The sequence below is a fragment of the Pseudorca crassidens genome, chromosome 1 (assembly GCF_039906515.1).
Source record: "Pseudorca crassidens isolate mPseCra1 chromosome 1, mPseCra1.hap1, whole genome shotgun sequence".
NCBI classification, from domain to species: domain Eukaryota; kingdom Metazoa; phylum Chordata; class Mammalia; order Artiodactyla; family Delphinidae; genus Pseudorca; species Pseudorca crassidens.
The window spans coordinates 41,437,257-41,725,614 of NC_090296.1; the positions used below are offsets into that span (position 1 = coordinate 41,437,257).

General features: G+C 38.0%; 2 protein-coding genes and 1 long non-coding RNA gene across 6 annotated transcripts; 2 read left to right on the forward strand and 1 right to left on the reverse strand.

Annotated features, from left to right (window-relative positions):
• The first annotated feature begins 542 nt into the window (after positions 1 to 542).
• C1H14orf39 (chromosome 1 C14orf39 homolog) lies at positions 543 to 54,078 on the forward strand. Its single transcript, XM_067740596.1, has 16 exons — positions 543 to 597; positions 1,596 to 1,722; positions 5,449 to 5,538; positions 23,723 to 23,910; positions 24,003 to 24,045; positions 25,736 to 25,856; positions 26,799 to 26,890; positions 28,337 to 28,470; positions 29,744 to 29,820; positions 34,312 to 34,397; positions 34,487 to 34,542; positions 37,590 to 37,651; positions 38,710 to 38,882; positions 40,576 to 40,714; positions 44,602 to 44,659; positions 53,320 to 54,078. The coding sequence occupies exons 1-16, from the start codon at positions 579 to 581 to the stop codon at positions 53,517 to 53,519; spliced, it is 1,665 nt and encodes a 554-aa protein (XP_067596697.1). The 5' UTR covers positions 543 to 578; the 3' UTR covers positions 53,520 to 54,078.
• A 46,732-nt stretch (positions 54,079 to 100,810) lies between these two features.
• On the forward strand, positions 100,811 to 223,507 carry LOC137226248 (uncharacterized). Its single transcript, XR_010944272.1, has 4 exons — positions 100,811 to 101,154; positions 102,309 to 102,357; positions 114,938 to 115,015; positions 223,204 to 223,507. It is a non-coding gene; the product is annotated as an uncharacterized lncRNA (long non-coding RNA).
• PPM1A (protein phosphatase, Mg2+/Mn2+ dependent 1A) lies at positions 173,477 to 216,614 on the reverse strand. Of its 4 annotated transcripts, none has more exons than XM_067734347.1 (7): positions 216,466 to 216,547; positions 187,140 to 187,191; positions 183,557 to 184,410; positions 181,092 to 181,209; positions 176,808 to 176,916; positions 175,327 to 175,384; positions 173,477 to 174,370 (listed from the first exon to the last, which is right to left on the reverse strand). In XM_067734347.1, exons 3-7 carry the CDS (start codon positions 184,388 to 184,390, stop codon positions 174,341 to 174,343), a joined length of 1,149 nt encoding a protein of 382 aa, XP_067590448.1. In that variant the 5' UTR covers positions 184,391 to 184,410; positions 187,140 to 187,191; positions 216,466 to 216,547; the 3' UTR covers positions 173,477 to 174,340. The 4 variants fall into 4 exon arrangements, with proteins under 4 accessions (XP_067590448.1, XP_067590437.1, XP_067590428.1 ...); XM_067734336.1 differs by lacking the exon at positions 216,466 to 216,547 and adding an exon at positions 213,622 to 213,705; XM_067734327.1 differs by lacking the exon at positions 187,140 to 187,191 and having other exon boundaries at positions 216,466 to 216,614.
• Positions 223,508 to 288,358: the final 64,851 nt, after the last annotated feature.

A 288,358-nucleotide genomic window follows, 5' to 3' on the forward strand; every position in this document is an offset into this window, starting at 1 on the left:
AGTTTTTCAGCGTGTAGTAGTACGCACGCCGAGAAAGGACATATTCAGAGATATTTATTTTAAAGGCATATCCTTTTAAGAAATCTGGATGTCCGTGGACTCCAGAATATCCAATAACTTATGGCACGACCATGTATAAACAATTATGAAGTTTCAGTCATGCAACGACATTCAATTTATTTTATTATAGATAACTGTATACATTTATTTTAATATATATAACGACACTCATTTATTAAATACCTGCTAGAGCTCTGCCCAGTACCGGGATGAAGGTGTCTCTTCCCTCCCCACTTCGTGCCCCACCCACATTTTTATGTAATAATGCTATGTCAAAAGGTTGTTTTTAGAAAACCCTTCCTTATTATTATTTTTTTTTAGCAAAGTATCCAAGATGAATGACAGCCTATTTGTCAGTTTGGACAGACTTTTGCTAGAATTTGGTAGGTATAAAATGGAAATAAAAAGTAGATAACTATTTGTATTATCATTGGACATTTTAACAATAAAATGAAGTCACAAAGGAGTAATTTATTTTAGTTTTCCAGTATGAACAAGATATAAGTACTAAAGAAGATATGATTCAACGAATTAATAGTAAGTAGTTTTGCATGACAAAGATTTTTTTTTTTTATGGAATGTAAGGTATTATGCTGTTGCCTTGTTTAGGGTAATTTATAGTTGGCATTAGAACTTTTCCCCTGGTTCTATCTAGTGACTAATAATGAGCTATTTACCCTATTTTTTCAATAATTTTCTGTATTCAGTGTTTAATTATTTTGTGTTTAAGAATTTTGTTTTAAGTAGATATCACCCTTAATGAAATACAATTGAAAATGTTATTTTTCTCAAGTAACACAGGTTATTTTAAACATTTGAGTGAAAATTTTAAAATATTTTTAGAAATCATCAAAAGTCAGTGGCCAGGATTAATGGAAGCCACATTTTCAGGAATGCTAATTATGAAAATTAATATTATGAGTGGAATGACAAAGCAGATTACATAAATATAGTATTTTAAGATCCTACATAAAAACTATCAAAAGAAACTACACTCAATAATTTCTTAATAGTTCTGAAAGGTATAGAATTTGGTTATCTTTTCTGCAGCAAAAAAGGATATTGGATATTAAGAATTTATTTTAATCTTTTTAAGAAATTACATTTTATTTTTAGCTTGTGTTTACTCACTATAACAAAGAAATAAGTGAGTTGAAGGTGCATTAAATAATGACATGGAACTGATGAATAGAAATTACACATTTGTCAAAAACAAAACTCTTATGTTAGTATCATATGAGTAAATGTTTACATGAACTCATAGCATCATAAGATGCCATTGATCTTAGATATTACTTAATCCAGCCCTCTTACATTAAAGATGTGGGACAGGGGACGTTTATTTCTCTTCAATCTAAAACACAAATTCTTAGCTTCTGGGTCTAGGAGCAAGCCTGACTCTGGTCCTGTGCTTTTTAGTATAGGGCCCTTCCCATCTCAAGCTTCACTTCCTCTCCATTCTCTGGTTCTCCTTTTCTAGGTCAGTTGCCATACCTTTTTTTCTACTGTATTTATTTTGAATTTATGATTTCCAGAATGCTTTGAAGATATTAAAGAAAACAAAGCGACCATTTGTAAGATACATGAAACTATAAATACAACAGATGAGGAAATCAGTCATTACTGTAAACATAGTAAGGAGATCGAAGACAACTGTAGTAAGTGAGTATTTTAAAGAAATTTTCAATAGTTGTCATTAGATTCTCTTATTCGAGGTTTTTGAGTTTATAGTTGAAGACACTGTTGCTTTAAAGTAGTATTTTATATTAGGAAAATGATGAAGCAAGTCTTAAATTTCCTTGTTACATGCCACTGTAAAAGGGATCACAGAAGTTTCAAAAGAAAAATAGAAGAGCTGTAAGATCTAATTCAGATCCAGTTAGTCTAAATACAGTATGTTGAATAATCTAGGCTCAGTATAGAAAATTCCGATTAGATAAATAAATTTGAAATAATTTCCATCTTCGAATTTTCAAGATGTTATTTTTGTCTAAGGGAACCTAGCCTAAAATTAGTAGCTTTTCAAAATAAAACTATTTAGTAAGTTAAGAATTCTTTCAATATAGCTTCAGGTTCTGGATTCTAGTAGTTACATCTATTATAAGACAAACATTTTGAAACAAAGACTTGTTAATGGAACTTAATTGTATGGACAGGTACTTACAGAAATAAAATGTTTAGTTTTCTGTATTTAATTTTATGTTGATCACTGTCTTTGTAATAAGTACTATATTAAGAATCATATTTGTTTTAAAATATTTTGTTATTTAAAACTTTCATAAACTTTTTGGTTTTCCCTCATTACTTTTTTTATATTGATTTTAAAATTTTATAAAAGTAACACATGCCTAGTATAAAAATTCAAAGACTATACAAATGTATGGAGTAAAAAGGTTTTCCCTGCCTGTAGTCCCCATCCCCACCCTGTCCTCTTCCTTACAGGTGATCACTCTTAACAGTGAGTACCCTTCCAGACCTTTTAAAATATATATTCAACATCACTATTACATATGCTTATATATACATCTACCTGTATATCTGCCTTTCCTTTTTTAAAAAATGTGATCATACCATACTTATTTTTCAACTTGTTTTTTAAATTTAACAATATGTAATGTAAATGGTACTATACATGTAATGATTATGTATGGATTTCATTCTTTTTTTTTTAACAGCTCCATAGTATTTTATAGTATTGATGTATCCTAAGTTATTTAACCATTCTCCTATTAATAACATTTAGGTTATTTCCAGTTATTTCCTATTATAAACAACATGTACAGGTATCCTTCCATATTTCTAGACCAGTTGCTATAGAATGACCTCCTGGAAGTGAAATTGCCAGGTTGAAGAGTATGCATGTTTAAATATTTGATAAGTAATGCCAAACTGCTCTCCCAAAATAATTATACTAATTTATACTTTCACCAACAATATATGAGAGTTTCTATTCCTCACACCCTTGCTAACACTGAAATTATCAATGTTTAAATGTTTTGGCAATCTGATCAACGAAAAAACTACATATTGTTGAACTTTTTCTTTTAGTTTGATTTAGGTTTATGGTAGTTAAGTTTTACCAGTGGTTTCCCTCAAGTAGCTGCAAAGGGTGCTGGAAAAGTACTGGTAGTTTCCCCGCAGAACCTACTGTGTCCAAGATGTACTTTACTTTAAACAAGATTATTCTCTGCTGGGTTCTGAGGGCAGTTAGTAGGATCTGTTGATTTTAGGATCTGTTGATTTTAATGCATGAATACCTCTAGTTCATGATTTCAGCATGCTGGTTAAGAGGTTTAAATGTGAAATATGAATTCATGAAAGTATTAGAAGAAAATATAGGTGACTATAATCTTTGAGAGAGGAAGACCTTCCTAAGTATGTCATCAAAGGTAGAAACCACATAGGAAACAATGGATAAATATGACACATGCAAATTAAAAAGAAAAACACCTCAAAATGATACAAAAAGCAAAAGGATAAGGTAGGAAAATGTTAAAGAAGGGTTAATTTTTAAAATATAAAGTGCTTGTAGAAATTAATAAGAAAGAGCCAAAGTCCCATTAGAAAAATAAGCAAAGAAGGTAAACAGGTAAATACCAAAATGAAGAAATGTATGTCTAATAAATGTGAACAAATGCTCAATCTTACTAATAATCAAAGACATCCAAATTAAAGCAGTAATAAAATACTATATATTCTTTTGCCTTTAAGTTTTGCAGAAATTTAAAGAAGGATAATACCCAATGTTGGCCAGGAAATAAGAAAATCACCCCTCTCATACACTGTAGGAATGTACACTGGTATATACCTTTTGGATGACATATAAGTATACTTCAAAGGCTTTAAAAATAAGCATGACTTTTGATTAAACAGTTCCATTTCTGATAATTTTTCATAAGGAAATAATTAGGCATTTTCTCAAAGATGTACAACAAGGTATTTATTTCAACTTTTTTACAATAGGAAAACATTGCAAGCAACTCAAATGTTCAACATTAGGTGATTGTTTAGATGAATTTTGGTATATCCATATGAATGAACAGTAGGCAGCCCATTAGTTTATGATATAAGTGAATATTGACATGGAAAGGTGTTAACAGTATATTACAAATTGAACAAAACATTAAAACAACATTCATAGAATAAACTCAATTTAGTAATTGTGTATTTATGTGTAATTTAAAAAGTCTAGAAATATGTACATCAAAATGGTTACAATGAATATCTTTTTAGTGAACATGTATTTCTTATGGAATTTAAAAAATATTCAGAATGTGTGTATATATAACCTTTGACCTTATAATTCTATTTTGGGGAATATTGCCTAAGGAAATGGTTGCAAACTCAGACAAGTGTTTAAGTACAAGTTTTTAAGAGAAACTTAGACTAACCAAAATGGCCAACAATATTGGAATGGTTAGATAAATTGTGTAATATGTTGTATTTATTAAAACTTTTACAATGAATTCTTAGTGACAAAGAAAATGTATATATTGATAGTTTAAAAGTAAGTGATAAAAGATGATATGTTGTATATGTGAATATGATCTCAAAGATGTTAAACTATATACTTATGGTAAAATCTGGAAATAATTTATTAAAATAATATCAATATTAGTAGTTATTATTCAGTGTTGAGAATATAGATGATAATTATTTTCTTATGTATACTTTTCTGTTCTTCCAAAATGGGTATGCATACTTCTTGAATCTGAAAAAATAAAAAAGATTAGAAAAAAGAGCTAGAGGAAATATTTGAACAATACTTAGAATGTAAGCTGCCGTGGTGTATACTTAATTTTAGATTTTTCACACTGGCAACATTTTTTGAGTCATGTAATAAAACAAATGTATAAGTTGAATATTCATTTTATTCTTACTATCTGATTTTATAATTCATTATGGTCTAGTTTCTTTCTTTCAAGTTCAGGAGGGTATAAAACCTGACTTTCTAAATTTCAAAGGAGAAAAAAGCCTCTCTTTATCCCTTATCCTAGCTCTTTAAATGTTTACTCCAAAAGAATTTCTTAGCTAAGATCTTAGAAGTATGATGAGGAACAAAGCCTGATGTTGGAGCGTTGCAGAGTATATTCCAGAAATGCCATAGTAATACACAGTCCATCCATGTCACATTTGTTCCTTCCCTAGTCATGGTTCCAAAACAAGCTTTATGTAAAAATTAATCGATATTGATATTTGAGCATATGTATGATTGCATGAATGGTCATAGTGGTGGTGATTGGAGATGGGAATGTTTTTCTTGATGTAAGCTTGTTTTTTCCAGGAAAGGAAAGATTTGTTTATCTTTAAATGGTTACATTCATTTTTATTATTTCTTAAATTAGTTTATCATTCTGAGATGCTAATTACAGTATTTTTTTCCCATAGCTGGAGGCCAACATGTGATATATTTCATAAACATGAAGACTATATGAAGGACCAGTTTACTGTTTATCAAGAAACTGTTGAAAAAGACAGGTACAGATATTAATTTAAGCTTATCAATTCTATAACTTAGTATTAATAAAATATTCTTTGCAAAAATATTAATTGAAAAATTTTTTTAGTTTATTTATTTTTAAAGCAAATTCAGTGTTTTGGACTCTGGTTGTCACTGTTGGCCTACCTATTTGTTGTAAAGCTCTATCCAACCTTTGATATATTTAAATATATCCTTAGAAACTATTTATCAGTAGCAGTTATAAGGCAGAGTGCTTCAATTAATATTTTTTATGACTGAATTGCTATAGTCAAACATCTGGGGGAGTAGTTAGCTGTATAATTAGCTTATGAAAAATTTGGAGTGTTGACTTTTGAAGGGTATATTTATATTGAACTTGTTTTTCGGAGTGCTGATTTAGTGGGGTGTTATATTCTGACAGAGAAATACTATTGGGTTGGCCAAAAATTAAGATGTTACGGCGAAATCCGAATGAACTTTTTGGCCAACCCAATAATATTTGTGTGGGCTTATTTTATTATGTGTTAAATCACCTGGTTTGGGGGAGTAAATGTAATTAATGAATATAATGAAACAAGGTGAGGAACTTTGAACACGTTATATAGCATTATAATTTCACTTAATTTAAAAAATTGAAATGTTTTTATTTTTAACATAATTGGACAAGAGCAGTGTTGATTTAATTTTTATTTATTTATCTTACTACTTTCCCCCTAGCTTTATTGAGGTATAATTGACACATAGCAGTAAGTCTGAGGTGTAAAACATGATTTAATACATGTGTGTATTGTGAAATGATTACCACAATAAGGTTAGGTAACACATCTATCACTCTATTATATTTTTTGTAGTGAGAATATTTAAGATTTACTCTTTTAACAACTTTCAAGTATATAATACAGTATTATTATATTCACCATGCGTTATATTAGATCCCCAGAACTTATTCAGCTTTTAACTGGAAGCTTGTACTCTCTGACCAACATCTTTTCATTTCCTCTACCCGTCAGCCCCTGGAAACCACCATTATACTCTCTGCTTCTATGAATTCAGCTTTTTTAAAAGATTTTACATATAAGTGAGATCATAACAGTATTTGTCTTTGTCTGACTTATTCAGTTAGCATAACACTCTCAAGGTCCATCTGTGTTGTCACAAATGGCAGGATTTCCTTCTTTTTTAGTGGCTAAATAACATTCCATTTTTATATATATCACATTCAAAAAATCTATTCATCTGTCAGTGGACACTTAGGTTGTTTCCATGTCTTGGCCATTGTGAATAATGCTTCAATGAACATGGTGCAGATATCTCTTTGGGATAGTGATTTTATTTCCTTTGAATATGTAACTAGAAGTGGGATTACTGGATCATATGGCTTTTCTATTTTTAATTTTTTGAGGTGCCTCCATACTGTTTTCCATGGTGGCTGTATCAATTTACATTCCCACCACCGGTATACAAGGGTTCCCTTTTCTCTACATCCTTGCCAACACCTATCTTTTGTCTTTCGGTAATAGCCATTCTACACATATGAGGTACTATCTCATTGTGGTTTTGATTTGCATTTCTCTGATAATTGGTGGTATTGAGCATCTTTTCATGTACCTATTGACTATTTGTCTTCTTTGGAAAAATGTCTCTCAGCCCTTTGCCCATTTTTAACTTGGATTATTAGTCTTTTTGCTATTCAGTTGTGTGAGTTCCTTATGTATTTTGGATATTAACCCCTTATTGGATATATGGTTTGCAAACATTTTCTCCCATTCTATAGTCTGCCTCTTCATTTTGTTGATTGATTCTTTTGCTGTGCAGAAGCTTTTATAGTTTGATGTAGTCCCACTTGTTTATTTTTGCTTTTGTTGCTTGTGCTTTTGGTATCATATCCCCAAAAATCATTGCCAAAACCAACATCAAGGAGATTTTTTCCCTAGGAGTTTTATGATTTCAGGTCTTACATTTAATTTAAGTCTTTAATCCATTTTGAGTTCATCTTTATGAGTGGTATAAGATAGGGGTCCAGTTCCATTCTTTTGCATGTGGCTATCCAGTTTTCCCAGCATTGTTTATTGCAGACTATCCTTTCCCCATTGAGTATTTTTGGCTTCCTTTCCAAATATTGATTGACTGTATATGCATGGATTTATTTCTGGACTCTTGATTCTGTTCCATTGGTTTACCTGTCTGTTTTTATGCCAATACTATGCTTTTTTTGTTTGTTTGTTTGTTTGTTTTGGCGGTACGCCGGCCTCTCACTGTTGTGGCCTCTCCCGCTGCGGAGCACAGGCTCCGGATGCGCAGGCTCAGCGGCCATGGCTCACGGGCCCAGCCGCTCCGCGGCATGTGTGATCTTCCCAGACCGGGGCACGAACCCATGTCCCCTGCATCGGCAGGCGGACTCTCAACCACTGAGCCACCAGGGAAGCCCGATGCTATTTTGATTACTATATCTTTGTAGCATAGTTTGAAATGAGGAAGTGTGATGCTTCCACCTTTGTTTTTTTTTGAGATTTCCAGAAATTGACTATTTGGGGCCTTTTGTGGTTCCATACAAATTTTAGGATTTTTTTTCTATTTCTGTGAAAAATGCCATTGTAATTTTGATTAGATTGCATTGAATTTTTAGATAGCTTTGGGTAGTATGGATATTATAACAGTATTAATTCTTATGATCTGTGAGCACAGAATATCTTTCCATATTTATGTCTTCTTCAGTTTCTTTCATAGTGTCTTATAGTTCTCAGTGTACAAATCTTTCACCTTCTTGGTTAAATTTATTCCTAAGTTTTTAAATGTGTTTGATGCTACTGTAAATGGGATTGTTTTCTTTATTTTTTTTTCAGGTAGTTCGTTGTTTGTGTATAGAAGTGCAACTGATTTTTGTATGTTGATTTTGTATCCTGAAACTTTATTGAATTTGTTGATTAGTTCTAATAGGTTTTTGGTGGAGTCTTAGAATTTTCTATATATTGATATAAGGATATACTATTTACAAACAGACCATTTCACTTTTTCCTTTCCTATTTGGATGCCTTTTATTTCTTTTTCTTGCCTAATTGCTTTAGCTAGCTCTTCCAGTATTATATTGAATAAGAGTGGTGAGAATGGCACCTTTGTCTTGTTTCTGATTTTGGAGGAAAAGCTTTTAGCTATTTACCATTGAGTATGATATTAGTTATGGACTTGTCATATATAGCCTTTATTATGTTGAGGTATACCCAATTTATTGAAAGTTTTTATCATGAAAGGGTGTCAGATTTTGCCAAATACTTTTTCTGCATCTACTGAGATCATATAATTTTTATCCTTCACTCTATTAATGTGGTATTTCATGTTTAATTATTTGTGTATATTGAACCATCCTTGCATCCAAGGATAAATCCCATTTCGTATTCGTGTATGATTCTTTTAGAGTGCTGTTGAATTTGTTTGCTAGTATTTTTTTTTGAGAATTTTTTCATCCATATTCATCAGGAATATTGGCTTCTAGTTTTCTTTTCTTGTAGTGTCCTTATTTGGCTTTTTTTTTTTTTTTGCGGTACGCGGGCCTCTCACTGCTGTGGCCTCTCCCGTTGTGGAGCACAGGCTCCGGACGTGCAGGCCCAGCGGCCATGGCTCACGGGCCCAGCCTCTCCGCGGCATGTGGGATCCTCCCAGACCGGGGCACGAACCCGCGTCCCCTGCATCGGCAGGCGGACTCTCAACCACTGCGCCACCAGGGAAGCCCCTTATTTGGCTTTTTATCAGGGTAATGCTGGCCTCATAAAATGAATTGGAGAGTGTTTTCTCCTCTTCCATTTTTTGGGAAGAGTTTGAGAAGGATTGATGTTAATTCTTCTTTAAATGTTTGGTACAGTTTACCAGTGAAACCATCTGGTCCTGGGCTTTTCTCTGTTGGGAGGGTTTTGATTACTGCTTCTATCTCCTTACTAGGAATTGACCTGTTCAGATTTTTAAATTTTTTTCATAATTCAATCTTGGTAGGTTGTATGTTTCTAGAAATTTATCCATTTCTTTTAGGTTATCTAATTTGTTGTCCTATAATTGTTAATAGTAGCCTCTTAAGAGCTTTTGTATTTCTTTGGTGTCAGGTATATTATCTCCTCTTTCATTTATAACTTTGAGTCCTCTCTCTTTCCCTTGGCTAGTCTAGCAAAAGGTTTGTAAATTTTGTTTATCTTTTCAAAAAAGCATCTTTTTTCTTTTTAAAAAAAGCAACTTTTTGTTTCATTGATGTTTTCCTGTTGTCTTTCATGTCTCTAGTCCATTTATTTCTGCTCTAACCTTTGTTATTTCCTTCTTTCTGCTATCTTTATGGTTAGATTGTTCTTCTTTTTCTAATTCCTTGGGAAGTGACCTTCTTTGTCTCTTGTGACTGATTTTGACTGAAAGTCTATCTTATCTGATATAAGTATAAGCACTTCTGATTTCCTTTGGTTACATTTGTATGGAATATCTTTTTCTATCCCTTCACTTTCAGCTCATGTGTTTCATTAAAGCTAAAGTAAGTTTCTTGCAGGCAGCATATTGTTGGGTCTTGTTTTTTTTAATCCACTCAGCCACTCTTTGTCTTTTGAATTTAGTCTATTTACATTTAAAGTAATTATTGATAGGTATGGACTTACTATTGCCATTTAATTAATTGTTTTCTGAGTGTATTTTTAGTCCCTTTGTTCCTTTCTTCCTCTCTTGCTGTCTTCCTTTGCGATTTTTTTTTTTGTAGTGGTATGCTTTAATTCCTTTCTCTTTCTTTTTTGTGTATCTACTATAAATTTTTTCTCTGTGGTTACCGTGACGCTTACATAAAACATCTTATAGATATAACAGACTTATTGATAACAAGTAACCTTCAATTGCATACAAAGACTGCACTTTTACTTCTCCTCCCCCACATTTAATGCTATTGATGTCATACTTTATATTGTGCATCCATTAACAAATTATTGTAGCTATAATTTTAATAATATTTTAAACTTTCATACTAGAGATTAAAGTGATTTGCATACTATCATCACAGTATTATGGTATTCTGAATTTGAGTATATATTCACCTTTACCATTAAGTTTTATTCTTTTATATGTTTTCATGTTGTTACTTAGCATCCTTTTATTTCAGCTTGAAAAACTCCCCTTAATATTTTCTAAAAGGTAGTAGTAATGAACTCCTTTAGTGGTAATGAACTCCCTTAGCTTTTGTCTGTCTGGGAATGTCCTTATTTTTCCTTCATTTCTAAAGGAGAGTTTTTCTGGGTGTTGGCAGTTTTTTCTTTCAGTACTTTGAATATGTGATCCCATTCTCTTCTGGCCTGGAAGGTTTGTGCAGAGAAATCTCCTGATGACATTACAGGGGTTCCCTAGTGATGAGTTATTTTTCTCTTGATGCTTTCAAAATTCTTTTTGTCTTTGCATTTTAACATTTTGATTATAATGTGTCTTGGAGTAATCTTCTTTGGGTTGATCTTGCTTGGGGTCTTTTGGGCTTCCTGTACCCAGATGTCTATCTCTTTCCTAATATTTGGGAAGTTTTCAGCTATTATTTCTTTTCTTTTTAAAAAATTTTTGTTGGAGTATAATCAATTTACAATGTTGTGTTAGTTTCAGGTACACAGCAAAGTGAATCTGTTATACAAATACAGATATCCACTCTTTTTTAGATTCTTTTCCCATATAGGCCATTACAGAGTATTGAGTAGAGTTCCTTGTGCTATACAGTAGGTCCTTATTAGTTATCTGTTTTTTTAAAAATAAATTTATTTATTTATATGTTTATCTTTGGCTGCATTGGGTCTGCGTTGCTGCGCACAGGCTTTCTCTAGTTGCAGCGAGCAGGGGCTACTCTTCGTTGTGGTGTGCGGGCTTCTTATTGTGGTGGCTTCTCTTGTTGTGGAGCATAAACTCTAGGCGTGTGGGCTTCAGTAATTGTGGCACATGGGCTCAGCAGTTGTGGCTTGCGTGCTCTAGAGTGCGCTCTCAGTAGTTGTGGTGCATGGGCTTAGTTGCTCTGTGGCATGTGAGATCTTCCCGGACCAGGGCTCGAACCCATGTCCCCATGCAGGTGGATTCTTAACCACCGTGCCCCCAGGGAAGCCCTAGTTATCTGTTTTATATATAGTAGTGTGTATGTGTCAATTCCAATCTTCCACTTTATCTCTCCTCCCCCAACCTCTGGTAACATAAGTTTATTTTCTACATCGGTAACTCTATTTCTGTTTTGTAGATAAGTTCATTTGTAGCCTTTTTTAAGATTCCACATATAAGTGATATCATATGATATTTGTCTTTCTCTGTATGACTTACTTGACTCAGTATGAGAATCTCTAGGTCCATCCATGTTGCTGCAAATGGCATTATTTTGTTCTTTTTTATAGCTGAGTAATCAGCTATTATTTCTTTAAATAAGCTTTCTGCCTCTTTCTGTCTCTCTTTTCTCCTTCTGGGACTTCCGTGATGCAAATATTTGTTTGCTTTGCAGTGTTCCATAATTTATGTAGATTTTCTTCACTGTTTTTCATTCTTTTTCTTTTTGTTCCTCTAAGTAGCTAATTTCAAATGAATAGCCTTTGAGTTTGCCGATTCTTTCTTTTATATGATCAAGTCTATTATTGATGCTCTCTATTGAATATTTCAGTCCTGCTATTGTGTTCTTTAGCTCCACAGTTTCTGTTTGGTTCTATTTTATGGTTTCTATTTCTTTATTAAACTTCTCATTTTGTACATGCATTGTTTTCCTGATTTCATTTAGTTGTCTGTGTTCTCTTGTATTTTATTGAGTTTCTTTAAGATGATTACTTTGAATTCTTTTCAAGGCAAACTGTAGATCTCCATTTCTTTGGGGTCAGTTACTGAAGATTTATTACTTTTCTTTTGATGGTGTCATGTTTGCCTAATTCTTTGTGATATGCTTAGCCTTGCATTGGTGTCTGTGCACTTGAACAAACAAACACTTCTTCCAGTCTTTACAGTCTGGTTTTGGGAGGTAAAGACCTTCTCCTGTTGGTTTCCTGGGCTGATGGGGTTACCTATAGAACTGCAGTTGTGCTGGGTTGGAGCTGATTTTGAAGCTGTCATTGAGTTTGTAGTGGGATCCATGGTTGGTGTGCTTGTTACCAGGGGCTCAGGCAGGTATGGATCCTGTCTGGTCCCTGGGTGGGTGAGACTTCCTCCAGTACTTTGTTCAGTAGAATAGTACTGGGACAAAGGTCTGATTCAGGTTCCACAGTTGGGTCCTTAGTCAGCAGGCATATTACCAAGTGTGTAGACAAGTTTGTCTCCCAGCAAGTCCCTGGGAGAGTTCATGCCTAGTCACTGAATGGATTCATGGGTGGTCAGGACTGGCCCTGGACTGTGGCTGAGAGGGGCTAGAACTGAGTCTCAGGGCTGTTTCAGATTCTGCAAACAAAACTGAGGTCTACAGTCCTGGTTTCTCAAGGCACAGATAGGCATGTCTCCAACCAGCTCTCTCCGTGGGCTGGACTGCTCCCTGATTGTGGCTAGAGGGGCTGGAGCCAAGTATAGGGCCCTTTCAAGATCTCCAGTGGAGCATATAGCAGTATCTCTTTGGGTCCCTGGGCCAGAAGTTCTGTTAGTGCTAGACTGCTTGAGATCTAGAATCAAGTATGAGTCCTTTCATGATCTATGGGGTGCAGACAGGAGTGTCTCTTGCTTGAACCCTGGACCCGCAGTACTGTGGAAAAACTGTGCTGTGAGAGGGCTGGAACCAACTATAGGGTGCTTTAGGATCTTTAGGGGCATAGACAGGAGTGTCTCCTGCTGGGTCTGTGTGCCAGCAGGATTCTTCAGTGACTGTGGCTGGGACAGGTTAGAATCTAGTTACAGGGCCCTTTCAGAATCTACAGTCTCACTGAGCTTGGCAGGTTTATCTCCTGGTATTCCCAGACTGTGGCCATGAAGGGCTGGAACTGGTTCACCTGCTACTTCTGAGACCACAGCCAGGACCAGGGTCTGTATGCCTATTGCCTGACACACAGGTAGGTGTGACTTCTCCCAGGTCCCTTGGTTTATGGGGCTGGTTACAGACCCAATGCTAGATAGGCCTGTAGCTGAGTTCTCAGGGGTACAGAGATGTTTTCTGGGTCTGTAGCCAGGACCACAGTCAGCAAGTTAAACCACCAAGATGTGAGTCCGTTTTATCAAAATGGCTTTCCTCAGTCTTGGACTGCACCAGGATTTCACAGTCTCCTACCTGGATTCCAAAGCTTCCACAAAGGCACTTTTGTCCGTGGTTTGATGGCAAACTTTTATTGCTGAGGGGGGTGATATGCGCAAGGGGCATTTTATTTTGCCATCTTGCCGATGTCACTCCTATTCTAATATTCTAATTAAAAACACCCACACAAAATCTAGAATGCAGTACATTTCATATTAAAAACTGGGTCTTAAGGTAGGGACTGAGGTATAGATTTGGACTTCATTGGCATTTGAAATCATGAAAATAGATGAGATTGCCCAGGGAAAGTATAAAGCAAAAAGAAGAGAAAGCTGGAGTACATGATCATCCAAGAAATAGGCAGAGGGTAGAATTAACAAAGGAGACTTACTTTGTTATTTATAGGCCCCACTTCAATTCAAAAAGAATTTGAAATGATTTATATAAATAATACCATAGTGTTAAAATAAAGTTAGACATACAAATTGAGGCTATAGGGAAGTTAGGGTAATATAGGAAGATGAAGCCTTTGATCTGGATAGAAATTCATACGATATGGTCTTACACATTTGTTAGATATAGGCAAAATTAGGCTTTGAAATTCCTAATAGTAGTCAAAGCATTGTGGAAGTGTGATCAATTTGGAATTCAGAATATTCGTTTAAAAAACAGTTCAGGGCTTCCCTGGTGGCGCAGTGGTTGAGAGTCCGCCTGCTGATGCAGGGGACACGGGTTCGTGCCCCGGTCCGGGAAGATCCCACATGCCACGGAGCGGCTGGGCCTGTGAGCCATGGCCGCTGAGCCTGCGCATCTGGAGCCTGTGCTCCGCAGCGGGAGAGGCCACAACAGTGAGAGGCCTGCGTACCGCAAAAACAAACAAACAAACAAACAAAAAAACAGTTCAGTTGCTTAGGATAAGCAGAGGTTTTTTCCCTAGTACTCAGACTTGAGAGAAATTTGTTCCCTGGATTCTCATAAAGGGGAAATTGTGCGATATGGTAGTCAGTATCTTCAGTGGCCTCCCTCAAATAAACACAATATGTATTACTGCTTTTTATAACATCTCTCAGTGCAAGCTATAGCTATAAAATATTATTTAAAATGATTCTATGAGGGGCTAAAGCAAACCAGTCCAATAAGTACCTCTCTGATAGTGTTTGTTGTGATGACTTCTCTTAGCTAGCCAGAGGTATGGAAGTGAAAACAGCTATCTCTTTCTTTCTTAAACCAGCCACATAGGTTGATTGACTTGATGACTCAATACTATTATTTATAAGAGGAAAAGAGTCCATTTGTTGGTATCATGGGTAATGAAGGAAGTAGAGGCACCAGCTACTTATTTCTCCTAATCTCCCATCCCTGTCCCAGGCATTCACGAAGACTAGCATTGCTGAGATGAGATAGTAATGGCTCTTCTTGAATCATGGCTTGGGGTGGCAAGGTTCTTGTATGGAGTATATTAGAAGAATTGCCGTGAATATGCAGTCTGAACAGGGTAGATGGGGTGTGCTAATCTCATCTGAAACTGGTGTCCCAGACTCAGTTTTCTTATAGGTATTTCCCTCCTTTTGGACTATTTTCCCAAAAAGTGAAGGCTTAATTAGCAAATACGCATTTAGAAGAATAGGAAGAAACTTGTTTTAGGCTAAACTACTTTATTTTGCATAAGGGGACAGAGTTTAGTAATATTAAGAAATTAAAACATTCTTAAGATTCAGACCTGCTGACCAGTAGAAGGCTGTTATCCTTTTCTTCTTACTATACAAGCAGTTTATGAATACTTCTTTTCTCATCTGCTAAGGCAAGATAATCATTGAAGTATCTTTTAAGAAATTCCCCCATATAGTATGGCTTGATTTAGAAAATTTATAAACTTTTGAGGAATATAAGGACTATATATTTTTAGAAAATTTTCTATGAATGTTATTTTTTGAAAGTATGTATTTGTTAATAACTGGGTAAAAAAAGGATCCAAGAATATATTTTCTTTTTTTAAATTGAAGTATGGTTGATTTACAATATTTACAATATTGTGTTAGTTTCAGTGTACAGCAAAGTGATCAGTTTTATATATATAAATACATATATTTATATATACATATACACATTTTCCGATTGTTTTCCATTATAGGTTATTATAAGATATTGAATACAGTTCTCTGTGCTATACAGTAAAGCCTTGTTGTTTATCTGTTTTATATATGGTAGTGCATATCTGTTAATCCCATACTTCTTATTTATTCCTCCCCCTCTTTGGTAACCATAAGTTTGCTTTCTATGTCTATGAGTCTGTTTCTGTTTTGTAAATAAATTCATTTGTACTATTTTTTTTTTTAGATTCCACATATACGTGATATCATATGGTATTTGTCTTTCTCTGTCTGACTTACTTCACTTAGCATGATAATCTCTAGGTCCATCCCTATTGCCGCAAAAGGCATTATTTCATTGTTTTTTATGTCGGAGTAATATTCTATTATATATATATGCCACGTCTTCTTTATCCATTCATCTGTTGATGGACACTTAGATTGCTTCTATATCTTGCCTATTGTAAACAGTGCTGCTATGATCATTGGAGTGCATGTATCTTTTCAAATTAGAGTTTTCATCTTTTACAGATATACGCCCAGTAGTGGTAACTCCATTTTTAGTTTTTTAAGGAACCTCCATATTGTTTTCCATAGTGGCTGCACTAATTTACATTCCCACCAACAGTGTAGGAGGGTACCCTTTTCTCCATACCCTATCCAGCATTTATTATTTGTAGACTGTGAGGTGATACCTCCTTGTAGTTTTGCTTTGCATTTCTCTAATAATTAGCAGTGTTGAGCATCTTTTCATGTGTCTGTTGGCCATCTGTATGTCTTCTTTCGAGAAATGTCTATTTAGTCTTCTGCCCGTTTTTTGATTGGGTTGTTTGTTTCTCTGATATTGAGTTGTATGAGCTCTTTGTATGTTTTGGAAATTAAGCCCCTGTCAGCTGCATTCTTTGCAAATATCTTCTCCCAGTCCGTGGGTTGTCTTTTTGTTTTGTTTATGGTTTCCTTTACTGTGTGAAAGCTGTTAAGTTTGATTAGGTCCCATTTGTTTATTTTTGCTTTTATTTTGCCTTGAGAGACTGACCCAAGGAAACATTGGTACGATTTATGTCAGAGAATGTTTTACCTATGTTCTCTTCTAGGAGTTTTATGGTGTCATGTTTTATATTTAAGTCTTTAAGCCATTTTGAATTTATTTTTGTGTGTGGTATGAGGGAGTGTTCTGACTTCATTGATTTACATGAGTCTGTCCAGCTTTCCCAACACCACTTGCTGAAGAGACTGTCTTTTCTCTATTGTATATTCTTGCCTCCTTGGTCGAAGATTAATTGGCCATAGGTGTGGGGGTTTATTTCTGGGTCCTCTATTCTGTTCCATCTCTATATGTCTGTTTTTGTGCCAGTACCACCCTGTTTTGATTACTGTAGCTTTGTAATATTGCCTGAAGTCTAGAAGGGTTATGCCCCCAGCTTTGTTCTTTTCCCTCAGGATTGCTTTGGCAATTCTGGGTCTTTTGTGGTTCCATATAAATTTTAGAATTATTTGTTCTAGTTCTGTGAAAAATGTCATGGGTAATTTGATAGGGATTGCATTAAATCTGTAGATTTGTTTGGGTAGTATGGCAATTTTCACTATATTAATTCTTCCAACCCAAGACCATGGGATATCTTTTCATTTCTTTGAATCATCTTCAGTTTCCTTCATCAGTGTTTTATAGTTCTCAGCATATAAATCTTTCACTTCCTTGGTTAGGTTTATTCCTAGTTTTTTTTTTTTTTTGATGCAATGTGATTTTAAACAAGATTGCTTTTTTACTTTCTCTTTCTGATACTTCATTGTTAGTGTAAAGAAGTGCAACAGATTTCTGTATATTAATCTTGTATCCTGATACCTTGCTGAATTCGTTTATCAGTTCTGGTAGTTTCTGTTTGGAGTCTTAAGGGTTTTCTGTAGAGTATCATGTTATCTGCATATAATGACAATTTTACCTCTTCCCTTCTAATCTGGATGCCTTTCATTTCTTTTTCTTGCCTGATTGCTGTGCCTAGGACTTCCAATAGTATGTTGAATTAAAGTGATGAGAGTGGGCATCCTTGTCTTATTCCAGCACTTAGCAGGAAGACTTTCAGCTTTCCACCATTTAGTATCATGTAAGGTGTGGATTTGTCATAGATGGCTTTTATTATGTTATGTTCCCTTTATACCCACTTTGGTGAGAGTTTTTATCATGAATAAATGTTGAATTTTATCAAATGCTTTTTCTGCCTCTGTTGAGATGATCATGTGGTTTTTGTATTTTCTTTTGTTGTTGTGGTGTATCACATTGATTGATTTGTGTTTGTTGAACCATCCTTGTGACTCTGGGATGAATCCAATTTGATTATGGTGTATGGCCCTTTTTATGTGTTGTTGGACTTGGTTTGCTAATATTTTGTTGAGGATTTTTGCGTCTACATTCATCAAAGATATTGGCCTGTAATTTTCTTTTTTGGTAGTGTCTTTTTCTGGTTTTGGTATCAGGGTGATGGTGACTTCATAGAATGACTTTGGGAGTGTTCTCTCCTCTTCAGTCTTTTGGAAGAGTTTGAGAAGGATAGATATAAGTTCTTTGTATGTTTGGTAGAATAACCCAGTGAAGCCATCCAGTCCTGGACTTTTGTTTGCAGGGAGCCTTTTTTATTACAGATTCTATTTCACTTCTAGTGATCAGTCTGTTCAACTTATCTGTTTCTTCTTGATTCAGTTTTGGCAGGCTGTATGTTTCTAGCAACTTGTCCATTTCTTCTAGGTTGTCAAATTTGTTGGCATATAACTGTTCACAATATTTTCTTAGTAATTTTTTGTATTTCTATGGTGTTGTTACTGAGTCCAAGCTCACTCTGCTTGCCACATGGCAGGCCAGTAAATCGGGAGAAGAGGTGTTGAGGCAAGGAATAGTGACTTTATTCGGAAAGCCAGCAGACCAAGAAGATGGCAGACTAGTGTCTTAGAAGAACCATCTTATTGGGGTCTGGATGCCAGTTTCTTCTATAGAACAGAGAGGGGACAGAGGTGAGGAAGTAAAGTAAAAAGGCCATAAGTCTTGCAGATATCTCCTGGAATAGCCAGCCTTGGGAAGGGGATGTATTAATTTCTTCTTTCTTGCAGCCATTCATAGGTGGACAGGGTCAGGATGTTTCCCTGAACAAAGGCACTTTGGTTTAACATTCAGGCAGAGGGGCAGGTTCCCTGAAGCAGACCATTATGTATAGACAGTAACCTTTTAGTGAACAAAAGCAGCAGGAAGCAAAGGTTAAAGTAAGAGAAACAGATCCAACATGTAGTCAGATTTGTTCATCCCCGTAACAATATTGGTTATTTCTCCTCTTCCATTTCTTATTTATTTGTATCCTGTCTCTTTTCTTCTTGGTGAGCTTGGCTAGAGGCTTGTCAATTTCATTTATCCTTTCAACTATCTCTTGGTTTTATTGATTTTTTTCTTTTTTAAATCTCCATTTATTTATTTCCTCTCTGGTCTTTATTATTTCCTTCCTTCTGCTGAATTTAGGTTTTATTTGTTGTTTTTTTTTTCTAATTCTTTTAGGTGGTAGGTTAGGTTGTTTATTTAAGATTTTTCTTGGGGCTTCCCTGGTGGCGCAGTGGTTGAGGGTCTGCCTGCCGATGCAGAGGACACGGGTTTGTGACCCGGTCCAGGGGGATCCCACATGCCGCGGAGCGGCTGGGCCCGTGAGCCATGGCCGCTGAGCCTGCGCGTCCAGAGCCTGTGCTCCGCAACGGGAGAGGCCGCAGCAGTGAGAGGCCCGTGTACCGCAAAAAAAAAAAAAAAAAAAAAGATTTTTCTTGTTTTTGGAAGAAGGCCTGTATTACTATGAACTTCTCTCTTAGAACTGCTTTTTCTGCATCCCATAGATGTTGTATGGTTGTGTTTTCATTGTCGTTTGTTTCGAGGTATTTTTAAATTTCCTCTTTGATTTCATCACTGACCCTTGGTTTTTTAGTGGCATGTTGTTTAGTCTCCATGTAATCATTTTTTTCTCATTTCTCTTTCTGTGGTTGATATCTAGTTTCATACCGTTGCACTCAGAAAAGTTGCTTGAAATAATTTCTGTCCACTTAAATTTGTTGAGGCTTGTTTTGTGTCCTGGTATGTGGTCTATCCTAGGGAATGTTCCATGTGCTCTTGAAAAGAATGTGTATTTTGTTTTTTTTTTGGATGTAATGTCCTGTAGATATCAATTAAGTCTGTTCTATTGTGTCATTTAGGACCTCTGTTGCCTTATTGATTTTCTGTCTGGAAGATCTGTCAATTGATGTCAGTAGGGTGTTAAACTCTCCTACTATTGTTGTATTCCCATCAATTTCTCCCTTTTTGTCTCTTGATATTTGTTTTATGTATTTTGGTCCTCCTGTATTGGGTGCATATGTGTTAATGAGTCTGATATCCTCTTCTTGTATTGATCATCTTATTATATGTTGACCTTCATTGTCTTTCTTTGTGGCCTTCGTTTTAAAGTCTATTTTGTCTGATGTGAGTATTGCTACCCCCACTTTCTTGTCATTTCCTTTTGCATGAAATATCTTTTTCCATCCCCTCACTTTCAATCTATATGTGTCTTTCACCCAGAAGTGGGTCTCTTGTAGGCAGCATATTGTAGATTCTTGTTTTATTATCTAACCTGCCACTCTGTGTATTTGATTGGTGCATTTAGTCCATTTATATATAAAGTAATTACTGATAGTATGTATTTATTGCCATTTTAAACCTTGTTTTCTGGTTCATTTTGCACATCTTTGTTCCTTTCTCCCCTTTCTGTTTTTCCGTTTGTGGTTTGTATTATGCTTGAGTTCCTTTATTTTTGTTTTTTGTGAATCTATTTTATGTTTTTGATTTGTGATTATCCTGGTTTTCAAGTATGTTATCTCATAACTGTATCTACTTCCTTTAGAATCATAGTCATATAAGCTCAAACACATTCTAAAAGATTTGCATTTTCTTACTCCCCTCCCCCATATTTTGTGATTTTAATGTCCTGTTTTACATCTTCATGTTTATCTTTTTGCTCTTCATTGTATTTATAATTGCTTTCACAGAATTTTTTTGATTGTTTTTTAATCCATGTACTGGCTTATTTAAGTGATATTCAATCCTTTTATATATTTGCCTTTCCTATCGTGAGTTTACCTTTTTTATTGATTCCTGCTTCTTTTCTATTTAGAGAAGATCTCTCAATATTTCTTTTAGGATAGATTTAGTATTGCTGTCTTCTTTTAGTTTTTGCTTGTCTGAGAAATTGTTTATCTCGCCTTCTATTCTAAATGACAGTCTGGCCGGGTAGAGTATCCTAGGTTGCAGGTTGTTGTTCTTCAGGACTTTGGATATATCTTGCCCCTCCTTTATGGCCTGCAAAGTTTCTTTAGAGAAATTAGCTGGTAGCCTTATGGGGGTTCCCTTGTAACTGACTCTTTGTTTTTTCTTTTGCTGCCTTTAGAATCCTCTCTTTATCTTTCACTTTTGCCATTTTAATTATGATATGTCTTGGATTTGGACTGTTTGGGTTCATCTTGTTTGGCAACCTCTGTGCTTCCTGTACCTGTATTGCTGTTTCCTTCTTTAGGTTTGGGAAGTTTTCAGCCATAATTTCTTTGAAAACATTTTTGATCCCCCTTTCTCTTCTTTTTTTCCTTGGATTCCTATTATGTGTAGATTGGCTTGCTCTTATTATTCCATAGATCTCGTATGTTGCTTTGTTTCATTTTTTCATTTGTCTTTCTGTCTGCTGTTTTGCTTGGGTGATTTCAGTTATTCTGTCTTCCAGATCACTTCTTATTCTGCATTATTTAGTTTACTATTTATGCCTTTTGCTCAGTTTTCATTTTGGAAATTGAGTTGTCTAATTTCGATTGGCTTCTTTTTATAGTTTCTAATTCCTTGTTACAGTGATCTGCATTTCTATTGATAGTCTTTCGTAGTTCCTTCAACATTTTTATTACCTCCGTTTTGAACTCAGCGTCTGGTAGATTGGAGAGGTCTGTTTCATTGTTCTTTCAGGGAATTTCTCTGGTTCTTTTAATTCAGAGTAGTTCCTCTGCTTTTTTCATTTTACTTATATTTCTCCAACTCTATGAATTTTGGAGAAACAGTTATTTACTGTGGTCTTGAAGGTCTGTTTTTATGTGGGAGTGACCCTTGTGTAGACTGTGTGAGTGCAGTATTTTCGGTGCGAGGGCTGTTTGTGGTATGGATGCTTGCCAAGACTTTCCTCAGGTTGTGCTGGCCCTTGTCCCCTTGATAGGGGATGTGTTTGGTGTTGTGGTGACCAGAGCCTGCACTGGATGTTCGGTGGGGCCTCCTCTTTGCTCTGGTGGTTGTCACAGCCCTGTCAGGGTCAGGGTCTGCTCCCCAGTTGTTGGAATAGAAGCCCCCAGATCCGATTCTAAGCTGTGATGTGAGGTAGGTGGGACTGGGAGCTCTCCCTCTGAGAAAGGAGGCACTGCGTGTTCTTCCGTAGGAGCTGTCCACTGGGACATGCAACTCTGTGATGCCACCTGCTACTTGGTGTGCACGCCCACAAAGAAATCTGTTGTTAGCGCTGCCCTCGAGGGGCCACATCCACTGCTGAAGTGCTCATAATGAGCTCAGAGGTCCTTTAGGCATGCACGTGTGCTCGCAAATCTGCCTGCACAAGAACCTGCCCGAGCCTCACCCCCATGCCAAAGCGGAAGTGCAGGTAATTGGCTCAGATTTCAGCCCTTCTGCAGGAGCAGTGGTTACATGGGAATTTTTCTTGTAGCTTTGGTTGTGTGAGATCTTCTGCAAGTTTTCAGTAGGTATTCTGTGAGAATTGTTCCACTTGTAGATGTAGTTTTGATGTGTTTGTGGAGGAAGTAAGCTCCACGTCCCTCTACTCTGCCATCTTTTTCTCCTCCCAAGAATATGTTTTTTGCAATGAACCTGGATTGAACATGTTCAGTGTTGTAGATGAGGACTGACAAACTTTTTTTTGTAAAGGGCCATATAGTAAACGTTCCAGGCTTTGTGGGAATATACAGTCTTTGTCACAGCTACTCAAGTCTGATACTGTGGTACAAGAGCAACTTTAGGCAGTACATAAGTGATTGACTGTGTTCTAATAAAACTTTATTTATGGACATTACAGTTTGATTTTCATATAATTTTAATATGCCATGAAACATTATTATTCTTTTGTTTTTTTAATCATTTAAAAATGTAAAAATTGTTCTTAGCTCATAGGCTGTACAAAAACAGGTGGCAGATTAGATGTGGCCCATTGATCATAGTAACTGACCCCTATTGTAGATCAAGCAAAATTCAAATGAGAAGGAAGAGTTAATATCCTTTTGCAAGAATTGACCATCTCATTCAAGACTGGTTCCAAAATAGATGACCAGGCACCTCTACCTTAGTTGTACTTGAAGGAGTTCCTCCAAACAGTGCTGAAATTTTCTTATAAAATAGTTCTGGAGTATACAAGAATGTTTGTGACCCCAGAGTTCTATCACCTAGAACATGATAACTTTAGCTTAGAAAACTGAAGAGATTTAATAGCATAGTTATAGAGGTAGCTGAACTGGGAAGAATAGAGATTCAGAACTCAGGGAGGATAGAGATTCAAGAAGTCATCAAAAGAACCAGGTTCTGCAGTGTCATTTAGGATGAAAAGTGAAAAGAGATCACTAAGGTGGACAAATTAGATCATTGATAACCTTGGGAAGGGTAGTTTCATTAAACTGGTGGAAGTGGAAGTTTAATTGAAAATGATTAAGGAGTGAGTAACTCAGGTAGTGGAGAAAAAGAGTAGAGAATTGAAAAGTGTAATAGAGTTAAGAAAAAAGTTTGAAGGACAGACAGTATTGAGGGAAGCAGAATAAGTAGATTTTTAACTTGTCTGTTATGCTTAATTTAGTAGACTTTAACAAGTGATTTTAGATATACTTTTGTTATATTGACATCATTTCTTTTAATTTTAACAGAAAAATGTACCACAGTTATATATGTCAGTATAAAGATGTTTTAAAGCAATACCAACAAAAATACTCAGAAACACCTCTTTCACATGAATATTATGAGAAGAAAAGAGAACATGAAGAAATTCAAAACAGAGTGTTGGCATGTACTGAACAACTAAAAATGAATGAAACTATTTTTATGGAATTTTTAGGTATTAATGGTTTTGTTACATACTGTTTTAATAACATTACTTTTGTAATAAAAATATAATAAATTAGTCTAAAATATGACTTTGTTTTTCAGTGCCTGCTCCCTTTCCATCACTTACCAGTTGGACATTACATATGTATCCACAGTAGTATTTCTACTTAGAATTTTTATTGGATAAGTATTATTTCTGTATTTTAATTGTTATTGCATTTCCTTGTGAGAATCACATTGATTTGGTATTTTGTTTAATTAAAAAATTTAGAGATTACTTTAAAGATCATTTGGGATTAGTTTTCATACATGTGCATGTCATCAGAAGCAAGAAATTTTAATGCCAATAAGTGGTATATGTATCTGTCTTTAAGTGGCATATCTTATCACCCAAACCAATGAAAAAGTCATCTTGCTCTGTCTTACCAAAGAGTTCCAATTAAATCAATTGATTATTACTTGTTAAGATGGAAGATGGTAAGGAGGTGAGTCACAATTCATTGGGTACCTACTTTGTGACAGGCAATACTCAAGAAGATACAGAACTTTCTTATAAGGAGCTCACAGTTTAGTAGAGGAAACAGACATGTAAACAAGTAATACAGTGACATTGTATTAGATGCTTAAGTAATTCTTAATTGGTCTAAGTCTCATCTGTTTGTCAAGGAGACCTTCCCTGATGATGAACTTGGAACTTTAATCCTCTTCCAACCTCCACAATCCTTCATATGCTTTCCTATCAGATTATAACTCCACTGTTTGTACTAAGTCTTCTTTATCCCTGCATTCTACCTTGCTTCATTCTACTTCATCCCAAATCATCCTTTTAACTCCTTTGCTGCTTGCTCTCTCCATGTTTGGGTTTTAGCTTATTCTGTACTTAGTTGTTCATTTGCTGCCCTTCTGTGTTTAGGAAGAGGCAGAGGTTGGTAGATGCATAAGGCACAGCAGGGGTTTAGGGAGTTGGATGTAGAAACGGATGAGACATAAGATTACATGACATGAAGAGGTGATGGAGGTAGGGAGAATTGAAGATTAGGATTTAAATGTCTATATCTGAAATTTTAAATTGATACTTTTGATAACAGCATAGCATTATAAATAATGTTCATCTGAAATTCCATGTGCTAGCATATAAATCATAAGTTTTAGCGAAATAGGAAAGGTCTGATAAAGATTTTCTCTGGAATTCTTGTTCATTGACACTGTTTTATTCATTTTTAAATTCTCCTAAATGGATTGTAGAGTAACTTAGGAAATGGTAGTAGCTAATAACCATGCAGGGTGTCTATTAACAGCTGAGAAATTCTCTACTTGAAATTGGGTATAAATCCAGTTCAAGCAGAAAGTTCAGATAGAAGATGCAGCTCTCTTTTGAGTTCTGCAGGGTGCACTGATGGACCTTAAACAGCAAGAAAAGGAAAATTGAGTGGATTTTTAATGTTAACTTTGGAACAAATAAATTATAGAAACACAAGATGTTAAGTTTGGACCTGAATTGATTATGTTCATCATGCCAAATGACATGATAAAGTTGGGTAAAAACCAAAAGTAAAAAAACCACCCTGTGGAAATATTTAACTGAAAGAAAAAATCCTGACACATATTTTTGAAGAAATGTTATTTTTAAGCTAAATATATAACATAGATGAACAATAAATTGTCTTTGTCAGTTTGCCAAATGTTTGTACTAGTCTTACAGCTATTTTCAGATATTGTTATTAATATTGCTTATATGGTACATATACAAATAATGTTACATAATACTAATTATTTTTATATAGTGTATGTAAGTGTGAGAGTTACTTGTATAACATAGTTCCTTAACATAAAAGGGTTAATTTGAGATGTAAGACACAAGATACTCTTAAACATGCCAACAAATTTTCCAAAAGATCATATGAATTGAAGAAAGAAGTAAATGATGTGGAAATAGAAATTAATTATTTAAACCAGGTATTAATTTTATTATATGTTTCTAATATATGTGTTAATGTATAAGTGTAATGGTGTGTTAGATGAATGTCTAAGAAGAACTGTTTCTAAAGAGCCTCGATATGGAGAAAAGCTTATAATAATTTATTTGCCTCAGATTACCATTGAAGCCAAAATGTGTTTTAGGTATTGAGTGTATTCAGCTCTGAGTTTTGGGAAATAGTTTAACTTTCTTTGGGTGCTAAGGAAAGAAGATAGGAAGGAACAAGATGGAGCTTAATAATAGGTATTTAAAGGCATTAGCAGAGCTTACAACAGTGTTGTCAAAAAAGAGAACAAGGCAGTAAATAATTTAAAAGACTTAATCTAGAAAATTTATGACTATAATCTTTATAAAGCTAGTTTAGCCTTTAAGATTGATGGTGCATGATATCTTCATGAATACATTTTTAGTATTGTATTGAAATGTGGCTTTCATTGGTGGATATGAGAACCCATCAAAGTCACTTCCAAATCTTGAAAAAAAGTTGAATAGCTGATTTTCTAAATTTTCTGAAAACTGTGTAAAGATGGTATATTTATCATTCATAGGCATGAGGTTCCAAGTAGTATTAATATCATTTTAGTAATGAGAAGAAAGTGGATGCTACTTTATTTAAAATATATGGTAACTACATCTCTATGTAGGTAATCAATGTCTACTTTGCTTCTGACTGTCCTTTTTAAAAAAGAAGATGAAAGTTCATTGAAATCTAATAGGTTTGCTAATGGAGTTGTAAGAAAAAAGGAGTATGATTTATTGTTAATTTTGACTCTTTTCACTAAAAGATTGCTAATACTACCAAAAATATGTCTTGTGATTATGTAGAAAAAATCATATTCATTAGTTAGGATAAACCATATGTTTATCCTTAATGCTTTGCAGGTAATTATTTTGTTTTGCTTTATCATTTTTCCTTTTAGCAGATTACAAGACTTTATGAAATGAAGAATCTTTCAGAAACTCGGGAAGAAAAAAATAAAAATATAGAAAAGAGAAAGGAATCGAAAGAAAGGTATAAGTAAACTTTAAAATGGGATTTTATATGAACAGTTATTCTGCATTTAAAATTTGATTACATATTCTAGCCCAAGCCACTAATATTTACATAGTATCTATAAACATTTATTGTGCAGGCTGTTTTCTATTCATTTCTTACAAAAATATTAATTTATACCTTTAAATATTATGGACTAATATTCAAAATTGCTTATTATTTAGTAAGGTAAAGGATAATGTGTAGAGGGAAATAGGGTAGCAGCAGCCCGTTTGCTGTTCTGTAACCTGTCAGTTGTACATTTCATCCAGTTTTCCATTATGGGTCACCAAAAGGAGTAAAACAAGAGGAAAAATGATGGGAACAGCAATGTATTTGCCTTTTTATCATCCTGTCACCAGCTTGACCAGTTCTCCTTTGCCACAGAGAGTGAAGATGAATCAAAATGTTACTGAATCTGTGGCATCATATGTTTCCTTGTCTTTCATCCTAATGGTGATAAAATAGACATCAGTGGTGGAGGCACTTAAAAAGAAAAGATTGATTTTGTCTGTTATTGTGTGACAGAAAAATAGATGTATTACTGTTGCTGTTTTTGATAAACTTTCTACTTTTTCTCTTTCTGCCTATACCCTTTTAAAATCTTAAATTCCTCTTCTCAGGCTATATTGCTCTTAATCTGATTTTTCAACACACTCTTCTCCCAAGTTAATTTCCCTTATCTTATTTCCTTGGATCTGTTATTTTTATTGATTTTCCCACTCCCACGTCTCACATCCATGGTAATGTGTCTTTAATTTTATAATGAAATTGATTAGAAAAATACAGAAATGTACAGAATTTCACTTTATTGATAACTTTTTAATATAAAAATTCTCTGTTGAGAGAAACTTATATAACTTTAGTTATTTTTACTTATATTTTCATAGTTATTATCAAATAATACCAGTATTTACATTATTATTTAACTATCAATAATATAAATTATTTCTCTAATTTAGGAAAAATTCAATGGAATTATTCTTCCAGTAAAATATTTAAGAGATCCATTTATGATTGTAATATTGCTTTAATGATGTCTGTGTTCATGCTAGTTGATTTTTTTCTGAATAAATCTTTTTAAAGTTTGAAGTAGTACTTCAAAATCTAAAGCATGCTATTTGCAAATACAGTTTTGGTTTAAAATGTTTTTCACAGGTTTAGAAAGTCTTTTAAAATGATTATGTTTTAAAAATGAGGGTGTCGTACATTGAGAAGAGCACTGGACTTAATCAGGAAATGTGTATTTTAGTTGTGACACTAGTAAGTAATTTAATAATATTGGGCAGGTTTGTTAAATTCTCTGGAACTTCTTTTCATTATCTGCAAATTGAGGAGTTTTAACTATATAATATCTAAGTATCTCTTCTAGCTTTAAAATATGTTAATTTTTTACTTAGCTAATATTTATAATTCACTCTTTAGAATTTTTGAAAAAGATGAACAGCATGTACTTGTGTTGAATAAAACCCCTCAAAGCAGTCAATTATTTCTTCCATATGAATCTCAGAAATTAGTCAAACCAATAAAGATGCATCCTTCAGAACCAAGAGTTAAAGGTACAGTATCTGTTTATTATTCAAAAACTTAGTTTTCTTTGAAAACACTTAAAAGAAGAAATAGAAAGGAGCAACTTTAGTTATCATTTGGTGTAAGCAAGAGCAAACAATACTGGAGACCTATAGACTCAGTAAAGTGCCACTTTGATTTTTTCTGAGAGCAAACAAGATGTGCCTTCTATACATAACATTTTTCTCTTTGAGAAAGAAATCACTCATACGATATTTTTTTTTTCTTTTTTTTTTTTGATATTTTTTAAAAAAGTGTTTCAGCCTGGTTTCCAGCTGTCAGGGGAGGATGAATAATTATATATTTTTCATTTGAGAGGTTGTATTATCAGTATGTATGATTAAAGTGAGTGACAGACTTGTGATAATGATATTTATGACTTAGTCACTGAGATATTTGAATGTTTCATTCAATGGATAGATTAACTACATTGTGTTAGGTTAACTGTATTGGCTGTTTTAGTCCCCCAGTCATTAATATCACCACTCTTTGTTCTTTGGTTCCCCATTATAAAGATGTAGTCCCATTATAAAGATGTAGTTTTGTCAGCTGTTTTTTTATTTTATTTTTTTTCCCTTTTTTTTTTTTTTTTTTTTTTTTTGCGGTACGCGGGCCTCTCACTGTTGTGGCCTCTCCCGTTGAGGAGCACAGGCTCCGGACGTGCAGTCTCAGCGGCCATGGCTCACGGGCCCAGCTGCTCCGCGGCATTTGGGATCCTCCCGGACCAGGGCACGAACCCGTGTCCCCTGCATCGGCAGGCGGACTGTCAACCACTGCACCACCAGGGAAGCCCTGTCAGCTGTTTTTTTTTTTTTGCGGTACGTGGGGCCTCTCACTGTTGTGGCCTCTCCCGTTGTGGAGCACAGGCTCCAGATGCGCAGGCTCAGCGGCCATGGGTCACAGGCCTAGCCGCTCCGCGGCATGTGGGATCTTCCCGGCCCGGGGCACGAACCCGCGTCCCCGGCATCGGCAGGCGGACTCTCAACCACTGCGCCACCAGGGAAGCCCTGTCAGCTGTTTTTTTAAATTTAATTTATTTATTTTTGTCAGCTGTTTTTCATTTTACGTTCATGGTTATTGTAATAGCTATTATATATATTGAGGAATTAAGAATATGTAGTGATTCATAATTCTTTATTTTAATTTAAATTAAATATTAATGTAACTTGATTTTTTAAAATTACAAGATTAGGTTAAACATTGGGCATGCTATTTGATTCTATTTCTGGAATTGATTTGAAGTAGTACCATTTAATAACCTAGATAAAAAAGAAGAAAGTTCTGTGAAGCAGTCAAAACTTGCCAGTATTGACTTCAGACAAAAAGAAAGTGATACTCAGGTAGGTATTTCTTTTTTAATAGTACAAATTAAGTGCTTGCATTAAATGAGATAGTGAATGTATTGCATTTAGGACGTGTGTGTGTGTGTGTGTTATAAATATATTAAAGTAGCCATTAGTTCAATCTCAGGATCTAAAAGACTTAAAAGAGTTTCAATATGGCAGCCTGAGCACATACTGTAGCCTTCTCCCTTACTTCTAAAAATAAAAGATACTTGAAAATACCAATCTCTGTACCCAGTAGACCAAAAACGGTAAGACATTTCTAAAGGAATTATATTGAAGAGGGAAATTGTGGCACCATCTCCACAATGTCATCATTTCTCAAGCTCCATTGGTGTTTTCTTTCCCTGCTATCCTTAATGCTAAGCTTTCACCTCAAGGTTATTTCATGGTCAGAAGCTAACCATTACAACTTGTCATCATATCTTCCTTCTAGGCAGGAAAGAAGAAGGGGAGAAAGGCTAGTTGAGTCAGCCTCATTTTAGGGATCTTTTATGGAAGCTTCTTAAACAATTTATGTTAATGTTTCATTGGCCAGAACTTTGTAACATGGCTACCTCTATCTGCAGAAAGGTTGAGAAATATGATGGGTTTTTTGTTTGTTTGCTTTTAAAATCACAACACAAAGGAAATGTAGATATTGGATAGGATAGAAAACTGGCAGTTTCTGTCATAAGAACAAATCAAATAGATGAAAAATAAGTAAGGATGTAGAGGATCTGAGTAGCACAATTAGCAAACTTTTTACCCAACATACACAAAATTCAGTTAAATTTTGTTTGCAGTATTCACCAAAATTGACTATTTACTAGAACAAAAAGGATATCTCAACCAATTCTAAAAAGCTGCTCTCTTCACTAACCACAGCATAAAAAAATACAAGTTAAACGAAAACATAGCCCTCTCCTCAAAAAACTATCTGGCTGAGAAAAAAGAAATTCACATACTTTGAAATTACTTTTGGGTTATAGAAGAAATCAAAATAGAATTTAAAAACTACTTAAAAGAATACTATAAACCCAAACCTGTGAAAAGTAGCCAAATTGGTCCTCAGAGAGACATTTATATTTGAAAACAAATATACTAGAAAATAAGAAAGATTAAAATTAGCTGAACTTTAAGTATGAAAAGTTGCACTCAAAGTATGAAAAGCTTAACTCAAAATACAGAAATAAAATAATAAATGCAAAGAAAGTAGAAATTAATGAAATTTGAAAGTTGGGTTAATTAATATAGCCAAAAGCTAATAAGTTTCAGCAAGTGTAGAGAAAAAAGAGAATACCCCCCCAACAAAAGAAAATAATAAAAAGGGGGAAAGGTGCATATCTCTACACTTATGTAAGACATCTTTTCTAAGTCCTAAAAGGATACTATAAAACCAAATACCCATAAATTTGAAAATTTAGGTAAGATGGACAGGTTTTTAGCACAATATAAATTGCTAAATAGACTGAAAAAGAAAAACATGAATAGATCAATAACTTAGAAGAAACTGATGTAAGTGAAATGGAAGTGTATATAAATACCAATTTCCCTCTTTTCTCCCTTATTTCCCTCCCTTTTCCCTCCACCACACATGCCCTTCAGAACACGCCAGACTCAATTTTTCAGCTGAATTCTACCAAACTGTTAAGGATTAGATCAGAGTTTCTCAATAGTGGCACTGTTGACATTTTGGGTCAGATAATTCTTTGTTGTGGGGTCGTCTTGTGACCCACTAGAGTCCAGTAGCACCTCATCCCCAAATTATGACAATCAAAAATATCTCCAGACATTGTCAAATGTCTCCTAAGAGGCAAAATTGCCCCCAGTTGAGAACCATTGGATTAAATAATCTTTTTATACAAACAATTCCAGAGTATAAAAAGAGTCGGAAACTATCCAACAAATTATAAATGAATAATCCATTAGATAGCAAGGACAAGGATAGTGAAAGAAAAGAAAAATTATGGTATGTAAGTCTCAAGAATGAACATAGATGTAAAAATCCTAAATAAGTTACTAGCAAACCAAATTTTGCAATGTAACATTGAAAGAGTAATATATTGTGACTAACCTTGGTTTTCCCAAAGAATACAATGATTGTTTAGCATTAAGAAAAATCTAACAATATGATTTCCTATATTAATAGTTTAATAAATGATTTTAAATAAAGATTTTTAAAAGAATGTTAGGGAGACTCTTACTACCAGATATTAAAATGTTTTTTTTTATTTTTTAATTAATTAATTTTTAAATAACTTATTTATTTTTGGCTGCATTGGGTCTTCGTTGCTGCGCGAGGGCTTTCTCTAGTTGGGGCGAGCGGGGGCTACTCTTCGTTGCGGTGCGCAGGCTTCTCGTTGCAGTGGCTTCTCTTGTTGTGGAGCACGGGCTCTAGGCGCGCAGGCTTCAGTAGTTGTGGCACGTGGGCTCAGTAGTTGTGGCTCGCGGGCTCTAGAGCACAAGCTCAGTAGTTGTGGCACACGGGCTTAGTTGCTCCGTGGCATGTGGGATCTTCCCGGACCAGGGCTTGAACCAGTGTCCCCTGCATTGGCAGGCAGATTCTTAACCACTGCGCCACCAGGGAAGTCCTAAAATGTTTATTTTTAAACTTTCATTACTGAGATATAATTCACATATAAAATTGATTGTTTTAAAGTGTACGATTCAGTGGTTTTTAGTATATTCACAAGATAGTGTAACCATCATCACTGTAATTTCAGAACATTTTCATCATTCCCAAACATTTTTAAACATTATCAAAATGCAGTTATTATAACAGTGTGGTACAATAAAAGACAAATTGATCAATGGAGTATATCAAAATAAAAAAGCTTTTGTATGGTGAAAGACACTAACAGAGTTAAAAGAGCGACAGAATTGTCACTTAGGGGATTGGTATCTGTAATGTATAATATACAAAGAAATACATAATAATTCTTAAAAATTAATTTAAAAAACTATAAAAATGGTCAGAGGATAAGTCAGCTTACATAAAAGGAAAGACTAAGGGTCACTCAACATAACAAGATGCCTGACCTCAGGAGAACAGGGAAATGCAAATTAAACCAATGAGATACCTGGTTTCACCTGTCAGATTTGCACACATTAAAACATTTGATAATGTCTAGTGAAGTCAACACCAGTGGGAGTATAATTTGGGACAACTGCTTTAGAGGACTGGTTCACAGTACTCATTAAAAATAAAAATGCACATACTCAGCAATTTCACTTCTTGGCACCTACTCTAAACAATTACTTGAAATACTTGTACAAATACTTGTACCAGGAGGAATATACAAACATGTATATTGTTTAAAACATACATCAAGGGCTTCCCTGGTGACGCAGTGGTTGAGAGTTCGCCTGCCGATGCAGGGGACATGGGTTTGTGCCCCGGTCCGGGAAGATCCCACATGTCGTGGAGCGGCTGGACCCGAGAGCCACGGCCGCTGAGCCTGCGTGTCCGGAGCCTGCGCTCCACAACGGAAGAGGCCACAAGAGGCCCGCGTACAGCAAAAAAAAAAAAACCAAACAAAAAAACATACATCAAAACTGTAACAACACTTGTTCTTTAAGGGCCAAGTGTTCTTTGAGGGACAAGGTCTTTTTCTTATGATCTAAAGGCACATAAGATGACAGAATTAAGACCAGTGGCTGTTATAACAAATATAAATGGATAAACTTTCCTATTAAAGGTATTTTAATTTCAGGTCAAATAAGAAAAATCAGTGACTCTTCAAAATGAGTGACTCAGGGAGAATGAAAGACTTGAAACAGACAATACAAACATTAGTAAAGTAGCGATTTAAATATTAGTATTAGTGCTTTGTGACTACCTAGAGGGGTGGGATAGGGAGGGTGGGAGGGAGGGAGACGCAAGAGGGAAGAGATATGGGAACATATGTATATGTATAACTGATTCACTTTGTTATAAAGCAGAAACTAACACACCATTGTAAAGCAATTATACTGCAATAAAGATGTTAAAATAAATAAATAATGTTAGTATTAAATAAAGTTAAAAATGAAATATTAGCTTTGTCATACATATTTTAAAAAGAAAGTTTCAGGCTTTAATCTTTTAACCTACTGCTTTCCTTTCCTATAGTCAATTTGTGAGATTATAGGGGATGGAGAGACACAGACATCAGGTTATTAGTTGAGAAAATGGTAAGATTCACTTGATTAATCATGAATAAGGAAGAAAAATTTTAAAGTTTACCTTAAATGAAGAAATACTATCAGGCATAGTTATTATACTTGTCAAAAACATCAAATTCCTTGAGAGTTAAACCTTTTTTGTTTCCCAGTGTTTGACTTAATGTTTTGTATGTAGTTGTTTCATTTAATTTAATGTTTTGTTTGTAGTTGTTGTTGATGTTGATAATAACAGTGAGGATGAGGAAGATGACAGTGTTCTTGGAGAGCCCTGAGTATCCATGGCAAGCAAAACATTCTGTTGTTTTGTGTAGTCAATTCTAATGCTTAATTTCTTTTGTTCAGGTATTGAATGACTCTGCTGTGAATAACCATTCAAAGTGTTCACATGTTACGGCTTCTAAAAGTTCACAAAATTTTATGCAGTTCAGGTAACCTTTAAAAATAAGAAAATGCTTTATTTTCTGAAATAATTTATCGCTCAGTAAATAATATAAAAATTTTGTTTATTGTATTTTAGATTAACTCCACCGAAACAATCAGATTGCAATCAATGGTTGGAAAAGGGAGATACAGGTATTTGCTGTTTATATTTTTCCTAAGAAATGGGAGTAGCAAGTTATATCAGGTTTTTATACTAGTCAAATAAATTATTTGTATTGGTTGCATCTCTGGTTAACTGACCATGCATGCCTGGTTTTTAAATACATTTTTCTTAAATATAAAACAAATACATTTTATTGTAGAAAATTTGGAAAATGGAGAAAAATATAAAAGAAACAAAAATATGACCACCCAGATATAACTGACACTACATAATACTGTTGTATATTCTTATATTTTTTTCTATGCATATCTGTGTTTTGTTCTTTTAGTTTATTCCTCCAAATTTGAAGCATACTATGTATATTATTGTGTATCCTTTTCTTTCCACTTGATGTACTGTTAAGGATATTTTTCCATGCCATTAAATAGATTTTATTTGTGATGACTTATAATAGGTCTTTGCATCAGTATGCTGTAATTTATTTAGCCATTCTCTCACAGTGAATATTTTGTTATTTCCAGGTTTTTTGCTGTTATAAATAATGCTACTATATTCTTTTATATAAATATTTTATTATCTTGGATTATTTTCTTTGAATAAAATCATAGAAAGGTCACAGAATATATATGTATGAGTTTTTTATCCTAGAATCAACTAGCTATTGGAACTTTGATGCACCCTTGAGAGACAAAGACTCATTCTCTGTCTCTATGTATATATGTATATGTATATGTATACATGTATGTATATGTATATATAAAATATATAATATATCATAGAGACACATAGATATGTATATATATATATTTTTTTGGTAGCCCAATAATGCATAGTAATTATTCTATTCATTAGGCATTAACAACATTGAGGTTAGTCTTTACCTCTTCTTGTCTATAGCATGTGGATTACTGACTTATTTTGAAATTTAAAAAATGGCTTATTCTGACAGTGTAGTTTTCTGCAAATATATGCACATTCAGAATGGTCATATAATATACTATGAGTCTATTCCTCTCACTCTCAATATAGGATTCAACCAAGACAATATGCTTATTTAATGCAGATGGATAGTCTTCCTGCTTTCTTCTGGAGAAAAGAATTATATCTTATCTGCCCAGGTGATATATTTCACCTGTTTATAATCCTCTATATATGCTAAGCTGACAGAGTGTTAGACAAGGGAGGAACAGATAATCTCTAGGAACAATATACCCCCTAATACAGATATATGGGGAAGTGCATGTATCTGGCATAGTCCTAGTTGCCATTGAGCATGTATGGTGAGGCTTCACACCCAAGAAGGCATATAATTATCTTCCAAGAAGAAAATACTCTTCAACAATCTCCAACCCTATCTTTTGAAGAAGTTAATATGTTGTGAAAATAGTACTGTGACTGAACTCAAGAGACAAAACTATAAAACATTCAGATGACCAAATAGGGAAACATTTATTCAAGATAGGAAAGAATTTCTTAAAAAGAATTAAAAAGCCAAATCATAAAAGAAAAATTGATAAATTTGGCTATATTAAAATTAAGAATTTCTGTTCATCAAAAGACACTATGAAAAGAATGGGAGGCAAGAGAATATATTTCCAATACATAAAACTGTCAAAGGACTAGTTTCCAAAAATGTATAAAAAACTTCTACAAACCAAGAATAAAAATATGGACAACCCAGTAAGAAATATGTGCAAAATAAATGAATAGGCACTTCAAATAGAGAAACTTTTGTGGCAGATAAACATGAAAAGATGTTCAACAAATCAGGAAACTGAAAAATAAACCCACAGTGAGATATTATACACCCATCAGATGAGCAAAATTCGGAAAGTCTGACAATAGTAGATGTTGATGAGAATGTAGGACAGTTAGAACTCTCATAACTATTGGTAGGGACTGTCATTTATAAATGAAATACATTGTCATATAACTAAATTATAATTGGAACTAGTAATTTTGTCTGGTGAAATCGAATGATTTCCTAGGATAGCTCAGGATGGCTAGCTGCCACAACAAAAATTGGTGAATAGTTTCAAAACTAAAGTTTGGAAAATAGTTTAACATCTGGTAAAATGAAAGATACACTACCCTATATTTTGTAATTCCACTCCTAGGTATATACCTAGAGAAATACAAGTACATATATACAAGTATATATATAGAAGAATGTTAACAACATTGTTTGTAATAGCCTCAAAGCAGAAACACCCCAAATGTCCATTTGCAATAGAATGGATAGATAGATATATTGTGTTTGTACAATGGAATACATCCGTAAAAGGAAGCAAACTATGTCTATATGCAACAATACATAACGAATCTCATAAGTGTATACTAAACAAAAAAGCACGACAAATGTATTATTATTTCATCATATAACATTTTAAAACAGGAAAAAAAACTATATTGCTTAGGTGATAAAACTGTATAAAGCAAATCAGAGTATTGATTATTACAGAAGTCAGGTTAGTGTTTACTGATGAGGAGGAAGATATGTGGAATATGGGGCCTTATGGAGAACTCATAATGTTCTATTTCTTTACCTAGGTGGTGGTTACATGGGGTGTTCTCTTTATAATTTCGTTCGTTAAACTGTTCATATAGGTTTTATTCTCTTTATGTATTGGGTTGAACTATCTAAAATCTCCATTTTTAAAAAAAATTTTATTTATTTATTTTATTTTTGGCTGTGTTGGGTCTTCGTTTCTGTGCGAGGGCTTTCTCTAGTTGTGGCGAGCGGGGGCCACTCTTCATCGCGGTGCACGGGCCTCTCACTGTCGCGGCCTCTCTTGTTGCGGAGCACAAGCTCCAGATGTGCAGGCTCAGTATTTGTGGCTCACGGGCCTAGTTGCTCCGCGGCATGTGGGACCTTCCCAGACCAGGGCTCGAACCCATGTCCCCTGCATTGGCAGGCAGAGTCTCAACCACTGCGCCACCAGGGAAGCCCTAAAATTTCCATTTTTATAGACCCAGAATAGTTAAATATTGGCAATTTCATATGGTTTGGCTAATATGTTTTATTTACAATTAAATTACAAACAGAAAATATATTTTGTTCTCATATAACAAACAGATGCTGAGTGTGGAGATAAAGAGACGGTAAAACAATTGAGAGAATCAAAATGTACTTCACAAGTAAGTCAAATGTTTGGTTTCTAATTTCTAAGCAAAATATTACAATTTAAAGTATTCTGTTTCCATTTTAATTTCAATTTGGTATAATGAAGATTATTTATGTGAGGTCTAGATCTTATTAGTTTGGTAATCAAGTTGCTGTGATGTTACAGATTCTATCCCTTGGAGGAGTTATAGATTTAAAAATGAAGCCACAAAAAGTTTACATGAAAATTTACACAAAAAAATTGTCATTAATAATTGACTATATATAATTGATACCACAACAACTAAATCATAACTGAAGAAAACAATTTTGTTTGGTAAGATTGAATTATTTGCCCAGGCTGCCACAAAAGTATCTTCAAAATATTTTTTAATAGTGGAAAGCTTTAGTGATGATAGGTGTAGGCAATGTACCGTAGCTACTAAGGGATAAGACAGGAGAAACAAGAGTAGTATTCTGCTGTAAAGAAATACAAGTAAAAAGCACATTTTCATTTTTTTGCTGGAGGGACCCAAACTGTTTCCGTAATGGGATTTGTTAACAAAACATTTGAGAAATCATATTCCTAAGCCTACAAAATGATATAAAGGAAAATTAGTATTCAAGTTCTCAATCTTTGCAGGGAAAGTAGTATAATGAATTTATTAGGGCAAAAAGTGCAGAGAACATAAGAAGTGAGAGCAAGATTGCTCTTTTCTTTCAAGGGGATATCGTATACAAATCTTGACCCAGAGCATGATGTGGAAATTTTAAAAGAAAAATCATTCCTAACCATTTTTCTTCATCAATCTGAGTATGTCCTGGTTATGAGTTACTTTTTCAGGTAGGGGTAGGTGAGATAGAGCTGGGAAGAAAAGAAAAATTGGAAAATCAAAAATAATTATTTTCCTGTTTTTTGAACAGATATATTTTGATATCACTTTCACCAATTATTATTATTTTACTTATTTTGTCTATGAAATGATAACATCGTATGTTAATAGGATGTTTTTAACCTCATATTTTTACATATATGAGTTTATTAATGCAATAACATTCATTTTTATAGTTTTCTGTTACTTTGAATTTGCAGGTTACATATGCCGAACATTTGGGAAAGCCAATAGAAAGTAATAGTGATGAAGTAGAAGAAAGGGCTGAGATTTTTCCACGAACTCCTGAAATTCCTTTATTTTTAAGGACTCCTGAAGCTGTAAGAACACCTGACTCTGTGGAGAAATTACCTAAAACCCCCTCATTTGAAATGTAAGATTTTAATTAGTAATTATAATGAAAGAATCTACATATTGAGTTATGTAAGTAATTGATAGGAATAGTAAAATGCCTAATACCTGTAACTTTTAAAAGTTTTTATTATGGAATATTTCAAATATACAAAGGAGAGAGAGAGAGAAAGTATAATGAACTCTCATGTACCTATCACTCTATTGGAACAGTTATAAACATTCTGCCATCTCGTTTCATAGATCCTCTTCCCCATTTTCCCTGAAACATTTAGCTGAAGGTGGACTAGATCATGAGTACTTATCAAGTTCAATAGTATAAGATTTAAGATTTTCAGAAGAATAAAAAATGTATGGAAAAATTTTAAACGTCGAGCTAAAAAGTTACTATCACATTTGGTAGGTTGTGTACATCATTGAATAATGTTCCAGCAGTCATTTTTCCTTAATGTTATAGTGTCTAAAACAAGAGTTACCATTCTTTTAAGTAACCTTAGTAGGCATAAATATCTGTAACATCATTATTTAACTTTGGAAAATATAGATTTGTAGTTTACAGCCAAGGAAATAGTGCTGCATTCAAGCTCTCTGTTTAGTTCAATCTTTTCTTAAATCTGAACCCTGAGATTCTTCTAAAATGTATGTCAAACAGATTTCACTTCATCAGGAATCTCTCACCTGTGTTCTACTCTGTCTTTTAAATTGCTACTAAGATTTTTATATATGAATGTCATGCTGTTGACTCAAACACAGCATGTTCAAAGTGGAACTCATCATCAAATCTGAGAACTGTAAAAGTATGTGGCAATTGTATACTAAAACCTCTCTTTATGGATGAGAAAACCAATCTGTAAAGTGACTCATTAATGGTCATGGAGAGAGTTATAGAAGTATCTTCAGACTTCTATTATTTAACACGCACTTAATAACACTATGTGTAAGCATTTAATAAATATTGCTCCTTTCATATTCACAACGGCTTTATGAGATGCAAGTACATTATTATCCTTATTTTATAGATGAGGAAATAGAATCACAGGTGATACAACTCATTGGTGGCAGAGTTGAGATTTAAACCCAGGCAGTTCTGCCTCCAGAATTCATGTTTTAACCACGTGTTATATACTGTCTTGTCTAATTATTTTTCCCAAATCATTTTATAACTTAACTCCCTTATGAAGCAATCTGTCATGGCTGGCTTCTCATTAAGACTAAAATTTTGTGACTGCTTTCAAGATCTTGGGGACAGTATAGCATCAGACTTAAGAGCTTAGACTTTGAATCTTTGTTGCTACATTCAAATCCCAACTCTGGCACTTACATTCTTTTGAGCAAATCATTTAATCTTCCTATGCTTCAAAATCCTCTTCTCTGAAATGGAGATGATAATAATGGTAGATATCTCATAGGGTTATTGTGAGGAATAAGTAAATTAATGATAATGAAAATACATAGAATAGAGCCTGACAGTATATTCTTAGTAGGAATTCTTTATTATCATTTCATAATTGATTATTCTACTTTAGTTAATGTTATTCTCCACCCAAAACCATAGGTTTGTTTTTTTCTCCATAGGTTTGTCACTTCAATAACTACTTCCTCCCTTTTCCTGCTATGCTAATTCTTACCTCTATGCCATTGCCTATGGTGCTTACCAGTCTGCAATATTTAATAATATGTATTTAACATTTTGATGATTTATTTCTCTGTATCAGAAATAGAAATACAGCTACTGAATGTCAAACACAAAAGGAATCCCCTGGATTTTCTTTTCTTATGAGTTATACTTCTAGATCTCCTGGATTGAATTTATTTGATTCTTCTGTATTTGATTCAGAAATCTCATCACATCAGGTAATATGAGAAGCTAAAGTTTTATTTCTAAAAAAATTGTATGCTGAAACCTCAAAAAGTTTAATTCTTTAACTAAACTTCCTTGGAGCACAGTACAAAACAGAGGCAATTTATTTTATTTAAAAAATTTTTTATTGATGTATATTTGATTCACAATGTTGTGTTCATTTCTGCTGTACAGCAAAGTGAGTCAGTTATATATATATTTTTGTATATATATATATACATATTCTTTTTCATATTCTTTTCCATTATGGTTTGCCACAGGATATTGAATATAGTTCCCTGTGCTGGACAGTCAGAACTTGTTCTTTATCCATCCTATATACAAAGTCTGCCTTTGCTAATCCTAGACTCCCAATCCTTCCCTCCCCTCCCGCCTCCTTGGCAACCACAAGTCCGTTCTCTATATCTGTGAGTCTGTTTTTGTTTTGTAGGTATGTTGACTTGTGTCATATTTTAGATTCCACATGTAAGTGATATCGTATGGTATTTGTATTTCTCTTTCTGACTTACTTCGCTTAGTATGATAATTTCTAGGTTCATCCATGTTGCTGCAACATGGCATCATTTCATTCTTTTTAATGACTGAGTAGTATTCCATTGTATATATATATATGCCGCATCTTCTTTATCCATTCATCTGTCGATAGACATTTAGGTTGTTTCCACATCTTGGCTATTATAAGTAGTGCTGCTGTGAACACAGGGGTGTATGTATTTTTTAGAATTATAATTTTGTCTGGATATATGTCCAGGACTGGGATTGCTGGATCGTATGACAACTCTATTTTTAGTTTTTTGAGGAACCTCCATACTGTTTTCCATTGTGGCTGCACCAATTTACATTCCCACCAACAGTGTAGGAGGGTTCCCTTTTCTCCACAGCCTCTCCAGCATTTGTAATTTGTCAACTTTTAAATTATGGCCACTCTGACTGGTGTGAGGTGGTATCTCATTGTACTTTTGATTTGCATTTCTCTAATGATTAGCGATATTAAGCATCTTTTCGTGTGCCTATTGGCCATCTGTATGTCTTCTTTGGAGAAATGTCTGTTTAATTCTTCTGCCCATTTTTTGATTGGCTTGTTTGTTTTGTTGTTGTTGTTGAGTTGTATGAGCTGTTTGTATGTTTTGGAAATTAAGCCCTGTTGGTCACATCATTTGCAAATATTTTCTCCCAGTCTGTAGGTTGTCTTTTCATTTTGTTTAAGGTTTCTTTTGCTGTGCAAAAGCTTGTAAGTTTGATTAGGTTCTATTTGTTTATTTTTGCTTTTATTTCTATTACATTGGGAACCTGACCTAAGAAAACATTGGTATGATTTATGTCAGAGAATGTTTTGCCTATGTTCTCTTCTAGGAGTTTTATGGTGTTTTGTTTCATATTTAAGTCTTTAAGCCATTTTGAGTTTATTTTTGTGTATGGCATGAAGGTGTGTTCTAACTTCGTTGATTTACATGTAGTTCTCCAACTTTCCCAATACCACTTGCAGAGGCAGTTTTTAAAAGATTCTGAGTATTGATAGCATAACAATGTTCCCCCATTATCTTTATGTTTTCAACCTCAGGTGGCTCAAATTGACATCAGTTCATAAAACAGAATCTCAGGATAGCAATGATTTAAATTGCAGTTAAAGGCAGTTTAAAAATTAATTTGGCTTTGTAATTCTAAACAAACTTCATATATTCTCAGTGTGAAAAAATTTTCAGGTAGGTAGTTGGTCTTTTCAACTACATGTGTATGTAGAAACAAAAATTGACAGGATTAAAGGGAGAAATAGACAAAAACACAAACTTAGTTGGAGGTTTTTAATACTCCTTTCTCAGCAATTGATAGAATTAGGCAACACAATCAAGAAAGATCTCATATAAAATCTGAACAACCCCATCGACCCCCTTGACCTAACAGACATTTATAGAATACCACATCTAACAACTGCAGCATATTTATTCTTTTCAAGCACTGATGGTACTTTCACCAAGATAGACCATATTCTGGGCCATTAAATGGTTCCTAATAAATTTAAAAGGATAGAAATTATACGGAGTATGTTATCTGATCATAATGGAATTAAATTAGAAATCAATAAGATATTAGGAAAGTCCTAAATATTTAGGCCATGGATCAAAGAAGAAATTAGAAAAGATTTTGAAATGAATGGTTATGAAAATTCAGCATATCAGAAACTGTAGGTTGCTGCCAAAACGAGAGCAAAATAACTTTAAATAATTTAATTAACCATTTAAATAATTAAATTAATAGAAAAGAAGAAAGGTCTGTAATCGGTGACCTAAAGTTCCACCTTGAAAAGCTAAAAAAAGAAGAAAGTAAACCCAAAGTAAGTAGAATGCAAAACTATGAAGAATAAGAAGTCAATGAAATAGAAAACAAACAATAGAGAAAATTAGCAAAGCCAGAGTTGGTTGGTTGAAAAAAATTGACAAAATTTATAAACTTACTAGATTGACAAATAAAAAGATAAGATTTACCTGTATTAGGAATGAAAGAGAGGATATTATTATGGCTCCTACTGATTTTAATAATAAGAGAATAGTATGAAATAGAAGACTGATAAGGGGGAACTTCACTTTTACATATTAAAATATCCTATAAGCCTAGAGCAATCAAAATAGTGTGGTAAAGGTACAAGGATTGATTGATTGATCAATGGCATGGGAAATGTCTTGAAACAAAAGAATTTAGAATGCAATATAGATAGGACCACAAATTAGTGGGGATAAATTAGGCATTTGTCTTACACTGTACACCAATAGATATTATAGATGTATTACATTTTAAAATGTTAACGATAAAATATTTCAGAAGAAATATACATGAATATTTACCAGATCTTAAGAGAAGGAAGTATTCTCTAAGCATGAAAACAGTGGAAGAAGAGCCAAAAGAAAATAAAGACGGTTTTGGTTTGGTTACATACAAAATTTTATATGTTAAAAAAATTTAAAGGCAAAATGATAATGTGTTATAAAATATTTGCAATAATATCACAAACAGTTAAGGTCTTTATTGTATAAAGAGCTTATATGTACCAGCAAGAAAATTACTACCTCAATAGAGTTATGGACAGAGTCTATTTGGTGAATAGATAATTCACCGAAAAAGAAATTCAAGTGCCTTATAAAATCTCTGGGAAAATCAGCTTTCCTTATTAATTGTCAAAGAAGTATAAATCTGTGCATAATAGTATATATTCAAGTGTGATTTATATTAGAAAAAAATAGAAACAACATAAATGTTTTAAACAAAAGCATGATTGAAACTATATTGTATGTCCATATTAGAGGAATAATAAAATGCCATAAAATAAGGTTTTGGAAGAATAGTTATGTGGAAAAATGCTCATAATGCAATGTTAAAAGGAAAAAAAAGAGGACAGAAAACTATGTTTCATGATCCCATTTTTTGAAAACCCTGTTTTACAGAGAAAATGGACTCTTTTGGCAGCAAAACTTTATTTGAACTGACATGAAGCTGTAATACTTTGTATTATTTTTATAGTCAGGAAAGCAGTAACAACAACCTGATTTGTAAAAGGCCTTCAGAATAAAACAAAGTTAATTAGAATTTTAGGTTATATTAATATTCCAAAGTGGGAAGTATCCTTGGTATAATATATATATATATAGCCTATTAATATTTTATCTATTGCCAGAGTCAAATCAATAAACCTTATTTTAATATAAGTCAATGATAGTTTTGAAGATAGATCTCTTTTTAATTACAATAATGTGCTATAAAGAATGTTGCAATTTTGTCTACTCTAATTATGCTTATTAGACAAACTAGGCTTTAGAGTCTAATATAAATGCTATACCTACTGTTCTACTGATTTCATGAGTAATATTTAATGGAAATTTTTTTTCAGTTTCATGAACATTATTCTGCAGGAAATTTAAATCTTCTCTCATCACAACAAGAAATTGGTAAGTGATTTGAAGTTTGCTATATATAAAACCATGTTAACTTTCACCATTTGTATTTAGTTTGTCTCTGATTTTCTTAGGCACTCAGTTTATTCTTTAAAAATATCCGTTACTTCTGCACCATTCACTAATTATTATTATTATTTTTTAGCAATTTAGCTTCTTCTCTCACTACTCTACCAAAACTTGCTTTTTCCAATATTACTAATGACTTACTAATTATCAAACATTATGAGTATTTTATTTTTATTATCATATTCGGTCACTTTGCAGCATTTGATATTGTTGACTATTCCCATCTCCCTTCTGGAGTTTTTGGATTTTGTCTTGTCTCGCTGGGGCTTACTTTTTATTGGACCTTCTTTCTTCATTTATCCGTTGATTAGTTCATTTATTCAACATATAAAAATAAATGTATTTATATATAGTATATTTTATATCAGGTACCACTTCTGGCTCTGGTGATAGAATAGTGGACAAGAATGCAAAATTCTCATAGGGTTTATGTTCTAGTGGGATAAACTGAAAATAGACAATGATTATATGTAAGGTAATGCACTAAAAAACAGTTGATATGGATTTGAATTGGCAGTCAGACTCACTGTCACAATTTCTAGTCTTAGATTTACTTAACTTTATAGAAAGATACAGGATAGGAGATAACAGCATGTACAGCGTCTTTATCTTATTGAGAGGCCCACCGGCAACCCAAATAATAAGCTTTCTTTTGCTACCTCGTCTACATGGGATATGTAAAGCTGCTAGGACAAAAGGCATGATGCAGGTAAATCATCTTGACACACAAAAGTTGCAGGCTTGGTTTCCCACCTGAAAGCTAGGAAGGACTATATACCAAGTCACAGGTCCTCTAATTCAGGTGTAGTCCCACCCAGTAGACTAGTCAAATACATCATTATACATTTACCTTAATTCTTATTTTCTAAGAAAACAGTGCTGTGAGGAGTCAGACTCCAAGGTCATTCTTCCAGGTGGGCCTGGATCAGCACAGGCCTGATGTTAACTCTACTCACTTGTGGGGTTAAATATTATGAAGAAAACTAAAGCAGAGTAAGGGAAATAGGGAGTATTTGGATTGGGAAGATAGTTGCTGTGTTCCAAGGGAATCAGAGAAGGCATCACTAAAAGGCAGCAATTTGAGCAGAGACCTGAAGGAGGTGCAGGTACAAGCTACTGGGATAACTGTTCTAGGCAGAGGGTTCAAAGGCCTTGAGATGGGAGTGTGCTCAGCGTGTTCATTGAACAGCAGCTTAATTGATATGATTGGAATAAAATAAGGAAGGAAAAACTGGTAAGAAATTAAATCAGAGAAGTTGGAGGGAGAGCAAACTATAGGGGACACTTAGACCATTTAAGGACTTTGGGGTGTTTTTTTCTCTGTTTGAGATGGGAAGCTATTGGAGAGTTTTCAGCAAGGACTGAAATGATCTGACAGGTTTTAAAAGAATTGTTTGGCTCCTATACGGAGAACAGACCATATGGAAACGTGGGGGAGATCAGGGAGATTGATCAGGGAGCTATTGAAATAGTACAGGTGAGAACTGATAATAGTGCGGATGATGTCAGTGGAAGTGGTGAGAAAGATCAGATTTTGGTTATTAAGTTTTCTGAAGGTAGAGTTGTAAGGATCTGCTTATGGACTGGATGTAAGGATTAAGAGAAAGAAGGATGATGCCAAGATTTTGACCTGAATAATTTTAAGAATGGAATTAACATCTGTTGAAATATAGAAGGCTGTAGAAGTTGATTTGAGATTGACAGGAGTTTAATTTTAGAAGTGTTATCACTGAAAAGCCTATATTAGATATCTGAGTGAAAGTAAGTAGGAAATTTTATATATGAACCTGGAATTCATTGGGGTGAGACATAAATTTTGGAATTGTCATAAATGGTTATTAAATGCCATAAGACCAGAATGAATCCAGCAATTGTAGACATTCTTTAAATGCGACTATCTAAAATATTAAATCTATTTACATTCTCCCCTTTGACACTCTCATTTGACACTCATTCACTTCAGCACTTTCAAATATTATAATACATATCTTCCCTCCCTGACTTCTCCTAACTCTCTTAAACTCCTGGACCTTACTTTTCTTAGGCTCCCCCCACGTTTTATTTTACTGAGGTAAAATTGTCATACACCACTGTATAAATTTAAGGTGCGTTACATAATGGTTTGAAGTACTTATATTGTGAAATGATTCCTGCAGTAAGTTTAGTTAGCATCTATCGTCAAATATAGATACAATTAAAAAATTTTTTTCTTCTTTGTTATGAGAACTTTTAGGATTTAATCCCTTAACAATTTTCATATGTATAACACAGTAATGTTAACTATGGCATCATGTTTTACATTACATCCCTAGTACTTATTTATCTTATAACTGGAAGTTTGTACCTTTTGACCACCTTCTCCCAATTTCCCCTCTCCATACCCTCACCTCTGGTAACCACAAATCTGATCTCTTTTTCTGGGAGTTTGGTTTCTTTCTTTTCTAATTTTTTAGTTTCTACTTATAAGTGAGATCATACAGGTCTGACTTATTTCACTTAGCATAATGCCCTCAAGGTCCATCCATGTGGTTGTAAATGACAGGATTTTCTCCTTTTTTATGGCTGAATAATATTTGTATATGCATGTATACATATTTAGATATCTCACAACTTCTTTATCCATTCATCCATCATTTCACACACAGGTTATTTCCATATCTTGGTTATTATAAATAATGCTGCTATGAACATAGGGGCGCAGATATATTTTCAAGTTAGTGTTTCATTTCTTTTGGATATATTCCCAGAAGTGGAATTGCTGGATCATATAGTGGTTCTATTTTTAATTTTTTGAGGAACTTCCATACTGTTTTCCATAGTGGCTTTAGCAGTCTATAATCCCACCAATAGTGCACAAGAGTTCCTTTTTCTTTTTCTTTTTTTAAATTTTATTTATTTATTTATTTATTTTTGGCTGTGTTGGGTCTTCGTTTCTGTGCGAGGGCTTTCTCTAGTTGCGGCAAGTGGGGGCCACTCTTTATCGCAGTGCGTGGGCCTCTCACTGTCGCGGCCTCTCTTGTTGCAGAGCACAAGCTCCAGACGCGCAGGCTCAGTAGTTGTGGCTCATGGGCATAGTTGCTCCGCAACATGTGGGACCTTCCCAGACCAGGGCTTGAACCCGTGTCCCCCACACCTGCAGGCAGACTCGCAACCACTGTGCCACCAGGGAAGCCCAAGAGTTCCTTTTTCTGTACATCCTCTCCAACATTTTTTATTTCTTGTCTTTTTGATGATGGTCATTCTAACAGGTATGAGAAGATATCTCATTGCGTTTCTGTTGTTGTTTTTTTCTTTTTGGCTGCACTAGGTCTTCGTTGAAGAAAGACCACAGAGAAAGCACACAGGCTTTCTCTAGTTGTGGCAAGCGAGGGCTATTTGTTGCGGTGTGCGGGCTTCTCATTGCAGTGGCTTTTCTTGTTGTGGAACGTGGGCTCTAGGTGCGCGGGCTTCAGTAGTTGTGGCCCATGGGCTCAGTAGTTGTGGTGCGCGGGCTCTAGAGTGCACGGGCTTCGGTAGTTGTGGTGAACAGGCTTAGTTGCCCCACAGCATGTGAGATCTTCCTGGACAAGGGATCGAACCCATGTCCCCTGCATTGACAGGCGGATTCTTAACCACTGGACCACCAGGGAAGTCCCTCATTGTGTTTTTAATTTGCATTTTCCTAGTGACTAGTGACATTGAGCATATTTTCATGTACCTGTTGGCCATTTGTATATCTTCTTTGGAAAAATGCCCATTCAGATTGTTTGCCCTTTTTTTTTTTTTTTTTTTTTTGCGGTACGCGAGCCTCTCACTGTTGTGGCCTCTCCCGTTGCGGAGCAACAGGCTCCAGACACGCAGCCTCAGCGGCCATGGCTCACGGGCCCAGCCGCTCCGTGGCATGTGGGATCTTCCCAGACCGGGGCATGAACCCATGTCCCCTGCATCGGCAGGCGGACTCTCAACCGCTGTGCCACCAGGGAAGCCCTGCCCATTTTTTAATTGAATTATTTGTTTGTTTGCTGTTGTGTTGTATAAGTTCTTCATATATTTTGGATGTTAACCCTTTATTGGATATATGGTTTACAAATATATTTTCCCATTTTGTAAGTTGTCTTTTCACATTGTTGAGTGTTTCTTTTGTTGTGCAGAAGCTTCTTAGTTTGATGCAATCCCATTTATTTTTCATTCTGTTGCTTGTGCTTTAGGTGTCATATCCAATATTGTTGCCAAGACTCATATCAAGGATCTTTTTTCCTATAGTTTCTTCTAGGAGTTTCATGGTGTCAGGTCTTACCTTTAAGTCTTTACTCTGTTTTGAGTTAATTTTTGTGAGTGATGTAAGGTAGTGGGTCTAGTTTCGTTCTTTTACATATGAATATCCTATTTTCCCAGCACCATTTATTGAAGAGACTGTCTTTTCTCCATTGAGTATTCTTGGCTCCCCTGTCAAATATCAGTTAATTGTGTGTGCTTGGGTTTATTTCTGGGCTCTCAGTTCTAGTCCATTGATCTATTTGTCTGTTTTTATATCAGTACCATTCTGTTTTGATTACTATAGCTTGAAATCAGGAGTGTGATGCCTCCCTCCTTGTTCTTTCTCAGGATTGCTTTGGCTTTTCTTTTGTGGTTCCATATAAATTTTTGGATTTTTTTTCTACTTCTGTAAAAAATATCATTAGAATCTTGATAGAGATCATCCTGAATCTATAGATGGCTTTTGGTAGTATTGGCATTTTAGCAATATTAATTCTTCCAATCTGTGAACATGGGATACCTTTCCATTTATTTCTGTGTTCAATTTTTTCTGTGAACATGGGATACCTTTCCATTTATTTCTGTCTTCAGTTTTTTTCACCAGTGTCTTGTAGTTTTCTGAGTAGAGGTCTTTTACCTCTCTGGTTAAGTTTATTCCTAAGTATTTAATTGTTTTGGTGTAAATGGGATCATTTCCTTTATTCCTTTTTCAGATAATTTGTTAGCGTACAGAAATGCTGCTGATTTTTGGATGTTTATTATGTATCTTGCAACTTTAGTGAATTTGTTGTTTAGATGTAACAAGTTTTTGGTGGAGTCTTTAGGATTTTCTATATATAAAATCATGCCATCTGCAAATAGAAATAATTTTACCTCATACTTTCCAATTTTGAGGCTTTTTATTTCTTTTTCTTGCCTGAATGCTCTGACATGGACTCTCAATACTATGTTGAATGGGAGTGGACACTCTTGTCTTGCTCCTGATCTTAGAGGAAAAGCTTTCAATCTTTTATTATTGTGTATCATGTTAGCTATGGGCTTATCGTATATAGCCTTTATTATGCTTATTATGTTGAGGTGAGTTTCTTCTATATGTAATTTTTTAAGAGTTTTATCATGAATGAGTTGAATTTGTCAAATGCTGTCTCTGCAACTATTGAGATGATCATATGATTTTTTCTTTCATTCTATTAATGTGATGTATCATGTTGATTGATTTGCATACATCAAACCATCCTTGCATCCCAGGTATAAATCCCACTTGAGCATGATGAATGATCCTTTTAACATGCTGCTTAATTCAGTTTGCAAGTATTTTAGTGAGAATTTTTGCATCTATATTCATCAGAGATATTGGTCTGTAGTTTTTTTTCTGGTGGTGTCCTTTTCTGGCTTTGGTACGAAGGTAATGCTGGCCTCATAAAATGAGTTTGGAAATGTTCCCTCTTTGATTTCTTTGAAGAGCTTGAGAAAGATTGACAATTAATTCTTCTTTAAATGTTTGGTAAAATTCACCAGTGAAGTCGTCTGGTAGGACCTTATTTATAATTGTATAATTGATATCTCTTTATACCTAAGGCATCTGTTGACATTAAAAACTCAGTATATCTGAAATCAAACTTGTTCTCTTTCTGATATACCTAATGGTCTCTCCATTATTCTAGTTGCCAAGACTCAGAACATCAGGGTTAATTTTAACTTCTTTCTGTGCCTGTGACTACATTCAGCTAGTCATCAAGTTTTATCAGTTCTCTCTCTGAAATATTTATTTTCTTTTCTATTTTCATTATATGGAAATCATTATATTTCAAAGTCTTATTACCATTCACCTGGGCTATTGCAGTAACATTGTGATTGGTCTTTTCATCCTTTTAGCTTACTTATAGATCATACCCCAGTTACTCTCCTTATGCATAATGTTGGCCATCTCATTGCCCTGGTTAAATAAGTACCTTTAGTGGCTCCCCTGGAGTAGCAAATTATGCTCCCAGTTTTCTAACCTAGCTCCTAAACCTTTTCTCCTATAAAAATAATCTGTGCTTTAGCCATACTGAAGAACTCACTGCATCCCAAATCTGCCCACACTTTCTTACCCACTTTTTCTTCCTGAAATCCTCAACTTCTATCACTTTCTAACCATCTTTTCAAGACCAAGTTCTCTTCCACAGAACCTTTTATTTTTCCCCTTTGACATTCCATTCCAAAAAGCTCTCTCCCTAAAAGGGCCTAGATGAAGACTATTCCCCAAGCTGTACAACTTGGGGCTCTGGTTGCCTAACAGAAAGTAAAGAGGATATTATCTGAAGACTAAGTAACTGAGTCTATGAAAACTTCCCAGATCAACAACAGACAGACAGCAATTGGAATTGACTTTCCATTAGTCATTTTTAAAACATGGTAAAAGTAAAGTAGCCATATTTAATTAGGTTATTTCTAGGTATATGACTTCTGCACATACTATCACAAATTATAAATTTTTAAGATATTTTTCTGAATTTTTAGTCATCGTTATCATAGAAATAAAATTTATTTTCTATTTTGAAAAAAAAAGCTCTTTCACTTTCCTGAATGTCTTTTTTAAAATACTTTTTTGTATCTATACCATTATTATACTGTCATTATTTATGAATATATATAAAATCTTTTCTAATCATAGGTTCTTTGAGGACAGGGACTCTTGTTTACCTTTGAATTCTCCACAGCACCTAGACTACACAGTAATCTTGTACAGTAATCTATTATTTTATTTAAGGTGATCACAGGAGTTTTATGAAGACTTCATATGAACTTCTTTTGTTCTGAAATTAAAATAATGTCAAATTCATTTTTCAAAGGGAGATTCAAGATTTTTAGTTCTTTCTGGAGCTATAGCTATGTTATAGCTGTTTTCCTTTGTTTAAGTCTTATGGATATGTACTGAAGTGAGAAAGGGAGAGAGGAAGAACCCAAGGATCAGTCCATCCTGATCTGTCCATCCCTCCAGCCATCCATCTACCCACCCTATTGCTGGTTGGCTCAGCTTTATTTAGGGTAAAATAACTGAGATATTTGAAAATATATGAAATTTCAAAGTGGCACAAAGTAAATTGTTTTGCTTAACATATTAATTGAATTGGTTCTCTGTGGAAAAAATATAGATGCTTTAAAAGACTTATTTCAAGTAAGTCTTTGGATTACCGTACATTTGAAATTGTTTAATAGTAATTAAAAATTCTAATTAAGATGTTGAAAATATATTTTTATAATTGTAGTCTTAAATAATATAATGAATGAAAAACAATATTTTTCCTTAAAGGCAATTCTGGGGATCATTAACCAAGTAATTCTTTATGTAAAGTTGATTTCAAAAATTCCTTTTAAAACTGTAAAATCCTTTTCACTGTTCTTTCAATTTCCTTGAACAATGCCATAAACAGTATGTTGTAGTTATGCAATAAGTAATAGTTGAATAAATTTGACTTATACAGTATGTCTCAAATCTAGCATTTCTTTCTCCATTCCCTTTTCTATGATTGTAGGTAATGCCAAGCTTTCATCATCTCTTTCCTGTTAGCCCCATTTCTAAACATTTTCCTGTTCCAGGCTTTCTACACATTCTCTCCTGAGTAATCCTTATAAAGCAGTTCAAATCTTGTCATATCTCTGCTTGTAAACTTTTTTTTTTTTTTTTGCGGTACGCGGGCCTTTCACTGTTGTGGCCTCTTCCGTGCGGAGCACAGGCTCCGGACGCGCAGGCTCAGCGGCCATGGCTCACGGGCCCAGCCGCTCCACGGCATGTGGGATCTTCCCGGACCAGGGCACGAACCCGTGTCCCCTGCATCGGCAGGTGGACTCTCAACCACTGCGCCGCCAGGGAAGCCCTTCTGCTTTTAAACTTTTAATGAGTTCATCTTATCTATCAAATAAAGTCCAGATCCTATAGCTGGAAGTTCAGCAGTCTTTACAAGCTCATCTTTATTAATTCCATTTTAATAACTCTTTGTTATTTCTCAATGGTTCTGATAAGCTGAATTGACTTCTGTTACCCTTATATTTCCTATGTACACCTATTTCTGTTCCTCTGTGTTATTCTCTCCTTTTGACATTTATTACTCCTCTTTCTACCTTATATACTAGTTCTTTATATACTTGAATTCAAATTACATGTAAGTGGGGTTTAAGTTTGGACCTGTTTAACCTTCCACAGTACAAAGGACAATGCTTTACACATAAGAGAAAAACAGTTAAGTATGTGATTCAATGTTACCCTATTTATTGTGTGCAGTATACTGTAATTTGGTAGATTATAACCAAATTAATCATATTATGTAACATGAATAGCATGATATTGTAATATTTATCTTCCTCAGGAAACTTATTTGGGAAACCAGAAGGAGAAGATACCTTTACTTTTTCTTTTCCATTGGACTCTTCAACTCATACATTGGGAGCTAGAAGAGATGATTTTAGTTTTGCGTTTCCATTTGAACAGGATCAAAACTCAACACCTTCTTCTGAAAAAGAGTTTTCATCCTCCTCACAAAATACCACACAATTTACTTTATTTTGAACTAGTTACTAATTTATTGAATTATTTTACTACTCTGTAATCATCTAGGGCAGAAATTTACATTATTACTTAAACTATGAAGACCACTTTCTTTTGTTGATTAAAGAAATGGTTACCATAGTAACATTATTTGATTATATTTATTTAAATATTGAAGGAAATTAAGACTGTGTCATCTACTTTTGTTTTTATTTGCAGCATTAACTATCATTATTTATTTTGGTTTTGATTTTGCAAGTTATATTCATACAGAACCTATGCTTCACTGCTGCAGTAAAAGAGTGGTACTTTAATAATGATCTCAAAGAATTTATGTTATTGATGGTGAATAAAATGTGTTATTTTCTTCTAATACAACAAAAATTAAAATATTATCATTTATTCTAATAGCTTTAGTAGAAGGAAATTAAATGTGAAAGGCTAGAGTAATTTCTGAAAATTGGTTGGTTGCATTAATTGTGATACCATTAATATTTTTGCTTAAACTTTTTTGAAGAACATTTAAAATTTTGTTTCCTGTCTTCAACAAAAAATTCACCTTTATGTTTTATATGTAGTATTTGCTTGTCAATTATATAGCTTAAATGAAGATAATTAAAATTTGATGAAATTATATAAACATAATTGCTCAATATCTTTGTATTTGTGCTTTTTAAAATTAGTTGTATTGAGTTATCAAGAAATAAAGAGTCTGATCCATATCTTGATGTGTGACTGCTGAAAGATTTTGAGCCTCACCCTGTTTTCTTCCCCTTCTGCCCCACATCTGGTCAAGCTGGTAAGAAAGCACAGGTGTTTCCTTCTTTGGCATCAGTGGGAAGTTCAAACCATGTATAGGAACTTTTGCCATGGCTCACCCCTAACCACCATAAAAACCCAAAACCAGTCTCCCTTCTCTGCTCTATCAAGCCATTTTCAGACCAGCTTGTGAGGCCTGGTCTGCTCTCCCCAGAAAATGTTATTGTATGAGTAATAACTTTTTCATACCCTATTGGAATGTGTGGTGTCATCAGTCTCAATATCCAAACCAAATTTTGGGTGAGAATCAATCTTACTTCTTCAGGGTATCCATAACATATCACAATTGTATTAAAGTAAACCTTCCCAAACTTTTTAGAAGTCAATGTAACTAATGATAGAAAGAATTTAAGGAAACTTTGGATTGTGTTTTAAAAAACCTTCAACAGCTGGTTGAAAGATGAAAATTTCAGTTAAAAACCTGGAATTTTTCTTTTTATACCAACTATTAATTTTATTGTTCCTATGGTTTAATTAATTGGTAGTTTTGATGTAATAAAGACATTTACTATATATGAGAAAGGATAAAAATGTTGTAACTGGCTTATTATTTAGTAAGAGGTTCAAAACTGGTTTTAGCCTTGGAAAACCCACTGATTCCGTGGTTTATTTTTACCTTAAATAGAGAAATGTCTAGCAAACCAGTATGGTTAGATTTATCATGTATCAATAAAAGAAGTAAAATAAAATAAGTGCTTTTAAAGTATCTATAGTGTGTGTGACATTTTGAGGGCATATAAAAGAGCCAAAAGATACAGTCTTATACCCAAGGAACTTATAATTTAGTTGAGGAGACAAAACTTAGGAAACAAAAGCACATGCGAATAAAATAGTTGATAATCAGATTCTACAGCTTATAACTTGGTTTCTGCTAGAGAAGAGATTGAGTGCTTTAAGAATTAGAAAAGAAAGTCCATCATGGACTGGAAAGCCTAGGAAGGATTCATTGAAGAGGTAGGACTTGAATTAGGACTTTAAAAGTATGTAGATGATAAAAGTCTTGAGTATAAGGTTGATGCCTTTTCTAGTTTACATTTTTTATTGCTTAACTTCACTGGCTAGTGTTTAGTAGGATTTCATTAAATGCTTGTTGAATTTATAGAGTTGAACTGAATTGGTAAAGGAGGCAGGGAGCACTTTCTACGTAACGGAGACAATATGATGAGCAGAAGAAAAATGCAATCACAAATTTAATGTATGTGGAAGAAATTCAAGAATAGGCCTAATTGGAGTGGAGAATAATACGTAGTAGGAAATTGAGTTTAATAGATATGGTACTGATTTGTAGAGGATCTTCAAGTGTTTTGACTTGATTTCTGAGGCCAATAAGGAACTTAATCTTAAATGCCAGAGGTGCAAGAAAAAAGAAATGGCTAAGAAAGATTAAACAGACAATACAGTTAGAGTTGGGAGAAATTAGAGTTAAACCAATTAGGAGGCATTATGCAGTGTTAAGTTCCAGGTGATAATAACATTGTCTTGTTGTTTGATACTCCTAACACCTAAAATTGGAAAAGTATACCTTAAGTACATTTGATTGAATACCATCTAGGTATAAGGTAAGAGGAGGAAGGAATCAGTTATTTGGTTGTGTTTGAATGTCACAGGTCCTCCAACTGGTGAAGGCAAGTGCAGTGTTTCTAATACAGATCACAAAAATAACTTTGTATGATCAAATAGCCTTCTAAAGGTAATTTTTTTTTTTTTTTTTTTGCGGTACGCGGGCCTCTCACTGTTGTGGCCTCTCCCGTTGCGGAGCACAGGCTCCAGATGCACAGGCTCAGCGGCCATGGCTCACGGGCCCAGCAGCTCCGTGGCATGTGGGATCTTCCCGGACCGGGGCACGAACCCGTGTCCCCTGCAACAGCAGGCGGACTCTCAACCACTGCGCCACCAGGGAAGCCCTAAAGGTAATTTTTTAAAGAGCGGTATTCTCCTAAAGATAGATGAAATCTGCTGTAATCTTCAGAACAGCAATTTGTCTCTACTTCTACTCAACAAGATTTCAGAAATATGAGGTCCAGTTCCAGAACCCTCTCTCATTTAGTTAACAACTAACACTGCATATCTTATCATGTTTAAGAAAAAAGCTATTTTAATATGTTTAGAATAATTTTTTCTCTACAATTATGAAAGGTATTCTCAGTAGATGAGAGGAATATTCCAAAATCAGTCAAGACTCTGATTTATTCTCAAAGGAGCACACAATAATTACTGGGGTATCACTACTCAGTGGACAAAGCCAGGATCTCTCAGTAGACAGAGCTAGGAAACAGATGAATGTTTACTAATCTATCTGTACATACATGTGTCTATCTAACTGACTAAATGCTCAGAACAAAATAAAACAAACATGAGCTTATACGGATAACTTCAGCAACATGAGGCTCATTTTAGTATTACCCTTTTGCTTATTTGTATAACTCCTTTCTCTGGCAGTGAGAAATCTGGCTTTTATTATCTACAACTTATTTATTTTCTGTTCAACCCTAGGATACATGTAGTTTCAGGATTGTGAACTCAGACCTTGTGAGAAATTTATTATAGGTCATAATAGTTTTCTATGGCTGCTGTAGCAAATTACCACAAACTTGGTGGATTTGAAACAACAGGAATTTATTCTCTTACAGTTGGAAGTCCAAAATCGGTTTTACTGGGCCACAATCGAGGCAAGACCATGCTTTCTCCTGAGGCTATGGGAGAATCCATTCCTTGCATGTTTCAGCTTCTGGTGGCTACTGATATTCCTTGGCTTGTGTCCACATCACTCCAATTTTCCAAGGTCATTATGTTAGGTTTTCAGAGAAACAGAACCAATAGCACCATCCTTTTTCCTCCCTCCCCCTCTTCCTTCCTCCCTTCCTCCCTTTTCTGTCTCTCATCTATCATCTTGATTTATTTTAAGGAACTGGTTTTCATGATTATTCAGGTTGCACTTCTGAAATCTGTAGGACAAGTTGGCAGGCTGGAAATTTAGGTAAGGGTTGATTTTGCAATTTGGGTCTGAAATCTGCAGGGAGACCTGGCTGGCTAGAAACTCAGGCAGGGTTTCGATGTTACAGTCTTGAGGCCAAAACTTCTTTGGGAAACCTGTCATTGCTCCTAAGGCCTTCAGCTGATTGGATAAAGCCATAGCCAGAGTAATCTGCTTTGCTGAAAAGTCTACTGATTTAAATGTTAATCACATTAAAAAATACCTTCACAACAATATCTAGAATGGTGTTTGACCTAACAACTGGATACTAAATCCTAGCCAAGTTGACACATGCAATTAACCATCACAGCCAGCATCTTCAAATCTCTCTGCCCTGCCTTCGCAAGGCTTTCTCTGTGTGAAATCTCCCTCTCCTTTCTTTTATAAGAACACGTCGTTGTATTAGAGTCCACCTGGATAATTCAGATAATCTTCTCATTTCAAAATCTTAATAACATCTGAAAGACCCTCCCCCTTTCTCTTGTCATATAAAGTAACATTCAGAGGTTCCAGGGGATAGGACCTGGGTATCTTTGGGGAGATATTTTCTAGCCTATTATATAGTATATAGTATTAGAGTATGCAGTCAAAACACTGTTTTCCAAAGTTACTTAGGATAGCTCCTGTCTTCCCTACCCCCTTGATTGTGATTATGTCACTCATTTATAAAGCAGTTAGATTCATTTGTGGTCATCTGCATTTCATCTTGAGTTTATCTGAATTCCTGATTGATTTTTAAGAAGTAAAACTTCTTTGTGTTGTGCAGTGATGTGCAGGTTTTAACAAATAGAGTTTCATATATCCAGCATTACAGAACCATACAGAACAGTTCCATCACCCCTAGAGTTCCCTAGTGTTGACCCTTTGTCGTCAACCCCTCTCTCTACTTCCAAAGCCTGGAAACAGTGGACCTGTTTTCTGCTTCTATAGTTTTGTCTTTTCCAAAATGTCATATAAGTGTAAATATATTCTTTGTAGCCTTTGGGGTCTGGCTTCTTTCACTTAGCAAAATGTATTTAAGTTTCATCCATGTAGTTGCATAAGTCAATAGATTGTTCCTTTTTATTGCTAAGTATTACATTGTATGGATGTAGTTACAGTTTGTTTATTCATTTACCTGTTGAGAGGCATTTTGGTACGTTTTAGTGATTATGAATAAAGCTGCTATAAACATTTATGTATGGGATTTTATGTGAATATAAATTTTATTTCACCTGAGTCAGTACCTGGGAGTGGCATTCTTGGGTTGCACAATAAGTATATGTTTAACTTTATAAGAAACTGCCAAACTTTTTCCAAAGCGACTGTACTATTTTGCATTCCCACCAGCAGTGCATGAGGGTTCCAGTTGCTTCACATTTTTTTCAGTACTTGGTATTATCAGTTTTTAAGATTTTAGCCATTCTAATAGGTATAAAGTGGTATATTGCTGTAGTTTTAATTTGTATTTCCCGAAAGTCTAATGATGTTGAACATCTTTTCATATGCTTTTTCCATCTGAAATATCATTTTCCATATTCATTTTCCATCTGAATATCTGTTTTCATTAAAAATTTGGGTTGTTTGTTTTCTTATTGTTGAATTATGCAAATTCTTTATGTATTCTGGACACAGGTCCTTTATTTGCAAATATTTTCTCCCAATCTGTGGCTTATCTTTTTATTCTCTTAAGAGTGTCTTTCACAGAATAAAAATTTTTAATTTTGATAAAGTCCAATCTATAATTGGAACATGCTTTTGGTGTCATATTTAAAAGCTCTTTGCCAAACCCAAGGTCATAAATTTTTCTCCTATGTTTTCTTTTAAAAGTTTTAGTTTTGTATTTATATTTATGTTTGTGGTACATTTTAAGTTTTTATATAAGATGTGAGGTATGTATCAAGATACATTTTTTTTTGCATCATTTGCTGAAAAGACTACCCTTTCTCCATTGAACTGCATTTGTACCTTTGGCAGTAATCAATTTTTTTTCCTTTGGCTGCGCCGTGCAGCTTACAGGGTCTCAGTTCCCCAACCAGAGATTGAACCTGGGCCATTACAGTGAAAGCCTGGAATCCTAACCACTAGGCAACCAGGGAGCTCCCTGGCAATAATCAATCGACCATGTTTGTATGGGTCTATTCCTGGACTCTCTATTCTTTTCTATTGATTTGTATGTCTGTCCTTTTACCAATACCACATTGTTTTGATTACTGTAGATTTATAATGAATCTTGAGATTGGGTGGTGCAAGTCCTCTAACCTTGTCCTTTTTACTTTTTTTTTTTTCTAAAATGCTCTTTTTCTTTTTTTTTTAAGTTGAGGTATAGTTGATTTACAATATTATATAAGTTTCAGATGTATAACATAGTGATTCACCGTTTTTAAAGATTATACTCCATTTATAGCTATTCTAAAATACTAGCTGTATTCCATATGCTATACAATATATCCTTGCAAATTATTTATTTTATATATAGTAGTTCGTTCCTCTTAACCCCCTACTCCTATCTTGTCTCTCCCCTCTTCCCTCTCCACACAGGTAACCACTACTGTTCTCTGTATCTGTGTTTGCTTCTTTTTTTTGTTATATTCACTAGTTTGTTGTATTTTTTAGATTCCACATATAAGTGATATCATACAGTATTTGTCTTTCTCTGTCTGACTTTCTTCACTAAGCATAATAACCTCCAAGTCCATCCATGTCGTTGCTATTGGCAAAAATTCATTCTTTTTTATGGCTAAGTTGTACTCCATTACATATATATATATCTCTATCTCATATTTTCTTTATCCATTCATCTGTTGATGGACCCTTAGGTTGCTTCCATATCTTGGATATTGTAAATAATGCTGCTATGGACATTGGGGTGCATATGTCTTTTCAAGTTCACGTTTTTCTTTTCATATATATACACCCAGGAGTGGAATTGCTGGGTCATATGGTAGTTCTATTTTTAGTTATTTTAGGGACCTTCATACTGTTTTCCATAGTGACTGCACCAGTTTACATTCCCACCAACAGTGTACAAGTGTTCTCTTCTCCACATCCTCGCCAACATTTGGTTTTTGTGGTTTTTTTTTTTTTTTACATCTTTATTGGAGTATAATTGCTTTACAATGGTGTGTTAGTTTCTGCTTTATAACAAAGTGAATCAGTTATACATATACATATGTTCCCATATCTCTTCCCTCCTGCGTCTCGCTCCCTCCCACCCTCCCTATTCCACCGCTCGAGGAGGTCACAAAGCACCGAGCTGATCTCCCTGTGCTATGTGGCTGCTTCCCACTAGCTATCTACCTTACGTTTGGTAGTATATAAATGTCCATGCCTCTCTCTCGCTTTGTCACAGCTTACCCTTCCCACTCCCCGTATCCTCAAGTCCATTCTCTAGTAGGTCTGTGTCTTTATTCCCGTCTTACCCCTAGGTTCTTCATGTCATTTTTTCTTCTTCAATGCCATATATATGTGTTCACATATGGTATTTGTCTTTCTCTTTCTGACTTACTCTGTATGACAGACTCTAGGTCTATCCACCTCATTACAAATAGCTCAATTTCGTTTCTTTTTATGTCTGAGTAATATTCCATTGTATATATGTGCCACATCTTCTTTATCCATTCATCCAGTGATGGGCACTTAGGTTGTTTCCATCTCCGGGCTATTGTAAATAGAGCTGCAATGAACATTTTGGTACATGACTCTTTTTGAATTTTGGTTTTCTCAGGGTGTATGCCCAGTAGTGGGATTGCTGGGTCATGTGGTAGTTCTATTTGTAGTTTTTTAAGGAACCTCCATACTGTTCTCCATAGTGGCTGTACCAATTCACATTCCCACCAGCAGTGCAAGAGTGTTCCCTTTTCTCCACACCCTTTCCAGCATTTATTGTTTCTAGATTTTTTGATGATGGCCATTCTGACTGGTGTGAGATGGTATCTCATTGTAGTATTGATTTTCATTTCTCTAATGATTAATGATGTTGACCATACTTTCATGTGTTTGTTGGCAATCTGTATATCTTCTTTAGAGAAATGTCTATTTAGGTCTTCTGCCCATTTTTGGATTGGGTTGTTTGTTTTTTTGTTATTGAGCTGCTTATAAATTTTGGAGATTAATCCTTTGTCAGTTGCTTCATTTGCAAATATTTTCTCCCATTCAGAGGGTTGTCTTTTGGTCTTGTTTATGGTTTCCTTTGCTGTGCAAAAGCTTTTAAGTTTCGTCAGGTCCCATTTGTTTATTTTTATTTCCATTTCTCTAGGAGGTGGGTCAAAAAGGATCTTGCTGTGATTTATGTCATAGAGTGTTCGGCCTATGTTTTCCTCTAAGAGTTTGATAGTTTCTGGCCTTATATTTAGGTCTTTAATCCATTTTGAGCTTATTTTTTTGTATGGTGTTAGGGAGTGATCTAATCTCATACTTTTACATGTAGCTGTCCAGTTTTCCCAGAACCACTTATTGAAGAGGCTGTCCTTTCTCCACTATATATTCCTGCCTCCTTTATCAAAGATAAGGTGACCATATGTGCGTGAGTTTATCTCTGGGCTTTCTATCCTGTTCCATTGATCTAGATTTCTGTTTTTGTGCCAGTACCATACTGTCTTGATTACTGTAGCTTTGTAGTATAGTCTGAAGCCAGGGAGCCTGCTTCCTCCAGCTCCATTTTTTGTTCTCAAGATTGCTTTGGCTATTCAGGGTCTTTTGTGTTTCCATACAAATTGTGAAATTTTTTGTTCTAGTTCTGTGAAAAATGCCAGTGGTAGTCTGATAGGGATTGCATTGAATCTGTAGTTGCTTTGGGTAGTAGGGTCATTTTCACAATGTTGATTCTTCCAAACCAAGAACATGGTATATCTCTCCATCTATTTGTATCATCTTTAATTTCTTTCATCAGTGTCTTATAATTTTCTGCACACAGGTCTTTTGTTTCCTTAGGTATGTTTATTCCTGGATATTTTATTCTTTTTGTTGCAATGGTAAATCGGAGTGTTTTCTTAATTTATCTTTCAGATTTTTCATTATTCGTGTATAGGAATGCCAGAGATTTCTGTGCATTAATTTTGTATACTGCTACTTTACCAAATTCATTGATTAGCTCTAGTAGTTTTCTGGTAGCATCTTTAGGATTCTCTATGTATAGTATCATGTCATCTGCGAACAGTGACAGCTTTACTTCTTCTTTTCCGATTTGGATTCCTTTTATTTCCTTTTCTTCTCTGATTGCTGTGGCTAAAACTTCCAAAACTATGTTGAATAAGAGTGGTGAAAGTGGGCAACCTTGTCTTGTTCCTGATCTTAGTGGAAATGCTTTCAGTTTTTCACCATTGAGGACGATGTTGGCTGTGGGCTTGTCATATATGGCTTTTATTATGTTGAGAAAAGTTCCCTCTATGCCTTCTTTCTGCAGGGTTTTTATCATAAATGGGTGTTGAATTGTGTCAAAAGCTTTCTCTGCATCTATTGACATGATCATATGGTTTTTCTCCTTCAATTTGTTAATATGGTGTATTATGTTGATTGATTTGCATATATTGAAGAATCCTTGCATTCCTGGAATAAACTCCACTTTTTCATGGTGCATGATCCTTTTAATGTGCTGTTGGATTCTGTTTCTGAGTATTTTGTTGAGGATTTTTGCATCTATGTTCATCAGTGATATTGGCCTGTAGTTTTCTTTCTTTGTGACATCCTTGTCTGGTTTTGGTATCAGGGTGATGGTGGCCTTGTAGAATGAGTTTGGAGTGTTCCTCCCTCTGCTATATTTTGGAAGAGTTTGAGAAGGATAGGTGTTAGCTCTTCTCTAAATGTTTAATAGAATTCGCCTGTGAAGCCGTCTGGTCCTGGGCTTTTGTTTGTTGGAAGATTTTTAGTCACAGTTTCAATTTCAGTGCTTTTGATTGGTCTGTTCATATTTGATGTTTCTTCCTGATTTAGTCATGGTAGGTTGTGCATTTCTAATAATTTGTCCATTTCTTCCAGGTTGTCTATTTTATTGGCATAGAGTTGCTTGTAGTAATCTCTCATGATCTTTTGTATCTGCAGTGTCACTTGTTACTTCTCCTTTTTCATTTCAAATTCTGTTGATTTGAGTCTTTTCCCTTCTTTTCTTGATGAGTCTGGCTAATGGTTTATCAATTTTTTTTATCTTCTCAAAGAACCAGCCTTTAGTTTTATTGATCTTTGCTATCATTTCCTTCATTTCTTTTTCATTTATTTCTGATCTGATTTTTATGATTTCTTTCCTTCTGCTAACTTTGTGGGTTTTTTTGTTCTTCTTTCTCTACTTGCTTTAGGTGCAAGGTTAGCTTGTTTATTTGAGATGTTTCCTGTTTTTTAAGGTAGGATTGTATTGCTATAAACTTCCCTCTTAGAACTGCTTTTGCTGCATCCCATAGATTTTGGGTCGTCGTGTCTCCATCGTCATTTGTTTCTAGGTATTTTTTAATTTCCTCTTTGATTTCTTCAGTGATCACTTAGTTATTAAGTAGTGTATTGTTTAGCCTCCATGTTTTTGTATTTTTTACAGACCTTTTCCTGTAATTGATATCTAGTCTCATAGCGTTGTGGTCGGAAAAGATACTTGAAACAATTTCAATTTTCTTAAATTTACCAAGGCTTGACTTGTGACCCAAGATATGATCTATCCTGGAGAATGTTCCGTGAGCACTTGAGAAAATTGTGTATTCTTTTGTTTTTGGATGGAATGTCCTATAAATATCAGTTAAGTCCGTCTTGTTTAATGCATCATTTAAAGCTTGTGTTTCCTTATTTATTTTCATTTTGGATGATCTGTGCATTGGTGAAAGTGGTGTGTTAAAGTCCCCTACTATGAATGTGTTACTATCGATTTCCCCTTTTATGGTTGTTAGTATTTGCCTTATGTATTGAGGTGCTCCTATGTTGGGTGCATAAATATTTACAATTGTTATATATTCTTCTTGGTTTGATCCCTTGATCATTATGTAGTGTCCTTCTTTGTCTCTTCTAATAGTCTTTATTTTAAAGTCTATTTTGTCTGATATGAGAATTGCTACTCCAGCTTTCTTTTGGTTTCCATTTGCATGGAATATCTTTTTCCATCCCCTCACTTTCAGTCTGTATGTGTCCCTAGGTCTGAAGTGGGTCACTCATAGTCAGCATATATATGGGTCTTGTTTTTGTATCTGTTCAGCCAGTCTGTGTCTTTTGGTGGGAGCATTTAATCCATTTACATTTAAGGTAATTATCGATATGTACGTTCCTATTCCCATTTTCTTAATTGTTTTGGGTTCGTTATTGTAGGCCTTTTCCTTCTGTTGTATTTCTTGCCTAGAGAAGTTCCTTTAGCCTTTGTTGTAAAGCTTGTTTGGTGGTGCTGAACTCTCTCAGCTTTTGCTTGTCTGTAAAGGTTTTAATTTCTCCATCAAATCTGAATGAGATCCTTGCTGGGTAGAGTAATCTTGGTTGTAGGTTTTTCTCCTTCATCACTTTAAATATGTCCTGCCAGTCCTTTCTGGCTTGCAGAGTTTCTGATGAAAGATCAGCTGTTAACCTTATGGGAATTCCTTTGTGTGTTATTTATTGTTTTTCCCTTGCTTCTTTTAATATGTTTTCTTAGAATTTAACTTTTGACAGTTTGATTAATTTGTGTTTTGGCATGTTTCTCCTTGGATTTATTCTGTATGGGACTCTCTTTGCTTCCTGGAGTTGATTAACTATTTCCTTTCCCATATTAAGGAATTTTTGAACTATAATCTCTTCAAATATTTTCTCAGTCCCTTTCTTTTTCTCTTCTTCTTCTGGGACCCCTCTAATTCGAATGTTGGTGTGTTTAATGTTGTCCCAGAGGTCTCTGAGACTGTCCTCAGTTCTTTTCATTCTTTTTTATTTATTCTTCTCTGCAATAGTTATTTCCACTATTTTATCTTCCAGGTCACTTATCCGTTCTTCTGCCTCAGTTATTCTGCTGTTGATCCCTTCTGGAGTATTTTTAATTTCATTTATTGTGTTGTTCTTCGTTGCTTGTTTCCTCTTTAGTTCTTCCTGGTCCTTGTTAAATGTTTCTTGCATTTTCTCTATTCTATTTCCAAGATTTTGGATCATCTTTATTATCATTATTCTGAATTCTTTTTCAGGTAGACTGCCTATTTCCTCTTCATTTGTTAGGTCTGATGGGTTTTTATCTTGCTCCTTTATCTGCTACGTGTTTTTCTGTCTTCTCATTTTGATTATCTTACTGTGTTTGGGGTCTCCTTTTTGCAGGCTGCAGGTTCGTACTTCCCCTTGTTTTTGGTGTCTGTCCCCAGTGGCTAAATTTGTTTCAGTGGGTTGTATAGGCTTCCTGTTGGAGAGGCCTACTGCCTGTGTTCTGGTGGGTGAGGCTGGATCTTGTCTTTCTGGTGGGCAGGTCCACGTCTGGTCGTGTGTTTTGGGGTGTCTGTGGCGTTATTATGATTTTAGGCAGCCTCTCTGGTAATGGGTGGGGTTGTTTTCCTGTCTTGTTAATTGTTTGGCATAGTGTGTCCAGCACTGTAGCTTGCTGGTCGTTGAGTGAAGCTGGGTGTTGGTGTTGAGATGGAGATCTCTGGGAAGTTTTCGCCGTTTGATATTACGTGGAGCTGGAGGTCTCTTGTGGACCAGTGTCCTGAAGTTGGCTCTCCCATCTCAGAGGCACAGCACTGACTCCTGGCTGTAGCACTAAGAGCCTTTCATCCACACAGCTCAGAACAAAAGGGATGAAAAGTAGAAAGAAAGAAAGAGGATAAAATAAAATAGAGTAAGATAAAATAAAATAAAGTTATTAAAATAACAAGTATTAAGAAAAAAAAATTTTTAAGTAAAAACAACAACAAAAAAAATGGACAGACAGAACCCTAGGACAAATGGTGAAAGCAAAGCTATACAGACAAAATCTCACACAGATGCATACACATACACACTCACAAAAAGAGGAAAAGGGGAAAAAATATATTTTGCTCTCAAAGTCCACCTCCTCAATTTGACATGATTCTTTGTCTATTTAGGTATTCCACAGATGCAGGGTACATGAAGTTGATTGTGGAGATTTAATCCGCCGCTCCTGAGGCTGCTGGGAGAAATTTCCCTTTGTGTTCTTTGTTAGCACAGCTCCCGGGACTCAGCTTTGGATTTGGCCCCGCCTCTGCGTGTAAGTCGCCAGAGGGCGTCTGTTCTTCGCTCAGACAGGACGGGGTTAAAGGGGCAGCTGATTCAGGGGCTCTGGCTCACTCAGGCTGGGGGGAGGGAGGGGCACGGACGTGGGGCGAACCTGTGGCGGCAGAGGCTGGCATGACGTTGCAGCAGCCTGAGGTGCACCTTGTGTTCTCCCGGGGAAGTTGTCCCTGGATCACGCGACCCTGGCAGTGTTGGGCTGCACAGGCTCCAGGGAGGGGAGGTGTGGAGAGTGACCTGTGCTCGCACACAGGCTTCTTGGTGGCAGCAGCAGCTGCCTTAGCGTCTCATGCCCGTCTCTGTGGTCCCTGCTTTTAGCCGCTGCTTGCGCCCGTCTCTGGAGCTCCTTTAAGCAGCGCTCTTAATCCCCTCTCCTCACGCACCAGGAAACAAAGAGGGAAGAAAAATTCTCTTGCTTCTTCGGCAGATCTAGACTTTTCCCCGGACTCCATCCCGGCCAGCCGTGGCGCACTAACCCCTTCAGGCTGTGTTCACTCCGCCAACCCCACTCCTCTCCCTGGGATACGACTTCCGAAGCCCGAGCCTCAGCTCCCAGCCCCCGCCTGCCCCGGCGGGTGAGCAGACAAGCCTCTCGGACTGGTGAGTGCTGGTCAGCACCTATCCTCTGTGCGGGAATCTCTCCGCTGTGCTCTCTGCACCCCTGTTGCTGCGCTCTCCTCCGTAGCTCCAAAGCTTCCCCCTTCTGCCACCTGCAGTCTCCGCCCGCAAAGGGACTTCCTAGTTTGTGGAAACCTTTCCTTCTTCACAGCTCCCTCCCACTGGTGCAGGTCCCGTCCCTATTCTTTTGTCTCTGTTTTTTCTTTTGCCCTACCCAGGTACATGGGGAGTTTCTTGCCTTTTGGGAGGTCTGAGGTCTTCTGCCAGCATTCAGTGGGTGTTCTGTAGGAGTTGTTCCACGTATAGATGTATTTCGGATGTATCTGTGGGGAGGAAGGTGATCTCCGCGTCTTACTCTTCCGCCATCTTCCCCCTCTCACCCTATTGTTTTTTAATCTCTATTTTTATTTATTTCCTCTCTGATCTTTATTATTTCCTCCCTTCTGTTGACTTTACGTTTTGTTTGTTCTTCTTTTTCTGTTTAAGTGGTAGGTCAAGTTGTTTATTTGAGATTTTTCTTGTTTTCTTGAGGAAGGGCTGTATCACTATGAACTTCCTTTAAGGATTAATTTTGCTACATCCCATAGATTTTGTATGGTTGTGTTTTCATTGTCATTTGGCTCAAGGTATTTTTTAATTTCCCATTTGATTTACTCACTGACCCACTGGTTTTTTTTAAGTAGCATGTTGTTTAGTCTTCATGTAATTGGCTTTTTGTCATTTCTTTTTCTGTGATTGATTTCTAGTTTCATGCCATTGTGATGAGAAAAGATGCTTGAAGTAATTTTTGACGTGTTTCTATGCAAAGTTCAAAGGGGTGACTGGAGATGGAAAAGAAAGGACAGGTGAAGACTATTAAATGGAAAGCCCTGAAAAAACTTCCTCACTAATTGGCTATGACAAATGAAAAAGGCCTCAATTATGATTTCTAGATTTTGAGCCAGTGTTACTGGAAAAAATTAGGGGTTAGGAGGAGGAGCTGAAGATAATAGGGAGGAGAGAAGAGAGTAAGTTTAGATTTTCATATATTAAGATTGAGATGGCAATTGATGACTCATGAGTGTAGAAGGCATTTGAAGTTATATGACTTATGTTTAGAGAAAGGGTTAGGGCTGAGAGTATTTTAAAATTTCTCACTCATTTCACAAAAGATAGATGGATAGGGATATACATAAATTTTGAAATCCTGCACTTGGAAGATGGTTGAATTTATATTTAGGTTATGAATCACTGGTTCTATAAGGCAGAAGCAGCAAGCAGAACAGAAGACAAACAGTTGAGTGCTGAGTCTTATGGAATACTCATGGTTGGGGGTAAACACGGAAAGAAGAGTCAGAATAGGTAGTATGAGAAGTTAAAGGAGAATGAAAGCCAAGTGCACAGGGAGTTTCAAAGGGGAGGTTGTAAATGGCTTTAACAGCTACAGAGAGGTAAGGAAAAATAAGGATTTAGAAATAATGAGACCACTGATGGCTATGGATATGTGTTTCAACAGAGTAATGGAGGTGGAATTATAGGATGATGGCTAGGTGCTGAGGAATGCTCAAAGGGTTTAAACCACATTTTGGTAGTAAATGAAAGAAGAGACTTTAATTCAATAACATTACTTTAGGGCTTCCCTGGTGGCGCAGTGGTTGAGAGTCCGCCTGCCGATGCAGGGGACATGGGTTCGTGCCCTGGTCCGGGAAGATACCACATGCTGCGGAGCGGCTGGGCCCGTGAGCCATGGCCGCTGAGCCTGTGCGTCCGGAACCTGTGCTCCACAACGGGAGAGGCCCACATACCGCAAAAAAAAAAAAAAATAACATTACTTTAGTACTTACTATAAGACCTTTACATTGAAAACTAAGAAATATTTCACAGGGAAATTTTAAAAGACCAAAATAAGTGGAGAGATATGTACCATGTTTATAGATTTAAAAACTCAATTCTCTCAAAGTTTATAAACATAGATTCAATTCAACCACAATCAAAATCTCAACAGGCTGTTTTTAGAAGTTGACAAGTTGATATTAAAATTTATATGGAAAAACAAAACCCAATCTTGGAAAAAAATAAAACAAAGCTGATGGACTTACACTACCTAATTTCAAAATTTTACTATAGGGACTTTCCTGGTGATGCAGTGGTTAAGAATCCGCCTGCCAATGCAGGGGACATGGGTTCAATCCCTGGTCTGGGAAGATCCCACATGCTGCAGAGCAACTAAGCCTGTGTGCCACAACTACTGAGACTGCACTCTAGAGCCCGTGAGCCACAACTACAGAGCCCACGCACCACAGCTACTGAATCCCGCACACTCTACGGCCTGCGCTCCGCAACAAGAGAAGCCACTGCAATGAGAAGCCCGTGCACTGCTAAAAAGAGTAGCCCCCACTCGCCGCAACTAGAGAAAGCCCACATGCAATCAACGAAGACCCAATGCAGCCAAAAATAAATTAACTATAAAGTTACAATAATCAAAACAATGTGGTAGTATGGTAAGAACAGACAAATAGATCAATAGACCAGAACACAAAGTCCTGAAATAGACCCTCATGTGTAAGTCACTTGATTTTTGCAAAGGCACCAAGGCTATGCAACAGGGAAAAGTTTTTTCAGCTAACGGTATTACAGCAATGGGGTAAATATATGAAAAAAATGAACCTCAATCCCCACCTCATACACTTCACATATAATTTATTCACATAAATAATTTGAGATATATCATTGACCTAAATATAAAAACTAAAGCTATAAACTTCTAGAAGAAACATATGAGGACATCGTTGAGAACTTATGATAGGCAAAGATTTATTGGATTGACAGCGCCAAATGTTGGTGAGAATGTAGAGAAACAGGAGCTCTCATACATTGCTGGTAGGAGTGCAAAATGATGAATAACTTTGGAAAACTGTTCAGCAGTTTCCCATAATGTTAATCAAGCATATATCTACCCTATGACTCAGCAATTCCACTCATAGCTATTTGTCCAAGGGAGATGAAAACATCTCCACACAAAGACTTGAGCAATAATGTTCACAGCAATTTTTTTTTTTTTTTGAGGTATGCGGGCCTCTCACTGTTGTGGCTTCTCCCGTTGCGGAGCACAGTCTCCGGACGCGCAGGCTCAGCAGCCATGGCTCACGGGCCCAGCCGCTCCGCGGCATGTGGGATCTTCCCGGACCGGTGCACGAACCCTCGTCCCCTGCATTGGCAGGCAGACTCTCAACCACTGTGCCACCAGGGAAGCCCCCCGTTCACAGCAATTTTATTCATAATAGCTGCAAACTAGAAACAACTCAAATGTGAATGGATAAACAAATTATAGTGTAGCCATATAGTGGACCACTACTCGGCAATGCAAAAGAATGAACTATGGATGTAATCAACAACATGATGAATCTTAAAAACATTATGTTGGGTGAAACAAGCCTTACACAAAAGAATACATACTGCATAGTTTGTTTATATAATGCTTAAGAACAGGCAAATTCAATCTATGGGGATAAAAGTTTAATTAGTGTTTGTCTATGGTGGGTGGGAACTGACTGGGAAAGGAGCATAATGGAACTTTGTGGAGTAATGAAATGGTCTATATCTAGATTAGGGTGGTGGTTACATGGGTGTATACATTCATTAGTTCATAAAATTAACTTTAAGATCACTGCTATTCACTGGGTATTTTAACACAGATTTTTTTTTTTAATCCACAGGGACCAACAACAGAATAGAACTGGAGAAGCAGGTGATATTTTCCAGTTTTTTTCATAATATAATTAATTGATTAATATTTGCTTTTCACTTCAGGACCAATAACCATTTAAATGTTTAAACAATGAACGATTGTTTAAAGTTCATCATCTACTTGTTAGATTCCTATTATTCTAAACAAAGAATGGCAAGCTAATCATTCTCTTCTGTCAGTCATCCTTTGTATATTCTTAAATCTCTCAGAGTAGAATTAGACCTAAAAACTAATCCAATCTAACAACAGATATCCTAAGGTTAGTCACTGTTTTTTTCCTAAGCCATAATTTTTTCTTAAGCATGATTACTAGAATAGTGACCGACTCTCAGTCGGTTTTCAATAAATATTTGTTGACTGACTTTTGAGTAGTGACAAAAATAATCACCCTCCCCAACAAAAAAACCAAGTAGATCATTGAATGTCCATTAGCATTATGAAGGATAAAGTTAAAAAGCTACAAGCTATTTATATTTCACTCATTTGGTATTAATATCAGAAAGTATCGTATTCTATTGTTTCAACAAAAATTTATTGAACATTCCCAGTTCCTGAGTCCTAGACATGGAATATTGGAGATAACAAAACAGTGTCCCTCCCCTATAGAGCTTACATTCAGTGGGTGAGAGAAAGTCGGTAAAAATAATATGTCAGGAAGTAATAAATTATATGAAGAAAACTGAGGAAGTAGGGTAAGAAGCTAGAGAGTAACAGAGGTACTATTTAGATAAGGTGACCTAGGAAGATCTTACTCTGAGGAGGTGACACTTGAGTAATAACAAAAATGAAGTGAAAGATCCAACAACATGAAGGGCATAAAAGGGAGGATGTTTACAATATGAAGGGTAATAAGAGAAAAGGCCTTCAGGTAGAAGGCAAAGTTCTAGAATCAAAAATAAGTTAGGTGGGGCTTCCCTGGTGGTGCAGTGGTTGGGAGTCCGCCTGCCGATGCAGGGGACGCGGGTTCGTGCCCCGGTCCGGGAGGATTCCGCATGCCGCGGAGTGGCTGGGCCCGTGGGCCGTGGCCGCTGAGCCTGCGCGTCCGGAGCCTGTGCTCTGCAACGGGAGAGGCCGCAGCGGTACAGAGGCCCGCGTACCGAAAAGAAAAAAAAAAAAAAGGTGTTTTCAAGGAAGGACTGAGTGAGGAAGGAGAGGTAGGCGATGAAGTCAGTAAGGTAAGCAAGGACTATATCATGTAGATCCTCAGGGGCCTAGGTAAGGAGTTTGGATTTTATTGAGAGTACAATACTATGTCATTAGAATTTTGAATTGGAGGATTGGAATGGTGAATATCAGAGTGACATGATCTGATGTACGTCTCGAAAAAGTTAGCCTGCCTGCCATTAACAAAATGACTGTAAAGATTCAGTAGTGCAGCCACAGTTTTGATGATGACCACAGGCCATTATATAATTTTCAAGTCTCACATTTGAACTAGATATGAGAATTTTGAAATTTAGAAGGCAATGTCGTAACTTCTTTGAGATACATCTAAAGAAATATTTAGGTTTCCAAATTCTGAACGATTTACTTGGTGAAATATTTGAAGGTTAAAATTTGTTTGTTACTAACTTATGTAGTTCACTCAGTTATTTAAAAATATTTACACTAACTATATGCAAGGTTAGTCCTCTGCTAAGCACTCTGAGGACATTCAATGCACAGTAAAGGACACCAGCTAGAGATTGTTCCTCTGGTATTTTTTTTAACTTGTTGTTGTTAGCAGTATTGCCTCTTATTTTCAGCACTTATTTGAAACTGTTTTAGCTCACCAGTCTAATTAAAATTTTGCTTAAACCAGTTAAATATTTTTTTATTTCTCTATATTCTATCATTGTTTCTCAAAATGTGTTTTTTATAAGATTACCCCTCAGAGATGTTCCATGAAAAAAAAAAGACTTCTGTGGTCAGATAAGCTTGGGAAACGTATATCTTTCCTCAGAGATTAAAAATGCATATTAGACTATAAAAGATTTTAAGATGTCCCAGAGTAAGGAACTTATATTTTAAAATATAAGTTTAATCTAGCACTTCTCAAACAATTTAGACTACATAATTTAGCTCATATTAACATCCCAAGGAGCTAGTGTTCTACAAAACACATTCTGGAAAATGTTATACTAAGTTGTTTAGTTAGTCGTTTCCAGACAGTTTCTCTCAATTTACATTCCTTGTGTCCTAAAGGTATTGTTTTAAAATCCAAAAGGGTTTCTTGGATTTCTGAATAATCTAACTCTACAATGGAGAAGAGTGAAATAATTCTTCAGCTTCATATTTCTTTTTTTTATTGTGATAAAAAACATATAACAAAATTTAACGTCTTAAATATTTTTAAGTGCACAGTTCAGTAGTGTCAAGTATATTCACATTTTTGTGAAACAGGTCTCCAGAACTTTCTCATCTTGCAAATATGAAACACTATACCCATTAAACAACAGCTACCCTTCCCCACCCCACCCAGCCCCTGGTAACCATAATTCTACTTTTTGTTTCTATGATTTTGACTTCTTTAGACACCATATATAAGTGGAATCATACAGTATTTCTTTTTGTGACTGGTTTATTTCGCTTAGCATGATGTCTTCAAGGTTCATGCATGTTGTAGCATATGACAGGATTTCCTTCATTTTTCAAGATGAATAATATCCCATTGTATATATGTATCACATTTTGTTTATCCACTGAGGTTGATTCCACCTCTTGGCTATTGTGAATGGTGCTATGAACATGGGTGTGCAAATATCTCTTCAAAGCCCTGCTTTCAGTTCTTTTGGATATAAACCCAGAAGTGTGCTTTTTCAATCGTAAGATAGTTCTATTCTTAATTTTTTGAAGTACTATAGTGGTTGTGCTATTCTATATTCCCACCAATAGTGCACAAGGGTTCCAATTTTTCCATATCCTCACTAACACTTGTTAATTTTCTGGGTTGTTGGTTTTGTTTTTTGGGTTTTTTTGATAGTAGCTGTCCAGCAGAGTACCATGTACTGGTTACCAATCCCAGGTGAGGACTCTAAACACTTCTCCCTATTGCATCTAGATATCAGAGACACCACAGAAAACAACACAGTAAAGAAATGGATGGAACAACACTTTACTTACATAGAGGAGAGATGGAGCAAGACCAGCTTCAGTAGTGGACATTGGTCCCCCATGGCCAGCAGGTCTTTCCTGGCAGCCCACACAAGGCAGTTTGCCTACATGGACCCCTCTCATGTTGGCAGAAAGGACCCTGACCCTTCCCATGTGAAGTCTGAAATACTATATAAAAGCTGGGGGTGAGCCTGAGGGCCTTTGACATACAATTAAGCAAAACAAAAGCATACTTGACTGAGTACGAAACACAGAAAGATATTCTCGCACAAGGTGATAAGCCCAGCACAGGCTGTGTGGGCTCTTCATCTCTTGGTTAAAAAGTGTTCGGGGTCCAGGTAATCCCCTTCAACTCTTCCACATAGTTCTAGTATTTACTTCCATATTTCTAAATAATGCTTATATTAGGCTGAATCATAAGAAATTGAGATTTTTGTAGGTGAAAAGTGGTTAACATCAACAATTTCAGATGGTTCAACTTAATACTAATATTTCTTGGGTTTACAGTTCTGAACATTTTCTACTGACTTTCCACTATGGAGAGAAAGGATTTAGATTTACTACAACACCCCCCGACACACACATGCTCACTTCTCCCCCATCCTTCCCATATAGTTATAGCACAACTGGTGATTAAGAGTTCACATTATTACCCTATGTAAATATTACTCACATTTGAGCCTTACACTGTACTGTGATTTCACTTCTTTTCTTGCTCAACTTTATTTTTCCCTGAAATTTAATTGCCTCATTTTAAACTTTGCTCAGTTTTCTATATACCTGTCATAATTTATCCACAAACTTCCTGACGTGATTCTTAAATTTTTCTCAGTAATGTAAGGTAATCTGTCAATTTTCTTTTGCTTGCATACCTGTCTAGAAACTCTCCATCTCTCTGATGTCATGAATGAATTTTTAGAAACATTTTATTCTACTCCTGGTTGCTTATCTCTATTTTTTCTGAATTTCTTTTCTGTTTGCTTTGGTCTTTGTCTTCCATGTTAGAAGTCTTCCTCAGGGACTTCCCTGGTGGTCCAGTGGTAAAGAATCCGCGTTACAATGCAAGGGATTTGGGTTCAATCCCTGGTCAGGGAACTAAGATCCCACATGCCGCAGGGCAACTAAGCCCGCGCGCCACAACTACTGAGCTCGTGCGCCTCAAGTAGAGCCTGCGTACCACAAACTACAGAGCCCACGTGCCCTGCAGCCTGTGTGCCACAACTAGAGAAGGGGAAAAAAAAACCCGCACGCCGCCACAGCTAGAGAGTAGCCTGTGCGCCACAACGGAAGATCCAGCATGTCTCAGTGAAGATCCCACGTACCTCAACTAAGCCCTGATGCAGCCAAAAATAAACAAAATAAATAAATAATAATAAGTCTTTAAAAATAAATAACAGAAAGCCCAGAAATAGATAAAAATTGATTTAAAAAAGTCTCCCTCAAATGTCTAGCAACACTTAGCTGTCTTTTCCTAGTTAATAGCGAGGTACTGAAGAGCTAATTAGAAGGTTTAAGTGTCAGCTGTTGGGCCTCCGCATAGTGTGATTGAAGGAGACTGATGGTTTCACTGGAGCACTCAAATGTCAGCATTCATGAATGTTTTGCTTGGGTCAGTCAGTTTCCGCCAAGAGGATTCCTCCAATCTCCTCCCCGGGGGTCCAATCCTGGCTGCCAGCATTTAGAAACCTTTACACAGGGAAGGAAATGGAGGAATTCCAGTGTTCAGAATAGAAATTTTCATGTAATTTATCTTTAAGGTATAGTTCTTCCCCCTGCTCTCAACCATACCTATTGTTTCTGAGCACAGGATGTCTCTGATTCAGCGTTTCTCGAGAGTAAACCTCCTGCCTTCTGCTGGGATGGGGAAAGAGTAGTAGAAAAAAATCAGCTGGATGTGCAGGGTAGGAAAGAAGATCTGGAGACTAACTGCTCCTGATACATATTTACAGTCAATCTGCTTCCAGCCACCCCCCACCCCCCGGCCATCAGAGGTACCCGGCACCTCTATGCCTTGACCTTGCCTGAGTGTTGCATTATGAATCAGCTTGCTTCATATTACATTCCCACCCCACACTGGAAATTAGGCTTCAGTCTCTCCATTCACTAAGTACGTTGCTACTCATTTATCCTCCTTTCACCTTCTAAGTTCATCAATCGGTGAATATGAATAAATATTTATGGTGATAAGAAAAAGTGTTCTGGGCCCATGGCTCATTCTTATATGGCTGAGTGGGAGTCAAAAGACTACATGCACAAGACTGTCTTTTCCAACAGTAGCCATCCTGATGGATGTGAGGTGATATCTCATTGTGGTTTTGGTTCGCATTTCTCTGATGATTTGTGATGTTGAGCATCTTTTCGTGTATTTGTTGGCCATTTGTATATCATCTTTGAAGAAATGTCTATTCAAGTCCTTTTCCCATTTTTAAATTAGTTGATTTTTGTTGTTGTTGAGTTGTAGGAATTCTTTATATTAACCATTTATCAGATACGTGATTTGAAAATATTTTCTCCCACTCCAATGTTGATTGTGTTCTTTTATATAAAAGGTATTAAGTTTGATGTACTCCCATTTGTCTAATTTTGCTTTTGTTTTCTGCTTTTGGTGTCATGTCCAAGAAATCCATTGTCATAAATGTTTTCTGCTAGGTTTTCTTCTAGGAGTTTTATAGTTTTGAGTCTTACATTTAGGTCTTTAATTTGTTTTGAGTTAATATTTGTATATGATATAAGATAAAGGTCCAGCTTTATGTTTTTCAATGAATATCCAGTTTTCCTGACACCATTTTTTGAAGAGACTGTCCTTTACTCATTGAGTAGTCTTGGCACTCTTGTCAAGGATTATTTGACCATATTCACGAGAGTTTATATTGGGGCTATTCTATTCCATAGGTCTATTTGTGTATCTTTATGTCAGTATCACACTTTTGAATACTGTAGTTTTGTAATATGTTTTGAAATCTGAAAGTGTGAGTTCTCCAATATTGTTCTTTTTCAAAATTGTTTTGGCTATTCAGGGTCCCTTGCAATTCCATATGAGTTTTAGGATGAATTTTTCTATTTCTACAACAATTAGGATTTTGATGGGGAGTGAGTTGAATCTGTAGACTGCTTTGGGTATTATGGGTATTTTAATAATATTGTCTTCCAATCCATGAACATGGGGTATCTTTCCATTTATTTATGTCTTTAATTTCTTTCATCAATAATTTGTAGTTTTCAGTATACAAGTCTTTTGACTCTTTGGTTAGGTTTATTCCTAAGTATTTTATTCATTTTGATGCTATTATAAATGGAATTATTTTTTAAATTTCCCTTTTGTATTATTCATTCTCGATTACAAAACAACTGACTTTTGCATATTTATTTTCTATCCTGCATTCCTTTATTCTAAAAGTTTCTGTGGCTTCTATAGGTTTTTCTACATGTAAATTCATGTCCTATATGAACAGAGATAATTTTGCTGCTTCCTTTCCAATTTGAATGTCTTTTACTTCTTTCTCTTGCCTAATTTCTCTGGCTGGGACTTCCAATGCTATACTGAATAAAAGTGGCAAGAGCAGTTCTCCTTATTGCTGATTTTAGAGGAAAAGATTTCAGTTTTTCACCATTGCATTTGATGTTAGTTGTGGGCTTTTCATATACAGCTTTTCTTATGTTGAAGTAATTTCCCTGTATTCCTAGTTTTGGTGAGTGTTTTTATCATAAAAGGGTGTTGAATTTTGTCAAATACTTTTTCTGCATCACTTGAAATAATCATGTGCTTTTTAGCCTTCATTCTATTCATGTGCTGTGTCACATTTATTGATTTGTGGGTGTTGAACCATCCTTGCATTTCACAAATAAATTCCACTTGGTCGTGGTATAGAATCCTTCTAATGTGCTGTTAAATTCAGATTGTTAGTATTTTATTGAGGATTTTTGCATAAATAGTCAGCAGGGAATTGGTATGTAGTTTTCTCTTCTTGAAGTGGAAAGGTACCAGGTTAATGCTGGCCTTATAAAATGAGTCTGAAAATATTTCCTCTTCTTCAATTTTTTGGAAGAGTTTCAGTATTGGTGTTAATTTTTCTTTAAATGTTTGGTAAAATTCTACAGGGAAGTCATCAGGTCCTGGAATTTTCTTTGTTGAGAGGTTTTTGACTACTGATTCAATCTCCTTACTAGTTATTAGTCTGTTCAGATTTTCTATGTCTTGGCAGAATTTTTTTCTTAATCTAACTAAGGGCTTATCAATTTTGTTTAACTTTTCAAAAAAACAATTATTAGTTTCATTGACTTTTTTCCTATTGTTTTTCTGTTCTCTGTTTCATTGCTCTCTGCTCTAATCTTTAATATTTCCTTCTTTCTGCTTGCTTGGGTTTAGTTTGTTCTTTTTCTAGTTTCTTGACTTGTAATATTGGGTTGTTCATTTGAGATCTTTCTTCTTTTTTATTATTTATTTTTTATTGAGTTATAATTAACATACAATATTATATTAGTTTGAGTTGCACAACATAGTTATTTGATATGTTTATATATTTTGAAATGATCACCACAATAAGACCAGTTACCATCTGCCACCATACAAAGTTGTTACAGTATTATTGACTATATTTCCTATGTGTACATTATATCCCTGTGACTTATTTATTTTATAGGTGGAAGTTTGTACTTCTTAATCCCCTTTGCCTATTTTGTTCATTTCCTTTACCCCCTCCCTTCTGACAACCACCAGTTTGGATCTATGAGTCTGTTTCTGGTTTGTTTTGTTTGTTTATTTTTTTTAGCTTCCACATATAAGTGAAATCATACAGTATTTTTTTTCTCTGTCTGACTTATTTCACTAAGCATAATATCCTCCAGGTTCATCCATGTTGCCACAAATGTCAAGATTCCGTTCTTTTTCATGGCTGAATAATATTCCTGTGTATGTGTGTAGCTATCTATCTATCTACCATCATCTATCTATCTATCTATACCACATCTTCATCATAGATTCATGGACACTTGGGTTGCTTCCATATCTTGGCTATTGTAAATAGTGCTACAATGAACATAGGAGTACATATATCTTTCCAAATTAGTGTTTTCATTTTCTTTGGATGAATATCCAGAGGTGGAATTGCTGGATTTTGTGGTAGTTCTATTTTTAGCTTTTTGAGGATTTTTATTCTTTTCTAAAGTAGGCATTTACAGCTATAAATTTCCATCTTAGCACTGCCTTTGCTGAATTTCATAAGTTTTGTATGTTGTGTGTTTTTGTTTTCATTTGTCTCAAGGTTTTTTCTAATTTCTCTTGTGACTTCTTTTTTGACTCATTGGTTTTTTAAGAGTATGTTGTTTAATTTCCACATATTTCTGGATTTTTCTGTTTTCCTTCTGCTATCAATTTCTGGTTTTATTCCATTGTGATCAGAAGATACTTTGTTTGATTTCAGTCTTTTTGAATTGTTAAGACATGTTTTGTGGCCTAAAATATGGTCTATGCTAGAGAATGTTCCATGTGTACTTGAGAAAAATATGTATTCTGCTATTGTTGGGCAAAGTGTTCTATATGTGTCTGTTAGGTCCAGTTGGTCTGTAGTATTGTTCAAGGCCTATATTTCTTTATTTATCTTCAATCTGGTTGTTCTATCCTTTATTGAAAATGGGGTATTGAAGTCTCCTACTGTTATTGTGTTGCTGTCTATTTCTTCTTTCAGTTTTGTCAAAGTTTGATGTTTAAACTGGCCAGTTAGGAATCATATTATTAACATAATATGAAACCATATATAATCTATTAAAGTATTAAAAAACAGAAACATCTTAGAAACATTTCCCTCCACTCTTCTGTAGCTTTTTGAAAGAGATTGCCTTGCTTAAGTTAAAGTCACAGTGATTTTTCAGGGCCTTAAATACAGCAGTGGAACCTGGTCTTAAAGATAATTTCTAAATTTTACCTCCTTTATATCATTTTTCTGGATCAACCTGGTCATTTATGATGGCTTCAGTCCAGAGGTAAATTTATGGAGAAACTACTGAAGCTTAAGCATTCTTTGACCGCTTCTGATGTGTTCACATAGTTATGCTTTTGTAAAATTTGTAAGATTGAGGCATTTTAACTGTAATCAGTTAAGGCCACTTTTGTGAGGTGGTTTGGAGTAGCCAGTGGCACTTTTAGGATCCAGATGAGGGACAAGTGAGTTGGGGGCACATTTCCTTTGAGTTTAATGGCATATATTTAGGTAGCTTGCAGTTACTTGTGTGTCTAGCTAAGGCATTGTTAGGTATCAGAATGGTGTTGGAATGGCTTTCAATATGCTCCTGTGGCCCACTGTGCCTGCTCAGCCAGCAGTGTGACAGAAAAGTGTAAGTCCAGAGTCCACAGCACCAAATGAAGGTGTCCTATGGCACTGTGACAGGTAGTTCACAAGGATGCTGCCTCCTGGTATTATTAACTGAAAGGTAAATTTTTAGCACCAAATGAAAAACAGACTCTCTATGTTTGCTGCAAAATCAAAGATAATCAGCCACCAAATATCAAAGTTTATTAATGAACTTTATTTGATGATAATTTTCTCTAATTATATAAGCATGACAAACTAATATAATAATGGCTCCCCGTACATAAATATAACTATTTGTTACATTTATTTAAAAATTCATTTAACCAAAAGGAAAAAATATACTTTTCATACTTTCAAGCTTAAATTTAAAATTTGAGCTTTTTATCCATTTTTAATTGTTACAACCACCTAAATATTAGAAAGACTAAATTTTTTTATTTTAAATATTTCAAAGTTTTAGCCACTTCTCTTGAGGAAAAGGCAATGGATAGAAAGACTCTAAAATTATTTTTGTTTTGTTCCATCTCATTATGGATATAGGGAAATTAAACCGACAGGTTATCATTGCTGGACTTACTTTACTCCATGATTATAAACCAACAACCAATCAAATCTTTAACACAGTTGGCTGAAAAGCCAAGAATTTATTAAAAGGAGAAGTACAGGAATGAAAATGAGAAAATTAAAAGTCAAGTTTAAAGTAATCGTTCAAATTCACTTTAAAGAGTTAGATTTTAATCACTTGAAGAAAACTACTAGAGAAGAAAGACTTCTAGGGAACTAATGGTAGACACCAGCTTCTCCTTTTAATTATATTAATTTATTAATTCATTTGCTCACCAACTTATTGTTCAATAAGATACAATATGAAGACCTACTATGTACTGATCACTGTGCTAAATGCTGGGAATGTAGTGGTGAACCAGAAGATATGATCCCTGCCCTCATGGAGCTTCAGCCTCCAGGGATGCTTTATCTGGCAAACTAAGAAACATGCAATGGAGCCTCACAAATTGACTGCAGTTTTAAAGAGCATTTTATTATTTGTTTTTGGAGGAAAAATCTTAGTGTCAAAATGTGAAAGAAGTTCAGTTAAGATCATCACTTTGCCTTTCTGAAAAACAAGAAGAGAAACAACTTATTGTTCTATCTACACCATACTTGAGTCAACAATAAGCAACAGAGAAGCAGCATGGAGCATGGGCTACAGGAAAATATATATGTGCTTCATTGCATTCCTGCTATTGACTCACTGAATCACCTTTGGCAGCTAAGTCGACAATCAGGCTTACATTTTCTCACTTATAAAATGGAATTATCTATGAAGACTTTTAAGATAGGTGAGATAACATAGGAATGTTCAGATGAGCCACTTACTTCACACCATTATTGTACATTAGTTTATCATTGATGGTCAATAGGAAAGATAAGGAAACAATATCCTGAAATAAAGTCAAGTTCAATGTGTTGTGTAGGTTCTGGTGTTCTTCATAAGAGACTGGGACTTTTAGCTCACTCTCAGAATATCAGAAATAAAAGTTTTCTAGCTGCCCCATTGTGTTTGGTGGTGATAGGGGGCACTGATCTGAGCCCACTTTCCCCAACAATGGAATCACATCTCCATTATCACACATGCACAGACTTTCAGGCAGCCATATTTCATAGACATGTATTAGAGAGAGCCAAAAGCAAAGAATTAACACCTGCATAAAGGATGCAAACCAGGCCATCACATTAAAGAGTATAAATTGATCAAATGAAAATGTAGTAAATGACAGCCTAATGGTCCTCATTCTGGCTTCCTAATTCTCTGTGCACTAGATGCTTTTATGCACCACTGAAGTAGAGCCATCACAACCTTCAACTAGCCCCAGTTATTCTAATTACAGCCTAATGCTCTCCAAATATGTCTGGCATAAAAGCCTGCATAACTTAACTTTCCTTAATTTTCATGGGTCAGATTGAGCACTTTTAAAAATCTGAACTATGGCGTAAGCTTATAGTACACACAAAATATACATTCTTAAGGAAAATGTGCATTTAAACTGTTTTTGGTATGGTAACCAATCTCTGTATACAGATCAGAATTTGTGAAACTAGAGGAGTTTGAAGATTAATGAGAAAATGTGATTAAACTGTATGAAAACTCTAAGTAAAAGGTATTATTAATTTCCATGTCTTAATATTTTTATTCACCATGGATGTGCAGTTTTGTCTTATTAAGACTTGGAAAAAAATGGTCAGATAGTTGTTTCAGTATATTATCAGTATAATAATAACAATAGCTAATAAGCATTAATTGCTTTACCTGAGTTAACTCATTTCATCCTGTAACAACTCTAATCAGAAGATACTATTATTATCACTATTTTAGAGATGATGAAACCAAAGCATAGAGAAGTCGAGTAAATTGTCTCAGGCCATACAACATGTAAGTGGTAGACCTGGGATTTGAACCAAGGCAGTCTGTCTTCAGGTCATATTTTTTAACTACTGTACTAACTGCCCCTATGGGGGTAGAAATGCAAGTCAAAGCCTATTGTACCAATAAGGTTCTTAGACTGTATCTTAGCTCACAGAATGTCCATGGGGGTCAGAGAGCCAGGTGCGGGGCCATCCAGTCAGGAACAGCATTGAACATCATGCCACAGACCTGGTTCTGTAAAGCCTATTTGTTCTCCCTCAGGGCAGAACATCACACTTGAACTACCAACATCAGCCAAGCTGAATGCATGCTGCTGTTTGAATCTACTATGGCATCCCCCAGACACTGGATGTAGCCACCACCTCACCAGAATTGATTCTGCCAAGTCCCTACTTTTTTGCATCCCTAGCCTGCATCCAAGTCCAGCCTTTGTGGCTGATAATGATTACAGAAAATACATCCTGCAAAGACATTACAGGCAATGCATTTGTTTCAGGTGAAGCAATCATGTAAACCTTTGAGAAAGAAAGCAATTTTTGATGGTTGATTATGTGTCACCGCCGAGAGGAATTTAAAGTCACCAAGAACATCTCCATTAATTAGGCACAATCAAGCTGTAGAGATAATGGAAAACAGGAGTGTTTCTTCGAGAATGTATTTTCCATTCAGATAAGCAAAAAGTATATCTGAAAATTCTCAGAGGAAGTGAGTAATCACAGGCAATATCTACTGAGTCTACATCTTTCTTTGCGCTGTTTCCCTTCATATGACGCTAATGGAGAAAAAATAGTTTTTTGTTTAAGTGTAAAGACTAAATAATGATAAATTGGTTGCCTGAAGTGTGGTAAAAAAAAAAAGAAACAAATGGATGTGTGGCATTAACAGAGTTAATTATAGATGCAGATTAAAAGGCAAGATTAAGTAGTGGAAGAAAAGCAGAGAGTCACCTTCGGCCCAGACCCGCCAAGCAGCAGCGGTCAGTCACCTAGCAACAAGTTTCCTATCCCCGCTGTGCTCTTTAATTCAGCAAATCTGCTCAGGATGGCAGGCTGTTCTCCTGACAAAACGCATTATGTAGGAGACGGAGGGATACAAAAATCCACTGTACACAGCACTGTGCTCCCTATTGACCACTGATCCTTTCTCTCAATCCACAAAAGAGGCTCACATAATGCCCTGAAAGGAGAAGAGTCTCCACAGAGAAAACATTTGCTTGTAATTGAGATTGACTACATAATGAAAATGATGTTCTTTTTAAAATTCTGCTTGTTGAGGCCACACTTTTTGTCTCCTGGCACTCAAAACACATCCCCGCTGGGAAAAGGGGCAAACATTGTAAAAACTCAAAACTGTGATTTTTTTTCTTTGCATTGAAAACACCCATTCTATAACAAAATGGCCAGGTCTCTCTCCTTAGGACTTAAACAAGTGATAAGAAGGTAAACAGGAAAACTTCTTTTCAGAGTTTCTGTCACAAATGCTCGCTTTGCTGAAGGCACAGAGGCGATGCATGCTCATTCATTTGCGCAACTAGACAAAAATGGTAGATAGAATTTTGATTTCTTGATTGTGCCCTCTATGAAAAGACCATAAATTGCTGGTCAAAACTCAGTCACCATTGCAAATATGTGGGTTGAAGCACCTATTAAATTCTTAACCTGGCTCAGAGGGAGAGACAGAGACAAGGAGAGGGCAGAATAGCTCATTTCCTTAATCTAGAGGACACCATTAAAGTGACCTGTGTATGGCTTAAGTTGATTTCCTGTAAAAAGATTATGTTGGGATCTTTGTGAAGACTGATCCAACAAAATCAACTGTTTTAAAACTAGATCATTAAATCTATTAATTTTGAAATAATACTGAAATTATTTTTAAATGATTAGCAAACATTAATTTACATGTCTGGGTTCAAAGACTTTATTATACAAAATAAATGACTTTCACAAAAAACAAATGATTTTCCTACACATTATTAAAATTCTCTTACTGGAACATGCATTCAACAAACATTTACAAGGCACCTACCTGTGCCAGGCACTGTTCTAGATGCTGGGGATCCAAAGATGAAACATACAGAATCCCAGCACTCAACAGAAACTGAGGAATATCACACAACTACAGCATGGTGTGAAGGGCATTGGGATAGAGTTTGGCACAGGGTGTAAGGGAGCACCTAGAGTGTTATATGGCCCAGAATGTAGGGGGAGTGAAATGTAGGGGGATGTGTGGTTAGAGATTGTCCAAGTGAAAGAGAAGTTCTTGGCAGAGAGAACCTTGTACAAAGATTCTAAAAAGAGAAAGAGCATGGTGTTTTGAGTGACTGAGAGAAGTTCAATATGGGGGAGGCTGGAGGTGGAGAGGTATTCAAGGACAAGATCACATGTAGCCTCGTGAGCCAGGCTAAGGACTTTTCTTGAAAGGAGTGAGGAAATGTTGATAGATCTTACTCAGGGGTGATTAGATTTGCAGTGACATTCACAGGTAATTTTTTTTTGAAGAATAGTTGATTTACAATATTGTGTTAGTTTTAGGTGTACAGCAAAGTGATTCAGATATATGCGTGTGTGTATACATATATGTGTCTGTGTGTATGTATATATATATTCTTTTTTTATTCTTTTCCAGTGTAGGTTATTACACAGGTGATTTTTATTTCTTCTTCCTGAGGAAAGCTCTCAGATAATAAAGGAATGCAAATTCCCCATTTTAAGTTACCATTTAGGTTAGATGATGGAGTTCAGATTTTGCTGAAAACTCTGATGGGAAAAGAGGATTGTTGGTTTTATTGAATGGTTGAAAGAGAAAAATAATACTTCAGTTTTCAGGGAATAGTGAGGTAGTGAGTCCTTGATGTTACTGAGGCTGCACCAAGTTGGCACAGAGTGAAACAGACATTTGTGCATCATTATTTTTTCTTTTTATACATTTATTTATTTATTTTTGGCTGTGTTGGGTCTTCGTTGTTACGTGCGGGCTTCCTCTAGTTGTGGTGAACGGGGCTACTCTTCATTGCGGTGTGCAGGCTTCTCATTGTGGTGGCTTCTTTTGTTGCGGAGCACCGGCTGTAGGCACGCGGGCTTCAGTACTTGTGGCATGCGGGCTCAGTAGTTGTGGCTTGCGGGCTCAAGAGCACAGGCTCAGTAGTTGTGGTGCACGAGCTTAGTTGCTCTGTGACATGTAGGATCTTCCCGGACCAGGGCTTGAACCAGTGTCCCCTGCATTGGCAGGCAGATTCTTAACCACTGCGCCACCAGAGAAGCCCCTGTGCATCATTATTATACTGACTAATACAACTGCATCAGTGACTAAATTAGAGTAACAAAATAGGTAATTTTCTGACTTTCTATCCTTGAAAGTGAAAGCTGTCATGCCCTATGGTAAAAAAATCAAGTGGTATTTTCTACTGTCTTAGTAAGTGGACTGAATTGATGGGATGTGTGCACTACGCACCTGGGCTGAAAAGTGGAAGATCATGTAAAACACAATACAAATCCCAAGAGAACAGTTTATTATCTATAGGGAGACATGATTAAAAACGTGTCAATACACAGCACAGCAATTGTCTAGTAGTTAGTTGTCATAGGAAGGCAGTACTGTACTGTCTGTAATCATGAGCATCTGCCTGCCCTTTCTACCACCCTCCCATTCTCTCTTCCCACACTGTCAGGATACAGTTCTGCATAGACTAGGCACAAGAGGGCGAGTCCAGTATCCATATCAGGACCAAAGATGAACCAGTTCTAAATGATGCTTTCATATCTCTGCTAGGTGGCACATCCCCATATTTGCCACACTGCTGATGGCACCCAGTACAAGGCCCAGCACCAAGCAGTCCAGGCACAGCATTCCTTGCTTGGATGGTTAGCTAAATTTTTAAAAGGCACGTCAGAACTCAAGAGGTAAAAGATCATGAAGGGTGACAAAATTGAAATACTCAGTGCTATAAGGACAGGAGCCACATTAACAGCAGACCCCAGGCCCTTCCATAAGCAAAGTTGTAACTTTTCCTTGAGGGGATTTTTGGTATATTCTGTGGTATAATTGACCCAGACTTTTTAATTGGCCCTTGCACTATTTCAGCAGAGAGCCTTCTGAGATTAAACAGTTTTCCCATTGGTACTATATATATTCCATTGTTTCAGTAGAAATAAGTAGTTTTGAATATCTACTCACTCATTAAAACTAGGACTAGTTTCTTGAATGGGAAGAGTTAATTTTTACCCTTTGTTGCAGTGAGCAGTGGTTAAACCAGTGCTGATGGGCTTAGCAAACTTCAGCAGTCCCTTCTTCCTCTACCCAAAGCATATCCTTGCAAAAATTTCCTAGTGGGTAATTTGTGAAGAAAGCTCCACAGTAGCTTTCTTCTTTACCAGGAAGAATCCACTGGGAAAAACAGGGTCTCAGCAATGCCCATCAGTTCCCTATAAAAGGTGAATTTAAACTCTCAAATGAAAATGGGTCATATCAAGTCCACATGATGAGCCACAGAGGATTTATGAAATAGAATTATGTCAGGGTCTGTGGAAATGTAAGAGTTAGGAAGCCTTACTCCAATAGTTTCTTTCAGAGAGTATGCTTAATAACTTTGCACATTTATGTCTAATCAGTTAAACCACATTATCCTCCCTCTTAGCTTTCTCATAGAAGATTATCTGACATTTAGCATTCACCAGTTTTTCTGAAAAGGTTAATAGTTCACCAGCCGAAGTTAGAGCTAAACAGAATTGATCATTCCTAAAACTCTTGGTTGAAATGTGAGGGCTTTGTGTTGACAGCCTAGGGGTTGTAATGAGTCTCCAGTACATTCTTAAGGCTTGTTTCTTTTGCCCTGTGAATGGAGAGAGTAAAATTATAGTCTCTAGGTGTTTTCCACGGTTCTTTCACATGTAGGCTTCCCGACACCAATTAAAGAGATTATGTCATCAAGTGAAAGGAAAGCTATAACTTGTATGTTAATGCTGTGATTACTTGAGACAGGGTCACAGGACCCAATAGCATAGCAGCTGACCTTCAAAAAATTAACTTTGAGCTCAATTCCTAATTAACCTTTTTCAATACAAGAAAGTATAATTTCAGGCCATTGGCCTCCCAAAATATTCACTTTTTCTTGTACTATAAATGTGTTAACGAAAATTAATTAGTAATTGTCAAGAGATTTTTTTTTCCCTTAACGATGTAACCTTTGAGGATGGATTTTTATTTCCACTTAAAGTATTCTATTTTCTTAGCGAGCAAAACTGCAGGAAACACACTTATACCTACAATAAACGTAGTGTTAAAATAAGTTCATGTTGGTGCACAAAAATGTCAAATAAGTATTACATTTTGCCACTGAATAATCAACATTGTGAGATTATCGATCATGTGGACATATGTGTAAATTTTAAAAGATTATATTGAAATCCAAAAATTTCATCACTTTGATTTAATGTTCTCTGTAATTCTTAAAAGTTTTCTCTGCTATATAATGGTGTCTTATTCCAGAAATTGCCCTCGGGTAAAAGTGTTCTAATTATATTAGCTCTTATTTTAGTCAGACCTGAAATTGATAGCTGATGGACTTCACATTCTTATAATCTCTGATACCCTCTGGCTGAACGAAAGAGAAAGTAACTTTTAAAGTAGCTCTAGATAATGAATGGCTGAAGGGTTTGGTACCCTTGGTACCAAAGGGGTATTCTTGGTTTGCCTCTGGAGATTATAAGGCTTCTCTGAATAAATGATTTTTACGTTATTTAGTAATCACTCTCATGACCTCCATATTAAAGTGACATTTATCAAATTTTAAATCAAAATTAGCATTTTTATGCCATAGATTTAGAAAATACTTAAATGCGACTTAAATGTAGGTTCTACTACTCACTCCTTTGGCTGCTTTGAATCCAAATTGTACATAACACAGGCCAAAATGTTGTTTTATTAACAAATTATTCAGAAACTATCCTAGCAACATTTGTATTTTTCTGTTTTACATTTTCCCCAGTTTTTGAATAGCAGCACTTTTTATTGTTAGTTTTGGATAATGCGGCACAAAATCCTGCAATATTTTAATGGAAAGAATTCGTAATTATTACCCTTCTGGTTAAAATACCCCAATATTCAGGTCTGAAGTGTATCGTGGTAGAAATAGAGCAATAGCCTTTTTAAAAGAGCCCCACAAAATGCTCTGAAATACACTGGCAAATATGAATTTTTTGTATACTCTTTGCCTTGTGGACAGTGTACAGAGGAATACACTGCTGTTTTGTTTATCAGTTGTATTTCTCTTGGAGCATTCATACATAGCAGGACTGAAGAGAAGAGCAGGACCAGTAATGAGACACAATTAATGTCTTGCATAGGTTTCACTCAAATCAGAAAAATGACATCAAGGACACGGTAGTGAGCACAATAGAAAACAGTTGGAGCACAGCTGGAAAAGTTGCTTTGATATATAAGTATGCAATTGGCATTGATCCTTAGGCTTTTAGGATGAAGCAGGGAAAAAAATCTTCCAGCTCTCAATCCAATCTATAAAATAAAGAAACACATGATGTTGGAAAAGCAAACAAAAAGTGCACATTTTAAAGCAAATTTTATGTAGGTTTAACATTGTTCCAAAAATAAAAAATAATCCTGGATAGGACAGGTCAGGGTCCTTGTAAAATTGTGTGTGTGTGTGTGTGTGTGTGTGTTTATGTATGTACTTGTCAGTGGGGGAATTGGGCACAGGAGGAGTTTAACATGGCTGTGAAATGGAATTTTCAATTTCGGGGAACGACAAAATGACTTCTGAAATCACCGTCAACACACTTGTCCCACTCCTGGTGGATTCTTTTGTACTGCTTTATTCCCTTGAATTCATTTTAAAAGGAACAGTGTTATGACAGGATTTGAGATATGCTAAATTAGTCCCATTCTTTACTTGGTGACTAGGGTGACTTAGAGAGAGAGCAAGTAGACAGCTAACACATTATTAACATTTACCCTTTTTTGGTCAGCTGAAATGCATATCAACGCACAAAAGATATTATGTAATTCTAGAAGGGTCAGTTATTAATACATTTTATTAAATCTCAGAAGTTAGATGTGTTAAAATATTTGTAATATAAATGAAATTATTATTGGACTTTAGTCCTCCCCTAGAATTGTCTCCTTGGTACACAAAGGAGATGAAATGCAGGGATTCCTGGGTTCTTTTCTCAGCTCTCATTGAACTCTATTCCACTCTCCAAAATGTCCTGGATTTGGGAGGAAGGCATTGCTCTCAAGTTCCCAAAGAGAATGATTTCTTTAAAATATCCAGAAACAACCGCCACTCTCAGTAATTATGCATGCCAGCTGTAGAATGCCACTCCACATAAACATATGCATTTCCACCTTTCCCCATAACCATTCTACTTTCTTGATCCCTTTCACAGCTGCTCACCTATTCATTAACACAGCTTAAAAGTTTCACTGAATTATTCTCCATCTTATTTAATTCACAAACATTTGATGAACACCTCCTATTCCAGTCCCTCTTCAATCTCTAGTTCGATTTATCCCTTTGAGCAAAGCCCATAACCATTCTGGGCCTCGATCGTTTCATCCTTAAAATAAAATGTTTAAAGTCCCTAGTGATTCTGTACGAACTCTCTTGTAACTCTGTCTTTTTGAAATCTTTTTCTGGAAAAAGACAAAGCACACAAAAATAGATATTAAAACATATTTTCAATGTTTTTCTTTATTCACTAATGGATGCCTATGTTCATATAGCAAATCTCGCATCAAAAAGTAAACTGCAGATAAAATATCTTCAGGTTTCTAAGTTATAAGTAATAGGAAGTAGATGGTATCACTTAATTCCTATTATTTATAACCTCGTTCCTTTCATTTAGTTAAAATGTATTTGAGGTATCAAAATCCAAGACAGTATGGGGAGTTGGATAATCCAGTGAAATTCACTGTAATGAAATTTGATACTTTTACAAAGGTATGCAAAAACCTACACACGTGCAAAGACAAACGTGTGTATGTATGGAACTGAGAATGTGGATGGGTACAATACTTATATATGATTGTGTTTAAAGTAAAAATTGCTGGAAATGTTTGGATAGAAACCCCTTTTATTGGTGCATTATTATTGGTGCATGCCAAGAATGCATGAAAACATCTGAAGAAAGCATTTAACAAAGGAGTTTGGGGAAAACTCCTTTTACAAATCTTTTAAATCATAGCACTACGAAGTAAGACACTGTGAAGGAGAGAAAGACTCTGGTGAGGAGTGGGGCTTCTATGGTTCGCCTCCGTGGTACACCTCAGGACGCAACCAGGACTGTAATGTCATTCCAGAAGTTCCTGTAGGCTAGCCTCCCAGAGCGCCAGGCTAGGAGCAGTTGGGAGACCAGGGCTCTACAGTGAACACTTAATGAAGGCATTCCTGGACCTAGATAGAGCTGTACTGTTTTACAAAGATTTCCTTACAGAGAAAACAAACTCAAACGAGTATTAAGCCAGCACTTCTCTGTGACTCAGTAGCAGAGTAAGAGAAAAAGAGAGAACTGAAATTTTTAAAAACGGCTTTGCTTACGTTACAATGCAAAGAAAGAAAGAAAGAAAGAAAGGCCAGCACGCCTTATAGTAAGCATTTAGCTTGACAGTGGACTCAAGTCTTTCTATTAAATATTATTGTTGCTGATATTTTTTAATATCTTTATTGGAGTATAATTGCTTTACAATGGTGTGTTAGTTTCTGCTTTATAACAAAATGAATCAGCTATATGTATACATATATCCCCATATCTCCTCCCTCTTGTGTCTCCCTCCCACCCTCCCTATCCCACCTCTCTAGGTGGTCACAAAGCACCAAGCTGATCTCCCTGTGCTATGCGGCTGCTTCCCACTAGCTATCTATTTTACATTTGGTAGTGTATGTATGTCCGTGCAACTCTCTCACTTCGTCCCAGCTTACCCTACCCCCTCCTCATGTCCTCAAGTCCATTCTCTACGTCTGCATCTTTATTCCTGTTCTGTCCCTAGGTTCTTCAGAACCTTTTTTTTTTTAGATTCCATATATATGTGTTGTTGCTGACATTTTAATGAAACCTTGAATGCTAAGTTTATTTGAGCTGCTACTGATTTTTTTTTTCCAGCCGTTAATGTTCAAATAACAAACATCACTGGGATAGATTTGGGAACAGGGTTTACTCCGCCACCTGCTGGTCATTTAAAAATACAGCTGCTCTCAGGAGCTCGCGGCTAGAACAGCGAGCCTCAGCCCTGGTTTGTGCAAATGCCACGCTGTACGGGAGAAGAATTCACCTGGCCTGGGTGGTGGTGGAAATAGCACTGGATCTGGCATCAGAAAGCCTGGGGCAGAAGTCGCAGTTTTATCATTTCTTCTATATCCAGCTACTCAAGCTCCTTCCATAAACAGAGTAGCTCTCCTTCCCTCACTGTGGACGGCTCTACCAAACCCTTAATTTCCTCCTCCCTAGAATAGGTGTTGTAAGTCCTGCCTTACATATCTCAAATGGGTAAATGCTTTTAAAACCGTAAGGCATTATATAATCAAATATATTGGTCAGAATTAGGCGTTGAATTAATATCATACTGCCTGCCATCTATTTCATGTGGGCATCGTCACAAAGCTTTCAAAGTCCAAAATCTAACTGGAGTCACCTTAAGTCACCTCAAGAAAGATGGAAAAATATAAATGCATGTACATATTTGCATGTATACTGAACCAGTTTCCAACTTCAGCAGATCCCCGACCTGTATCATCCTTCCATCTTCCAAAAATACCTATTCCAATTAAAAATGCTGAAACGTTCCATAATTTGTGCTTTGAACAGAGAAAGTACCAGTAATCATAAAAACAAAATTACCTTCACGACCTTTTCTACTTTTGCTGAATAGTATTCAAAGTTAGCCTTAATGGAGCTCAGGGGGAAAAAACGGAAATACACAAAGCATAACAGCCAAAACTGAATTGATTAAAATTGCCACACTGAAGTCTTTTTTTCTAACAATTTCATGATTTCCTCTCTATGGACTATTATTCTGTTTTTAAAAACCCCAATAAAATTTCCACCATTCACCCTCATGAGGGACTCTCATTGAAATTTAATATAAATTCGCAGGTATTCACAAAAGGCAGGTCAGGCAAAATCACATCCTCCCCATTTGCTTTATTTCTTCACAGAAATATCCCTTAAAATAGGCTTTTTCATGCTCCTGAGCAGCCCTGCAATCACTCTCACAAAACAAACATAGAATTCTGAACCTAAGCAAGCCACTAAGTCTGCTTCGGGGAGACAATATCTTCCTTGTCATTGATTTTGCCTTTTTTTAGAAGAGGAAAGTTTTTTTTTCCCCTCCTATTTGCAGACCACCCATGAACCTTTTTATTTTTCTCTTTTAATCTGAGAAAGGGGAGAAAAGGAGACTCCTTGCCCTTAGCAGTTCTTGGGATTTTCTCCCAAAAGGGTAAGTTAATTATTTTAACCTACTGATGAGGGGTGGCCAGGGCAGTCCGCATGGGTGGGAGGGGGAACAGGTGTTTCAAACACCTGCATTTCTAGGCTTAATTGCTCTGAAATCTTGTAGGCTCTCAACTGCATTCTCCTTTCTTTACAGAGGCTCGGGGGAGGGGTTCATTTGTGGAGTTCTTAACTAATTGTAGCATAAATATGCAACCACTTTGGGTTGAACAAATTATTTTCTTTAAAATGAACTCCAGGTAAATTTAATTAGGAAAAAAGTGATTGACAGGTATTACTCTGAATGCAAGGATTAAAAGCCCTACTGTTGTTAAAAGAAAAAGGCAGAGTCAATTGTCAGCCATGTTCTAGTTGTTATCTTCTCACACCAACAGTTCAGGTAAAGAAAACCCAGATCAATGATTCTGGAATTCTTCATGTTGTGTGACATATCTACCACAGTTCCAAAAAGTAAATTTTCTTTTCAGCAGAGTGCATGGAAAAATATGCTTTTAAAAGATGTTGCGATAACCTGTGTACCAAAATGAGTATTTAATGTGGTGTTTTATTTTCAGCTTAAGTGTTTTCATAAACATAACTTGTAATAATTGAATGCCAGGCGTACCTTATATATCTTCTCATTTAATCCTCACTCCAACCCTGTGAGATATTTCCTATTGTGAGCCTCCTTTTACATGTGAAGAAGCTGAAGCATAAGGAGACTAATTAATTTATCCAAGGCCAGGGGTTTGTAGGGATTCCTACTTACGCAGCAAGGCCTAGAGTCTATGACTCCCATTCGTATCATTCATTCACTAGAAGTCAGTCTCCCTACACTGAATAGTTGGTTCTCCAGGAACATTTCCTGTTGATTTCTGAGGGTGGTAAAGATAAGACAGGGATTAGAATTTCAGTGCTGAGCAAAAAGCCCCAAGAGTTCTGTTTTCTAGTCCTGAGTTGTGAGAACAACCCTGGGTCATGCACAATATTATTTTAAAATTGATTTGGAAAGATTCTAAGAAAAGCACAGGACTCCAGAGTGTACCAGGCCTGGAGCCAGGAAATCTTAATTGCAGTTATGACTTGGAAAACCAATTATTTTGGAACTAATCCCCCTGCTCAATGGATAAGTAATCTGTGGTCCAGAGAAATTAAGGGAGATTTGGTCAAACTTTCACAGTGGGGTCAGAGTCAGGTGCAAGATTACAATCCAGAAATACTGCTTCACAGCCAGTGCCTTTTCACCCCCAGTAACCAATTTTTCTTCCTTAGATGAGGATAATTAGACTAATCAATTAGGCCAACAATTTAATGACCTTGCCATATGACTGACTTCTTGTGTATTGGTGAAAAGGGCACTGAAATGGAAATACAATCTGTTACTGACGTGATGATTCTCATCAGGCAGCAGCTAACACATGCTCACTTGACACAGAAAATCAGGTGTCAACACCGGCTGACTCTGGCAAGTAAACATTCTGGCCTCAGACAAGGGAATCTTAGTTCTTGCTTCCACTTTCCTTTCTGCCTGCCCATTTTCACCTGTATTTTCAGGGTGTGAGGGTATGGAAATAGGAAAGGGGGCATTCCCCACTGGAAACTGCCTGGAACTTCCCTCTTCCTCCTGACGGATCCCAGCCTTACATTAGGCCTGGCTCTACCACCATTTCCCTCCTTGCAGCCTGTTCCCAGTCTCCTTTATGACAATAAAGTCACCTTGGAATGGAGGTCAATAAGCCATTTTAGAATTATGAAAAGGGAGGGGTGCACAACTGCAGCATGGTTAATGTGTCCAAGATTCCTTTGGGACACACTAGGTCTTAAAGCAGGAGGTTATAATAAAGGTTAAATGGGAAATTTCAGAGAAAGCCCTATGTTGCAGGGAAAGGAAACATGTGATTGGTTGTATCTCAGGTGAAGGTTAGGTACGTAGAAGCTTGGTGCATAACAAAATTTGAGCATAGAAAATCTCATCCCAACAGCTCCCGGGTTAGTCTTGGAAGGTCCATCCAGGTATTTTGAGTTTCTTGGATCAATAGTCCTTATCACAAGACAGAGTTGTCACCTAATTACCTTTCCCCACACTTGTATTATCTATAGTATTGAGTATTGGATAGCAGCGCTTCTCAAACTTCAGAAGTACACACAAGCCATCTGGGGATCTTGTTAAAGATTCTGATGTAGGATGTTTCAGGGGGGCCTGAGAGTCTGCATTTCTAAGCAATTCTTAGGTGATGTTGATGCTGCTGGTCTATTGATCTTACTTTGAGTAGCAACGTGATAGAGTAAATTCAGTTGATTTAAGGAGACAATTCTCTTCTACTTTTTTTTTTTTTTTTTTTTTTGCAGTACGCGGGCCTCTCACTGCTGTGGCCTCTCCTGTTGCGGAGCACAGGCTCCGGACGCGCAGGCTCAGCGGCCATGGCTTACAGGCCCAGCCGCTCCACGGCATGTGGGATCTTCCCAGACCGGGGCATGAACCTGTGTCCCCTGCATTGGCAGGTGGACTCTCAACCACTGTGCCACCAGGGAAGCCCCTCTTCTACTTTTAATGAATAAATTTAGGGAAGTCTTAGGGAAGGATTTAAAAAAATATTAATTACACTTTTGTATACCAATGTGTTCTGCTAACATTGTGTGGCTTGACTTGTATTTTTTGAATGTGCACCAACTGAGAGAATGTGAACTGCAAAATTGGTAAGTCTAACTCACATGCTTAGGAAGTTCTTGTTGACTTCGATGTATAAGTCTGCATTTTAGATGTCTGAAGTGTTTGAGAGAATCAGACATGCTGAATTTATAGCTGTAGTTTGAAGCAGCAGAGGGAATTTGAATAACTATGTAAGTGGCATAAAACTTTAGGGGAATTTGATCTTTTACATTTTAATTAAATATTAGTCAAAGAACTAGACAAAAAAAGAAACATACTTAAATAATTCATAGAGCAAACAAAAATTATAATGAAAATGGGAAAATATTAAGAATGGAATGAAAACAAAATACTACATATCAGAACTTGTGGAATAAAGCTAAATCGAGAGTTATAGAAAAATTCGGTTTTTAATACTTATGTTAGAACAGACGAAAGGCTGAACATTAGACGTTAGAAAAAGAATAACAGGATAAATTGAGAAAGAAAATAATAATAAACAATAATAAAGAGCATAACTTTGTGAAATAGAAAACAAAGAGAATCAACAAAGTCCCAAACTGGCTATTTGAAAAGACGTAAATTACAAATTTCAATAAAGACTGATCAAGTAAAAGATACAGGATACATATCAATATAAGCAAAATCAGGACTGAAAAGGAAGTACAACCAATGATGCTGCAGAGAGTTATTTTTTAATTATGAGGATATTATGAACTGTTACAAATACATTCGAAAACCTAGGAGAAATGGACAGATTCTTTAGAAACCATATATATCATAAAACTGACTCAAGAAAAAATAGAAAACCTGAAAGGTTCTACAAGCATTAAAGAAATTGAATTTAGTAGTTAAAAAGTTCCACAAAGATTATACACCAGACTCCTTCAATTTTAACAGTTTACCAAACATGAAAGGAGTACAGAAAAAAAAGAGGACACTCCCAAACACATATCTAGATGGAAATTCCAGGTGGATTAGAGACTTCAGTGTGAAAGGCAAATCTATAAAGCTTTTAGAAGATGGACATCTTTATGGCATGAGGAACTATTTTTTAAACAAGACACTAACTGCACAAACTGTGGAGGAAAAGATGGGCAAAAAAAGTCAAAACACCATAAGGAGAAAATTTGAGATAACATTTCACACTCCCCAAGTTGGCAAAAATTTAAAAGTTTGACCAAACCAAGTGCTTGCAAGAATGTGGAGGAACAGAAACTTCTATATACTGCTTGTGGCAGTGTAGATCGTTAGAACCACTTGGGAAAACAATTTAGCCTTATCTTAAAAAATTGAAGACATGCATGCCATATGACCCAGCCATTAGATATATGCACCAAGGAAAATGGTACATATGTACCAGGAAACATGTACAAGAAAATTCATAGCAGCAAAATCCATAATGGTAAAAAACCTGGAAATAATCCAAATGTTCATCCATAGAGAAAGATATTGTGACATTAGTCATACAGCGGAATATTATACAATATTGAAAATGAATGGACACAACAACATAGATGAGTGTCAGGAACACAATGTCACAGAGGAATATAAAGCAGCAGGAAACTTTATACACACTCCTGTGCCTGGCACTCATCATAGCGGTCCATAATCCATAAGGCCTGTTTAATCTACCCAGGCTCATATCCTTCCTCACACCACAGTCATCAAATCTGCTAGGCACTGCCTTTTTCATAGTTGCTCCTATGTACCGATTTGTCCTCCTCCCTTGACTTCCCTGGGATCGTCACCTCTCCCGGAGTAGACGCTGCTCTTCAGACTCAAGGAACCAGCCAAGGTCTCCCAAGCCCCACCAGAAATCCGACCCCACAGGAAGCCATTTGTGGCTGCCCCACGTGTCTCCTCGGAACGTCCACGGAATTTACTGTCAGGACCGTGATGTTTTGTAATAAATCGTTCTCCAGGTAAATTTCATCTAGCAGGTACACAGTGAGCTCCCCTTATGTGAGCGAGCCTGTGGAAGGTGCTGCAAAGGCGCAGAGATGAACGTGAAATAGTTGCCAGCCTCCAGTTCTAAACAGTAAGCTATCAAAACCGGGTGGGAAATTAGGCAAAGCTTTGTGGCTGCTCTTGAAATAGACGTAAAGCAGTAGGTGGTGAAGTGGTTTGGAATTCGCAGACCTGACTTCTAGTCCTGGGTCCATCCCACACACCAGCAGTGTGACCTGGGCCAAGTCATTTTACTTTTCTATGCTTATATTCCCTATCTGTAAAGGTATGGTGGTACTACCCGCTTCGTGGGTTGTGGTGGGGACTACACCAGATGATGCAGGATCGTGTGCTGAGGGCACTGTCTGGCACATAGTAAGCATAGGGGCAAACCTATGCTTACAATGTGCCTAGTAGCAGTGAAGACAGCTAGGATTTTAACATGTGGAGATGGTGTAGGCAGGGAAAGTCGCCTCCCTTGAATAGTCCAGTTTGCTGGAGCACAGAGTTCAGGCAAGAGGAGATTGGGGAAGGGGAGTGGCTGGATCTGCTGTGGAGAAAGAGGCTGCATCTGACAAGTGTGTACTTAATCCTGTGGAAGAGGGTATTGGGCAAGGTGACCAACAGGACCATGCTTGGCTCTAAGAAGGCCCTGTGGAGAGAGAGTAGAAGCTGGGAATCTGATTAAAACCATTGAAAATTGTACTGTTTTGGCTGTAGTACAAAAATAATAATGTCCTTAATCATTGAAAATTGTGATAATATTATGTTTATATTTTGCTTCTATAGAAACATAAAAAAGTAAATAAAAATTGATATAGACTTATACTCTATAGCATTAACTGCTATCTAACTAATTCCATTAGTAGTCAAAACTTCCAATAATGTTGATAATCATTTTTATTGCCAAAACTGTATAAGCAAATATTAGAAAATTTTATCACCTAGGAAGCTGTGAGGGTGACTCAGTGCTGTCAGTGACAGACCTGGTTAGCATTTCCCTGACTTTCTTCTCTATTCTGGGAGGTAGGCAGGGGGCTGGTGGATGTTTAAAACAAGGACTTACCATGCTACTTTGAATTGGAAATGCTTTCTTGGTTTTATTTTTAAATTATCATGGCAAATAGTAATCATGTAACAAGTTATAGTTATCATCTAATAGAAACATAGGCACATTGACTTGCTTCATAGTCTTTGCAACATCTTTGAAAACTGCAATGCTCACCCAATCCACTTCAGTGCCCATGCTGGACTAGAAAACCCCTGAAAGAGCCTCTTAGCTTTATCAGTCAAAGAAGTAGAAAAAGGATCTTCTTCCATCCCATGTACTTTACTCTGGGCCTTTGAGTCTCTTTGTGACCCTGCCAAAAATAAAAATAAGATAAAATAAATATTATGAAATTTGTTCTCTTTGTGATTTTTCTGGCAATTAACACGGAGTCCTCTAGAGTTTAGATGAGATGGGTGGCAGATTCTGTGACTGACAGATTCTCTATGCCATGAATATAGACAATGAAATTGGAAGATTTCTCTTTCATAACTAAGAAATAAGAAGCCTTTCCTCCCTTTTCTAAATACCTGACTTTTGCTCCCAAGAATTCTCAAAATTATAGTTAAGTCTCACTCACTGAATTCACAAGTCAATAAACTTAGAAAATGGATTGAATTATTCATTATGATATAACCCACTTAAAAATTAATCATAAGAGAGTAAATCTTCCCATAAGAAAGCCAATGTTTTTCTTGCATTCTACTTCTGTGGACTACTAAAAATAAATCTGCTTATATGGCTCAACTGTAAATTTGTTTTGAAAATCTGAAAGACTGAATTTTGCTAAGTACAGATCTTGCTTATTTCCATTTCCTGGGTGTTACCCAGAGAATGTACAAAGAAATATTTGTAACCTACCAGTAAATGCTAGAGAATATGCCAGGAAGTTTGCAATCATATAAGGTATGACAAAGAAAAATATCCCTTCTTAAAAATGACTTTCAAAAAGAGTTCTTACTTTTACAATGCACTGTGATGCTACAAAAATAAATAAATAAATAATCACCATGGTTTCCTTTCTTTAAAAGAAATAATGTATAGGTATTTCAATTTTCACCATCAAATGCCACAGCTTATGAGATAGTTCAAAATGCAATGCAATTACCTGACTTCCACAAATGCTCCTTTGAAATGGAAATAATGGGAGTTTATCACATTTCCTACTGAGGCAGGATTCCCAATGCTCTATTAATGATAGAAGACCTATTTGTTGCTCTAACTTAAAAACACACACGCAGAGTACAAGAATATGGAAGTGTTATAAACCATGTACAGTCACTGAACAACAATGGGGAATATTTATTGAGGGCTTGCCGTGTGCCTGGCACTGTTCTGAGTACTTCATGTATAAGAACTTCTCTCATTTAATCATAACAACCTGATGAAGTTGGTACTATTATCATCATCTCCATTTTACAGACAAGGAAACTGAGGCGTATGCAAGACAAGTGTTCCAGGTCACAATTCTCTGAGACCCAAACTGCTAACTACTGTGCAGCCCCACATCCCAGAAAGCTCAGGTACAGTGACCAATGTTACTGCCAAATGCTGGCCTGGAGTGGACCTTTGCCCAGAGTGGTAACCAATGTCAGTGCTGGCAGAGCACTCTTTCTAGACACGTGAGACTCAGAAAGGTGGAGTGAAGGAGCTGGGGCTCCATCTCCTGCTTTCCTCTCGGCCACTCTTTGCTCTACGCCGTACTTCTCCCTGCTTTTTACAAATGTGCTGATTTTATTGGCAGCTACTCTCACAGCTGTGGTTTTGGCAAAGCTAATGGAAGGGGAGCTTTACTATTAAGTCAAAGTTGCAAACTAAGGGTTTCCTAAGTTCAAGTCCCCTATGTCAGGCATTAGTTATCACAGCAGGATCATCGCAACATGACTAAGCGGCTGCCAGACCTTCTGTTTTGGAGAGTAAGATTGCATCATCAGTTTCTCTGTCCTGGGTATTATTGCATTTAAGATGAGTCAAATAGTTTCCTAAGATGGTCTAAAGCATCTGATTGGCTGTACCACAATTTGGTCATTTTGTTCATCTGAACATGGCTTAGACCAAAAGAATATATCCTGCCCAATAGCTATTTCTCTCCTCTTTACCATGTGACACAAAAAGTTTCTGGAGAGTGGAGCTAAGCCACCCTCCATTCCTGCATTCAGTTAACAAGTGCTGATGACATCTCTGTTGAACATTAGGCAAGGACTGGCTTTTGACAGTTATGATCCCCACTTTCACAGGATTAAATCTTCCAGGGGAGAGAAACAATCAAACCAGCAAGTACTATAAAGTGTAATCATAAGAAAGGAAAGTTGAAGGGTTTATGTGAGACCTGAGGAAGGGCATCCAATTCAGAAGTGGGGGCCAGGGGTCGACGAAGTCTTCTCTGAGGAAAGACCTGAGACCTGAAGGAAGAATAAGAATTACTCAGAGTGAATGGCATAAGGAAGGAGAGAGAAAGGTAAGACAGGTAGAGGGAATAGCATGGGGAAGGCTCTGAGGTGAGAGAGAGTACGGCACCCCCATGGACCTGGAAGGGGTCCCCAGAGCTATCTGTATTCACTGATTTACATGAAAAAGATTTTATCTTTGTCCAGCTGGGGTTTGGAAATATACAGCCATAATCAAAACCAAGTTACAGGAAACGCTTGCAGGAAATGTGGTAGGAGTCCCCTCTGTTTGTATCACGTTCTGTGAGAGGTGGGGCTCTGTGTGCACAGGAAGGACCATAACACTTTAGGGCTCAAGCAACCTCCAGCTGAGTGCAGCTTAGACACATTCTTCTCACTCTCCCTGAGTGGTGACTAGCATCTCTTGCCTTAGGTGCAGCCTCTGGCAGTCTCAGAGCGGCCACAGCCTCGTCTGCCGGCCAAGGAGGGTTTCCTGCTCTGTGCATATCAGGGCAGTGGTGACAGCAGTGATTGGAGTGAGAATAAGGTAACACTCAGGCAGCACTTCTGTGGAAATCTAGAGGCTGGAGGCAACAGAGTCCTGGCTCAGGTGGCAAGAGGAAGATGGTATCACTCCGTTCATGTTATTTGGGAGCTCAAGAGCTTGCTGTGAGACCCCCAAATGGGCAAAAGTAAAAGTAGATTCTCCTCTCTTTATGAGAATAATGGAATAGGGGCATAGCACGTCTTCAGCCCTGCTGGCACCCTGATGCTAGCAGTGGCACCGTGGGCAGATGCCAGCCTAGAAGGAAACCTCCATGGATTTGTTGGATCCTAAGACTGAGTTGTATTTGACTACCAGCAGCAGCAAGGGACCAATGGGACTACTTTGTGGATACCTGTAAGGACCCTGGGATTCTTAGAGGGGACTATGTCAAAGAAGGGTTTTCTATGACCAAATAGGGAGAAAGGGTCTTGGAGCCACTGAAATTTGGGCACAAATGGGTTTACATCCCTCCTCACCAGCTGGGGAAGGCGGAGATGTGAGTCACATCCAGAAGCCACCACCAGCATAGCTAAACATGATAAACTCTTGGAGATTAGAGGTGGTGTGTGGTTGAATCCTCTGTAGTAATTATTACATGTCTTCCACAAAATTAAGTTTTATAACTATTTGACAATTTAATGACTGACTGCATGTCTTTCTGTTTGATCTTTCTGGAAGGAAAACCTTGAACCACGAAGGCATGAGAATTATGGTGACACAGAATGAGGTATGCATACCCCTGGGCATGTGTTTGGAGGGAAACTCCCTGGGGCATGAATTTCTCTTAAATATTTTTTGGACAAAAACTAAACATTTGAAGTGATCTGGTAAGTAATTTAAAACATTTTGATTAGAACAGGCATGACTGTATTAAGGAATAGCATATTAAAAAGCACATTGAATCTATTCATACTGTGTAAGTGATATGTGAAACTAAATATAAAACAAAGGTAAAACAAGTGAAAGAAGATAAAACAAGTGATTTCAAATATAAGACTTACACTAGGACACTTAGAACCTTCGCCTCCCCTCCCTCCTCCTGGGGTCTGCATCTTCACTGCCTTTGGCCAATAGAGATACTTGAGTGGAAAAGTCTGAAAAAGCACTGGTGGAGCAGGGAAGAGAGGTCAGGAGATACAAGTTCTAACTTTCTACTTTAATCGTCATCATCATCCATCTTCTCCTTATTAATAAGAATAGTAGCAGCAACAAAAACAATTGTTAGTTTCATCAAATGCTTACTAAGTGCTAAATACTTTTAATTTAAGCTCCAGTTCTACACACACACGTACATCTTTTGAGGTGTATACTATCAATGTGTCATTTTATCCATTTACCAATGGGACACTGATGCACAAACAGCTGAAGTTACATAAGGACTATGGGATGGGGCTGACTCAAATCCCTGCAGTCTGGCTTCAGACTCCACATTGAGCAATAGGACCTTAAGATGCCGACGAGCTCTGCTGCCCCCTGCTGGGGAAATAGGCTGTTGGTCCTAAGCCAAAGCAATCAGCTTCGGACTGCACCATTGCGGTAGCGGGCAAAAAAACTCAGCCTTAATGGCATGCTTTATACTGGCGATGTCCAATGATCCCACTAGTATTTTCTTGCGGAAAGTGTGAATGTAATAGTCAGAAATAGGGTAGAAGAGGCAGAGGCAATGAGGAAACAGTTTGAGGGGAAGCAAAGCAGGAAAAAAGAGTCAGGGGGTGATGCGGTTAGAAGTGTCCCCAATGCCCGTGAGCCCCTAGGAGAGATGACCTGGTGGCCGAGTCCCTTGAGTGCTCAATCTGCAACTGTAGCAACGTGCTCTGCTTCTCTGTTAGACCTGGCTGGGCCACCCCTGATACGTCTCCTAGGTTTCCTCACCTCCCGTTCAGTCATCTCTCAGCATGCGAGGTTATCTGAGGCTCTCTTCCTTTTTTCTTTTTTTAACATTTATTTATTTATTCATTTATTTATTTTTGGCTGTGTTGGGTCTTCATCGCTGTGCACACGGGCTTTCTCTAGTTGCGGTGAGCGGGGGCTACTCTTCGTTGCGGTGCACGGGCTTCTCATTGCGGTGGCTTCTCTTTGTTGCGGAGCACGGGCTCTAGGTGCGTGGGCGTGCTGGCTTCAGTAGTTGTGGCACGCGGTCTCAGTAGTTGTGGCTCACGGACTCTAGAGTGCAGGCTCAGTAGTTGTGGCGCAGGGGCTTAGTTGCTCCGTGGCATGTGGGATCCTCCTGGACCAGGGCTCGAACCCGGGTGCCCTGCATTGGCAGGCAGATTCTTAACCACTGCGCCACCAGGGAAGTCCCGGCTCTCTTCTTTTCAATCTGGAAACCCAACACAATACCAGTTTGGTGTAGGTCCTTGGGCAAATCACTTCCTTCTGGGTCTCAGGTTTCTCTTCAGTAAGTAAGGCAGTTCACACTGGCAGTTCAAGCCAGTGTGCTACTGCCCCACTGAGGGCAGTTGGAATGTGCATATGTGCAGGGAAGGGGGCAGGTTGTCACAAAGACTTAGAGGGAGTTCACTGGCATTTAGCACCAGGAACCAGCCATGCTAAACATCCTGCTAAGGCCGTTAGTACCCCTGAGGAACACGGCATGATTCAGAGTCTATATGATAGTTTCTTCTTATAAAAATGTAAGTAAATCCATTTTAAGTTTTGAAGTTCTGTTAAATTAGCTTCTTTAGAGTTGAAGGTTAAAATGTTCAAGGGAAGGGAAAAATAGCTCGTGATTTATACAGAACTTTCCAAACAGGAATTTAAATCCTGGGTGATTTCTAAAGGAAACAGCTTTTCTGTGACTGGAGGATTTCTGGCATGTTTCTAATGCCTTCAAGCTCTAAAGATCTAAAACCACGATCACATTAAATACAGATGTCCTGTGAGCCGGAAAGTGTTCTGCTGATAAAACTGTATGGCATAGTTTTCTTGAGTTGTGGGAAAAAGTTTTTTTCTCAAGCCATGGGTACCTGATTTTATTTATCTGCTAGTGAAGACGGATGGAATGTTTGGCAGACTCAGACTGCAGCAGACTACATTCAGGGCCCTTTCTGCAGGGCCAGCTGCAGTTGCCTTTTTTGGTCTTCCTGGATCATCTGTGAACCTATGACTTAACTGTTAGGTGTTCCTTATTGCCTGTGTTATTTTTGTCATATCTGGGTACCATGTGCATTATAATTACCTTAATATTTTTCATCAACTCACTTTTTAAAATCTTGTTTGCCTCCTAAGTATTTTCTGTGAAATGATGGTTTGATAGCTGATTTATATTTTTCAAATATACTTTAAACTATATGCATAATTATTAAAAAATTTTAAAATTCATCCATATATTACCTTAAATCATCTTGAATAAGTGTAACCATAACCATAACCTATAGCAATAATAAAGAGGAGTTTTTAAAATCCAGATTCTATATGGAAAACATAGGGATTAAAAGAGAATAAATAAACCCGTGTTTGTAAAATGGGTATGTGTAAGTTTATGACAGAGTTGACTTAAGCATGAATGTGAGTGTGTGTGTGTGTGTGTGTGTGTGTATGTGTGTGAGTCTGTGAGTGCGCAGTCAATTACATCTAATATTCATTGTGGCCTGATGTGACATTCTGGTATTAACTTCCAAATACTTCTCAATAAGTGGTGAAATGCTCAGCCAGCATCACCGCAATGAATTACTTTTGCTATGGCCAAAAGCAAAGAAGTTTGACATGTGAGTTATTTATTCTGGCTTTTCTAGGGTGGATATACGATTTCTTTTAGGCTGTGGAAACCACTGAAACAGATCCTGTGACAGAGACAAGGGAATAATTATAATGCTTGGCCATGGACTTGAAGGTGAGGAAGGAGAGAAGTGAGGACATGAGAGGGGAGTGAGGACAGTTAAACAGGGTTAATAGATTGTGATCCCAGTGAAGGTGAGTACCAGAGGCCCTGCCTTTTCTGTCTGACCTAATTGTTTCCAGGAATGGAGACATGAAGTCCAAGTTCCTTTAAGCCTCACAGTCAAACTCCTATTGTATCCACAGACCCACATTACCGAGGAGAGATTCGCATGTGGCGAAAGACCCCTCCACCAGATAAAGTCATAAGAAGAACTTAGACCTTTCTTCTATTCTTTCAAACATATGGGTTCCTCCATCAGCTATGCCTTCTTCTTCATTACTGAATACAATAATAGCTTCACATGTTGGGAGGACCCTCAGTGAGTCAGAATTCTCCTTACGTCAAAAGGAAGGATCCAATTTACAGGAAACTAGTGCCAGCTCATCTTCAGGTTGACACTGTCCATAGAGTTTATCGATTTCTCTTGCTTCTTGCAAGCGCCAAGGGGACGGGGATTCTCACCTGCTTTGCTCAGAGTTTGAGCACCAGGGTTTAGCACATAGAAGGTCCTTAATAAGCATTTGTTGAATGAATGAATGAACCTTAGCCTTTCCCAGCTTCAGTGAAAAGTGCTGCAAGACAACTGAGGATAAGGAAGGCTGGGTCCCTGACATTTGTTGATGGAGAGGCTAGAAGCCCATGAGGGGTGGGGTCAGGAGGCTTTTTCGTGGACTCTGCCACATAGGCCAGAGTGAACCCCATGATATGCACCACGACCCCCTGTGGCCATTCTTGCAGCCCGTTTCAGAGACCTAGAACCTTAGCCCGAGACTGCTGACGCAGTTCCTCTGCCCCTGGTCCGGCAGTTCCCACTGATTTAGAGATAAACTGTCTGATGTATACAGTTTGTCTGGCCTTCAATCTTAAATGGTCTTTGCAGTTTGAAAATTATAGTGATGCCTGGCTATTCAGTGCTCAGACTTCCAGATCCCCTCCCTTTTGCCCCAGGAGCAGCCACAGCTCAGAAACCTAACTCCGTCACCCTGTCTTTCAGGAAGAGTACCCCACTGGTAGTGCTGTCCAATTTCATTTTAGTATTTCAATTAAAGTAATTTTTAAAATGTATCTCTAAGAGCGACTTAACTTTTCTAGCCCTGTAAGATTTTCCCCATTTGAAAAAATTTCTCATAGGAAAAAAGTCCTTTGACAGGTATCAAAATGTAGTGAGTGGATGATTGATTTAGGGTTTATTAAATAGGTTTACCGCATAGAAATCATGGCCAGGACCCATTTCACACAAAATTAACCCGCAGACGTAGTTCGGTGTCATCCTTAGTGTGTGTGTGCCAACCATTTCTCTAGCCACACAGGGACTTTTTAAGGTTGATGACGGGAGAGCGCGTCTTAACTCATCAGCGCACACCTACTGGGCGCGGAGCATCGCAGGCCGGGATAAGTACTTGCGCGGTCGTTAACAAGCCCCTGGGAGCCGGCGGCGCGGGATCCACGTCCTCCCCGAGCGTCACGAGGGGCTGGGTGCCAGCAGGTGCGGGGTCAGGTGAAGCCACCGAGAGCCCGCCTGCCCGGCCGGGAGTTGGATCAGCCGCGGCCCGCCAGGCGTCCGGAGCCCTGCTCGCCGCGGGACCTGGGCGCGGGCAGGCGGCGAACCCCGCACTCCCCGGGCCTCGCGGGCGGGCAGCCTCCTCCCCGTCCTCGAGCCGGGCGAGCAGCTGCGCCCACGTTCGCCGCCTCTCTCGCGCACCCCCGAGCGCCAGGGGCCGCCCGGGGGATTTGTCATCGCGCCCTATATAGCCGCAGACAGCTGCCATCTGTTATGTTTAGTAACAACCCCGCGCCGCTCCCTCTTCCGGTGAATAAGCCTGCCTCGGTCATTAAGCCAGGAAGTTATTTTTTTAAGGACTCCCACTCCCTCTCTCAAGCAGGCTTTGCCCCTTACGCAGCGACTGAGGCTTCAGCGTCGAATCCTCCTTTCTCCCTGCCTCCCTGCTGGGAGCAGGAGGCTGGATTCACTGCTGGCCTGGGCGTATCGGCAGGTGCTTCAGTAAAAAAGCTGAGAGAGCTCCTCGCTCCATGGGTTCAGTGAAGAGAAAAATCTGTGATGTGTGCACCATTTTAATGCATCACATTTCAGTTCTGCAAATGCGAAGTGTAAATTGGGTTAGAATATGATTGTGAATCAGACCAGCCGTCATAATTAATTTATCACCGTGCTCCAGATACATCAGCTAAAATAATATGAATTTAAAGTAACGGTTCCTCTTGCCCTTGTGTTTGCTGGTGAACTCTTAAAGAATATATCCTGGAGAAATAAAGGAACTAAGATTCCAGTCTCTTCTTGTGTTGTCAAAGCATGAATGTAATTAAACATTCTCAACCAAGTTTCTTCCACCAACTGAAATTGAATTTGCCCACTGACACTTTATATCAGCCTATGTCCCACTCTCGTTGACACATCCTGAGCTGCTGATAAACATTGGAGATGAGCTTTTTCATATTTCAGGCATATCTGAGATGCCTAAAGTTCCGGTCCCCCAACTGACTGATTGTTAGAATTTACTAGGGCATTGTCACTCAAAGTGTGGTCTGGGAAGCAACTGCACAGCATCACTTTCAAGATCACTTAGAAATGCAGAATCTCAGGCCCCACCGCAGACCTATGGAATGGGAATCTAAATTTTTAGCAAGCCCTCCGCATTAAAGTTTGAGAAGAACTGTGCTTTTTTAAAACCACAAATACCTTTGCCCAAACGTCTATATGTGTTTAGTAAGCAGCAGAGGTGATTCTTATAAGTTGAGTAGTTAGGTTTGGAGGTCACTGGTCTCTAAGGCCTAAGGTTCAGGTGACTTTTATGCTTGTGACATCAGCCAAATTTTTGAATCAGTAAAACTGTTTAAAAGTTTGATACAGGTGAGTTTATCTGTTTGGTTGTCCGTGAATTACAGATACAAGAAGATTTATGAATTATTTGGTTAAATAACAACACATTTATTGCTCCATTAGGGAAGCTCAAAACTGGGAAGGTGGATTTTCTCCTAGTATAACTGGCTCATTCACTCCCAGACTGAGTGTAGGCATGAGAGAATCTTTTGCTTGGCCATTAAAGCTGCTCCCTTCCCCCACCCCCTATTCAAATGGTCTGACTTTATATATAACAGTACCTTTCATTCAGAAGAACACAAAAGTCCTTTATGCTGATGCTCAGCACTGTTTAGGGCTGTGTTAGAGGACTAGGTCTAGTTCTGGACTTCACAATAAAAGAGGGATGTAGAGACCTTGGCAAAGTTTCAGGAGAAATTCCTGAAGGTTATTTTTACAATTCAAAGTGAATCTTCAAATTGTGCGGCATTATCTAGAAAATGGCCATCTGTCCATTGACATAAACAACATGAAATGAGCCTTCACTGCAGCTTGAGAGATTTTTCAGTTTTAGAGAAATAAATATTGTAGGAATGCGTTAGAGAAAAGAATGTCTCTGGACCGCAAGTTCTCAACCTTGGTTACACATTGCAATCAGCTGGGGAGGTTTAAAAAATCCCAAAGCCAATTATTTTGGGATCCTTTGGTCGGGACCCAGGCATCAGTATTTATTAAAGCTCCCCAGGTGATTCTGATGTGCAGCCGAGGATGAAAACAGTGCTCCTCCAGCTGTAGTGTGCATTGGCACCATCTGGGGATCTTGTTAAACTGCAGATTCTGATTCAATAGGTCTGGGGTCAGCCCAGCTCTTCTGCAATTCTAGCCAGTGCTCAGGTAATGTCCAAGCTTGGTCCATGTGCCAGGCTTTGAGTAGCAAGAGGCTAGAGGCCTTTGAAATTAGACTAAACTCTCTCCCAGGAAGAGTCCATGCTCTTATTTTTAGGCCATCTCAGAGTCCCTATGGCTTTATGATATTTGTCAACATGCAAAAGCGATAAGTTCAAGTAGTATATAAACTGATGAAAAGAAAACCAGTATCAAGAACACTGCTTTGGATGAAAATCTTTAACAATGATCAGTATCTCCTTGAATGGAAAACTAACGACAGAACTTAAAGGATGGAAATGTTCCTAGCTTTCCTGGACAGCACCACCATCCCTCTTCTCATGTTACGATTTCCTCAAGATGGCTTTGGTAGTAGCAGAGTTGTCATAATGGTATCTGGTTGAGTACAGGGGCAGCTGGGGTGCTGGCTTTGCTGTATCTGTGCTGGTAACATCTGGTCCAAAGTAGAGCCATCTCAGAACTTAGAGGTTTCTCTGAGTTCTGGGCATAAGATACCCAGCCATTTTGTTAAATGGCAGTGGTTGAGAGTCTGCCTGCCGATGCAGGGGACACAGGTTTGCGCCCCATTCCGGGAAGATCCCACATGCCGCGGAGCGGCTAGGCCCATGAGCCATGGCCGCTGAGCCTGCGCATCCGGAGCCTGTGCTCCTCAACGGGAGAGGCCATAACAGTGAGAGGCCCGCGTACCGCAAAAAAAAAAAAAGAAAGAGATCCTATTCAACTGTCAACATGATAGGGCCAGTAAGTAGAGCTAAATTTTAAATTTAAAAAATGTAAACACGTCCAAGTGATATTAATAGCTAACCTAAATGACAGGGCTTTACATGTACTATCTCATTTAGTCCTCTCAACAACCCCTATTTACAAATAAGACAACAGAGCTTGGAGAAGAGCAGACACTTGCCTGAGGCCACACGACTCAAAAGCAGCAGAGACAGTATTGGAACCCACTTCTGCTTGACTCCAGAACCCTCCACATTGAGTTCATCCACAGTAACAGATCTAGCTTGCTGTTTGAAATTTTCTATTGGATATTTCTGCCACTATAAGCAGTGTGTTCATACTTTCCCTAGGCTGTGGACTAAATATTTTTTAAAAGCAGCCTTTTAATTTTTTAATTAGCCTGGTTCCCCAAAGATAAAGCTCTTTAAAGGTCAGATATTAATTTAATCCTCTCTGGGTTATTGCTGAAAAAGATCAGTCCAATTGACCTTGACAAAAACTACCTCAGAGGCCTGGAGACAGACAGGCTCTTCGATATCAGTGAGCACAGACAACCGCTGTTACGGGAAGGGGCGTTTTCTTTGCCTTTGATAGCAGGCAGATTTGTTTTTCTTGACAAGACCCTGAGTAAAAAGACTTAATATCCATCTTCAATGTGAATCGAATCGTGTCCTACTGACATTAGATCCTCAGCCCTGGGGAACACTGGGCTGGCCGCTGGGGGGCTGCGTTAGGCAGACTCAATGACCATGAGAGGAAACGGAACGTGACATCGCCAGAAAGGGCGGGCTCGTCACACGCTCACTGGCCTGCCTCCACCACAGAGCCTCACCAAGGACAAAGTCAGTAAAGGCCCACAGTTCAGATGACACTTTCCTAAGGACAGTCAGAGTTTCCAAGATATCAACCTAAAATGCAGATTTTGCCTGAGGAGAACAAAAATCTGTCAGCTTTGCGTCAACATGGTAGCAAACAACTTTATACATGACCAACACAACAAAGTATTACTGTCCTGGGCCTGGGCCAAGACAAAGATGGGGGCCTGTTGGCCCACCCCTGGGCCTGCCACCTCCCCCACATGGCTGGAATGGGGACAGCGATGACCATGGTCAGCTGAGTGGATGTGTGGCCCCAGCTGGGCCAATCAGAATCCTTCCCTGGAATTTTTTTTTAATTAATTAATTTATTTTTGGCTGCATTGGGTCTTTGCCGCTGCTCGTGGGCCCCCTCTAGCTGCGGCGAGCGGGGGCCACTCTTGATTGTGGTGCGCCGGCTTCTCATTGCAGCGGCCCACCCCCCCACCCCACCCCCGCCGCCGCAGAGCAAGGACTACAGACGCGCAGGCCTCAGCAGCTGTGGCACGTGGGCTCTAGAGCACAGGCTCTGTAGTTGTGGCACACGGGCCCAGTCACAACGCGGCATGTGGGATCCTCCCGGACCAGGGCTCGAACCCGTTTTCCCCTGCGTTGGCAGGCAGGTTCTCAACCACTGCGCCACCAGGGAAGCCCCCGTGGAATTTTTTTTTTAATTTATTTATTTTTGTCTGCACTGGGTCTTTGTTGCTGCACGTGGGCTTTCTCTAGTTTCGACGAGCGGGGGCTACTCTTCATTGTGGTGCGGAGGCTTCTTGTTATGGTGGCTTCTCTTGTTGCAGAGCACTGGCTCTAGGCACACGTGCTTCAGCAGTTGTAGCACACGGGATCAGTAGTTGTGGCGTAGCGCACGGGATCAGTAGTTGTGGCGCACTGGCTTAGTTGTTCTGCATGGCGTGTGAGATCTGCCTGGACCAGGGCTCGAACCTGCATCCCCTGCTTTGGCAGGCGGATTCTTAACCACTGCACCACCAGGGAAGTCCCATTCCCTGGAATTTTTAAAAGTGGATGCAGAGAAAGGAATCTCTGCCCTCCCAGTGAGGAGGAGGGATTGAGACTTAGGAACTGTCAGCAGCCGCTTTGCCTCCCACAGGGAGGAATCTGGTCTGTCCAGCACAGAGGATAAGAAAGGCCAGGGAGAGGTGGGGAGAGTGCTCCTGTGGCCCAGCTACCTTCCTAACCAGCCACAATTTAATTGTTCAACCATAGTTGCCTAACCTAGTTTGGTTAAGTTTCTATCACTTGCCACCAAGAAAGTCCTGACTCATGCCGGGGAAGTGTGTGAAATTTGATGTTAGCCCTCCTCTTCATTTTCAGTGTCCTCTCCTCTAAAATGGACAAGCAGTTCCTTCCTGCAGGGGATACTGGGTTTTTTTTCCATTCCAAAACCAGCCGGCTGACGGCTCCTTCCCCAAGGATCTGGCCCCCAGCTTTCTGCCATGTGGCTTTAAGAAAAAGGAGAGTTTCAACATTTTTCCTTTGGGGGAAATCTGCATTTTCTTTTTAAGAATGGAAAAAGTGATGCATTTCAGCTCAATAAGCTGATGACTGTAGGTACTTTAGGAGAGAGCAAGCCTTCCAGCTGTTGCTCCCATGACATCAGTGTTCACCCTAGAGGTTTAGTAATGGAAAGGGATGGCATTTATGGAATGTGCCTGACAATGTGTGAGGCACATTTTGCAGAATACCCTTTTTCATTAATCCTCACAATCACAGATAAGAACTGCTAGTCCATTTTGTAATGTAGCTGAGAAATATGATTTTAACTATTTTCTAATCTTTTACCCATATCCTTTCTCTTACCATTCAGGTATCCATGGGGACTTTCTAAATGCCTTCCCCCTAGGGTGGGATCAGTATCCTAGAAGAAAGAGGGAAATTCTTGGTATTTGAGTTCAATGGTAGATTTTTTAAATCTATAGTAGATTTATCTGACTTTTAAATGTAAGAGCCAGGCACTTGAATAATTTTTCTTTTTTTAATTCTAAAAGCTTGTTTCTCAATACTAAGGGCCAAAGACAAGAGGACCTAGAGTCCAGACTTTATAAACAGAGTCAGCAAGTTACAGCCTGCAGGGGTAAAGCTTTTGTAAATAAAGTTTTATTGGAACACAGTCACTCCCATTTGTTTATGTATTGTCCATAGGTACTTTTGCACTAGAATAGCAGAGGTGAATGGTTGCAACAGAGACTGTATGGACTGCTAAGCCTAAAATACTCACTCTCTGGCCCTTTTTGGAAAGTTTGCTGACCTCTGCATAAACGATAGAAAAGAGGAAGAACACAAGAAGAAGTGGTGTCTTCTCCCCCAAAAAGAGATAAGGGTTTGACTTGCAGGAGGAAGGAAGAAATTTAAGGATGGGTGACTAGAGCTTAGAGCCTTCTGAGCGCTGGAGAATGGACACAGAGACCACCATCCTAAGCCATGTCCAAAAGGGGGAGAGATAAAAACCACAGATCAACTTGGAGGAAATTGGAGATCTGGGAACCTTTGCCTGCGGGTGACCACATGAGGGGTCTTGGGGCAGCCTCAACACAGAGTGGTCTACAGAAGCATCTGGAAGTTTCCTACATGTCCCCAAAAGGGCTGGAGGTGACTGAGAGGGCTGGTAGCCTGGATGAAGCCTCTCAGCTTTGATGTGGGAATGCTGTCAACAAATGGAACATACATGTTGGAGACCCCAGCAGGACAAAGGCATCAGCAGAGACAGAGCCAATATCCAAATGCCATCAAGGTCAGAGGCTGTCACATGTCCTGGATGCCCCACTCTGAATGCCAGGATAATTTTGGGGGCCCCTATTTCACCCTTGGAACTGAAACTACTCCTGGAGAGGAGATAGAGAATGGAGTCGTTGACTAAGTGGTTTCCAAAAAGTGCTGAGTGGGCTGTCCGGAGGGTTTATATTTACCTCATTGCTAACAGTATCTTTTAGCTCATCCTTCAGAAGTTCTGACCCAGTGAAGTGTCATCAGCAGGGCAATAATACTCACTCATCTCACTCTTGACACTCTTTAGCTGCTGTTGTCTGTATTGCACTTGTGGTATTTGGTTGCAGTACATCTCTACATACATGACCCCAGGGATATCTTGGGAGAGGGGCAGATCAAGATTGTGAGGGTTGTGGAGGGTATATATGGGTGGAGTGTATGGTCAGGGCATCAGGATGGCAGTTCTCTTACTCTCAGTACATCCGCTGCTTGACTAGTCCCTGCTTCACTTACATCCTATTCACCTGACTGACCTTCCCTCTTAATTATAGAGCCTAATCAGTAACTGCCTGTGTGTTTGCCCCTGGCCCCAGCTAGTGATTGTTCTAAGTGTTAGAGGAGAAAGGCTCCACCATGCTAGATTATCAAAGGGAAACATCTGCCCCAGTGAGAATCATTAACCCAAGTTGCTGTGAGGGACGTGCTCTGCTGGTTTCCCTGGTAACTGATGAGCCAACCTGATGTCAATTCCCCCTATAAATGGTAAGCTTCTACTCCACTACCCTCCCCTCACCAGGAATGCCACGTTCTGCATGCTGTCCGCCATGCTCAGTGGGGTGTCGTTCCAGGACTTTGCTTCACACTTGTAAGATTCCCTATCCTATAAACCATTGATGTCTCTGTCACCATCTCCAGGCACTTTCTTCAGTCTCTCAGCTGGGCAATTACAAGGCTTGCAGGTCTGTGAGGCGCAGCCCAATACTGCTGTAATGGAAATGTTCTATATCTGCATTGTCAGGCGTGGTTGCTACTCACCACATGCACTTGAACTATGGCTGTGCAACTGAAGAATTGAACTTTTAATTTTATTTCACCTTTATTAAAGTTATAATTTAAATAGCCACAGTACAGGTCTAAGAGATTAAATTATTTCCAGGTATCAAATGTATTAATACCACTTTAAAATTAAAAGGAGTAACTGAAGAAGCCCAGTTTGAGGGTTAGTGGACATGGTGACCTCTGTTTTCTAGTCCCTTCCATCTTTTCTCTGGAGTAAATTCCTGGAGTGTTCCTGGCAGATTCTCCCACGTAATACAGATCAGAGAACCCAAATGAAGAAGCAAAACACAGATTGTTTGACATGAGGATGCCCTAAGAGCTTTTATTTTGATCCTCACAGGCCATCTGGTGCTGGTATAGGAAGATGGACAAAGAGATCTGAGATGAGGAAAAACACACATCAAAAAAGAAACCCAAGGTAAGGAGCAAAGGGTGGAAGGACATGGTTGGGGCCGGAGGTGATATAACCTCCCCAGCTGCCTGGCTTCCCACTCCCTGGCCCTCGCAGACCCGTCCTGGTCAGCCTCCCACACCCAGCTGTACTCGTCTGCCCTCATCCCTTCTTTCCTCCGAGTCCGAGCCTGTAATTACTGACACAGGGTGCACGGCTTCCACTCATCTCCTGTGACTGCATCATTCACGGAGCTATGAGGGGTAATTTGCCAACCTCCATGGAAGCTTCCTTTTAAAAGCAGGATACGCTGGGTGTAATGTTACATCACTAAGAATCCTTGGACAATAGAAAAGGAAATGGAATTTACCCAGGGAACAAAGGAGTCTGCAGCTCACTTTTCTTTAGCCCTAGATAGCCATGTGGAATTGACTGCAGGGCTTTGGGGTACAAAGGCTGTGCCCAGAAGGGGGAAGTGTCTTGTTGCAGAAGTTTGTGGGGTTGGTAGCCCCAAGTGGGGCATTTGCTCCAGTGCGAAACTGAGATTAAGGCAAGGAAAGAAAAGGCTGTGGTTCGTGCACTCAGCAGATTGCCCGTGGGGACCACAGAGTGGTTAGGAGCCTTGAAGGCAGACTTCCTGGGTTCATTCTCTGGCTTAACCAGTTAGTAGTAGGGCACCTGCACAGGGCAGGCTCCTTCTCTAAGCCTCAGTTTTTCATCTGAGCAATAGGACGATTGCCATGCTTATGTGATGGTATTATTTTCAGGATTTAAGTGAGATGCTGCAGGGGAAGCACTTAGGGTACTACCTGGCTCAGGGCAGGCATACAGTGTCAACCGTTAGGTGGTGCTGGTCTGATTGGCTTTGCCTGGCCCTCTGTGAAATTGTTGTGGGAGAGAGTAGCCATGTTCTCCGGGGCATATCCTTCTAAAACTGTCCTGTTCTGTATCTTGAAGGAGGGAATGATGCATCTGAAGCTGGTTTTATGCATCTCTTGTTTCTGTGGGCCTCCATACAAGTCTCTTTCCTTAGGAAGGTGGCTGAAAAAGACTACTCCCTCCTTTCACATCTTCACATGGTCACAGGGCTGGGATAATGAGGTACAAATCCCAAGGGTCCCTGGCGGGTTCTCTGGTCTTTTCAAGACCAATGCATTTTCCAAAGAGTCAGTTCTGGAGGATTCAACAATCCCATTTTATTCATTTATTTTTATTGAAGAATAGTTGATTTACAATATTAGTTTCAGGTGTACAGCGTAGTGATTCAGTATTTTTACAGCTTATACTCAATTAAAAGTTATTATAGGGCTTCCCTGGTGGCGCAGTGGTTGAGAGTCCGCCTGCCGATGCAGGGGACACGGGTTCATGCCCCGGTCCGGGAAGATCCCACATGCCATGGAGCTGCTGGGCCCGTGAGCCATGGCCGCTGAGCCTGCACATCCAGAGCCTGTGCTCCACAACGGGAGAGGCCACAACAGGGAGAGGCCCGCGTACCGCAAAAAAAAAAAAAAAGAAAAAAATAATAAGTTATTACAAAATAATGGCTCTAATTCCCTGTGCTATACAATATATCCTTGTTGCTTATCTATTTTATACAGAGTAGTTTGGATCTGTTATTCCCAGGCCTCTAATTTGCTCTTCCCCCTTCTCTCTCCCCTTTGGTAACCATGAGCTTGTTTTCTATGGCTGTGAGTCTTAATAATCCTATTTGAGAACTCAGGTCTCCCACCCAACCCCACCCACCCCTCTGTGGCCTGTGTTGACTTTGAGGAGTTTGTGGAAATGCCAGTTCCCTGGCCATGTTCCTTCTTCTGAGAGGGACTTAGGAAGGATTTAGCTAGTCAAGGACTCAGGACTAAAATGGAGTGGTGGTGTGGGCCTCTGGGAGAAGAGGATGAGAGGGAGCATCAGACACCTGCCCTCAGGTGAAAAGGGTGATGGTCAGCCACAACCCACCTTCCCTAACTAGCCTGTGAGACTTCACCTAAGCCCCTGGCGACAGATGAAAGCACTACCTACCCTCCACTTAAAAAAGCAACAATCATGGTCTACAAATTAGAACTTAGACCAAATTTAGTCATACAGATACAACCCATTCATAGCCCTTGAAAAGTTCCCCTGGCAGGGAGGGGCAGTCACTGCGGACAGCCTTTGCCCCTCTTCCCTTGCTCCTAGTTCCATCCGGGTGAGACCACAGTGCTGGCTTTTGTGCTCCCAAAGGCTGAGAGCCTGACGGAATACACTTCAAAGGCGATTTTTCAAAAGTCTTGCTTATGTGGTGATCTTGAGGTTCTGTGGTGGAAATATTATTTGGCCAATTTGAACTTAAAACCTGAATGGACTTTCCAAGCAGTGTCTGCTTTTAAATGGTACATAAACTATTCCTTGTTATCCATTCAACTCGGCTCACCCTGACCTGGGAAGCATACACCTGAGGCTGAGGGCTCACCCTGCCTGCATAGCAGTGGGTGGGAGCCCCCACGTGAACCTTCCTCCTGCCATGGGGACCATGAGGCTGGCTGTTAAGGCTGGGGACACCCAGGGAAACAGCCACTTGCTGTTCAGGAGGAACCTCCAGCTAACCACTGTGGTTTATGGCTTTGAAGAAGTTGAAGGTGCCACAAAGAACATAGTAAGAGAAGTTCATCTGAATCTACACATTCCAAGACAGACATTGGAGATAGGCCCATGAAAGGGTGGTGTCAGCTGACTTGCTAACAAGCCAGGGATGATGAGGTGATTGGAGAGCTGAGAGCACTCACAGCTTCCTCAAGTCCCAGGTGAGACTCCCGTTAGCCCAGCCAAAGTACTCACCTGGGCTCAGGGCAGCCCTGGGGGAAGAGTTAGCAGCTGTTTGAAGACACTGGCAGCCTCTGGACGCTGCCCCTGCCCTTCTCTCTTCCATTTGCAAAAGCAGCTGCACCTCCACAGACTGGCTGTGCCTGCTCCCCAACCTTTCTTGGTCCAGCAGAACTGGGTGGGACATAAGAATATGCCTGGGAGGCTCCAGTATAGGGCTTTATCTGCTGTTTCCATAGTAACAACTATCACTTACTGAGCTCTCATTAGGGAGAAGACCCTAATTAAGCAATTGACCTGCATGCTTGACTGAGGGCAGAACTAAAATTCAGCATCAGGTGGACACTGTCACTCTTCACTCCCCTACTCCTCATAACCATGTGCAACATCAGAATGTCAGGAATCAAGTCTTTTCCACATCCTTATCTCCTACACAGATTAGCTCAGGGGCTTGCTTATACTGTTGAAAATGTTAAGTAAAATCCTCCACTAACATGCTGGATATGATCTGAGTCCCTGCCACACTTGCAGATGATCTTGACTTACCCACATGACCTTGCCACCCTAGGTCAGAGGTTGGCACCTGAATCTAAGGCAGCTATCCCACAGCCCAACAAGACTCTTGAGAATGGCCAGCCAATTAGGTTCTCTCTCTTGGGGAATTTGGATTACAGGTATGTGGAGGGAGTTCATCAGTTGGTAGCAGCAAAGTTGTAGAAACAAGTAGAATCACAAATGTGGTGGAATCTTGAAAGTAAACAGCGGTGACTGCCTGTGAGTAAGAGGCTGGAGCTCTTCTGTTCTTGAGTGATGTAACCCTGAGGCTTTATTTGTCTATCGTAAATTACATGCTATATTTAGGAGCATGTTTACTCTTCTGTAACCATCATCCAAATATATAAATACTCTTACCAGTTTGGGAACATAAACTAAAATGAAAAACAGCCTAACAGATAGTCTCTTTAAAGAGATAGTCTCTTTGCTGACCCCGTTGTTTTGAAATTCGGGACAAAGCCAAACACTCCAATGCCTGCACCTTTCATCTCCCTTCCCTTCCTCACCCAATTCCATGGTCTCATGTGGTTGACCGAAGTGGGATCTCTGGCCATGTAGGCTGCTACACCTAGACCAGAGGCCACTACCTTGTTCCCCAGAGGGGCTGTGGGTTGAGAAACCAAGCTATTTGGATAAGTTGTGTGTCTGGCCAAGGAGGAGCATTCCCAGGTTGCAGTAGATACAGCATGGGGTCTACTGTTTCCCTGTTGTGCCAAACAATAGATGCCGTCTAATGTGTAAATGCTTTTGTCACTTCCTAGGTATTTAATTTTTTCCAAATGTGCATTTTTTTGGTATCATTATAGTTTACTTGTTTTCAGATAATTGGGAATTGAGTATGATCAGTAAATCTACATATATCCATATAAAATGCAAACATGTTTACATGATAGGCATTGTCAAAAAATGTGACATGATAACCAACAATGACTATATTCTAGAAAATAAAGGCTTGGGTTCAGCTAGTAACATGACCAGCTAACAACATAACATGATTTTTGTAGTTATACAAAATCTTTTTCCCTAAATAATTGTGGATTTGAGGATATCCAACCTGGATACAGTTAGAAGAAATAAGATGTCGTGGAGTTTCTGTTAGGATATTTTTATATAAATGTTGCCCAGAAGATACAGTGGTTCCTGAAAATTCTGATCACTGGTTGGTGCATCTGGGTAGGACTTAAAAGTGTGGGGTTGTCAAGAAGCAAGGGATTTCAGAGTCCAGTCAAGATGGAGTATCAGGGACCAGAGTTTTCCTTCTACATGAAGCAGTGATGGTGTTTGGGACATTGGACAATCAGGCAGCAAAGCACAGGGATCCCTGAGAGAAGGGAAATGTAAAACATGAGCCCTGTGAATTCTCCAGCTTCCTGCCTGGGGAGGGACTATGGTGCAGGGAAGGGGAACGAGATGGTACCTGGTGACCCCCGCTGTGTTGAGCAGACAGAGTTGGGAGTCCAGGGAAACCAAGGTCACTAGAATTCTCAGGAGAAAGTCTCTGAGAAAACTGAAGAGGAAAAGAGCTCTAGAGATCTGCAGAGGTTCCTGCAAGTCTCTAGCTGAGTTCAAATCAGCAGCACATACCTGTTAGGAAACTATGGGAGGTCAGGGACAGAAACCACCCAGCACTGAATATTCAGTAGCACACTTTATGTGACTTCAGTTTGGGGAATTTAAAACGTATCATCTGGAGGAGGGGTGCTGGGTGGGGAGATACATACCCAGGTGTTTGCAGTGGAAGTGGGAAACCTGTAGGTTATGGTCCAGCTGTGCCGCACCAAGGTGAGCAGGAGCAGGGAACAGCTCCTAAATATAGTAGCTGAGATACATGGAGGTGGAGACTGGTGGAGACAAGATGCTGGAGTAGGACTTGAGCTCAACTCCTCTCATGAAAACACCAAAATCACAACTAACTGCTGAACAACCATTGACAAAAAAACAAACAAAAAACTGGAATCTACCAAAAAAGATATTCTACCTCCAAAGACAAAGAAGAAGACACAACTAGATGATAGGAGGGGCACATTCACGATATAATCAAATCCCATAACTGCCAGGTGGGTGACCCACAAACTGGAAAATAATTATATCGCAGAGGTTCTCTCACAGGAGGGAGAGTTCTGAGCCACACATCAGGCTCCCCAGCCTGGGGGTCTTGCATTGGGAAAAGGAGCCCCAAGAGCATTTGGCTTTGAAGGCCAGAGGGGCTTGAGTGCAAGAGCTCCACAGGGCTGAGGGAAACAGAGACTCCACTCTCAGAGGGCACACACAGGTTTTCATATTCATTAGGACCCAGGGCAAAGCAGTGACTTCATAGGAGCCTGGGCCAGACCTACCTGCGTTTCTTGAAGGGCCTCCTGAAGAAGGCGGGGATCGACTGTGGCTCACTGTGGGGTCAAGGAACTGGTGACAGAGTTCATTGGCATGAGGTCTCCTGGAATTCGCCATTATGGCACCAAGACCTGACCCCACCCAACAGCTTGCAGGATCCAGTACTGGGACACCTCAGGCCAACAACCAACAGGGTGGGAACGCAGCCCCAGCCATCAGCAGACAGGCTGCCTAAAGTCATAATGAGCACACAGTTGCCTCTAAACACACCCCTTGATATGGCCCTACCACCAGAGGGACAAGATCCAGCTCCACCCACCAGAGGGCAGGCACAAGACCCTGCCACCAGGAAGCATGTACAAGCCCCTGGACCAAACTCACCCACAAGGGGCAGACACCAGAAGCAAGAGGAACTACAAACCTGCAGCCTTACCAACACAGAAAGTTAGACAAAATGAGATGGCAGAGAAATATGTTCCAGATGAAGGAACAAGATAAAACCCCAGAAGAACAACTAAATGAAGTGCAGGTAGGCAATCTGCCTGAAGAAGAATTCAGAGTAATGATAGTAAAGATCCAAAATTTTGGAAAAAGAATGGAGGCACAGACCGAGAAGATACAAGAAATGTTTAACAAAGAGCTAGAAGAATTAAAGAACAAACAGATGAACAATACAATAACTGAGATGAAAAATACACTAGAAGGAATCAATAGCAGAATAAATGAGGCAGAAGAATGAATAAGTGAGCTGGAAACGCACCAACATTCACATTATAGGGGGTCCCAGAAGGAGAAGAGAGAAAGGACCTGACAAAACATTTGGAGAGATAATAGCTGAAAACATCCTAAAATGGGAAAGGAAAAACACACTTAAGTCCAGGAAGCACTGAGTACCATACAGGATAAACCCAAGGAGGAACACACCGAGACACATATTAATCAAGTTGACAAAAATTAAAGACAAAGAGAAAATATTAAAAGCAACAAGGGAAAAGCAACAAATAACATACAGGGGAATCCCCATACAGTTATCAGCTGATTTTTCAGCAGAAACTCTGCAGCCCAGAAGGGAGTGGCATGATGTGTTCAAAGTGATGAAAGCGGAAAACTTACAACCAAGAATACTCTACCCACCAAGGCTCTTGTTCAGATTTGACAGAGAAATCAAAAGCTTTACAGACAAGCAAAAGTTAAGAGAATTCAGCACCACCAGACCAGCTTTGCAACAAATACTAAAGGAACTTCTCTAAGCAGAAAAGAAAAGGCCACTACTAGAAACAAAATATTACAAATGGAAAAGCTCACCAGTAAAGGCAAACATAAAGCAAAGGTAGGAAATCATCTGCACACAAATATCATATCAAAACCAGCAATCATGAGAAGAGGAGACTACAAATGCAGGATATTGGAAATACATTTGAAATTAAGAGACCAGCAACTTAAAACAATCTTGTTATGTGTAGACGGCTGTATCAAAACTTCATGGTAACTACAAACCAAAACCCTACAATAGATACACACACAAAAAAGAAAAAGCAATCCAAACACAACTCTAAAGATAGTTATCAAATCACAAGAGAAAAGAACAAAAGAGGAAGAGAAGAAAAAAGACCTACAAAAACAAATTCTAAACAATTAACAAAATGGCAGTAAGTCATTAAACATACATATTGACAATTACCTTAAACGTAAATGGATTAAATGCTCCAGCCAAAAGACCTACACTGGCTGAGTGGATTAAAAAAGAAGACCCATATATATGCTGTCTACAAGAGACCCATTTCAGATCTACAGACACATTACAGACTGAAAGTGAGGGGATGGAAAAAGGTACTTCATGCAAATGGAAATCAAAAGAAAGCTGGAGTAGCAATACTCATATCAGACAAAATAGACTTTAAAATAAAGACTGTTACAAGACACAAATAAGGACAGTACATAATGATCAAGGGATCAGTCTAAGAAGTTATAAGAATCATAAATATATATGCACCCAATATAGGAGTGTCTCAATATGTAAGGCAAATGCTAACAACCATAAAAGAAGAAATTGATAGTAACACAATAAAACTGGGGGACTTTAACACCCCCACTTACATCAATGGACAGATCATCCAGACAGAAAATCAATAAGGAAACACAGGCCTTCAATGACACATTAGACCAGATGCACTTAATTGATATTTATAGAACATTCCATCCCAAAGTAGCAGAATACACATTCTTCTTAAGTGCACATGGAACATTCTCCAGGATAGATCACATGCTGGGCCACAAAGCAAACCTCAGTAAATTTAAGAAAATTGAAATCATATCAAGCATCTTTTCCAACCACAATGCTGTGAGATTAGAAATCAACTACAAGGGAAAAAACTGTGGAAAACACAAACACGTGGAGGCTTAACAATATGCTACTAAACAAGTGATGGATCACTGAAGAAATCAAAGTGGAAATCAAAAAATACCTAGAGACAAATGACAATGAAAGCATGGTGATCCAAAACCTATGGGAGGCAGCAAAAGCAGTTCTAAGACGGAAGTTTATAGCAATACAATCCTCCCTCAAGAAACAAGAAAAATCTCTAATAGACAATCTAATCTTACACTTAAAGGAACTAGAGAAAGAAGAACAAACAAAACCCAAAGTTAGTAGAAGGAAGGAAATCATAGAGACAGCAGAAGCAAGAAGAACTACAACCCTGCAGCCTGTGGAAAGAAAACCACATTCGCAGAAAGATAAACAAAATGAAAAGACAGATGACTATGTAGGAACAAGAACCAGATGAAGGAACAAGATAAAACCCCAGAAAATCAAATAAATGAAGTGGAGATAGGCAACATTTCAGAAAAAGAATTCAGAATAATGGTAGTGAAAATGATCCAGGACTTCGGAAAAAGAATGGAGGCAAAGATCAAGAAGATGCAAGAAATGTTTAACAAAGACCTAGAAGAATTAAAGAACAAACAGAGATGAACAATACAATAACTGAGATGAAAAATACACTAGAAGGAATCAATAGCAGAATAACTGAGGCAGAAGAATGGATAAGTGACCTGGAAGACAAAATGGTGGAAATCACTGCTGTGGAACAGAATAAAGAAAAAAGAATGAAAAGAAATGAAGACAGCCTAAGAGACCTCTGGGAAAACATTAAATGCACTAACATTCACATTATAGGGGTCCCAGAAGGAGAAAAGAGAGAGAAAGGACCTGAGAAAATATTTGAAGCGATTATAGTCGAAAACTTCCCTAACATGGGAAAGGAAATAGCCATCCAAGTCCATGAAGCACAGAGAGTCCCAGGTAGGATAAACCCAAGGAGAAACACACCAAGACACATAGTGATCAAATTGAAAAACTTCAAGACAAAGAAAAATTATTAAAAGCAAGGGAAAAACCACAAATAACATACAAGAGAACTCCCATAAGGTTAACAGCTGATTTCTCAGCAGAAACTCTACAAGCCAGAAGGGAGTGGCACGATATATTTAAAGTGATGAAAGGGAAGAGCCTGCAACCAAGATTACTCTACCTGGCAAGGATCTCATCCAAATTCGACAGAGAAATCAAAAGCTTTACAGACAAGCAAAAGCTAAGAGAATTCAGCACCACCAGACCAGCTCTACAACAAATGGTAAAGGAACTTCTTTAAGTGGGAAATACAAGAGAAGAAAAGGACCTACAAAAACAAACCCAAAACAATTAAGAAAATGGTAATAGGAACATACATATCGATAATTACTTTAAATGTGAATGGATTAAACGCTCCAACCAAAATACACAGGCTTGGGCTTCCCTGGTGGCACAGTTGTTGGGGGTCCACCTGCTGATGCAGGGTACGCGGGTTCGGGTCCGGGAGGATCCCACATGCCGTGGAGCGGCTGGGCCCGTGGGCCATGGCCGCTGAGCCTGTGCGTCCGGAGCCTGTGCTCCGCAACGGGAGGGGCCGCAGCAGTGCGAGGCCCGCGTACCGCAAATAAATAAATACACAGGCTTGCTGAATGGATACAAAAACAAGACCCATATATACGCTGTCTACAAGAGACCTCCTTCAGACCTTGGGACACATACGGACTGAAATAAATCAAAAGAATTCAAAAGAAAGCTGGAGTAGCAATAGTCATATCAGATAAAATAGAATTTAAAATAAAGAATGTTACAAGAGACAAGGAAAGACACTACATAATGACCAAGGAATCAATCCAAGAAGAAGGTATAACAATTATAAATATATATGCCCCCAACATAGGAGCACCTCAATACATAAGGCAAATGCTAACAGCTATAAAAGAGGAAATCAACGGTAGCACAATAATAGTGGGGGACTTTAACAGCTCACTTACACCAAAGGACAGATCATCCAGACAGAAAATTAATAAGGAAACAAAAGCTTTAAATGACACAATAAACCAGATAGATTTAATTGCTATTTATCGGACATTCCATCTGAAGCAGCAGATTACACTTTCTTCTCATGTGCACATGGAACATTCTCCAGGGTAGATCACATCTTGGGTCACAAATCAAACCTCAGTAAGTTTAAGAAAATTGAAATCACTATCAAGCATCTTTTCTGACCACAATGCTCTGAGATTAAAAATCAGTTACAGGGAAAAAAGTAAAAAACACAAACACATGAAGGCTAAACAATACATTACTAAATAAGCAAGAGATCACTGAAGAAATCAAAGAGGAAATAAAAAAATACCTAGAGACAAATGACAACAAAATCATGATGATCCAAAACCTATGGGATGCAGCAAAAACAGTTCTAAGAGGGAAGTTTATACCAAAAGCAATCCTACCTCAAGAAACAAGAAAAACCTCAAATAAACAAACTAACCTTACACCTAAAGGAACTAGAGAAAGCAGAAAAAACAAAACACAAATTTAGTAGAAGGAAGGAAATCATAAAGATCAGAGCAGAAATAAATGAAATAGAAACAAAGAAAACAATAGCAAAGATAAATAAAACTAAAAGCTGGTTCTTTGAGAAGATAAAATTGATTAACCTTTAGCCAGACTCATCAAGAAAAAGAGGGAGAGGGCTCAAATCAATAAAATTAGAAATGAAAAAGAAGTTACAGTGGACATCACAGAAATACAAAGTATCATAAGAGACTACTACAAGCAACTATATGCCAATAAAATGGACAACCTGGAGGAAATGGACAAATTCTTACAAAGGTGCAACCTTCCAAGATTGAACCAGGAAGAAATCAAAAAGATGAACAGACTGATCACAAGTACTGAAATTGAAACTGTGATTTAAAAACTTCCAACAAACAAAAGTTCAGGACCAGATGGCTTCACAGGTGAAATCTATCAAACATTTAGAGAAGAGTTAACACCTCTCCTTCTGAAACGCTTCCAAAAAATTTCAGAGGAAGGAACACTCCCAAGCTCATTCTGCAAGGCCACCATCACCCTGATAACAAAACCAGACAAAGGTACCACAAAAAAAGAAAATTACACTTTTCTTTTCATCAACCAATATCAATGATGAGCATAGATGCACAAAACCTCAACAAAATACTAACAGACCAAATTCAACAATACATTAAAAGGATCATACACCATGATCAAGTGGGATTTATCCCAGGAGTGCAAGAATTTTCAACATCTGCAAATCAACCAATGTGATACACCATATTAACAAACTGAAGAATAAAAACCATACGATCATCTCAGTAGATGCAGAAAAAGCTTTTGACAAAATTCAACAGCAATTTATGATAAAAACTCTCCAAAAACTGGGCATAGAGAGAATCTACTTCAACATAATAAAGGCCATATATGACAAACCCACAGCTAACATCATATTCAAAGGTAAAAAGCTGAAAGCATTTCCTCTAAGATCAAGAACAAGACAAGGATGTCCACTCTCGCCACTTTTATTTAACATAGTTTTGGAAGTCCAAAGCCACAGGTTTGTCATATGTGGCCTTTATTATGTTGAGGTAAGTTACTTCTATGCACACTTTCTGGAGAGTTTTTATCATAAGTGGATGTTGAATTTTGTAAAAAGATTTTTCTACATCTATTGAGATGATCATATAGTTTTTATTCTTCAATTTGTTAATGTAGTGTGTCATATTGATTTTGTGAATACTGAAAAATTCTTGCATCCCTGTAATAAATCCCACTTGACCATGGTGTATGATTCCTTTAATGTATTGTTATATTTGGTTGCTTATATTTTGTTGAGGACTTTTGTTTTTATATTCATCGAAGATACTGGCCTGTAATTTTCATTTTTTGTAGTGTCTTTATCTGGTTTTGCTATCAGGGTGATGGTGGCTTCATAAAATGGATTTGGGAGTGTTCCCTCCTCTTGAATTTTTTGTAATAGTTTGAGAAGGATAGGTATAAGTCCTTCTTTGTATGTTTGGTAGAATTCCCCAATGAAGTTGTTTGGTCCAGAACTTTTGTTTGGAGGAAATTTTCTAAATTATTTTTTATTGGAGTATAATTGATTTACAATGTTGTGTTAGTTTCTGCTGTACAGCAAAGTGAATCAGTTATACATATACATATATCCACTCTTTTTAGGATTCTATTCCCATATAGGTCATTACAGAGTACTGAGTAGTGTTCCCTGTGCTATACAAAACGTTCTTATTAGTTATCTATTTTATATAAAATAGTGTGTATATGTCCCAATCTCCCAATTTATCCCCACCCTGACTTTCCCCCTTGGTAACCATAAGTGTGTTTTCTACATCTGTGACTCTATTTCTGTTTTGTAAATAGGTTCATTTGTACCATTTTTTAGATTCCACATGTAAGCGATATCATATGTTTGTCTTTCTCTGTCTGACTTACTTCACTCATTATGACAATCTCTAGGTCATCCATGTTGCTTCAAATGGCATTATTTTGTTCTTTTTTATGACTAAGTAATATTCCATTGTATATATATACACATCTTTATCCATTCCTCCATCAATGGACATTTAGGTTGCTTCCATGTCCTGACTATTGTAAACATCTCCGCAGTGAACATTGGGGTGCATGTATCTTTTCGAATTATGGTTTTCACTGGATATATGCCCAGGAGTGGGATTGCTGGATCATATCGTAGCTCTATTTTTAGTTTTTTAAGGAACCTCTATACTGTTCTCCTTAGTGGCTGTACCAATTTACATTCCCACCAACAGTATAGGAGGGTTCCCTTTTGGAGGGAATTTTTAAATTACAGATTCTATTTCACTTCTAGTGATTAGCCTGTTCAAATTATGTTTCTTCTTGACTGTTTTGGTAGGATGTAAGTTTCTAGAAACTTGTCCATTTCTTCTAGGTTGTCCAATTTGTTTGCATGTAACTGTTCATAGTGTTCTCTTATGATTTTTAAAAATTTCTCTGTTATTGGTTATTTCTCCTCCTCCATTTCATATTTTGTTTATTTGGATCCCCTCTCTTTTCTTCTTGGTGAGCGTGGCTAGAGGTTTGTTGATTTTTCTTTATCTTTTAAAAAAACCAGCTCTTGGTTTTATTGATCTTTTCTGTTGTTTTTTAAAAATTTATATTTTAGTTCCTCTCTGATCTTTATTTCCTTCCTTCTGCTGACTTTTTTTTTTAACATCTTTGCTGAAGTACAATTGCTTCACACCATCATGCCAGTTTCCGCTGCACAACAAAGCGAATCAGCCATATGCACACACATATCCCCACATCCCCTCCCTCTTGCGTAGCCCTCCCACCCTCCCTATCCCACCCCTCTAGGTGGTCACAAAGCATTGAGCTGATCTCCCTGTCCTTCTGCTGACTTTGAGTTTTCTTTGTTCATATTTTTCTAATTCTTTTAGGTGGTAGGTTAGTTTGTTTGTTTGAGATTTTTCTTGTTTCTTGAGGTAGGCCTGTATTGCTATGAACTTCCCTCTTAGAACTGCTTTTGCTTCACCCCGTAGATTTTGTAAGGTCACGTTTTCATTGTCATTTGTCTCAAGGTATTTTTTATTTCTTTGATTTCATTGTTGACCCATTGGTTTTTTAGTAGCATGTTATTTAGTCTCTGTGTCTTGGTTCTTTTCCTGTTTTTCTTTCTGTGGGTGAGTTCTAGTTTCATACCACTGTGGTCAAAAAAAGATGCTTGAAATAATTTCTATCTCCTTGAACTTGTTGATTCTTTTTTTGTGGCTTAGCATGTGGTACGTCCTACAGAACGTTCCATGAGCACTTGAAAAGAATATGTATTGGTCCTGTAGATATCAATTAAGTCCAAGTGGTCTATTTGTGTCATTTAGGACCTCTGTTGCCTTATTGCTTTTCTATCTGGATGATCTCTCCATTGATGTCAGTGGGGTATTTAAAGTCTCCTAATATTATTTTATCAGTTTATCCCTATATGTCTGTTAGAATTTGTTTTGTATATTTAGGTGCTCCTATGTTGTGTGCGTATGTTATTGAGTATAATACCCACTTCTTGTATTGATCCCTTTATCATTATATAATGACTTCTTTATCTTTATGGCCTTTGTTTTAAAGTCTATTTTGTCTGATTATGAGTATTGGTTTCCTTGATTTCTTATCATTTCCACTTGTACAAAATATCTTTTTCCAGCCCCTCACTTTCAGATGGTGTGTGCCTTTTGCCCTGAAGTGAGTCTCTTGTAGGCAGCATTTTGTAGGTCCTTGGTGTTTGTTTGTTTTTGAGTTTATTGTTTTTTTTTTAATCTAACCTGTCCAATCTGCCACACTGTGTCTTTGGATTGGAGCATTCAGACCATTGACATTTAAAGTAGTTAGTGATAGGTATATACTTATTGCCATTTTAATCCATGTTTTCCCATTCTTTGTACTTATTCTTTGTTCATTTCTTTTTTTTAACATTTTATTGGAGTATAATTGCTTTACAATGGTGTGTTCATTTCTGCTTTATAATAAAGTGATTCAGCTATACATATACATATATCCCCATATCTCCTCCCTCTTGTGTTTCCCTCACACTCTGCCTTTCCCACCCCTCTAGGTGGAAACAAAGAACTGAGCTGATCTCCCTGTGCTATGTGGCTGCTTCCCACTAGCTATCTATTTTACATTTGGTAGTGTATATATGTCCATGCCACTCTCTTACTTCATCCCAGCTTACCCTACCCGCCCCACCCCGGCCCAAGTCCTCAACTCCATTCTCTATGTCTGTGTCTTTATTCCTGTCCTGCCCCTAGGTTCTTCAGAACCATTTTATTTTTTTTAGATTCCATATATATGGGTTAGCATACTGTATTTGTTTTTCTCTTTCTGACTTACTCCATTCTGTATGACAGTCTCTAGGTCCATCCACCTCACTATAAATAACTCAATTTCATTTCCTTTTATGGCTGAGTAACATTCCATTGTATATATGTGCCACATCTTCTTTATCCATTCATCTGTCGATGGACACAGGTTGCTTCCATGTCCTGGGTATTGTAAAAAGAGCTGCAGTGAACATTGTGGTACATGACTTTTTGAATTATAGTTTTCTCAGGGTATATGCCCAGTAGTGGGATTGCTGGGTCATATGGTAGCCCTATTTTAGGTTTTTAAGGAACCTGCATACTGTTCTCCATAGTGGCTGTATCAATTTACATTCCCACCAACAGTGCAAGAGGGTTCCAATTTCTCCACATACTCTCCAGAATTTATTGTTTGTAGATTTTTTCATGATGACCATTCTGACCGGTGTGAGGTGATACCTCAATGTACTTTTGATTTGCATTTCTCTAATGATTAGTGATATTGAACATACTTTCATGTGTTTGTTGGCAATCTGTATACCTTCTTTGGAGAAATGTCTATTTAGGTCCTCTGCCCATTTTTGGATTGGGTTGTTTTATTTTGATATTGAGCTGCATGAGCTGCTTCTATATTTTGAAGATTAATCCTTTGTCCATTGCTTCATTTGCAAATATTTTCTCCCATTCTGAGGGTTGTTCATTGTCTTGTTTATGGTTTCCTATGCTGAGCAAAAGCTGTTAAGTTTCATTAGGTCCCATTTGTTTATTTTTGTTTTTATTTCCCTTTCTCTAGAAGATGGGTCAAAAAGGATCAAGCTGTGATTTATGTCACAGAGTGTTCTGCCTATGTTTTCCTCTAAGAGTTTTATAGTGTCTGGCCTTACATTTACGTATTTAATCCATTTTGAGTTTATTTTTGTGTATGATGTTAAGGAATGTTCTAATTTTTTTTTTTTTTTTTTTTTGCGGTATGTGGGCCTCTCACTGCCGCGGCCTCTCCCGTTGCGGAGCACAGGCTCCGGACGCGCAGGCCCAGCGGCCATGGCTCACGGGCCCAGCCGCTCCGCGGCATGTGGGACCCTCCCGGACCGGGGCACGAACCCGCGTCCCCTGCATCGGCAGGCGGACCCTCAACCACTGCGCCACCAGGGAAGCCCAGGAATGTTCTAATTTCATTCTATTACATGTAGCTGTCCAGTCTTCCCAGCACAACTTATTGAAGGGGCTGTCTTTTCTCCATTGTATATTCTTACCTCCTTTATCAAAGATAAGGTGACCACATTGTGTGAGTTATCGCTGGGCTTTCTGTCCTGTTCCATTGATCTATATTTCTGTTTTTGTGCCAGTACCATACTGTCTTGATTACTGTAGCGTTGTAGTAGAGTTTGAAGTTAGGGAGCCTGATTCCCCCATCTCCGCTTTTCTTTCTCAAGATTGCTTTGGCTATTTGAGGTCTTTTGTGGTTCTATACAAATTGTAAATTCTTTTCTTCTAGCTCTGTGAAAAATGCCATTGGTAGTTTGATAGGGATTGCACTGAATCTGTAGATTGCTTTGGGTAGTATAGTCAGTTTCACAATGTTGATTCTTCCAATCCAAGAACATGGTACAACTCTACATCTGTTTGTATAATCTTTAATTTCTTTCATCAGTGTCTTATAGGTTTCTGCATACAGGTCTTTTGTCTCCTTAGGTAGATTTATTCCTAGGTTTTTTATTCTTTTTGTTGCAATGGTAAATTGTAGTGTTTCCTTAATTTCTGTTTCAGATTTTTCATCATAAATGTACAGGAATGCAAGAGATTTCTGTGCATTAATTTTGTATACTGCTACTTTACCAAATTCATTGATTAGTCCTAGTAGTTTTATGGTACCATCTTTAGGATTCTATGTATAGTATCATGTCATCTGCAAACACTGACATTTCTCTTCTTCTTTTCCAATTTGGATTCCTTTTATTTCTTTTACTTCTCTGATTGCAGTACCTAAAACTTCCAAAACTATGTTGAATAATAGTGGTGCGATTGGGCAACCTTGTCTTGTTCCTGATCTTAGTGAAAATGTTTTCAGTTTTTCACCATTGAGAAGGATGTTGGTTGGGTGTTTGTCATATATGGCCTTTATTATGTTGAGGTAGGTTCCCTCTATGCCTACCTTCTGGGGAGTTTTTATCATAAATGACTGTTGAATTTTGTCTAAAGCTTTTTCTGCATCTATAGAGATGATCATATGATTTTTATCTTTCAGTTTGTTAATATGGTGTATCACATTGATTTGTGTAAACTGAAGAATCCTAGCATTCCTGCGATAAACCCCACTTGATCATGGTGTATGACCCTTTTAATGTGTTGTTGAATTCTGTTTGCTAGTATTTTGTTGAGGATTTCTACATCTATGTTCATCAGTGTTATTAGCCAGTAGTTTTCTTTTCTTGTGACATGTTTGTCTGGTTTTGGTATCAAGGTGATCGTGGCCTTGTAGAATGAGTTTGGGAGTGTTCCTCCCTGTCCTATATTTTGGAAGAGTTTGAGAACGATAGGTGATAGCTCTTCTCTAAATGTTTCGTAGAATTCACCTGTGAATACATCTGATCATGGGCTTTTGTTTGTTGCAAGATTTTTAATCACAGTTTCAATTTCAGTGCTTGTGATTGGTCTGTTTATATTTTCTATTTCTTCCTGGTTCAGTCTCGGAAGGTTGTGCTTTTCTAAGAATTTGTCCATTTCTTCCAGGTTGTCCATTTTATTGGCACACAGTTTCTTATAGTAATCTCTCATGATCTTTTGTATTTCTGAAGTGTCAGTTTTTACTTCTCCTGTTTCTTTTTCTTTTTTTATCTTTATTGGAGTATAATTGATTTACAATGGTGTGTTGGTTTCTGCTTTATAACAAAGTGAATCAGTTATACATATACATATGTTCCCATATCTCTTCCCTCTTGCATCTCCCTCCCTCCCACCCTCCTCATCCCACCCTGCCAGGCGGTCACAAAGCACCGAGCTGATCTCCCTGTGCTATGCAGCTGCTTCCCACTAGCTATCTACCTTACGTTTGGTAGTGTATATATGTCCATGCCTCTCTCTCACTTTCTCACAGCTCCCCCTTCCCCCTCCCCATATCCTCAAGTCCATTCTCTAGTAAGTCTGTGTCTTTATTCCTGTCTTACCCCTGGGTTCTTCATGACATTTTTTTCCCCTTAAATTCCATATATATGTGTTAGCATATGATATTTGTCTTTCTCTTTCTGACTTACTTCATTCTGTATGCAGACTCTAGGTCTATCCACCTCATTACAAATAGCTCAATTTCGTTCCTTTTTAAGGCTGAGTAATATTTCATTGTATATATGTGCCACATCTTATTTATCCATTCATCCGATGATGGGCATCTAGGTTGTTTCCATCTCTGGGCTATTGTAAATAGAGCTGCAATGAACACTTTGTTACATGACTCTTTTCGAATTATGGTTTGCTCAGGGTATATGCCCAGTAGTGGGATTGCTGGGTCATATGGTAGTTCTATTTATAGTCTTTTTAATGAACTTCCATACTGTTCTCCACAGTGGCTGTATCAATTTACATTCCCACCAACAGTGCAAGAGGGTTCCCTTTTCTCCACACCCTCTCCAGCATTTATTGTTTGTAGATTTTTTGATGATGGCCATTCTGACTGGTGTGAGATGATATCTCATTGTAGTTTTGATTTGCATTTCTCTAACAATTAATGAAGTTGAGCTTTCTTTCATGTGTTTGTTGGCAGTCTGTATATCTTCTTTGGAAAAATGTCTATTTAGGCCTTCTGCCCATTTTTAGATTGCGTTGTTTGTCTTTCTGTTATTGGGCTGCATGAGCTGCTTAAAAATTTTGGAGATTAATCCTTTGTCTGTTGCTTCATTTGCAAATATTTTCTCCCATTCTGAGGGTTATCTTTTGGTTTTGTTTATGGTTTCCTTTGCTGTGCAAAAGCTTTGAAGTTTCATTAGGTCCCATTTGTTTATTTTTGTTTTTATTTCCATTTCTCTAGGAGGTGGGTCAAAAAGGATCTTGCTGTGATTTATGTCATAGAGTGTTCTGCCTACGTTTTCCTCTAAGAGTTTGATAGTTTCTGGCCTTACATTTATGTCTTTAATCCATTTTGAGCTTATTTTTGTGTATGGTGTTAGGGAGTGATCTAATCTCATACTTTTACATGTACCTGTCCAGTTTTCCCAGCACCACTTATTGAAGAGGCTGTCCTTTCTCCACTGTACATTCCTGCCTCCTTTATCAAAAATAAGGTGACCAGGGCTTCCCTCGTAGTGCAGTGGTTGAGATTCTGCCTGACAATGCAGGGGACACAGGTTCGTGCCCCAGTCCGGGAAGATCCTAAATGCTGCGGAGTGGCTGCGCCCATGATCCATGGCAGCTGAGCCTGTGCATCCGGAGCATGGGCTCCACAACAGGAGAGGCCACAACAGTGAGAGGCCCGTGTACCACAAAAAAAAATAATAATAATAAGGTGACAATATATGCGTGGGTTTATCTCTGGGCTTTCTATCCTGTTCCATTGATCTATATTTCTGTTTTTGTGCCAGTACCATACTGTCTTCATTACTGTAGCTTTGTAGTATAGTCTGAAGTCAGGGAGCCTGCTTCCTCCAGCTCCATTTTTCGTTCTCAAGATTGCTTTGGCTATTCGGGGTCTTTTGTGTTTCCATACAAATTGTGAAATTTTTTGTTCTAGTTCTGTGAAAAATGCCAGTGGTAGTTTGATAGGGATTGCATTGAATCTGTAGATTGCTTTGGGTAGTAGGGTCATTTTCACAATGTTGATTCTTCAAATCCAAGACATGGTATATCTCTCCATCTATTTGTATCATCTTTAATTTCTTTCATCAGTGTCTTATAATTTTCTGCATACAGATCTTTTGTCTCCTTATGTAGGTTTATTCCTAGATATTTTATTCTTTTTGTTGCAATGGTAAATGGGAGTGTTTCTTGATTTTACTTTCAGATTTTTCATCCTTAGTGTATAGTAATGCCAGAGATTTCTGTGCATTAATTTTGTATCCTGCTACTTTACCAAATTCATTGATTAGCTCTAGTAGTTTTCTGGTAGCATCTTTAGGATTCTCTATGTATAGTATCATGTCATCTGCAAACAGTGACAGCTTTATTTCTTCTTTTCTGATTTGGATTCCTTTTATTTCCTTTTCTTCTCTAATTGCTGTGGCTAAAACTTCCAAAACTATATTGAATAAGAGTGGTGAGAGTGGGCAGTCTTGTCTTGTTCCTGATCTTAGTGGAAATGATTTCAGTTTTTCACCATTGAGGACGATGTTGGCTGTGGGTTTGTCATATATGGCCTTTATTATGTTGAGGAAAGTTCCCTCTATGCCTACTTTCTGGAGGCTTTTTATCATGAATGGGTGTTGAATTTTGTCAAAAGCTTTCTCTGCATCTATTGAGATGATCATATGGTTTTTCTCCTTCAATTTGTTTATATGGTTTATCACATTGATTGTTTTGCGTATACTGAAGAATCCTTACATTCCTGGAATAAACCCCACTTGATCCTGGTGTATGATCCCTTTAATGTGCTGTTGGATTCTGTTTGCTAGTATTTTGTTGAGGATTTTTACATCTATGTTCATCAGTGATATTGGCCTGTAGTTTTCTTTCTTTGTGACATCCTTGTCTGGTTTTGGTATCAGGGTGATGGTGGCCTTGTAGAATGAGTTTGGGAGTGTTCCTTCCTCTGATATATTTTGGAAGAGTTTGAGAAGGATAAGTGTTCGCTCTTCTCTAAATGTTTGATAGAATTCGCCTGAGAAGCCATCTGGTCCTGGGCTTTTGTTTGTTGGAAGATTTTTAATCACAGTTTCAATTTCAGTGCTTGTGATTGGTCTGTTCATATTTTCTATTTCTTCCTGAATAAGTCTTGGCAGGTTGTGCATTTCCAAGAATTTGTCCATTTCTTCCAGGTTGTCCATTTTATTGGCATAGAGTTGCTCGTAGTAATCTCTCATGAAGTTTTGTATTTCTGCAGTGTCAGTTGTTACTTCTCCTTTTTCATTTCTAATTCTATTGACTTGAGTCTTCTCCCTTTTTTTCTTGATGAGTCTGGCTAATGGTTTTTCAATTTTGTTTATCTTCTAAAAGAAGGCTCTTTTAGTTTTATTGATCTTTGCTATTGTTTCCTTCATTTCTTTTTTCATTTATTTCTGATCTGACTTTTATGATTTCTTTTCTTCTGCTAAGTTTGGGGGTTTTTTGTTCTTCTTTCTCTAATTGCTTTAGGTGTAAGGTTAGGTTTTTATTTGAGATGTTTCTTGAGGTAGGATTGTATTGCTATAAACTTTCCTCAGAACTGCTTTTGCTACTTCCCATAGGTTTTGGGTCATCTAGCTTTCATTGTCATTTGTTTCCATGTATTTTTTGATTTCTTCAGTGATCGCTTGGTTATTTAGTAGTGTATTGTTTAGCCTCCATGTGTTTGTATTTTTTACAGTATTTTTCCTGTAATTGATATCTAGTCTCATAGTGTTATGTTCAGAGAAGATATTTGATCCTATTTCAATTTTCTTAAATTTACTAAGCCTTGATTTGTGCCCCAACATACGATGTATCCTGGAGAATGCTCCATGAGCACTTTGGAAGAATGTGTATTCTGTTGTTTTAGGATGGAGTGTCCTACAAATATCAATTAAGTCCATCTTGTTTAATGTATCATTTAAAGCTGTGTTTCCTTATTTATTTTCATTTTGGATGATCTGTTCAATGGTGAAAGTAGGGTGTTAACGTCCCCTACTATTATTGTGTTACTGTTGATTTCCCTTTTATGGCTGTTAGCAGTTGCCTTATGTATCGTGGTGCTCCTATGTTGGTACATATATATTTACAATTGTTTTATCTTCTTCTTGGATCGATCCCTTTATCACTATGTAGTGTCCTTCTTTGTCTCTTGTAATAGTCTTTATTTTAAAGTCTATTTTGTCTTATATGAGAATTGCTACTCCAGCTTTGTTTTTTTTACATCTTTATTGGGGTATAATTGATTTACAATTGTGTGTTTGTTTCTGCTTTATAACAAAGTGAATCAGTTATACATATACATATGTTCCCATATCTCTTCCCTCTTGCGTCTCCCTCCCTCCCATCCTCCCTATCCCACCCCGCCAGGCAGTCACAAAGCACCAAGCTGACATCCCTGTGCTATGCGGCTGCTTCCCACTAGCTATCTACCTTACGTTTGGTAGTGTATATATGTCCATGCCTCTCTCTCGCTTTGTCACAGCTCACACTTCCCCCTCCCCATATCCTCAAGTCCTTTCTCCAGTAGGTCTGTGTCTTTATTCCTGTCTTACCCCTAGGCTTTTCATGACATTTTTTCCCCTTAAATTCCATATATATCTGTTAGCATACGATATTTGTCTTTCTCTTTATGACTTACTTCACTCTGTATGACAGACTCTAGGTCTATCCACCTCATTACAAATAGCTCGATTTCATTTTTTTTTATGGCTGAGCAATATTCCATTGTATATATGTGCCACATCTTCTTTATCCATTCATCCAATGATGGGCATTTAAGTTGTCTCCATATCCGGGCTATCGTAGATAGATCTGCAATGAACATTTTGGTACATGACTCTTTTCGAATTATGGTTTTCTCAGGGTATATGCCCAGTAGTGGGATTGCTGGGTCATATGGTAGTTCTATTTGTAGTTTTTTAAGGAACCTCCATACTGTTCTCCATAGTGGCTGTACCAATTCATATTCCCACCAGCAGTGCAGGAGTGCCCCCTTTGGTCCACACCTTCTCCAGCATTTATTGTTTCTAGATTTTTTGATGATGGCCATTCTGACTGGTGTGAGATGATATCTCATTGTAATTTTGATTTGCATTTCTCTAATGATTAATGATGTTGAGCATTCTTTCATGTGTTTGTTGGCAGTCTGTATATCTTCGTTGGAAAAATGTCTATTTAGGTCTTCTGCCCATTTTTGGATTGGGTTGTTTGTTTTTTTGTTATTGAGCTGCATGAGCTGCTTGTAAATTTTGGAAATTAATCCTTTGTCAATTTCTTCATTTGCAAATATTTTCTCCCATTCTGAGGATTGTCTTTTGGTCTTGTTTATGGTTTCCTTTGCTGTGCAAAAGCTTTGAGGTTTCATTAGGTCCCATTTGTTTATTTTTGTTTTTATTTCCATTTCTCTAGGAGGTGGGTCAAAAAGGATCTTGCTGTGATTTATGTCATAGTCTTCTGCCTATGTTTTCCTCTATGAGTTTCACAGTTTCTGGCCTTACATTTAGATCTTTAATCCATTTTGAGCTTATTTTTGTGTATGGTGTTAGGGAGTGATCTAATCTCATACTTTTACATGTACCTGTCCAGTTTTCCCAGCACCACTTATTGAAGAGGCTGTCCTTTCTCCACTGTACATTCCTGCCTACTTTATCAAAGATAATGTGACCATATATGCTTGGGTTTATCTCTGGGCTTTCTATCCTGTTCCATTGATCTATCTTTCTGTTTTTGTGCCAGTACCATACTGTCTTGATTACGGTAGCTTTGTAGTATAGTCTGAAGTCAGGGAGCCTGATTCCTCCAGCTCCATTTTTCGTTCTCAAGATTTCTTTGGCTATTCGGGGTCTTTTGTGTTTCCATACAAATTGTGAAATTTTTTGTTCTAGTTCTGTGAAAAATGCCAGTGGTAGTCTGATAGGGATTGCATCGAATCTGTAGATTGCTTTGGGTAGTAGAGTCATTTTCACAATGTTGATTCTTCCAATCCAGGAACAAGGTATATCTCTCCATCTATTTGTATCATCTTTAATTTCTTTCATCAGTGTCTTATAATTTTCTGCATACAGGTCTTTTGTCTCCTTATGTAGGTTTATTCCTAGATATTTTATTCTTTTTGTTGCAATGGTAAGTGGGAGTGTTTTCTTGATTTCACTTTCAGATTTTTCATCATTAGTGTATAGTAATGCCAGAGATTTCTGTGCATTAATTTTGTATCCTGCAGCTTTACCAAATTCATTGATTAGCTCTAGTAGTTTCTGGTAGCATCTTTAGGATTCTCTATGTATAGTATCATGTCATCTGCAAACAGTGACAGCTTTACTTCTTCTTTTCCGGTTTGGATTGCTTTTATTTCCTTTTCTTCTCTGACTGCTGTGGCTAAACTTCCAAAACTATATTGAATAAGAGTGGTGAGAGTGGGCAACCTTGTCTTGTCCCTTATCTTAGTGGAAATGCTTTCAGTTTTTCACCACTGAGGATGATGTTGGCTGTGGGCTTGTCATATATGGCCTTTATTATGTTGAGGAAAGTTCACTGTATGCCTACTTTCTGCAGGGCTTTTATCATAAATGGGTGTTGAATTTTGTCAAAAGCTTTCTCTGCATCTATTGAGATGATCATATGGTTTTTCTCCTTCAATTTTTTAATATGGTTTGCCACGTAAATTGATTTGCCTATATTGAAGAATCCTTGCATTCCTGGAATAAACCCCACTTGTTCATGGTGTATGATCCTTTTAATGTGCTGTTGGATTCTGTTTGCTAGTATTTTGTTGAGGATTTTTGCATCTATGTTCATCAGTGATATTGGCCTATAGTTTTCTTTCTTTGTGAAATCCTTGTCTGGTTTTGGTATCAGGGTGATGGTGGCCTTGTAGAATGAGTTTGGGAGTGTTCCTCCCTCTGCTATATTTTGGAAGAGTTTGAGAAGGATAGGTGTTAGCTCTTCTCTAAATGTTTGATAGAATTCGCCTGAGAAGCCATCTGGTCCTGGGCTTTTGTTTGTTGGAAGATTTTTAATCAGAGTTTCAATTTCATTACTTGTGATTGGTCTGTTCATATTTTCTATTTCTTCCTGATTCAGTCTTGGCAGGTTGTGCATTTCTAAGAATTTGTCCATTTCTTCCAGGTTGTCCATTTTATTGGCATAGAGTTGCTTGTAGTAATCTCTCATGAAGTTTTGTATTTCTGCAGTGTCAGTTGTTACTTCTCCTTTTTCATTTCTAATTCTATTGATTTGAGTCTTCTCCCTTTTTCTCATGATGAGTCTGGTTTATCTATTTTTTTTTAACATCTTTATTGGGGTATAATTGCTTTACAATGGTGTGTTAGTTTCTGCTTTATAACAAAGTGAATCAGTCATACATAAACATATGTTCCCATATGTCTTCCCTCTTGCGTCTCCCTCACTCCCACCCTCCCTATCCCACCCTGCCAGGCTGTCACAAAGCACCGAGCCAATATCCCTGTGCCATGCGGCTGCTTCCCACTAGCTATATACCTTACTACGTTTGTTAGTGTGTATATGCCCATGGCTCTCTCTCGCCCTGTCACAGCTCACCCTTCCCCCTCCCCATAACCTCAAGTCCGTACTCTAGGAGGTCTGTGTCTTTATTCCTGCTTTACCCCTAGGTTCTTCATGACATATTTTTTCTTAAATTCCATATATATGTGTTAGCATACGGTATTTGTCTTTTTCTTTCTGAGTTACTTCACTCTGTATGACAGACTCTAGGTCTATCCACCTCATTACAAATAGCTCAATTTCGTTTCTTTTTATGGCTGAGTAATATTCCATTGTATATATGTGCCACATCTTCTTTATCCATTCATCCGATGATGGGCACTTAGGTTGTTTCCATCTCCGGGCTATTGTAAATAGAGCTGCAATGAACATATTGGTACATGACTCTTTTCGAATTATGGTTTTCTCAGGGTATATGCCCAGTAGTGGGATTGCTGGGTCATATGGTAGTTCTATTTGTAGTTTTTTAAGGAACCTCCATACTGTTCTCCATAGTGGCTGAACCAATTCACATTCCCACCAGCAGTGCAAGAGTGTTCCCTTTTCTCCACACCCTCTCCAGCATTTATTGTTTCTAGATTTTTTGATGATGGCCATTCTGACTGGTGTGAGATGATATCTCATTGTAGTTTTGATTTGCATTTCTCTAATGATTAATGATGTTGAGCATTCTTTCATGTGTTTGTTGGCAGTCTGTATATCTTCGTTGGAAAAATGTCTATTTAGGTCTTCTGCCCATTTTTGGATTGGGTTGTTTGTTTTTTTGTTATTGAGCTGCATGAGCTGCTTGTAAATTTTGGAAATTAATCCTTTGTCAATTTCTTCATTTGCAAATATTTTCTCCCATTCTGAGGATTGTCTTTTGGTCTTGTTTATGGTTTCCTTTGCTGTGCAAAAGCTTTGAGGTTTCATTAGGTCCCATTTGTTTATTTTTGTTTTTATTTCCATTTCTCTAGGAGGTGGGTCAAAAAGGATCTTGCTGTGATTTATGTCATAGTCTTCTGCCTATGTTTTCCTCTATGAGTTTCACAGTTTCTGGCCTTACATTTAGATCTTTAATCCATTTTGAGCTTATTTTTGTGTATGGTGTTAGGGAGTGATCTAATCTCATACTTTTACATGTACCTGTCCAGTTTTCCCAGCACCACTTATTGAAGAGGCTGTCCTTTCTCCACTGTACATTCCTGCCTACTTTATCAAAGATAATGTGACCATATATGCTTGGGTTTATCTCTGGGCTTTCTATCCTGTTCCATTGATCTATCTTTCTGTTTTTGTGCCAGTACCATACTGTCTTGATTACGGTAGCTTTGTAGTATAGTCTGAAGTCAGGGAGCCTGATTCCTCCAGCTCCATTTTTCGTTCTCAAGATTTCTTTGGCTATTCGGGGTCTTTTGTGTTTCCATACAAATTGTGAAATTTTTTGTTCTAGTTCTGTGAAAAATGCCAGTGGTAGTCTGATAGGGATTGCATCGAATCTGTAGATTGCTTTGGGTAGTAGAGTCATTTTCACAATGTTGATTCTTCCAATCCAGGAACAAGGTATATCTCTCCATCTATTTGTATCATCTTTAATTTCTTTCATCAGTGTCTTATAATTTTCTGCATACAGGTCTTTTGTCTCCTTATGTAGGTTTATTCCTAGATATTTTATTCTTTTTGTTGCAATGGTAAGTGGGAGTGTTTTCTTGATTTCACTTTCAGATTTTTCATCATTAGTGTATAGTAATGCCAGAGATTTCTGTGCATTAATTTTGTATCCTGCAGCTTTACCAAATTCATTGATTAGCTCTAGTAGTTTCTGGTAGCATCTTTAGGATTCTCTATGTATAGTATCATGTCATCTGCAAACAGTGACAGCTTTACTTCTTCTTTTCCGGTTTGGATTGCTTTTATTTCCTTTTCTTCTCTGACTGCTGTGGCTAAACTTCCAAAACTATATTGAATAAGAGTGGTGAGAGTGGGCAACCTTGTCTTGTCCCTTATCTTAGTGGAAATGCTTTCAGTTTTTCACCACTGAGGATGATGTTGGCTGTGGGCTTGTCATATATGGCCTTTATTATGTTGAGGAAAGTTCACTGTATGCCTACTTTCTGCAGGGCTTTTATCATAAATGGGTGTTGAATTTTGTCAAAAGCTTTCTCTGCATCTATTGAGATGATCATATGGTTTTTCTCCTTCAATTTTTTAATATGGTTTGCCACGTAAATTGATTTGCCTATATTGAAGAATCCTTGCATTCCTGGAATAAACCCCACTTGTTCATGGTGTATGATCCTTTTAATGTGCTGTTGGATTCTGTTTGCTAGTATTTTGTTGAGGATTTTTGCATCTATGTTCATCAGTGATATTGGCCTATAGTTTTCTTTCTTTGTGAAATCCTTGTCTGGTTTTGGTATCAGGGTGATGGTGGCCTTGTAGAATGAGTTTGGGAGTGTTCCTCCCTCTGCTATATTTTGGAAGAGTTTGAGAAGGATAGGTGTTAGCTCTTCTCTAAATGTTTGATAGAATTCGCCTGAGAAGCCATCTGGTCCTGGGCTTTTGTTTGTTGGAAGATTTTTAATCAGAGTTTCAATTTCATTACTTGTGATTGGTCTGTTCATATTTTCTATTTCTTCCTGATTCAGTCTTGGCAGGTTGTGCATTTCTAAGAATTTGTCCATTTCTTCCAGGTTGTCCATTTTATTGGCATAGAGTTGCTTGTAGTAATCTCTCATGAAGTTTTGTATTTCTGCAGTGTCAGTTGTTACTTCTCCTTTTTCATTTCTAATTCTATTGATTTGAGTCTTCTCCCTTTTTCTCATGATGAGTCTGGTTTATCTATTTTTTTTTAACATCTTTATTGGGGTATAATTGCTTTACAATGGTGTGTTAGTTTCTGCTTTATAACAAAGTGAATCAGTCATACATAAACATATGTTCCCATATGTCTTCCCTCTTGCGTCTCCCTCACTCCCACCCTCCCTATCCCACCCTGCCAGGCTGTCACAAAGCACCGAGCCAATATCCCTGTGCCATGCGGCTGCTTCCCACTAGCTATATACCTTACTACGTTTGTTAGTGTGTATATGCCCATGGCTCTCTCTCGCCCTGTCACAGCTCACCCTTCCCCCTCCCCATAACCTCAAGTCCGTACTCTAGGAGGTCTGTGTCTTTATTCCTGCTTTACCCCTAGGTTCTTCATGACATATTTTTTCTTAAATTCCATATATATGTGTTAGCATACGGTATTTGTCTTTTTCTTTCTGAGTTACTTCACTCTGTATGACAGACTCTAGGTCTATCCACCTCATTACAAATAGCTCAATTTCGTTTCTTTTTATGGCTGAGTAATATTCCATTGTATATATGTGCCACATCTTCTTTATCCATTCATCCGATGATGGGCACTTAGGTTGTTTCCATCTCCGGGCTATTGTAAATAGAGCTGCAATGAACATATTGGTACATGACTCTTTTCGAATTATGGTTTTCTCAGGGTATATGCCCAGTAGTGGGATTGCTGGGTCATATGGTAGTTCTATTTGTAGTTTTTTAAGGAACCTCCATACTGTTCTCCATAGTGGCTGAACCAATTCACATTCCCACCAGCAGTGCAAGAGTGTTCCCTTTTCTCCACACCCTCTCCAGCATTTATTGTTTCTAGATTTTTTGATGATGGCCATTCTGACTGGTGTGAGATGATATCTCATTGTAGTTTTGATTTGCATTTCTCTAATGATTAATGATGTTGAGCATTCTTTCATGTGTTTGTTGGCAGTCTGTATATCTTCGTTGGAAAAATGTCTATTTAGGTCTTCTGCCCATTTTTGGATTGGGTTGTTTGTTTTTTTGTTATTGAGCTGCATGAGCTGCTTGTAAATTTTGGAAATTAATCCTTTGTCAATTTCTTCATTTGCAAATATTTTCTCCCATTCTGAGGATTGTCTTTTGGTCTTGTTTATGGTTTCCTTTGCTGTGCAAAAGCTTTGAGGTTTCATTAGGTCCCATTTGTTTATTTTTGTTTTTATTTCCATTTCTCTAGGAGGTGGGTCAAAAAGGATCTTGCTGTGATTTATGTCATAGTCTTCTGCCTATGTTTTCCTCTATGAGTTTCACAGTTTCTGGCCTTACATTTAGATCTTTAATCCATTTTGAGCTTATTTTTGTGTATGGTGTTAGGGAGTGATCTAATCTCATACTTTTACATGTACCTGTCCAGTTTTCCCAGCACCACTTATTGAAGAGGCTGTCCTTTCTCCACTGTACATTCCTGCCTACTTTATCAAAGATAATGTGACCATATATGCTTGGGTTTATCTCTGGGCTTTCTATCCTGTTCCATTGATCTATCTTTCTGTTTTTGTGCCAGTACCATACTGTCTTGATTACGGTAGCTTTGTAGTATAGTCTGAAGTCAGGGAGCCTGATTCCTCCAGCTCCATTTTTCGTTCTCAAGATTTCTTTGGCTATTCGGGGTCTTTTGTGTTTCCATACAAATTGTGAAATTTTTTGTTCTAGTTCTGTGAAAAATGCCAGTGGTAGTCTGATAGGGATTGCATCGAATCTGTAGATTGCTTTGGGTAGTAGAGTCATTTTCACAATGTTGATTCTTCCAATCCAGGAACAAGGTATATCTCTCCATCTATTTGTATCATCTTTAATTTCTTTCATCAGTGTCTTATAATTTTCTGCATACAGGTCTTTTGTCTCCTTATGTAGGTTTATTCCTAGATATTTTATTCTTTTTGTTGCAATGGTAAGTGGGAGTGTTTTCTTGATTTCACTTTCAGATTTTTCATCATTAGTGTATAGTAATGCCAGAGATTTCTGTGCATTAATTTTGTATCCTGCAGCTTTACCAAATTCATTGATTAGCTCTAGTAGTTTCTGGTAGCATCTTTAGGATTCTCTATGTATAGTATCATGTCATCTGCAAACAGTGACAGCTTTACTTCTTCTTTTCCGGTTTGGATTGCTTTTATTTCCTTTTCTTCTCTGACTGCTGTGGCTAAACTTCCAAAACTATATTGAATAAGAGTGGTGAGAGTGGGCAACCTTGTCTTGTCCCTTATCTTAGTGGAAATGCTTTCAGTTTTTCACCACTGAGGATGATGTTGGCTGTGGGCTTGTCATATATGGCCTTTATTATGTTGAGGAAAGTTCACTGTATGCCTACTTTCTGCAGGGCTTTTATCATAAATGGGTGTTGAATTTTGTCAAAAGCTTTCTCTGCATCTATTGAGATGATCATATGGTTTTTCTCCTTCAATTTTTTAATATGGTTTGCCACGTAAATTGATTTGCCTATATTGAAGAATCCTTGCATTCCTGGAATAAACCCCACTTGTTCATGGTGTATGATCCTTTTAATGTGCTGTTGGATTCTGTTTGCTAGTATTTTGTTGAGGATTTTTGCATCTATGTTCATCAGTGATATTGGCCTGTAGTTTTCTTTCTTTGTGAAATCCTTGTCTGGTTTTGGTATCAGGGTGATGGTGGCCTCGTAGAATGAGTTTGGGAGTGTTCCTCCCTCTGCTATATTTTGGAAGAGTTTGAGAAGGATAGGTGTTAGCTCTTCTCTAAATGTTTGATAGAATTCGCCTGAGAAGCCATCTGGTCCTGGGCTTTTGTTTGTTGGAAGATTTTTAATCAGAGTTTCAATTTCATTACTTGTGATTGGTCTGTTCATATTTTCTATTTCTTCCTGATTCAGTCTTGGCAGGTTGTGCATTTCTAAGAATTTGTCCATTTCTTCCAGGTTGTCCATTTTATTGGCATAGAGTTGCTTGTAGTAATCTCTCATGAAGTTTTGTATTTCTGCAGTGTCAGTTGTTACTTCTCCTTTTTCATTTCTAATTCTATTGATTTGAGTCTTCTCCCTTTTTCTCATGATGAGTCTGGTTTATCTATTTTGTTTATCTTCTCAAAGAACTAGCTTTTACTTTATTGATCTTTGCTATCATTTCCTTCATTTCTTTTTCATTTATTTCTGATCTGATATTTATGATTTCTTTCCTTCTGCTAACTTTGGGGGTTTTTTGTTCTTCTCTCTCTAATTGCTTTAGGTGCAAGTTTAGGTTGTTTATTCCAGATGTTTCCTGTTTCTTAAGGTGGGCTTGTATTGCTATAAACTTCCCTCTTAGAACTGCTTTTGCTGCATCCCATAGGTTTTGCGTCATCGTGTCTCCATTGTCATTTGTTTCTAGGTATTCTTTTATTTCCTCATTGATTTCTTCAGTGAGAACTTCGTTATTAAATAGTGTATTGTTTAGCCTCCATGTTTTTGTATTTTTTACAGATCTTTTCCTGTAATTGATATCTAGTCTCATAGCGTTGTGGTCGGAAAAGATACTTGATACAATTTCAATTTTCTTAAATTTACCAAGGCTTGATTTGTGACCCAAGATATGATCTATCCTGGAGCATGTTCCATGAGAACTTGAGAAAAATGTGTATTCTTTTGTTTTTGGATGGAATGTCGTATAAATATCAATTAAGTCCATCTTGTTTACTGTATCATTTAAAGCTTGTGTTTCCTTATTTATTTTCATTTTGGATGATCTGTCCATTGGTGAAAATGGGGTGTTAAAGTCCCCTACTATGAATGTGTTACTGTCGATTTCCCCTTTTATGGCTGTTAGCAGTTGCCTTATGTATTGAGGTGCTCCTATGTTGGGTGCATGCATATTTACAATTGTTATATCTTCTTCTTGGATTAATCCCTTGATCATTATGTAGTGTCCTTCTTTGTCTCTTGTAATAGTCTTTATTTTAAAGTCTATTTTGTCTGATATGAGAATTGCTACTCCAGCTTTCTTTTGGTTTCCATTTGCATGGAATATCTTTTTCCATCCCCTTACTTTCAGTCTGTATGTGTCTCTAGGTCTGAAATGGGTCTGTTGTAGACAGCATATATATAGGTCTTGTTTTTGAGTCCATTCATCCAATCTGTGTCTTTTGGTGGGAGCATTTAGTCCATTTACATTTAAGGTAATTTTCAATATGTATGTTCCTATTCCCATTTTCTAAATTGTTTTGGGTTCGTTATTGTAGGTCTTTTCCTTCTCTTTTGTTTCTTGCCTAGAGAAGTCCTGTAGCATTTGTTGTAAAGCTGATTTGGTGGTGCTGAACTCTTTCAACTTTTGCTTGTCTGTAAAGGTTTTAATTTCTCCATCAAATCTGAATGAGATCCTTGCTGGGTAGAGTAATCTTGGTTGCAGGTTTTTTCCTTCATCACTTTAAATATGCCCTGCCAGTCCCTTCTGGCTTGCAGAGTTTCTGCTGAAAGATCAGCTGTTAACCTTATGGGGATTCCCTTGTGTGTTATTTGTTGTTTTTCCCTTGCTGCTCTTAATATGTTTTCTTTGTATTTAATTTTTGACAGTTTGATTAGTATATGTCTTGGCGTATTTCTCCTTAGATTTATCCTGTATGGGACTCTCTGTGCTTCCTGGACTTGATTAACTATTTCCTTTCCCATATTAGGGAAGTTTTCAACTATAATCTCTTAAAATATTTTCTCAGTCTCTTTCTTTTTCTCTTATTCTTCTGGAACCCCTATAATTCGAATGTTGGTGTGTTTAATCTTGTCCCAGAGGTCTCTGAGACTGTCCTCAGTTCTTTTCATTCTTTTTTCTTTATTTTGCTCTGAAGTAGTTATTTCCACTATTTTATCTTCCAGGTCACTTATCCGTTCTTCTGTCTCAGTTATTGTGGTATTGATCCCATCTAGAGTATTTTTCATTTCATTTACTGTGTTATTCATCATTGTTTATTTCATCTTTAGTTCTTCTAGGTCCTTGTTAAATGTTTCTTGCATTTTGTCTATTCTATTTCCAAGATTTTGGGTCGTCTTTACTATCATTATTCTGAATTCTTTTTCCGGTAGACTGCCTATTTCCTCTTCATTTGTTAGGTCTGGTGGGTTTTTATCTTGCTCCTTCATCTGCTGTGTGTTTTTCTGTCTTCTTATTTTGCTTATCTTACTGTGTTTGGGGTCTCCTTTTTGCAGGCTGCAGGTTTGTAGTTCCCGTTGTTTTGGGTGTCTGTCCCCAGTGGCTAAGGTTGGTTCAGTGGGTTGTGTAGGCTTCCTGGTGGAGGGGACTCGTGCCTGTGTTCAGTGGATGAGGCTGAATCTTGTCTCTCTGGTGGGCAGGTCCACATCTGGTGGTGTGTTTTGTGGTGTCTGTGGACTTATTATGATTTTCGGCAGCCTCTCTGGTAATGGGTGGGGTTGTTTTCCTGTCTTGTTAATTGTTTGGCATAGGTTGTCCAGCACTGTAGCTTGCTGGTTGTTGAGTGAAGCTGGGTTGAGATAGAGATCTCTGGGAGATTTTCACCATTTGATATTATGTGGAGCTGGGAGAGGAGGTCTCTTGTTGACCAGTGTCCTGAAGTTGGCTCTCCCACCTCAGAAGCAGAGCACTGATTCCTGGCTGCACCAAGAGCCTTTCAGCCACACGGCTCAGAATAAAAGGGAGAAAAAATAGAAAGATAGAAGTAGTAGAAGTAGAAAGAAAGGAAGGAAGGAAGGAAGAAAGAAAGAAAGAAAGAAAGAAAGAAAGAAAGAAAGAAAGAAGGAAAGAAGAAGGAAAGAAAGAAAGGAGGGAGGAGGGAAGGAAGGAAGGAGGGAAGGATGGAAAAAAGAAAGAAGGAAAGAAGACAAAGTAAAATAAAATAAAGTAACATATAATAAAGTTATTAAAATAAAAAAATAATTATTAAAAAAAAACTTAAAGACAAAAACAAAAACAAAAAAACAGACGGGTAGGACCGTAGGACAAATGGTGGAAGCAAAGCTATACAGACAAAATCTCATACAGAAGCATACACATACACACTCACAAAAAGAGGAAAAGGGGAAAAATCATAAATTTTGCTCTCAAAGTCTACCTCCTCAATTTGGGATGATTTGTTGTCTATTCATGTGTTCCACAGATGCAGGGTACATCAAGTTGATTGTGGAGTTTTAATCCACTGCTTCTGAGGCTGCTGGGAGAGACTTCCCTTTCTCTTCTTTGTTCTCACAGCTCCCAGGGTCTCAGCTTTGGATTTGGCCCTACCTGTGCGTGTAGGTCGCCGAAGGGCGTCTGTTTTTCCGCTCAGAGAGGACGGGGTTAAAGGAGCAGCTGATTAGGGGGCTCTGGCTCACTCAGGCTGGGGGGAGGGAGGGGGACGGGGTGCGAGGCGAGCCTGCGGCGGCAGAGGCCAATGTGACGTTGCACCAGCCTGAGGCGTGCCATGCGTTCTCCCAGGGGAGTTGTCCCTGGATCCCGGGACCCTGGCAGTGGCGGGCTGCACAGGCTCCCCGGAAGGGAGGTGTGGATAGTGACCTGTGGACGCACACAGGCTTCTTGGTGGCGGCAGCAGCAGCCTTAGCGTCTCCTGCCAGTCTCTGGGGTCCGTGCTTTTATCCATGGCTTGTGCCTGTCTCTGGAGCTCCTTTAAGCAGCGCTCTTAATCCCGTCTCCTAGCGCACCAGGAAACAAAGAGGGAAGAAAAAATCTCTTGCCTCTTCGGCAGGTCCAGACATTTTCCCGGACTCCCTCCCGGCTAGCCGTGGTGCACTAACCCCTTCAGGCTGTGTTCATGCAGCCAACCTCAGTCCTCTCCCTGCTCTCCGACCGAAGACCGAGCCTCAGCTCCCAGCCCCCGCCTGCCCCGGCAGGTGAGCAGACAAGCCTCTCGGGCTGGTGAGTGCTGGTCAGCACTGATCCTCTGTGCGGGAATCTCTCTGCTTTGCCCTCCACACCCCTGTCTCTGTGCTCTCCTCCGCAGCTCCGAAGCTCCCCCCACCCCCGCCACCCACAGTCTCCGCCCGGGAAGGGGCTTCCTAGTGTGTGGAAACCTTTCCTCCTTCACAGCTCCTTCCCACTGGTGCAGGTCCCATCCCTATTCTTTTGTCTCTGTTTTTTTATTTTTCTTTTGCCCTACCCAGGTACATGGGGAGTTTCTTGCCTTTTGGGAGTTCTGAGGTCTTCTGCCAGCGTTCAGTAGGTGTTCTGTAGGAGTTGTTCCACGTGTAGATGTATTTCGGATGTATCTGTGGGGAGGAAGGTAATCTCCGCGTCTTACTCTTCCACCATCTTCCCCTCGTCCTGGGACCCTTATAATGTGAATGTTGGTGCATTTAATGTTGTCCCAGAGGTCTCTGAGAGTGTCCTCAATTCTTTTCATTCTTTCTTCTTTATTCTGTTCTGTGGTAGTTATTTCCACTATTTTATCTTCCAGGTCACTTATCCGTTCTTCTGCCTCAGTTATTCTGCTATTGATTCCTTCTAGAGAATTTTAAATTTCATTTATTGTATTGTTCATCATTGTTTGTTTGCTCTTTAGTTTTTCTAGGTCCTTGTTAAAACTTTCTTGTATTTTCTCCATTCTATTTCCAAGATTTAAGATCATCTTTACTATCATTATTCTGAATTGTTTTTCAGGTAGACTGCCTATTTCCTCTTCATTTGTTCAGTCTGGTGGTTTTTTACTTTGCTCCTTCATGTGCTGCGTATTTCTTTGTCTTCTTGTTTAGCTTAACTTACTGTGTTTGGGGTCTCCCTTTCATAGGCTGTGGGGTCGTAGTTCCTATTGTTTTTGGTGTCTGCCCCCAGTGGGTAAGGTTGGTTCAGTGGGCTGTGTAGGCTTCCTGGTGGAGAGGACTGGTGCCTGTGTTCTAGTGGATGAGGCCAGGTCTTGTCTTTCTGGTGGGCAGGACTGCATCTGGTGATGTGTTTTGGGGTGTCTGTGAACTTAGTATGATTTTAGGCAGGCTCTCTGCTAATGGGTGGGGTTGTGTTTCTGTCTTGCTAGTTGTTTGGCATGGGGTGCCCCGCACTGGAACTTGGTGGTCCTTGAGTGGAGCTGGGTCTTAGCATTGAGAAGGAAATCTCTGGGAGAGCTCTCTCCGATTGAGATTAAATGTGGCCAGGAGGTCTCTGGTGGACCAATGTCTTGAACTCGGCTCTCCCACCTCAGAGGCTCAGGTCTGACACCTGGCTGGAGCACCAAGACCCTGTCAGCCACATGGCTCGGAAGAAAAAAATGAAAGAGAAAAATAGAATAAAATAAAGTTATTAAAATAATAAAGTAATTAAAAAAAAAGAAGAGAGCAACCAAACCAACACACAAATCTACCAATGATAACAAGTGCTAAAATTTATACTTAAAAAAAAAAAAAGGACAGACAGAGCCCTAGGACACATGGTAAAAGCAAACCTATACAGACAAAATCACACAAAGAAGCATACACATACACACTCACAAAAAGAGAAAACAGAAAAAAAAATATATAAAAGGAAGAGAGCAACCAAATCAATAAACAAATCTACCAATGATAATAAGCTCTAAATACTAAACTAAGATAAACATAAAACCAGAAACAAATTAGATGCAGAAAACAAACCCCAAGTCTACAGTTGCTCCCAAAGTCTACTGCCTCAATTTTGGGATGATTCATTGACTATTCAGGTATTCCACAGACGCAGGGTACATCAACTTGATTATAGAGACTTAATCTGCTGCCCCTGAGGCTGCTGGGAGAGATTTCCCTTTCTCTTCATTCGCACAGCTCCTGGGGTTCAGCTTTGGATTTAGCCCTGCCTCTGCATGTAGGTTGCCCTATGTTCTTCGCCCAGACAGGAGGGAGTTAAAGGAGAGGATGATTAAGGGGCTCTGGCTCACTCAGGCTGGGGGGAGGGAGTGGTATGGGATGGGGGGCGAGCCTGCGGTGGCAGAGGCCTGCGTGAGGTTGCACCAGCCTGATGCGCACCGTGTGTTCTCCTGGAGAAGTTGTCCCTGGATCACGGGAACCTGGCCATGGTGGGCTGCACAGGCTCCCAGGAGGGGAGTGTGGATAGTGACCTGTGCTTGCACACAGGATTCTTGGTGGCTGCAGCAGCAGCCTTAGTATTTCATGCCCATCTCTGAGGTCTGCACTGATAGCCGTGGCTTGTGCCCATCTCTGGAGCTCATTTAGGCGGTGCTCTGAATCCCCTTTCTTCACGCAACCAAAAACAATGGTCTCTTGCCTCTTAGGCAGGTCCAGACTTTTTCCCGGACTCCCTCCCAGCTATCTGTGGTGCACTAGCCCCCTTCAGGCTGTGTTCATGCAGCCGACCCCAGTCCTCTCTCTGGGATCTGATCTCCAAAGCCTGAGCTTGAGCTCCCAGCCCCCACCCACCCTGGCGGGTGAGCAGACAAGCCTCTCAGGCTGGTGAGTGCTGGTCGGCACTGATCCTCTGTGCGGGAATCTCTCCATTTTGCCCTCCGCACCCCTGTTGCTGTGCTCTCCTCCATGGTTCCGAAGCTTCTCCCCCGCCCACCCCCTGTCTCCACCAGTGAAGGGGCTTCCTAGTATGTGAAAACTTTTCCTCCTTCACAACTCCCTCCCAGAAGTGCAGGTCCTGTCCCTATTCTTTTGTCTCTGTTTTTTCTTTTGCCCTACCCAGGTATGTGGGGTGTTTCTTGCTTTTGGGAAGTCTGAGGTCTTCTGTCAGCATTCAGTAGGTGTTCTGTAGGGGTTGTTCCACATGTAGATGTATTTTTGATGTATTTGTGGGGAGGAAGCTGATCTCCACATCTTACTCCTCCACCATCTTGAAGTTCCCCCCTCTTTGTTCATTTCTAATTCTTTTGTTTTTCCTTTTGTGGTTTGATGATTTTCTTTTGTAGTATGCTTGAGTTTGTTTCTTTTTGGTTTCTGTGAATCCATTGTATGTTTTTCATTTGTGATTACCATGGAGTTCAAGTATGTTGACCCATAGCTATGTCTACTTGCTTTAAACTGATGGTCATTGGGCTTCCCTGGTGGTGCAGTGGTTGGGAGTCTGCCTGCTGATGCAGGGGATACATGTTCGTGCCCTGGTCCAGGAAGATCCCACATGCTGCGGAGCGGCTGGGCCCGTGAGCCATGGCCGCTGAGCCTGCGCGTCTGGTGCCTGTGCTCCGCAATGGGAGAGGCCACAACAGTGAGAGGCCCGCGTACAGCACAAAAAAAAAAAAAACAAAAAAAAAAACAACTGATAGTCATTGAAGTTCAAACATATTCTAAAAGATCTACTTTTTTTTTTTTTTGCGGTACATGGGCCTCTCACTGTTGTGGCTCTCCCTTTGCGGAGCACAGGCTCTGGACGTGCAAGCTCAGCGGCCATGGCTCAATCACTGCGCCACCAGGGAAGCCCTAGATCTACGTTTTTATACTTCCCTCCTCCACATGGGATTTTGATGTCCTATTTTACATCTTCATGCTTATCCTTTTACTGTTAATTGTAGTTATAATCACTTTTACACTTTTTTGATTGTTTTTTAATCTATGTATTGGCTGATTTAAGTGATCTTCGATCCTTTTCTATATTTGCTTTTCTTCTGTGATTTTCCCTTTCCTGTAGATTCTTGCTTCTTTTCTACCTAGAGAAGACTCTTCAACATTTCTTTTAGGGTAAGTTTAGTATTGCTGGATTCTTTTAGTTTTGTTTCCCTGAGAAATTCTTTATCTCTCCTTCCATTATTAATGAAAATCTTGCTGGGCAGAGTATACTAGGTTTCAGGTTTTTCCCTTTCAGGACTTTGAATATATCATGCCACTCCCTCCTGGCCTACAAAGTTTCTGCAGAAAAATCAGCTGATAGCCTTAATGGGGTTCCCTTGTAACTGATTCTTTGTTTTTCTCTTGCTGCCTTTAGAATCCTCTCTTTATCTTTCACTTTTGCCATTTTAATTAGGTCTTGGTGTGGGTCTGTTTGGGTTTCTTTTGTTTGCAGCCCTCTGTGCTTCCTGTACGCAATACCAATTTCCTTCTTTAGGTTTGGGAAATTTACAGCCATAATTTCTTCAAATACATTTTCAATGCCCTTCTTTTTATCTTCTCCTTCTGGAACCCCTATTATGCATAGGTTGGCATGCTTTTTATTATCCCATAGATCTCATATGTTGCTTTCATTTTTTTTGTCTTTCTGTCTGCCGTTCTGATTGGGTGATTTCCATTATTCTATCTTCTACATCACTCATTCCTTCTTCTGTGTCATTTAGTCTGCTATTCATTTCTTCTAGATTGGTTTTAATCTCAGCAATTGAATTGCCTGTTTCTGATTGGTTCATCTTTATAGTTTCAACTTTCTTGTTACAGTGATCTGCATTTCTATCAATAATCTTTCTTAATTCAGTTAACATTTTTGTTAGCTCCTTTTTGAGCTCGGGGTGTAATAGACTGGTGAGGTCTGTTTCATTATTCTTTCAGGAGATGTCTCTTGCTCTTGTGTAATTGGGAGTAGTTCCTCTGCCTTTTCGTTTTACTTTATCTCTGTGAATTTAGGAGAAACAGTTACCTACTGTGGTCTTGAAGGAGTGTTTTTATGGGGAGCGACTCTATGCCAACTGTGTGTGTTCAATATTTTTTTGTGTAAGGGCTGGTTTCAGTATAGATGCCGGCCAGGTCTTTTCTCACAGTGTGCTGCCTATTATCCCCTTGATACAGAGTGTGATTGGTGTTGTATCTAGAGCCAGTGCTAGATGTGAGGTAGCACTTTCTCTCTTCTCCCTGGCTTTCACCACCCTGTTGGAGTAGGGTCTGCTGCCCAGCTGTTGGAGTAGAAGCCCTGAGGTTTGGGTTTGATCAGGCTCTGTTGCCTTGAGTGCCCTGCCACAAAGGAGATGATTGCTGAAGCAAGTGAGGCCTGTGTGGGCCTCACAGAGGACCTATGTGCCACCTGTGCAGGCATGCAAGGTTTCACTCAGCAGGCCAAAGTCACGTCCCTTTCTCTGTTGTGTTCATCACAGATCTAGTGCAAGGCTGTGGTATGGAGTAGGCTGGGGCTGGGTATGGGGTCGGGGTGCTGAGATCTGGGCTGCTTCTGTGGCAAGACTCCTCCCAGGACCTCTCTGCCCAGATCCAGTGCTAAGCTGCACTGTGGAGTGGGCCAAGCGGGGCATTCTTGCTGGGAAATGAACTGCTGATACTCATGCCCTCCTATCTGTCTCACTGGATTTCCTAGGAGGCAAGGGGGGCTTGTCACCTCTGTGCAGAACCCCAGGACTGGGATGCCCAGATTGTGGCTAGACCTCCTCACTCCCCAGGGTGAGGGTCCACCAGTGTGGATTTCTCTCTTTTACAGATCCCCCTCAGGGGCACAGGTCCCGACATGATGCCATTTTTTTCTGTCTTACCCAGTTATGTGTAGATCTCTCTTGCATCTTTGGTTATATAGGAGTTCTTCTGCCTGTTTCCAGTTAATTTTCCATGAGAGTTGTTCCACATATAGATGTTTTTGATGTGTTTGTGTGGGGGGGTGAGCTCCATGTCCTCCTACTCCACCATCTTGATCCCCCTCCTGCCCTTCGCATTTTGATAGAGAGTACAGATTGCTGTATATTAATTTTGTATCCTGCAGTTTTACCGAATTCAATGATGAGCTCTGGTAGTTTTTTGGGGTTTTTTTGTTTTTGGTGGCATCTTTAGGATCTTCTATGTATAGTATCATGTCATCTGCAAATGGTGACAATTTTATTGCTTCCTTTCCATTTTGGATTCCTTTTATTTCTTGTTCTTGTCTAACTGCTGTGGCTAGGAATTCTAATACTGTGCTGAATAAAAGTGTTAAACATGGGCATCCTTGTCTTTTTCCTGATCTTAGAGGAAATGCTTTTAGGTTTGCCCCCTGCCCTCAGAACTCAGTAGGGCTAGTGGGCTTGGGGTATCTGAGCTCCACAGGGTTTTGGAGCAAGACTGTGCTCTCTGATAAATACCTACTTTCACTTTACAGCATAAGAAGATACGCTAGTACCCTTGGGACTAACTAGTTTTAACACATATCTACCACCTAGAAAGCATCTAGTCTTATAGAACAGTAGATTGGCCTATTGAAGATCAGTCCCACGACCAACTGGGAGGTAGCACCTTAATATGGGGTGCTACCACGTAGGATTCTTTTTATGTTCTGAGCCAGTGACAATATGGTGTTCTTTCTTCCAAAGCTAGGTATGAGGGTCTAGAACTGTGCTGTTTAATATAGTAGCCACTAGCACATGTGGCTCTTTAACTAAAATGAATCAAAATTAAAAATTCAGCTCCTCAGTCGCCCCACATGTAGTTAATGGTTACCATATTGGATAGCAGTACAGAAAGTTCTGTTATGACAGCACTGGTCTATAACCAAAGTAAGAGAAGTAGATCGCCCACAAAAATTTTGCCTTCAGGTCTCATGACTGCTGGTTTAGGACTTTTGTTTTCAAAGGAGGAATGCTTACACCAAGGTACAAAACCATAGTCCCACTAAGCTGGAAACTGATGCTGCCACCTGTTTGGAGCTCCTCATTCTAGTGGGCAAATAGACTTTTTAAAGGCTGGGGGAGAGGGATGTTATTGACTGATGTATTAGCTAGTAAAGACTAAATTATGCTCTGACTAGTGACTCCCAACTCTCAGTGGCTTATAACAACAAAGGTTTACTTTTCATTTGTATTATATGTCAATCATGGATCAATAGTTTTGCTTCTGCCCATGTCCTCTTCACTCTGGGACCAAGGATGATAGAATAGCCCCTATATGGGGCAGTGCCAAGCTCATGACAGAGGGAAAAGGGCAGAACCACATGATAAAAGCTTCTTCATGGAAGTCCCTTAAGCTCACACTCAACTGATGAAAGAAAACCACATGGCCAGCCTAATGGCAGTGGGATGGGGATGGGGGAGTATAATCTTCCCAATGGAGGGTCCCACAGGAAGTACCCTTTAGAGAGGGCCACAGAGTATTCTGAACAAAATACAACAGTGGGAATGATTCACACAGACCATTAAGAGGAAATAGTGTTGCTGATACAACAAATAGTGGTGTGTACTTATCTAAATGTTTCAGATAATTTATCTTATTCCTACCCCTACTTGCCCACAGAGTACTGTAAGTTGTTGGTTAAATTCACCATTTAATATGTAAGTTACTGAATGGCAAGATGGGACTGTGACAGGACTAAAGAGTAGACATCACAGAGATATCCTGGCCTTGGAACATTGACAACACTTTCTGTTGTCTCCCTCTGAGGAGAGAGAATGCATTTTTGATAATTGCATTATGTGACGCAGGAGCATTTTGGGGAGTATATGAATGAAAAGCACGTGGATGTGGATACTGGGAAACCAACAAATATTTATAGCAGACAGTTGCCGTAAATTGTTGCCCAGCATTCACTCCCTCTTCCTAACCGTGCTGTTTTCCTTTGGGAAATCTCTTCTACAGCATTATGTATAGTCTTGGTGCATCACTAAATTTTGGCGTCTGCCCCATATGAAGCTATGAGGATAGATCCTTCCTCTAATTACCTTGGTTCCTACCCATTTCCAAGCCTGGTTTTCTAGACTTCTGTAAGTCTGTGAGTTTGTAATGGCCTTTCTATATTTTTCACTTTTTGCTTAAGTTATCTAGAGCCAGATCTGTTGCTTAGAAAGGAAGAGCCCTAAGGGATCCATCCACTGTGTGGTAGGCACTGTGCTAGGTTTTCATATACATTGTCTCAGTAATTCTCACAGCCATCCACCAGTTTCATGGGGAAAACAATGGTAGCAAGAACTGCAGAACCTATTTGTCTTGGCTAATGGCGAATTTTAAATGGGAAGTGTAAGTACCTTTATTAAACTGTACAAATCAGGGTTGATCCTCACTAGCCAGGTGATAGGAGAAGAAGCAGTTTGCAAGCTGTCTGTGCCCATTGTCAGGTGAGGCAGGAAAAGAAAAGGAATAGCTCGATCTATCATTGTAAATAAAATTGGTAATCTTTTCAACAAAGATGCTGGGAAAACTATATCCACATGCAAAAGAACGAAGTTGGACACTTACCTTACACCATACATGAAAATTAAGTCAAAAAGTGGACCAAACACCTAAATTTAAGAACTATGTAACACGTAGAATAAAATATAGGTGAAAATCTTCATGACCTTGAATTAGGCAGTGATTTCTTAGGTATTACACCAAAAGCACAGGCAATAAAAGAAAAAACTGGACTTCACCAAAATTAAAAATTTTGTGCATCAAAGGACTATCAACAGTGTAAGTCAACCCACAGAATGGGAGAAAATATTTGCAAATCATCTATCTGACAAGAAATTAATATTCAAAATTTATAAAGAACTACAACTCATCAAAAAAAACAACCCACAAAACAACCAAACAACCCAATTAAAAATTGGGCAAAGAACTTAAATATAAAATTTTCCAGGGACTTCCCTGGTGGCACAGTGGTTAAGAATCCACCTGCCAATGCAGGGGACACAGGTTCGAGCCCTAGTCTGGGAAGATCCCACATGCCACGGAGCAACTAAGCCCGTGAGCCACAACTACTGAGCCTGTGCTCTAGAGCCTGTAAGCCACAACTACTGAGCCCACGTGCCACAACTACTGAAGCCTGCGTGCCTAGAGCCCATGCTCCACAAGAGAAGCCACTGCAATGAGAAGCCTGTGCACTGCAATGAAGAGTAGCCCCCGCCTGCTGCAACTGGAGAAAGCCCGCAAGCAGCAATGAAGACCCAATGCAGCCAAAAATTAATAAATTTAAAAAATTATCCAAAGAAGATACATAAATAACGAATAAGCATGTGAAAAGATGCTCAAAATCTTTAGTCATCAGGGAAATGCAAATCAAAATCACAATGAGATACCACTGCACACCCCTTAGAACAGCTATTATTCAAACAGAAAATAAGTGTTGGTGAGGATGTGGAGAAACTGGAACCCTCATGCATTGCTGGTGGGAATGCAAAATGGTGCAGCTGCTGTGGAAAAACAGTCTGGTAGTTCCTCAGTAAGTTGAATAAATAATTACAAAAAGATATGGCAATTCCACTCCTAGATATATACCCAAAAGAACTGAAAACAGGTACTCAAAGTTGTATGCCCATGTTCATAGCACTATTCACAAGAGCCAAAAGATGGGAAAAAAAACAAGTGTCCATCAGTGGATAAACAAACTGTGGTATATACATTACTGGACTTATATTCAGCCATAAAAAGGAAGAAAATTCCTATAAATACTATAATATGGATGAAACTTGAAAACATTATGCTAAGTGAAATAAGCCAGACACAAAAGGACAAATAGTGTATCATTTCACTTATATGAAATATCTAGAATAGGCAAATTCCTAGAGATGGAAAAGTATTGGGTTGGCCAAAAGGTTCGTTTGGTTTTTTTATGTAAGATGGCTCTAGTAGCACTTAGTTGTCTTTAACTTCATTCGAAACAATTTTGTTAGCTTGTATGTGACAGCTGTCATATCAGCATGAATTTTAAAAAAGACATCAAAATTGGTGAATTTTTGTGTAGCCATTTTAATATAGAAGATGGAAGAAAAAAGCAGTATTTTCGGCATATTATGCTTTATTATTTCAAGAAAGGTAAAAACGCAACTGAAATGCAAAAAAAAAGATTTGTGCAGTGTATGGAGAAGGTGCTGTGACTGAGCGAACGTGTCAAAAGTGGTTTGTGAAGTTTCGTGGTGATTTCTCACTGGACGATGCTCCACGGTTGGGTAGACCAGTCGAAGTTGATAGCGATCAAATTGAGACATTAATTGAGAACAATCAACGTTGTACCACGCGGGAGATAGCCGACATACTCAAAATATCCAAATCAAGCGCTGAAAATCATTTGCACCAGCTTGGTTATGTTCATCACTTTGATGTTTGGGTTCCACGTAAGTTAAGCAAAAAAACCTTGACCGTATCTCTACTTATACATACTGAAAACGTTCCGTTTTTAAAACAAGTTGTGATGGGTGATGAAAAGTGGATACTGTACAATAATGTGGAAGAGAAGAGATCGTGGGGCAAGAGAAATGAACCACTAACAACCACACCAAAGACTGGTCTTCATCCAAAGAAGGTGATGTTGTGTGTATGGTGGGATTGGAAGGGAGTCCTCTATTATGAGCTCCTTCCGGAAAACCAAACGATTAATTCCAACAAGTACAGCTCCCAATTATACCAACTGAAAGTAGCACTCGACGAAAAGCGTCCAGAATTAGTCAACAGAAAACTCATAATCTTCCGTCAGAAAACGCAAGACTGAATGTTTTTTTTGATGACCAGGCAAAAACTGTTACAGCTTGGCTGGGAAGTTCTGATTCATCCACCGTATTCACCAGACATTGCACCTTTGGATTTCCATTTATTTAGGTCTTTACAAAATGCTCTTAATGGAAAACATTTCAATTCCCTGGAAGACTGTAAAAGGCACCTGGAAGAGTTCTTTGCTCAGAAAGATAAAAAGTTTTGGGAAGATGTAATTATGAAGTCTGAAAAACGGCAGAAGGTAGTGGAACAAAAGGGTGAATAAAGTTCTTGGTGAAAATTAAAAATGTGTCTTTTATTTTTACTTAAAAAACCGAAGGCACTTTTTGGCCAACCCAATAGAATAGGATGCCAAGGGCCAGGGGAAGGGGAGAATGGAGAGTTATTGCTTAATGGGTACAGTTTCTGTTTGCGATGATGAAAATGCTCTGGAAATAAATAGTGGTGACAGCTAAACAACATTGTGGATGTACTTAATGCCACTAAATATGGTTAAAATGCTAACTTTTGCTGTGTATTTTACAATAAAAAATTTGTTGAAAGATAATCAAGATGCAGTATTCTCTGATAGGTTAATCCACGTGGCTAATATCGACCAAAGATGTTTGAAAAAATACTGGGTTTTTTCAGCTTAGGATTTTTTTTTTTAACAGGTTATTTTAAATCATGGTAGGAGATAAATCTACTATATTTTAATTATTAATATCTTTAATTTATACAATAATCCATATACATTAGAATTTCTATTTGTCTTTTCCCTGCACCACGAGAAAATGACTGGAAAGACTGTCACCAAATCTGAAAGCTTAGGGTAGTCTAACTCAAAATACAAGTCTGTGGCGAACATAAAATACACTTCGGTGCTCCCAGAAGCACCTTGGATAGATGGGTCTCAGTCTCATCTCTAGATAATGATTCCCTAAGTATCTGCTGGTAAACAGGAACATGCAGTAGAGACAGATGGTTTCCATGTTAACTGCCTCCCAAGTCACAGGTGTGGATGCCAGTGGAGAGGGCTTTGACAGTGGAGGGTTAGTGTCGGCAGGGGTTTATTTAATATTGGGGAATAACTCTCCCCAGCAACATTGGGCAGGACAGCTGGAGCAGCAGGAAGATGAAGTATCCAGTAAGTGAGCAGAGCCCATGCTGTTAGGTTTTGCTTTTGTTTTTCTTGCTTACTACTTATATTCAGAGAATTTCTACTCCAAAGAATCAGACTAAGAAGAAAAATATATCACTATTTACCTCACGTCTTAGTCACAACTGGAAGCGACTGCAAGCAGAGCACCGTGGGGGAAGGGAAGCCTGAGAGAACAAAGCAGTGTTCACATACAAATGATCATAGTCACCATGAATTGACTTGGGTAAGAGCTTTAGAAGCAGCTCAAAAATATGCACATAATTATACAGCTTAAGGTAGTCACATCAGAAATAAGTTGCTGATAAACTGGAGACTGTTTTGTAATGTTTTTTGAATGATAAAATATACGTTGTCCATTGTAAAAACTTGGAGAATGGTAAGCTACCAGATGCTTGACTGCTTTTAGCGCCAAGTCCACCTTCTCGATGTCAGTGTTACTCTGTTTGGCTTGGCGGGTGGTGGTGGCAAAGGGCAGCAGCAGCAGAACTAGAGCAAACAGGGTCTCCAACAGCACTTCACGTGGTCCCCGCCTCCCTGCTCCCACGTGCTCGCCTCAAAGTGCACAGTTCAGATTAGACCACGGCTCCTAGCTCATGCTGGGCGGGCAGTAGCCAGGCCAGCTAAGGTTATAAAGAATGCCTTCTCCACGGATCCACAGGTCTGCCAGAACTACTGCCACGGCTGTCCACAACCCATCTCTCTTCCAGACTCCAGAATACTCCATTTGGGTGGAGGGCATAACAAAATAGAATTTTCTGACTGGACAGTCAGCCAAAATTATTTAAAGACTGGGGTTTGAGGCAGCACTGCACTGGGTGGTATATGAGGGAAGGACAATTCCATGTGTTACTGAAATGCCACTGAGTAAAGCTGATTTGAGATAAGCAATGTTATATTCATAACATAAACTTAGTGAAAGCTCTTTTCAAGAAGCAGAGGACATAAGCAGCTGGTTTTCTTAGGGATCTACCTTATCTAAAGCTCTCTTGTACCCCTTAGGGGGTGTGAGTGTGGGAAGTTCCCGATAAGACCAACATTCTCACAGGCCTCAGCTGCCCTCCCTACCTGATACTTCTTTTCCTTTGCTCACCTGTTTCCTCTGCTTGGAAAACTCTTCCTACTTAGCTCCGCCTATGGAAATCTAACCTCATCCTCTACACCATGTGTTCCAACTTCATACCAAAAGATGCAGTAGCACTGACCTCTTCCTTAAAAATTATGAGCACTTACAATATGACACTAGTATATGCCATGTGGTCCCAGCCATTCTACTACCAGCACTCATCTCAAAGTGCACAGTTCAAAAGAGACCACATCTCCTAGAGCGCACATAACACCAATCTCATTTTCTGCAGGCACACACACATGAACAGGCTTATTCATCCATCAAATGCATATTGTGCCCCCATGTTAGTAAGTAGAGTTGTTCACAGATATTCTGGTTTGTTCCTTTTAGGTCCCCTTGGAGTTAGATGTGACTTGTTTTAGTCAATGAAACAATCCAGGTAGAGGGAACAGGTAAAAGCAAGTGTCTGTAAGACCCTAGGGTTTGAATGAGACAGGCATGCACTGGACCAGCCGGGAGACCAGTGTGGAAGCAGAGAGAGAGGTGTGAGAGTTCACAGGGACCAAGTCATTTAGGGGGCTTTGTAGGGTGATCATATAAGGACTTTAACTTTTGCTGAGTGAAATGGGAGCCACTGCAGGGATCTGAACAGAGGACCTGGGGAGGAACCAGGGAGGCATTCGCTGGAGATGTTGTGGGGAAGCGGGGGTTAACTTTAAGTGTGAACCTTTCAACCTAACCTTCACTGCTGAAGGATTTTTTCGAGCTTCCCAAGTCATTCTATCTTGCTAGCAGATTGAGAACCACTGCTTCAGAAAAGCCAGGGAACTGATAACAGAAGGAAAATATGCAATCCTTATCTTAAACCTCATTTTAATTGCTTTCCTAATGGAACCTACAAGTGACAGTTGACAACTGAAGTTGGATCATCCCCTTCTTCCCCTAATACAGGGCCTTTGGAGGGACTTAATGGAGGGAGAACAAAAAGAGACTTGACTAACCCATCAAACAGTAATGCATTATTGACTACTATAAAAGATGATTTCTAGGGACTAAATTATTTCCATTTTGAATTTCAGAAAAACAGAATTTTCTTAACTTAAAAAAAGATATATATATATATATATATATTTTGCGGTATGCGGGCCTCTCACTGTTGTGGCCTCTCCCGTTGCGGAGCACAGGCTCCGGACGCGCAGGCTCAGCGGCCATGGCTCACGGGCCCAGCCGCTCTGCGGCACGTGGGATCTTCCCGGACTGGGGCACGAACCCGTGTCCCCTGCATCGGCAGGCGGACTCTCAACCACTGCGCCACCAGGGAAGCCCAAAAAAAGATACTTTTTTACTTTAAAACAACCTCCTCTTCTTGCCCTTAGTATCTATCTCCTTTTCTTCCCCTCCTCCACATTCCCTTCTTCCTCCCGTGCCCAAAAGAAAAATGCCAACTTCCTTAAATGACTTCAAGTTAATGTATAAGAAAAATCAGATTCTAAGATTAAAAAGTACAGTTCTTTTTACGTTAAGTATTCAAATTCTTATACCTGGACAAATGAGTTTTGAACAGAAGTGTTTGACTTTCAGTCCAAGAAACTAAAATATCAAGACAGTTCCAACAGATTTACAGCACCAACTATATGACCTTCAAAAATTGCTACTGCATTCTTATCTCAAATTACGGAGACTTGCACTCTAGGCAGTTTCCTTCTTGAAGCCCTGATCCTCCTGAGATGAAGCTTTTACTGACACTGTGGTCCTGTCAGATGCCAAGTCCATCTGGTGGTGAAGCAGGCAAACCTCTCTGAAGGTCAGGTTGAAGAAGTAACAGTAGTGACAGGCACTGTGGAGCTGACCTTGAACAAGGATATTTGTATATGCATATATAATACACTTATAACCATACTGTCATTAAACAGTCCAGTCTATATGTTTTAAAAATCAGGACAGAGCACACGATAAACCTTTAGGATATCCAAGGATATAGAATTCAACGCCTTAAGAGTTCTCTAAAAAATAATTACAGAAGTCCTAAAGCAGAACATAGGCTAGGAACTTAGATATTTAAGACAAAACCAAAGGAAAAAAGAAGGCAATTATTCTGATTTCAGACAGAAAAGGAAATACTAAGGAAGGACAGCAAGTAAGCTCCCTTTCTGTGATCTAGGCACAGAAGCAGTTTTATTGCCCTTAATAAGACCCCTCTCTATTAAGGATCACTGCAGCAAAGAGTCTGTCAAAGAACATCAAAAAAAGACAGTTATAAAAATTGAATTTACATCAGATACATGAATACTTTTATTTGCCTAATGCTAAGTTTAAAAAGTTACTTCCCATGTGCTTCTACTTCATCCAGTCACTAGAAAATTTCAGTTTTTGTTAGGAATGTTTTGGAGACTTTTAGTTTAAAAAACCTTTCAGTTTTGTAGTAGGCAGTTAAAAGATCAATGGCTAAAATAATTGAGAATAACTCTGCTCTCATAATGACATATAGTTAAACTTTGTTTTCTTCATTAAATAGAATCAACTATACATTCAAAATGTTATATTGAGAATTTAAAAAATCCTGGAATGGTTTCAGGATGCTAATATAAAGTACATACATAACACCTTAGACTTAGTCACAAACTCTTCTAGCAAACCCTTTGATTTTTAAATACTTGTTACCAAAACAAACACAAATAGCAAAATATAAAAGATCTTTAGGAAGGGCACAGCATGGATACAACCTAAGTCAGAGTTTGATCATCACTCAGAATGAAGTTAGAGCTTTCACCCACCTTTAACAAGGACTGAAGAGTATGATTCTCAGAAACTTCAATGATGTCTCACAGTCACAGACTGAGTTGGATCCATACATCTTAACAGGCTTAATAAAATGTCTGAAAGGAACTCTTCACTCACCTCAATTATGTAATTAAAAATAAAACCATAAACATCATTTTCCCACCTTATCTTTTATGCTTTATTATAATTCTGCCTGAACATTTAAATTCAATATTATTCCCTTTCTGGGTCACTGCTGGAATAACATTTCTCATACCAAATGTCTACGCAGCAAGTTCATTTATCCTAGAGCAACTATAGGGGCACTGTGAAAAGTCGGAAAGACAAAGAATAAGTTAGTAATTTAAAATAAAAAGTTGTCTTACGGGCTTTCATTTAATTTCAACGTAGGAATTATAAATTTGGTATTGTCCATTTACCGAACTTCATACTGGCAAATTTTTTCAAAGCTATAGCTTTTCTTTAAACTTGTCATCCAGTTCTAAGGATCAATCCTAAGGAGACGTGATTTAATTGAAATATAAATACTGAGAAGTGCAGGTGACCTCTGAACAACACAGGTTTAACTGCACAGTCCACTTATAGGCAGTTTTTCCACTACATATGTACTACAGTACTACCCAATCCGTGGTTGGTTGAGTCTGCTGAGGCCAAAACAAGGATTCAGAAGGCTGACTGTAAGGTTATACTTGGATTTTCAACTGTACAGAGGGTCGGCACTACTAACCACCACATTGCAATCTGATCACTTGCAATCTGATCACTTAGTAACTTCAGAAACTATTAAATGGAACCAGATAAAAACGGCCATTTTGGTAGATCAAAAATGATCAAATATTGTCAATTTCACTAGGTCAAGTGTCTAGAAAAACATTTGTGTAGCTATAAGGAAAGCCATAGAGAAAATGATTTATCTGGAAGACCCAAGCTGGTACCCAAACTATAGCAGAGAATGACACACATATAGTGTGTTTAGCTAATGCACTATTCAGGTAACAGTACAACTATTAACATGAAACACAATTTTATCAAAAGCTTTTTAGGTACTCTGAATCACCTTATATTAGGTATGAGAATAAATATGAATCTCATGTAGACAACAGGCAGCAGCAGAACACAAATCTTTTACCAGTGGTTTTGTGCCAAGTAAACTAAGTCCTACAGAGGGCATGCAAGCCAAGTTTTTTTGGGTAGTTCATCTAAGAATAGACTTTTCAACTAGAACCAAAATTTCTGTGATTTGATGGGAATTTCAAGTCTGAGCTACTAAGTGGTAACAACAAAAAAAAGGGTACTCCAATATCAGCTTCTCAGCCTGTGATCAATTAAGGGAAAAAAACTGAAATAATTTTTACTAAACAAAAACAAACTCCACAAAAAACCTAGCTTCAACATCCAAAAGAATAACTACAAAAAAAACAAAACCAAAACTTCAGGACACAATTTGACCAGTGAACAGATACTAGTTATGCATAAGCCAAATGAACCCTTTTTTACTTCAACCTTACTTAGTTATAAGACTTGCTACCTTTGGCTATGATGCCTCATTACTGTGTTTTCATTACACATTTTACAATGAACAAAATAAGCTCTTGCAGTTCATAGAACTTCACTTACATCATCAATTCAATGTACTCTAAAATCCCTCTAACTATGCAAGCCTATAAAATAAGTCACACTTTCAGACACGAATGAACACAGGACAGAGGTAGTACAACCAATTTTCAGAATGAGCAGAGGAAGTAAGCATCCTAAACACGTGTCTAATACGAAGCAGGCACTACACCAGGGATAATAGCTAGGTGGAGAAGTTCTTTTCCAGGCCACTCCCCATACAGTCTCAACTCTTTCAGGAGTAAGAAATATACATCTATAAGATGACAAACGGTATGTTCTTGCCAAGGGGACAACTTATGCCTTTTTGGTTTCTGGGATGTTTCATGAAAATAATCATCAATCTGAACTTACTGGCTTTCAATCATCTTCCTAAAATCAGGGAGGGACAAGTCTAGTTCAAACTGTGACTATCAGATCTATCTTTTTAAGCAAATTAACCAAGTTCAGTTGAACAAAAATTTTCTTAAGGTCTCCTAATAAATAAATTCAAAATTTCCAGGTTTCTATGCAGAACAAAAATGCTGCCTGCAGTATCAAATAATCATAGATACACACACATTATGCAATTGCCTGTTTATTTAGTGGCACCAGTTTCGCGAGCTAGAATTATTTCTACTTTTCATTTCATACAATCTGCAACCACTCACAGATTGAATGCAATTTCTTCAGTGGACTTGAAAACAAAAAGTACATTCTTAAAGTTAGAACTGAATTCACATACTTTCTTTTGACAAGAAAATGATACATAATACAACATACACATTTATGGAATTTCTTTAAGAGTTTGGATCACATAAACTGCAAACAGTAGGTGAATTACTGTGGAGAATTTTGTTAAACACTGTGTTTAGGAAATACTTCTGTAATTGTATTAGTTTTACATGTATGGATTTTGAAAAATGGATATATAGTGCTTTTAACATGTAGATGATCTCTCCACTCATAACGTTTATACAAATTAATTGAAATAAATCATTTCAAGAGTGAAACCAAGCAGTATTCAGGCATATTACTATAAATAAGATATTTTCCTGCAGATATGCTGTTGACTTAGTTCAGGGCTAACCAGGTAAGACAACAGTCTTTACATTTCAAAATTCCCACAAATGGGAATTAAATATGCTGTAACCGAACATCCAATTTTGGCAACAAATGCAACAAGCTAATCAATTTTTTCATGGTGGTTATGTTTAAGAGAAATCTCAGTCCTGTACACTGGTGACTGTATGTATGTTAGATCCTACTTTAACATTATTTATCAGTAAACACCTAATTCCTCTCATAACTTGAAGTGAACTAAACATTTAATAAACTCTGACACCAGGAAGCTCAAAATCTTAAAACCTGAGTGAGATCTGACAAGTCAAATGTGCTGTTTGTGAATATATTAAATCTATACTATGCAGGTCAGAAATGTTCCATGAACATTTCCATTTTACATCTTTTTTTTTGAGATTCAAAAGTGGCAAATTTAGAAATGATGTTATCCTCCAAAACTAGTGCAAATACTAATCATTCTCTTTCCCCCCCTAGATACGAATTTTAAAAAGGACATTTTAATATCAGATTCTACCTAGACACCCATCTACCTACTCTATCTTTAAAAAAAAACCGATTCCTTAAAATAGACTCAAATTATTTTGACATCCTTGATGTATTAATATCTTTTATGGGCTTTGATGGAAAAGTGTTGAGGCTCTGTTATGCTGTAGTATAGGATCTTAACCAGGGGCCCATGAACCACTGAAGTACTGTAAACTCTGGGGAGGTATGTACATTATATGCATTTTCCTGGGTGCCAAATTCCTAGGATTATTCAGTCTCAAAGGCCCTGTGACCCTGAAAGGTTAAGAAGTATTGCTGCAATGAATTTGTGCCATTCATTATACCTAATTAAGATAGTACTAACTGTGTTCTGCAGCTACCCAATCTCTTACACAAATCTAACTTCAAATAGTACCATAGAAATGCAAATGTTACTAAATGTCCTTTACTGGATCAGGAGGACAATGTAAAAAGAAAGAAAAATTCTAAATAATTTTTCTAAACATTTAATTCAACGAGAAAGCTATTATAGAAAACTGGGTTTTTGAAACAATGAAAAGAACTGAAGGATTGGGTTTTGTGGTGACGAAACATTGCATTTATTTTTCTCAGTTGTTTCTATGTTGGGGAAGCAGTAATTTTTTATCATTATCTGCCTTGCTGGGAAAATCAAATTATCTGCAGAAGCAAAGGCTGGTTCTTGCTGGTTTATGTGATGCAACAGTTCTTAATAATATACAGCTAGGTCCAAGGAAGACCTTCCTATGGCTTTTTAAATAATTAAGAGTAATCTTCCTCTGTCCTCCTCACTGGCATCTTCCCAACCCTTCATTTCCCACGTTTTCCTATTTTTGGCCCAGGTTTACATAGTATTAATTGGCCTTGGTGAGGTAATGCACTAAGCTTTCTTGCTCAAGAAAATGGAATTGGCCTGTTTTGGTTTGAAAAAAGAGAAGCCACCAAGAGGGTAGTAGAGGAAATGAAGCAACATTTCCTGCAGGATAAGGGAGAAAAAATGTCACTCTGTTGTTACATCAAGTTAAACAACCTTCCCCACCCCATCCCCACCATCTTATAAAAGTATAAGTTGTCAACTACGATTTCAATTTTAATACATCTGAGTGTTTCTAACTGGCACACTCCTACCCACTGGTAATATAATTAGGAAACCATGAGAGCAGAGGCCACTAAATATATAAAACAGGAAAAAGGGAAAGAATCTGTGTCATAGGAAACAAAAGTGGAACCAAATGCCTTTCATCATCTCTGTGTAGCATTCTATTAGTAATAACTGACACTTAACTGACATTTAACTATTCTGACCAACAAAACAATACACTATTATACTCATAACATTTAGAAATATATTCTTAAATCTTTCAAGCATATTCTGAAGTATTGTATATAAAATTTAAAACAAATACAACCCCAAATTCATAGCATGTTATAGAAAGAAGTAAAATTAAGCTTCTAAAATTTTAAAGTATAAAGAAGTCTTTCTAACGCCTAAAAGAAAAACTTAATCAGAAGACTAGATCACTTAATTAAAAAACGGTCATCTCATCAGCAGTATTTGTAAGCAAAAGTATATGAAACTCTGGAAGTTTTCTTTGAAGAAAAAACTCAAATGAGAAACATTTTATATACTGAAATATTTACATATTTTCTAATACCAAATCCTAACATAATACTGTACAAATGGCAATCAAAACATTAAAGGTTTAAACCTCTCATTCAAACTTTATGAATTAAAAGTATACACCATGAAATTCAAAATTAAAACAAAATAAACCCCTGTAACCAGTTTCATCAGTTCTTTCAGAAACTGCAAACTGAATTTCCATATTAATTTGTCCAGTAAAGATGGTCAGTAAAATTATTTAAAAAAATTAAAACACAGTAATCACTTAGCTAAAATTGGATATTAACATTGGCATTGTTTTTTCAAGAAAATACACACTTTTGGTTAAATAAGATAAATTTAGCTAGATACATGTTCTTACTTTATTTTTTGTCCACACCACGCAGCATGTGGGATCTTAGTTACCCAACCAGGGACTGAACCTGAGTCCCCTGCATTGGAAGTGCAGAGTTTTAACCACTGGACCGCCAGGGAAGTCCTAGATATATGTTTTTAAATGCGTTAAATTCCACCAGTATTTCCAGGGTTGGAGAATTCTAAGAAATATTCAATACATTACCTTATTTCTCTGATTTACTGCTGTCAGCTGGAAGAATATAAGCCATTCGTGAAAGGCAATCAAGCATACTGAACAGACTTAAGGCTCATCAGTCCAATTTTATTCTTATGCAAAGCAAAATTTTCTTTTGAATGCGATTTTTAACTTTGAGAAGAATAAAACAGAAGAAAGAGTTTTCAAGTGACTAAAGGAACTGCAAATGAGTTCTTTAGGGCAGAGACCCGCCTTGTTCAGGAAAGTATGGGGCAGACAGCAGGTGAGCAGTAACTTTTTTGGATGAGTGATCCAGTTATAATATTAACATACATTAGATTATAAATTCTATTCAAATGTAAACTCCTTGAGAGCAAGGACCTATTCATTTCTTTATAGTTCCAAGGTGCTTACCCTAAAACAGTGTTTTGTAATAACACTTTATATATTTTGTAGAAAAGGTGAGTTACTAGCTGGATTAATATATGGTCAAATGATCACTAAAAGTACTATTATAATTCAGATTATTTGAATTACATAGTTGATTTATTCTTTACTCTAAATTTCTTAATTTTATGTAGTAAAAAAAAAAAAGTGGCTGGGGGCTTCCCTGGTGGCGCAGTGATTGGGAGTCCGCCTGCCGATGCAGGGGACACGGGTTCGTGCCCCGGTCCGGGGGGATCCCACGTGCCGCGGAGCGGCTGGGCCCGTGAGCCATGGCCGCTGAGCCTGCGCGTCCGGAGGAGCCTGTGCTCTGCGGCGGGAGAGGCCACAGCAGTGAGAGGTCCGCAGAAAAAAAAAAAAAAAGAGTGGCTGGAGCAGTACACTAATTGCATAGAACTCTAGAAACAAGTTAATGCATCATAATTAAAAATAAGTTTGAAACGGTTCTAAAGCTGAATAAGAAAAATACCACTTAGATTTTTTAAAGTTAATGCTAATACTGAGAACTGTTTCTGTTATCTGTAAAAGTATATTCCCTAAGAAAGTGGAAATTAAGAGAGCTTACCTTGCTAAAACAATAAGAGATCAGTGAAATTGTTAGGGCAACAAGAATCTGCTATACAAAATGAATTTCCTATTAAAAGCAGCAAAGTGGGTTCATCCTGTTAAAACATTTAAATGAAAGTACATTTGAATAGTATGTTATCATCACACAAGAACTTTTACCCTCCAAAGAAAATAACATACAACATATCAAAAAATTGAGGCATTGCCCTGAGATGCTAATTAGCACACAAAATGGGGTGGGAGGTCAAGAATTTAAGTGGTACAAAAATGAAGTGCACAAGAGAGGTGCAAAAGTGCCTTTTAAAGTGTGGCTGGTTCCCCACCACCACCATTAGCCCCAGGAATCAAGAACACACATAGTTTGCCATTATAATGTATACTTCCTTCCTGTACTTTTATAATTAAAAATTCTATCTAGTATGGCAATGTTGACTCATGTGGAAAAGATTTGGTCTTCTTTGGTCACACTTACAGTTTTCTCTCACTTCCAGGCCTAATTTCAGTACTAATAATTTTAACATTTTAACAGAGGAATATTTTAACCTCCTCTTTTTTAAAGACCCTCAAATTAAAAAGTCTCTAAATATGCTACTATGGTTTGAAATATAGCTTTCCATCACATATTTTACTTACGATTTGAGATTTTGCATCTCAAAATCCAGTTCAAGTTTTTGTAATTTCCAGAACTAAAAACTTTAGTCTACTTAAAAAATTAAGGAATTATAATAAGAATTTAGTTTTCAGTACTGGTAATCTATACTAGAAGCACTGGTATTCATTAAATGTACATTTAGATGCTTACAGTCATAACTTAGAACATTATCATACTTCGCACTCTACCACAGATTTAGACATTAAGCATTTATTTGTAAGTTAAGTACGGAATTGGTTCTGTAATTCCAACTGTTATGAATTTCTAAATATAAATAGCACTTGTTTTTCTTCATGCCGGATTAAGATATAAATTAAATACAATTAAGTTACATTTAATCACCTCCCAAATAAGAGGGATAATGAAAAGATTTTGCTGGCATATAACTACTTAAGTCTGAGATATTTCACATTACTCTTCCCAATACTCCCCTAACTTTACATTAGTTTTAAGGCTATATATACAAATACGTATATTTCCAAGTTAGGGAAAAAACAAATATAACAAAATTATACTACCTTTATACACAGTTTTGATTTTGTATTCAGTGTTGAATTTATATCTTACATTTTAATAGTTTTCTTGTGGGGAATCTGCTTACTGAATGATTAAATTACATGGTGATTAAATACAATATTCAACCTAAAGAGACAAAAATACAGAAGGGCACAGAACAGTAGAGTCTTTTCAATGTGACAGATTTTAAAACTTACTTTCACATGCTTAATCAGAGGAATTTAAGCCTAAATTAAATTAGGTTATTTTTATATCTACAATTCTTTAAGCTTTTTAAAGTTATTTTTAAAGGCCGACAGCTAAATATTATCAACATGCTATATTTCAAATCACTAAATACATCTTAACTATTTGGATTCTAAAGACATGGGCTAATTAAAAATCACAGACACACAACACTCACAAACACACATACACCCCTACGATAGATTGTTAGATTGTCAAGCTTTGACAATTATTTTAACTAAACAGTAGGCAAATTCAGGCTGATAACACATCTAAATGAAAAAATAAGCAGCCTGAAAGAAACCCATTTAAAAATAGATCAAAGAACAACAGAGACTTAAATCTTTTATAGTCTTTCTAATGGAAGGGAAACAGTTCCATTTATGCCTTGAATTACAGTATTTTCCAATTAAAAGAGACTAACATCTTTCCCCATGAGAAAAATTCTCATTTACAATGGTATGGTGCTTTAAAATAAGGGCGGAGTAAAGGAGGAATTACACATACATGATTAAATTTCTTGTTTGTTAAATCAAGCTTTATTGATAAAATGGAATTCAGGATATCTTACTAGGAACAGCAGCAGGCCCAGCCAATCATGATAGCAAAAATGTGGCAGTCTCCTACTATTTGTAGGAAGCTGCTGCTTATCAATTAGTAATTAAATGTAAGGACTTGTAAAAGAGATGCAAAGAATCAAGGCATTTTAGCCCCAAGATTGATATTCTTATGAATATATTGTATTACCTGCAATACTCATGGCAACAAGGAGAGAACCTAGAACAGTTAAATGAAGGGACCAGCTTTATCGACAATGCCAATCCCACTGCCAAAAACATTAAACTAGTTTTCAATTAACTCCCTGGATATTCAGCTTTGTAAGATTTTGGAATAATTCTCCATAATCACGTGCACATTTGAGCGTCTAGCTGACATGGCTGCTGCTCTCCCTGTCCCAACCCCAAGTCCAAACACAGCATGACTTGAAAGGGCTATATATCTGTTGCGTCACACAACAAGCCAAACATTTCTTATAACTTTGATAGTGATTTAAAGCAGTTCATAATTAAATATGAGCATTTTATACAAGGACAATTATACTTTACAAAAAACAAAATCATACAACAAAAATTGCTGGAGTCTGATTTACAACATGAATTATGGTTTGAAATCACGTTTACATAAGTCTCAAATTTACAAAAAAAAAAAATCAGTTCTGGGCTAGCTGTGGTACTGCTGAAGTTCTCTGGTGTAATCACTCTCACCCATGTCATACATGCCCTTCTTTAAAGTTGAAGATGGATGTTTAAAAGGTTCAAGGAAGTTGAGCTGTACTCTCCTTTGGAGGTGAAGGTAAACTCCATGGCTAGATGAGCAGTTTCACCACATATCATCAGTTGAAGTAGAGTCCTTTATAAAAGGAAACAAAGCAAAACAAGGAACTAAATTAAAACTTAGAGATGCATTATTTCCTGGGTAATGCAGAAAGATAAGGTTTTGTAAAGCTGACCTTTAGAATATAAATGTTTTCTAAAATATATAATATGTGTACATGTGTTTATGAAATATCAATATTTAATCTGTTTAAAGAATTGTGAACCCTTTGTTTTGTTTTGGAATAAAATATTTGAAATATGATTTTACCATGAGGTTGACCAAATGTATTTCTAAACCAATCAACTACTAAAAAGAATTTTATTTTTCTCTTCAATAAACCCAATTTATTTTTAGAACACTACCTTTACAAATTTTTATTGCATAAAAACCTCAAGTAATAAGAGATTTGAGGAAGTTTCATAATGCAATATATAAAATATTTCAGAGCCAGGCCCAAATGATTTTAAGTTACCACTTTTCTGTAATCACCATACTACAACAGAATTGTAATAGGAAACTTAATTGGAGCATAGGGCATTCTAAATCTCTTTATATAAACAGAATTCTCTAGTCTAGTATTTAAATGAAATATGCAGGGTTCTTGGCAAAGAATGGGCATTAATGGAGATGGGTATTCTGAAGCTCTGTTACAGCTGCTTACAAAACTCAGAATTAATTCAAGATTCTGAGCAGAGATATTCCCAACTTCAAAAAAACATTTAGTGGCGGAAAATTTCTGAAGTTGATTGCTTGGAGAGGCTTAAAAAAACCAGAATAATTAAAAGGGACTTTCTTGTTTTTTGAGTTAAATGGCCACTCACCATGATTATATCCTCAAGCACTAGAACTGTGGTGCTGGCAGAGTTCAGAGCAGTCAGGGGTGTGTGTAAGAGAATGGGTGCAATGAACAGCTCTGCAAAAACAGGTAGGAAGGATATGCATTTAGAGTAGAGGGGAAGGGAAAGCAGAGGGAGCTAAATGCCACTTACAGTGTCATCATTTTTGTATGGATTCAGTCTATTGTAAACGGCTTCAATAACATTCCGCCTAAATTTAGAAAAAAAATGCAGAAAGTTAATTCTTCAGAGCACAAAACTGCTTAGTAACTCATAGCCAGGTGTTCGTTAAAATGTCAAAGATACTCATACACTTAAATTATTATAGTTCTATTTCTTACTGTCAATAAGTGAGCCATACTTTAAGATATTTGGGCCCCACTGTTAAAGTAGTGGTGCATTTATTCTAGAATGTAACACTCTACTAATGCAATTAATAGAAGACTAAAAGTCATGGCTTGGAAAAAAAAATCAGTCTATATGGGCTACTTCTGTTTGAACTGGCATTTAGTGGTTATGAGTCAGAAATGACAATGCAGTTCTTAAGATATAATATTAATATATTCTGGTTAAGAGCTGAATGTTGTGAAGTAGAAATAACTTCAATATCTGTTATGGTAAAATAATTTAGATATTTTACACTTAAATTTCTGCTTTTCATAATGCCCCTTTAAAAAAGCGCTATTAAAACTGAAATGTCAAATATGACATTTCCCTGGCAAGTCTAGGAATTACTTTTTGTATCATATTTTATTAAAAAATCAGTAGTGGTATTTATAAGTTATAAGCCTCCCTACTTACAAAACTGATTTGAAGCAATTTTATAGACAGTCATTTCACAGATCATATAAGAAACAATTTCCAAAAAATAAAACCTTCAAACAGGAAGTTTTACAATTACATGAAATGATTAAAGAACATGGCTACACTTACAGATCAAGTGGAGGATCAAGGAAATTAGTCAATATATCTTTGTAGGTCAATTACATGGATATCTGAGGTAAAAATGTTTTAAGCCTTGAATTATAAAATTGCTTAAAGTCTCTACTGTAGTTTATAAAGATGTAAGCTTAGTATCTAACCAATATTAGCCCACAGTTCTAGGAACTAAAGTGAAAAGAGAAAAAAAGCAAGAAATGCATCTACCTATCTTGCCTTACACCAAAACCCAACCAACCAGCATCAACAACCAAAAACACTAGGAAAATCAGAGATACAGAAAAATGGCCCAGATGGAAGAAGAGAAAAATGCTCATCCATGGGGTGTTCAGTTATCCAGGGATTAAGAAAATCAAATTATAATAGTAGGAATAATAATGACACTTAGAATTTTGTAGTACTATGTAATTTAGTTTAAAAATTTCTTTCACTGTATTATCTCAGTTATGCTATATGAGGCAATCAGTGTAATCCAAGCCTCCACTGAAGACAGCCTTCAGTGTAATTAGTTACAATGATATTCTGATACCGATTCTAAGTAAGCACCATATATCATTAATACTGAAAAACACCGAACCACAGCTTAAACATTTTGAAGTCACTTTAGAAATTAGGTAAATACACATTTGATCAACGGACACCTAACATTTTCATGTACAGAGATAGATGGTAAGAGTACGCAGAATATAACTTACTTGCTTGCCAATTCACCCCCTGGTGGGAGGCTGGGGATGTTCTCACTCGCTAATGTACGCATCACATGGACTAAGTCAGGGACGCCTTCCCCCTGCTTCTTTATGATTTCTGGGAATCAGAAGTACTTTTTTTGTAAGTGTTATCCAAATTTAATAATAATTAAAAAAACTGAAACAAAGATAACTTAGGTTTTTAAAGATGGCATTTACCACATCTGAGATTTTCTAAACTATATAAAAAAATAAAAATCAAATTGACCTTTGAAAATTGATGACAAAGGGATGTACAAAATGATACAAGAGATACAATACTTTCCAGAAACTTCAAAGAATGAAAATAAACAAGATAAAAATGTGAAAAAATTTCATATTAAAATCAATGTATTACCATAATCAGGGATATGTGTGTACAAATGAGGATATTCCTCTTAAGATGCCAACTAATTATATCTGAGGAGATTAACTCCTCTCTTTAGACTGGAAACATGTTTCCTGAACTTTGCCCTGAAAATACAGTACACAGATTTTTTTAAAAAAATAATTTCAAGATTTGAAAAAAGAAAAAAAAAACCTTTAAGTATGGGGGATTTACTGATTATATACTAACCCAAATCATATTTACATATGTTTATATTTGCAAAATGATACTTAAGTAGCATGTGCAGAATAGGTCATGTACTTGAACACCACTCTCAGCTTAACTTCTGTCTAAAGTATCTTTAAGCAATAAATAGCTATATACCATTTCCTTAGTTGACTGTTTGAACAAAGCCTACAGAATGGAAAAAGGCTAAATTTCAGGACAGAATTTTTAAAAAGAAAAAATTTGATAAACCATACAACTGTATTTAAAATTGTTAATTTCAAAACATTCAGTTATTAAATGGATAGAGTGATATGATCGGCAGTGTTGCCATGCAGATGCATATTGTTATTCATACCACAAAATACCAACCATTATGCACAGACAACTTAAAGAGCTCTCAAACTATTCACTTTAAGTACAGGAAGTCTTTACCTGGAGTTTCAGCATATTTATTCTAAACGTAAGATCATGCCAAGAGTATTTGTAAGTTATATGTTCAATTTTTTGTTTTCCATTATTTACACTAAGAAATTTTCTTTGTCATCATTGTAGATCATTCTAGTTCTCAATTTGTAAATACCTTTGAAAATACAATGCATGTAAAGCCCTTTCATCCTTTGATCAAGCTTCAAAATATTAATTCATCATTAAAGCCACATATTAAAAGACAGACATTGCTACCCATACTTGTTTAAATGGCTCAAACTGTCCTTTGAGGATTAAGGCCAAATTTTACCATCTTTTATTTTTTGCTTTTTTTTAAACCAGTCTTTAATCTGAACAAAAAGCAAGGATCTCAGATTTGGTTTGCCAAGTTCCTTTATTGTATAATCTTTAACATCTAGTATATTTATTCTACATGATTCTAATGCTGGAAATTTGCTGTACAAAAATAAAGGAATTTGATGTTGACCTAAACTGCACAATTTCACAATCTAAAGCTGTAATACACTTAACATACAGTCTCTGCTAAGCCAATACAATTATTGGATAGATAACTAGATACAATATAAATGAACACTGATGATAAATTCAATCAATGATGGTTTCAGGTCTAAAAACATTACCTTGAATCATCTATATTTGATGTTTCATACATCTCCTTTGTTAAAATATAAAAATTAGGATATTTTAATTGTGAATAAAATTACAGGAAGACAAATTCTTTAAAAAAATAATATAAGACTTTAAAAACAGTTATATCTCCTATTCCACATGGGACAATACACTTAAACTATCTGACCATTAATACTACACTAGCCTTGATTCTCTGTGCTTTAAAAAATAAAGAAAAAGAAATTTTAAGAAATATTCCTTTAATTGCTCTTGGACTATACATTTTAATTAGAATTGTAAAAAGACTGAATGCTTTTATTAAGGAATATATATGTATAGAATATCTATGTTCCACATACTCATGTATAAACATATTCTGGCCCCCACCCCTCCACCAAGCCTGAGGGATTCTATCAGTTATCTCCAAATTAGCAACTTTAAAGCTTGGGCAGTCAGTAGCAAATAAAAATACATACATGACACAAGTATCCTCTTAAACTGGCTTAGAAGGACCACAACTTAAGTGGTATGGTTTAAATCATGAGCTGAATCTTTTCACAACCCTAGAGAGTCAAGTATTTAGAATATCATAGGAGGAGAGCTAAAAAGCCTTTGTCCTTTTCTGTGGTGTGGACAGAGAAGCCAAAAGTATTCAAAGCAAATAAAATGAGGTTTAATAGGTCACAGCAATTTAGTGAAGGCATGTACTTAAAGAAAGAAAAAAAGAAAAAGGTATTCAGTGCCTGTTTTAGAAGCTGATTGCAGTATTTATCACTTTTTAAGACATATAACAACTTTTACAATGCAAATAGTTACATTCTTTCTATGTTTTACATTCTTTCTATTAATTCTTTCTATGTTTTTAAATATAGTAGTGGTTTTTAATTACTGTAATATTTAACTAGATGCAGTCTCATCAAATCTACCTCAGTAAATAATACTGTATTTAATTTACGACATAATAATCTCCAGTTGAACAGTACAAGTATAACAACACTTCAACATACCAAAAATATTGAGGATTAATGTAAAGTCTGTTCAGGTGGCAATTCTTGCTTGATAATAAGCAATATAAAACTTAATATTGTAACATAAAATTACTTATCTAAAGCAATTATTTAGAATTGCATCAAAAACTTAAGAGTGCACACTAAAGAGAAAAAATAGCAATTCATTTCTAAAATTTGACCCCATTTCATAGTAAATAAAACTAATTATTTCTTTAAATTGATAAGAAAACATGTACACTCAGGTTAAAGTGCCAATAAATTAAATATCAACATATCCCAATACATATTCTTCTTCAGGTTTCATATTTTTCCACTAACAGCAGTTTGAACCAATGTGCTATGACTTGGTAGCATTCTAAATATTTTATCTCACTGATAACTTATATTGAAATGAATCACTTAAAGCAAAAAATTTCCAAGACCCTTGGAAACAGTGAGGAAACAAACTCATTGAATAGTATGTCCAGTGAATGAAATACTAAATACTATATACACATACTAGATATATCACTATCAAGTAGGTGAGAGAAATAAAAACAAAATAGCAGCTCCAGACAGTACTGAAAAATCAAAACCAACCATGATTCTAATATCAGACTAATTATAATTGGTATCAAACAGCAAAAAGGGAGAAAACAAAATTAAAGTGCATATTAATTTTAATAATGCAGGCACAGCAGGATATAATAGTGTATCAATGTTTACATGCTATTAAAGGTCTTTAACGTGCAATGTAATGACATTAGGAGCCAAAAATGCATTTTAACACTATTATTGGCATGTCAAATTTTTCTGCTTAAAGAAACTGCATAATCTACATGCTTATTGCATATATGCAGTAAACTGGAATTCTCTGGGGAGACTTAATAGTTATGGCAAATAGTAGCTGCATCAATGATCATTTAAAAGTTTTTCAAATATTTAAAGGCATTACACTTGAGCTACAAATACCTTTCTAATTGTCTCAAAGTAATTTGCAGAATTATGACAAATACACTTCTGTAATTCCCAACTTATTTCTTGATTTTATTCAGCATTTATATTTCTGCCAGGTAGAGATATATGCCAGGTATGTCTTCTATTCAGGTTTATGTTGTCTAGGTGAGGCAGTTTATGGCTTAGGCAAGAAGCTTTGGAACGGTTTAAAATAAATTTTTAAAAGCTGTGGCACATGAAAGTTGTTAATAACCAGGCTATGATCTTCAAGTTATTTTTTTAAAGTCCCAAAGATCTTAAAATTCATACACACAGCTTTACACAGAAAGATGGTATTCAAATTATCACCATCATAAAAAATCTGTTTATAATTAAATAAACCACAAATTAGACTTTCCTGGCATAAAATTATTCATGCCAATGAATTCATAAAGAATTTGAAAGCACACAACACTTTAGCCTTTTTAAACAGAAGTATCCTGAACAGAATGTACTGGGCCATCCGAGTTGCTATTTCTAATATAACTGTGATAGGACAATAACAAAAATCTAAACAGCTACTACAGAAATGCCCTTTCCCACTTTTGTACACTAAATGTCAAAGGCATGTAAAGATCTAAAAGCTAAAATGTTAAAGTTTGATTATGTTGAGGTTTTTCTTTAATAAAGCTACTTATTTTTTGTTAAATGATCCACCTTCTACTCTGCTTTCCAGGTACTTGTCCAACTCTGCCTCCTTCGTCACTGCTTCTGGTGATACTTTGGGTGCATTTGGAAAACAGATCAATATCACACTCATGTTGTCTCGACTTCCCTGGGAAGAAAAAAGTTTGAGAAAATATTGTTTTCTTTTTGCTCTTCAAAGCTTTGAGAACCTTTACAGTCATGCCAATTATACTTGTTCTAGTGAAAACATATATTGTTTTTAAGGAGAGAAAAATATATATGCACATGTGGAGCGGCACCACCCAATACATACATTGTACATATGGTATACAGAATAACCAATACTCCAAAAGACAAGAGAGAAACACTACAGATTAAAAAAATGATTGTTGCAGTAGAGTTTAAAGCTCTATAAAACAAATATTTCTGAACATTTACTGGTGGCCTACTTAACATGAAGTGATACCTAACACAAATACACATACATACATTCATTCAATTCAACAAGATAGAAAATTCTAGTGATATTCTTTACAACATGATTTGATCTGTAGTTACATATATACTTGAGAAATTTACTTTTTTTTGACAAATTTACATTTAAAATAAATTATGGGGCTAATTAATCTGCTTCATAATAAGTAGAAATATGGAATTAGAAATAAAACTACATATATAAAGTTTATAAACCAGCTTTTAACTTTCATAATTTAAAAAAAAGTTTCAACTTTTAGGAAGTACATTTGTTTTTAAAAGCACCTAGATATTCAAAATGCTATAATTAAAATACTTGAATCAATTTTGGCCTCCCCAAAAATCAGACTTCCTCTTCCTATTAGTAATTGGAGTTCTAAAATTTTAAGTATTTAATTCCCCTATATGGGAAAATTGAAGTTATACCATTAATTTAAGCAAATACAAAGAATTTAATATTTAAAATATTGGGGGAAATTGTATAAAAATGAGGCAAATGATAAGATACTGAACAATTTTTAAAACAGAGCATAATGCAGAAGAGATAAAGTAGAATCTGAGTCATAATTTACTAATATCTGAATCTGACCAAGTCTCTCAAGAAAACAGCTTTTAATTTAGTTAACAAGTATTTAACTCTCAAGCGCTACAGAATAAACCTAACAAATGAATGCTACTTTTTCCCTTTTTTATACTAAAAGGGACAAAGAACATAAGCATCCTTGTTTGGTTCCCCCCAAATTCAGAAATTAACAACAATAGTGTGTACTACCAAGTTGTTGCTCTATTGATTTTTTTTTAACATATGTGTTGGATGTTACATAAACTTGATTTGTGTTGGATATTACATAAACCTGATTTTTAATTAAGATTTTAAGTACAGCTGGCAGTTGTGCATATAAAACCACAGAGAATATTATGTTGACTTTCTATTTCCGAGTTTTAAAAGGACATCAAATATACAGCCTCAGAAGAGTTTTATAAAATCACCATTTGTTAAACAAACACAAAGAATTAGTTAATGAGCATTATTGACAAAATAGAACTGTGGTGTAAAGAACACTGCACCTAAGTCAAGGACTTGGATTCTAGTCTTAGCGCTGCAACTAAAGAAGTAAATTGTGTAACATTTTTAACTTTTCTAGAAAAGGGAGCAGCATGTATCAAGCACACACTGTTTGCTAAAACTAGGTACTTCATATGTATACATTAGTTCATCAACAGTCTTATGAGTTAGATACTATTTTCTCCATTCAATAGCTGAGAGAGGTGGAACAATTTGTTCAAGACTATAGAGTACAAAAGTAACAGAGGTTAAGATTTGATTCTAGGTCTGACTCTGAAGTCCGCAGAGCCTTCTCTTGCTCATCTATATACATGATCCCATTTGATCATCCCGACAACCCCATAAGACAGGGTAATAATATCTCTCTTTCTCTCTCTTTTTTATACAATTAAAGAAACTGATTTTCCAGACAATTTAAATAGCTTACCTGAAGTCATACACAGTCTCATACCAAGTTCTTCTGACTCCATGTCCAAGGCTATTTCTATTACATCACACCAAATGATCACTAAATCCTCTGCTGGTGCTACAGATTCATTAGACCATAGTCTCAAAGTATTTCCATAAATGTACTGAGATATCACATGGTAAAAATAAAATATTAAAATTCTAAAATGCTTTTCATATATAGACACTGAGGCTTAACCCTCCCCATTCCCTTTTCTAAAACATGATACAGTCTTTTACCTTTGATAAAATTCCACAATAGTAAAAAGCTCAAGTAGTCATGGTTACTAAAAGACTAAACATTCAGATTATAACCCTTGCATTTTTGGTAACCGCGTAATTTATTTCTAAGAAGTATTCCTATGTTATTTTCATAATTGATGAAAAGTATCCTGCAATTGTACCAAAAACTTATTTCTGAGTACTACAGGTTCTAAGATGATTATATACTAGAGTAGTAATTAAGATGACATAAAATCATTTCATCTAAAAAAAAAAGTCTAGCTACCTTATACAAACAGGTGTCGACTACTTCATTGCAAACTTTCTCAAGGTCATCAGTGACTTCAAGTCTGGATCTTACAAAATCACAGAGCTCTTCATTTCCCATGACATCCCAAATACCATCACATGCAAGAATAATGAACTGATCATCTTCTTCAGATCTTTCAATATCATGGACTTCAGGCTCTGGTGACACAAGCTGCTCTGTAGGACCTTTTCCATGGACACATTTGTAATCGAAGTCCCCAAGGGCCCTTGACACAGCCAGAGAGCCATTCACACGTTGAATCATTACAGAACCACCTGCATTCTGAATTCGTTCTTTTTCCAGCGGATTACTTGGTTTGTGATCTTGTGTGAAGAAGTAAACTTTCCTGTTCCTACAAAGTAAACCTCTTGAGTCTCCACAGTTAATGAAGTAAGTATGTTGAGGAGAAATTAAGACACCCACAGCTGTTGACCCACTTCTATCAGCACCATGTTTCTTCTCTGACATAACTCTCATATGTTCATCAATCTCCAGAAAACCTGTTCTGATTCCATTCTTTACATTTTCCACAGAAGGTGCTCCTGTAGACCCTTTAAAATCCTGGTTATTGGTGATGTGATCTAACAAATGCTCACAGCAGTATTTGGCAACCTGAGAACCAGCATGCCCATCATACACAGCAAAGAATGACCATGTTTCAAGTCCACTTGGCAAACCGATCACAGCCGTATGTGCGTCCTCCATTTCAACTCGCCAGCCTTGCATGCTGCTTAGCCCATATCGCAACCCATTACCCTGCCCCTGGGCATTATGTTTTTCCATCTTTGGTTTGTCTAAAAATGCTCCCATTATGTCTTGATCCTCTAGGTCTGCAAAGGAAGAGAAACAGGAAAGTTAATAGCTATCTTATAAACAAACTATATATCCAACAACCTTTTTAAGAGAGAAGGAAATACCAAGAAAGCTTTAAATAAGAATTCACAACTCTTGTGATAAGCAGACACTCACTGCTGACTTGGAACCTGATGATTAACAAGGAAGAATTGGGGGAAAGGCTGTTCAGGCACAGCTCAGAATGTACAACAGGCAGAGAGAAGTAAAGCATCATGATAAAAGTAGCTGATCTGACACTCTCCCCAAGGAACAAGTACTTGAAATAGAAAAGAGACTTGGCAGTGGCCATCAGCTTACATGAACCATGTCAAGTGGTTAAGGATGCATTGAATATGTGAATCTCTTAGGGAATCTCAGAACTAAGTTGTATGTATATATTAATCAAGAAAAAACAAATAAATGAATTCACAGGACATACCAAAAGCCTACTAATTCAAACATCTTAGTTGAACATTCAGGATTTTCCAAAGTTTGATTCCAAATATCTAGTTTTATTCCTACTACATCAACTCTCTGAAAAAGTAGAAAAAGATCTACTCACAATGATTCAAATTTGCATGCTCCTTCCCTTAAGTCTTTCCTCCTTACTTATAGAAATAAGTATACCCATCCTTTAACGTCTAGCTCAAATTCTACCTTTTCCATTGGTTTTTCAGTCTCTGAAAAGCCAATAAGTTATTAGATACCTGTAAGTGGTTCAGCCTCAATTTTCAAGTTGCAAAGCAATTATACATACATATAACAAAGACTGTCATATGTAGATATAATAAAATTCATCTACTGTAACCTAATCTAGAGGTAATAACACGTATCATCATATGGTACTCTATAACCATTTGGTATAAACAGAAAAGGAGATCAAAAGGTCTAGGACAGCACTGTGGACAAGCCTGAAAGCTTAGCTAATCTAATCCTTTCCCAATAATCAAAAGCTAAAACCCTTGGTCTGGAATGAGCTTACACAAAGCAGGAAGACAGTTGGCCTTTACTTGAGTAATGGCCTAGAATGTAGACACTTGTGGTCCAAGTGATCAAATGAGTCACAATTTAAAGCAATCTGAAAGAAGGATACAATGAGATTTAATGGAGGTTAAGGTGAGATGGGAAGGAGTGGGGGAAAGTACCCAGGTAAATCAGGACGCACTTAGGAGATTAGGGGATTGATGATGCTAAGCTCTGAGAAGAAGCTGGGAGAGAGAAAGGAAGAAGAAAAACAACTCAGAAAGGAAACAGTTTCCCAGCAACCTCTCCCTCCTTCTCTATCCTACGAGGGCCAAACTAATACACAGCAGAGAAGTCTGGCTGATTAGTATGATAAAATGATCTCCTGCCTACTTGTCTGTGTCCACTAATGGAGGTTAAATAATGAAAACTAGCCATTATTCATTCCTTATGGTGGTATTCATCAAATTACCTTTCTGACACCAAGTTGATACACAATATGGCAAGGGTGAGTGTTTTGATTGGACAAAAGATACAATAGTAATGATACCTTAATAGCAGACAATGTTTAAGATGAATTCTAAATCACTGATAAGTGTTTTACAACTGTTACCTGAAGTCATTCTCAACAACACTCTAAAGTAGGTAATAATATTATCTTCAATTTATAGATGAACTTTAGTGTGACTAAAGAACTTGGCCAACGTCACTCATCAGACAAGTTGAGGGGAGTCAGGTCTCTAATTCAAGCCTGCCTGGCTCTAAAGCACCATTTACTACTACAGCAATGGTCTCAGTCATGGCTGTACAAAAGAATTATCTGTGGACCTTTTGAAAAGTTAAGATTAAAAAAACCAGAATTTCCACAGTAGGGTTGGAATCTAGGAATCTGTGTATCTGTTGTAAAGATTAGATGGAAAGCCTAGATAGATAGGTAGATAGAAGATGATTAAGCCATGGTGAGGTTAAGTCATCTGCTGAAGGTCAACAGCAAGTTGCCTCATCTCTGTACCTCAATTCCTTTAGCTAGGCTAAAGGGGAGGTGGGAGATGTTACAGTCAGCCCTCCATATCTTCGGGTTTGGATATGGAGGGCTCACCATATTCACTGTACTATGCTATTTTATAGAAGGGACTTGAGCATCCACACATTCTGGTATCCATGGGGGCTCCTGGAACCAATCCCTGCAAATACTGAGGGACAACTGTATACTTAAGACACTTGATACCACAAATCTAGCATTCGTCATCTTATAATGGGCATATATTAATACGTACCTCTGAATGTTGCTGCAAAGTTTAAATGAGGTAATGGCTGCAAAGTAGCCACATAGAGCAGAGCAAACATGAGGAACTCAGCAAATGGAAACTATTTAATTATGACTACATTCCCACATACACAACACATCTAGATTCTGATATTACCTAACAGGGATCTTACTCTCCCTCTCCCTTTTATAGAAAAGTCCAGTAGTTATTTTCCAGAGATATATCTATCTATATATCTATCGATCGATCTAGATATATATATGAAACTACCAAACAAATAATTCTTTGAAGATAAACAGGGTATGCTTTCTAAAAAAAAAACACCCCAACTTTTGAAAAATATATATTAGAAATATAAAAATGTAACAAACCAAGTCAATCATCTGATAAAATTTTAGGTCCAGCTCTACTGCAAATGCAAAAATATAGTCAAGGGCAAATAATTTTGTGTCTGGATTTTTACATACTGAAAATAGGTGATTCAGAAATCTTACCTCCTGGGATTCTGAATAATTTGTAGAAGCCTGGTGAAGCAGCCAACTATAGCTACAAAATACAGCAGATAGTTATATAAAAATAATAGTTATCAGAAATTATTTACTTATAAATACTATGACATAGTACTTATAAATATGTCATACTTATAAGTACTATGACATACTATAAGTACCTATAAGTAAATAATTTTTACTTTTAAAAAATACATAGTTATTTTCCATAACTGGACTACTAAAGAGTATTTTATTTAGTCAAGTTATTAAATTGGCATGTATCTACAAACAGTAAATCCCAAGGCGATTCAGTTTGCCCATGAAAGTTTAAGTTAGTTTCTGAGAGAAATTCTAGTTCTCACCTAGTGTTAAATCTACTCTGAGCACATGCTGGATCTCATCACAACACTAGCATTATCAGATGATCTGAACATTTCAATACAAAGTACTATGACAATCATAAGACTGAACTCATCTTTGATATAATCAGAAAATTTGGTGACCATTTTTGTCTTTTAAAACCAAACAAACTCCCAAACTGAAAAATCCTAAGGCTGAGTCAGGAAGTATTCATTAAAGTTCAGCGACTGCCTTTTATTAAGTAAAACCGATCTCACAATCATAATGAAGAGTCTTGAACCTGGTCATTTGGTTTAATCCACTCAGAATTATCCCAAGTTAAAAAAAAGCTCTATATATTCATTCAACTGTTAAGATCCCTAAGCACCATATTAGCCATGAAACAAGAGTTATTAAACTGACAATTCTGGCAGAGTCCTTTAGTAAAAAATTGAAGACTAAAACACTGCAGGGTTCTTTTCTGTTTACCTATGGACACACAGTATAATACAGAATGTCCTGGTGCTCCATTAACAGAGGACAAAATAGACTATGTAAACAATGTTGAGAAAATTATATTCTCTTAGTAATTGATATCAGAATTCTTCTTACAGCAAGCCCTACTTTTTCTGAGAAACACTAGTTTGATCAGATATGTAAGTAAGGGGTTAAGGATCAAAAGATATACTCAACATAACAAAAGATCACTACTAAACAAGCATTTGAAGGAGGGTAGATGCTGCTAACTGAAGGATCTTTGTTTGATGAGCACTGAGATAGGTTTGATTATAAAAACTGGGGAGGAAAATCTGGACTGGACCTCCATAAGAAATAAGAAATCTAAAGGTTGGGGGAAATCCAGAGGGAAAAAACTATATAGCAAGAGAGACTTGAAGCTTCTTGGGGGAAAAGGGAAAAAATGGAATACCAGTTAGCAGCACTGGTAGCAGTGTATAACATGGCAACATTGAAGTCATTTGCAGTGAGGAGTGAACTCTCTACTACTACCAAACCTTTGGTATAGCCTACATTGCCCACTAATGCTTATGTATGAATAGACTGTCAAAGATGAGGACAAATGGTCAGCTGACCTCTGGAATGCACACTTACTGAACAATAGAATACTAAGCAATTTATTGCATAGACGGGTTCAGAGAAGATGCACAGTCCTTGTGGCCACATCTCTCTACCAAGGATAATCTAAGCTACATAAACTACTTTTAACTTCCCAAGGTATGAAACATGGTAATTCATAAATTATATTTTGTAATCCAAGGTAACCATCTCAAAGTTATCTATGGTAATGATACATAAGCACATGAACAAAATTTTACACAATTTGAGGAGAAAAAAAAGATCAATCTTGGGTAATTTTTCTCCCATTTGGAGTCTGAAATTTCTAATCATTACAAAAATAGTCACACATTTATATGTACAAATTTGATTTTGATAACTTGTATAAATAATCAGAGCCAAAATGTAGAAATGATCTGTCTAAACCTATTTTACAAATGAGAAGGTACAGAGAAACAGAATGACTTGCCCAAGGTCAAAAAGCTAGTTCAGCACTAAGCCTGAGAAAAGGACCTAGGTTTCTGGACTAACACTCTAATTCTCCTACACAAGCCATCCTGTATATCTGCAAATGAAGTAATGGAAATCTAAAAATGTAGACTTTTAAAAAGACAACACACAAGGCAGAGAGGCATGGAAGATGGTCACCGAAGAAAGCAGAAACTTCTTTTAGTGTCATTTCTTCCTCTGCCTACTCTACATAATTTGTGTTCTAAACTACCAAAGGTAAATGACCAAAAAAAGAGGAGGGAAGGAAAGGTAAAGAAGAAGAGAAAAGGAAGAAAAGCAAGAAATCCAACTTTTATTTTTTGTCTGAGACTAACAGAAAACAACAGTGAACTAACTGCAATTTCTGGCAATGCCAATTTCAAATACACGAGCTAAATAAAATATAATAATGAGCAGAGAAAACTAAGAGGATGTATTTTTAAAGATTCAGAAATTAAAGGTGGGGATTGGGGGTGGGTGGGTGAGCTCAGTATTCATTAGCTCCAAACTAGAAAACGCCCATCAATTTATGAGATGACACTGAATGAACGAAACAACTGCAAGCTGTCAACCAAAGCAAAAACAAAAAAAGCAAACAAACCACTCTGAAAGTAGGTTCATGGAAACGAAAAACAATTACTGAACTAAAATTTTCAAAAGAGACAATGAATAGCCAAATAGATACCACAGTTAAAACAATAAACAAAACAAAACAATAAATGAGATCACTTTGAGGAATTCTTTTAGAACTCAGGTCTTTCCTCATCTTGATTCCAAACATACAAACCCACCCATGTTGGTACCCATCCTATCCTCATACCTTTCTGTTATAACAGAGTACTCTCTGTCCTCGCACTTAAGTTAAGTCCCTCTGTTAGAGCTTTGGAGCCCATGCTTCAAAGGAATCTTACACAATTTATGTGTCTTCCCAGGAATAATAACATTATTATCCTCTTCCACTCCTTTATATTCAACCTCCCCCTTTCTATTGGAGTACAACTTTTAAAGACACTCAAATGTCATCCATTAAAAATAAGTCTTTAGGGCTTCCCTGGTGGCGCAGTGGTTGAGAGTCCGCCTGCCGATGCAGGGGACGCGGGTTCCTGCCCCGGTCCGGGAGGATCCCACATGCCGCGGAGTGGCTGGGCCTGTGAGCCATGGCCGCTGAGCCTGCGCGTACGGAGCCTGTGCTCCGCAACGGGAGAGGCCACAGCGGTGACAGGCCCGTGTACGGCAAAAAAAAAAAAAAAAGTCTTTAGGTGACTCATTCCCCTCTAGCTACCTCCTGCCTCTTTCTTTCCCCTACAGTTCAAAGTCTTTTTAAAAAAAGTGTTGATGCTCCAAACTGTTGTCTGGCCATTCCATCAAAACAAGCTCCTCCAAGCTTAACCCAATGGACATTTTGGCCCTTGTCTGACTGACTGCTCAGAGCAGCACTCAACACAATACTCCTTGAAACACTCTTCCCATTGGCTTTTCAAGATGCTACACACTCCTAGATTTCCTCCTACCCTAGCTTCTCCATCCTTGTCTTATTTGCAGGCCCATCCTCATCTCTCAAGCCATTAAATATTAGCATTCAAGGCTTAGACCTAGGCCCTCTTCTCACTCTATGCTAGCTCCCAAGGTACTCTTTCATATCGTTTTTTCTTCTTTTTTTTTTCTTTCATGGTTTTTGCCAGTGAATGGCACCATCATTCATCAAAGTGAATAGAAACCAAGGACATATCTTTGATACCTCTTTCTACTTTATCTCCCATCAGTCCAACATCAAGTTCTACTTCTTAAGTATTCTCAAATCTGCCCAGTTTTTTCGCTAACACCATAGTCTTCAAGGTACCATCATCTTTCAATGCATTATTCTATACCAGCCTCCTATTTTGTCTCTTCACATGCATTCTGGCCTCCCTCCAATTCATTCTACAAACTGCAACCTTAGTAAACTTTTCAAAATACAAATATCAGTGATCGTTTTGTAATCTACAGAAATATCAAGTCACTATGTTGTGCACCAGCAACTAACATAGTGTTGCAGATCAGTTATACTTCAAAGAAAACAAAAAACCCAAAAAACAAACTCACAGAAAAAGAGATCAGATTTGTGTTACCAGGGGTGGTGGGAAAGGGAATTAAATGGATGAAGGTAGTTAAATGGTACAACCTTAACAGTTACAAGATAAGTAAGTACTAGGGATGTAAGGTACAATGTGACTAATTAACACTGCTGTATGCTATATTTATGTTTTTAAGATAGTAAATCCTAAGAGTTCTCATCACAAGAAAAAAAATTTTTTTTGTACCTACATGAGATGACACATGTTCAACTAAATTTACTGTGGTAATCATTTCATGATATATGTAGGTCAAATCATTATGCTGTATACCTTAAACTTACACAGTGCTGTAAGTCAATTATATCTCAATAAAACCAGAAGAAAAAAGATAATATAATACAAATTTCACTGTATCACTTCTATACTAAAAGTCATTCAATGGCTTTCCTCTCTTTGGGGGGATAATGAACTGCTTAATATGGCTCACATGAAAGCCCTGAGTAGTCAGGCGCCCATCAACCTTCTCCAGACTTACCTTACTTCATAATGCGCCGCCCCAATAACATTCTCTACTCCAACTGTAAGGGCTTTCTTACAGTACCTAGTACTTGTCACGTCCCCTTCCTCCAAATAACATAAACAAATGCCACTTCCTCTATAAAAAGCTATTCCTTCCTCTCTTACTCTACCCAATTCATACTCATTCTTCAGATTATTAACTCAAGTATCAGGTCTTCTGGAGAGCCTCCTTTGAATACTCTGGATTCCCCTAGCACAGCAGACCTTCAATAAACACTTGCTGAATGAATTAGCTCCAAAGAAAAAGCAGATGCAAATATTAAAAATTTGGTAACAGAATGAGTATACCCAGGGAATAAATATAAACATAAAAAAATAAGACTTTCTGATGGACAAAACAGAGAAGCTATAATCAAAGAAAGAAATTTTTCCCTCAGTAGAAGTCTTCAAACTTACAAAGCTCACTGAATATCTAGGAGGATTAATTGCTAAAAACCCACCCCTATTTACCCACAACTGAAGAAATTCAAGGAAAAGAAAAAAAAAAAACTATAACATAAGCTTCTAGGAAAATCTTGGGTAATCTTCAAAGGAAAGAGTATCAAATTAGTATCAGCCATTGCCAACTATAAAACTGAATCCTAAAGTAGAGAATAAACAGAGTTCTAAGAGTTAAGGTTAATTACATAATCATCCAAACTATTATTCATGTGTATAGGGGGAAAGACATTTTAAGATATATAAGGACTCAAAAAAAAAAAAAGATATATAAGCACTCAAAGCATATACTCATACTTTATGGAAAATTCAAGAAAAAATTCCAAACAAGCAAACATCTATTATGTTTTAAAACTATTAAGTTCATCTCTAAGACTTGTCATTAGTTTAACTTTTTAATAACATTACAGAAAAATAACCTTCTTAAAAATACTGATCTAGAAAAACAAAATCCCAATATATAAAGTAAAAGAACTTGGGAAGTGGCCCAATTATCCAAGTTAACACTAGGAAGACACTCTCATGTCTTTAGAGTTATTCTCACATCAACAGCAAAGCACATATAAATCAAAAAACAAACAAAAAATCTTTCATAAGACTAAACTTAAAAGTTACAGATCTATCCAATATGAGACTTTGGACAAGTCCTTTAGCTTAATATCTAACTTTCCTTACTGATAAATAATCAACCTTGATTAATTAACAAGGTAATTGTTCTGAGAAATGTATAAGAAATTAAGTGAGAAGATTAAAATTTCAGGAATACCTACATAAATGGCATTAGTAAATTAATACTTTAGTCTAAAATCATGCTAATGAATTCCCATTTAAAAACTTATTCTCAATACCAAGATGATGATTATGAGATAAATAAGATTATTTTACTACAGAAAAGTCAACTTTTAAAGAAGGAAAAAAGAAAAAAGCAGCTACCAACTAAGACTACAAATTGGTAGCCTGAATTTGACCTTCACATATATTGTTAGTTCCTCTCCCCAAGCAACATGCATTCTCCAGAGTCCCCACTACTCCTTACTGACCATATCTAGACCATTTCATCCACTTTTCCACCATGGCATCTGAGTTTGCATCATTTGGTAAAGAGGACAATACCTGTGATTGTAACAGCATACAATCCATGAGGATTTACTCTAATCTGATCTTTCACTAATGTGGCCACCTCATCCCAAAGTAGCAGTATAGTAGACTGAATAATGGCTCCCAAAGACATCAGGCCTTAATCACGTAAACATTACCTCATTTGGAAAAAAGAGGTCTGTGTAGATGTGATTAACTTAAGAAACTTCTGACTGGGGGGGTTGGTGGAGAATATCTGGGGTTATACTGGGGTCTCTAAATGCAATCACAAGTGTCATTATAGAGGCATAAGAAAAGCTGACACACACAGAGGAGAAGGTGATGTGAAGACAGAGCAGAAAGAGATCTGAAGATGCTGGCCTTGAAGATTACAGTGATGTGGCTACAATCCAAAGAATGCTGACAGCCACCAGAAGCTGGAAAAGGAAGGGAATGCATTTTTCCCCTAAAGCCTCCAGACTGAGCACATTCCTGCAGGCTCAATGAAACTGATTTTGGACTTGTGACCTCCAGAACTATAAGAAAATAAGTGTGTATGAAAAATCAGAAACTAGAATATAAAAAGTATTAACAGAGCTAAGGAATGAAATTTAAGAGATAAAACATTATTGTATTATTTTAAATAACACGAAAAGCAATAATGAGAAGTAAAGAACTTATAGAAAACAAGTTACAAGAAGTAAAAACCAAAATAAGAAAAATCATCCAGTATGAAGATAGTAAGAATAAAGAGGTAAAAGTGAGTAGATTAAAGACACACGCACTGTAGATTCAACAGTTTATTAGTACACTGTAAAATGAAAATCAAATAATGGAAGAGAAATTAAAACCTCAAAGAAGAAATTAATCCTAAACTGAGAGAAAATTTGAACTTGATGATTCAAGGCATTCATCAAGTACTAGATAATTTTAGTAGAAACTGACCAATACCACAGCATAATTTGGTGAAGATAATGAATTTCAAGAATATAAGAATTTAGGGGAGGGATAAATTGAAAGCTTGGGATGAACACACACACACACTGCTAAATATAGATAACCAACAAGGACCTATTGTGTAGCATAGGGAACTCTACTCAATATTCTGTGATAACCTATATGAGAAAAGAATCTAAAAAAGAATGACTATATGTATATGTATAACTAAATCACTCTGCTGTACACCTGAAACTAACACAACATTATAAATCAACTATACTCCAATAAAATTAAAATATTTAAAAAAATGAAGAAAAAAATATGAGAATTTAGACAAATAAAACATGCCAAAAAATAAAAACAAAAACAAACCAGGCTGGCCTCAAACTTCTTTGCAATGTCAGATGATAGGCAATAATGAACTAATACCTATAAATGTTGAGGGTAAAGGGGTATATTCCAAGAAATCTAGACCCAGCAATGTTGGCATTTATTATGAAGATAATAGAAAGATATTATCAAATATGCCAGCACTAAAGAAGTATATCATACATGTACCATTTCTGAAAAATCTGTTTAAAGACAGATTAATGCTATCAAGAGATTAATCAAAACAAGAAACTCAATAGTGGAGATGTCCTAGTATATAGGGCTTTGGGGTGGGCAAAATATACTAAGCAAATACAACCAAAAAGAAACCAAGGGTTGCAATTTTAATATCAGACAAAGGCAAGCATAAGGAATAAAGCAATAACGAGGATGGGTATCTTTTTAAATTGATATGGATGTTGTCTAAAATTATAATTTAACTTACAAATTTTATGTGCTAAATAACTATTTTTATGCCAGATAATTCATAGCACACCTATCAAAAACACTATATGCTGAAATCAAAACTATGTATTGTGTTCAAACACACTTAAAAACACTAATTAAAACTCAAATATTTACTGAATTGTACATTGAAAAACAAAAGCTTTATAGCTTTTCCTAATGCACTCCCACCGATCTCACCCTGGGGACCAAATAAAAGAAAGAAAAAGAAAGGAAACAAATGATACCATATTATCTAACTTGAATACAACAAACAGTAGATACTGGTAACAATAAAAGAAAACTTCAAACATCTGGAAATTGCTTTAAAAGGCATGCTTCTAATCAACTTTTCATTGAGTTTGTATATTTTTACAATTACAAAATATTTAGAAACAATAATAATAAGAAAAATCTCATATCAAATTCTATGAGATGTAACCAAATCTTATTCATGGAAACTCATAGTTTCTTAGTAAAAAAGTGAAGGCCAGTATACTAAATATTCAATTCAAGAAGTAAAAACAACAACCATACACATACACACAAAACCTAAGGAAAGCTGAAGGAATATGTTATGAAAAATTAAGGTAAATATGATAATTACATGAGAGAAAAATGATTAAAATAGGTAAACCACTAGTTAGCCTAATTGAGAAAAACTACAATTCAAACTTAGAAACCAAACAGGCTAAACTCACCTCACAGGTAGGTGTTTTTCGTTTTGTTTTTTATGAAACATACTGTATAATTCTTTGTCAATAAATATGAAAATATGAAGGAAATTGACAATGCTCTAGGAAAACAAATTACCAATTTTCTTTTTCCCCCCAAGAAGTGACGGAATAAAGACCAGTAACTCTGGAACAAAATGAGAAAGTTATCAAAGAACTATCTTTAGAAAAAGCTCCAGGGCTCACAAGAAACAAAAAGCAAAAAGGCTGAAGAACAATTCGAGGTTAAAGACCGAAAAAATATGACAACCAAGTGGAATGTGTGATTGTGCGCTGGCTTATATGTATTTGTGTGAGCAAAGAGAATATGCATGTGTGCACATAGAGGGAAAAAAGAGTTTATAAAAAAATGTGGCAAAATGTTAACAACTGGTCATCTGGTAAAGATGGAAGTTCACTGTATTCTTTTTTTTATATTTTCTGTAAGTCTGAATTGTTTTCAAAATAAAGTTATTAAAAATAAAAGTGCATTAGGCAAGACAATTTCACAACCAAGATGTTTTACGCCTTAAAAGAACATGTAACTCCCAAATTACCTAAACTACCTAAAGAACAGAGAAAAAAACTTACCACTTTTTATGAACATACACAATCCTGACGTAAAATTTGACAAAGATAGCACTAAAAAAATAAAACTATAGTCCAAACACATTCATTAATACAGATGCAAAAAACCCCAAGTAAAATATAACCATATATTACGGAATAAAGACAAATAACGCTAATTACTTACAAGTTACCAAGTAGGGTTCATTTTAGGAATTTAAATACATTCGGCATCCCATTAATATAAGTCACCTCTTTAAAAGTTAAAAGGAGAAAAATCGGGCTTCCCTGGTGGCGCAGTGGTTGGGAGTCTGCCTGCCGATGCAGGGGACACGGGTTCGTGCCCCAGTCCGGTAGGATCCCACGTGCCACGGAGCGGCTGGGCCCGTGAGCCATGGCCGCTGAGCCTGCGCGTCCGGAGCCTGTGCTCCGCAAAGGGAGAGGCCACGACGATGAGAGGCCCGCGTACCGCAAAAAAAAAAAAAAAAAAAAAAAAAAAAAAAAAGGAGAAAAACCATATGATCGTCTCTGCATAGGCTATGATATGATAATACATATTTCAAGCCAGAAGGGAAGCATAGTGATTAGAACAGTTCCCAAGAAAGAAACAAGAACAAAGATACCTGCTCGTATCTCTATTATTTAGCAATGTCTAGAAATACTGATCAATGCAGTCACATTAAAAAAAAAAGCATAAAATTATGAGATCATATTATTACTTGCAGATAACGATTATGTGATGGCAAACTCAAAATCTAAAACACTGTTAGAAGAAAAAGTTCAAGAAGGCTATGTGACTAAAGAAAATTATATAAGAAAACTATTAACAATAATAATTTAGAAAATAAATAAAAATGTCAGCAAAGGTATATCTGAATAATTAACAAGAAATATTCATGACCTTTAAGAGCCTCAGAATACAAGACATTCTTTTTTCTGAGATAGGAAGATTCAATATGGTAAAGACATTTTTCATCCCTTTATTAATAATAAATTCAATATAATCACAACTGGGTCTTTTTGTTCCCAGACCTTGATGAAATGATTCCAAAATTCATTATGAAAGATTAAATGTATGAGAACAGACAAAACATTCTAAAAACCATGAGAATTTGCCATACCTAATATTAAAACAATTTCAAATTATGGTATTTAAGAGGGAATACTACTGCAGGATAAACTGATCAGTGGAATAGAACCAAGACTCCAGAAAGAGCTGCAGGAACAAAAATTCAATAATTGGTGTTAGAACGGCTGGCCTATTCCACTCCTGCCCTCCCGTGGAGGAAAGCTGAATCCCTATCGTGGATCTTAAAAAAACACCAGCTGATTAAAGATTTAAGTTTGAAATACTAACAATAAAATCATACAAGTACATCTAGGCAAATATTTCTATAATCTTATGGTAGGAAAGGACTTTCTAAGTATGCCACAATGGCAAAAAGGAGAAGACTGACTGACTCCAAAGGAATAAAAAGTAACTCCAGAGAAATAAAACTTCTGCACTATAAAACAAAGCTCATAAGCCTGAAAAGCAAATATATATGATAAAGTTAATATTCCTAAAATAACAAAAGTCTTATAAGACAACAAAATGAACACTTTAAAGGAGAAGAAACGGACAAAGAACACGAACAGACAATGAAATTCATAAAAGAATGCAAGTGGCCAATAATATATGGAGCAATGACGAATCTCACTAGCCATTAAAAATAAACTTATTTTTCACACATTACTTTATCAAAGATCAAAAATTTATAACGTCCACTATTGGCAAAGGAGTAAAAAAAATATACTTCTCGTACATAGGAGAGCAAACTGGTACCTTTCTGAAGGCTATGTATGATATATAATACATTAATTTTAAATGATGATTTCCATTAAAATGGTTTTGTATATTCACACTTTGAAGTGTTCCTCTGTTCCAAATGTATTTTTAAAATACATTACTATAAAACAGAAAATTAAGAAGACCAAGCCACCTGCTAAAGATAAACTCCTGAAATACAAAGCACTTGGTGAAACTTAAACTGTGACTCGCCTGGGCTCAACTAACAGAGATGCACAGAAGTCTGCATCCTGTAGGGATAGTAACAGAACTAAAAATGCCCCCATGCAAGGCTGGGATAGAAACCAGCCTCACTGAAACGAATGCCTGTGGTGGAGGGGCTCTCTTGCTTGTAAAAGGAGGAGGGAAAAGCTACTTACTAGCCATTGCCAGGGAATTTAGTTTAAATGAAATTACGTGCTCCTTCAACAGAAGCACACACCTTCTTTAAGTCTGTATTTCTTGGAGAGATAAGCCTGATCCTGATGTTATCAAGAATCAGGGGAACCAAGCCTCTAATATAAGACATGGTTTCAGTCTGGGCACCCCAGAGCCAAGGTAAAGGTGCATGCAAAAAAACACTGGATAAGAAGGGTGAAAAGAAAGAAAACAAAAAAATTCTATCTAATATGAAACCAAACTCCAAAACACACCGGGACAACTAAACTAAGATGGACAGCCAACAAACATCAAAAATTATAGGAACTCCATCTAGAAGAAAAAGTAGCAATCAGAAAATAACTTAAAATGTGTATGTTTAGGATCCTTCCAAAGCTAAAAAGAACAACAGACAAGAAGGGGGTAAAAGGATAATAGCAGGGCTTCCCTGGTGCGCAGTGGTTGAGAGTCTGCCTGCCAGTGCAGGGGATGCGGGTTCGAGCCCTGGTCCGGGAAGATCCCATATGCCACGGAGCAACTAGGCCCGTGAGCCACAACTACTGAGCCTGCGCGTCTGGAGCCTGTGCCCCGCAACGAGAGGCCACGACAGTGAAAGGCCCGCGCACCGCAATGAAGAGTGGCCCCCGCCTGCCGCAACTAGAGAAAGCCCTTGCACAGAAACGAAGACCCAACACAGCCAAAAATAAATAAATAAATTTATTAAAAAAAAAAAAAAAAGAATAGCAGAAGTCAAACCAGAATAGGTGGCAATGAGTGAGTGAGAGAACCTGAACATGAGAAAGTATTCACTGAGAAAAGCAACCGAGGCCACATAAAGTAGCTGAACAAAGTCAAAGTGTGAATCAGTAAATTGGAAAATGTACCTAGGAACTGCCTAGAACAAAACACAGAGACTAAGGATTAATAAAAAAGCAATATTCGAAGATATAAAGGCTAAGGAATTTCCTAGAACTGAACTTCAGATCAACAATCTATTTCAAAGAGTGCCTACAGATAACACAACATACACATACCTAGGCATACCATGGGAATGTGTTCAGAACATCAAGTATGGTAAAACAAACAAATACTAACATTTATATCATACTTGAAATATGCAGGGCTCTAAATGCTTTACATCTATTAATGCAATCATCACAACAACCCCTATAATACAGATACTATTTCATTACCTCTGTTGAGAACTTGCCCAAGGTCACACAGTAAATAGTGGTGACAGAATACGGAAAAGGAATCTTTTTAAAAACTACCAGAGGAAAAAATTACATACAAAGGCATAACAATTAGGTAGAGACCAGACTTCTCAGAGTTCCAAGTTTGCCAAGTTTCATAATACAATGAAATAATATCTTGAGGGTGCTGATAGGAAGCGGGAAAAAAACTATTAATCAAGAATTTTTATTTGCAAAAAAAAAATGTACTGTGTAATAAAATATACTTTCAGACAAAAACTAAGGACATTTACAAGCCATACTCTGTTGGTAAAAGAATTACTAAAGGATATACTTTAGCAAGAAGAAAGGTGAATCCAAGAGATACAAGGAACAATAAATTCAAAAACCGGTAAAATATAGTGGCTGATTAAATTAGGTTATTAACTATAAACAAGGAAATGAAATTTATGCTACAAAAAGGGGAAATAAAATTGTAGGCAATTATACACATGATGGAGGAATGTTTGGTGTTTAATCAAATATAAGCTCATAAAAAAAAATCAAATATACAAGGAAACAAGTTGCCATGAGTAGGAGTTAACATATAACAAATACTCCCTTGATGGTGTAGGAAAAATGGGGTGCGAGAAGATGGTCATGTCCCAGATCTTGAGTGAGTCCCTGGGATGGGCCGCCAAGTGAGGGTCCTTGACTTTGCACAGGAAAGAATTCAAGAGTGAGCCTGAAAGCAGATTTATTTAGAGAGATACACACTCCATAGACAGAGTGTGGGCTGTCTTGGAGGGCGAAAGAGAGGCAGCCCCAGGGCATGGGGTCCTCTAGGAAAGTGAGAGCTGTGCTGGGAGATACAAATTCCACAGAGAGAATGTGGTCTGTCTCAAAAGGTGAGAGGTGTGGGGGTGGCTAGTATTTATGGGTTGGGTAATTTCATAGGCTAACAGGTGGAAGGAATATCCTACCTATCTTGGACAAGGGGCAGATATTTCTAGGAAATGGGGCACCACCCACTTTTTGGCCTTTTATGGTCAGCCTGGGAACTGTCATGGCACCCGTGGGTGTGTCATTTAGCATGCTAATATATTACAATGAGTGTATAATGAAGCTCAAGGTCTACTGGAAGTTGAATCTTCCACCATCTTGGGCCAACTAGGTTCTAACCAGTTTTTGTGGTACCCTGTTCTTAATGATTGTGCCCTGCCCACTTCCTTCCTATCTCATTAGGACTTCAGATATTAGAATTAATGAATATAAGATATAAAATAACTATGTATGAAATGTTTAATAAGGTTAAAAAAAACAGAAAAATGAGAAATAAGAAATTATTTAAAAATTACCAGGCAAACTGGGAAAGAATTAAATGTCACATTTGGAAATTTTTAAAAATTGTTTTTTTAATTGGGTGGAAATGTAAATTGGTGCAGCCACTATGGAAAACAGCATGGAGGTTCCTCAAAAAACTAAAAATAAAGTTGCCATATGATCCAGCAATTCCACTCCCGGGCATATACCCAGACAAAACTATAATTCGAAATGATACATGCACCCCTATGTTCATAGCAGCACTATGTACAATAGCCAAGAGAGGGAAACAACCTAAATGTCCATCAACAGATGAACAGATAAAGAAGATGTGGTATGCTGTATACAATGGCATATTACTCAGCCATTAAAAAGAAATAATGCCATTTGCATTACTGCAAACATGGATGTCTTTACAAAAGATGGATGGACCCAGAGTTTATCATACTAAGCGAAAAGTCAGAAAGAGAAAGACAAATACCATATGATATCACTTATACATGGAATCTAAAATACGACGTGAACATATCTACGAAACAGAAACAGACTCACAGCCATAGAGAACAGACTTGTGGTTGCCAAGGGGGAGGTGGGGTGGGGGTTGGGAAGGATTGGGAGATTGGGATTAGCAGATGCAAAATATTATATATAGGACGGATAAACAACAAGGTCCTACTGTATAGCACAGGGAACTATATTCAATATCCTTTGATAAACCATAATGGAAAAGAGTATGAAAAAGAATATACATGTACAACTGAGTCACTTTGCTGTATAGCAGAAATTAACACAACATTGTTAATCAACTACACTTCAATAAAATTAAAAAAAGAAATCAAAGTAAAAAATCGTTGATATTAAAAACTCAAAGGATGATTTAAACAGATTATAAATAAATGCAGTAAATTAGCTCATTGAGTTGAGGAAATTTAAAAAATTACATTCACTTCAAAAAACCTACAACCAAAGTATGAGAGAAAGAGGAAGGTGAAAAAGAAAACTAAATTCTCCAACAACAGTTAAGTAGCATAAACAGTCCACAGATGTAAGCGCTAAGAAATTTAAGACCTGGACATTGCAGTGCTCCTGGAAGCCCAGGAAATACTAACTAATCTCTGTTCATGTCAACTCCCTGGAACATAGAAGTTGTAGAGCTCTCTAGACCCTATTACCAACATCTATTCCACTGAGAATCAGAAGACACCAGCAAAATAATGGTACCTTACCCTATACAGTGAGGCTTAATTTCATTTGACAAATGCTCCTCTGGTATCTCATATTTTCTAAATATACTTAAATCATAGCAATCTTTAAATTTTCACATCTTTCTTTAGTTAGAGATAGAAGTTTCTTATATGGTCCATTAGTTTGCAGTTCACAGGGCCAAGAACATTCCTCTAGAACATTCCTCCAATCTTCCTCAAGACCAAAAATATTTTCACAGGTTTCTCTGGTTAAATATTCTTGTAATAAAGCTCAATCTTATAGATTAGTCAGTCAAATCAACAAGTACTCTTAAGCTTCTCTTTCTACAATATAAATAATCTAATAAACAGTCATAGATTATATATAGAGGAGTTCTTTTGTAAATAAAGGAATGCTTGTTATTAAAGCAAATTATACACATATTTTGTAAACTTGGTTTCCAATACTTAAAACATTCACTTAAATTAGATAACACATTTTACCTGTTAAATAATAAATCTCAGTTGTTCTAAAGAAAATGTAACCTATCTTCATCAGCTTTTCCTTTAAAATGTATATATAAAACATTGTAGGCATATTTCTGATAAGGAGCTGAATATCGGATTTTAAACATATCATCCAAGTGGTCAAATATAGGTACTAACAGTTCCCATTAGTGTGCACTCCCCTCCCCCCAAATTTCCAGTTTGCTTATTATAGGACTTTACTGACTTTAAAAGCTATATGTGGGATTCAAGATCTCTGGGGGCAATTTTACCGAGTATCCCTAAAATCTCACTAACAATTCTAATCCAACCAGAAGGCACCTCTAACAAATCAAGATTTTCTTTGGCAGCAGCAATTTCTCAATTAGTGCCATTCTCTGGCTAATTCTAGAACTCTGAAGCAGCCCAATATGGTAGCACCCAGAATAGGATTCTGCCCCTTCAGTTCAGAAAGCCCAGGGGCACAGTGTCATTTTTATTTTCTCTGGGATTTCTCTAAAGAATAGTCCCAAGGTGATAGGAGTTTCTGAGTCTGCACAGGTTCAAACCTGAGGATCTTCAAATAACCCAAAAGAAACATATGACTATGGCTCAGCTTCAAAATTCCTACAAATTTGTGAAAAGAAAATAAGGGCAATACACCTCATCAGAAAATGGATTCATCATTTGTGCTTCACAGACATATGACTAAAATTCAGAACTGAAAATTTTCTATATTTCACTTATCTTCTTATCTTCTAATATATTATAACATTTTTGCCTTCTGCTTCTTCCCTCTAGGTCTTACTCTCTTCTAAGCAACCTCCAAGTTTTATTATTCTTCTGCCCACAAATTAAGTCTCCTCGAAAATTTTATACCATTTCTATTCTTGCTCTTTGTCCCTCCCTAGTCTGAGCAATCAATCTCGTCTGTTTTCCCTTTCTTGCTTTTAATTCGTCCTCATTCTTGTGTTTAGGGGAGAGTAAGAAGGCAGAGTTCAGGCAAGGAAAATATTTCAGTGAATTCATGCAAGTCTGAGTTTGTTAGGTAGGAGAGAAATGGCTACTACATCAACAAAGCTGAGGGGCTACTGAGCAACCCACAGTGAAAAGCACTGCTGGAGGTGAGGACTACATATTCCTTGAAGTTATACTACTAGTGAAGAACCTGATTCTTGGTTTAAATTTGGATAATATTTCCAATTACTAAATAATTTTTCCTGGTCACAGAGGAGGAAACAGTCATTATTTAAGCTATAAAAAGAGGCTAAATTATTCATAGCTGGCTATCTCATGAGATATACATGATGTTTATCAGGTTAGAAATCACTGATCAAAAAGTTATTTGGATCCCATTTATATGAAATATCCAAAAGGCAAACCTACAGAGACAGAAAGTAGATAAGTGGTTGACAAAGGATAGGGGAGAAGAGAATGCGGAGTGACTCTTAATGAGAACAAGGTTTCTTTTGGGTGTGATGAAAATGTTCTAAAATTAAATTGTGGTAATGGTTGCACAATTCTGCTAATACACTGAAAACTACTGAGTGGTAAACTTCATATGGGTGAATTTCATGCTATTGTTATATCTTAATAAAGCCGTTTTAAAAGATTACTATGGTTTTATACGGCTTTCTGTATCTGTATTTTATTTTGCATAAAAAGGTTTAAAAAGATGACTATATATTATTTGTAGTAACATGAAAAATACTATATTAAAATTTTTTCACAGATTAAAAAAAGTTACCTGAAAATTTCTCAGCTGCTCAGTATCTCTTCATCTTACAGCTTCAACTAAATATTTACTTCACTCTTTCAATTAAATATTTACTTAACCTCCTTCAACAAACCAAATTTCACTCACATGAATTCTAATGCAAAACACTGTTACTGAGTTAAATAATACCCTAAATTAAAATGTTAAAAATGAAATTTCAAAAAACAAAGTCAACCAATCAAACCAACGAAAATAAGTCAGATAAAGCTCTTTTATGCTAAATAGTATTTCCATAAAGCCCATGACACAAGTCATTTAGTACGCAAACTACAGTCAGTTTACACAGATATTAGCAGCAGTTTCAATTTCACAAAGTGTGTGTGAGACAGAGCTTGCCACTTTTGATGTTTCCTTCATGTTTCATGATTTTTTAACGTATCACCATCTTCTAGACATGTGCTGTGATCTGAATCACATACACCATAAGGTAGTCTTCTTAAATTGCTACAAAGGTATGTACCGCACAATTTCTAAAAGTAAAATTTAGAAGTACACAATTGCCTGAAAAACACCTAACCTTAATTTAGTTGGAGGGTTCTAGTCACTATAAAATTAGATACTGACCTATTTTTACTAAACATTATAGTATAAGCAAAACATTAAAAGATTTAGATGGCATAGATTTAGTTTTTAAAGTTTCCTAAGACTGTTCTGGTATTCACAATCTCAATTTGCTTCATCTGTTACCTATTTCAAATTTCTCAGTTTTGGATAATTTATACACATTGAGAAGTCTACATATTGAGAAGTGGATTCAATTCCCAGTTTGCTGTTTTGTTTTGTTTTTTTTTGCGGTACGCGGGCCTCTCACTGCTGTGGCCTCTCCCACTGCGGAGCTCCGGACGCGCAAGCTCAGCAGCCATGGCTCACGGGCCAAGCCGCTCCGTGGCATGTGGGATCTTCCCAGACCAGAGCACGAACCCGTGTCCCCTGCATCGGCAGGCGGACTCTCAACCACTGCGCCACCAGGGAAGCCCCTGTTTTTTAATTCTTGCATATTTGAGGATTCAGACTCTGACTGACCCAGAAAACAATAACTGATTTCCTCAGCCAATCCATCATTTTAAATTTTGCTTGAAAAAAACAAAACCCCTCACAGAGAGCATTTATAAGTGTTTGCTGATAACCCTGTGTACTTAAGTTGAAATAAGGGAAAAATAAAACTTATTAAATATTTAAGATGGTAAAAGGTTCATTCAAACACAAAATATGTGAAGATTCTAAATATTTTACACGTATGAATAATGTCTCTCCTGGAAAAAAGGACCAAAAAGTATATGCCTTTAAAAGATAGACTTCTGTCCACAAAATCTAACATTCTTCAAAACAGAATAATTCACTGAGTCCATAGACTGAGATATGTGATGCTTTGTGTATACGGTAACGAGTGCTGGAAAGTAAAAGAAAAAAGGGTTTTGTTGAAAGTGAAAATTCTTTCTCTCTATATATATATCCAACCACCTCCTATACTTGATTAGCCATACCTCAAATGACGTGGCCTAAAATAAATTTCTCAACTCCCTACCGCTTCTCCTCTGTCTCGGGAAGTAGATCTACCATTAGTCATGAGCTCACAGAATCCTGTGTTTCTCTTATCATAGCACAGAAGGCCCTGTGAATCTTTAGATTTTAAGATCCATGGGGGAAGGAATCATGTCTCTTCTGTTCGTAAGTACCTAGTACATAGTGACACTTGATTAATATATGGGACATCATCATGACTTCTCCCTTGTCAACAGAGTTAGGAATTGTTTTCTACCCAGGAAAAGGTATTCCCATAGAAGTTGAATTGTATCCTACCATTTCCACTTTGTTATTCTATAGAATACATAGTTCTAATTTTTTAAAATCTCTACAGAACACAATTGATTTCTAATATTAAAATATCAGACCCTGCAAAGCTGCAGGTTACCAGTCAAAAACTTGATTTTCAGATTACTGTTCATTAATGACTTTTAAAAGTTTCTCAACATCATTAGATACACATTCATTACTGAAAAATGCCACATGAGATATGCTGAAGGGGAGAAAAGAGAAAAGATGTAGTTTTGACTAGAAGTTAGAGCCTATACATTCTCTTTCCCTGGGCTATTTACTTATTCATCTGCTCATTCATTTAACATTCATGAATGGGTACATTTTTTAAAAAGTCTTTTCTATGTAAGAAGCAAAGTATAAGGTAATTTAAATGCAAAGGAGTAATTACTGGGAGCTAGGAATCTACTTTCAATGTATTTTAGACAAAAATATCTTAAATTTAGTCAGGGAGTTTTACTGTATAAAATGAACAATCCCATTTGCACTTAAGGAGCTCCTGATTCTACTGACTGTAGCAAACCACTACAAGATCACTCTAGATGACTGACTAGTTGTTAAAGTACTTGCTTGTAGTATCAGGAAGCATTTATAGAGAGAAAATGAAGACAGATATGGAGTAACGTAGGGTTAAACTGTGGGTTGACCACAAAAGCTGCCAATTCTAAGATCAGCCCCTTGACATCCAAACAAGGATGATATTCTACTGCTTTATGAAAAGTGAAAATTTTGTTTACTACCTATTTATATTCTGAAGTATGATGGAATATTGCAAAAATGTTTTTCTAAAGTCTGGTAAGTTTTGCAATTCGGTTTGTAAAACAAAACAAAAAATATATATATAGCCACTCCTTGCTTATCCTTATCGTTACCATTTTCATTACTAAATTTTGGTAACAAAGTAAGCAAACTGCATATCTCCTATTGACATAATATGAAATATGACACAATTTTCTACCACTCATACTAAAGACAAGGAGCAGGGCTAAGAAGTCAAGACATTCAAAGTTGGTAATGAATTATGTTCTTATTCTCTGAAGCAGTACAACAGTTCCTGAATAGCATATTTTTAAATAAAATAATTAAGCCACATACAGCAGGACTCAAAACAAAACAACCAACCAACCAAACAACGTGTTTATCTACAACCCCTTCCTGAGACAGTCATATCACAGACGAATACAAAGCACCAGCCTAAATTTAAACTAGATTATCTGTGACCTATGCTCTCTCATAGTATGCTGTATTTCTGGCTCACATTCGATTTTCTTTGTCATGTGTTTATCAGAAAATGAGGAGGGAGACTACAAAGATTAAACAATCATATATTGAGCACTTATTTAAAATAAATGAAACCTGGTCCCTGCTTTCAAGGAATTTACTTTTAATAAATCTTAATATTGAAATGTTCCATTTATAGTATAATCTCTATTGTGAGACCAATTAGCTTGTATTTAAGACTATCTTCCTAAACTCACTAAGAATTTCATTTGAATGAAGGACTGATGAAATCATTTATGTCAGTGGGAGGCATAGAAGTGAACATGAATAAAATAAGCCATAAGACAAAATTGTGTACTGTTTATAGTACTAGTTGTATTATAGCTTTAACTTACGTGCTTTTTATATTAAAAAATTTAATGGTTCTTCTTGGTGAAAAGTTCTAAAGGGAGCTGACATGACATGTGATACTGTACTTTTCAACTTTATGTATACTTCCACCTCAGATTGCAGCTCAATCACAAGATTCACTCTCTGGGTACAATAGAACTGTAGCCATACCCTTCATATACAAAGATTTTCTAAACCATTACAATCGCCAAAAGAGTTACTTATAGCAGTAGCAATGAAACTGCAGTGACCCACATATATAATTACTTTGAAAAGTCCAAGGACATGTGTTTGGCTTCTGTTACTAGCTGTGAAAATTAACCTCTGTCTTAATTTCCCGATCTTTTAAGATACAAGTAATAATAGTATCTATCTCATACAGATAGATATAAAGATTTAATGAGCTAGTACTTGAAAATTTCTATGATAATGCCTGGCATATAAGTGGTCAATAATGTCAGTTATCGTTGTTACTAGCTAATGTTAAGGCTAGAAAAAGTTAAGAGCCACACAAAGAATCAAATTCATGATTCTGGTCTCATTAGTATCATACTCCAATAAATGGATCTTAGCAGCCACAGACGGCCTATATAAAATTATCCATTCAAAAAATTCAATAAAGGAAATTTTACTATGCATTTTCTAAATACTAGAAATAGCATAACAATTTGATATGGTTTAAAGTTTAGCTTAGAGATTGATATGAAAACAGACTATTCATATATCAGACATTTGTTTGACTCAAATTAAAAGTTGATAGTAGCCAAAGCGATCCTGAGGGAAAAAAAAGGAGATGGAGGAATCAGACTCCCTGACTTCAGACTATACTACAAAGCTACAGTAATCAAGACAATATGGTACTGGCAAAAAACCCCAGAAATATAGATCAGTGGAACAGGACAGAAAGCCCAGAAATAAACCCATGCACCTATGGTCAACTAATGTATGAGAAAGGAGGCAAGGATATACAATGGAGAAAAGACATTCTCTTCAATAAGAGTGCTGGGAAAACTGGATAGCTACATGTAAAAGAATGAAATTAGAACACTCCCTAACACCATACACAAAAAGAAACTCAAAATGGATTAAAGACCTAAATGTAAGACCAGACACTATAAAATTCTTTGAGGAAACCATAGGAAGAACACTCTTTGACATGAATCACAGCAAGATCTTTTTTGACCCATCTCCTACAGTAATGGAAATAAAAACAGAAATAAACAAATGGGACCTAATGAAACTTAAAATCTTTTGCACAGCAAAGGAAACTATAAACAAGACAAAACTACAGCCCTCAGAATGGGAGAAAATATTTGCAAATGAAGCAACGGACAAAGGATTAATCTCCAAAATATATAAACAGTTCATGCTGCTCAATATTAAAAAAACAAACAACCCAATAAAAAAGTGGGCAGAAGACCTAAATAGACATTTCTCCAAAGAAGACATACAGATGGCCAAGAGGCACATGAAAAGCTGCTCAACATCACTAATTATTAGAGAAATGCAAATCAAAACTACAATGAGGGGGCTTCCCTGGTGGCGCAGTGGTTGAGAGTCCGCCTGCCGATGCAGGGGACGCAGGTTCATGCCCCAGTCTGGAAAGATCCCACATGCCACCGAGCGGCTGGGCCCATGAGCCGTGGCCGGTAGGCCTGCGCGTCTGGAGCCTGTGCTCCACAACGGGAGAGGTCACAACAGTGAGAGGCCCATGTACAGCAAAACAAAAACAAAAACTACAATGAGGTACACCTCACACCAGTTAGAATGGGCATCAGAAAATCTACAAACAAATGCTGGAGAGGGTTTGGAGAAAAGGGAACCCTCTTGCACTGTTGGTGGGAATGTAAACTGATACAGCCACTATGGAGAACAGTATGGAGGTTCCTTAAAAAACTAAAAATAGAACTACCATATGACCCAGCAATACCACTACTGGGCATATACCCAGAGAAAACCATAATTCAAAAAGACGCATGCACCCCAATGTTCACTGCAGCACTATTTACAATAGCCAGGTCATGGAAGCAACCTAAATGCCCATCAACAAACGAATGGATAAAGAAGATGTGGTACATATATACAATGGAATATTACTCAGCCATAAAAAGGAACGAAATAGGGTCATTTGTAGAGACGTGGATGGACCTAGAGACTGTCATACAGAGTGAAATAAGTCAGATAGAGAAAAACAAATATCGTATATTAATGCATATATGTGGAATCTAGAAAAATGATATAGATGAACCGGTTTGCAAGGCAGAAATAGAGACATATGTAGAGAACAAACATATGGACACCAAGGGGGGAAAGTGTGGGGGGAGTGGGGGGTGGGATGAATTGGGAGATTGGGATTGACATATATACAGTAATATGTATAAGATAAATAATAAAAATCTGCTCTATAAAAAAATTAAATTAAAAAAAAGTTGATAGTTACCTCCCTTTTTTAACCAATACATTGTCTAGTTACTGTGATTCCGCAATTCCTTTCTGTTAAAAGGATGCCTACTTCATAATATTTGCAAATATAACTCTGGAAAGAGATGCATGATGGTCATGAATGTCCTGTTAACCCTCACAGCCAAAACATAAGAAGTTAAAATGAAATACTTAGGTCCAAAATCAGCCAACATAATTTTCTATACCAACATAACAACTCTGCCACCCTTCTGATTTATATAATCTTCACACTTAAAATCTAGGTTCAGGGGAGTTCCCTGGCAGTCCAGTGGTTAAGACTCAGTGCTTTCACTGCCATGGCCCGGGTTCAATCCCTCGTGAGGGAACTAACACCCTGCAAGTCAAGTGGTGTGGCCAAAAAAAAAAAAAATCCAGGTTCAGCCAAAATAATATATAAGAAGAGAGTCAGAAATACCTGCCACCAGAAAGCTTTTAACTTCTTCCGCCACCTGCTACAGCAATCACTCCCATTCTCAGGTAGATTTTGCCTAATACTTACAAAATATCTGAATGTCCACTATCCACAGGCACTGTGCCAGGCTTTGGGTACAGTAAAGTTATTGCATTTTCCCCTTCTGAATTTTATAATTAAATTGAACACACAATTATACTTAAAACATAAACAGTAAAGTATATGATTAAAGCCATACAAATAATACAATCATAATGCTGTAGAAGTACAGAGAGAACAGAAATGAAACACTCTGGTGATCAGGAAAGGTTTTGTGGGGGAGAAAATAATAGAAATGAGCTTTGATAAAAAAAGAAAACAAAAGCTGGAGAAGGAGGGACAAGAATTCTGAACCATCAATTAGCATGAGCAAAGACCCACTGAGAGAGAGAAAAGTTCAGGGTGTGCTCCAGAGATGGTAAGAGGACCAGTTTGGTTGAAAATAGATCAGTCCTGAGGTCCAATCATGGAAAGTGTCAAAGCCAAACCAAGAATTCTAAGCTTTATTCTAGAGGCAAAAGGGAGTCACTCAACATATTGAGCAGAGAAATAATGTGATGGAGGAGGGAGATGCAGTACAAGATGCTAGTAGAAAACAACAGTTGGAGTGTTAAAACATGGTTTGGGTATGAGGTAGTAATAAGACCTGAAATGTTCCAGTACAATTTTTCAACCTTATATAACCCAGGACCCACATACAAAGCCTTAATGCCTTTCATGAAGACTCCCTATTTTCTTTATTTGTTTCACAAGAAGAACTGAGTTAATTAGAATAATTTATTTTTCTTACTCTCTTTTGTATCTTTTCTGTAGCAATATCTTCTTGACCATTTCTAATCATGAAATTTTCTTTTTTTGTTTCACAAGAACTGAGTTAATTAGAATAATTTATTTTTCTTACTCTCTTTTGCATCTTTTCTGTAGCAATATCTTCTTGATCATTTCTAATCATGAACCGTTACCCCTCTTCAAAACACCAACCTGCGTCCTTCCTCATTTACTGATCATTCTTGTCTGAACATTCACCTTTGCTTTATTACTTGCTCTTTATCCTCTATTTAACCATCGACTCCCACCTAATCATTAACCTAATGACTTCTCTCCAGCTTCATACAGTCAAATAAATCTACTCATACTCAATTTTCTTTTACATTACCTCTTAACTTTTAGTCTACTCATATACAAGTTCTATATGCCCACAACCTTTAGCACCTTTCTGAAGTCTCTACTCAATCCGAAGACTTATAGTTTGTCTTCCAGGCTCACTGCTAAAACTACACTGAAAGACAACCCTCTCATACTCACTAAGTTTCTATTCCCCTAAGTATTTCAAGATTTCATATACTCAATAATAGCAGCTACCATTTATCTGGTATTTCTTTACGGTAGAAAATACGTCAAGTGCTTTACATGATTATCTCATTTAATATTCAAGATTACCTAATGAGAAAGGCTTTTCCATTTGACAGATAAAGAAAACTGAGGCTTAGAAAAATCAAGCAGCTTGCCCAAGATCACCCCACTAGGAAGTTTTACCATGTTCTCTGGAGCCTACAATGTGGCTCCACTGATTGTACATACTCAGAAACATTTCCCTAAGTCCTTCAATACAGACATCAACCATTTGAGAATTAATATGGATTCCATTTCTCGATCTGAACAATGATAGCCAAACATATAAAACTGTTTATCTCTGTTGACTTCTGAAACTTTGGGAATGAGAAAATGATTTTAACTTCTTAAATCTTTACTGAATGTTTTAGAAGGGAATCTTGCACTGGAAGACTTAACTACATAAATTTGTAAGGTTCCTTTTAATTCTAGGAATCTGTATCAGAAGTGTAACATTCAGCTTTTCAAATTTTGATTCCTAGGAACAACAATCTAATTGGGAAAAGTCTACTCAAGAGTATTCTGAAAATAATTTTGTATTTACAGATCTGATTCTGGCACATTACTTAGACTCTCTAAGCCTACATTTCTTCATCTGTAACACAGAGATAACATCATATGCTTTAGAAGGTTGTGGTGAAAATTAAAGGCTGATGCTTTATTTTCAATAAATTATGGCTTTTATTATTCACTTTCTTTTGTATCTAGAAGTAGTTTAGTTTCATAGGATTTTAATTCAAATCATATCAGCCACAAAAAATCTAGTGACTTTCAATCCAGATCCTAAACACGAATACTACATAAACTAAGTCAATGGGATCCAGATAAACATGTTAAGAACTATATTAAAAACTCAAACTCCCTTCTTTATCACATTTACTCAAGGAATGTTTAAAACATCTCTAATTTTATAAACACAGTATCAACAATCTATTAACACACATTAACATCCAGTACCTTTCCCTCAGTTTCTCAGAAAAATTCTAAAGTCTATTACATTTTAGATAAAGGTATACATAAGCTCCCCTCTCTTAATTACTTTCTCTAGCTCCTCCTACCTGCCTCAGCAAAAGAAAAGCTAGGTAAAGAGCTTATCTAGGTAGTACACAGATAGCTAGGACATATAAAGGTCAAAATCATCAAGAAATATATTCTGGAGACTCAATAAAATATAAAATTGTTACTTGTGTAATACGGAGCACATTAGACACTGGAAAGAACAAAAGAAGAAAAAATAGAGGTAATCAACCTTTTGATCTTGATATAATTTAACCCAAGCTACTTTCATATAAGAGTAGTTAATAATCCCAGGGAAATTCAGAGAATTTCCTGGGTAATAGTGAAATAATTAATGAAGCAACTCAATTTTTAAAAATTTGTCACCAACTTAATATGAGATGGAAGACAGAACATATTCTGGCATAAAGTTACTACCCAGGGTACAGGAAGGCACAGAGTTTTACCTAGTTGCCTCACAACACCTTTCCCTTCCCCCAAGGTCCATATATTTCACAGGGCCATACCTTGTTTTATCTTGTTTAACTTACAGGACACCACTTGCGCTGATTTTCTTACAGGGCTGCCTCCTTCCTCTGATTTGATTAAGGATGGAAAGTAGTCAGGAGTACAACTCAGAGTCAGATGCCCAGACAAGAGTCAGTCATTCAGGGGATCATCGAAATTATCATCATATAATTAGTTATTTCTACATGATCACAACCTCACATCTTAAGAAATTAATCCCGCTCTCATGCATGAGCATTTCAGGGGTAACAAGCTCCCTATGGACATATGTCAGTCTTTAGTCTTAAATTTTTAAATAAATAAGCATTTACAGCGAAACCAGAATCAGCTACACATGCTATTAGCTATTATAATAAACAGTCTAGGTGTTATGGGAACAAATTCAAAGACTGTAGGTTTTTACTAACTGCTTAGCAATATTTACCATGTGACAATACTATGTACTATTAATTTCTTTGAAAAAAATTGGGTATTAGAGAACAAATTTTCAAATGAAGGTTTATTAACAAGTCAAGATAAGCAAGACTCAGCTTGAACTGACAGAAAAACCTTAACAATGTGTTCTTAAAATGCCCTCCACATGAAATTACCAAGGGTCGTGTGCTTGTTCAAACCTGTAGTCTCAACCACCCTTTGTCTCTTGTGGAATCTCCATCTGCCTTCCTCCCAAGAGTTTTTCTAGACTTCTCAATCCCAACAGAAAAATCAATAAAAGCTACCTACAGGAATATCTTTCCTAAATAACAATCAACAACTTTAAATTCTTTTAAATAAGAGACAACCCAGAAAGAAAATCAGCTTCAGAATGCTGAAACATCTAAGTGCCTGGCACATAACAGGCATTTAGTCAAAGCATATTAAATAGACAATGTTGAGAATAAAAAAATATAACAACTGGACAGTACATTTGATAATATAATCTACCCCTTTGGCTTTGCTGATTATTTTGGAGCACAGCCATGACCAAACAATTATTGTCTCCTAGTGCAGTGTTCCCCTCAACAGTGTACATTGTAATTATGGGCATCACTTTTGCTCTTCAAACTAAAATATAAACCACTTTTATATTATATGTTAAAATACACACACACCACATAAAAAGAATTTTTGATGATTCAATCATTCAACCATTTTATTTCTCAAATATATACTGAGGTAGCTAGCCAAACTTTACCAGTCTTAATATACCTCTCCCATAATATAATTACTTCACTGATGTGAAAAATATTTAGTGATATCTAATCAAAAATGCCTTAACTTCCATGCCTAGCTCATTATAGTTTCATGTGGTATTGCTATAACTTGCAGGTTAAAAGTAATCAGCCTTGTATGACTGAATGTTTAAACAGATATATATGAGTTACACATAGGAACAGAACTAAAACATCAAACAAGGAATGTTATTTTGGGCTTCAAATTATTTATTGGCAAAAGAAACATTAAATCAATATAGATGTTCCCAATAAAGGGAACATCTATATTTATAAAAGAGGCAGAGGCGTGGGTCACTATTGCCCTAGTCAGTTTCCTAATCTTCAGAGTTACAGAACTACACTCTGGAAAAGGCCCAATATGTAAAAAGATAAAAATATAAAAGTGAAGTTGTTCGAGTTAAAGAGCAGTTGGGGAGTAAGCCCTGCTGGACTCCTGAGAGCTCTGGAACCCCTAAGGCTCAGAAGAGCACTGTTAAAATAAATAAGCCCTCTGACTCTTCAGAGCTCTGTGCACCTAAAAAGTGACTGTGTTTAAAATTCCAGTGTGCAAATTTGAAAAGATTAAACCTTTTTCCTCAGAACAATTTTTTTTTAAATTCCTAACTTCCTTCAGTAACGTCAAAATCATTTACTCCGGGAAAATAATAACTACCTCCCATAGATCTTTACACCTCCCATGGTCTTCCAATCACTTCTTAAAATGCATTTGGCTCATTACTCCAATTAGCAGAAAATTTAGGGTTAGGGGCGGGGAGGCGAACAGATTTCTCGGCTTGGACAACTGAAGTATGACCTTTGTGGATTTTTAAGTACCATGCGGTGCTTGAGAAAAAAGAAATACCTCCGGTGATGAAATTTTCAAAGCGTATCTAAAACTGCGGTTGGTAGAGGCACTCCACAGCCAGCTGTCCTTCAAGAAAATATTTAAAATGTACAAGCTGAACAGAACCACATCTCAACCAAACTCTAACATCAACAACTTTTACCCACACAATTTACACGGTTAAAAACAGAAGAAATCAGTTCGATTTACTTCGGTGGATTCGTTCGATGCCTTAATAATGAATGAATTGGAAGCATCACTGCCGAGTTCTGAAAGAGCCTCACGCTCAGCTCCGCCCCCTATAAAACCTGAAGCTAATTCTCCAGAATTTAGTGTTTCGAGGCCAAGTCCGGTCCAAAGGAGGCCTCCCCCCTTCTTTCTCCCGGCCTCCCTCCAGGGGTTGGAGCCCAGGGTGGCCGGGCGGGTGCGGGTGCCGGACGCCCCCTCCCCGCTTGGGGAAAGTTCCGCCGGCCGCTCTCGGGACAGGCCGGTCCGCGGCCCTCGCGCGCGCCGCCGTCACAAACACCCCGCCCGGCCTCGGCGGCCGGAGGGTCGCGCCCCCTCCCCGCGCCGCCGCCGCCACAAACACCCCGCCCCCGCCTCCCCGCCGCCTCCCTCGCGGAGCGTTAACCCCTCGTCGCCCGACGCCCGGCTCCGGGGAGGAGGCCGGGCCAGGGGGTGGAGTTGTCGCGTCTCCTCCCGGGAGCGCCCGGGCAGACGCCCGGCTTGTTTACAGGCCCCAGGCCTGGTCGCCGCCGCGCAGGCCCGCGCCGCCCGCCCGCCCTCGGCCCGAGCGTCGCGCTTACCCGGAGCAGCAGAGGGCGGGCAGGTCCCTGGTCCGCCGAGGCGGCGGCGGCGACGGCAGCCGGGGAGGGGGCGGGAAGAGGGTCACCGCGGCGGCGGCCGTCCAGGTCAGGCCGGGGAGGGGGCGGAGGAGGGGAGGAGCCGGGCTGCGTCCGGGACCCCGGCTCTCGGCGCCCTCGCGGCTCAGATCATCCGGGCGTTGGAGCGGGAGGCGGAGAGCGGGTCCCGGAGGACGAGGAAGAGCCGAAGATTCATAGCTTTCGCGCCCCACCTGCCTGGCGCCCCCCACCCCCCCTCCCCAGCCACCAGTTCCCGAGCTGCAGCCGCCCGAGCACCCGAAGCTGCGGGCCGGGCCGGCTCAGAGACCACAGCTCCCTCGCTCCCGCGCGCGCTCCCGCCCTTAGCGCCGCCGCCGCCGCCGCCGCCGCCGCCTCGAGCGCGTCCCCGCGCAGGCGCGCTCACGTCGGCGCTGTGCTGCCCCTCCCCCACGCCTCCGCCCGCCCCGCCCCGCCCCGCCCCGCCGGCTCAGCCCCAACTACAGCCGCGGCGCGGTGGAGCAGCTGGAGAGACCCGGATGTCGTTGGGCCGGAACTGCAGCGCGGGCCGGCGAGCGGGGGAGGGGCGGACGCAGATGACGTCACTGTCCTACCCGGCTTCTCTCGCCGCAATCGCCTCCCGGCCCCGGCCTCAGGCTCAAGCTGAAGGGAGCATCCGAATCCCGGATCGGAACGGAGGTGCCCCAGGCACACACCTCCCGTCCCTAAGGGCAACAACCCACACACTCTACTACCACCCACCCACACGCTGGTGCAGCCGATACACGCACGAGGCACATGCTCTGAGTTTCTGGCAGGTTTTCCGTCTGTAGCTCATGGGGTTTCACATCGTATTTATTTGTACTTGTTAGACAGTCACGTGATTCTGCTTCTGGGGACTTCCATCGACCTCCAGTGAGGTTAAAGGAACGAAGGATTTTTAAAAATCCGGAAGATAATCAAAAACGTAACAGCTCCTTCTGTTGAAAGTTAGAGATCTGCTAAACCTGATTGAAACTGCACGTGCAGGCGGCCAAAATCCAGTTTAGCTGGCTAGACTACGGAAAACCGGACCCACGCCGGACGCACGCTGTTTGCGGACGCCGCAGCGGATAGAATGACAAACCCTAGGCGGCCAATGAATCAGAACTGGGGAACAGTACATCACCAGCCAGGTCTCCTATTGGCTGGGGTGCTTTATCCCTCTCTTGTCAGAGACTTAACCTGTTCATGGATTTGACCTACACCACATTTGCAGGAACAGAAGTTTAATAGAAAAATCCGTGTTTTAAAGAGATGCTCTGGTATATACAAAGAAAAACCAAACACTGTATTATTAGAGGCAGGTACTTTAAAAAGAACTGCTACTTTGTATCTCCTCAAGCCACTTTGTTGTTCCAACTCTTAGATCAAAAGCAACCTATTTATTCTGTCTCTTGTCATTTAGCAAACATTTAGCTGCTTTCAGAGCTGAAAAGCTGTCTCCAGTTTTTTCAACATGTCTTTTTGGGAAGATTCTGTTCCTTTCACTTTTAGGCCTGGGATCTAACAACAGTATGAAACAATATCACCTAATGATCACTGGCAGGCCACTTCTTCAAGGAACTCCAAAATTACTCTACCCAATATCTTTGGGGTTAGAATTTCTTAGCATGAGATGAAGATGGATCATTTCCAGGTATGGAAAGTAAAAATAAAGTTCATTTGTGCATTTGGTCCCAGTATTATCTGAGGACATATTTCCTAATTACTTCTCCCCACATTTGCCCAAAAAAAAAAAAAAAAAGGAAATTAGATCAAAGATCTTTAAAACTCTACCTTATTGGAATCCTTAATATTTCAGACAAATAGCAGCATGATTAGCATGCTAATAGACTCATTACCATTCTGAAACAGAATAGCCCATGTGGCAACCACTATTTGGAGTGCCCTTAGAAAACAAATTTTCGTATTCATAAGGCAGAGCCTGGGTAGCCAATGTCACTCTTGGACCATAAAGAGCTCGAAGGTCTTGCCTGTCTTTCTGCTTCCTTCCTTTAGGCTTCCACGTCTTTCTTCTCTCTGTTCTACACTTGTAGGAGAATCTGAGTCAATTATAGCAGAAGAGGTAGAAAAATAGGAAATATGACCATAAAGATATTTTTAAGGAGTCTGTACAGTATACCACAGACTACCAATTAAGCTGCACCTTCCCACTATTTCTTATTTCTGAATACAGCTTGCATGGACATTTTGGTACAAACTAGGAAATTCATGGGTTATAAGATTAACATTTTAAAATTTGGAACAAAGATATCTTAATATTATCTAAATATATATGCTTGATATAATATCCCCTTCCTTATTATTACACTATATATTATATTCCCTAAATATTATACTAAATATTCCCAAAATATTATGCTAAGGGCAAAAAACAAGTATTAGAAGAGGGGAAAGAGGCATTGAAAAAAAAAAAAAGAGTGTTAAAAGTTTTCTCCGGGCTTCCCTGGTGGCACAGCGGTTGAGAGTCCCCCTGCCAATGCAGGGGACACGGGTTCGTGCCCCGGTCCGGGAGGATCCCACATGCCGTGGAGCGGCTGGGCCCGTGAGCCATGGCCGCTGAGCCTGCGCGTCCGGAGCCTGTGCTCCGCAACGGGAGAGGCCACAACAGTGAGAGGCCGGCGTACCACAAAAAAAAAAAAAAAAAAGTTTTCTCCTCTTTTGAACTACAAGGCTTTGCTTGGGCCTCCTACACACATTTGAGATGTTCATAGTAAGTTTTTGCAAAACATCAGTGAGAATATATTGCCATAATTGTACTTCAGTAATTTTTACAGGTATATTGTGAAACTATTCTACTCTGCTTTGGAAATTTGTTTATATTTCAATTACCAAAGAGGAAGAAGGTTTTCTGAAAGATTGGTTGTCAAGTCCTGAGTTTAAACTATATGCCATTAGCCTAGTAATTGCGAGGCTTGGGGTGAGGACAGGAAGTGAGGAATCTGAAGCTTAATCCAGTCAGCAATACTCCTTCCTCTTTTCCTCCACAATCACTATTTTTTAAAAAGAGGTTTGTATTTTTTTTGTAAAACCAAATTACTATTGTGAATCCATCGAAGACAGTCACCTAAGACAGCCTTGCCTGAGCCTCTCAAAATGACCTCAGTGATTTAAGTGGCCCCTCAGGGGAGCACCTGAGAACCCCTCAGCTGAGTCATCCATCCACTCACACTGAGGCCAGTCACTACCCAAGAGCCGCAAAGCCAAGCAGAACACACATTCAACTCTACCTTCCTCCTCCCTCCTCCTTCACTACCTGTTTCATGTTTTTTCCTCACAGATATCCTCTTCTTTTATCCTCCTCTCCTCTCTTCTCTCCTTCTTATTACTCTTCTCCCTTCCTTCTGTTCTCTTTTTATCTCCTTTGCTCTTCTTTTCCCCATTTTTCTCTTCTCACTTTTCCCTAGCCTAGTCCAAATTACGGCTTCTGCTACCCACTTTCTCCTGAAGCAATACATATGAGCAGATAGTACCCCTACACTAATTTTGTTGGTGGGGAATGTACCAACCGCCCCCCCCGCCCCCCTCCTCCTTCCTCCATCCCCCACCCCACCATATCAGGTCATGAAAAACAGCTGTTTAAAGGACTGTCACAGAATGAAAAGGATTAGAGAATCTTATTCTGTACGACATCACTGAGGTGGCCCCATCAGGGTGGGGCAGACAGGAGCCAGCAGGCTTGTGCTGCCATTGTGGCTTCTCCTGGGCCCTGAGAGAAATGTGGCCACTGGGAGCACCACGGGTCAAGCCCTGGATAACCTTTAGGGTAGGATCTTCCCTCAAGAGATTGTAGGTGGCCACAGCCGCACAGCATTGATGTGGATCTTGTGAGACAAATTCATCTGTTCAACGGCTGCTTATTATGTGCCAGGCACTGTGCTGGATACTGGGCGTAGTTAGTGACATCAATGGGCAACGTCCCAGCCCCCGAGGAGCTGATGTTATAATGAGAGATATAGACAAAGAAGTAAACAAATGAACAAGGAAACTGCAGGTTGTGATCAGTGCTGTGAAGGAAATAAGTAAGGAAATAGACTGGGGGGATGACTTGAAACAAGTGTGCAGAGAAGACCTTTCTAAGAAGGTGGCTTTCAAGCTGAAGGAGGAGCCAGCTTTGCAAAGAATCAGGGGAGAGCTTTACAGGCAGAAGGATCAGCGTGGGCAAAGGGCCTGTTGTGGGAAAGAGCTTGGCAGAAAAGTTGTCTGCAGACCAAAGAGAAGTTCAGCAAACTCAGGCAAATATTTTATAAAGTTGCTCAAGTTTAGAATTATAACTTAAGATATTTGGGATACTTAATCCAATTTACAGCTAGGATACCACCTTAAGTAGAGGGGCACAGTCCATACAAAATAACTTACTGAATTGGTCTGGCCCAAAAAGCAAAGCAGCTTGAGAAATCAAAATTAAAAATCAAAGGACTTTTATGCAACTCTTGAAATTAAGAAGCATTCCACAATGCCAGAAAGAGGTCCCTTCAGACAGTCCAACAACAGCTAGAAATGAGTAAACTAAAGTTTAGAAAAAATTGTTTTTCTCCCAATTTAGATAGCTACTCTTAATGAGTAAAGACTAACAAAAATTTGGACTTCTTGAGAACAGTTTTTCTGGGAGTTTACTGTCTACTGTGGGCATTATGGAAGATCTCAAACTAAAGCATACTTTTAAAAGTTGCAACACATTTTGTATCCTTAACAATGGTGGCCTGGTTGAAAACCAGTGATGAAATGCCATCATAATAAAGGTTTTTTTTTTGTATGTGACTCTACAGTTTACAAAGCCCTGTCACTTAGACCAACCAATTTTATGCTCAAAATAACCCTTGGCAAGGCAAGGACTGTTCTCATCTTTTACAGCAGAGAAATCTGAGTGTCAGAGAGCTAGCGGTTGCCCAGGGTCACCAAAAGTAATGACTGGTACCCAGGTTTTCCCCTGTATCCTACAGATCATCCCTAGCTTTTACGTGCCAGTAATAAAGGTAGCAAGGAGAGTCAGGAGTGGAAAGAGCATGGACTTAGAGTCAACAGTGGTATGCAGAACTGGCTTATACTATCTCATGAGAGCAGACTGTTAAATTTTTAGGAATTTTGCCAGTTGTTTGCTAAACATGGTCACTGTTAAAAATTAAATTATATAAACCTCCAATTAAATTTTAAATGAAGATAATATATGTTATTGAAACAGACTCACAGACATAGAAAACAAACTTATGGTTACCAAAGGGGAAAGGGGAGGGAGGAATAAACTAGGAGTTTGGGATTAACATATACACACTACTATATATAAAATAGATAACCAAAAAGGACCTACTATATAGCACAGGGAACTATATTCAATATCTTGTAATAATCTATAAGGGAAAGAATCTGGAAAATAATATATATATATATATATATATATATACACACGCACACACACACACACATACATACATACACACACACGCACATATAACTGAATCATTTTGCTGTACACCTGAAACTAACACGAAATTGTAAATCAACTATACTTTGTATTTTAAAAAAAAGAAAAAAGATAATATACATTAAAAACGTATCTTCTAAATTATCTGAATGTATGTTACTATTATCTATGCTCTTGAGGTGCTTTTGTGTATTGTGTCTAAATGGTAGAAATACTCTATGATGTGTTACTGCACATCTATTCCCAATACCACATTCAGTGACTTGACTTTGTGAGCTTGAAACTGGCTGTGGAGGGAGTATTTACACGATGGAAATCAGCAAATGCCACAGATCAAGGCTTGACTTATTGCTTTGCTGATGGTCTAGACTTAAGAAAGTGACAGAGGAACCGTTAATAATGCAAATTATTGCATTATTAATGCAAAAAGCATGTTGTGTCTATAGCTGTTACATGGTGAATGGCGCAAAAACATTCATCTCAGCAAAGAAGTCACTCACATAATAAGCAAGTAAGTTCCCATATACATCTTTGTTGTGTCACTTTTATCTTAGATGAAAATATTAATCAACATGCCATGTCAGAACTACATTTGGAGAGCTGGTTGTTAAACATTTACCAGCACACCACTGGATCCGCTGTACTATGCCAACTGGGCCACTTATAGGTTCTGTGAACTTAAGCATGTCACTTATATTATTAGCCTTGCTTTCATTCTTCACGAAACACTACCTCTCAGGATGTATTGTGATATTTACAATAGATGAGGCACTTTTGACCTGCATATCCTTCTTTCTCCTCACTGGCAGACCCTTCACTCACTAGTGAAGGGTACAGATACATGGTTTCTCAGTCTCCCTTGTAGCCTAGAGCAGCGTCCCAGCCTATATGCCAGTGCACACTGCTATATCTCAGATAGGTTACAGATGTGACAAGGTATTGGTCCCTTAAGCCCTTGGAATATTTGAGTGAGGCTCAGCTGCTGAAACCCGAGATGGTCCCATCTGCCCAAAGCAGCCCCACCCAGGCACTCCTTGTGTCATTAAAACATTATTTTTTAATTTGTGTTATGCTATGAAAAAGTTGGGTAGTAGTGGCTTGAGGCATGGATGTGTAATACAATTCTGACCAATGGAACCTGAGGAAAAGTTTTGGGGGGATGGATCTCAGAATGATTTTCCTCCCTAATAAAAAGAGTCACATGAGAGAAAGTACCATTACATGTGTTGTTATGTCTGTAGGTGCACCTGGCACTTCTGGACCATCTTGCAAAAAACCAACGTAACAGAGAAGAAGGCGAATGATGGCAAAAGTCTGGATGCTGCACATTGTTGAGCCACTGAGCCACCCGAGCAGTTGCGTACTTTGGAAATTTATATTTAAGGAGAATAATACATTTTCCTCATTGTTTAAGCCACTTTTATTTTTGTATTTAGTTATTGTAGCTAAAAGCACCCAAATACAGTAGAAGAGCTGGTACATCCTCTACACCCAGTGAGTGCTCAGTAAGGTTAGCTAACCACTGAATCGGATCCTTTGCCTATAGAAGAGCTGCATGGTCAGATGTAAACTTATTCTCTAAACATTTGAGTGATTTGTTCAGTACTTAGATTCACCTTTAAAGTTTACCTTGATTCTTGCTTAAAAGTGTTTTAAATTGGGTACTAAATGCAGTAATTGAAAAAAGAAAGCATTTTAAGCTTGAGAGCAATTGGACACAGGTGTTAATATGAATTTTCTTTTCTTGAAGGATCTTGACAAATTAGAGCTCTGTTGCCTGAGAAAGGTGACATAACCCCTTCATGTTCTGCATAGTAGTATTAGAACCAGTGCGTGGGAATTACAGAGAAGACAATTTTAATTCAGTATAAGGGGAAGGGAATGAACTTGGCCTAAAATGTGCTAAACTCCATACCAGGCCCCTTATGAGTGTTATTTAATTCTCAGAATAACTTTGCAAGGAAGATACTATTTTTCCATTTTATAAGAGAGGAAACTACAGCTAAGAAAAGAGCTCATTTGCAGACCTAGGACCCTCTGATTCCAAAGTCCCTGCTTTTTCTGTTACAGAAGCAGACTAGGCCTTCTTGAGATGACTTTCTTTCTCCTTGAGGCCCTTTCCACTGCATTTTCTTATCCAGGAAAACAGAACAATTCCTACAATGGTGTTCCAACTGAAGACGTCTTGGTGAGGTGGGAGAAGAGTTATATTGCATATTACACAGCAAAATATTTCCAAGCTCCATGTAAAATCATCACTTATCCTCGAATTTTGCTTCCAGCCATCAATTCCTCCATTCTCCTGCTTTTTCCACTCTCGGAAAACTTCTCTCTTCCCTTCTCCTAACACACCATCCTTTCTTTTGGGCACACTCGTTATAAATCCCATTCAGCAAGACAAAACCTAACATAACACCTATCGACCCCCACCCCACATGTCCTTGAAGAGCCTCTGCAATTGGTACAAACAAGGCAGAGGCCTCTTTGTAGAGAAGCAGCAGGTAGTAGGAAGAATCAGGTTAGCATCATAGACTGAAAACTAAAGAGCTTGGGGCCAAGCAGGTGTACTCCACGTGTGAGATCAGGCTGGGTATAACACAAGAGGCAGTGGTGAGAACTGTGGAGAAGGAGAGCATATTTATTCCATATGAAGACATCCAAAACAATAGTTGTTTAATGTTTTAAGCATGTTGGAACCAAAGAGGATATCCCAAAGCCTATCTCTGCTGTCTAGTCTGTGTACAAGTTGTTTAACCTCTCTCAGACTTGGCTTCCTCATCTGGAACATGGGAATAATCAACTTGCAGAAACAGATGAAATCCTACACTTAACGTGCCACATTGCCCTATACCATGGTGTGTAGACACACAAAAAGATGTAACCATTACTTTTAAGCACATCATGTGATATTTTTAACAGTGGCAACATACCATGCATGCAATATTTTCTCTCTCCTACAGGCCTAGACTTAGTTGCCAGTTATAGGACTAAACTCATTATTTTCAAGAATTGTTTTAACTTCTAGTTCTTTGGCTTAGTGAGGCCTGTGGGAACTTCTGCATGACCTATGACAAGGATCTTCTGCTGGAGTGTTCTGCCGCCCCGACTAATGTTGACCCTTTTCGTGTGAGTTTCTCCTTCACGCCTCCTGCACCAAAGGCAACTGTTTGGTTCCGAACCTAAACTCTAGATTGTTCTTCTTACAGTGCTTTGAAAGGACTCCGAGCCCTATATTATATGTGTTATAGTATTTATAATTTTTATATTATATACTTGAGTCACCATACATTTTATTCGATCAAAGCATCTTGAATATGCCAGGCATTCCTCTAGATCCTGGGGATACTGTAGTGAGAAAGAGAGGCAATTTTCATGGAACTTACTCGGGGTCAATAGAAAATAAGCAAGGTCATTGCAGAGGGATACGTACCATAAAGGATGTAAAGCAGAGTATGATGTGGGCAAGCAGTATGGGAGAGGGGGCCAAGGAGAGGTCACTTTAGACCGGTTGACCAGAGAGAGCCTGTTAGAAGAGGTGGCAGTTGAGCAGGACTGAATGACAGGAGGAAGCCACCATGTGAAAATCTAGGGGAAGAGTGTCCCAGACAAAAGCAAAGGCTCTGGGGTGGCAGTGAGCTTGGCATGTCAAGGACCAGACAGAACTCTGGGATGTCTGGGGCATGGTCATGGAGGGAGAGAGAGCTATTTAGGCAGGGTGACTTTAGGCCACAGTAAGGATTTTGATTTTATCTTTAGTGTGATGGAAAACCACTGGTGGTTTTTACGTAGGGGGGTGATGTGATCTAATTTGTTTTGCTCTTGTTGCAGTATGGAGAAGAGATTTTAGAAAAGCAAAAGTGGAAGTAGAAAAATCCTTTCATGTCAGTTTCATAAATCCTTAGAGAGGAAGTGAAATTAGCTTTCAGCTTTAAATGGCACAGTGATTACATTTTGGTGGTAGGAATGTGGTCTTTTAGAGAATTCTTGTTACTGGGGCTCATGTTTTCTTTCTCTGGGAACTATACTTAGATATTTTTACGAATGACTCATCAAGTAACCTTTCTTGGTAAGTTTAGTGAATTGTAGCAAAGAGTACCTTGCAGGAAAAGCCAAGTTAAGAGTAGGTAAAATAGACACCCACTTAAGTGTTCAATTTCAGGTGAATACTTAGTGTCCTCAGAAGTATTCTCTAAGAACCTCATTACTCTCTCCCTCTCCACTCACCATTCTCCCAACACACACCTGAAGGCTGAAGACTAAAATTCTGCTAGTTAATTTATGCCTTGTGCTATCCAGTGAGGATGATAGTTTAGGTGTCCCTTACTTAAGGCAGACATTTACATCTTAATATGAAAGTTTTTACATCGTTTTCAGAGTAAAGTTTTAATACTCCAGACGCAAGTTGCCTTGACACACATTGGTGAGATAGGGTAAAAGAAATTTAAGAAGGCATTTAGTAAAGACCTCAATAACACCAGAGATGAATTGTACTTCCACAACCATACCCAGGTTCCCTCTTGCTCATGGAGCTGTGAAAGAAATACATACACTTCACATGTTCAGTCTTCTTATTGGATACTGGGTTTTCTTCATTTAATTTGATGGTCATATATTAGTTGTCTTCCAAGTGGACCTAGAATAGACCTTTGGGAAAGGACCATGACTAATTTTATGTTTAATCTTATAACTAGTACATTATAGATATCCAAGAATTATTTCATAATAAAAAGTATTATGGATATTATATATTACATTTGTAGAATCTGTAGCCTTCACATTGATGTGCCAAATAACAATTTCTGCCCGTAGTGCCGAATTCAGCCTAGTACTAGGTGGTGTAAATCGTAAGCACCTACCACTGGAAAGAATAATTCGTCATTCAAAACCAAGTACTGATTAAAAACCTACCATGTGTCAAACTCCATTAAACGTGGAGAGGGATACAAATAATAGCTGCTGTAATATATTGCAAATCTCCTATATACCAGACTCTTAAACATGGCATATCAATTCTATTAAAAATATCTGTTAGATATAATTTGTTGTTTAAATTATATTTTATGGCTATTCTAAGTCCTTGAAAGAAAGAATTAATAAAATATATGAAGCTGTACTTTTAAAGTACCATGTGTAAAGTACTTTTACTTGGGGATCAGTAAAAGTACTGACCTTTAGCCAAGTAGGAAAGACATACAAAACTCTTTTGTGTTGTCAATCACAACAAAAGTATGGAAAGGTTAAAGGGAACAATGTGAGTACTTGAAACATGCGATGCCAAAAGAAAAATTTTGGCTTGATATAAAATACCAGTGACTTATACGGCCTGGTGAGTCATGTGTACCATATCTGGGTTATGTACCCATAAACACTGGCTTCAGGGCAGTCAGACTCTTTAGACTGTCATCACTAAACTCATCACGTGTCAGTCCTGCCTGAATTCAAAAGCAAAAACTAAAATACAGAAACACATGGAATTGAGAACATATAAAATTTCTGCTGTTCTACATTTAGATTCCCAAAGGCAATGTTACAAAAGGGTGTTTAAAAGGCAAAGATTGTAATTCTATCTAATTTGGATTAGTTAGATCCTTCTTGGTTATTTAATATTTCTTTGAAGCCTGTTAAGGGCAAGAACTTTCGCTGTCTTCTCAATAAATGTACTCTAATAAACCCCCACCTATGAAAAGAATTAAGTTAATCAAACACCAAGTATAGGATAAAAACAAAGTATGTGACAAACCCTATTAAACATGGCAAGAGATACAAATAATAGCTACCATTTATTGAGTACTTTCTGTTTTCTAGAATCTTTATTTCTATAGTATCTAATTTACTCCTGACAATAGCTCCTCAAGATAGCTTTCATTACTATATTTTACAGATGAGAAATGGAGGCTTAGAGGAGTTAAGTCACTTGTCCAAATTCTTGGAGCAAGTGAGTGGATAAAATCCGAACGCCATGTGACTGCAAGTTTTGCTATTTTTTATAATGCAAAACTGAAGGTTAACATATAATCTTGGTGTCTATTCAGACATCAGGCTATACAAAAATCCTCTGGCCTGGGGTGTCAGAACACAGGGTTTAGTCTTGCCTCTGATGCTTTGCCACTGTGTGCAACTCAGGAGAGTCATTCCATCTTTTTGAATTTCAAGTTTCCACATATGTAAAATAAAGGTGGCGAACGAAATAATTTTTACAGTCCCTTCCAGCTTCAACACTCCACCACTCTAGCAAGGAAAAAACCCTGAATCTGGAAATGGACATCTATTTCTCCAGACTGGTAACACATTAATCCACATTTCTTTAGGGGAAAACATCTCTTCCTCTCTCTCAGTATAATTCCTTCCTCTGATCTCAGAATCTGTTGCAGTTTGGGCACATGACCCAAGTGGACCAGTTAGAGTAAATCCCAGGAATTATTTGGGAGACGTTAGAGGAAAGACACACTATTTCTCTGTGATTGCTAGAAGGAATGATGATGAGAGTTTGGCGCTTCCAGGGGCATGCCCAAAGCTAGCTCCTTTTCTGGAATGTTCAGTTTCTTGAGGCAGTAAATTCTGTTCTGTTAAGTCCGTTTAAATTGGGGTTTCTGGGCTTCCCTGGTGGTGCGGTGGTTGGGAGTCCGCCTGCCGATGCAGGGGACACGGGTTCGTGCCCCGGTCCGGGAGGATCCCACATGCCGTGGAGCGGCTGGGCCCGTGAGCCATGGCCGCTGAGCCTGCGCATCCGGAGCCTGTGCTCGGCAACGGGGGAGGCCACAACAGTGAGAGGCCCGTGTACTGCAAAAAATAAAAAAATAAAAAAAATAATAAATTGGGGTTTCTGTCTCTTGGTTCATAGATGTCATGATAGGGGTAATCCTTGAAGGATGGGTTAGATTTTCATTAGGAGGATACTTTTAAGTAGGGGGAAACTATGCCCAGAATCCTTGAGATGGGAATGACTCCGTTAACTGAATTGGAAGCAAAGTGTGGAGAGGCAATTAAATATATTGAAGGAAAAGTAGTATGAGACCAAATTGTCAAAGGTTTTGAAAACCTCCTGGAGGACTTTAGACTCGATGGTTATGTCAGACTTATTTTTCAAAAGAGGCCCTTATGATATTTGTTTTTTGAAAAATTCTATTTCTTCTTTTCCAAGCCTTGCTATTCTCCCATCAAGATCTTGGGCGAGTCTTTACAACTGCCTCAACAAATAGGATATGATTGAAGTGACACTGCATTACTTCCAAGGCTAGGTCATAAAAGGCAATATAGTTTCTATTGGTTCTCTTTCTCTCAGGACATTTATCCTTAGAACCACACTACCATGTTGTAAAGAAGCCCAGGTAACCTGGAGAGGCCATGTGTAGGTGTTCTAGTTGACAGCCTGTATAATAAAGTATTTGGCCTTTGTCCCCAGTTCCTGAGAAGTACCCTCTAAAACTCTGGAATTTCCCCAGTAATAGGAGAGTCTTTGTTATTTATCGTGTTCCCTGATAGTATATGCTGATGAGATGACTCTAATGGTGGGCTCTTAGACAGTTTAAATAAACGAGATGACTCAGGATGGAAGCTGCCTGTGCCAGAAAGACCAAACATGTGATTAGAGCGTTGGGGTTTTGAATTGGGAAATATTATGCCAACCTATGGGAAGAAGAGGGGATCTGGAGATTGAGTCACATGGCCAAAGATTAATTAATCATGCTTATGTAATTGAATCCTAATAAAAACTCTGGACACTGAAGTTTGGGTGAGCTTCTACAGTTGGCAATACTCTGCATACCTTCACACATTGATGTGCTGGGAGAGTGACATGTCCTAACTCTGTGGGGAGAGGACAATGAAAGCTTCACATCTGGAACTCTACTAAACCTCACCTTAAGTGTCTCTCCCTTTGGCTGGTTCTGATTTGTATCCTTTAATTGAATCATAAGTACAGCACTTTCCTGAGTTCTGTGAGTCATACTAGTGAGGTACCCATCCTGAAGGGGTAGTGGGAACCCCTGAATTTGTAGCCAGCTGGTCGTAAATGAGGATGACCTGGAGATCCCCAAACTTATCGCTGGTATCTGAAGTGAGTGTAGTCTTACGGAGGACTGTGCCCTTAACCTGTGAGGTTGGCCCAACTCTGGGTAGTTGGTGTCTGAAGTCATTGTACAGCCATAGCTAAGGTCCAAACTAACAGTAAGAGAATCAATCATCAGACATGAGAGTGAATAAGCCTTTAGCTGATTTCCCAGCCATCAAGTTACCCCTAGCCTCTGGGCCATCCAGCTGATGCCCTAGACAACATGGACCAGAGAGAAGTCATCTCAACTGCATCCTGCCCAAATTCCTTACCCACAGAATCCTTCAGCATAATAGAGAATTGTTTTATGCCACTACCTATTAGGGAAATTTGTTACAGAGCAAAAGATAACTGGACCATATTTTTGTACTTGTGAGTGGGGTGGAATTGTAACAAAACCTAAAACATGAGGCAACGGCTTTCAGACTAAGTGGCAGGCAGAAGGTGAAAGGACCTTGAGAAGAGTTAAAGTCTAAAGGGTCTTGAAGACACTGTTAGTGGAAGTTTGCGGTCCTCAAGAAGCCAATTAATAAAGGATTAAAGAAAGTGAGGAAAATGTTATTGGAAGCTAGAGGAAAATAGACTCTTTTCATGTGATGGCAGAAAATTTAGCAACACTGTTGACTGCAGTAAAGTAGAACAAAGGGAATTTACCTAATTGACTGGATGATCTAGCCAAAAAGACTTCCAGGCGGAGTGATAAATGTGACCCATGGCTTTTTCTAGGTGCCTTAGTAAAATGTGACAGGAGAGAGATAAGCTAAAGAAAGAGCTGTAAATATAAAGAGCCAGGACTTGCTGGGTTTAAAAAACAAAAACAACAACCAAAAAAAAAAAAAAAAAACACAACAAAACTCTTTCTCATTCCGAGTGTCTCTAGACAGCAAATGATGCCAAAGTAAGAAATAGCTTCTGGGAAGAAATCAAATCAAGGGTTCTTTCAGGAAGATACAGTCTAAAAAAGAAGTCAAAAGTGCAACTTTAAATGTTTTTTAAGAATTTAGAAAGATTTAATGTGGTGCCTCATAGACCATTTCAAATAATCACAAGACCATCTAAGAATCTTAATGGCATGCCCCACAGATCCTCTCCATTAAAAAATAGAGTGTCCCTCTAAAGCAATTAGAGAAATAAGATCAAAAAAGGTTAGCAAAGTTAGCAGAAGGAAAGAAATCATAAAGATCATATCAGAAATAAATGAAAAAGAAATGAAGGAAATAAGAGCAAAGATCAATTAAACTAAAAGATGGTTCTTTGAGAAGGTAAACAAAATTGATAAACCATTAGCCAGACTCATCAAACAAAAAAAGGGAGAAGACTCAGATCACCAGAATTAGAAATGAAAAAGGAGAAGTAACAACTGACACTGCAGAAATACAAAGGATCATGAGAGATTACTACAAGCAAAAATATGCCAATAAAATGGACAACCTGGAAGAAATGGACAAATTCTTAGAAAGGTATAACCTTCCAAGACTGAACCAGGAACAAATAGAAAATACAAACAGACCAATCACAAGCACTGAAGTTGAAACTGTGATTAAAAATCTTCCAACAAACAAAAGCCCAGGATGAGATGGCTTCACAGGTGAATTCTATCAAACATTTGGAGAAGAGCTAACACCTATCCTTCTCAAACTTACAAAATATAGCAGAGGGAGGAACACTCCCAAACTCATTCTAAGAGGCCACCATCACTCTGATACCAAAACCAGACAAATATGTCACAAAAAAAGAAAACTACAGGCCAATATCACTGATGAACATAGATGCAAAAATCCTCAGCAAAATACCAGCAAACAGAATCCAACAGCACGTGAAAAAGGTCATACACCATGATCAAGTGGGGTTTATCCCAGAAATGCAAGGATTCTTCAGTATACACAAATCAATCAATGTAATAAACCATAGTAACAAATTGAAGGATAAAACCATATGATCATCTCAATAGATGCCGAAAAAGCTTTTGACAAAATTCAACACCCATTTATGATAAAAACTCTCCAGAAAGTAGACATAGAGGGAACCTACCTCAACATAATAAAGGCCATATATGACAAACCATAGCCAACATCGTTCTCAATGGTGAAAAACTGAAGCCGTTTCCTCTAAGATCAGGAACAAGACAAGGTTTCCCACTCTCACCACTATTATTCAACATAGTTTTGGAAGTTTTAGCCACAGCAATCAGAGAAGAAAAAGAAATAAAAGGAATCCAAATCGGAAAAGAAATAAAGCTGTCACTGTTTGCAGATGACATGATACTATACATAGAGAATCCTAAAGATGCTACCAGAAAACTACTAGAGCTAATCAATGAATTTGGTAAAGTAGCAGGATACAAAATTAATGCACAGAAATCTCTTGCATTCCTATACACTAAGAATGAAAAATCTGAAAGAAAATTAAGGAAACACTCCCATTCACTATTGCAACAAAAAGAATAAAATACCTAGGAATAAACTTACCTAAGGAGAGAAAAGACCTGTATGCAGAAAACTATAAAACACTAATGAAAGAAATTAAAGACAATACAAACAGATGGAGAGATATGTCATGTTTTTGGATTGGAAAAATCAACCTTGTGAAAATGACTATACTACCCAAAGGAATCTACAGATTCAATGCAATCCCTATCAAACTACTAATGGCATTTTTCACAGAACCAGAACAAAAAATTCTACAATTTGTATGGTAACACAAAAGACCCCAAATAGCCAAAGCAATCTTGAGAAAGAAAAACAGAGCTGGAGGAATCAGGCTCCCTGACTTCAGACTCTATTACAAAGCCACAGTAATCAAGACACTATGGTACTGGCACAAAAACAGAAATCTAGATCAATGGAACAGGATAGAAAGCCCAGAGATAAACCCATGCACATATGGTCACTTTATCTTTGATAAAGGAGGCAAGAATATACAGTGGAGAAAAGACAGCCTCTTCAATAAGTGGTGCTGGGAAAACTGAACAGCTACACGTAAAAGAATGAAATTAGATCATTTCTTAATGGGGCTTCCCTGGTGGTGCAGTGGTTAAGAATCCACCTGCCAATGCAGGGAACACGAGTTCGAGCCCTGGTCTAGGAAGATCCCACAGGCTGCGGAGCAACAAAGCCCATGTGCCACAATTACTGAGCCTGCGCTCTAGAGCCTGCGAGCCACAACTACTGAGCCAACATGCCACAACTACTGAAGCCTGTGCATCTACAGCCTGTACTCTGCAACAAGAGAAGCCACCACAATGAGAAGCCTGCACACCACAATGAAGAGTAGCCCCTGCTTGCAGCAGCCAGAGAAAGCCCACACGCAGCAACAAAGGCCCAACACAGCCCAAAATTAATTAATTAATTAAATTTAAAAAATTATAAAAAAAAGAACACTTCCTAACACCATACACAAAAATAAACTCAAAGTGGATTAAAGACCTAAATGTAAGGCCAGACAGTATAAAACTCTTAGAGGAAAACATAGGCAGAACACTCTAGGACATAAATCACAAGATATTTTTTGACCCACCTCTTAGAGAAATGGAAATAAAAACAAAAATAAACAAATGGGACCTAATGAAACTTTAAAGATTTTGCAGAGCAAAGGAAACCATAAACAACAAAAAGACAACCCTCAGAATGGGAGAAAATATTTGCAAACGAAGCAAGAGACAAAGGATTAATCTCCAAAATATACAAGCAGCTCATGCAGCTCAATATCAAAAAAAACCCAACCCAATCCAAAAATGGGCGGAAGACCTAAATAGACATTTCTCCAAAGAAGATATACAGATTGCCAACAAACACATGAAAGGATGCTCAACATCACTAATCATTAGAGAAAGGCAAATCAAAACTACAATGAGGTATCACTTCACACCGGTCAGAATGGCCATCATCAAAAAATCTACAAACCATAAATGCTGGAGAGGGTGTGGAGAAAAGGGAAACCTCTTGCACTGTTGGTGGGAATGTAAATTGATACAGTCACTATGGAGAACAGTATGGAGGTTCCTTAAAATACTAAAAACAGAACTACCATATGACCCAGCAATCCAACTACTGGGCCTCTACCCTGAGAAAACCATAATTCAATGTTCATTGCAGCACTATTTACAATAGCCAGGTCATGGAAGCAACCTAAATGCCCATCGACAAACAAATGGATAAAGAAGATGTGGCACATATACACAATGGAATATTACTCAGCCATAAAAAGAAATGAAATCGAGTTATCTGTAGTGAGGTGGATGGACCTGGAGTCTGTCATACAGAGTGAAGTAAGTCAGAAAGAGAAAAACAAATAATGTATGCTAACACATATATATATGGAAGCTAAAAAAAAAAAGGTTCTGATGAACCTAAGGGCAGGACAGGAATAAAGATGTAGATGTAGAGAATGGACTTGAGGACACGGGCAGGGGAAGGGGTAAGCTGGGATGAAGTGAGAGAGTGGCATGGACATATATACACTACCAAATGTAAAATAGATAGCTAGTGAGAAGCAGCCACATAGCACAGGGAGATCAGCTCGGTGCTTTGTGACCACCTAGAGGGGTGGGATAGGGAGGGTGGGAGGGAGGCACAAGAGGGAGGGGATATAGGGATGTATGTATACGTATAGCTGATTCACTTTGTTATACAGCAGAAACTAACAAACATTGTAAAGCAATTATACTCCAATAAAGATGCTAAAAAAAAATAGTGTCCAAGAATCTTAAGGGTGTTTCCCACAGCAGCTGTACAGAGGGCCCAAGGTAGGGAAGGACTTACCTCAATGAAATGGATTCAGGTACAAACTGACACACAGAAATCCACAGAGTTTTAATAGAATTTTATCAGCTTGTAGAAAATGAGACAGAGACAGCAAAAAAATTAAAAGAGGACTCTGCATACCTGAACTTCTGTGGGCCAGAAGCAAGCTGAGAAAATAATTTATCTGCAAATCCAAACTAATTATGAAAAAGGAAAATAATACAGGGAGTGGAACCGAGAGCTTAGGGAATAAAGCCAAGAGCTATGGAGCATCATTTCTAGGTAAAATGACTAAGCCATAATTAAAGAACTGGAAACATGTGCCCAGCTGGACTTTAGTATTACCATGGGCCAATGACTACTTTGTGCCTCTTATTTCTCCTTTTTTGAATGGAGCATCTATAGCAATTATCTTAATATTATACTTGAGGTATGTGCAGGGCAGATAACTTGACTGTTTAGTTTGCAGGTCTGTAGATCAAAGGATCAAAGATACTCAAGGAGCTATGCCTAAGGAGCCATGCACAAGAAACATCATCCATTCCTAGAGGTGATTTATATGATGAAATTCTGAACTTTAAACCTGGTGCTGATGCCTTAATAGTAATAATATTTTAGGGGTTCTTGGGGAAGGGGTTAGGGAATTTTGCATGTGGGAGAGTTGTGAATTATTATGGTTAGAGGATGGGCTGTGGCAAATTGTATTTTCCTAAAATAACCAAAACAATATTTCTAGTCCCATATGTTCTTCTAGAACCTCACAATTCCCCCATAAAAAGTCTCTTTTCCTTAAAATTGGTAGTGCTTTTATAACTGCCTTAATAAGAGAATATGGCAGAAGTGACACTATATTTATTGATTAAAATGATAATCTTAGGTTTTAGAAGGCGCTACAAGATGCCAGTGAAAATGGTGGAGTAAGGACCTCTGAAAATCCTCTCCTCCATAAAAGCAATGAGAACACTGGGAAAATTGTCAGAATCAGTTTTTTCAGGACTCTGAAAAAAACCAAAGGCCTGCAACAACCTTGGGAATATTTATTCAAGAAAAATTATTGAATCTTGGTAAGAACAGTGAGCTTTGTGGTGTTTTAACTTGCTCTATTCACATGCTGTCCTCTCCAGCTCCGTGGTAGCCTTGAGAACCAACAACCATGCAATTATGGTGAAAATCAGCAGCCTGGCAACCACTGGAGGGGGTCAGAATAGGGCTGAACCTCCTTCAGAGTCCCATTCCCAGAGAACTGTCATCATTTGACCCGTACGTTGGTTCCCTAGAAGACCCCATTCTCATGGTTGCCTTTATTTGACCTGACTCAAAGCTTGCTCAGCACCAACAGCCCTTTCTCTGGGGAATTTTGTCAAAAATAATCAACAATTGTTTAACATCATGGTAACCTGAAGCAGTTGATAAGAGCTGGAGCAAACATTAGGCCAATCAAAAAGATTAAAAGGAACAGTTTGGGAATGAAATGTCCATAAGGGGCTTTGAAAAGTGCCAACATACACGAGAATCTAGAAGTCCATGCAGATCCACATCTGCATGTTGTGCATCTGCCCAGGGCTAAGTGCACGCTCGTGAAAGATCTGAGAAAGCCCTAAACTATCACCTCTGGCTAACTTTGAGTCTCCTCAAAAGCAGGCAGTAAAACCAAAGGCAAAATTGTGTACTGCCTGGTTAAGTGCGCCCCAATATGCATAGACCTTTAGCAAACACTGGAAGACTTATCGGTCCCAGGCATTTAAGGAAATTTCTGTCCAATGATTAGCTGACTTCTAAGCTAACTGAGAAGAGACTTCAGTGGCCACACATGACAAAGAATATCGACTCTACAGAACTAGTTCAGAAAGTTGCTAAACCAACAGACAACAACAGCCAGAAATAAAAACAAACCCCTGGGAAGAGGGGCAAATCTGATTTCTAGAGTTGCCATATTACATTATTTAAAATGTCCAGTGTTCAATTAAAAAACTACAAGATATGATGTATTAGTCAGGGATCTCCAGAGAAACAACCAATAGGAGATAGATAAGTAGAGATTTATTACAAGGAATTGGCCCATGTAGTTATGGAGTCTGAGGAATCCCACCAGAATCTGCCATTTGACAGCTGGAGACTCAGGAAAGTTTGTAGCAGAGTTTCAGTCTGAATCTGAAGGCCTGAGACTCAGGAGAACTAATGGTATAAGTTCTAGTCAGAGTCAAGGGCCTGAGAACTGGAGGGTCAATGGCATAAATTCCAGTCTGAGTCTGAAGGCCTAAGAACCAGGAGTGCTGATTGTGTAAGTCCCAGTCTGAGGGCAGGAGATGGATGCCACAGTTCAAACAGTCAGGCAGAGGGAGGGAGAGACAGAGAGAGAAAGAGAACTCTCTCTTCCTGTACATTTTGGTTGTATTCAGGCCTTCAACAGACGGGGTGATGTTCACTAGCATTGAGGGAGGCAGTCTGCTTTTTACTAAGTATGGAAAATCCCAAATACCCACAAAAAATATACTAGAACAGATACATGAATTCAGGAAACTTGTAGGGTACAGGATCCACAAACAAAAATTAGTTGTGCTTCTATATCCCAACACTGAATAATACAAAAATGAAATTAAGAAAACAATTTGATTTACAATAGCACCTCCCAATAGCACTTGATTTCCCTTTTGGGGAGCCTTTTGTGTAGTCTAGGCCAGAAGAAGTACTTGCATCTTGCTACAGAGCCTGACTTGCTACAGAGCCAACTATACTCCATGGCAGTATAGTTGACATAGATTGGGCCAGTTTGATTCATACTTCCAGAACTCTGAATCTTGAACCATTAATAAATACTAATGCTAATCCAAATTATTTCCTCAGTTTTGTGCCTCCATTTTTTCTTTTGTAAAATGAAGACAATATATCTTTCCATGGTGCCTGACAATCTGCTTCAGAGGCATGTTTTATTAACTGGGAATCCATGTGAATAAGGCATTTTGATAACACATAGTTGAAAAGTGAGTGAAAAACACCATTTTAAAACAAAAAATATCATTGCTCTTGAAGTAGTGTCCCTAAGAGCCTATATCTTTACACCAGTTTCTAGCTCTAGGCACTTTAAAATGAACAGCTGGCATCAAGGGAAGGCTACATTTGCAATCCAATACATGTAACGGTCTGTGTCAATCTATGAGCATCTTTATATCCTGACTAAATTCACTGTCTTTGCTTACAAATAGGGCCCCCAAGATTGTGCAGGCAAGACTGGCATCATGACCACGTGAGCTGCGTGGTCACACAGTTCTGGGGTGTCATGCTCAAAACGGCCCTGTGCTTGATTTAATGCTATGTTGTCATCATCTTGGAATTCTTAATAACTTTTAAACAAGAGCCCCACATTTTCATTTTGTCCTGGGCCTAGCAAATTATGTAGCTGGTCCTGTGTATTAGACATAGATGTAATTTTAAGAATCTCATGGAAGTGCAAATTTTTGTGTATATGATTTTTATTCATTTGTTGGTCCAGAGAGTTGGTCACAAATATTTATTGAACTCTTACTATATGCTAGGGCCAGAAAATAATCAAGAATAAGACATGGTCTCAGCCCAATGGAGCTTATACTTTATTGTAGTGTTTTTCAAACTTTTTTTTGGACTGTGACCTAGCACAAACACGTGTGTGTGTGTGTGTGTGTGTGTGTGTCTGCGTGTGTATGTGTGGAAAGAGCTAGAGAGACAGAAAGAGAAAATTGCTTCACTTTACACATAAATATATGACATTTTAGATTTATCAATTTGTATAATATATATATTATATATATATATTATAGCCACTAGTTTATGGTAATTTGTTACAGCAGCAATAGGAAACTAATATATGTACTTTACTCCTTTTGGATCTTGGTTTGCTTTTTATTGCTATCAGGTGATATTTTCAAATCTAATTGAATAATGTCCTTTTATTACAGAAAACCCTCTGATTATCAAAATCACTTGGAAAGCTTTTTGAACATACATTTTCCTGAGCTTCATCCCCAGAGATTCTAGGCTGGAAATTATTTTTCTTAAATAAGCACCGATGGAAGGGAGAGTCCACTCTACTAGGGTGATGGTTAAAGTGTAAATGGCAACTTTAAGCTCATTTATGGTTAAGCTCATTTACGGTTATGGTGTATTTTTAATGAGACTTTTACAATCCTACTGATTTTTTCTTTTAAAACCTAGGATCTGGACTTCTCCAGCATTCACAGACTTTCTTTATAATCATCTTTCTCTGATGAGTGAACTTGGATGCAAGAAAGCATCACAGAGGGCAGCTGATTGCTATCCAGTGATGGTAAAAAATACCTAAAGGGGACTGTCAATAGGTACTGACACAGCGGTACCAGTGCCACACTGCAGAGGGGATTGTGTTACTTTCCCAGGGCTACCACAACAAAGTACCACACACTGGCTGGCTGAAGCAACCAAAATTTATTGTTTTACAGTTTGGGGGCCACAAGTCCAAAATGGAGGTGTCCGCAGGGCCATGCTCCCTCCAAAGGCAGGAGGCAAGGATCTCTTCCAGGCCTCTCTTTTAGGTTTCTGATAATTCCTTGGTATGGCAGCATAACTCCAGTCTTTACAGGGTGGTCTCCCTGTGCGTGTCTGTCTCCAGATTTTGCCTTTAGGAGGATACCAGTCATTTCAGATGAGGGGCCCACTCTACTTCAGTATGACCTCATCTTAACTCATGACATTTGGCCTATTTCCTAATAAGGTCACATCCTGAGCCACTGTGGGTTAGGATTTGAACACAGGAATTTTGGGAGGACGCAGTTCAATCCACAACAGGGACGTAGGTCCTGGGAGACTAAAAACAAGCCTTGTCAAGGATGTGGGCAGAGTAATAATAACAGCTACCTTTCATTCTCCCAGGGACTCTCTGAGATAGGTGTCTTTAGCTCAGCCTCAGAGATGAGGAAATGAAGGCTGAGAGGGGCTAGGCAATTTCTCCAAGTTCACACAGTTTGGTAGGGCCAGAGCAGGGTGCATACCCAGGTTTGTCTGGCTCCAAAGCCCAAGCTTTTCATTACTTTGCTCTGCCATCTCCAGGAACAGTCAAAAGAGCAGAAAACCTGGTTTCTAGGCTCAGCTCTGCCACATAGTGAGCATGAGACATTCAATAAATCATTTAACTTCTCTAGGGCTTAGTTTTCTCTCCAGTAAAATGAGCCTAATAGTAATATATGGGGAAGTACAAGTACTTCATAAACTGTAAAGCATTCTGCCACTGTAATAAATGTTATTAAGAGCAGCATCAGTATGAGGGAAAGACAATTAACATGTTCTCAGTGGAAAATGATGATATATTTGTGTTCCCTAGGTTTTTAGAGTTTGTGTTGCTTTTATGACTATCCACCCTTCCTACGTGGGCCCTCCAACTGTCCATACACCTATCTTCTGGTCTTTCCCCCAGTTGAGACCCCCTACCTTGAGCAGACAACTGAATTCCAGGCTACTTGTTTTTAAAACAAGTTTTCTAAGTTAAAACTATTGTTTTATTGAGACAGTTCTTTTGGCAATTGTGAAAAAAATATAGTATCTTAGCTCAGGCTGCTATAATAAAGTGCCTTAGACTGGGTGGTTTATAAACAACAGAAATTTATTTCTCAAAGTTCTGGAGGCTGGGAAGTCCAAGATCAAGCTGTCAGCAGATTAGGTGTCTGGTGAGGGCCTGCCTTTTGGTTGACTGACTTTTCACTGTGTCCTACATGGCAGAAAGATTGAGAGAGCTCCGTGGGGTCTTTTTTATAAGGGTGCTAATCGCATTCATAAGGGCTTCACTCTCATGACCAAGTCACCTCCTAAAGACCCCACTTCCAAATACCACCACTTTCAGGCTTAGGATTTCCACATATGAATTTTGGGGGGATGTAAACATTCAGTCTATAGCATACAGAGAATGGAGTTTAGGTCTCTTTAGAAGTTTGTTAAAGGTGTTCCTGTCCTTTGCAAGTTGAAGATCTACTACCAAACTGCTAAAAGCAAACACACAACCAAACAAAAGACCAATTAACCCACTGGACAATTTCAAATGAATCTATTTCTTAAATTTAGCTTTTGTTTACTTTTGTGATATTGGCAAAAATACACATTCATTATAAAGGATTAAAAGATACACAATAAATTCAAGGAACATAAACCTTACCAATAATCCCATATCCCATATTTCTTTCCAAGAGAAAGTGACTGTTTACATTTTAGTTATTCATGAAAAATTGGACTTTCACTGAAAATTTCCTTTTTAAATAGTATAATAAGTACTATTTTCACATCTTTTAATATTCTTTAAGAACATGAGTTTTAATTACTATATAATATTCCATACTACAGATGTATTATTACCCATTTAACCAATTCCCTATGGTAGAACATTCAGATCATTTCTGTGTTTTTGTTATTCTAAACATTTAAGTAAAAGGATATTCTTAGAAGAATATCCTTTTACTTAAATATGCACATTTCTAGTTATGTTCTTAGGATATGTCCTGAGAAGTGAAATTACTGGATTGGAGAGCTTTCTTTATGTATTACTATACCTGACAAACAGCAGAAACTGCTGCAGGAATTTACTGCAAAGGGCTGGGCAGCCCACAAATTTGTCAGGAAAGCTAGGGCCTCAGGCTTAGATAATGAGCAGGAGCAGACGAAGGCTGTGCAGCCAGAGCTGCAACCAAAGCCTCCCCACAGAGCCAGTGAGCGAGGACTCCTCTGCCATTGCCACCGAGGCTGAATGGGAGTGTGCACTTGCTTTGCTGCCACTTCTGGCACTGAGCCTGGACATTGGACACTGGACATCAGACACCATGCTGGCACCACTGCCCCAGCAGCTCCTAGAAACTGGGTGTTGCTGCTGCAGCCAGAAGGAGTTCTGCTCTCTCCCAGCTTCTCAGCATGACAAGGAACAGACACACAATCTTGGGTCATTACATCTGAGTGCCACAGCCTAGGGACTGGGAATGAGAGTATCTTGTCCTTGCACTTTCTATAGAGAGAAGAGCCCTGCCTTCCACCAAGATCTGCAAGGTGGGAGAGTCCACTTACTGTCAATTTTTTTTTTAACATCTTTATTGGAGTATAATTGCTTTACAATGGTGTGTTAGTTTCTGCTTTATAACAAAGTGAATCAGTTATATATATACATATGTCCCCATACCTCTTCCCTCTTGCATCTCCCTCCCTCCCACCCTCCCTATCCCACCCCTCTAGGTGGTCACAAAGCACTGAGCTGATCTCCCTGTGCTATGTGGCTGCTTCCCACTAGCTATCTATTTTACGTTTGGTAGTGTATCTATGCCCATGCCACTCTCTCACTTTGTCCCAGCTTACCCTTCTCCCTCCCTGTATCCTCAAGTCCATTCTCTAGTAGGTCCGCATCTTTATTCTCGTCTTGCCCCATGTTCTTCTGATCATTTTTTTTCTTTTTTATAGATTCCATATATATGTGTTAGCATATGGTATTTGTTTTTCTCTGACTTATTTCACTCTGTATGACAGTCTCTAGGTCCATCCACGTCTCTACAAATGACCCTATTTCGTTCCTTTTTATGGCTGAGTAATATTCCATTGTATATATGTACCACATCTTCTTTACCCATTCATCTATTGATGGACACTTAGGTTGCTTCCATGTCCTGGCTATTGTAAAAAGAGCTGCAATGAACATTTTGGTACATGACTCTTTTTGAATTATGGTTTTCTCAGGGTATATGCTCAGTAGTGGATTGCTGTATCGTATGGTAGCTCTATTTTTAGTTTTTTAAGGAACTTCCATACTGTTCTCCATAGTGGCTGTATCAATTTACATTCCCACCAACAGTGCAAGAGTGTTCCCTTTTCTCCACACCCTCTCCAGCATTTATTGTTTCTAGATTTTTTGATGATGGCCATTCTGACCAGTGTAAGATGATATCTCATTGTAGTTTTGATTTGCATTTCTCTAATGATTAATGATGTTGAGCATTCTTTCATGTATTTGTTGGCATTCTGTATATCCTCTTTGGAGAAATGTCTGTTTAGGTCTTCCACCCATTTTTGGATTGGTTTGTTTATTTTTTTGATATTGAGATGCATGTGTTATTTGTATGCTTTGGGGATTAATCCTTTGTCCATGGCTTCATTTGCAAATATTTTCTCCCATTCTGAGGGTTGTCTTTTTGTCTTGTTTATGGTTTCCTTTGCTGTGCAAAAGCTTTTACGTTTCATTGGGTTCCATTTGTTTTTTTGTTTTTATTTCCATTTCTCTAGGAGGTGGGTCAAAAAGGATCTTGCTGTGATTTATGTCATAGAGTGTTCTGCCTATGTTTTCCTATAAGAGTTTGATGGTGTCTGGCCTTACATTTAGGTCTTTAATCCATTTTGAGTTTATTTTTGTGTGCGGTGTTAGAGAATGTTCTAATTTCTTTCTTTTACATGTAGCTGTCCAGTTTTCCCAGCACCACTTATTGAAGAGGCTGTCTTTTCTCCACTGTATATTCTTGCCTCCTTTATCAAAGATAAGGTGACTATATGTGCATAGGTTTTCAATCCTCTTCCATTGATCTATATTTCTGTTTTTGTGCCAGTACCATACTGTCTTGATTACTGTAGCTTTGTAGTATAGTCTGAAGTCAGGGAGCCTGATTCTTCCAGCTCCGTTTTTCTTTCTCAAGTTTGCTTCGGCTATTCAGGGTCTTTTGTGTGTCCATACAAATTGTGAAATTTTTTGTTCTAGTTCTGTGAAAAATGCCGGTGGTAGTTTGATAGGGATTGCATTGAATCTATAGATTGCTTTGGGTAGTAGAGTCATTTTAACAATGGTGATTCTTCCAATCCAAGAACATGGTAATCTCTCCACATATTTGGATCACCTGTAATTTTTTTCAACAGTGTTTATAATTTTCTGCATATAGGTCTTTTGTCTCCTTAGGTAGGTTTATTCCTACATATCTTATTCTTTTTGTTGCAATGGTAAATGGGAGTGTTTTCTTAATTTCACTTTCAGATTTTTCATCATTAGTGTATAGGAATTCAAGAGATTTCTGTGCATTATTTTGTATCCTGCTACTTTACCAAATTCATTGATTTGCTCTAGTAGTTTTCTGGTAGCATCTTTAGGATTCTCTTTGTATAGTATCATGTCCTCTGCAAACAGTGACACCTTTAATTCTTCTTTTCCAATTTGGATTCCTTTTATTTCTTTTTCTTCTCTGATTGCTGTGGCTAAAGTGTCCAAAACTATGTTGAATAATAGTGGTGAGAGTGGGCAACCTTGTCTTGTTCCTGATCTTAGTGGAAATGGTTTCAGTTTTTCACCATTGAGGACAATGTTGGCTTTGGGCTTGTCATATATGGCCTTTATTATGTTGAGGAAATTTCCCTCTATGCCTACTTAAATGGGTGTGGAATTTTGTCAAAAGCTTTCTCTGCATCTATTGAGATGATCATATGGTTTTTCTCCTTCAATTTGTTAATATGGTGTATCACGTTGATTGATTTGCATATATTGAAGAATCCTTGCATTCCTGGGAGAAATACCACTTGATCATGGTGTATGATCCTTTTAATGTGCTGTTGGATTCTGTTTCTGAGTATTCTGTTGAGGATTTTTGCATCTATGTTCATCAGTGATATTGGCCTCTAGTTTTCTTTCTTTGTGACATTTTTGTCTGGTTTTGGTATCAGAGTGATGGTGGCCTCGTAGAATGAGTTTGGGAGTGTTCCTCGCTCTGCTATATTTTGGAAGCGTTTGAGAAGGATAGGTGTTAGCTCTTCTCTAAATGTTTGATAGAATTCACCTGTGAAGCCATCTGGTCCTGGGCTTTTGTTTGTTGGAAGATTTTTAATCACAGTTTCAATTTCAGTGCTTGTGATTGGTCTGTTCATATTTTCTATTTCTTCCTGAATAAGTCTTGGCAGGTTGTGCATTTCCAAGAATTTGTCCATTTCTTCCAGGTTGTCCATTTTATTGGCATAGAGTTGCTTGTAGTAATCTCTCATGATCCTTTGTATTTCTGCAGTGTCAGTTATTACTTCTCCTTTTTCATTTCTTATTCTATTGTTTTGAGTCTTCTCCCTTTTTTTCTTGATAAGTCTGGTAATGGTTTAACAATTTTGTTTATCTTCTCAAAGAACCATCTTTTAGTTTTATTGATCTTTCCTATTGTTTCCTTCATTTCTTTTTCATTTATTTCTGATCTGATCTTTATGATTTCTTTCCTTCTGATAACTTTTGGGTCCTTTTGTTCATCTTTCTCTAATTGCTTTAGGTGTAAGGTTAGGTGGTTTATTTGAGATGTTTCTTGTTTCTTAAGGTAGGCTTGTATATCTATACTTTCCTCTTAGAACTGCTTTTGCTATATCCCATAGGTTTTGGGTCGTCTAGCTTTCACTGTCATTTGTTTCTAGGTATTTTTTGAATTCCTCTTTGATTTCTTCAGTGATGTCTTGGTTATTAAGTAATGTGTTGTTTAGCCTCCATGTGTTTGTATTTCTTACAGATTGTTTCCTGTAATTGAGATCTAGTCTCATAGCGTTGTGGTAGGAAAAGATACTTGATACAATTTCAATTTTCTTAAATTTACCAAGGCTTGATTTGTGACCCAAGATATGATCTATCCTGGGGAATCTTCCATGAAGACTTGAGAAGAATGTGTATTCTGTTGTTTTTGGATGGAATGTCCTATAAATATCAATTAAGTCCATCTTGTTTAATGTATCATTTAAAGCTTGTGTTTCCTTATTTATTTTCATTTTGGATGATCTGTCCATTGGTGAAAGTGGGGTGTTAAAGTCCCCTACTAAGATTTTGTTACTGTCGATTTCCCCTTTTATGGCTGTTAGTATTTGCCTTATGTATTGAGGTGCTCCTATGTTGGGTGCATAAATATTTACAATTGTTATATCTTCTTCTTGGATCGATCCCTTGATCATTATGTAGTGTCCTTCTTTGTCTCTTGTAATAGTCTTTGTTTTAAGGTCTATTTTGTCTGATAAGAGAATTGTTACTCCAGCTTTCTTTTGATTTCCATTTGCATGGAATATCTTTTTACATCCCCTCACTTTCTGTCTGTATGTGTCCCTAGGTCTGAAGTGGGTCTCTTGTAGACAGCATATATATGGGTCTTGTTTTTGTATCCATTCAGCCAGTCTATGTCTTTTACTTGGAGCATTTAATCCATTTACATTTAAGGTAATTATCGATATGTATGTTCCTATTCCCATTTTCTTAATTGTTTTGGGTTTATTATTGTAGGTCTTTCCCTTCTCTTGTGTTTCCTGCCTATAGAAGTTCCTTTAGCATTTGTTGTAAAGCTGGTTTGGTGGTGCTGAATTATCTTAGCTTTTGCTTGTCTGTAAAGCTTTTAATTTCTCCATCAAATCTGAATGAGATCCTTGCTGGGTAGAGTAATCTTGACTGTAGGTTTTTCTCTTTCATCACTTTAAATATGTCCTGCCACTCCCTTCTGGCTTGTAGAATTTCTGCTGAAAGATCAGCTGTTAACCTTATGGGGATTCTCCTACGTGTTACTTGTTGTTTTTCCCTTGCTGCTTTTAATATTTTTCTTTGTATTTAATTTTTGATAGTTTGATTAATATGTGTGTTGTCACGTTTCTCCTTGGATCTATCCTGTATGGGACTCTCTGTGCTTTCTGGACTTGATTAAGTATTTCCTTTCCCATATTAGGGAAGTTTTCAACTATAATCTCTTCAAATATCTTCTCAGTCCCTTTCTTTTTCTATTCCTCTTCTGGGACCCCTATAATTCGAATGTTGGTGCGTTTAATATTGTCCCAGAGGTCTCTGAGACTGTCCTCAATTCTTTTCATCTTTTTTCTTTATTCTGCTCTGCAGTAGTTATTTCCACTATTTTATCTTCCAGGTCACTTATCTGTTCTTCTGCCTCAGTTATTCTGCTATTGATCCCTTCTAGAGAATTTTAAATTTCATTTATTGTGTTGTTCATCTCTGTTTGTTTGCTCTTTAGTTCTTCTAGGTCCTTGTTAAACGTTTCTTGTATTTTCTCCATTTTATTTCCAAGATTTTGGATCATCTTTACTATCATTATTCTGAATTCTTTTGCAGGTATACTGCCTCTTTCCTCTTCATTTGTTAGTTCTGGTGGGTTTTTGCCTTGCTCCTTCATCACTGTCAATTTGATGTGCAAAAATTAGCAGCTAGTCTTACTTTAATTTGCATTTATTTGTTTGCTAGAGAGGATGGACATTTTAGATCGAACTATTGGTTGTTTGTGATTCCTCTTTTGTTAATGGCCTAATCATATCTTTTGATGATTTTCTACTGCAATAGTTAGCTTTCTTTTTTTTTTTAATTTTACTGACGTATAGTTGATTTACAATGTTGTGTTAGTTTCTGCTGTACAACTAAGTGACTCAGTTATATATATATTCTTTTTCATATTCTTTTCCATTATGGTTTATCACAGGATATTGGATATAGTTCCCAGTGCTGTACGGTAGGACCTTGTTGTTTATCCATCCTGTGTATAATAGTTTGTCTCTGCTAATGCCAAACTCCCAATTTTTCCCTCCCCTACCCACCCCCTTGGCAATCACAAGTCTGTTCTCCATATCTGTGAGTCTGTTTTTGTTTCATAGATAAGTTCATTTGTATCATATTTTTAGATTCCACATATAAGTGATACTATATGGTATGGAATGGTTAGCTTTCTACTGGAGCATATATCTATCTTTTTGTGGGTGCTTCTTTAACAGTAAGATTATCAACTCTTTGACAGCCATGTATGTTTTATCTTTTCCCCAATTTGTCCTTTAACTTCATTTAGGAATTTTTAATTGTAGCCACCAGAAGTTTACCTATCTTATAAAGTTAACTCTATCACCTTTTCCCATTATGTTTTCTTACTTTGCTTTCAAACTTAGGCCTTCCCTGATCAGGTGTTAGGTAACTATTCACCTACATTTTCTGGATAATCCAAATAAATATAGTTTCTAAATCTTCAGGTGAACTGGTCAAACTATCATAAATTTGAAGAAAGGAGATCTGCATCCTAGAATGTGGAAGGAATCCACCAAAATTCAGTAGAGGCAACACAGGAGGGATGTTCTTTCTCTTTTGTTGCTCCTGAGGGAATGTCAAAGCCCCCTGCAGAAACCACATACCAGGAGTAGATTGGTCAGTTAATAATGTATTCTACTACGACTATTCTTTAGTCAGCTTAAGTGTTGCAACAAAGTGAAAAAATAAGTGGCTTCTTATTCAGAGTAGTGTTGTGTGTGTGTGTGTGTGTGTGTGTGTGTGTGTGTGTTTAAGGTATACCACTATATAACTATCTGACATTTGAGTCTCCATGGCAAAAACCCCCCTTACTCTCAGGATATGTGTGGATGACCCTCAGGGTGGTAGGATGGATATAGTAAAATATTAAAGAGGGTTTGGAGAATATTCATGTTGCCAGAGAAAAAAAGGGAAATCCTCAAATATTATTTTTTATTGACCTGAAAGAGGTTGCTTCTGAATTTGTCCCATGTTGTCAGTGTTGTAAGAGTTGGTAACATGCTGAGTGTAAGGCACTGAAGGTGGGCAAGTATGGGAAAATGAGGCCCACAGCACTCCAGAGGGGCAGCAGAAGGAGTGAAAAGTCTGCAGGAACAGGTGCAACTTAGGAGTGCTGAGAAAGGGGCACAAGAACAACTTCATAGCACCCATTTCAGGAATGATGTGGCAATAGCTGTTTTAATCACCTCCTCTTCGCCCCACTGGTGAGGGAGGGATCCCTACCCTGGGATTATGGGGGTGGCCGCACACCTAATGCCTGACACTGTACAGATGTGATGAACTGCAGCTTCTTAGTCATACGTACTTAAAGCCTGGGGGCGGAGAACACTGCCTGCCGTGCAGGGTCACACGGGGGTTGTACTTGGGGACACGGTGAGCAAGCAGGGGCTGTTGGAGGCAGGTTTTGTAGCATCGGGAGGGTGAGGTGCCCCCTGGTCCTGTGGGACAATGTGACTGGACTGGCTGGATAATTCTGTGAGCTGGCAGGGACTGAAACCTGCTACTCAGGGATAAGTAGGCACTGTGCCTGGTCCCTCTGATAAGGAGTGTTGTTTGGCTAGGAGGCTTTGTCCCCATGAATAGAGTAGTGACAGGAACTTGCAGTTAGGCCATCTGAGGACCCCTGGACTTTACAGGCTATCAAGGCAGTATATAATATTGAGCCTAATTTCAAGCCTTACACCACAATAACACTTCAGGACATTGGCTGATGGTGGATTCCAGTGGTTAGAAGGAGAGAAAATTCCAAGAGAGAAACTCAGGTCCTGGGCAGAAGTTACTTTATGCCTTCAGAAATCAGGGATCTCAAAACAAAATGGCAGAAGAGAGACAAATTCTCAAGACAAGTTGGGAGAGGGGTGGAGTGTGGGCAAAATGGGTGAAGGTGGTCAAAATGTACGAACTTCTAGTTATAAAATAAATAAGTCATAGGGATGTAATGTACAGCATGGTGACTATAGTTAATAACACTGTATTGCATAGTTGAAAGTTACTAAAAGAGTTGATCTTAAAAGTTCTCATAAAAAGAAAAACAAAATTGTAACTATGTATGGTATGTGGGCATAGCCGGATGGTTGGATGGATGTTAACTGCAGATGGTCCTAGATTTACGATGGGGTTATGTCCCAATAAACCCACCATAAGCTGAAAATACCATAAGCCAAAAACGCATTTAATACACCTAACCTACCAAACACCGTAACTTAGCCTAGCCTAACTTAAATGTGCTCAGAACACTTAGCCTATAGTTGGGCAAAATCATCTAACACAAAGCCTATTTCATATTAAAGTATTGGATATCTCATGTAACTTATTGAATACTGTACTGAAAGTGAAAAACAGAATGGCTGTATGGGTGCAGAATGGTTGTAAGTGTATGGGTTGTTTACTCTCATGACCGTGTGGCTGACTGGGAGCAGAGGCTCAGCGCTGCCACTGCCCAGCATCACGAGAGAGGATCGTACTGCCTATTGCTAGCCCGGGAAAATACCAAAATTCAAAGTACAGTTTCTACTGAATGCGTAATGCTTTCTCACCATCGTAAAGTCGAAAAATTGTAAGTTGAGCCATCATAAGTCAGGGACTGTCTGTAGACTTCGTGTGGTGAACATTTCACAGTATATACAAATATTGAATCATTACGTTGTATACCTGAAACTAATATAATGTTGTATGTCAATATATGTCAATTAAAAAACAAGAGAAGAGGGGCTTCCCTGGTGGCGCAGTGGTTGAGAGTCCGCCTGCCGATGCAGGGAACACGGGTTCGTGACCCGGTCCGGAAAGATCCCACATGCCGCGGAGCGGCTGGGCCCGTGAGCCATGGCCGCTGAGCCTGTGCGTCCAGAGCCTGTGCTCCGCAGCGGGTGAGGCCGGAGCAGTGAGGGGCCCGCGTAAAGCAAAAAAAAAAAAAAAAAAAAAACAAGAGAAAAAGGGGGAAAAAAGTAGGTTGGGAGTCAGATGATTGAGCTAGAACGGATCCCACCCATGGTAGCAGTCAGGAGACTGCTTATTGCCCCAAACCCGTACCCAGTGAATTGGGCAATGGAGACAGCGTCTGTCTGTAACTTAACCTACCTTCTACAAAAAGTATGTACTCTTCAGTCAACAAGGTACATGCTGCACTGTGAGGAAAGGGGAAGAGGAAATGAATCCCATCAGCCTGGTCTCTAAAGACCCACATATCCTGCCACAGGTAATGGCAGCAATAGAAAGCAGCCAGAGAATTTCTAGGGGCTTCCCAGGGATGTTTTGTCATAGTTTGATGTAAGGTGCCGGATGGTACTTTCCAAACAAGCCAGCCCTATCTTGGACACAGGGCTAGCAGCATGAAGTACAAGGTCCCACATTATTCAATATTTCATCAAGTATTTGATGAGCCCCTACCAAATACCCAGAATTCTGTATAGGACAGAGTCCCTTTCCTCAAGGAGTTCCTAATCTTCTTGGGAAAATAACATAATTTTATATGAAAAAGAAATGTAAGAAAGTGTATAAATATGTTCCAAGATGAAAAGAATGGAAAATATAGTATATTTTTCTTATAATTACAGTAGGCCCTCTGTATCTACAAGTTCCACATCCACAGATTCAACCAACCACACTGATGGAAAACATTTAGAAATTAAAATTCCAGAAAGTTTTGAAAAATGAAACTTGAATTTGCCATACACTGGCAACTATTTACATAGCATTTACGTTGTACTTACAACTATTTACATAGCATTTGTATTGTATTAGGTATATAAATAGAGATGATTTAAAGTATACAGGGTGATGTGTATAGGTTATTTGCAAATACTATGTCATTTTATACAAGGGATTTGAGCATTCACAGATTTTCGTATCCACAGGGGTCCTGGAACCAATGCTCTGAGACACCAAGGGACGATTGTATATTGCTTATATTCTACACATTAACTTATTATACAAAACACATCATGTGGGGCTTCCCTGGTGGCGCAGTGGTTGAGGGTCCGCCTGCCGATGCAGGGGACATGGGTTCGTGCCCCGGTCCGGGGAGATCCCACATGCCGCAGAGCACCTGGGCCCGTGGGCCATGGCCGCTGGGCCTGCGCTTCAGGAGCCTGTGCTCCACAACGGGAGAGGCCACAACAGTGAGAGGCCCGCGTACCGCAAAAAAACCCAAAAAAACAAACAAACAAAAACCACACACATCATGCGGCAAGACACTTTCTTGACCTATGAGCTGAATCTCTCATGTACCCACAACCAATAACGGCTAAAGTTTCCTGTTGCTTTAGCACATGTCCATTTTAGTCTAAGTACATATAGGCACGGTTAAGACAGGTACAGCAGAGAAGTCTCCTCACTCACTTCTCACTTTGTTCTGTGTACACTGTTTGACAGCCCCTGAGCCTGCGGGTGTTCAATCTCTCCAGTCCATCAGCCAACCTTGCTGTGGCCATTCTCCTTGATCTCTCCCACCCCCACCCCAATGCTGCTCTTCGGAGATACCTGCAGACAACCATTAGAGGAATAAATGGATTTTGGGTCATTTGGAGGATAATTCAGTTAAATCTAGAAGGTTTAATCCAGTTGGAGACTTTCCTAATATATCTTTTCCCACTTCAACCAAACCCCTGTCCAAGGGTACAATTTGAATCCCACCTGGTAGGTTTCTGTCCTTGCCATCCATAGAACTTAATAATATCAGTGTCAGCCCCAGAGAATTCTGCCCCAACTCTGGGTCCGTCTTGGTCCCTTGGTCACTGGTGGGCAGTCACCTGTGAGGGTTTTAACTATACAGGCCGAGTTCCTGTCCGTGGAGTTGCTGATTGAGGAGACTGAGGCTTGCCTATGAAATCTCTATGTGTCAGGGTTGAGATGAAGAGCAGGCATCCAATTAATGGAAAGGAAAAACTTTAAACAATTTAACTGATTGATAATGTAATCCTTTCTGTGAACTCATTGTTACTGGATATTTTCCAGCAGAGGCCAAATTTATGAACAATTACTCCTCTTTCTTTATCATAAAACATAACTATACCCTAAAGCATCTTTCTACATTTCCTCATTAATCTGCCCAAGTGTCCTATGAGATAGGTGCCATTATTATTCTCATTTTGAAAATGAGAAAAATGAGATGCAGGGAGTGTAAATGATTTGCCTAAGATCCAATAGCCAAGAAAAGATGACGGCAGGACTACCCTGAGGATTATTTCTGATCTATTACCCACGTGGTCTCAATTCTGAAGACATGCCCTGGCCCAGGAAGGTGGCTGACAGCCTAGGCCACTTGTCAGTTCATTCAGAGACCCTTAGATCTGACTGGAGATCAGAGTGGGAATGGCTGGGGCCACCAGAGCCAGAGACACACTGCTGCAGATTTTCTTTGCTAGTCCTTCCTGCTTATTTACCTTGGGCACTTGACTGCTTGGCAGTCACTGACAAAATCTTTGCTATCATTTATTAAGGGCTTACCATGTGCCCAGAACTTTATGAACTGATTTATATGAGGTCACTTAATCATTACAACAATCCCAGCAGGAAGGTATTAGATACACTTTACAGATGTGGAAACTGAGGCTGAATGTCTTATGCACGGTCACAGAGCAAGGCCATGAATCAAACTCAGATGTATGCATGTTCAAAGCCTGTGCCCTACAGAAGGGTTGCTTTGGGGGCAGTGATGTTTTGAAGGGCAGGTAGGATCAAAAGGAATTAGTTGCACCCTTGGAGTCTCCCACTCTCTCCCTGAGTAAGCCAGTGGGCATTTGCATGGTTAGCGCAAGGGAGTAACCTGAGGGATATTTCAGCCCCAAAGATGACATATCATTGGGGCGTCTCCAACCAGAATCATTACCATATACAAGAGGCTCCAGGGTTCCTGGAACTCAGCTGGCTCTTAGGGCCACAGCAGGCACAAGATGCAATGTGCTGAAATGGAAAGAATTGTGTGTGTGTGTGTGTGTGTGTGTGTGTGTACTTATACACATGCACACATATGCATACAACTGTACGGTGTAGAGGATGTCAGGAGCACGGAGTTCTGGCCCCGCCCACCACTCTACATTTAAGAAAATCCAGAGAGGAAGTAGGGCAGACCTAGGGCTTTTTGAGGACAGGCTTTTACTCTACAGATGAAGCAGGCCACCAGACTCTGAGATCTTCTAAAAAGCCTTGAAGCCAACTCCCCTCTCCTCACCCTCCAGTCTCAAGCACTCTTTGGAAGCTAAGAATCTCCTCGGGCCACATCCGTATCACCAACCCCTCTCTCTGTGAGCCCTGGAGCTTCCCAGATCAGGTCCGGGGTCTGCAGTGCTGGCATGGAGGCTCCTGGGAGGCCACAAGCTTATGCTCCTGGGGTGCCTAAAGGCCTCTTTCAGGGCTTAGAACCATAGGGAAATCAGGACCTCAAAAGGGCACTCTGGGCTTCTCCACTTTGGAGTACAGCCGACTTTACAGAATGAAGTGGAAAACTGTGTCCACTTTTGGTACTTAGAATTGTACTTCGAGTCCTGAAGGGTGGCTTATGGTGTCCTACTCCCATGCTTTCTAACACTGAATGTGACATCTGTGTCTGTCATCCTCCGGACACAGAACCCTTTGGGAACTAGGTGCTCTGGGAGGGAACGCATGATGTCACAGGCCTTCTGAGCAGGCAGTGGTCTTCAGAAGGATGTTAGTTTGCCACATGGTTTTGGACTCAGGCAGACTTTGAGTTTAAATCCAGATTCTGTCCCTGAGTAGCTCTTGGGAAGGTCACATGCTCCTCTGACCTTTGTTTCCTTTCCTGGAGAAAGGTGGCACTACACTAATGCCTGCGGTGCAGCCCAGGACCTGGCAAATGCCCAAGGCAGCGGTGGTGTGATTTCAGCAGCACTGAGAAGGACCCTCGGGCCAAAACAAATCCTTCCCCAGCCAACTTCCTGACATGATCCGGCCTCTTCGCACCTCCTTAACCTCCGCCAGGAAGAAGGCTCTCAATCTGCTTCCTCGAATAGCACCGTGCTTTCTCCTGTTGCCCAGTATTTGTCCCTATGTCCCCTCTTTCTAGAATATTGTTCCCCTCAAACTTCCTCCCCATCATCTGGTCACCTGGACACCTGCCTCCAGGTGTCCTCAGTCACCTGGAAGAGAACCTTTCAGGGCTGCCCTGGCCATGGCCATATCCTTGCTTGTGTGATTATTTTATTAATGTTTATTAATTAATTATACAACAAACTGTAGGGGAGACGAACTGATTAAAGAATATAAGCTTCATGAAGGTGACTATTTTACTCATTGGTGCCTGGCACACACTGGGCCTCAATAACCATTTGTTGAAAGAATGAATGAAAGAGAGGTGCATTCATTTAACTTAAAGAAACATGTTTGTCCCAGTGCTAGTGCCCCCTGAAAATGGTAAGTGATTCTGAGGGCACAAAGAGGTCCATGGTCAAATATATTTGGGTAAAACACTTGTGGTAAAACAAAGTTAGGCAGAAAAAAAAAAACAATAGGTTTCTTCTCTGTGGGACTTCTCAATACCTTAATATGTTAATATGGATTGTGAACTTGCAGTAGGAGGAGGGTCAAAACCGAACAAGCAGCCACATTTATCGCTTACGCCTCATTGTGAATGAGTTTAATCAAAAGCTTGCCCACGGAGTGAGTAATGGGGAAGTAGAGATTGTGGGCTCTGAAGGTGAGGAACTCTGCCAATCTCTAGCCTGCGCCCAAACCCAGAGTGCCTGGACTCCTGGGAGCAAAATCAAGTTGGCTGGTATAACCGAATTAGGTGGGCTGTTCACAACTCACCCTCCACAACTGAATCTTGGCCCAGCAATCTCAACCTGGACCCTAGTTCTCTTTACTACTATCCTTACCAAAAGACGTCTTACGTCAGTGATGGAGGGATTTTATCTGTTTGTCATCTTCAATAAAAAGTGACTCTGGCAATGTGGTGTAAGGTTGATGTGTCCTAAGAAACGGACCTGTTCTCTGTCTGGTTTTGTTTTCTTTTATTGCTTTTGAAATCCAGCATTCCTCTTTTCGTTGCTGGCTCAGGCTACAGGGCAGTACTGGTTTCGCTCAAGTGGAATATCTATTTGGAGTTGATTGAAAAAACAAAACTGGCTAAAAGAAGGGTCAGGCCAGTCCTAGAGATAATTACAATAGAAATAAAAGGATGACACATAAACTGGACGGGTATCCAAAACCTGGTTGGTTTCTATATTTCAAATACTGACTTCTGAGAAGCTGTGTTTGAATGTGATTGAATGTGAGCGTGGGGCAAGGCCTGAAACCTCACAATGGATGCAGCGTGTGAATGAGGTTGAATAGAACTGAGCTGAAATGTTGGCTCTGATCCCTGGTGCTTCCAAGATGTCCCCACAGTATCAGGGAGAGTGTTTACAGGCTGGGCAAAACTGCTAAGTAGGAAGAGTTTGTTACCAGCCCTTCTTTCCCACATCCAGCTGGAGAACTCAGGCTGCTCCCTCACTAAAGGGGCTGTAGCTGCTTCCCAACTCAGCCTGCCCCAGTAGCTAACTTACTTCCATCCCATTCATTCAATGTCCTGAATCTGCTTTTAAAACTAGTGCTTTAAACATATGACTTTCTCCTCCAAAAATATTTGAATTTTAACAAGAGTCTTCTGGCTGAAACCAGGCGAGTCACTGTAGTGGGAAGTCAGGCAGCAGGATAGATACTTCAGGGCAGATTGTCCTTTAGTTCCCTTCAGGCCCTACACAGAGGCAGCTGTCTGCTCTGGCTTGTAGGACTGGTGCAACTTCAGATCTTTGCTGTGCAGTAAAGGTAGGTTAAAGGGCAACAGGGCACCAAATGGAACCGAGAATAGCAAATAGCACATGGAGATGGTATTTTGTCCATGGATTGGGGATTACTATCCTAAGCTGCCAGGATTTTTCCAGTAGAGTTTTACACAATAAAATAAATGTGTTCTGCACTTTTAGTGTTTAAATAAACATGGAGGATTTATTTCTAGCCATAATGTAAATTGGTGATGTGGAAAGTTATGAAAAGAGAATGCATGCTAAAACTTCAGACCTCCTGGTTTCTGTCACCGCTCTGTGTGCTTAAACAATACTGATTTCTACATAAATAACTTACCTCTTATACAGTATTTGTATAAGAATTTACCCCCCCCACCACTTTAAAAAAAAAAAAAGCTGTTAATGTGAACCAAGGTTTATGGAAACCAACATAAGCAAACCAAGGGTAAAGTGCAATATATGTATAGATTTATTTATTTTTTTCCCCGTTGAAGCTTTTGATTTCCTATATTTGTGTTTAAAACTACAATTGAACACTGTGACCCAAGATATCCCTTCCTAAAATACACCCTGAAATAGTGTCTTTCCAAACTTTTTTGACTTTGACCTGAAATAATAAATCTATTTTAGCTTATGATCCAACACACACACACACACACAACTGAAATCAAAGTTTCATAAAACAAAATTTACTCTTATTATGTGCAATGTACTCCAGTATTTTCTATTTGCTTCTATTTATTTTTCTTTCTTCTTTTTTAAAAAGTTGATATTACTAACCACCAGCAATTTGGGACCCACAGTTTGAAAAACACTGCCTTACAGAAACTCTTGTGCACACACATAAAAATGTTCATAGCAACACTATTTGAAATAGCAAAAAAGTGGGAAAATGCATATGGCAAATGATCAAGATTGTGTATAGAGTAATGGCAGGGGTAGAACTTGGATTGCAATATTAGGAAAGGACTTTCTGAGGAAATGACATTTAAAATCAGACTAGAAGACAAAGCTTGGCAAAGAGTATTGTATACTGAGCAGGCTTTGAATAAACAAAGAACTTGGCACCCTCAAGGAACTGAAGGAGGCTAATGCGGTTGGGTCAAGGAGAGAGCTGAGGACAGAAACATGTGATGAGATTGGGATGGTAGGCTGGAGATAAATTATGCAATGCCTCAAAGGCAATATTAAAGATAGTGGATTTTTATCCAAGTGCAATGGGTTGCCATTGAAGGGTTTAAACTGGGAAATGGCATGATCAAGTTTATCTTTTCAACCATTGCCCCAGCTCTTGAGTGAAGAATGGTTCAGAGAAAGGATAGAGGAAAATCAGTTAAGAAGCTATCGTTAAAGTCTTTGGTGGTTTGGTATGGATGAACTTATTCACAAAGCAGAAATAGAGACACAGATGTGGAGAACAAATATATGGATACCGAGGTGGGAAGGAGGGGGTGGGATGAATTGGGAGATTGGGATTGACATATATACACTACTATGTATAAAATAGATAACTAATGAGAACCTACTATATAGCACAGGGGACTCTACTCAATGCTCTGTGGTGACCTAAATGGGAAAGAAATCTAAAAAAGAGGGGATATATGTATATGTATAACTGATTCACTTTGCTGTGCAGCAGAAACTAATACAACATTAAAGCAACTCTACTTCAGTAAAAATTAATTTTAAAAAAGTCTTTGGTGGTTTGGATTGTGGCTAGAGTGGAAGCAGAGAGAAGTGGATTGATACAGGGAATATTTTAGAGGTATAACATACAGGACTTGGAGATGCCTTATTTGGGATTGAAGTTGGGGTTGAGCGAGGGAGGTGAGATTGAAGATAAGGGCTATGTCAAGGATGATGCGCCCACTGTTCTAGCAAGGACATCTGAGTAGATGAACGTGTCATTTATTGATGTAGAAGAGCAAAGGGGGAGCTCCTCTGAGTGAGTCAAGATTAAGAGTTTGGTCTTGTAAATCTTAAGTCTGAGATGCTTGTGAGCTGTCCAGATAGAGAAATCAAGTTAGCAGTGATCTATGCAAAGCTGGAGCTCAGCAAGCAGATCAGACTGAAGATATATTTTGCCAAAAAGTTCGTTCGGGTTTTCCCATAAGATGTTATGGAAAAATCCGAACGAACTTTTTGGCCAACCCAATACATTTGAGAGTTAGCAGCCTATACAGATCATTCTGGGATGACAGAGTAGAGAACAAGAAGAGGAGACAGCTCAGGATAGAGCCATGAGGAGTCCTGATGTTCAGAATCAGCTTGAGAAGGAGGAATCGGAACAGGAGTCTGTGGAGCCAGAGCCACAATCTTGGTAGTAAGCCAGGAGTGTGTGGTCTTATAGGAGACAAAGAGAGTAATTTAAGAATTGGTCAGTAATCAACAGCGTCAAATGCTGCTAAGAAGGTAAATATGACGAAATCGAGAAGTGTTAGATTTAGCAACACGAATGTCATGGTGACATTAGCAAGAGCTGTTTTTCTAGATTGGTGGGGTAGAAGAAAGAAAGGAAGGAGAGGAAGTAGAGTTAGTGAGTGTAGATAACTCTTGTGAACCTTGGCTGGCAAGGAGAGAAGAGTGATGGGAATACAGGCAGAGAAGAATATATAATCAAGGAAGGTATTTTTGTGTGTTGTTTGTTTGAGGGTGAAAGGTATAAGAGGATGTTTGAAAGCTGTTTGGAAGGTTTGGGTGGAGAATAAGAGGCTAAATATTCAAAATAGAGGATAACCACCAGAGCAATGTCCTCAGATGGAAGGCAAACCATGGGTGGCTGAATGGCTTTGGATCAGAAGAGGGATGTTCTCTTCCATTGTGGCAAAAGGAGAGAGAGTGTGTTTGGGTCCAGGAAATTCTGTGGGATTGAGGGTGGGGAGTTACTGTCTGATCAATGCAAAGTGAGTCAGTTTTGAATGGTTTGGCTGCAAGAAACAGAATATCCAGCCAAAAGAGGCCTAAACAAATAAAGGTTTATTTTTCTCCCTTAATATAAAGTCCAGAACTGAACAGTTAGAATTGTTAGAATTGAATATCTTCATCTGAAATGATGAAGCCAGCTTTATATCCTACGTTGCACTTAATGAACTTACTGTCCTACACTTGCATATAGGTAGAAATTCTACTTTTCAGAGTGCAGTTGAATGTACTTTGTGAAAATTTACAGAAAGTAAGAGAGAAAGAGGAGTGAAAGATAGTGTGCCCTTGTAAATTCAGTCTTACAAAAGGATCATTAGTGATTGTTGTTAATAGGGCTGCCTGGAAATTGTGCCCCCTGGGGTTGGGCAATGTTGCAGCACTAGCTGTTAAGCGCATAGTAGAATCCACTATGAACCCCTGTAGGGATAGTCCAAAACATGGAAGAGGATGGTAGGTATAAATAAACTAGCAAGGAAGTGTCTGTTGCTGACAGCCAGTAGGAGGTGTTCACTTAGGAAAAATGAATGTGGATTTACAATATCCAATAATCTTGATCCACGTTTCTTTTACTCTAAGTTCTATTGCTTATCTGTGGGAAGTCAGCATGGAACTTTTCACCTCTTCCTCCTTGAAATCCAAGAAAATATGCAACTGAGGCACAATCATAGACACAGATAAAGGAAAGCATTCATCTGACACTTTCTCACTACCATGAATGGTGAAGATTCATAGAGACAAGCTTTGATGCAGATTGATATCTGCCAGCATGCTTTTTACAGCCTTGAATACATGAATTCCAAGATAGACAGAAATCCTGTAGCCTTGCCATGGATAAAATAAGGTACGCTGTATTCAACATTTCTTCCACCTCGTTAAATGAAAATTGTTATTTCTCCCACTGCCACACTCTACAATGTATCTTAATTCAAAACATCCCAATGTAGGCCAAATGCCCCATTTCTAAAACTATGCTTCACTCTTAATAGAAATATGTTATAAATACATGAATCCCTATTATGAGTTTATGGTGCCTTAATTAAAAAGGAAGCTTCTCTGATATCAATATTTCAAAATATCCCTTGATTTAGTATGTCAGATTTTGTATCACTGTGTAATTCCCAGTAAGATTTTTTAAAGGTGACATGTATAAATTTCTTCTGCAAAGTTGAAGAAGAGTATTGTAAGATTTTTTAAGTAAGATTTTTTAAGTAAGTAAGATTTTTTAAAGGTGACATGTATAAATTTCTTCTGCAAAGTTGAAGAAGAGTATTGTGATACTAATCCAGATTGGTTTTGTGATTTTTATGACAATACTCAGTTGCTCAGGCATTGACACAGGAGGTGGATGATGGAGTTCATTCAGGACTGGGGTCAGATGCTGTGAAAGAAGAGGCCAAGTGAACCCAGCATATTTGCAATAGGATAATTGTAATGATGGCCTAGGAATCTAAGCTGGTGTCATGGTAGGGAGGGCAAAAGGATATGATGAAAAGAAAATAAAAAGATGAAAGGATCCATGGATTGAAAATGCTCAATGATGGGATTAACATATATACACTACTATATATAAAAGAGATAATCAGCAAGGACCTACTGTATAGCACAGGGAACTCAACTCAATATTCTGTAATGACCTATATGGGAAAAGAATCTGAAAAGAATGGATATATGTATAACTGAACCACTTTGCTGTACACCTGAAACCAACACAACATTGTAAATCAACTATACCCCAATATAAAATAAAAATTAAATTAAAAAAAAGAGAAAAAGCTCAATGAGGCCAAGAAGGAAAGCTGGAAAGAGGAGGTTGTGGCTGAGAAATGGGATGTTAAAAGTTGTGATTTGTGAGGTGTTGAGTTTCTGGTGGTATAAAGGAGCAGGGTGTGACCACGGGTGGCTGTGGAGGAATGGAGGAGATCATCAGGAATCAGGAGGTTAAGGAACTGAGATGCAAGGATATTGGATGGGTCATGCCCTCGCATAATGAGATATTCAAGGGTAATTGTGGAAGCAACGTGGAGAGGAGGGCTGTAAACCAGTCCCTCAGTCAGTGTGAGCAGGAAGCAAAGGGGTGAGCAGCAGATGGTTATTCCGAGGTGGGTGGGCATGGTGTAGTCTGTACAGGGTGAACCTTAGCGAAGAGCTTTTTATAAGAGCGTAGATGGAGAGGAAGAGTCTGAAAGTGGCTCTGGAGAGCAAGAAAGAGAACTTGTTCACTTCCCAACCCTGAGTCATATGGTGCTTATTGGATTTCATAAACTCTTTATATGCTAAACAGAATCCCACTTCCCTTCCTATAGATGAAGCACACTGTGATTGTAGCTCTCATGAGGCTAACCCTGAAACTTTGCATACCCAACAGTGAGAAATAAAATCAAAGTGAAAAGATATTTAAAAATTTGCATTTTCCAAATGTAGAGAAACATATGGAAATGTAATGGACAGATGCTTATTTTATAGAGACAACATGAAGAAGGTCCCTATATTTTTCAATTTTCAGTCACGTCTTTGGTACCCTTTTTTCCTGGATTTAGGTAAGACTTAGGCCTTCTCACTCAATGGAAAGATATTGAAATACAATTTATTTTCTTCAATTTCTGACAACAGAATATTTTTGGATTCAGTGGCCTGTACCTACTTCTTCCTGTACTTTCATGAACACTTGGTGAATGCCAGGTGCTATGCTAGGCACAGAGTCAGCAGTTAACAATACATAGTCCTCCCCTCAAGGAGCTTAATCTAATAAGAATGATAGTATAGATTACCATAAGATACCTCATTAATTTATTTATCCATCCACACATTGATTTATCCATCATTCATCCACTCAATCATTCATCAACATTTATTAGTCACTCGACTTGGGCATAGCACTGCCTCAGCAACTTTGATCATTGTGCATCTACAGAGATCCATAAACTGTCATTGTGGGTCTGATCTGTAAAGATAATTTCTGGTATTCATTAAGGTAAAAAGAACATTTTATTAATACTTGACATTGGATAAGGAGCAGGTGGATGATCACAAAAAATGCTCTAAGAGGCAGTATAATGTGGCTAAGAGCCTGGACCTTGAAGTCAGATAGATTTGGATTCAAATCTTCAGGCAAGTTTAATCTCTATGCTCTTCAATTTCCTCATCTATAGATGGAGAATAATACCTATCTCACAGAGTTGTTGAAATTCAGTGAGATGATATCCATATAGTACTTAGCAAAAAAGTGCTTATTAAATGCCATGATGCCATTGAAAAATCATTGTGGCAAATAGAAACAGACAGGACTGTATGGCAGTACTCCATCACTCCTTCCTTGTCTTCTTTACTGTCAAATTCAGTAACAACCACTTTGAAAACAAAGCGTATGAAAACACACACATGCACACACAAATGCACATACACACAAATTTGTGAATTTGCAGGTAGAATGGAGAGCCCTGACAGCCCAACTGGTTCAAGTAACGTCTCTGACAAAAGGCTTTTTCCATTTTACTAAGGGATGAGTTGTTCAGAGCACCAGTAGTAAAATTCAGTTGTCTAACAGAATTAGAATTCCACTGGTGAGATGCTTTACCTGGGACTGAGAAAGCCGCCGGTCCACAGCCGGCAGTGTCAGAATTTTGCCACGTTTCAGTTGGTAGGTGCTTCAGCATAAGATGTCCTGGCTTCCACCTGATAATGATAAAATTGAGTGGAGGTTATATTTTCTGTGGGTTAACTAATACATTAACTTTCACTTGAGTAGAGGCTTTACAACTTGCCTGCACACTGGAATGGCTGTGGAGCTGTTAAAAAGTTTGGATGCCAGGTCTCATCCCCAGAGATTCTGACTTAATTGTTCTGGGATACAGCCTGGGAGTAAGGATTTTTTAAAAGTGCCCAAGTGATTCTAATGAGCAGCTAAGGAGAGAACCCCTGCCCTAAAGCCTAAGCTCCAGCTTAAGGCACAGAGGAGTTCCCATCTATACTGCATGAAGCAGATGGTGCCTGTACACACACACACACACACACACACACACACACACACACACACACACACACTCCAGTCACCTGCTATCCTGGTAACCTTACTGAGAAGCCACAAGGTTTGTGTTTGGTCAGCAGGGCGGTAGAGTGCAAGGCTGAGCATTTCCATCTCACTGCTCGGCACCCAGAAGAGGAGCCCAAGGCATTATCATTCTCAGGTTTTTCTCTTGAGCTACAATTACAAAAGTGCCATGAGCAACAGTAGCTGCTCTCAGCATGAGAAAAACCATCAGAGTCTCTTCACAGGCTGTGGTGAAGACAGGGCATATGGTCTGTGAGGTCCAGATTAGTGGCAAGAACTGGATAGAAGAGGTGTATGTTTGCTTTGGCTGTGGGAGCCATCTTGCTTTGGTCAGAGCTAGACATCGTTCTTTTTATGGTTTATAATGGGAAGCTGCTGAGACTCGTTGGGGTAAATGCTACAGTGCAGAATCCAGACAATTGTGAATATAGATATCTCTTGGGGGGGACTCATTAGAGTGCAGATTCCTGGGCCTCACCCTGTCTCCACATTCTGATTCATTAACTCTAGGACAGGGTCAAAGAGTCCACATTGTAACAGGTGCAATAGGTGGTTTTTATGCAGATGGCCCAGGATTCACTGATGTTGGAGGACCCTAAGCAAATCGGTTGTCAATTATATTTGATACATTGAAAATATGAAGCTGCTTTTGAGTAGCATACAGTCCAGTTGCTGTTAGAGGATCTGTGTGTATGAGTGTAAGAAACAAGGACCTTATAACAGGAGATAGGATATGATGACGGCCATACAGAGATGCAAACCAACATGTGGGCAGTGAAATGAAACAGATGTCACATTTGACTGAGAGGATCACAAACACTTCATGAAAGAGGTGGTACTGAACTGGGTTTGGAAGTATGAGTAGGAATACTATAGGTAGCAATGGGATAGAGCAGAGAAGAGTATTGCTGGACCAGAGACGTCAGTCATTTCCTGCCCACCCACAGTCCCTTCTAAGGGAACCTGATCCACCTACAGCCCTAGCTGACTGGGCAGTATATCACATGGTTTCATCTTCTGGTTGGAGTTGATTGGACCACATATACCCACTTGATTAGGGTTAGCTCACTTATAGGGTTGCCAGCTGTCTGTCCCTGCTGTGGCAGGGCACACGAAAATGTGCTCTTCTCTTGGGAGTAGGGAATTAGGAAACTGAGAGACTGAGTCACTTAAAAGCAAGGTCATGACAAGGTAAATTATTTGGAGTTATTGAGAATTATTTTGGGACATAAAAAACAATTCATTTTCTGGAGGATTTTAAAAATTATTATTCAGTATATTAAAGTTATACAACTGTATTAAATGAGGTTTGATTAAGTAGGACAAATATAGGAGGATATTCTGATGATGGCAAGACAATTGGGAGGCCACTGTGACTGTCTAAGGAAGAATTAATTACAGCTAGCATTTATTTCGCATTTATTAGATTCCAGGCATAGCACTTGACAAGTGTGATTAATGCCAACAACAACCCTATTGGGAAAGGCCTATTATTATTTCCATTCAAAATGGGAAATGAAGCTCAGAGCAGGTAAGCAATTTGCCCAAGGTTACAGCTTATAAGTAGTGGAGGCAGAACCAGAGTCTGAACCCAATATGCCTAATTCCAGAACCTGTGCTTGGAACCACCACTTGATGCTCCCTAGATTGCAAACCGAGGGCCTCATGGCAAAGGTGACAATGGATACAGAAAGAATGACAGCAGGAGGCAGCATCCACTGCAGCACTGCCATGAGTACAACAGTGGAATGTAAGAGTGGAAACAGATGTTAGAGTTCATCTAGCACCACAGCCTCTCTATGGACAAGGCTGTAAGACCCTGAAAGGAAAACATTTCTTCCCCCATGAGCTCATCAGTCTACAAGAAAAGTCTTAACATGAAAATTAATGTCAGGGCTAAGGGAGAAGGAAGAATCAACAATACTTCTGAGGTTTGGCATCAGATTACCAAGAAAATAGAGGTCGGGGCCGACAGTGATGAGGTACTGACAGAACATAAAGGTTGAGATGTCCCATGGACTATAGGCTAAGTTTAAAGATTCACTGAAGTCAGAGGAAAGGTTAGATCATTGGAAACACCTTAAAGAGAGAAATGAAGAGCCAGGGCAGAGTGAGGGAGGATGATAGAGAAGGATCGGTGAGAGAGAAAGGAGGATATTCAGGAAGCATATGGTCACTAAAGACAACATAAGAGACATTTCATGAGGGAGAGGATTTAGTTTAAAATCCTGCAAAGAGCTAAGGGAGGGTGCTACTGAGAATGGGCCTTTGCATCGTGATGAGGACAGGTTTCTTAGCAAAAAACAATGCAAACCAACTCTGGCTAACTTCCGTAGAAAAAGGCGTATTGGAAGAATATTGGATAACTCAAGAGAACCAGACTGAGAACACTGGCAGGAAACCAAAGAAACTGGGGAATCAAGGAACATGGCTGAGGTCTTGCCCAAGAAATTGTCTGGTGAAGACATTGCCACTAGCTTCCCCACTCTGAGGTATTCACTGCATTCACCAGAAACTTCAATGTCACCCCTCCTGTTATGACTAATCTCTAACTGACATTGTGTTCTTGCTTCATGCTCTCCAAAATCAAATTTCCTTCTGCAATTTTGGCCAATCCTACTGGCCAAACTTAGATCATGTACTTACACTCTAACAGGGAGAAAGACAAGTCTGATCGTCTTCAACGTTCATAAAAGGCCAAAGAAGTCTGCCTCCACCAATCCTCATGAATAGGAGAGTTCTCACATATGAAGCTGTTTCTGTGCTGAATATCCTGGAATGTCCATCATATCACTTGGGACATTTGAAACCATAATTTCAAAAAAGGCTCTAGTGGCAAAGTCTGGTTAAAGAGTGAATGCATAAGGAAGTTTTTACTATGGTATAAACTATTCCCCCAAAAGGGAGGACATAGTTGAAGGAAGAAATTCTTTAGAATGGAGAAAGCCCGAGACAGTTTGTATGCAAGGGAGAAGGTATGCACAGAGAGAAAGGAGCAGTATAGGTCTCATTTGCCACTGGATTTTCAGCACCTAAAATGGGAAGAAGGAAGGATGGAGAAGGAGCAAGAAAAAGAGAAAGAAAGAGAGGGCCATAAGAAGCAAAGATGCACAGATTTATGAAGTCTTCCTGGGAAGACAGAAGATGCAGTTGATGTTAGGCACATATTTGCTGGGTTGCCATCACTTGAATTTGTGACTTTCTTCGGCAGCCCCAGCTCAACACTGTCAAGAATAATCAAACTTTTGACTGAGATTTTGAAGACCCTCCTCCCCTGACTCAGCACATTTTCTATTTCTTTCTCTCTTTTTTTTCCTTCTCCTATTGATTTTTTTAAAATTTTATTTTATTTTTTTAACATCTTTATTGGGGTATAATTGCTTTACAATGGTGTGTTAGTTTCTGCTTTATAACAAAGTGAATCAGTTATACATATACATATGTACCCATATCTCTTCCCTCTTGCGTCTCCCTCCCTCCCACCCTGCCTATCCCACCCCTCCAGGCGGTCACAAAGCACCGAGCTGATCTCCCTGTGCTATGCAGCTTCTTCCCACTAGCTATCTACCTTACGTTTGGTAGTGTATATATGTCCATGCCTCTCTCTCGCTTTGTCACAGTTTACCCTTCCCCTTCCCCATATCCTCAAGTCCATTCTCTAGTAGGTCTGTGTCTTTATTCCTGTCTTACCCCTAGGTTCTTCATGACAATTTTTTTTCCTTAAATTCCATATATATGTGTTAGCATATGATATTTGTCTTTCTCTTTCTGACTTACTTCACTCTGTATGACAGACTCTAGGTCTATCCACCTCATTACAAATAGCTCGATTTCATTTCTTTTTATGGCTGAGTAATATTCCATTGTATATATGTGCAATATCTTCTTTATCCATTCATCCAATGATGGACACTTAGGTTGTTTCCATCTCCAGGCTATTGTAAATGGAGCTGCAATGAACATTTTGGTACATGATTCTTTTTGAATTATGGTTTTCTCAGGGCATATGCCCAGTAGCGGGATTGCTGGGTCATATTGTGGTTTTAATTGTAGTTTTTTAAGGAACCTCCATACTGTTCTCCACAGTGGCTGTATCAATTTACATTCCCACCAACAGTGCAAGAGGGTTCCCTTTTCTCCACACCCTCTCCAGCATTTATTGTTTCTAGAATTTTTAATGATGGCCATTCTGATTGGTGTGAGATGATATCTCATTGTAGTTTTGATTTGCAGTTCTCTAATGATTAATGAAGTTGAGCATTCTTTCATGTGTTTGTTGGCAGTCTGTATATCTACTTTGGAGAAATGTCTATTTAGGTCTTCTGCCCATTTTTGGATTGGGTTGTTTGTTTGTTATTGAGCTGCATGAGCTGCTTATAAATTTTGGAGATTAATCCTTTGTCAGTTGCTTCATTTGCAAATACTTTCTCCCATTGAGGGTTGTCTTTTGGTCTTGTTTATGGTTTCCTTTGCTGTGCAAAAGTTTTGAAGTTTCATTAGGTCCTATTTGTTTATTTCTGTTTTTATTTCCATTTCTCTAGGAGGTGGTCAAAAAGGATCTTGCTGTGATTTATGTCATAGAGTGTTCTGCCTATGTTTTCCTATAAGAGTTTGATAGTTTCTGGCCTTACATTTAGGTCTTTAATCCATTTTGAACTTATTTTTGTGTATGGTGTTAGGGAGTGATCTAATCTCATACTTTTACATGTAGCTGTCCAGTTTTCCCAGCACCACTTATTGAACAGGCTGTCCTTTCTCCACTGTACATTCCTGCCTCCTTTATCAAAGAAAGGTGACCATATGTGTGTGGGTTTATCTCTGGGCTTTCTATCCTGTTCCATTGATCTACCTTTCTCTTTTTGTGCTAGTACCATAGTATCTTGATTACTGTAGCTTTGTAGAATAGTCTGAAGTCAGGGAGCCTGATTCCTCCAGCTCCGTTTTTCGTTCTCAAGATTGCTTTGGCTATTCAGGGTCTTTGGTGTTTCCAGACAAATTGTGAAATTTTTTGTTCTAGTTCTGTGAGAAATGCCAGTGGTAGTTTGATAGGGATTGCATTGAATCTGTAGATTGCTTTCGGTAGTAGGGTCATTTTCACAATGTTGATTCTTCCAATCCAAGAACATGGTAATCTCTCCATCTATTTGTATCATCTTTAATTTCTTTCATCAGTGTCTTATAATTTTCTGCATACAGGTCTTTTGTCTCCTTAGGTAGGTTTTTTTCTAGATATTTTATTCTTTTTGTTGCAATGGTAAATCGGAGTGTTTTCTTAATTTCACTTTCAGATTTTTCATCATTAGTGTATAGGAATGTCAGAGATTTCTGTGCATTAATTTTGTATCCTGCTACTTTACCAAATTCATTGATTAGCTCTAGTAGTTTTCTGGTAGCATCTTTAGGATTCTCTTTGTATAGTATCATGTCATCTGCAAAGAGTGACAACTTTACTTCTTCTTTTCCGATTTGGATTCCTTTTATTTCCTTTTCTTCTCTGATTGCTGTGGCTAAAACTTCCAAAACTATGTTGAATAAGAGTGGTGAGAGTGGGCAACCTTGTCTTGTTCCTGATCTTAGTGGAAATGCTTTCAGTTTTTCACCATTGAGGACGATGTTTGCTGTGGGCTTGTCATATATGGCCTTTATTATGTTGAGGAAAGTTCCCTCTATGCCTACTTTCTGCAGGGTTTTTATCATAAATTGGTGTTGAATTTTGTCAAAAGCTTTCTCTGCATCTATTGAGATGATCATATGGTTTTTCTCCTTCAATTTGTTAACGGGTTTATCACATTGATTGTTTTGCGTATATTGAAGAATCCTTGCATTCCTGGAATAAAACCCACTTGATCATGGTGTATGACCTTTTTCACGTGCTGTTGGATTCTGTTTGCTAGTATTTTGCTGAGGATTTTTGCATCTATGTTCATCAGTGATAGTGGCCTGTAGTTTTCTTTCCTTGTGACATCCTTGTCTGGTTTTGCTATCAAGGTGATGGTGGCCTCGTAGAATGAGTTTGGGAGTGTTCCTCCCTCTGCTATATTTTGGAAGAGTTTGAGAAGGATAGGTGTTAGCTCTTCTCTAAATGTTTGATAGAATTCACCTGTGAAGCCATCTGGTCCTGGGCTTTTGTTTGTTGGAAGATTTTTAATCACAGTTTCAATTTCAGTGCTTGTGATTGGTCTGTTCATATTTTCTATTTTTTCCTGATTCAGCCTTGGAAGGTTGTGCATTTCTAAGAATTTTTCCATTTCTTCCAGGTTTTCCATTTCATTGGCATATAGTTACTTGTAATTATCTCTCATGAAGTTTTGTATTTCTGCAGTGTCAGTTGTTACTTCTCCTTTTTCATTTCTAATTCTATTGATTTGAGTCTTCTCCCTTTTTTTCTTGATGAGTCTGGCTAATGGTTTATTAATTTTGTTTATCTTCTCAAAGAACCAGCTTTTAGTTTTATTGATCTTTGCTATCATTTCCTTCATTTCTTTTTCATTTATTTCTGATCTGATTTTTATGATTTCTTTCCTTCTGCTAACTTTGGGGTATTTTTGTTCTTCTTTCTCTAATTGCTTTAGGTGCAAGGTTAGGTTGTTTATTCGAGATGTTTCCTGTTTCTTAAGGTAGAATTGTATTGCTATAAACTTCCATGTTAGAACTGCTTTTGCTGATCCCATAGATTTTGGGTCGTCGTGTGTCCATGGTCATTTGTTTCTAGGTATTTTTTAATTTTCTCTTTGATTTCTTCAGTGATCACTTCCTTATTAAGTAGTGTATTGTTTAGCCTCCATGTGTTTGTATTTTTTTACAGATCTTTTCCTGTAACTGATATCTAGTCTCATAGCGTTGTGGTCAGAAAAGATACTTGAAACAATTTCAATTTTCTAAATTTACCAAGGCTAGACTTGTGACCCAATGTATGATCGATCCTGGAGAATGTTCCATGAGCACTTGAGAAGAATGTGTATTCTGTTGTTTTTGGATCGAATGTCCTATAAATATCAATTAAGTCCATCTTGTTTAATGTATCATTTAAAGCTTGTGTTTCCTTATTTATTTTCATTTTGGATGATCTGTCCATTGGTGAAAGTGGGGTGTTAAAGTCCCCTACTATGAATGTGTTACTGTCGATTTCCCCTTTTATGGCTGTTAGTATTTGCCTTATGTATTGAGGTGCTCCTATGTTGGGTGCATAAATATTTACAATTGTTATACCTTCTTCTTGGATCGATCCCTTGATCAGTATGTAGTGTCCTTCTTTGTCTCTTCTAATAGTCTTTATTTTAAAGTCTATTTTGTCTGATATGAGAATTGCTACTCCAGATTTCTTTTGGTTTCCATGTGCATGAAATACCTTTTTCCATCCCCTTACTTTCAGTCTGTATGTGTCTCTAGGTCTGAAGTGGGTCTCTTGTAGACAGCAAATACATGCGTCTTGTTTTTGTATCCATTCATCCAATCTGTGTCTTTTGGTGGGAGCATTTAGTCCATCTACATTTAAGGTAATTATCGATATGTATGTTCCTATTCCCGTTTTCTTAATTGTTTTGGGTTCGTTATTGTAGGTCTTTTCCTTCTCTTGTGCTCTTGCCTAGAGAAGTTCTTTTAGCAGTTGTAAAGCTGGTTTGGTGGTGCTGAACTCTCTCAGCTTTTGCTTGTCTGTAAAGGTTTTCATTTCTCCATCAAATCTGAATGAGATCCTTGCTGGGTAGAGTAATCTTGGTTGCAGGTTTTTCCCTTTCATCACTATAAATATGTCCTGCCACTCCCTTCTGGCTTGCAGAGTTTCTGCTGAAAGATCAGCTGTTAACCTTATGGGGATTCCCTTGTGTGTTATTTTTCCCTTGCTGCTTTTAATATGTTTTCTTTGTATTTAATTTTTGACAGTTTGATTAATATGTGTCTTGGCGTATTTCTCCTTGGTTTTATCCTGTATGGGACTCTCTGTGCTTCCTGGACTTGATTAACTATTTCCTTTCCCATATTAGGGAAGTTTTCACCTATAATCTCTTCAAATATCTTCTCAGTTCCTTTGTTTTTCTCTTCTTCTTCTGGAACCCCTATAATTCGAATGTTGGTGCGTTTAATGTTGTCCCAGAGTTCTCTGAGACTGTCCTCAGTTCTTTTTTCTTTATTCTGCTCTGAAGTAGTTATTTCCACTATTTTATCTTCCAGGTCACTTATCCATTCTTCTGCCTCAGTTATTCTGCTATTGATCCCACCTAGAGTATTTTTCATTTCATTTATTGTGTTGTTCATCATTGTTTGTTTCATCTTTAGTTCTTCTAGGTCCTTGTTAAATGTTTCTTGCATTTTGTCCATTCCATTTCCAAGATTTTGGATCATCTTTACTATCATTATTCTGAATTCTTTTTCAGGTAGACTGCCTATTTCCTCTTCATTTGTTAGGTCTGGTGGGTTTTTATCTTGCTCCTTCATCTGCTGTGTGTTTTTCTGTCTTCTCATTTTGCTTATCTTACTGTGTTTGGGGTCTCCTTTTTGCAGGCTGAAGGTTCGTAGTTCCCGTTGTTTTGGGTGTCTGTCCACAGTGGCTAAGGTTGGTTCAGTGGGTTGTGTAGGCTTCCTGGTGGAGGGGACTAGTGCTGTGTCCTGGTGGATGAGGCTGGATCTTGTCTTTCTGGTTGGCAGGTCCACACCTGGTGGTGTGTTCGGGATATCTGTGGTCTTATTATGATTTTAGGTAGCCTCTCTGCTAATGGGTGGGGTTGTTTTCCTGTCTTGCTAGTTGTTTGGCATAGGATGTCCAGCACTGTAGCTTGCTGGTCGTTGAGTGAAGCTGGGTGCTGGTGTTGGGATGGAGATCTCTGGGAGATTTTCGACGTTTGATATTATGTGGAGCTGGGAGGTCTTTTGTGGACCAGTGTCCTGAAGTTGGCTCTCCCACCTCAGAGGCACAGCACTGACTCCTGGCTGCAGCACCAAGAGCCTTTCATCCACACGGCTCAGAATAAAAGGGAGAAAAAGTAGAAAGAAAGAATTAGTACAAGTAGTAAGAAAGAAAGAACGAAAGGAGGGAAGGAAGGAAAAAAAGAAAGAAGATAAAGTAAAATAAAATAAAGTAAGATAAAATATAATAAAGTTATTAAAATAAAAAAATAATTATTAAGAAAAAAAGAAGAAAAAAATTAAAAACAAAAAACGGACGGATAGAACCCTGGGACAAATGGTGGAAGCAAAGCTATACAGCATAAATCTTGCTCTCAAAGTCCACCTCCTCAATTTGGGATGATTCGTTGTCTGTTCATGTATTCCACAGACATCAAGTTGATTGTGGAGCTTTAATCCACTGCTTCTGAGGCTGCTGGGAGAGATTTCCCTTTCTCTTTGTTCTCACAGCTCCCAGGGGCTCAGCTTTGGATTTGGCCCCACCTCTTCGTGTAGGTCGCTGGAAGGCTTCTGTTCTTCGCTCAGACAGGACGGGGTTAAAGGAGCCCCTGATTCGGTGTCTCCGGCTCACTCAGGCCGGGGGGAGGGAGGGGCATGGAGTGCGGGGCAAGCCTGCGGCGGCAGAGGCCAGCGTGACGTTACACCAGCCTGAGGCACGCCGTGCGTTCTCCTGGGGAAGTTGTCCCTGGATTACGGGACCCTGGCAATGGCGGGCTGCACAGGCTCCCCGGAAGGGGGGTGTGGATAGTAACCTGTGCTCGCACACAGGCTTCTTGGTGGCAGCAGCAGCAGCCTTAGCGTCTCATGCCCGTCTCTGGGGTCCGCGCTTTTAGCTGCGGCTCGCGCCCGTCTCTGGAGCTCCTTTAAGCGGCGCTCTTAATCCCCTCTCCTTGCGCACCAGGAAACAAAGAGGGCAGAAAAAGTCTCTTGCCTCTTCAGCAGGTCCAGACTTTTTCCCGGACTCCCTCCCGGCTATCCGTGGCGCACTAACCCCCTGCAGGCTGTGTTCTCGCTACCAACCCCAGTCCTCTCCCTGCGCTCTGACTGAAGCCCGAGCCACAACTCCCAGCCCCGTCCGCCCCAGTGGGTGAGCAGACAAGCCTCTCAGGCTGGTGAGTGCCGATCGGCACCGATCCTCTGTGCAGGAATCTCACCGCTTTGCCCTCCGCACCCCTGTTGCTCTGCTCTCCCCCACGGCTCCGAAGCTTTTCCCTTCTGACACCCGCAGTCTCCGCCCGCGAAGGGGCTTCCTAGTGTGTGGAAACCTTTCCTCCTTCACAGCTCCCTCCCACTGGTGCAGGTCCCGTCCCTATTCTTTTGTCTCTGTTTATTCTTTTTTCTTTTGCCCTACCCAGGTACATGGGGGGTTTCTTGCCTTTTGGGAGGTCTGAGGTCTTCTGCCAGCCTTCAGTAGGTGTTCTGTAGGAGTTGTTCCACGTGTAGATGTATTTCTGGTGTATCTGTGGGAAGGAAGGTGATTTCTGTGTCTTACTCTTCCGCCATCTTCCCGGAAGCCCTCTCCTATTGATTTTAAAATAGGCACCATGGCCTGATTCTCCGTCCAGTCCAGCTCAGCCTGCAGTCCATGAACTAAGCATAACAAGTGCTAATTTACTCTTACCTTATGCTGCTACTCTTTGAGTGTGACCAATAGATCTGCCCAGGTGCCATCCACGTGGTCTTGGTTGGGCTTCTCCTATTCACCAGCTCTCATTTATTAAGTCTGGCAAGGTTTAAATGTATAATAGGCACTGAGGAAGAAAATGCAGCTAAGTGACCCAGGAAGAGATTACACCCAAGACCATGTGTGCAGCACAAAGGGGAAGGGCAGTCATTGGTCTCAGAAGCTCTGAACCAGATTCTCTCATGTGGTTCAAGATAATCTAGCCTAAAAAAGTACACTTGTCTCCCTAACTCATTTGCACCAAAACAATCTTAAGGCAGATTTAATTATATGACAATGAACACCGAGCGCATAGAGCTTCACTCCTCTGTTGCGGTAGTCTTTTCATGTATATTTCTCATGTTCCAGTATCTTGATGTCTGATGCTCCTAGAAAGATTTCTTTAAGATCTAAAGAATAAAAGATGCCCCTAAATTTGAGAATTTCTGAGTCCCTATTAACCTAACAAATGTTCTACCAAATGTGAAATGCAATCAGGAACAATAGGAGAAGTTTAAAATGATTCCCGATAAAAGCTGAACACGACCAAAAGTCATGGCAAAGGATATAAACAAGAACCAGAGATATAAAAATATGTAGTAAAATTTAATATGTGTGTGATTTGGTTTAGTAAATATTTTCTTAAGAAATTAATACTTTGGGAGCAATCAGTTCAAGGATAATGTATAATAGAAAGAAATTGTCATGACCTAAATGTTCATCAGCTGGGTTTGTTGAATAAATTATGGTACAGCAAATATAGTGGAATACTATGGAACGATTAATAAAGTTGATGGAGTGCTACATCTGTTGACACAAAGAGGTATCCACAGTATTATGCTAAGGAAAAATGCCGATGGCAGAACAGTGTGATACAATTTTGAAAAATCTGGAAGAGACCCACTACAATGTGTAGGTTGAGAAGAGAATCTCACTTTCTTCATTTTCTATGTCATTGATTTTTTACAGTAAGCATTCATTGCTCTGACAGTCAGCAGAACCACTAAAATTGTTCTACTCACAACCCCATAAAACAAAAAGAAAGAAAAAGGGTCTGTGTGAGCTAGTAAGCATTCACATAAAAGGTGAGCTACACCTTTTTTCCCTGATACTGGAATTCAAGGTCAGCACCACTGAGGCAGTGACAAATGGGGGAAGGGTTGTTAAAGGCATGATGTTCCGAGAACTTTGTTGAAGAAATTCACAGGCCTGAGGATCTGAAGAAAGTCTAAAAGGCTGTCTCCTTTTATGGTGCTGTGTGTATGTTTGCATGCCCTTAGACATAACTTCTCATGCATCTTTTCCAATGAACCTCAGAGCCTCTGGATGAATGTCAAGGGTGTGGACTCTTTTTTCACATTCCCTCCCTCCCTCCCTGATCCCCAGAGGAAGTCCTCCTTTTAGAATGCTCAGCTCCACCTGGCATCAGTCCTGGGAGAACCTCGCATAGAGGAGGCCCTCCCCACATCCTCTCCACGGGACACTCTTCCTCCTCCCAACCTCCTCTCTCACCGCCCTCTGTCACCTGAGGCTATTCTCCAACTGCCTGCTTTTGTCAACTGTGGTCTCCCACCCCGTGTACCTTCCTCTCACAGCCCCCCTTCTCTCCAGGCTCCAGAGTAGCATTGCCTTTTATTCCCATCTCCCTGTGGGACCACAACACCTCCTATTATGTCGGGGCTCGTTTCTTGGTTAGGAGCAAGTGAAATCACACCACAGTATAGATAATCCATACCCTGACAAGTATTATGTCACTAGAGCTAGTTACGTCTTAGAGAGTTAACCTGGAGTAATCAATCTCTAAAAGTGGAATTTTAGCCAGAGTTACAGACTAGTTAGGAAGATATTTTAGGTGGGGGGATGCTTGTTAGCAACAAAACAAGGACTAGAAGCCTTGTTTCCCTCTTGCCTAGTCCAAGACCCTTCTGGTAACAGTTGGCTGCCTCTTCTTTTCTCCTTTGTTAAGGTTCAGCACTCTTAGCACTATTTTATAATTTAAAGAAAATTCCACCTTTCATCACTTTAAAGGGAAACAATATATTGCTACAGAATATGCATATGAAGCTGATTTGAACAGTGGTTTTAGGCATCATGGTGTCTCAAAGGCTTATCCCATTATACTAGTATTTCCAGTTTAAAGCAAAAAATCAAGATAACATGAATCCCTGCTAAACTGTTTGACAGATAGTGAGCTCTGGAGCCAACTGCCTGGATTTAGTGAGTGTATTATATGCAACAGCTAGCTGAGCCACAAGCTGGCTTTGTGACCTTGGGCAGGTTTACTTCACCTCTCTGTGCTTCCATTTTCTCTTCCATAAAACGCAGAAAGAGTACCCACCTGATAGGGTTACTGCTAGCATTAAATGAGTTGATGCATATCAAAACACTGAGAACAGTGCCTGGCACAAGCACTCAATAGATGTTCCCTATTACAAACAGCAGTTGAAGAAATCTAAGCATAGGTTATACCTACATATATGTTTAGTTGGATGCTCGAGTCAGCAAAAAAATCTGTCAAATATATTGGTGAATATATTATATATATAAATGGTGAAAATAGTCAGGAAAACTTTTAAAAGAACAGTAATAAAATGAAGGCTTGTATTTCCAGGTGATATAGAATATAATATATTGTAATATATATAATTATATATTATAATATATAAATACAATTCATCAATACAATCAATAAAACAAAGTGAAACTATTGCAACAGTAAACAGAACAATGGAACAGTATAGAAATCTTTGAAAGCAATCCCAAAACACACAAGAATTTAGTATCTGAGAAAACTGAGATTTAAAGTTTGGGAAGAAATGCTTAGCCACCCAAAAAATAGTGGTGAGACAAATGGTTAACAATAAGAAAAGTTGTCAGATCTATTCTTTATAATTTACACCAAACCCAAGTAGATTAAAGAGTTAAGTGTAAAATCAAAGTGAAAATATAAAATGATAAAAAACAAATATGGATGATAAAGATAACTATTAATCAGCCATTGGGATGAGAAAGGACTTAATAAGCTTGAAACAAAAGGAAGAAGCTACAAAGAAATGGCTTAATTAAATTTTTTTTAATTAAAATAAATATTTGTAAAAAATGTTGCATATGGGGTTAAGAGCCTTAATATATAAAGCTCATTTACAAATCAATAGGAAAATACAGTGCACAATGAAAAAAAAAATGGATAAAGGACATGGAAGGTCAATTCCCAAAAGAAGAATATTAATGGCTAATATATCAAAATTTTTTATTTGGACTAATATTTCAAGGAATATGAAAATTTTAAATGAGCTGCTATATTTCTCTTATCAAATTTTATCAAAAGGAATCAACTTTTAATAAATTATACTCTTCATTATTTGAGAAGGTTTGGGGAATAAATATTTTCAGTTACTGTTAATAGGAGTGTATTTTGCTACAAACTTTCTTCAGAGCATTTAAGTAATGTGTCAAAGGCCTTAAAAATGCTTATACCCTTCGAACAGTAATTCTACTTCTTAAAATTATCTGAGGGAACTTAGATTGGTCTAAAGAATCAAGATAACTCTCCCAGGGACTTCCCTGGTGGTCCACTGGGTAAGACTCCACACTCCCAATGCAGGGGGCCTGGATTCAATCCCTGGTCAGAGAACTAGATCCCGCATTCATGCCGCAACTAAAAGTTCACATGACACAATGAAGATCCTGCGTGCCACAACTAAGACCTGGCTCAGCCAAAAAAAAAAAGATAACTCTCCCATGCTAATGACTATGTTCCCAAAAGAAACTGACTCCATATTTTGAGACACATTTGTATTTGAGAATAAAAACAATGAGCAGATTATCTTGAAAAAAAATTTATCTGAGGGAAATAATCAGAGATGTGGCCAAAGGTTTATCTGCAAACATACTCATTGAACATTTCTCACAACAGACTAAAAAAGACAAACCAAGGGATTCAGTAAATAGATTGTGGTTTTTCCATATGAGAGGATAATATGCAGTCTAATATTTTAGGAGACTGTATAATCATATGGAAAACTGCTCACAGTATATTAAGTTAAAACACTGGCTTAATAAAAAGGAACGAAACTGAGTTATTTGTAGTGAGGTGGATGGACCTACAGACTGTCATACAGAATGAAGTAAGTCAGAAAGAGAAAAACAAATACCCTATGCTAACACATATATATGGAATCTAAAAAAAGAAAAGAAAAGAAAAACAAATGATCAGAAGAACCTAGGGGCAAGATGGGAATAAAGATGCAGACCTACTAGAGAATGGACTTGAGGATACAGGGTGGGGGAAGGGTAAGCTGGGACAAAGTGAGACAGTAGCATGGACATATAGACACTACCAAAAGTAAAATAGCTAGTGGGAAGCAGCCGCACAGCACAGGGAGATCAGCTTGGTGCTTTGTGACCACCTAGAGGGGTGGGATGGGGAGGGGGGAGGGAGGGAGATGCAAGAGGGAGGAGATATGGGGACATATGTATATGTATAGCTGATTCACTTTGTTGTGGAGCAGAAACTAACACACCATTGTGAAGCAATTATATTCCAATAAAGATGTTAAAAAAATAAAACAAAACAAAAACACTGGCTTATAAAGTTTAATACTGATGTTTTTTACAGTTTTTTTTTTTTCTTTTTCTTTTTGGCTACCCAGAGCAGCATGTGGGATCTTAGTTCCCCAACCAGAGATTAAACCCGTGCCCGCTGCATTGGAAGCGCAGAGTCTTAACCACTGGACCGCCAGGGAAGTCCCAATACTGGTGTTTTTTAATACTGATATTTTCAATATAAATTTTAAAGAGGCTAGAAGGATATACTTTAGAGTCTTAATAGTGGGTTTTTTTTAAGTGATGAAACTGAGAATTATTTTATTTTTCTTCTTTTTCCTTTTTCTTTATTTTCTATATTTTCCACAGAGAGTACTTATTGTTATTTTAGCTGAAATGTTAGTTGAGATAAGTGTATTCTCACATGCAATTATCACAACCAGGATATCGACACTGATATAATCCATGGATTTTGTGCAGATTTTTTTTTAAGTATTTTTGGGGTTTTTGTTTGTTTGTTTTGTTTTTTGTTCGCACCATGCAGCTTGTGGGATCTTGGTGCCCTGGCAGTGAAAGGGCTGAGTCCTGGATAGCCAGGGAATTCTCTGAATTTCTTACTTTATTGTACTCATTTGCGTGTGTGTGTTTAGTTCTATATAATTTTTATCACACCTGTAGGTTCATGTATCCACCATCACAAGCAAAATACAGAACAGTAAGAAGCATCCCTCCTGTTTTCTTTTATACCCACACCTACCTCCCTAGTCTCCCACCCACCCTCCTGATCCCTAACCCTGAAAACCACTATTATGTTCTCCATTTCTAAAATGTTATATTAAATAAGTTAAATAAATGTTTAAATTTGTTAAATAATTTAAAACATGGAATGTTAAATAAATGGAGTTAAAAGTTCAAAATGTTAAAAATATGTATTAAGTATTGGAATGTTAAATGTTAACATTTAAACGTTAAATAAATAGAATCATACTGTATGTAACCTTTCAGGACTGGCTTTTTTTTTTTTCACTCAGCATAACTCCCTAGAAATTAATCCAAGTTGTCACGTGTATCGGTAGTTTTTCTCTTTTTTTTGCTGAGTAGTATTTCATCGTATGGCTGTGTCAGTTTGTCGCATCATCCAACCGCTGAAGGACTTTTGGGGCTATTCTGGATAATGCTCCTGTGAACATCTGTGTACAGGTTTTCATTTAGACATAAATTCTCATTTCTCTGGGGTAAATGCCCAAGAATAGAATTGCTACATCTTAAGGTATTTGTGTGTTTACTTCTCTGAAAAACTACTAAACTGTTTTCCAGAGGGCTGTGACATTTTACATTCTCCCAGCAGTGTCAGAGTGATTCGGCTTCTCTGCATTCCTCGTCAGCATTTAGTGTTGTCACTACCTTTTATTTCACCATTCTGATAGGTGTATAGTAATATCTCATTGTGGTTTTATTTGGAATTTCCTTAATAGCTAATGATGGTGAACATCTTTTGATGTCCTTATTTACCATCTTCAGTGAAATATCTGTTCATGACTTTGACCCATTTTCTAATTGGATATTATTGGGGGATATTTTTAGTGTTGAGTTTTTATTTTTATATATTCTAGATACAAGTCTTTGCTGGATATGTGGTTTGCAAATATTCTCTTTCAGTTTGTAGTTTGTTCAACCTATTCACATGGTCTGTCACAGAGTGAAGTTTCCTTTTTTCTTTTCCTTATGAATTTCTAATTGATTTTAAAACCTGTCCAAAGAGCATTTGAGAAACTGGGTATTTTTGACAATGCTAGTATAAGATTGCTGGGTTATATATAAAACTAGTTAATGTCCAAAAGGCCAAACTATAACCTTTGGGATTATCTGTTCCACCAGACAGAAATTATTTGTATACCAGATATATAAATTCACCTCCACTTCTACAGAACTGTAAATAGCCCAAACAATAGAAAGTCGAGCTCAGCACGATATCGCAAGAGCACTGAGTAACCTCTTTTGTTTCTTTCCAAGTTGAACAATGTGCCAGGAATACAAAACTAAACTACAGCCAGTGAGAATCTTCAGGTCTTGCACTTTATTTTATTTTTTAAACAACTTTACTGGAGTATAATTGCTTTACAATGGTGTGTTATTTTCTGCTATATAACAAAGTGAATCAGTTATACATATATCACCCTATCTCCTCCCTCTTGCGTCTCCCTCCCACCCTCCCTATCCCACCCCTCTAGGTGGTCACAAAGCACCAAGCTGATCTCCCTGTGCTATGTAGCTGCTTCCCACTAGCTATGTATTTTACATTTGATAGTATATATAAGTCCATGCTACTTTCTCACTTTGTCGCAGATTACCCTTCCCCCTCCGTGTGTCCTCAAGTCCATTCGCTACATCTGCGTCTTTATTCCTGTCCTGCTCCTAGGTTCTTCATAAACTTTTTTTTTTTTTAGATTCCATATATACGTGTTAGCATCTGGTATTTGTTTTTCTCTTTCGGACTTACTTCATTCTGTATGACAGACTCTAGGTCCATCCACCTCACTACAAATAACTCAGTTTCGTTTCTTTTTATGGTTGAGTAATATTCCATTGTATATATGTGCCACATCTTCTTTATCCATTCATCTGTTGATGGACACTTAGGTTGCTTCCATGTCCTGGCTATTGTAAATAGAGCTGCAATGAACATTGTCTCTTTTTGAATTATGTCTCTTTTTGAATTATGGTTTTCTCAGGGTATATGCCCAGTAGTGGGATTGCTGGGTCGTATGGTAGTTCTATTTTTAGCTTTTTAAGGAACCTCCATACTGTCCTCCATAGTGACTGTATCAATTTACGTTCCCACCAACAGTTCAAGAGGGTTCCCTTTCCTCCACACCCTCTCCAGCATTTACTGTTTGTAGATTTTTTGATGGTTTCTGCCCATTTTTGGATTGGGTTGTTTGTTTTTCTGATATGGAGCTGCATGAGCTGCTTGTATATTTTGGAGATTAATCATTTGTCAGTTGCTTCATTTGCAAATATTTTCTCCCATTCTGAGGGGTGTCTTTACGTCTTGTTTATGGTTTCCTTTACTCTGCAAAGGTTTTTAAATTTCATTAGCTTTATTTTTGTTTTAATTTCCATTTCTCTAGGAGGTGGGTCAAAAAGGATCTTGCTGTGATTTATGTCATAGAGAGTTCTGCCTATGTTTTCAAGAGTTTTATGGTGTCTGGCCTTACATTTAGTTCTTTAATCCATTTTGAGTTTATTTTTGTGTACGGTATTAGGAAATGTTCTAATTTCATTCTTTTACATGTAGCTGTCCAGTTTTCCCAGCACCACTTATTGAAGAGGCTGCCCTTTCTCCATTGAATATTCTTGCCTCCTTTATCAAAGATAAGGTGACCATATGTGCATGGGTTTATCTCTGGGCTTTCTACCCTGTTCCATTGATCTATATTTCTGTTTTTGTGCCAGTACCATACTGTCTTGATTACTGTAGCTTTGTAGTATAGTCTGAAGTCAGGGAGCCTGATTCCTCCAGCTCCATTTTTCATTCTCAAGATTGTTGTGGCTATTCAGGGTCTTTTCTGTGTCCATACAAATTGTGAAATTTTTTGTTCTAGTTCTGTGAAAAATACCAGTGGTAGTTTGATAGGGATTGCATTGAATCTGCAGATTGCTTTGGGTAGTATAGTCATTTTCACAATGTTGATTCTTCCACTCCAGGAACATGGTATATCTCTCCATCTGTTTGTATCATCTTTAATTTCTTTCAACAGTGTTTTACGGTTTTCTGCATACAGGTCTTTTGTCTCCTTAGGTAAGTTTATTCCTAGGTATTTTTTTCAGTTCTTTCAGAATTTTTTCATTAGTGTATAGAAATGCAAGAGATTTCTGTACATTAATTTTGTATCCTGCTACTTTACCAAATTCATTGATTAGCTCTAATAGTTTTCTGGTAGCATCTTTAGGATCCTCTATGTATGGTATAACGTCACATGCAAACGGTGACAGTTTTACTTCTTCTTTTCCGATTTGGATTCCTTTTCTTTCTTTTTCTTGTCTGACTCCTGTGCTAAAACTTCCAAAACTATGTTGAATAATAGTGGTGAGACTGGGCAACCTTGTCTTGTTCCTGATCTTAGAGGAAATGGTTTCAATTTTTCACCATTGAGAATGATGTTGGTTGTGGGTTTGTCATATATGACCTTTATTATGTTGAGGCAAGTTCCCTCTATGCCCACTTTCTGGAGAGTTTTTATCATAAATGGGTGTTAAATTTTGTCTAAAGCTTTTTCTGCATCTATTGAGATGATCATATGGTTTTCATCCTTTAATTTGTTAATGTGGTGTATCACATTGATTTTGTGCGTATATTGAAGAATCCTTGCATTCCTGGAATAAACTCCACTTGATCATGGTGTATGATATTTTAATGTGCTGTTGGATTCTGTTTGCTAGTATTTTGCTGAGGATTTTTGCATCTATGTTCATCAGTGATATTGGCTTGCAGTTTTCTTTTTCTGTGACATCTTTGTCTGGTTTTGGTATCAGGGTAATGGTGGCCTCGTAGAATGAGTTTGGAGTGTTCCTTCCTCTGCTATATTTTCGAAGAGTTTGAGAAGGATAAGTGTTAGCTCTTCTCTAAATGTTTGATAGAATTCGCCTGTGAAGCCATCTGGTCCTGGGCTTTATGTTTGTTGGAAGATTTTTAATCACAGTTTCAATTTCAGTGCTTGTGGTTGGTCTGCTTATATTTTCTCTTTCTTCCTGGTTCAGTCTCGGAAGGTTGCGCTTTTCTAAGAATTTGTCCATTTGCTCCAGGTTGTCCATTTTATTGGCATACAGTTGCGTGTAGTAGTAATCCCACATGATTCTTTGTATTTCTGCAGTGTCAGTTGTTACTTCTTTTTCATTTCTAATTCTGTTGATTTGAGTCTTCTCCCTTTTTTCTTGATGAGTATTGCTAATGGTTAATCAATTTTGTTTATCTTCTCAAAGAACAAGCTTTTAGGTTTATTGATCTTTGCTATTCTGTCCTTCACTTCTTTTTCATTTATTTCTGATCTGATCTTTATGATTTCTTTCCTTCTGCTAACTTTGAGGTTTTTTGATCTTCTTTCTCTAATTGCTTTAGGTGTAAGGTTAGGTTGTTTATTTGAGATGTTTCTTGTTTCTTGAAGTAGGATTGTATTGCTATAAACTTCCCTCTTAGAACTGCTTTTGCGGCATCCCATAGGTTTTGGGTCTTCGTGTTTTCATTGTCATTTGTTTCTAGGTATTTTTTAATTTCCTCTTTGATTTCTTCAGTGATCTCTTGGTTATTTAGTAGTATATTGTTTAGCCTTCATGTGTTTGTTTTTTTACAGAAACTTTCCTGTAATTGATATCTAGTCTCATAGCATTGTGGTCGGAAAAGATACTTGATACGATTTCAATTCTCTTAAATTTACTAAGGCTTGATTTGTGACCCATGATATGATCTATCCTGGAGAATGTTCCATGAACACTTGAGAAGAAAGTATATTCTGTTGTTTTTGGATGGAACATCCTATAAATATCAATTAAGTCCATCTTGTGTAATGTAACATTTAAAGCTTGTGTTTCCTTATTTATTTTCATTTTGGATGATCTGTCCTTTGGTGAAAGTGGGGTGTTAAAGTCCCCTACTATGATTGTGTTACTGTCAATTTCCCCTTTTATGGCTGTTAGCATTTGCCTTATGTATTGAGGTGCTCCTATGCTGGGTGCATAAATATTTACAATTGTTATATCTTCTTCTTGGATTGATCCCTTGATCATTATGTAGTGTCCTTCTTTGTCTCTTGTAATAGTGTTTATTTTAATGTCTATTTTATCTGATATGAGAACTGCTACTCCAGCTTTCTTTTGATTTCTATTTGCATGGAATATCTTTTTCCATCCCCTCACTTTCAGTCTGTATGCATCACTAGGTCTGAAGTGGGTCTCTTGCAGACAGCATATATACAGGTCTTGTTTTTGTATCCACTCAGCCAGTCTATGTCTTTTGTTTGGAGCATTTAATCCATTTACATTTAAGGTAATTATTGATATGTATGTTCCTATTACCATTTTCTTAATTGTTTTGCATTTGTTACTGTAGGGCTTTTCCTTCACTTGTGTTTCTTGCCTAGAGAAGTTCCTTCAGCATTTGTTGTAAAGCTGGTTTGGTGGTGCTGAATTCTCTTAACTTTTGCTTGTCTGTAAAGGTTTTAATTTCTCCATTGTATCTGAATGAGATCCTTGCTGGGTAGAGTAATCTTGGTTGTAGGTTTTTCTCCTTCATCACTTTAAATATGTCCTGCCAGTCCCTTCTTGCTTGCAGAGTTTCTGTTGAAAGATCAGCTGTTAACCTTACAGAGATTCCCTTGTGTGTTTTCTGTTGCTTTTCCCTTGCTGCTTTTAATATATTTTCTTTGTATTTAATTTCTGATAATTTGATTAATATGTGTCTTGGCATGTTTCTCCTTGGATTTATCCTGTATGGGATTCTCTGTGCTTCCTGGACTTGCTTGACTATTTCCTTTCCCATGTTAGGGATGTTTTCAACTATAATCTCTTCACGTATTTTCTCAGTCCCTTTCTTTTCCTCTTCTTCTTCTGGGACCCCTATAATTCTAATGTTGGTGCATTTAACGTTGTCCCAGAAGTTTCTGAGATTGTCCTCAATTCTTTTCATTCTTTTTTCTGCTCTTGGTAGTTATTTCCACTCTTTTATCTTCCAGGTCACTTATCCATTCTTCTGACTCAGTTATTCTGCTATTGATTCCTTCTAGAGAATTTTAAATTTCATTTATTGTTTTGTTCATCATTGTTTGTTTCCTCTTTAGTTCTTCTAGTTCCTTGCTAATCGTTTTTTAAAAAATTTTCTCCATTATATTTTCAAGATTTTGTATCATCTTCACTATGATTACTCTGCATTGTTTTTCAGGTAGACTGCCTATTTCTTCTTCATTTGTTACGTCTGGTGGGTTTTTGCCTTGCTCCTTCATCTGCTGTGTGTTTCTCTGTCTTCTCATTTTGCTTAACTTACTTTGTTTGGGGTCTTTTCACAGGCTGCTGTTTCATAGTTCCCGTTTCTTTTGGTGTCTGCCCCTAGTGGGTGAGGTTGGTTCAGTGGCTTGTGTACGCCTCCCGGTGGAGGGGACTGGTGCCTATGTTCTGGTGGGTGGGGCTGGATCTTGCCTTTCTGGTGGGCAGGGCCACATCAGGTTGTATGTTTTGGGGTGTCTGTGGACCTATTATGATTTTAGGCAGCCTCTCTGCTAATGGGTGGGGTTGTTTTCCTGTTTTGCTAATTGTTTGGCATGGGGCATCCAGCAGTGGAGCTTGCTGGCTGTTGGGTAGCTGGATCTTAGCATTGAGATGGAGATCTCTGGGAGAGCTCTCGCCAATTGATATTATGTGGGGCCAGGAGGTGTCTGGTGGTCCAATGTCCTGAACTTGGCTCTCCCACTTCAGAGGCTCAGGCCTGACACCAGGCCAGAGCACCAAGACCCTGTCAGCCACACGGCTCAGAAGAAGAGGGAGAAAAAAGAAAGAAAAACTAAAAAATTTTTTTAATAAATAAAATTAAGGAGGAGTCAAGATGGCGGTATGAGAAAATACGGAGTTAGCATCTCCCCACATCTAGGGCACCTTCTGGCTGCTGGTGGCCGACTCAGACAACCAAGGAGAACAGAGGAACTCTAAAGTGAACTGGTAGGATGTAGGGAGACTGAGGGAGGAGAAGAAGTGGAGGCCAGACAGGATTGGCACCCCTGAGGCCAGGGAGATCAGGAGAGGCAGTCGGGAGGGGCCCTCAGGGAGGAGCGGAAGAGGAGTGGAGGGCGATTGCCCCACCCACTCAGGCATGGGGAGCCTGCTGAGCTCCCAGGCCAATCCCCTGCCCTCCAAAGTCCCCTCTGCGTGGGTCCTTGGGGGCATAGGAGGGAGGCCGGGGAGATTAGGAGAGGCAGGTGAGAGGGGCCCTCCCAGACCAGAGGAGCAGGAGAAGAGAGGAGGGCGTGTGTCCCACCCACTCGAGTCCAGGAAGCCTGCTGGCCTCCCAGGTGGGGTCCCCTGCCCTCTGAGACCAGGGGTGGAGGGCACGCCTGGGCCCCATCTTTTCCTTGAGCCTGAGCCCCACCCCCTACATCCCCCAGGGCCTTTTCCATCCCTGTGGGTCCTGAGCATTGGCCCTGCCCACCACCCAAACTTCACCCTTGCTTAGGCCCTGCCCCCCACAGCCAAGGCCTTTTGCCCTCACCTTTTTTTTTTTTTCTTTTCCCTCCTCCTCTTTTTTACTACTGTGGTATTGATGTACCTTCCGGTTGTTGACTCATCTATATTTTAATTTTTATATTCTTCCTAACATATCTGTTAGTTTCCTAGTCTAATTTTATATTTTACTTTGTTATTGTTCTTTTTTTTTTTTTTTTTTTGCACCTCATGTGGCTTGCGGGATCTTGGCTCACGAGCCTGGGGTTGGGCCAAAGCTCCTGTGGTGGGAGCTCCGAGTCTGAACCACTGGACTAACAGAGAACCTCAGACCCCAGGGAATATTCAGCAGAGTGAGTTCTCACGGAGTTCCTCATCTCAGCACTAAGACACAGCTCTACCCAATAGCCTACAAACTCCACTCTCGGAAGCCTCAGGCCAAACAACCAGTAAGACAGGAACAGACTCCCACTCATAAAAAATAAAATAAAATGAGATAGCAAAAAATGTGTCACAGATGAAGGAGCAAGGTAAAAACCTACAAGACCAAATAAATGAAGATGAAATAGGCAATCTACCTGAAAAAGCATTCAGAGTAATTATAGTAAAGATGATCCAGAATCTCAGATATAGAATGGAGGCATGGATTGAGAAAATACAAGAAATGTTTAACAAAGATCTAGAAGAACTAAAGAACAAACAAACAGAGATGAACAGCATAGTAACAGAAATGAAAAATACACTAGAAGGAATCAATAACAGAATAACTGAGGAAGAATAACAAATAAGTTAAAATGGTGGAAAAAACTGCCAAGGACCAGAATAAAGAAAAAAGAATGAAAAGAATTGAGGACAGTCTCAGAGACCTCTCGGACAACAATAAATGTACCAACATTCGAATTATAGGAGTCCCCAGAAGAAGAAGAGAAAATATTTGAAGAGATTATAGTTGAAAACTTCCCTAATATGGGAATGAAAATAGTCAATCAAATCCAGGAAGCACAGAGAATCCCATACAGGATAAACCCTAGGAAAAACACAACAAGACACGTATTAATCAAACTAACAAAAATTAAATTCAAAGAAAAAATATTAAAAGCAGCAAGGGAAAAACAAAAAATAACATACAAAGGAATCCCCATAGGTTATCAGCTGATTTTTCAGCGGAAACTCTGCAGGCCAGAAGGGAGTGGCAGGATATACTTAAGGTGATGAAAGAGAAAATCCTACAAACAAGATTACTCTACCCAGCAAGGATCTCATTCAGATTCAATGGAAAATTCAAAAGCTTTTCAGACAAACAAAAGCCAAGAGAATTCAGCACCACCAAACCAGCTTTACAACAAATGGTAAAGAAACTTCTCTAAGTGGGAAACACAAGAGAAGGAAAAGACCCACAGAAACAAATCCAAAACAATTAAGAAAATGGTAATAGGAACATACATATCGTTAATAACCTTGAATGTAAATGGATTAAATGCCCCAACCAAAAGACATACACTGGCTGAATGGATACAAAAACAAAACCCATATATATGCTGTCTACTAGAGACCCACTTCAGACCTAGGGACACATACAGACTGAAAGTGAGGGGATGGAAAAAGATATTCCATGCAAATGGAAATCAAAAGAAAGCTGGAGTAGCAATACTCGTATCTGATCATATAGACTTTAAAATAAAAACTGTTACAAGAGATAAGGAGGGACACTACATAATGATCAAAGGATCAATCCAAGAAGAAGATATAACAATTATAAATGTTTAAGCACCCAGCATAGGAGCACCTCAATACATAAGGCAAATGCTAACAACCATGAAAGGAGAAACTGACAGTAACACAATAATAGTAGTGGACTTTAACACCCCATTTTCACCAATGGACAGATCATCCACAGAGAAAATAAATAAGGAAGCAAAGCTTTAAATTACACAATAGACAGGAAATATCTAATTGATATTTATAGAACATTCCACCCCAAAGTGGCAGAATACACTTTCTTCTCAAGTGCACATGGAACATTCTCCAGGATAGATCACATCTTGGGTCACAAATGAAG

Excerpts from the sequence above, each read along its gene's own strand:
- C1H14orf39 (XM_067740596.1), top strand. Across the intron at positions 34,398-34,486 it reads CAAAATTTTATGCAGTTCAG|ATTAACTCCACCGAAACAAT; the intron begins GTAACCTTTAAA and ends ATTGTATTTTAG. Across the intron at positions 38,883-40,575 it reads AAAACCCCCTCATTTGAAAT|AAATAGAAATACAGCTACTG; the intron begins GTAAGATTTTAA and ends TCTCTGTATCAG.
- PPM1A (XM_067734327.1), bottom strand. The coding sequence starts at position 184,390 with ATGGGAGCATTTTTAGACAAACCAAAGATGGAAAAACATAATGCCCAG. Across the intron at positions 176,917-181,091 it reads CCTGGAAAGCAGAGTAGAAG|AAATCATAAAGAAGCAGGGG; the intron begins GTGGATCATTTA and ends TCTGATTCCCAG. Across the intron at positions 175,385-176,807 it reads GGGGGTGAATTGGCAAGCAA|GCGGAATGTTATTGAAGCCG; the intron begins GTAAGTTATATT and ends TTCTAAATTTAG.